This window comes from Molothrus aeneus, chromosome Z, assembly GCF_037042795.1.
Source record: "Molothrus aeneus isolate 106 chromosome Z, BPBGC_Maene_1.0, whole genome shotgun sequence".
NCBI lineage: Eukaryota > Metazoa > Chordata > Aves > Passeriformes > Icteridae > Molothrus > Molothrus aeneus.
The window spans coordinates 50898658-51142450 of NC_089680.1; the positions used below are offsets into that span (position 1 = coordinate 50898658).

At 36.5% G+C, this 243793-nt stretch overlaps 1 protein-coding gene across 1 annotated transcript; it reads left to right on the forward strand.

Moving 5' to 3' along the window:
• Positions 1 to 112727: 112727 nt before the first annotated feature.
• On the forward strand, positions 112728 to 243372 carry ADAMTS19 (ADAM metallopeptidase with thrombospondin type 1 motif 19). The gene is made up of 23 exons (XM_066569073.1): positions 112728 to 112812; positions 113797 to 114401; positions 137270 to 137435; positions 144136 to 144308; positions 145234 to 145317; positions 146150 to 146307; positions 156614 to 156657; positions 179081 to 179186; positions 191203 to 191343; positions 191924 to 192074; positions 199175 to 199276; positions 201656 to 201786; positions 203349 to 203518; positions 206505 to 206632; positions 207301 to 207421; positions 209390 to 209470; positions 214954 to 215111; positions 215837 to 215990; positions 218726 to 218861; positions 221168 to 221372; positions 223299 to 223451; positions 239409 to 239586; positions 242149 to 243372. The coding sequence occupies exons 1-23, from the start codon at positions 112728 to 112730 to the stop codon at positions 242298 to 242300; spliced, it is 3582 nt and encodes a 1193-aa protein (XP_066425170.1). The 3' UTR covers positions 242301 to 243372.
• The last annotated feature ends 421 nt before the right edge of the window (positions 243373 to 243793 follow it).

The following is a 243793-nucleotide window of genomic DNA, read 5'->3' on the forward strand; positions in this document are numbered from 1 at the left end:
AGTCCCAGGCAGCGGCTCTCTCTCTCTCTCTCTCTCTCTTTCTCTCTCTCTCTGTGTCTCTCAGGGGGGGCTGCCTGATGGCTCCCGGTGTCTCTCTCTTCCACCCTTCCACCCCCGGGCTCAGGCCTACCTCTCTCGGCCACATGGCTTTTCCCCTCCTCCTGCCCAGCCAGCAGCTGGGCCGGGGGAGAGACCCGAACTCTTTCCCGCCGGAAACCCAAAAGGACCCTCCCAGGGGAGAGCTCTGCTTTTAACCCTGTGTTCTCAGAGGCGTGTCCATGTCCCAATGGCCAGGTTAAATGCCAATATTAAAGTCTGAATATCCATTGGCCAAAAACACAGCATCCCAAAAAACACATTTCCTGTCAAACTACCACAGTTTGTCACATTGAATAACCCTGCTGGATGTTCCTAGTAAAAATTCTTTTTTCCAAGAAATGTATTGATTACTGTGCTGTTTGCTAGCAACAGTCAGCTCTGTTGGTTCTGATAACAGTGAGCTACTTGATCGATGTGTGACAGTGACTGGAGGTGACAAGAAACATCAATGCCAGGACCATCCAAAGTCTCAGAGCAGCCTTTGCCTTCTCCAGGAGACAGACCTTTGCAAAGCATGGTATCAGTCACTCCAGGGAAACATTGCAAGAAGCCTGTGAGAGCAAAATAGCAAATTTCTTCCTAGGAAGTAGAAGTAGTTGAATGCTTTCATCTCTCTCCTGGGGTCACATTAAAGGGAGGAGAGGCTAAAGTCTGCTATGGAACCACTCTTCTCGGTGATAGACACCTCATAATTATCTGAAGGTCAAGCAGAAGACTAAAACTGAAAAGCTAAAGAACATCAATTTTATTGTTTTAGACAGTTATTTTATTTTAATGAGTACTCAGGAGGATACTCAATCTGCAGGAGTTGAGCCCAGCAACGAATGACAATTCAAAGTTCTCAAATACTGAAGATCTACCAATGTCCAGTCTGTAAAGTGAGATGAGGTTAGAAAATTTTCCTGAAAAGTCGTGATTTGTGGATTATAAAATATATTTGTATTTTAAAATGTATTGTGTTATATTAAATGCTTCCCTCTAATCATGTATCTGTGAAACATGGTTTCTCCTATAAAAAGTGTCATAAATTTATTCCAGATGGCATATTTTAGTATATTTTACTAATATTAAAAATTATGTTCATATTACCCTTAGTTTAAAACAACTGGGTAGCATATAGCAAATTTACATAGTGTATTTTCTGATGGGAATAGCTAACGTGATCTCCTTACAGAAATATGTTTTCATGTTAAAAAACATCTGTATTTCATATTCCGCATATGGAAAGAAGAGCAGCAATATCTGCATTCCATGTTATTAATTACCTAAAATCTATGTATGCATTCTCAGTGGAAAACTGACTAAAAAAGGCTGAAGTGCTGTGCTGAAGTAATTTCCTCTATGAAAAACCTGTTCTGAGCTTGCAAAGAGTAATAGCTGAAAATATTTCTTGTAATGCATTGTGGTAGAAGAAGGTTAGGATGTGTAGCAAAACAATGCACCTTGCAGGGATATGCATTTATGTATAGCAATGAAGGACAGTAATGTAAAGGTGGTTAAAATTGTTTGAATGTTACTCTTTTTTTCTGCTAGGTAGGTTAGTTAATGTAGATAATCTATATTTCCACTGCTCATTATCGGTAGTTTTCATTACATGGGAAATAATTTCTGCATAATTTTTAACTTGTGCTCCAAATAGAGTTTAGAGCACGTTTTTTAACATCACCAGTATTGAATAGAAACTTCACATTTTCTCAATATATGCCTTCATTATGCCTCTACACTGATATATGCACAAGGGTCACAGAGGCCATCCTGATTTGACATAGGTTCAGACAGATCACCATTCCTTTGGTGATCCTGCACCAGTGCTGCACAGCTGCACCAGGAAACTGAGGCAGCTCTAGTCCAGCTGCTGATGCAAAAGTGTGTCTGTGAAAGATGCCACATAAAGTGGACCAAGGTATGACATCTGAACAGCTTTTGAAAGAGCTTTTGAAACACTTGTTATTCTGATGACACAGCAGAGACAGCAAATCAGGCCTTCTGAATTAAATGCCTTCGGAAAAAGATTTTTGAGGGCTGAATTCCTGTCTCTTGTAGTTCTGAAAGTTCTTCTTGTCTGTTCTCCTAAGCTAATACATAGGAGATCACTGCTCAACACATTGCTTACCTCCTCCACAATTCTTACCTCCAAATGGTAAGAATTTTTGCTATCATAGACTTGTTTCACATTTTGAATCTTATAGGGAATTTTGTCATTGAATGTTGGAAATCCAGGATATGAAAATATGCATCAAACAGAGAAGAATAATAGAATTCAAATCCAAGTGCCAGTGGTGTCTTACAGTCTTTAGCCCTGGAATGCGGCTCTTACACACCTAATTTGTCCACAGAAAGAAGTTGATGTGAAGTGAGGGAAAAATAGGAAGTAAATGTGGCTTTATAGTGACATTCACACAAAATAAGGTTCTTAGAAAAACCCCACTATTGTTGATGCCTGATACAACCCTCTGCTCCCATAAATACTTTAAATGAATATTCTCTTTTCCTTGTATCTGTAAGGAAAAATAAGAGATCATTCCTCACTGGAATAAAAGCCAACAGAGAAAAATTTCTGAGTGCATAAAAAGTGGAAACAAAACACATCTGTGCAGAGACTAATTCTTCCTAGCAGGGTTTTTGCTGGCATTCAGGTAAATTATGGGGCAGTATTCTATTGCTTGTCTCATACCACAACCTGTTTCTGGATACCAATAGAAAAAATGTGGTAGAAAACAATTAGAAAGTATTTTCAAATGTTACTTGGGTTCAAATACATACTAGAATGTATTAAAAACCTTCACTTTGCAGATAAGGGAAATAATTTTATTTAGGTTCTTTAGAAATTTCATTTGTTTTAAAAATGTGGGATATTTCAAACTACTCAGTTTTGGACTGATCTGTTATGGTGGGGTCGTTCGTCCTCTCAAAAGTCCTTGTGACAAACAGCCTTGAGTTCATTCTTGCAGCTCCTTTTATAGGAGCTTCAAATTTCCCTCCCTTACACAAGTGATTGTTTGGGGTCTTGGCACCATCCAGCTCTCTGGCCCCTGATACCTCTGCATTTAGGGCTGAATGACACTGGCTGAGGGTCCCTGTGTAGATTTGAATCCAAGGTATCCTTGTTCACCCAGGGACTTGTTTTTACTTCTAGGCTGGTTGAGTTTGGGGGGCAGCTTCAGGTCAGCTGCAATGTGATGCTGATCCTTCTAGGTGATCAGTATTTTAAGTCTATTATCTGCGTATGCACACAAGTAAGGGTTTAGAAAATCTCTGCCTTTTCACAAGTATATGTTTCTATTATTCAAGCACACTTTTTTTCATGTCATCTTTTGTTCTGTAGCCAAGAGACACATGAGATGTCTCCCCACTGGCCACTCATCTTCCACTGAAATTGCTGGACATCACTCTCCTGATACTTCCGTTTCTCTGAGGATTTCATTCTGGAATCCAGATTATGACACCAGTTTATTTGGGTTAAGGATTTCATTCTGGAATCCAGATTATGATACCAGTTTATTTGGGTTAATGATTTGATTAACTCATGACTAATCCCCTTGATTGCAAAGAGATTAGCCATTTAATGAAATGCAATAGTTTCACCATGTGTTCCTTTAAACAAGCTAGAATACTCTTTATTACTCGTTATTACAAATCCTGAAGATCTTCCACTGTTTCCACAGTCTTTATTGAGTTAAATTTATTTTTTCCGAGGGAAAGTAATTAATCTTTAGTTTCCCAAATAATGTGTGGAATAAACAGAAGCAATTAAATTCTCTCAGAATAATTATTATTATTTAGCAATTGTTATTAATACCCAAAGCATTTTTTTCTGAAAATTCTAGTTATGTTCTTTTTATTGTTATGTGCAACCTTGCAAAGACTCAATTATTCTTCTAGTCTTCTTAAAACCTGATGGAGTAGACTCTTCTGTACAGTGTTACCTATTACTGATCTGTAAGACAGAAAAGTCACATCTGCATTACCACATTGTGTCCTTGAAAAAAAATCAATAGCATTCAAGGATCAGTGAAAAGGGAGCCCAGAAGGTGACTAGGCAGGCATTATTTGCTTCCTCTATTCAGCAATATAGTTAAAGGACCAGTCTGGCTAGATCCAGCTGTATTAAAATGGAGACCTCAGTTGGCTACAGTTGACAGACAGCTTGGATAGCTGTTCCTCGCTTGTTTTCTATTTGTTAGCCGTTATTTACAAAATGAAAGGCTGGTGTCTGGCTGTGTCTTGTTTTGGATGTTGTAAAAATTTAGTAGTCCCAGGCACCAGCCAAGTATTCAGTGTCAACATAATTTTTAAATGGTTGGCATTTTTAAACTAGTGTAGTGAAAGGCAATACTTGCTCTCTAGAAGAGCATATGGGGATAAATCCCAGCAAAAAAAGAAAGCCTCAGGACTTAAGAGTTGTAATCATAAAAGACAAAGACATCAGCCAGGAGTGGCTTCAAACATGAAATTAAAGGCAATTGCAAATCATCAGAAGAATATGTTTTATAAATATTCCTCCAGTGGAAATGGCAGCTAGCTGGGACTCCTCCCCATAGCCAAATCCCTTGTGCTCTTGCCCTTGGAGGACCCCACACCACTTACTCCTGTCTACTTCACCAGCCAAGCTTGTCATCCAACATGATCCTTGCTGGTGCTTGCGCACCCACTCCCACTATGGCTGCTGCACCACAGATGTAGGTGTCTGATCACCCCCTGACTCCAGCTGCTGCACTCAGACTCCATATGTATGCACATACGTGTGCACATGTGCAATACACACACACACACACAAACACACACCCCCTCACTGTCATATGTAAACATAGAGTTGTGAGTGTGACAAAGAAAGGAAGGACTCTGGGTGAGTAGGACTCTGGGTGAGCAGGCTGCACTACCTAGGAATGGGGCATGGCTGACAAGCACACTCACTGGCCAACTACTCACCTATCATCAGCCCTTTTTGCCTCCTCTCTCCTCATTTTCTTCTTCCTGGTCTTCCCCAAATCACCTCAACTTCTGATCCTTTCCCAAACATCTCATAGTAAATCCTATGGAACACCAAGCTGCTCTTCCCTTGCGTGAAAAATGTGTTCCAAACCCTTTGCAGCAGCCCCAGTCAGAATCATAGAATGATAGAATCATTAAAGCTGGAAAAGACCTTCACGGTCATTGAGTCCAACCTTTGACCAAACTTTTGAACTTTGACCACCGTGTTAACTAGACCAATGCACTAAGTGCCACGTCTAGTAGTTTCTTGAACACTTTCACGAATGGTGACACCACCATGCCCTGGGCATCTGATGCTTAAGTATATTCAAACATTTAACTACCCTTTCAGTGAAGAAATTCTTCCTGATGTGCAACCTGAACTTCACCCAGTGCAGCTATGACCTCTTATGCAATAGCTACTTGATCAGAAGAAGAGACTGACTCCCACCTGGCTACAATGTCCTTTCAAGTAGTTTTAAAGAGAGCAAAAATCTTCCTTGAACCTCCTTTTCTCCAAATTTAACACCCCAGCTCCCTCAGCCTCTCTTGGCGGGGTGTCTTGGTGAGCTCTTCTGCCAGCTCCCTCAGTTCCCTTGGAGGAATCCATGCAGTCCCACAGGATTGTGAGGGCTAAGTGCCACAAGAGGTCACTCATGATTTCCCCCTGGATTGCATGGGGTCTGTCCTGCTCCCTGCCCCTGTGACCAGCTCAGAGGGCTGGTTGCCCTGGGGATAACTGGTCTTTCTGCTAAAGACTTAGCAGGTGCTAGGCCTAAGGCTAAGAAGGTATTAGGCCTTTTCCTTATGCTTGGTTACAGTGTTCCACCTCGGGTCCAATAAAGGATGGTGTTTTCCTTGGCACTCTTTGTGTTGTTAATGTATTTATAAACACAGTTTTTATTGTTTTTCACAGCAGTGGCCAGATTAAGTTCTAGCTCAGCTTTTCCCTTTCTAATTTTCTCTCTACATGACCTAGAAACCATCCTTGTACTGTCCCTGAGCTGTCTGCCTCTTCATGCAGCACTCATAGATTCTTTTCCCCCATGTTACTGCAAAAGCTCTCTGTTCAGCCAGCCTGGTCTTCTTCCCTGCCAGCTCATCTATTGGCACACGGGGATGGCCAACTTCTGCATTTTTAATATTTCCTTCCTAAAGTATGTCCAGCCTTCCTGGACCCCATTGTTATTAAATGCTATTTCCCCAGGGGACTCTGTGAACCTGTTCAGTGCCCTGAACAGGCCAAGGTTCACCCTCTGAAGTCCAAGGTCCAAGTATTTTGCTGATTCTCTTCCTTACTTCTCCAAGAATCCAAAACTCTATGATTGATTCCATGGTAAGTGTGCCCAAGATGGTCTCTGACCACCACACGTCCCACAGCCCTTCTCTGTTTGTGAGCAGCAGGTCTGGCCAGGAATGCCCTGGTAGGCTCCCTCATAAGCTGTGTCTGGTTACTTTCCACTCTCTCCAGGAACCTCCTCTCCACTGCTGAGTTTCCAGCAGACGTTTGGCAAGTTAAAGTCTCCCACAAGAACAAGGGCCAGTGACCATGAAACATCCACTGATAGAATATTTCACTTCATCCTGGCTGGGTGGTCTGTGACAGACTCCCAGCAGGATCTCTGCCTTGTTGTCCATCCCTCTGACTGTCACCCACAGGCACCCAGCCTTATCCCCACTGTCCCTGAGCTCTGTACAGCCAAAACCCTCCCCAGTGCACAGAGCCACCCCACAGCCCCTCCTTCCTCACCTGTCCCTTCTGAGGAGCTTGTAGCAATCCACTGCAGCACTCCAGTGATCCCACCACATTCCCATGGTGATAACCACACCACAGCTTCCTGCTGCCAATGGCTTCCATTGTTTATTACCCATGCTGGATGCATTGGTTCAGATGCACTTCAGCTGGGCTGTCCATGCCACCCCAACACAGGCGTGTACCCCAGGCTCATCTCTAGCTAGCTTAGATCTAGTCCCTTTCCCCCTTTAAACCTGCTCAGTCAGTGCTGCCAGCTCATGAGCTAGAATCCTTTCCCCCCTTTCATACAGGTGAATACCCCCTGTCTGCAACAGGCCTTGTGCCATAGGTGCTCCTGATGGATAGTGATGGGTTTCCTGGTGGATGTGGACAGGAGTGTAACAGGTCCTGTGATGGCCCTGGGAGGGCCATGGCAAGGCGGTTTCTTTCTCAGAAAGCCTTGTTTTGGGTTCCTGCTTGCCATCCTGCTATTGGGCTCCTAACTGGGCTTGTGCTATGGACTCTGATGGGTGGGTGCAGCCAGGATAGGATATTATCTGGGGCATCCCCCTCCTGCTGTTTTCACCCTGTGCTCTTTGGTGGGTGTGTATACAAGCTTTGTTGTGTAGCCTAACAAAATCAGTTCAGTAATCGTTCCATACAACATTCCATATATAAAGAAAGCAAGTACCAACACAAATTTGATGACTTTTATCTTTCAACTCACATGCCTCTGAAAACCCACATAGCAGTACAAGGAAGTGACTTGTTGCATTGAAGGCTTTCATTTTTGCTTGCCAGAAAACAAGTAAGGGTGACAAAAGAAGGAGGCAATGCTTTCATTTTTTCCAGGGTTATTAGCTCTAGTAAGTCTGCCATTAGTTCCTCAATACAGTCTCATTGCTACTTTTTAAAAATTGACTCTCTTGGCATCATTTACTATTGTCTGAGAAGAAGAGAATGGTAGTTAATAAATATTCAACCTGGGGAAAAATTGTCTGCATGACTTATAAACTGGAAAATCTAGATTGAGCAGGCAAGGTTAATAAAAGACCTAAAACCCATTAAAACAAGATGATATTTGACAAAATTAGTCCCATTGGTACCTCTAGTCTTATGAAAGAAAACAGAAATCAGTTCTGTTCCCTTCAATTTTTCTTCTGCTTTCTAAGTACCTGAGATAAAAGGAAGGTAGAAATTGCTTGATTATTTCATGCTGGCTTTGTAATGACAATTTTTAATTAATACTTAAGTTATTATTTTTAAACTATGTTAAACAGTATTATCTTTGAAAGTAAATATGTATTTCCACAAGAATAACAATTACTTTTGTGGAATATGTTCTTTTCCATGACATTACAATAATTCTGCTTCAAGGATATTTTTTGAAGGATTGTTAATATTTAAATTTTTCTTTGTAAATGGAAGCATCTTATATGGCATCATTAAAACAAGGTATCACATTTTGAGATCTTAGATAAAAAAAAAAAAATTTAAGCATAATGGAACTTCAGTCGTATTAAAATAAGCCAATTAAACTTCAGGTATACTGGTTTACAGCCTGCCTTTTTTTTTTCCACATTTCAAAATTACATGTGCTCCTGAGCATTTCAAGTAAGTACTAGTGTTTCTTTGGAACATCTCATTATAAGTGTAGTTTATCACATAGAGAAATGTAAATTTAATTTATTCTTTATGATCATTCCTAACTGGCCTGGATACTTGGTGTAGGAAAAGCATATTTACTGTAGGAGTCCTGAATTGAAAACTCTGAATGTTCAAGGCTAAAGTTACTATGTTTTCTATTTTTAAATCCCCCCAGCAGCACCCAAGCACATATAAACATACTCACATGTCTTAACTGGGGGGTTTTGGTGACACTTCATAGCATTTTTGTACTTCTAGAATGTCTCAGCTTCAGAAGACAATGTCCTTCCCTGCAGATTATGGATCATAGATCCATGGCAAGGGGTTGGAGTATATGATTTTTGAAAGTACTTTGCAGTCTAAACTGTCCTCTGATTCTGTGATTATTCGTTTACCTTCATAGCTTTTTGCATAAAAACTTAATGCTGCAAATCTCTGGTGCAGTTCACTCTTAACTTGCATTATGATCCCATTAGCATTGGTTAGCTTCCAATGACAGTGCCTTGACAGTGGTAACAATTATTTCTTAGCAGCTTAACTTAGGGATAAAGCCTTAAGTACTTTTAAAAACTTAATGGCTATTATAAATCTTAATGTTTAAATATTCTGCTTTCCACATGCTGTTCAATTTTGTGCCATATTGATTCCACTGCGATGTGGCATTACACATGTATCACTAGGACACTTTAGTGTGCAGCCCCCATGTTAATACCTCTTCTGTCATCTTGCAGATGATAACACTATTTTCTGCTGCCTTTACAATCAGTTGCACAGCTGATTGGAAAAGGTAGCAGCACAAGAAATGTGGGTCCACATGGTCTGATTGTGGGCAATAGTTCATTCTGACTCTGTTCACTAAGCAGCCGTACAGGATTGAGACTTAAAAGCGGGATGCCTAGCAGATCTGACAGATAAAGAAGGCACAGATAGATCTACATCAGGCTGCATGAGGTCTGCTTTGAGGCTGACCCTGAAGAAAACGTGACGGGGAAGGGTATTAAATAGCAGAAGCAAACCAAGGAATGCACGGTTGCCTCCAGCCTACTTAATGCCAGTTTCCCCAGCCTACTTAATGGAAACTCAGCAACCAGCCAGAGGCACCGCGTGAGGAGTTAATATGGGAGAGACAGATGTTGTGTTCTAATTGAAGTTTAGCAGATCAGTATCCATGGGGTTACTACTTCACAAAATACAAATAAATATGATAATGGAGAGGGGACTCATGATCACAATATTGTTATTCCTCTTGTTGCTTTGTAAGCAGTCTCTTGAACTACTTATCAAACAGCTATCTTATTCTTCCACTTACTTATGTCAAGTCACCATAATTTCTTGAATTTAAGAGTAATATTTCTTTCTGTCAATATATTTGATGGTGCTTTTGGGGATTTTAAAACCACCAATTAATAGATACCCAGCAAGATGCAAAACAATATTATGTTTTTAAATTCAGGCTGAGTGGACATAAACAACAATTTAAAGAACATTTTAAAAAGTAAAGGATTTTCATGCTCAGTCTGTAATGCACAGATTTTGAGCTTAAAATTTAATGAACACTTGATGTTCTTTTCATAATGGAGATCTAGGCTGCCCACACATCTAAAAAGCAGCGGTTTTTTGCTTAAAGATAAGATAACAGAAGTTACATCAACCAATTGTTGCTGTAATACATGAAATCGATATATAGAGTGGACAATTAGCTATTTTTCACACCCTTCCAGAAATTAAAAAAATATGCTCAGAGCTGCATAGTCAACCACAGCTGGATTATGATATTCAAAGGCAAACCACATTCTGTTAATAAAAGCCACAAGGGCCTTGAAGGTTTGTGGTCTCGGGATAATCTTTTAAGTGCACTCATAGGTTAATCAGTAACCGTGTGAGCAGGATACTCTGGAAACCACCACATGCAGTACTTTGGAAGGCATTAAATGTTGAAAAGGTGAAGAGATGGAGCAAAGTACAATTGGGCAATTCTTCTCAGGTAAACTTCTATTCAGAGGACAATGCTTTTACAAGATATATTTAACCCTTGGAGATATAACCAGCCCAGGCTTGCAAAACATCTGTATTTACAGATGAACTAGTGTGATTTGTAGGTGTTTTCTTCTTGGACCTTAGTTTGTGCATCTTTATAGCTGAACCTGCCAAAAAGGCCAGATTCATAGCTCTGATGTGAGGTACAGTGAAAAACATGTGTGTTTGATGTAATAATATGATTTCTGAAAACAGAACTTCACATAGAGAAGACAAGTACTTAAATTCCCCCCTAATGTTAGTTTATTTTTACACTTCTGCTTTTCCTGGGAAAAGATGTAGAATCTGATAGTACATTGTAGTTCAAAGAAATAGGATGTTATTAACCTTTGAAGAAAATCTTACTTTTAAGTTCCTTATGAGCTCTCTCTGTTATCTTGTGCTGATTTGGTTTTCTGCATGTTTTTGGGGTTTTTGTTTGTTTGTTTGTTTGGTTTTTTTAAATAAAAAGATACTGGTTTTCTGACTGGAAGATAAATTGGAAATTAAAAATCTAGGGAAAAATCTAGTTTTTGTTATCACCATGCTTGGCCTTTCCCTAGAAAATTGATGAGATTCTCCCTAGAAAATTTGTTACAAGGAAATAGACCCAAGAAGTTTTTAACTTATGACCTAGCAAAGAAATATCAATGGAAAACAAGATATTCATTGCCAAGATGCAGTCAGTAAACACAGACTGGAGAAATATGAAGCACCTTAATTGCTTTATGCATTTCAGAGGCCACAAAATGACTTAAATATCTATTTGTGTACCATGACTTATAACCCTGTGGAGACATTTTCTAAAGAAAAAGCTACATTTAAAAATAAGCAAGCCTTATAGAACTGTCCTGGTGTTTACTTCCTCCCTGTTTTAAAATGTATGTCAAAGGTGTCTAAAGGAAAGCTTTTCCATTTGAATAGTGACCGAATTGACACACTGATGGCAACTGTGCTTGGTTTCTTGAGAGAACAGTGAAGGTATGTGGGAAAAAATCAGGACAGATCCTTTAAGGCATGACACATTCATTGTGAGTTGTACAGTGTGCATTTATGTATCTGGTCTCTGCTGAATGAGAGACCTGACTGAGTACATTGTACTACCAGCCACCTGTCTGCCACAGATCTGACTTTTGGACATCAGGTCCCAGAGCACCTATTTCCTTTGTAATAGCTGACAAGGGTCAGGCCATCCACATTGCAATAACAATCCCTCCTTTAATTTCATCTAGAAAAAATGAACTAAAACTTTATCCTTATTTTCATGGCGACATGGATAAGATAGATAGGAGCCCAAGAAGGATTTTCTATCAGAGAAAGGGAAAAGATGCGAGAAGGAGCCTGGGGTATGTTGTCTCTGAAAGTTGCTCAGAGGTGAATGTTCTCAGCCTCCATCTAACAGCTGTGGTTAAAAGGTTATTTGAAGTATAATCTTGGCTGAAAACCTCACTGAAAAAAAAATAAAGAGGCTTAAGTTATTCCCCTGTTTGGTGGGGACAATAAGTACTCTTGAGTCTTGCATTTTCAGACCTCTTTTTGCTGAGAAGATCTTTCACTCAGAAATATCTCACTACATTAAGTAGGAGCTTTGTCTTGCCCCTTATCTGAGATAACTTCTTGACACAGTATCAGTGAAACATCTGAATGTTTTCAGCAAGAGAGTTCTAGTGATCTGCTTAAACCAAAGGCACATGCGACAAATCACAGAATCACAGAATTTCTAGGTTGGAAGAGACCTTCAAGATCATCGAGTCCAACCCATGTTCTAACACCTCAGCTAGATCATGGCACCAAGTGCCACATCCAGTCTTTTTTTAAACACATCAAGGGATGGTGACTCCACCACCTCCCTGGGTAGATGATTCCAGTATTTGACCACTCTTTCTATGAAAAACTTCCTCCTTAATTCTAGCCTGTATCTCCCTTGGCACAGTTTGAGACTGTGTCCTCTTGGTTCTGTCTGTTGTTGCCCAGAGAAAGAGACCAACCCCCAGCTCACCACAGTCATCCTTCAGGAAGTTGTAGAGAGTGATAAGGTCACCTCTGAGTCTCCTTTTCTCCAGGCTGAACAACCCCAGCTCCCTCAGTCATTCTTCATACGGCTTGTGTTCCAAACCACTCTCCAGCCTCCTTGCTCTCCTTTGGACACACTCAAGCATCTCAACGTCCCTCCTAAACTGAGGGGCCCAGAACTGGACACAGCACTCAAGGTGTGGCCTCACCAGTGCCAGTACAGGAAGAATCACCTCCCTGCTCCTGCTGGCCACACTGTTCCTGACACAGGCCAGGATGCCCTTGGCCTTCTTGGCCCCCAGGGCTCACTGCTGGCTCATGTTCAGCCAGCTGTGGACCAGCACCCCCGGGTCCCTTTCTGCCTGGGCACTGTCCAGCCACATTGTCCCCAGCCTATAATGCTGCAGGGGGTTATTGTGGCCAAAATGCAGGACTTGGCACTTGGAGTTATTGAACTTCATCCCATTAGATTCTGCCCATCCATCCAACTGTTCCAAGTCCCTCTGCAAAGCCCTCCGTCCCTCTAACAGATCGACACATGCTCCCAGCTTAGTGTCATCTGCAAATTTGCTAATGAAACACTCTAAACCCTCATCCATGTCATCAATAAAAATATTGAACAGAACTGGCCCCAGCGCAGACCCCTGAGGGACACCCCTGGTGACTGGCCCCAGGTAGATGCAGCACCATTCACCACCACTCTCTGGGCCCAGCCATCCAGCCAGTTCCTAACCCAGCAAAGAATGCTCCTGTCCAAGCCACGGGCTGCCAGCTTTTCCAGGAGTGTGCTGTGGGAGACAGTGTCAAAGGCCTTGCTGAAATGCAAATAAACAACATCTACAGCCTTCCCTGCATCAACTAGGCGGGTTACCTGGTCATAAAAGGTGACCAGGTTGATCAAACATGACCTACCCCTCCTAAACCCATGCTGACTGGGTCTGATACCCTGGCCATGCTGTAAATTCTGTGTGATGGCACTTTATATAAACTGTTCCATTCTCTTGCCAGGTACTGAGGTCAGGCTGACTGGTCTATAATTACCAGGATCCTCCTTTGCGCCCTTTTTGTGAATGGGTATCACATTGGCCAGCTTCCAGTCATCCAGAACCTCACCAGTGAGCCAGGACTGTTGGTAAATGATGGAGAGTGGCTTTGCAAGCTCATTTGCCAGCTCTCTCATTACCCTGGGGTGGATCCCATCTGGTCCCATCGATTTATGAACATCCAAGCATTTCAGCATTGACTGCCTCTTCTTGGATAATGGGGGGACCATTCTGCTCCCTGACACCATCAACCATTCCAGGCGGGCAAGTGTCTTGAGGGCAAGTCATCTTCCCACTAAAAACTGAGGCAAAGTAGGCATTAAGCACTTCTGTCTTCTCCTCATCTGCAGATGCTAACTTCCCTCCCCTGTCCAATAAAGAACAAAGGCTGGTCTTACCCTTCCTTCTAGCATTAAGGTATTTGTAAAAACATTTTTTATTATCCTTTACAGAAGTCACCATTCTAAGTTCAAAATGAGCTTTGGCCTCCCTAATTTTTTTTCTGCATGCTCCAGCAGCCTTCTTGAATACTTCCTTAGAGACCTGACCCTCCTTCCAATGCTGATACATCCTCTTTTTATTCCTAAGTATCTCCAAAACCTCCTTGCCCAGCCAGGCTGGACGTTTACCCCGTTGACTGATCTTTCAGCACACAGGGAAAGTCTGTTCCTGTGCCCTCAAGATCTCTGTTTTGAGGCATGCCCACCTTTCCTGAACTCCTTTGTTTTTAAGGGCTGTTTCCCAAGGGACACTTTGAATAAATCTCCTAAACAGGCCAAAGTCTGCCCTCCAGAAGTTCAATGTAAGAACTTACTGGTGCTCCTCCTGACTTCACCAAATATTGAGAACTCTATTATTTCATGATCACTCTGCCCCAAGCGACCTCCAACCACCACATCTCCCACCAGCCCATCTCTATTTGCAAACAGCAGATCTAACATAGCCCCTCCCCTGGTGGGTTCACCCACCAGCTGCAACAGAAAGTTGTCCTCCGTACATTCTAAGAATTTCCTGGACTGCCTCTTTACTGCTGTGTTAAGTTTCCAGCAGATGTCTGGTAGGTTGAAATCACTCACAAGAACAAGGGCTGATGATCTTGAAACATTACCTAGCTGCTAATAGAATAAGTCATCTACCTCTTCTTCCTGGTTGGGTGGATGGTAACAGACTCCCAGTAGGGTGTCAGCCTTGTTGGCCTTCCCCTTAATTCTTACCCATAGACATTCAACTCCATCTTCCTTAGTTTCAGTTTCTAGGGCATCGAGAGTCTGCTTAATATAAAGGGCCACCCCTCCTCCTCTTGTTCCTTTCCTGTCTCTTCTGAGGAGCTTGTATCCATCCACTGCAGTACTCAGCTATGTGAGTCATCCCACCATGTTTCCGTGATGGCAACTACATCATAGCTCTGCAGTTGCACCATGGCCTCCAGCTCTTCTTGTTTGTTGCCCAAGCTGTGTGCATTGGTATACATGAACCTCAGCTGGGCTACTGACTTCACCCCTGATTTAGCCTTGCAACCCTTGGGCCTGCTTCCAGATAGCTCAGCTGCTTCCCCTTCCCCCTTCAAACCTAGTTTAAAGCCCTCTCAATAAGGTCTGCCAGTTCAAGAGCTAAAAACCTTTTGCCCTTAACAGAGAGACATACCCCATCTGGTTCTAGCAGAGCAGATGCTGTAAAAGTTTCCCCACGATCAAATAGGTGGTGTTGTGAGGGACAGGTACAGATCACATGGTCTTCTGTGGCTACATTAGAAGTGAGTTTTTGCTAATGTGAGGTAACTTAACACAGAAATATTTAGGCATCAGCGGTTGTTGCTTTGTATTATTAACAGTTTCCTAGTGGTAACTATTAAGGACTACTTGGCACAAACTTCAAAAAATTCCCACGACTTTGTTATTTTAACTTGACACATACTAATCCAATAAAGGTCAGACACTTATTTTGTTTCAGGAGAAATATATCTAGCAGGTGGTTATTTTTTAGTATTCAGTAAAAGGCTATATTTACACTGAAATGAGAATGCCATGTTTCAAGGAGGTTTCAAGCATCCTCTAATAAATACAGTTAAAGGAGTGGGAGGTCTTAGAGGTATTTCAGAAAATTATCTTGAGTTCTGCTACTTTTCAGCTTAAAATTGTAGAATTATAGAATATCCTGAGTTGAAAGGAATCCATCAGGATCATCAAGTTCCACTCCTGGCCCTGCACAGGACATCCCAAGAATCAGTCTATGTGCCTGAGAGCATTGTCCAAATGCTTCAGGAAATCTGTCAGGCTTGGTGCTGTGACCACTTCTTAGAGGAGCCTGTTCCATTGCCCTTTTCTTGACATCCCACCTAAACCTGGTGATTTCCCAGGGCTGTAATTTATCCAGGTGTCTCTGCAGGGCCTCTTTGCCCTCATGGGAATTGACAGCTACTCCCAATTTAGTGTCAGCAAACTGACTTACTATTCCTTCCAGTCCCACATCCAGGTCATTTATGAAGATGTTAAAGAGAAATGGGCCAAGGACCCTGTGAAGCCCTGTGGAACCCCACTAGTGACAGGTCACGCCAGTCTGATGTCACCCCATTCACTGCAGCCCTTTGTGCCTGACCCATGAGCCAGCTGCTCACCCATCACATGATGTGTTTATCCAGCTGTGGGCTGGACATTTTCTGCAGGAGGGTCCTGAGAGAGACAGTATCAAAAGCTTTGCTGTAATCCAAAAAGATCACATCAACTGGATGAATTTCCCTGTCCTAGAAGAAAATTATATTTGACAAGCAAGACTTTCCTCTCATGAAGCTGTGCTGGGTGTAATGATTGCATTGTTGTCCAGGCAATTTTCAGTAGTTCCGAGAATAATGTTTTCCATGATTTTACTAGGCACTTAAGTGGGACTTACAGGCCTGTAGGACCTCCTCTTGCCCTTCTTAAAATCTGGGACAACATTACCCAGCAGATCCTGCACAAGTTCAGGGTCAACAGGAAATTGATCTTTCTTGCAGCCATGGTCCTCCAGCTCAGGGCACTGAGACCCCCTGGCCTCTCATCTGCGTTGAAAATAGAGACAAAGAATGCATTAAACACCTCTGCCTTGTCTATGTCCCTGTTTGCGAGATGGCCATTCCTCATCCTGTAACTGGTTGATGTAATTTCTACACTGCCTTTTGCCATTAATACTTTTGGAAAAAGCTTTATTTCTTTTCCCCCGAAGTTATGGCCAGCTTCAACTCCAGTTGAGCTTTGGCTGCACAAATTTTTTCTCTTTAGACACAGTTGTGGGGAAGTGTAGTCCTTCCCACTATAAGCAAGAGCAGGTTCAGGACCGCTTGAACATGAAGAGCCACCTGTTGGTGAGACCTGATTAGATACATCCCAAGGTCCTGAGGGAACTGACTGCTATTGTTTCCAAGCCACTCTCCATCATATTTGAAAAGTCATGGTGGTAAGCGAAGTCCTTGGTGACTGGAAAAGGGAAATATCACTCCAATTTTTGAAAAGAGGAGAAGGGAAGATCTGTGGAACTACAGACCAGTGAGCCTCTCCTCTGTGCCTGGGGAAGATCACAGAGCATCCTAGAAGATATACTATGGCACATAAAAGACAAGGAAGTGTTCTGTGGCAGCCTGCATGGCTTTACTAAGGGCAAATTGTGCCTGACCAATCTGATGACCTTCTACTCTAATGGAGTGACGGCAACAGTCAACATGGAAAGGCCAACAGATGTCATCTATCTAGAATTCTGTAAGGCTTTTGATATGGTCCCACATCACATTCTCATCTCCAAATTGGAGAGACAGACTTAATAGATGGATTTGATCATGTATTTGATTTAGTGGATAAGGAATTGGCAGGATGGATGCCACCAGAAAGTTTTGTTATATGTCCAGGTGGAAGCAGTCCATCAGGGCTGGGACTTGTGCTCTTCAGTGTCCTCATCAATGGCACAGACAGTGGGATTGAGGGCATCCCCAGCAGGTTTGGAGATGACAGAAATCTGACCAGTGCAGCTGACACAACATGAGGATGGGATGTGTTCCAGAGGGGCCTAGATAAACTTGAGAATTGTGCCCAAGAGAACTTAATGAAATTCAAGAAATTCACATGCCAGGTGCTGCACCTGAGTTGGCACAATCCCAGATATAAATACAGATGGGGAGAAGAAGTCACAGAAGCAGCCCTGTGGAAGACTTCTGGGTTGTCATGGGTGAAAAGCTGGACATGAGCTGTCAGTGTGTGCTCCCAGCTAATGATATCCTGGGCTAAATCAAAAGAGAAGTGATCATTAGGTTGAGGGAGGTTATTCTCTCCTTCTACTCTACCTCACAGATACAGACCTCACCTGGAGTTCTGCATCTGGCTCTGGGGTCCTCAGCACAAGAAGGATGTAGACCTGTTAGAGCAGGTCCAGAGGACATTATTGAAGATGATCAGAGGGCTAGAGCACCTCTCCTGAAGACAGGCTGAGAGAGTTGGGGTTGTTCAGCCTGGAGAAGAAAATATTTGAGGGAGCCTTTTCTTCATTGTGGCCTTTTATTCATTGTGGCCTTTTAGTACTATAAAGGCTTAAAAAAGAAAGAAGATAATGCTTTTATGAGATTTGCAGTCCCAAAATCCTGCTTCAGGAGTGGTAATAGGCACTTGCCTTCATGTCCCTTTTTGTAAGTAGAGTTGGGATTCTTCCTGCCAGTATACACCACCTTGTGTTTACTGACACTGTCATTCACCCTGTATTTTGTTGCCCACTCAATGGATTTAGTCAGGTGTTTCTGCCATTCTCCCCTTGGCCCTTGTAATTACCAATTTTTAAAGTTTATTTAGTAAGCTGTTACCTTACACATATTTTCAGGTCATTTTATTCACATATTCCATGCTACTTGCTTTTTTTCATGAATTTACTATAGTATTATATAATTTTTCCCTAAAAGCAGCTTTCTTTACTACAGAAAGATCCCATGAAAAAACACATTTTGTTGTACACCCTTACTGATTTGCTCTTCTTACTAGAGATAGAAAACACAGAGCTGAATGGTTTTTAAAACTTGGAGAAAGACATAGTTCCTGAAATAAGAATTTATATTTCATATGTGTTTAAAAAATCCCAACTAAAACACATCCCCATATATGTTGGTCCCCAAGATGAAAATATTATCTGGAAGATGGCTTTTTGAAATAAAGTGCCTTACAAAGCAACTTAATAACAAGTCCTGTTTCAGTGACAGGTTCTGATGTAAGTATTTGATTGAAAAAAACATCTCTATGGTATTCCAGAAGATGGGGGATATGCCCAGTATCAAAGAATTAAGAAACAAACCCACATCATTGAAGGTGGTGGTGGAGTAATGACAGGAGTAAAATGAACATGTTTTTAAACATAGCTCTTTGGAGAGAAGTCCAGAAGTAGGGACAGAAAGCTTTTAGATCTGATTAGAAGATTCAAAAATTAGATGGTCTAAGGAAAAAAACCCTTTTTTGAAGGCAGCTGGTAGGATTTGAGTTAGAAAAAACAAATGAGATAAGATTTGCTATTTAAGAGCATAAGTGATTTAAAAATTAACAAACTTTAATAAACAATCTTGTTTTGACCAGGTAAACATGAGAAATCTTTCAAAACAGTTTTGTACGGGTGGAATGTGTAGGAATTGCAATTTTTATTTATTGATTTTCCTTTAGAGACTGCTTTATCTTAAAAAAAAAAAAAAAAAAGTTCCCCTGAAGTTATTGAGTTGGATTAATATAAGCTGCTTTCCCATTCCCTACACTGATAAGGAACCCCTCACTAATTAACAAAGGCAACCAGCTTCTCTAGGAGCATTTAAGAAGCTCATATTTTCAACTTTACACTGACTTCTTGAGAAAGGTAAGAAATGCTTTCCTATAAAGCCTAGGCAGACAATGAAATAGAAATTCCACCTTGTGAGAAAGCCCATGAAATATCAAGTACCTTCTCAAGAATAAGCAGAAGGTGCAGGAATAGGCCTCCATGTTGTGCTTCATCTTTCTCACTGAGTATCATTCCCTCCTCAGAGGTTTATAATTGGCAAGATTTATTTTCTGGAGGAAACACAGGAATATCTTGACAGATCTATACTTCGGTGCATAACATTTTCTAAGGGAAATAGAATTTACAAAGGTTGAGGAGAGATACAGATCCCTAATTCTGCATGGCTTAGTGTGGTCTAGCTGTGGTCTCTCCACTGAAATGATAGCAGACAATATTAGTGGAGAATATAGAACATAGTTAATGTGGTCATTTTCATGCAAATTTTCCAGGTGAACAATGCACTTTCAAGCTCATCCAATTGGCCCTCAGGGGAATTCTCCTTTCTCCCCTTTCAAAGATGTGTCCCAGAAACAGAACTGGAAATGAAAATGTCAAATGGTTGAAATCGAACCACCAATCACACTACTTGAGAGGGATGTTCAAGTTATATGTTCAGGTGCTTGGAGGGCCACCTCCCTCCTTTTCTCACATCCTCAGCAGCCAGAACCACAGACAGAAGGCTTTATTTCCATGTCCTTCGCCTAGCCTTTTCAAAATCCCATCTCTTCTAAAAGGTGTTCAGAGTCTCTGTAATGTTGCCATTGGCCAGAGAATCAGGGTGAAGATTCAGGGGTCTCATGAAAAAGTATAATCAGATTACAATGAGCCTAAGAAGAATTAAAAAAATACCAACAAACTAATATAAAATTAATTTTAAATTAATTTGTTTTAAATAACACATGAAATATTATTTCCCCCCCCCCCCCCCCCCCAGTTAGTGTAAAGCTGTTGAGTAACATTTTATTAAGAACTGAGCTTCAGCAAACTCTGTTCATCATTTAGATTACAATTTGTGGAATAAAAATCCCCTTGCTGCAATTGAGGTGCTTTTTTCTGCGTGAGCAGAAAAGCTGGGTTAATGCCTCTGTGTCACCAGGCATTGGCCATACATGGTGGTCTGGAGTTGGGTCTGTGTCACTTCTACCAACTTCTTTTTGTGCTTTCCTTGGGAAAAAGGAGGTTAGAACCAACTAGCTGGATCACAACGTTACTCCTTCCTCAAATGGGAATATGAAGTTAATTAGTTGTAATGCTAGAACTTTTAATCTTCTATGGAATTTAAATAGAAGGCTGTTGGTTGCAAGGTTGTTGGTTTTAGGTTTTAGTTGTTCTTTTGTTTGGTTGTTTGTATTTTGGGGAGTTGTTTTTGGTTTTAGGGTTTTATTTGTTTTTATTTTGGAATTTGTTTTGAGTTTTGTTTTGTTTTTGGTTTTGCTACTTTTTCCTTCTGCACACTAATAATAAATACGGTAATAAATACGCAGAAGCAATTATTTTTTTTCCCCAGTTGAAGTGGAATTTATTTTACATCATACAAACTTTTGCATGATGACTATGAAATGGCTATGAGATAGGAGTTTATGCAGTGTATGTATAGTCTGTGATGGATGCCCTAACAAAATGTCAAATGTCTGAATTTCCAAAATGTTTGTATTGACTACTTATAAATAAAAATACTTTTACACTTCTATATCCTGAGGTTACAACTCTGAAAATGTCTTCTGGAAAATGGAAAATTCTAGCTCTTAAGTGAGCTTGAGGTAGGGAGGGGCACTCTGAATGGAGTGAGAAAGGCTTGGATACACACATGCATTTTTTCTACATGGCTTTAATGCTTCTGAAAGCAAGAAAACAATAGCATTGGGTTTGATTGGATGTGGTACAAGCAATCACTCTGAAATCCTCCCCATGCAACTTGCCTAATGCACCTCTGTGCTGGCTTGTGATATCCCTCATGGTTCTTATTCTGGACCTTTCTTGAGCAGAGGCTGCCAAATGTGTAGCCTTGTGCCAAATTACATGGTGGTTTTCAGATACGTGCAAATTGTGCCAAAAGAAATTTATTTGAAGAATGAATCAGATGTTGAGATGTTGTTAGAAATAAAATAGAATCATTTATATGCTGAGTTTATTTCTAAAGTCGCTTTGATATTCAAGTCTAAACAATCCAACTCTTGTTAAAGTGCTGGGGTTTGGGTCCTTTTCCAGCTCTAGAATATGAAAACCTGGTAGCTGGTTAGTTAGTATGCATAGTAGCAACCTCAGGAAAAATTTGGAAAGAGCCAAATGTGGAACAACTGATGCAGTGGAACAACATTTCCAAACTTTTAACGGCCCACTTCTTGGAGCTTGTTCTGTTCAGCACATGAAATGACAGAGCAACCGGTGTTCCCGTGTAAACCACATGTTGCTAGATCCCACAGTAGGACATATGTGTGGATGTAAGAAAGAAAACTTCCAGTTTTAGGTACAGCCACTGCCACATAGCATCAAATAACAAAAATATTTTTAACCTGGTAACTGCATACTCTAACTAGTTTCTTGTTTCTGTTCCTCTGGAACTAACATTGGTGAAAGAGAAAAGAAAAGGCCTGGTCACCATGTTATAAGTGTTTATGAATCCTTAGGATAGAACCTTAGAAAGTGCCTAGCTGTGGCCATTTTTTGCCCCTCTGACGTCAACAGGAGCCAAATAAGCCAACAAAATAAGCGAATGCTGGTAACACTATCCTTAACATGTTTTGCAGCAGAGTTTATACCTCATATTATGCCTTACACGTTGTTATTCCTCCTTTTTTCTCTCTATTTGGTAGTCCATTTAAATTCAATTACTCTCCAGACTGGTTAGCCAGGAATATTCAATGGCTAAAAGCATTTTGTTACTTCATCACTTTAAAGATTTAGTGATTTTAGGAAACCTAGGACAAATTTATTCAATTTCAGAAGCTATCCAAACAGCACAGCATAATACTGACTAATACAACAAAAATTTTGTTTACAACAGAAGTTTTGTTAACAACAAAAGTTTTGTTAACATGAGCATTAAAAAGGGATGATTGGTCAAAGCTATCTAGTATACGAAATGGTCTAGAAATCTTAAAAATCCAGTGAGATATTTTGATTATGTTGCTAGCATATCTTGCTTTCAACCCAGCTGTCAGGATGACAGTACAAATCATATTTTTTTTCTTTTACTTTTGTCTGATTGCTTCTCTTCTCACCAAAACTAATATTTAAAGGGATAAAATGAAAGAGGTGCTTAAATGTTTTGGAAATGTAAGGTTTAAATGCACCTTTTTCTGTAAGGTCAGGTCTGGGCTTTTTTGATGGGATGACAAATCAAGAAAGAATACAATGGCAAAAGTTCCCCCTTTGATCTAAAACTGAAGGCTCGGATGCTGTTCTTGATTACACCACAGCAAGACTTGCCTAGTGTTAATCAGTGAATTTTCACTTGTATCATACACAAGCATTAAACAATTTAGAATCTTGCACAGACACTTTTTTGTATTTTGTGCTGAACACTAACATTATAAAACATGGGGAATAAAACTAAAAAAAAAAAACCTCTACTTGAGAACTAGCCTAACAACTCACTCCAACCTGAGAAAAATACCAAAATCTTGAAATTTTTATAGAATTCTGGAAATAGTTACAGAAAAAATTAATGTTACCAAGAAATTATTATATGCAGGAATACAGTTCTTCAGTGATGAACTAGAGGAACATGCATCACCATCCCTGGCCATCATTTTCCCAGTTTTTGACCAAATACTTCCTTTAAAACTCAGTAAACAGTACCTGAAATCTAGAGATATTCTGATCTGAATCTGTAACCTGGGTTGGACCATAATCATAGCTTTGAAAATAAAAGAAATGTGAAGAAGTGTAGATTCTGATCCAAGTATCTTGTCTTAGCCTCCTTTTTGTTCTTTTGCCTGTGGATTTCACTGCTGGATGCTACTAGCTGGGTTTTTTCCAAGCAGATAGTTAAACAGGGACTTCTATTCCTCTTGATTTGGATATTTAATGGAAGTTCTTGATACACAACTTTATTAGAAATCATTTTAGGCAAGATTTTCAACATTTTTCTAGTGAAACAGTGTACTTTTCACTTGTAGTGTTTTCTTTTTTGTATGAATTGCTAATTTTTAAGGCAGACGTAGTAAGTTTTTAAACATGGAATTACATTGCTATCATTTAATTTAATTAACGTTAAGGGATAAGAACTTTTTCTGGCATAACCCTGCAAAGTTCAGTTGTCATGATAACTACTGTGTTTCTGTCTTTTTAATACAAAGGAAACGATGCTGACGATTATTTCAACTTTTTCAAGAGATGTTTTTCATTTTTCTTTTCTGATCTATAGACACCGTAACAATGAATTCAATATTGGTAAAAGAGTAGTATGGAGTACTGACATATTTGTCTTCTAACATGGAACACTACACAGCAGACAACAGCGATGTAGTTACAAGGTGTATTATAGGAAATAAAAGTGAAAATGGAGGAAAGCAATATCACAGGCCACTCACTATAAGCAATATCACAGGTCACTCTTTCTGTAAATAAGAAGATTTTCAACTTATGATGCTAAAATTTTTCATCTATGACAACAGAAGGTGATGAATTATATAATGTTGATGGAATAACAAAGCAAAATTATTTTTGAAAAGCATTTCAGAATATGCTTTCCCTCTTTTTCTCCTTTCTTACCTTGCTGATAAGCTAGTGGATTCAAATGTAAACTAACCAGCAGGTGGTAGCAGTGTTTAAGATTTCTAGAACTGGTATATAAATCATGCAAGTTACTAATACGTAGAAAAAATATTTCAGAGTAAAGACCACACAGTCAATGCCTCTGCAAGTTCATGGCAAGGTTCTTCCATCTTTATTGATGAGGTATGGACATTTAGTTGACATCTTTAAGACATTTCAAAGACTATTTCATGTGCAGAGCAATAGATGAGACTAACAGGTTGTAGGGAGAGTTTTGTGGTTTTTGTTTTGTGTGCGGTTTTGTTTTGGCTTTTTCTGGTTTGGTTTGGGTTTTTTGGCAGGAGATGGAGTATTAGACTAGTACTTCAGCTCCACTCATTTCACTGCCATTTCCTCTGCATATGTAAAACATAGAAAGCTTTTTACAGTGTTCACATCAGAGGTTGTATTTTTTGTTTTATATTCACTCCAATTCCAGTACATTTCAGCTTTATCCTTTTATTTTGTTTGACTTCTATCATTACAGTCATTAAAGTGAGTGGAAGAAATGCAATCCCCCTGCAATCATGTCTCTGCAATTCCTTTTGTTTTTTAACATAAATAATTTCAAGCAGTATGAGAACTCTGGTTGTTGTAACACACACCAACATTTTTATAACAGGAGGACTTTTCTGTAATAGGATAATTTTGGGTCATGACACATGAAGTCTCTAGCAATGCCTGAAAATTTTCTTAAAAATGCCTGAGGCAGGTGCCTGTCAATGAAAATTTTGTGATATCAACAATGTAGCAAGGTACCTCTTCTTGAGTAGAGGTACCTTGCTACCCTTATTAAATAAGAACTTTTGATCCATACTAGAAAATCAATAAGAACAGCATGGTTGTGTTGAAATTACTGATGCATATAGTCAATTGATCGTAGAGGCAAAAGAAGCATATCCTCCAGACCTCAGCTTTAAGAGGTTACAATTAGTGCATTCAGATGATACTTTAGGGCCTTTCAGCAGCTGCCCACATTCATGTGAGTATTAACAAGAAGTAATATATACCAGGCATGAATGATATATCAGGTCTTGTCGTTTGTATTTAAGGCATATTCATTGCTCTTCTCCATAATAGACAACCCAAAATATCACAAAATGAGAAGGGAAAGCATGATTGATAGGACATAATTATGACAGAAATGGAAAGCAACTTATACTGTAAAATAGTTCCAGTAAACTATTTTGTACTCTGTGCACCCTCTGATTTTAGAGGTGAAAAAAGAAAGAGAGTTAAGCAGTAAGAAAGAAGAAAACATGTATCTGAGTCACAAGTTTGAAACAGAGAATGATTTAATCATAACATACCATCTAAACACAGCCATAGTAGACTACTGCAATAGGTCAGCAGACAAAAGGGCCTTGAAACAATCAGAGAATCACAGAAAATGCTACCTTGGAAGAACCCTCAAGGATCATAGAAGTCACCTCTCAGCCTCGCACAGGACCATCCCCAAGAGTCACAGCACGTGCCTTGAACTCTGTTAGACTGTGCAGTGATCACTTCCGTGGGAGAGCTTGTTCCAGTCCCCAGTGGTTTTTCTGGGTACAAAACTATTTTCAAATATCCAACCTAAACCTCCTCTGACACAAGTTCAGGTTATGCCCTCAGGTCCTGTCACTGGTCACCACAGAGAAGAGATCAGTGCCTGCCCCTCCTCTTCCCCTCACAAGGAAGTTGTAACTGCAATGAAGCCTCCTCTCAGTCTCATCTTGTCCAGCCTGAACAGACCAAGTGACCTCAGCCACTCTTCATATGGCATCCGTTCAAGGTCCTTCACCTTTTTCATGGCCCTCCTTTGGATGCTGCCCTATAACTCAATTTTTTTTTAATATTGTGCCACCAAAACCAGCTCCAGTACTGGAGGCGAGGCTGCCCCAGTGCAAAGCAGAGCAGGACAATCCCATCCCTTACCTGGCTGGTGGTGCTGGGCCTGATGCACCCCAGGACAGGGTTGGCCCTCCAGGATTTGGCTGAGGTCATTTGATCTGTAGTGATGTACCTAGTGACCTCTTTTATCAGTTACTGTGTTCTATCTGTGTAGTATATTCACTTATTTATACAAATAGGCTCTGCTTCAACAACATCAATACAGCTGCTCTGCACAGACATTGCATACAGAATACCTCATGATAAACCATCTGCAGTTATTCTGGCATTAAAATAAATTCATTGATTTTAGAGAGATACTTAAAATATTCCAGAACAGTATGCACATATAATGTACATTTAGTATCGTACCTTTCAGAAAGCTTTGTTGGTACAGCAGCATATTACAGTTCCCATCCAGGGATTTGCAGCTTCTCTCAGTGCCTTGATATGCCACACCTCTTGAGAAAAGAAACAGAGATCTTTTGTCCTTGGTACTTCAGAGGTAGTTGCAATGTGTAAACTTGATACAGCTGCTAAGAGCTGCTCATCTTGGCAGGGTTAAGCACATTTTTGGGAATCCAACTTCTTCTCTACCATTTACTGTTGGTAATTTATGTAAAATGTTTATTTCTTCAGGTTGTGTTCTTTTCTATTTCTCTTCGATAAATGCTTTGTAATCAATTTATTTTTGATTCAAGAAACTGCCTGGATGTATGCTGCCAACAATGTTTTCTTTTTCTTGCGTGAATTTAGTTATGAGTGGTGCTACTGAAACTTCTTTTACTGTCTTGTATCCATTAATAGTAGAAAAAATAGAAAAATGCAGTTGTTTGAAAAGAGAAAAACAAAAACTTATAATTAGGGTAGAATTTAGTTTAATATTTGCTTTTACATACAAGTTCATGGGCTGTCCTTTAACTTGCAAATGTAGGCAGTTGCTGAAGTCATTCATAAATTACCATGTGTTATCTTGCTAACTTGTTAAGAATTCTGTGGCAAGTAGACAAGAAAACCTTTGCTGATTTTTCCTCAGTAGGTGGGTGCAATTTAGTTGCCTAAAAGTTACAGGGTTGCATCAGCACACCATGTCTGATGCATTTCATTGGCTTTTCCACACAAGCGCAAAAAGAAACACAATTTTTTTTATAGACTGTATTGTTAAGTTTCTGAATGTAGTCCTCAAGTGGACTTTTTCATGTTTATTACTTGAAATGTTTAGTTATTTGATGCTTTTTGGTTTTCAGGTTGTAAATTTCTGGAATGAGAAGGCTTTGACATGTGGTTTTTCATTTCCATTTATTTCAGCTAGAATTGTTTAATAATTTATAGATGTCTTTCAAATCAATACTTGCTTCATTACACTCTTTAACTTGCTGATATTACCTGATATTAACTATATAAGAAGTAATGTATTATACAATTAATAAATAATTTTCACATTCAATTTGCAGAAAGAATCAGAAAAATGACTGGAAGCCTTCAGTACTAGAACATGATGGTTTATTATCTGTTTCAGTTGTGCCTCATATGGACTCATAAATTTGGTGCGCAGCCAGCTGGTAAGCAATTCCGAGCACTCTTGTTTTCATCTCGTGTAACAGTCTTGTACTTTAGGTAGCGTTGAGAAAACTTCTTCCCAGAGGACAGACATTTGCAACAGCTGTCTTAAGTGTTTGGCTAATTCGCTATATTTCTATACTTCTGTGAAAATACTTAATCCCTTCCTACATTTTTGTACCTATCAGCAGCCCCCACTGCAAGCATTCCTCCCAGCAGTGTGTTCTACAGTGACTAAGCAAAGTTAGCCAGGCCATACTGACATTCCCTCTCGAGCATAATAAGACCATCTTGTTTGAGGTTTTCTTTTACATTCCTGCCATAGCTTCTTCTTCCTGAAAGGCTGAGTGAATTTCTGTGCAGTAAACAAACCAGGTATTGCCAAACCATTTAGTCCATATGATAGCTGTCTTACTAAGGTAAAAGTTCAGATTCACTTGTCATTTTGAATATTGAAAAATAATCCTCCTTTCTTTTTTTTTTACTGATTTTCATGATTACCCTCCTGGGTGAATGGGATATCAAGATGCTAAGATTCAAGGAAGATAACGTGACCTGCTTATTGTATTGCTCCATAGGAAAGGAATCCAAGGACATACAGTAACATGAAAAAATTGCAGTGTTTGTCCAACTGACCTGACTTTTCACCAGGCACTGATTATCCTAAGAAAAACAAGCTGTGAATAATCAAGTGCCTGGTTTCTGTGATGTAGCACCTGGACTTGTTTTAAGGAATGGATGTCATGTTTACAGACAGTCTAAGGAAGATTATCAGATGCTGCAGGTGGTGCAGTCTGTGCATGTCATTTGGTTTATTGATTTGTAGATGAATAAGCCATAAAAATTATTTCATAGATTTCATAACTGAGGACAGTACAAATCACTGAGTAAAACTGAAACAGCTGAAACACTCTTAAAATGAATCTCACAAGTTGCTTATTTACTTTCCAGAGTACAAAACTGAAAACTCTGGAAAAGGATCAATCTCCTCTCCAATAACCACCGACACTGTACCTCAGGATCTGTACTATCATGACCTTTTACTTCACTTCCTGTTGCTGGTATCGCCACCTAAATAAGATTTACATGTCTAAATTGGCAAAAACTTTTCCAGTAATTTAACTCTGTCATTCTGGATAACCTCTCCACTTTCTTGGTTAGATTACTCGCAGTGACTGCAACATGAAGTACAAATCAGCAGAAATCTCTTAGTAAGCTTGCCCTGTTTTTCCATACATCTGCTGCTGCTTACTGTTGACATTTGGAAATGCACACACTTTTCTCTATTGAAGAATGTAGCTGGTAATTCTAAAGCAATGGATAATATTGATAAACAAAATTCTACAAACAAGAATTGAGGAATACGTACTATATTTTGGCGTAGCAATACTTTGGTTGACTCCCTTATTTTTTTATTTGGTTTTGATGTTTGGGGTTTTTTTCTGTCAGAGCTTAAGTCTAGGGAATGTCTTTGTACTTGTTGCAAAACAATGATATGGAAGGATTACTGGGCTTATAAGATTTTCATTAGAATGAAAATTAGGAAAAATTATTTTAAAGTATAAGTGCATGTAGATGACAAACTATTTCAGTATACTATTTTAAAAATTATTTTTATTTAGTTAGTTTATGGCTATGAAAATGCTGCAGGCATGTTCACAAGAGTTTCTTTCTATTCTTTTCTTTTGGGTGGAGGGCTGGGGGATTCAATTTTGTTCTACATTACTGTTTCCAGTATGTTTTTGTTTCCAGCAGTAAATCAATTCCTGCAGCATATGATCTTCCCCAGTGTGGTTAAGCTTCAAGTCAGACTAGAACAGGAAACCACTCTTAATCTTACTTGATAGTAATGATCTGTCCAGCAGAAAGGTCAAATGCCTACCAGATCTATCATAGCTTTTCCACTTCCAATGAGACATTGCTAATAACTCTATTAAGGGACCTTGCAGTTTGTCAAAACTTCCTAAAGCCTTGATTTGACTCCTGTTCACAAGATCCCATTGAACGGAATAATTTCTGTTCCTCCCTGGGTGGGGGGGATCTTGTCCATGATGTTATTTTTCACCTGCCTTAGCTGATGTTTAGGTGCACATACACAAATAAACACAGCACATAAATATGTATTTACACAAAAATGGATATCTATACACACACAAATATATACAAATAAATATCTCTATCTAAACACATATGAAACTCTTCTACCTGTAAGAAATTGTGAGTTTACAAGGGTGATAGACTCATATAACTAAGTAGTACCTTTCAGACTTTGACTTGAAATTTATAAATTTATTTTCAGATACTGTCCTCTAGCATGCTTATACTCTCTTTCATTTTGGTTTATATGTAATAAACACATACGGGGTTTTCCCCAATTTTTCCCCCTCAAAATCTGAGTAATGGTGGAATAAAGTTTTAAAAACCATGTGTGAAACTGTGCTCAAGGCAGCTATGTTGACAGTGGGCTAGTAATGACAACTGGCATTTTGGCATTACCCAGGACTGTTTTCCTTTGGTTCATGCTTCTGTAGGTGTGTGTAATGTTACATGGAACTTTATCCAAAGACATTTTTTTACAAACACGATACATGTGATTAGTGCTTTCCTTTGCTCTGGAGGCTATTAATGTGTTTGAGAAAGAAAAGAGATTGCCTTGGCATGACTTTATTTTTGATGGAGTTTGCAATTTGGCTTCTTGTCCTTTTGTTTCATTTGAAGAGTTGACAGTCATTTACTTGCTTCATGTTTACTCACTCTCCCCTTTGGCCTTATGGACATTAAACTCAGGGCTGTGTACATATCTCTGGAGGGCAACTGATCCAAGCCTCCTAATTCACCCAATACAGCAGGGCACCCTCAACAACTCATCAAGGCGTCTCCCTAACTCAGAGAGGCCACAATCAGTTGCTGTGGAGTCCTGACAGTTTTTTAGTGTCTCTAAGGAAGGAGACTCCACAATATCCTCAGGAAACCCATCCCCTTTGCAATTATTAACCCTGTTGTGGGAAATATGAACTTGGCAAAAATAAAGTGAATGAGAATGATCTCTTTCTTTACCTGGCAAACAAAATCTGTATGAGATACCACGTCTACCTGCTCCTTTTCATTCCTGTTTTTTCTTTCCATGTTTAGTTTGCAATTGGAGTTTTGACAGATGTGAAAATCTGAGTTAAAATAATGAATCTGAGTTAACTTTAGGTCATAATTCTAGCTGGAAGAAAATGTGTTAGGATCATATTTAGAATCCTCAAACTGGTGCTACTGCTGCTGCCAGTAACTCCACTGTTTTATCTATCTGCTGCCAAGCACTCCAATTGTGGTTACAGCAGAACCACATATTGTTTCATATTGTGGTTACAGTGTACAGTGGAGTACATAGAGGGCAACACCTTTTCCTCCTTTCTACATAGAAAAAAAGGTTTGTCATAAGACCTCAGGAATGGTGTTCTGATCATCAAGCCATAGGATGTTTCTAAAGAGGATTTTTTGTTGCTAATTCTATCTTCATTAGATAATTTTGGATATCCAATTATGAATAAATGCCCTGTACAACAACTACTCTGAAGTTGTTTATATTGAATATTTAATAAAATAGTTGGTATTACCAAACTAACTGCAAGAGTGTTATAATCCCCTATAATGCACAAATGAAATTCCCTGTGAGGAAAGATATCCCAGGTTACTCTTTCTCCTCTGTCTCTGCTGGAGAGGTGAGAATAGTAGCTAAGGCTCCCTGACTTCAGTGAAAATTTTCAGCTGAAGATCAGATGTTTTGTGCTGAGAGAAGGAAGAACTGAACTTAGCAGAGATCACAGGATGCTAGTAGAACATAAAAACAACTTGCCTTCTGAAGTTTATTGCTGCGGCATTAAACCTTACTCCTTTAAAAATTGCATGGAATAAAGTAATTTTAGAATTAAATTTAAAAAGAAAGTGCGATAAAACCTGATTTCCTTGAAAAAATACATGAATTGTCCTAGCTGAATTTTTGCTCACTGAAGTCTACTTAGGCAGTTTAAGTGTATGAAATATGCAATGTACATACAAGCAGAGTATAATTTAGGATTCTGTCATCTGTGCCTAAATGTCTAGACCAGGTATCCTGTTCAGTTCAGCAGCAGGCCAACTATTACAGTCTACCAACTACTCTATAACCACTTGGAGCTTGGATAGATTTCAAAAATATTAATGGATAGATTTCAAAAATATTAATGGTATTTTCTTTTCTAGTCTGGAAAGTGACCCCTTAGTTCCTCACCTACTGTATGTAGACAACAAACAAGATCCTTTCAGCTACAGACTTGAAGACCATTGGTTACTTCAGTAAGCTGATTTATTTATTCATAAAAGCATAACTGTTGGACTTGTTATAAGAAGTTAACGGCCTTTATTTTTTCTATTGAAAGTATCTTTGCCTGGGTAGAGTACATAGCTAACAATTGAGATTGTTAACATTGCTCCCTGGCTCTTGAAATTATTTGTTGCATTATTCCAGGTAAATCACTTTCTTGTCTTTCAAAATGCATGCCACAACTTTTAACTACTTTTCAGAGTATAGTACTGATACCTGTAAAACTATTTGATATCATTGAATAAACAGTATTAGAAGTAACTTTCTAGATATGAGAAGGTTCAGATGAAAATCCAAGCACAACTGTATTGAAACTACCTGTCGTTTTTCAATAATATTGTATACTTACATTTTCTTAAATGTGGGGCAATAATAAAATAAGCTATTAATTACTTTACTTGGAGTACATAGCCATGATGACACCATCCCTCTGTCTTCAGCATGGAATTTTATTTGTGTCAGTGGAAATCCCACATGTTGTTCCAAGATTAAGGAATGAAAGTTGTCTTTGAAAAAAATATTGCCTGGAAAGTGTTCGTATTGTTTCAGGTGCTGGGTACCCCTCCCTGATTTTCGCTAGCTCTGGACTCGTTGCCTTTTATTGAACTTATAGGAGTTCAATATCATGCTGGTTGCAAAAATTAGGAAATGCTGAGCATTGTTTATGTCAGGAAATGTTAGGTGAATGTAACTGCTTTAATTAGATGATTTGAAATACAGGAATACAGCATAATGTCTTGCTTTTTCTATGGCATTAGCTTTCACTATATACTGTTACAGACAGACACATTCTATTCAGCTTGTATTAAAGACAACATGCATAAATATTAAGAAAAAGATGTAATAGATAAAATGGAAATAGTATCATTATGTAACTTGAGAGCGTAAAAGACTGACATAATGTCAACATCAATTTTAAAAATCAATTTGTAGATAAATATACTTAAATATGCTAAAACTCTGAGAATAATTTGCCCTATAAATTTCCTTTCTTGCTTGCAGAAATAAGGCTTTCTGAAGGTAATAAGATTACCAGTCCTGAATTACCTAGAAGGGAGTTCAGTGGTATCAGTCTTAAAAGTGGTAACATAAAAACATTTGGTTTCCAATGCAGCCCTGGAGGTCAGACACTGCTTGCTCTGCACTGCCTGAGGTGTTTATTTTACTGAAATATAACAGTCTAAATGAGAGAAAGGCAATTGCAACATGACCCTTGGGCCCCCTCGAAGTGTCCACTGCACCAAAGCAACAGACCCATTTGATTACAGGTGTTGCAAAGCTGAAGGCTTAAACATACAGTACCTTGAAAGATGAGCGTCACTGGCATATTTTCTGAAAACTACCTTTGCCAGGAACTTTTCTCCTGAGAAGCTGGGAAGCTTCAGCTTCTCCATGTTTTGCTACTTTGGAATGTGATTTGGAGAATTGTTTACCCAGCATGTGAATTGTTTTTACTTGATGACCAATTACAGGTCCAGCTGTGTCAGTACTCTGGTCAGTCACAAGATTTTATTATTCATTCTTTTCTAGCCATCTCATGTCTCATTTCTTCTATTCGTTAGTATAGTTTTAGTATATAATTTTCTTTCATTATAAGATATATCATAAAATAATAAATCAGCCTTCTGAAACATGGAGTCAAGATTCTCATCTTTTCCCTCATCCTGGGGACCCTCAAACACCACCACAGATGAGTCTGGGACAACACTCTTGATTAAAATAATACAGTATATACAAGGAGTAATTTGGTTTATTGTACCTGACCCAGAACAGAAATGGGATCTTCATATCAATATAGAGGTAATGATCTCAAACTCCCTGCAGAGTCCCAGCACCCTTTAGTCTTCTGCTTTTCAGATGAGATCAATACCTCAAAAGTTCCTGTGGCTCTGTGTCTTCCCCACAGATGTGTGCAGAAAGCACCGCTGGTCAAATCTGACATGTTGAAAAAACGCAGAAACTAGCATTCAGATTTTTTTTCTCTTTCTTTTTTTTTTTTTCTTTCTATTGCTATAAATTTTACTTTTAGCCAGGAAGAAGGTCTGGCAGAACTGGAGAATAGAAGTAGATGATTAATTAGAGTGGTCCCACCAGAAAATCTTGGCAAAACACAATTAGGTTCCAGAGAATGGTCAACTTCTTATGTGATTAATTTTAAAACTTCAAAATTGGCCTGTCTAGGAGATGTTATCACAATTTCTGGATCTGGTAAGAGATGAAGTTGTTTATGTAGGGAAAGAGAAATAAATATTAGGAAAACTAGAAGAAAGGATTATTAAAGAAATAATTTCTGATATTTTCTTTATAGGTGGTAGTAAACATAACTCTAAAGCTGTCATAAAGATTTCTGTGAAAAAGCCCTGTGCTGAGAAAAAAATTTAGCCTCCAAACTATGTAAAAGGGTTCTTTTTCTGCCTTACCTGTAAATTTCACAGAGATTTAAAAGATTCAGCTTTCAGTAACAAAATCATTATCAGGTAATTAGTCTAGAATATTGAATGAAATGCAGAAAAAATTAATTTTCTTTAAAATAATGAATTACTGATATTTGAGAGGTGAAAATATTGTAATGTCAGGTTTTGTATTAACAAATTATTTGTTAATTAAGTTGTCAGAAATGCTTGGTTTTTATGGCACTACCCTATTACCTTCATGTGACAGCTAAAGGTACTTTAATGGTTAATAAAATGCAGTATTTAATTTTCTAATTAATCATAAATGGATTATTTAATCTGTTTTGCTGTAATTAAATAAGGATATGTAAGAGCTATTCTGTTCTAAGGATGGCATACCACACCAAAGCAAAAATCATTTGAGCTATTGTGTCATTTCAGAGTGGCCATGTTAATGTTCTACTTGTTAAAGTGTAAAAGTAGCTGTGAATTTAGGAGTAAAGTAAATCTCAGTGCAAAAGGGACACACTTCAATGATTTCAAAGGAATTATTCCTGTATATCTTAGGCCAGTTTATGGTACCCTTTGCTCATTATGAAACGCATAATAAATCCCCATAGCACCTTTGCTGCTTATTTCCTTGTTTTTGCTGAAAGCTCTTTGGCCTGGTATACTGAATTATGACACTGAATTATTTAGGTATTTAACATGCTTTATTGAATCACTTTGAGAGATTTGAAAGCTCAGTCCATTGGATAGATATGAAAAATATTACTGTGCTGCATTCTTCATTGGTACATTGTCTCTGTGATTTTCCTGCCTCCTATCAGAATGTCTGAATTCATGTCCTGAAACTGAGTCTTGCATTGCCTTTACAATGGATACAAAAATAACTGCCTATTAATTATAGGAGAATTCAGACAAATGGATAGTGATATCTCTGAAACTGTAGTCTGTCTGACAGTTGTATTTCCATTTTATTTTGTGTATTTGATTATTTATTCTTTATCTATATGTATTTAAAAATAATTAAGACACTAAATAGTCTTCTAGGCTAGAAGAATTCTAGAGTTAGATTACTTCTAGAGTCTCTAGCTTCTAAAGTTCCTTGAGTGTAAAAATTATATAGGAATGATCTATATTCATTACTTTGTGCCATAAAAATCTCAAAGCAAACTAAAATACTATCTAAAAGCCTTTATTTTGGAAGATAATCAAAGTCTTTCAGAAATATTTGTTTCAGCCTAAGGAATACAAGTATTAGTTTAAAAAAAGGCTTTGACCCAAGAGTTACATTTGCAAGACATCTTACTGAGTATGTGGACTTCTTATGGTGTCACAGTGAGACTCATGTTAGAGAGAGGCTGCTTCAGGCTTGGTCCTGTTTGTGAACTTGCTGTGTTGGACCCATGCAGAACTCCACTGATACCGTGAGGGCTCAGGGAGGCACAAAGCCAACCACGCAGCAAAGATTTATTTGCAAGGATCAGACTCTTAGATGGAGAACGCGCGGATTTTGTTGTATGGTCCGTTAATTTTTCACAGCTTAGGGGGAAACACAATGAATAGCAAGATTATTAGTTTCACAGCTCATAGATCACAGCTCCCAGAAAAGGAGAGAGCCAGTAGACTGGGGTACTGTAATAACCTACCAAGGGCTCCCACCATCAGGAAAACAGACTTCCTGTTTCATGGTGGGGAGGTATCTGGCTGCACTTGCCAGCAGACAATTATTTCAGAAGTGTTCTCTGCTACAGTACAAGGGTGTAGGATTTCACAGAATAATTTGTAGGAATTCCAATGGCTTCTTTTGCCAATATTTATCAATGTTGGGATGTACCTTTAGACTGTTGAACATATATCCACAAATTTAAGTGGGTCTGAGATTTTAACAAGATATGACCTTGAGAGCAGGTGATCCTTTCCTTTGATGATGTAATTTTTGAATTGGCATGTGCAGCATTGATCCTGTACTTTTCAATTATTAGACACATTTAAAATTCTTTATGGTTTAGTTGTTTCTCATGACAATGTCAAAATAAGGGCAAAGGTAACCAGGTCTATGAAAATAAAATACTCTTTTCTTCTATGCCCAGGAAAATTGTTATTTCCTACCAATGGGCTCCCTCAGGAAAGAATAGAGGAAAAGAGGAAAGAACAGCTAATCTCATTTCTCCTAGCAGCAGCACACCTGGAAAGCTCTGACCTACACTGCAAGCCCTGCTAGGCTAAGACTTCCAGGACCATGGCAAAGAGAGCTATGGATAAAATAGTTGTTCAGAAAGGAGATTAAATAAATGAGATTATCTTTAATAGGATCACTCAGTAGGAGAGAAAACTGTGGATGAATACTCCTATGACAAAGCAAACAAACTCCAAATTAACAATAGGTTGATGTGACACAGGGCTAAGGTGAGTGGAAAGTTCATAATTGGGCTATTTGCCTTTCTGGAGCTTAATTTAATAGAGGGAATTTAATAAACTTTGTCTTTGATTTTTTAAATATTAGCCACAATATGAAGAAGTGGATTTCTTTAGGCTTAGAGAATTTTTACTTGGTGTGATTATTATTCAAGACTTAGTAAAATTGGCATTCTTGATGGCTTGCCCTAGAACTGGGGTAAAATGTGAATTTTTTTCATAGTACCATGGTTTTATGCTAAGCAAAGTTGAAAAATAAAATTTTCACGATGCTAATCCCAGAAATAGCATCAGGATCTTTCAGTTCATTACAGAAGCATACATTTCCTAATTGACTTCCTATTTAAATATAAGAGTGTAAATCTTTTTGTTCTGCTTGTTTAACTGCCTTTCTTCCTTTATAGAGATTTAATGGAGGATTATTGCCCAATTCTGCAGGTACCTGGCAGATAATGCCTCCCAGATACAGCCCATGATAAGGCTTGATTGAAAGGAAGGGTGCACTGAAATGCAGAAGAGGAAATCTTCGGTGGATCTAGGGATCAGAAATAAGTATAGTAGCTTGTATTACTTATAGGGAAAGGTGTAGCTAAGAAAATGTTTAACTGATTAATTCAACAAACAAAAAATTCTGATGGAAAGCATATTTTGTATCAGTGTTATTGACAAAGAAGAATGTTAAGCCTAAACAATACCCTGATTTTAAGCCTAAACTTTTCAAAAAGTTTACACTGATTAGGTGTAAAATGTTGACCAGTTACACATTTAGCTATGTTACATTTGATGCCATTATTTTTGACAAGCAGTAGAAACTCTTGAGTGTGAATTAGGTTCATCGACAGAATGTGTTCAGAAACTGCTGTCCCTAAACCAGTAATTTTAACACATCCAACATCTGTATTACATTATATTTAATTCATACAGAATAATTCCAGTCATTTACAGTAAGAATTGAAAGCAATTTAAAACATGTGTCTCATAAACTGTCTGCCATAATCTATGTAGGTTCTTTGCTACAGCACAGATCCTTATGTTCAGGATGCTAAAGAATGGTCTTAAGCATATTTTTGTATTTAATGAAAGTCAAAGAAAGTTTCTGTCAGTTTTTTACTTCTGTGTATCACATAGAACTGACTTGTCTTGGGATAAGCTACCACAATGACACATCTCTAGATAAGTTGGACAAATAAACTCAGCTCACCCTATGAGAACTGGAAACAACATTTATCTATTGATTAATACATCCTTTCATGAGTGTGTCATGCATCCCAATAGCCATAACAAATTATCTGTAGTTCTGTGTATATATTTATTATATACATTATATACATATACATATTATATACATTATATACATATACGTATATAATAAATATATGTGTGTATTCTTATGACACCTGCCCATGGCAATTCAGCAGAATGTGTCATAAAATATAATGACTTTCTCTGATTGCATCTTCAAATATTCTTCTTGTGTCCTTGCTAGTTTATATGGCATGCTGTCTTTAGCTGTGACAATTTTTAATTGATAAAACTAATTTGAAATTCTTCTTTAATTGTAAGAAGTAGGATTTTCCCCATGTTTGTAGTATAAGCTAGTATCACTATGAGTGTGATTCTTTCTTTTTCTAGGAAAAAGAAGTCTGATGAATGACATTGGACAAGCTAATTGAAAAAGTTGAAGGAAGAGACAAGAAGCATGGGATACAATGATAGTTATACACTTTCTGGGTACTGAATTGTTCTAATACTCTTCTTAAATGGGCAATGGAAATCTGATCTCAGCACTCTAGTTTCTAGGAGAACAAACCACAATTATGTTCTTTGTCCCGGAAGTGTGGGAAAAAGTGCCAAATTATTAAAAGGAGCAATTTAAGTTCTTAGGACTTCAGGGAGTATGTGTGTGTGCATATATGCATATGTATACAGGTATGAGTGTATGACACACATTTTTACACATATATATGTAGATAAATACAGTGATAGTTATAGACTGAAGTAGAGGGCCACCTCCCTCTGAGGTGTTTTGACTTTTAGTTGCATCACATAGGGATTCTCCAGCTGCACCTGGATAACAACCATGGGACTTAATTTTGTTTCCACGATGGGGTAATAAGATTCATCTGCAACAGTTTTAGAGGTACAAGAGAATGAATGATGTGATAAACCTCATACTGTTTTAAGAAGCAGCTCTGCTTCTTTTCCTAAGCTACAACAGGACGTCCACTCTGATACCTCCAGAACTTTTCTTTCAATGTTTATTCTTGCCTACTTTTCATGAAGCAGTTTTAAATGTGAGGTAAAAAATTAGTGGCATAGAAATCATAATTTTTGTACCTTCTATAGACTTTCAGCATAGCTTAATGTTCCAGTGTATTAGAAAATCTTCAGTAAAGCAAAAATAAACTTTGGGAAATAGCATTTTCTTAAGAAATGTTGCAAGGAGTGCATACATGAAGGAATCCTTGTCCTTCTCATTGAACCTCATGGGTAAAATTCTGGCACCACTCCAATCAGCTGAGGTTGCCTGTTTTATCCACTGAGACAGGATACCCTCTTCTGTTTTTCACCATCTAGTAAAATGAAACTAAACGAAATGTTATCTCCATGAGTTTTGCAATGTCAGTATCAGAAAAGACAGATTTTTCCTGTCATTTTTAGTTGCAAACAAGATGCTTACATGCTGCTGACAATTAATAAGTTAATTGGTAACTAAGTTTCTAATTAGTCATGTTCCTAAAACAAACACGCAACCAAACCTTTCATTGAAGTAGAAAGAGGATAGGAGTAACAGACATTTCATGTGAAAAAGCTACATATAAATTAATGGTTATCCTCCTGACCTTCCAGAAACATCCTTCCAACATCTATGAGAAACCTACCAGGAAACAGGAATCTCAGTCAGTAGTCCCTAAGGTAGTTAAGCATTGGTTGCTAAAGTAAAGAACTCTTTGTTGCCTGAACATTTCCTTTGATTTAACTTGGAAAGGTTGCTGGAAAATTGTTTGAGTTGGCTTTTTCCTGTCCACTGATTTTTGTGTAATCCACATCTAAGTAAATATGTAATCACAACAGCATAGAATTATGTTAAAATCTGACTTTTAAATACTAAAGTATTTTGAGACTTTGATAACCTTGCCTTTTTACAGTTGAGAGTTATTTGAGGGGGCAAAGAAGAGAAGACAACCCATTCCAGTTCTCAGAAATCTTCAAAATGAAATCTGATTCTCATAAAACAAGTACAAATTGAAGAACGCTGCACTGAATGACATGTGAGAGAAACAACTACGAGGAGTACAGTAAAAGAAAATGTCAAAGGAAATGCACATTGGAATTCCTCTAATTTGTGGAGTACATCTGTACCAGTGAATACAGAAAATTTTATTGTCCATGAAAATCTGACACTTCACACTTATTTTACAAAGAATCAAATCAGCATATTGTGAAGCAACCTACAAAATCACATTCCATTAAGTCAAAACACATTTCAACTTTGGTGATGATTCATTACCTTTCACATAGAATAAAACTTTGCACCAACCTCAACGGTTTTCTTTCACTGCCAGCCAGATTATATATTAAGTTCTAGAGAAAAAATTTTTATAAGCTTGCCTTTGGCAACACTTACAGTGTGAGTGATATGCAGTATGACACCAGATTGAATTCCTGTTGCACATTATAAAAGACACCTAGAAGGCAGTCTCCTCTCCTCTCCTCTCCTCTCCTCTCCTCTCCTCTCCTCTCCTCTCCTCTCCTCTCCTCTCCTCTCCTCTCCTCTCCTCTCCTCTCCTCTCCTCTCCTCTCCTCTCCTCTCCTCTCCTCTCCTCTCCTCTCCTCTCCTCTCCTCTCCTCTCCTCTCCTCTCCTCTCCTCTCCTCTCCTCTCTTCTTTTCTCTCTCTTGCTTTACATCAAATCTTGCAATGAATTTCTGAGGAACAAGAGAGCTGATAATGAATGTACAGAGATTTGAATAATCAGCCAGTTCCAAGAAAAACATTGGAACAAGTAATCATTGTACTGCAGTGTTATCTGAATTCCCCTTTCAAAGTTCTAAGAACAGATTTTGCTCCAATGTACTATGGAGACTATGTAAGTCTATGTGAATTTGTTCTTTGAACATATATTTTCAGAAATAGAGTGCTATATCAGAGATACATACACATACTTATTCAACAGCTCAGGGATTACATAAAGGTCAGGCCATTTTATATTTCTGTGTAATATTTTTTCACTGAAAATTATTTCCCATCTTCAGTTTTCTTCTTTATTTTCCAGTGACAAAGATGTTACGGCTTGAAGAGATGACCAATGTGAACAATTTATGGAAGAATAATACACAAGTGTAAAAAGTCAGAACAACAAGGAATGTGAGCAGATTTGAATTCTGAGACTTCATATAACAATATTTCTATCTTTATTTTGAAATACTAATGAAATTTCTTATCTATACATTTTACTTCACAAAGGCAAAAATATTTCTGAATCTACTCCATTTACTGCTGGGAGAGTTTTCTTTTGCCATTGGCTGCCATGAGCTTGAGCTGAGATCAAGATGAACAGTACTTCAAAGCATTTGTCAATTGAAAAACAAAGTAGATGATTTTTTTTGTGTTAATTCATCTCTTTAAATGGCTAATAGGGTCTTTCTTTAGACAATATATAGAGGCTTGAGTTTGTCTGATTTTTGCAATTTTCTGCTTGCAATATTCAGATAAGGTTTTCTACACTCTCTTTGTCAAGAAATGTGTGACTGACACTGATACAGCAGCCCACACATACCTGCAGTTAACTGAGAAGGTGGCAGGCCATTGAAACAGAAGATTTCTTATAAAGAAACTATGTAAAAGTCTTAATCCTTCTTCCTGCAGAGGTTGGTTAGAGTTTTGCATTTGATTTTGTGGAAACCAAATTGGTCCCCAGTTGAATAGAAAACAATCACTCACTGTATAGTGAGAATTTAGATCCTGCAAAAAAGTATACATTATTAAAAGGGACTGACATAGGGGTCACTGGGCAATTTTAGTAGCCTACAGATCATTACATTTATTACTCAATTTTTTTTCCTTTTATGCAAGAAAAACTCACAGTGACTTCAGTAAGTGTTTTTCTTACTTAAGGAGTACAGAACTGAGTACTTAGTTGAGAACGAAAGCAACATTAATGACTTCCATATGTTATTGCATAAACCTCATTCATATGTTTTTGATTTAAAATATTATAAAACAGAAAACAAAAATATTCTGTGTAACTTTTGTTGTGAAACAGAAATGCTCTAAAGACCATGGATGAGAACAATTGAATTTTAGTTAGATGTGCAGTAATTCTTTGAACCCTGGAAATAATTTCTACAACAGTCTCTTGTTCTTTTTGTTCAGTCTATCTGTCTTACATACTGTTTCCATTCTCTTGTCTTCGCCTTAATTATTTCCAAAAACCCTGTGGGGATATTATGTCAGCACTTCTTGACCTCATGTGGTGAAGTTGTCAATGTTGAATTAAGCATTTTTTTAATATAACCATATCAATCCCATACACAGATCTTCCCTACAACACCCTTGATCATGTAGTGAGGTGAAAATACATAGGAAAATGCTGTAACTGAACTGCACTGAGAATGTGGGAGCCTACAAACTAATTAAAACTTGTTAAATAAATTATGACTCAACATATGAATACTGTTCAGCTCCTATTTTTATGCAGAAATCCTTAAGCAGAGACATAATCCCCTCTTCAAAGATAAGGAATTGCAAACACAGCAAGACAAAAATTCAAAAGAGAAATAAAACCTGTTGCCACTGAATCTGTAAATATTAGCAGCATCCTTAGGTACTTAAATAGTAATTTTTTTTTTCCTATTTTTTAAAAAATTAAACCCATATCAGGTTATAATCTAAACTACTCCTGTAAGGACAGTTGTCTAAAGTGGACTTCTACTTTGATCTTGGTATCTGGAATTTGAAGTTATGTGCACTTTCTAGCTCAAATTTCTCTCCATGGCCATTAATTGGGTTCCTCTGTCAGATAGGTGTAGCCAGACAACATGAAAACAGCTGCAATTTTTTGTATTTACTATGTTCAAAATTTAGCTTGTAATTTACCTGGATGTGAACCATGTAAAATAGTCTAAGCCTTAGATCACAATACAAGCAGTTCATCTATTTTTTCACATTTATTTAATGAGCTGTGGTGTGTTATTCTGTTACTGATGAAGTGAGGAAGAAAGCATGAATATGGTAGTCTTCTAATGAGCTGTGTTCATACCAGACTAGCAGTTTTCAAGCAAACATGCTGTGGCTGGAGATTTAGGTCAGTAGGCCAGGAATTACTCTTTTAGAAAAAAAAGGCTGACACTGACTGACAAGGCTGTAAAATTTAGTAGCATGCATTGAAAAACACATATATAAAACCTGCAAATAATGCAAACTGAAATGAAAGAAAAGGATCAAGGAACTGGAAACATCTCCAGTCCTCTTCCTTTTTATTGCTACATTTTTAATAGGATTGAGTCAGTAGGATTAGAGGAATAAGCAATCACCATTTAAAATTTTTATATTTTTATTATACACAGATATAAAACATATAAACAAACAAATAAATATATAATATGTAATATATAAATAAATATTTATATAATTGAAAAAAATGCCAAACCTCAAAATACCACAGCACACTCCTAGGAAAGCTGGCAGCCCAGGGCTTGGACAGGAGCACTCCTTGCTGGGATAGGAAATGGCTGGATGGCCAGGCCCAGAGAGTTCTGGTGAATGGTGCTGCATCCACCTGGGGCCAGTCACCAGGGGTGTCCCTCAGGGGTCTGTGCTGGGGCCAGTTCTGTTCAATATTTTTATTGATGACATGGATGAGGGTGTTGAGTCTTTCATTAGCAAATTTGCAGATGACACTAAGCTGGGAGTGTGTGTGGATTTGTTGGAAAGTAGGGCTCTGCAGAGAGACCTGGAACAGCTGGATGGATGGGCAGAGACCAGTGTGATGAATTTTAATAACTCCAAGTGCCAAGTCCTGCATTTTGGCCACAATAACCCCCTGCAGCATTATAGGCTGGGGACAATGTGGCTGGACAGTGCCCAGGCAGAAAGGGACCCGGGGGTGCTGGTCCACAGCTGGCTGAACATGAGCCAGCAGTGAGCCCTGGGGGCCAAGAAGGCCAATGGCATCCTGGCCTGTGTCAGGAACAGTGTGGCCAGCAGGAGCAGGGAGGTCATTCTTCCCCTGTACTGGCACTGGTGAGGGCACACCTTGAGTGCTGTGTCCAGCTCTGGGCCCTCAGTTTGGGAAGGACCTTGAGACATTTGAGCATGTCCAGAGGAGGCAACGAGGCTGGTGAGGGGCTTGGAACACAAGGCCTACGAGGAATGGCTGAGGGAGCTGGGGTTTTTTCATCTGGAGAAAAGGAGATTCAGAGATGACATTACAACTTCTCTACAACTCCCTGAAAGGTGGCTGTAGTCAGGTGGGGGTTGGTCTCTCTCCAGGCAGCAACTGACAGAATCAGAGGACACAGTCTCAAGTTACACCAAGGGAAATATAGGTTGGATATCAGGAAGTTTTTTACAGAAAGGGTGATAAAGTTCTGGAATGGTCTGCCTGGGGAGGTGGTGATCACCATCCCTGGATGTGTTTAAAAAAAGACTGGATGTGGCACCCAGTGCCATGGTTTAGTTGAGTTGTCATTCTATTGTGATTCTGTGAATTCTGTGAATATGTAACCCAGTTAAGAAGAATTTCTCATTGAAATATTATTGTTTTAATGTCGACAGTAATTGAACAAGGCGTTCAAAAGTAGAAGCTGGTCGGTCATCTTGGACATCTCTTTTCATTGCCCTGCACCCTTGGCTTATCTAAATTTCCCCAAAAAACTGACAAGCAGCTTTTGCCTCATCCAGAAGTGAGTCCTACCAGACTCTAGAGGTGCATTATACTGGCTGACTTTCTATAAGTTTTTGCTTTCTAGGTAGGTATCTGAAGTCAATGTAAACCTCTGAGTTTTTAATAAGAATTTATTTCTGTTTGCTCCACCTAAAAATAGTATTAGTTGCTTGCTATAGAACTAGTTGAAACAATGTTTATAGTCATCCTCAACCTGCCTAAAATGATGTAATTAGAAGATTAAAGGGAAAAATTGCGTACAATTTATTTCCTGGGGTACACTACTGGGCTATTTTAAACATATATTGTGTTATTCTATTATTAGTGCAAAATACCATGAGGCTTTTCTAAGATAAAATGATAAAAAATTACTCTCTAGCCACTATCTCCCAAACCCTCAGCATTTGTGGGTTTTTTTGGTGGCAGAACATTAATCACATCGCGTCAAAGACTAAAGAAATATCACTTTCACAAGAAGGATTTACTTAAAGAGTGCACATTTTTAACAGAGGTGGTAGTAATAGCATAGGGAGTGTAACATATACACTTGTCTGGCTTCCAGCTGTTTGGTTTCACAATTATGATGTGCACTGTGACATAAATAATAAAGCATAACATTTTGGAGTCCATAAGTTACTCTTTTTGAACATAAAAGAAAAGTTTTCTTTCGCTATTAATTTTGAGGTACTATGAAACCACTCTCAGGTAAATGCTAAAAAAATAGAATGACCAGTGAATTTTGAGAGTGATCCTAGAAGTTAGTTCAAGAAAATTCACTATTTTTTCCTAGATTCAAACATACTATTTAAAAATTTTTTACCTTTCCAGAAGTAAACACAATTTCAAGTCAGTAGTACGGTTAATATTATTTCAGAGTCCTCTATTCTGATACTGATTAAAATCTAGGCATATGTAAGAGAAAATATTGGGAAAATCAGCTTTTGAGAAAATTGTCTCTGGTCTCATCAGAAAGATGTCTGTATTTTTCCAGTTTCTGTCCTTTGGATTTTTGGATTTTTGGATTTTTTTTCCCCTCAGTACTTCTGAGGGGTCATATTTTTAATAAGGAAGTATTTCTACTTAAGCAACTTCTTGTACTTGTTTTTAAACCCTTTACAACAAAACCTAAATCCATGTTTATATCTAGGAAAAACTACACAGGTGCAGAAAAAGAATAGAAACTGAAGAGGGAGGTAAATACAACATACCATTTGATTTCTAATACTTCGGTGGAAGGAAACCCTGTTCTAGCATTATCACATCCTACTGTTTATAATACTTCTGTTACTGAGGCACTAGATAGTTGAATTTTAAATCAAGTATAAGGACATTCTAAACCCATTAATTCCTGTAAGACCCAGCATGTAATGAGCAGCACTGAGATTTGAATGTGAAAGGTACAAATTGTACAACGTGTTGAAAGAATTGACTGTACAACACCTGATATGCTTAGGCATATGGGAATCCTATTTGTTGTCCTGTTTCACTGCATTAAAAGGCTGCTATTTTCACCATAAAAATGAGTACAATACACAAACAAGAACTTCGCTTGCTAATATCCTGATAATTTTGCCAAGAAATTTAAGAATTTTAAGATAACAAAAAATAAGAGACGTTATTTAAGAGTTTAAGTATCTCTTCAGTCTGATTTGTGGGCTCCAGCTTGAGATATGGATGCAGAAAGACATAACAAAAACTAAGCAATGAAAACAATTGCCATCCTTCCCCTAGGTGTTTCATTTCAGCCAATGGCCTGTATGTTGGAACAAGATGCAAACACAGTAATTGCGCCTATATAAAATACAGGGTTCTGTGTGTGTGTGTGTGTGTATGTACCTTTATTCACTAAAATTAACTTATTATTGCAGCATGATTTTTGCCATCTTTGCATCCAGATTTCACATAGACAAAAAAGTACTGTCACTTCGGAAAAAAAGTTCTTTTTGGGAGAATGGCTGCTGCAGAGTTTGAATTTAACCAGTGAGCCATAGAATAGACAATAACTGTCTGGATTTCTCTGTGTTATTCTGTCCAATTCACTGGTATTTCTGCATTCATCTTACAGCACTACACTTAACCTCTCCTCCTATCTGAGGTGAAGTTTTTCACCACTACTATCTTCCTTTTATCACCAGCATTGTATTTTTTGGTCCTATCTTGCTGTTAATAGTTTTCTTGGTGGGCTTCTGCAATAGTCTTGTTACACTGCCAAAGGTTATTTTCTCAGTCAATGTAGTTTAGTCCCTGTCTTAGCTGTTCACATTGTATTGTAAGAAAAAGAAAAGTACATTAATGATCCTGATTCTCAGTCTGGAAAAGCACAAATGGAGTCCCAAGCTTGTAGGTAGCTACTTTGAAGATAAATAAAATAAGATGACAGTAGAACTCTATAAAAGCTCAGTTTTATTCACATGGCTCTAATGCTGGGATTGGGATCCAAAATTTATGTGACTTTTGTCCTTACAGATGGCCTGAAAAACAACTCTTCCTGGTCCAGGTACTCCTTTTTAATTTTGGTTGCTTGTGAAAGTCACATCTCTGTCACAAGGCATGTGGGTGGTCCGAAGGCTAAATTATATTTCACAAGTGGGGTCACTAGTATAAAGTGCTAGAATGATGTGCCAAAGACCACAGAAGAAGCTTGGGGCAGAAAAAGAACAGAGTGTGCATTTCCTACAACCTTGCCCAGTCCTTGAACCACCAGTTTAGCCTTCTGTTTCACTGTTACTGTCATCACCATGACTCACAAGTTGTCCAATCTGCAGTCAAGCTTGAAGGTTTCAGTAAATAGAGCTGGCTAAATTTTCTTTGTAGAAGAAAAACTTGAATTATTGAAATAAACTTGCAAAAAAGTGACTTTGGTCAACTGTGAACACCAATTGTATTCATTAATTATTGCTAATTATGCAACTGAACCCTCTTAAAAGGATTTTTCTGAGAAAGAAAGCCAAGTGTCAGGTATTTGTAATACATAACTTTTCTATAACATACTACCATGTGTGCATAACATCCTGCAGTGTGTGCTCTGTTATGGAAAACTGGGCTCAGAAAAAAAGAAAAGTTACCCATCCAGAATAACACATAAAATCAGTGAGGGGAAAAAATGGCTTGTACTGGGGAAGGGTGTCCTTTCACTTTAAAATTTTTAAATGCAGTGGATAATTTCCCCCATTTTTCATGGGTAAAAACTGATAAACTCTTTTAGATATGAAGAAAAATAAAAATATTATGGTGCTCTGTAAGGAATTCTGAGAAAAGAAACCAAAATGACAATGTTTAATAAATAAATCCATAATACTGATTTGCACCTCTCAAGGATTTAACTTCTTGTCTTTTTGCTAGATCAAAACAAATTAAACTATTAAGTTCAGTTTATGTTGGAGAAATCTCTTCTAAGAGTCCTCTTAGTCCTTCTAAGAGGAGCTTGGGGTATGAACAGAAACATTTTTGCAATGTATTTTAAACATCCAACATGCTTTTCTTATAAGAATAATTTTCTTAAAATAATATATTATTATATCTTAGAATTGCTGCATTTTAAGGGTTTTTTTTGCTTATCACTAAAGTTTACCTGACTTGTTGGCACTTTTCTTCCCATTGGAAAACTTTGACAGGCATATTTTTTGCAGTTCACAGCTTTTTGTGTTTCAGCTGTCACTGAGGTCTCCTTACACAAGTGCAGAAGTATGCAACAATGAGAAATAGTGGCAAGAAAACACTTAGACAAATATTTCTAATGCTACAAGAGAGTTTGATCTGGCATGAGAGATCTGGCATAAAGGTTCTAGTCATGGGGTTAAAATGGGCTCCTTATTTTGTTTTGTAAATTCTTTTCCCTTCTTCTCAGTGATACCATGAAAAAAAATCTACTACCTACCTAAAATATCATGCCACTGTGTCACTGAATTTATGTACACCTGTATTCCAGGAACTGCTGCAATGATGAAGGAAGTTGCTCTTACTTTGTGAGATCAAACTTCATTATTATTTTAAAGAATGATGCAACTAAGGTAACTAGTTATTAAAAAATAATTTCACATTTCTTCAGTTTACTAAAAATGCATCGTGGACTTCTGGCCAAGATAGTTGGATAGTTTTTAAAGTGTCTACAAGTCACAGTAATTTTTCACATCCTTATTGAGAGCTCAGGTCTAGGGGAAAAAATGTACCACTTTACTGAATGGGAAGACTGATAAGACTGCCCTTGCAGGTGTTCTTTGGGGGAAAAATCACTCACTTTAATCAGCTGTTACAAATAGAGTTTGGGCATGAATTTTAGCTGCATATTGCAGCTAGTGTAGAGGCCACCTGGCACCAAGTGAAATGACTTTCTATCTGCTCTTATCTCCTTTTCCACTTTATAGGACAAAGCCAAACAAAGTATCTTAAAGCTGCTTAATCTCATCTGCCTGACAAGAAAGAACCAGAAGTATTAAAAGTTAGAAATACTTGAAAAAGTGGGTTAGGAGTAACTATCCTATGCTTTTCTTTTACTGTCCTTTATTTCATCCCAGACACTAACAGTACTTTTGTGAATGGGCTTAGGCATATGTTAGTCAGAATAATAGCAAGTCAGAATAATACGAACAAGAAATTTATCAACAAATCTGAATTGAAAATTTGGAGACATACCTCTGTTGCTCTATCTCCTGGGAAAAATAGAGCAACTTCAGCAGTCCTTAGATCTGAGACACAGTTCTGCATAGGGCCCTGCCCTCATTCACTCCTTTCCCTCATTCACTGCAAAGATCACAACTATTGCCTTAAATTCTTTCTTCTTCGAGAAGATAATGAACTTCCCCATGGCAAAATATACAGATGTGAAGGATCAGACAAAATGGTAGATGGATGAGTGAAGAGATAAGGTCTAAGATGAAACAGTCTTTATATATATATATATATATATATATATATTCATGTATCATTAACCAAAAAGCAAACTACAGTGACATTTTTGTGATTTTACCATGGTATTACACTCACTTTCTCTTTTGTGCAAAAAATTATTCTAAAAAGAAAATATTTTCCAAAAGTTCACACAAGCATCTAGATAGCTAAACACTCAGAGAAGTACAGTACTGACTCCAGCAGGATTTGTGTGCACAGGCACCATTGTGGAGCTGAGATGCAGTATTTAGCACTGGAATGGTTAAGGATATACTAGGAATGTCTTGCAGTTGAAGCTGCCTAAATATGTTTGAATTATTAGTGGGTTAGCACAGAAAGCAGGAGGGGTTACTAACGTATTTCTTACCCTGTTCAAGTTGTTTATCAAGTTCAGCCAAAGTTAAATGTTATGCTCAATGCACTTCAAGTTTTATAGGTGGTATGGGGATAGATGCATGTAGAGCTCTGCTACTTTCTGCTTGTATTCAGCAATTGCTAGCCTTCTTTTTGCTCATTATCTAAAGCTGGTCTCCATGGGTTGCAACTATTTGGGACACATACATTTAGCAACACCCCTATGTTAATATGGTTCTCCAGAGATCACAGCTGGGACACAGCGTATTTGTAGCTGCTTATGATTAGATTAAGACTGTTCTCTTTCCAGCCTTTACTTCTTATGTCACTGTAGAATCATGAAGCCTGCTTTTGTAACTTGTGCCCACTTACATTCTGGAAACATCTCAAGGAGATTATGATTTCTTGTTTTCTTCTTTTTTTGTATGTGTTGTTTGCTTTAATTTGGATTTTTAATATTTATTTTTAATTACTCCTGCTATCATTTAAACAATTTTACTGTAAAGATTTTTAAATCACTCTTATTCCTGGAAGAATTACAAAACAATGTTCACATCCCCCTTCTCTTGTCTTCATATTGTGAAAAAGACAAGTATGTTCATCACTGCATTCATACTAGAGGGTACCATTTTCTCAAAGCTGCGATCCAAGTTCCTTGCATAACAACTATTTAATCCACTTCAGATGAAATCTACTCTGCAACTTTAAACTTACTAAGTACTGTGTATGCCCTGAATCCACTTATTTTAACTGATAAAAAGGGTAAGGCATACCAGATGAACATCCTTACCACTGGTTGAAAAAGGGTGTGCTGCCTGAGGTGAAGACTCAGAGAGGAGTGGAAGACTCCGATTTCCTGCACTGACGTTGCTAGATTTCAAAAAGGATGCCTGATGCCTGAAAGTGGGCTTCCAGGGCAGTGCAGATACAGACTGGGAATCCAGAAAACCTCAGATTCTCTTGACAGGAGAGAACCTCTGCTAAGCTTTAGTTCTTGATTTTCTGCGTCTAGATTTGACCCTCCTGTCCAATGTGCATAGTTGTACATGCATGCACAGTCTTTTTAACTGATCATATTCCTCTGCTTCTGTAAATGGTACACTGTTTTCCCTCTGTTTAACTCTTCCTGGCTTCTTTTTGCAGTATTCCTCATGGCTGAACCGAAAAGGCAAAGCCCTTGTCTTTTGATCGGTGTAGTACAACCAGTTTTCTGTCTCCTGGTTAGACAGGGTACATCTAAATTTCCTTAAAGGTGTACACATATTGTGTATTGAGTGAAGAAATATACTGAGTGCTTTAACATGGGGGTCATCTATGCAATCTGGTAGAGGACAAAGCATGTGTAAGGCTATGAGAAAGTCCTCTGGTACTAAGTGAAGTAAAGAAAACTATCTTGAATTAATATTGCTTAAACACATTTAGTGCCTGCAAGGATTCTTAGGTGAAGCTTTTACTTTCATTCTAGTTAGTTCTGTCATTGCTAAGATTTTTCAAAAAATATTTGATTACTTGTTTTGCTTTTCTGGAAAAACCTGGAGAAAAGCAGTGATGTTGTGATGCCTGTCATATTGTAAAAGACTCAGAATACCACATGTGAAAAACCAGCTGTGGCTTAACAACTACACATTCATTTATTAACTACCTTGTACAAGGATTGTGATCATATCTTCCATCCCCCAAATATTGAGCTCTGTGGGAGGGAGACTCAGAAATGGGGTCAATGAAGCACATGAGCTTGATAGCAAAGCCAGCTGTTTGGGGTGCAGTGCTCCTTGCCGGGAGAGCAGCCTGACATCCTGCACCGGTACAGAACGTACAAGATCAACGGCCCCCAGCTGTTGCATGAGGTTCATAAACAACTGAAGAAAGGCTGAGCTGCTCTCTGGCTCTTCTCGTCTTCCCTTTTTATCACCCAGCTGTGAGTACTCATGCAGACAGTTTTATTGATGTAGAGTTAGTACTGTTTTTGCAGGACAAAGCTCTTAGCATGTCACAGCCTCCTAATGGGTGATACTTTGCATTTAGGGATTTTGGTTAAATTGCTTTCTGTGTTCCTCCCTTCTTTCCTTTCCGCTAGTACATCTTTATGTTTACAACATCCACATTTGAAGCAAAAATAATAACTTGCTTACTTTTACTGTTTGGTACAGTCAGCGCAAATGCAATGCATTTTTAATGTCATGCATTTATTTTACAACTTTTGCACGCTGTTGATCTTTCCTCTCTAATGGATGCACACATATGGTGCATATAGAGTATATGGCATATGGCACTATGCTGAGGGCTTTTTGACTTTAGCTGGAAGCTGATTCTTTAAGTAATAAGAAAAAAGACACTCTTTATCCTATCTGTTCTTCTACATACTGGCAATGCAAGTGTGCAAACAGTTATGAGTATTAAATCACTAAAATTGTGCAACATGTATTTCTTTGAAGAAGAAATTCACTCCAAAAATTATTTAAAAAAAATAATTAAAATTTCATCCAGTGTAAGACAGACAGGGCTAGTCTCACACCTGAGCTTTACAGGAGTTGAGTTTGTTAATGATTTTTATTGGTTTTCCACTGGTCTTTTTTGATATTATTTTTATTTTTATTTCATACTACCGAGCACTTTCTCCGCTGGTTTTTTTCTGAGTAGGGCCTTAAGGAGGGGGTTTGACATAGCAGAAAGAGGTGACAGCTGTTCCTGATACTTCACATGGTGGCAACAGCCTTCAGGATAGGACTTAAGACACATAGTGAACACTCTGTATCTGTAACAGATTATAAAACAAATCTTGATGACCTGACAGAACTACCAGCTAACATGATCCTTACATTGCAGCATTTGTTCATGTTTCCTGAATTCCTAATTACTGAATACCTGTGATTGAATGAAAATTTCAACTCAGAATATAAATTTCTAACCTCCATTTTACCATTAGCCATCTATGTTTTCTACCCAGCCTCCTAGAATTCACTCCAAAGTTTGAAATTCTGTAGGGTATAATAAGAAAATAGTAATTTAGGAGCCATTTTTCAACACTTTGCATTAGCTGATAGCAAAATATTATTTATTTTAGTTTGTATATTTAGACCTTTTTCACGAACATTTTTATAATCTTAGATTTTAAATATATTATAACACTGAAAAAATATGTGCACATTGCCCATGTGTGTTTACTCTAGTTGATGGTTATTCCATGAAAGTATGAAGGACTTAAATCAGAGAGGGATGTAAATGATTCCATCGGTACTATCAGTTCAGCATTTTAATACTGGTAGAAGACTAAGTGAACAACAAGTCACCATAATGATATTTTACATAATGAACCAAGAAAACCAATAATGTTAGCAACTTCAATTTTATTCAATTTAATTTATAATGTTTAATAAATCCTTTTGATATTTTCATAAGCGCTGATTTAATGTGGACTGGGAAAACAATTGGAGTTCCTTCAGATTCAGATTTTGCATAATACCATACAGTACTTCACTCCATAGCTTCTTTCACTAAAATCACAGGCTTTAGAGGAAGTTTTTCTGTCAATCTCCTAATTCCTTCACTATTGCAACTGAAGGTGCAGAACTTCAGATCTTCAAAGGGTATATTGACAGTAAATCTGCAGAAAAACGTGGAGTACACTCTAGAATATCAAGGCCACCTTTGATAATTTAGAAATGCCTTGGTATGAGTCTGGACTTCAAATTTCAAAGGAATTATTTCTTATATACATAGTTGTTTTTATTTTCTTTCTTCTTATTCCATCTTTTAATTTGTGGACAGTTTATTTATGTATTTCTATCAGATAAGAGAAGCTCTTTGATCTCCAGGATTTACAGACTATGCACCTGGTGTTTGCCAATCAAGTTTTGGAAGTGGTAATAAACTGGAAAATGTAAGGCTTAATTTTGTTTCTTTATCTTTTCTTTGGGGAGAGGGAAGGAAGGGATGAAGGGGTTTTGACACCTTTGGAACAATTAGTTGAATTTAAATGTTGAATGCTAAATTACTGTAGGAATTGTCTTGTCACATCCCAGAATGATTCTTGGATGTTCAGTAGAATGAAAATTTTTGCTCTTGTGGGTTGTTAGTTCAAAGTTGGTTGCATTTGTTGGCTAAATATTTTTTTCCTTTTTTTTCTTTCCAGCAGAATTCCTCTTGATAAATTTCTTTCTCTCCTTATATCTAATAAGAAAAATATTTTGGAAGAGAACAATACACTTCTTCACCTAAGTTGCTAACAAGTTTGCTATTTCCTTTCAGATCTTCAGAACTGTAATTTAGTAATAACCTTAAAATCTCTGTGAAGTGAGTGGTCTGTTCCTAGAAAAGGATAGAAATCAGCTGCCACTTCTTACATGACCCTCTAGGCTTCAGAACAGGGCTTTGCTATTCCCCAAAATACTGGTTAATTGTGAGGCTAGAGAAAATTAAAGCAGTAAAAAGCTATGTGAGAGAGAAAAAATACACCCAATTCCTTTTCTTTTTATTCTTTTTTTTTCTTTGTGTGTCATCCTTTTACTCTCTCTCTCTGACCCCTTTTCAAAAGTGAGAAATGTATTACTGTGATCAGAAAACTTCAGGTAAATAGTAAAAAAAAATTAGTTCTGGGGCTGAATAAAGTTTAGTAAAGAGGCTCTGATATTTGGTGTTATGAATTCCTCTCATTAGCATCATGTAAAGCTGTGGAATCTTCTAGAAACCTGCATTCTAATCCATAAGATAAATATTTTTTAGTTCTGTAAGCAATACTGTGAATGAGAACATATGGCTGAAACAAATGGTAATAATACACTTTTTTCAACAGGTCATATCAGCATGAAATACATGTTCTGTCCTTTATAACAATAAAGGGATTTGTTTTATTAAATAGTTGTTTATTCGTACATGCTATGCAGCTGCTAATGTCAGTTTATCATTGTGATCTTGTTTTGTTCATTATGTGGCAGCTGGAGGTTTGCTCTCCATGGGCTTTGCAGAGGTCAAATGAAGTCTTTCTTGTAATTTGAAAGGCTGTATTTCTTAAAACAAGCTTGACATCTTTCAGAACATGGTCTACTTTGCTAATACCAGACTATTCTACATAGACAAATATTTCAGATACGTTTTCTGATGAGGTATTTTGTGTATATATACATATATATATATATTATATATATATATTTATATATATATGAATCTTTATACATAGCGCTAAAGATGGAGATTCTTATCCATTTTCTGTTCTGATTTTCTGTTATTGTGGACCCTTAAAAATCTGTCTCTCTTGTCAAGCACAATTTAGAGTTTGGGGTTTATTTTAATGACTTATTGGAGTGGTAAAGTGAAGCAGTAGGATCAATTAATTACGTGACTAAGCAACTTCATTTGTATTTTTTATACTTGTTTTTTTTCTTATAGACTTGAATTGTAACTGACTGAAACTCACAAAAAATTAAAATGCTTCTATTTCTTTCAGAAAAGTTCCAGTTTGAAGGAGTAACTATGTGTGATGTCTGTTCCTTTCAAAATTGGAGATGTAATATAGTGGTGAAGCATTTATCTAGTGAAAATAAGATGTAAAAATTAATCGATTTTATTATCTAGATTTCTTTGATAAGAGTCTGTGAATGCTCCTGTGCATTTGCAAAGTAAACATTATTATTTTTAGAGGTTACTTGTAAATGAGAGAGACTTTGGGTTTTGTTTAGGAAGCTAATGAAACTTACATTTTTTTTTTTTTACTTCTCACATTTAGGAAGATCAGGATTTGACATTTTTCCTTTTTATTTTGCCTTAAGGGCAGGTAGAATCAGAGTGAAGTGTACCATAATTTTGTTTTGTCCAGATGGAAGAAAATATGTAGGCTGAAGGAGCTCACTTGAATGTAACCCATAATGTGTCTAATTTCTCTAATAATTTTCTCAGTGGAGAAAAGAGTGAATTTCTCATTCAGTTATTAAGAAAATGTTGTTTTACTCCAGAGGGATTTAGAAGCTGATAGAACCACCTTGCATGAAATTAAAATTTTGAAAAACCTCACACGGTGTATGTTCAAGTCTGTATGAACTATTTTGAGATGAATTCTGGTATAGACTTGATAGAATTTTCACAGAATTACAGCAACACAGGGGAGAGAAGAGGCTTTTCTCCTGTGTAAACATTGATCATCTTCTCTCTCTTCTTGAACTTCATTCATTCGGCCCATTGGGGCAAACTCTTACACACTACAACGATTTTCAGCATTTTCCATCTCTTCTATTTTGAGTTGTTTGATTCCGTTGAGTTCAGTTGTAAGTCCTGGAAAGAGTTTTAAAGATGACCTTTTTATTTTAACTGTTATGAGGAATATGTCCTCAAGGAATTAAGTACATACATTTCAGTGTAACACTTGACTGAGACACTCCTCATCATCTCCTAAAATCTCTGTCTTTGCCTGCAATTTAACTCCTAGAGAGTGAATTAACTTGGTGACCTAATGACTTAGTTCTTTAATAAACATTTGGATACAATGACATAAACCATCAAGACAGGCTTATAGCCAATAAAAAGGTTTCTTGAGATAAAGTTTATATATCAAAAGCAGCTGCTTTTCCAAGACATACCTCTTTCTAATTATGCCTGTTACTGGAAATCTAGACAATAAAATAAGATATACTATCCCATATAGTAGAATGAAAATGGACCTAAAATACTGATGTTCTTTAATTTCCAAGAGTAGAGAGTAAAAAATTGATTTGCTAAACTTATTTAATATTTACAAAACATCATTAAACAATTAAAGTTTATTTGTCTTTAAGTTTTAACATTGTGAGAAAACTAGCTTATATTTTCCTGATTGTTATTCTTACTTTTAAAGAAATTATCCATTTTTCTACTTGAGACACAAAGTTTGCATGAGGACAGCATAATTTTTGTTCCAGGTCCACATTTATTCCAAGTATGTGACTATAATGATGTAAAACACATAGCAATACATAACTTGGATTAACATTTACAGATCCTTCTTAACAATCAACATATCTTATATTTCCATTATCCACATTTTTCAGATTTTTGTATCATTCATTATTCCTTCAGTAAAGCAATGGAGGGAACAAACAGTTTCTTTGTTGAATACCATTTCATCTGGAATTCTGAGCATACATTTTTTTAACCTTGTGTTAAGTTGTTTTGTAACAGATGGCTCTAAAACCAATTGAATAACATGTGTTTGGAGTAAAATTATTCTTCAAAGAATATACAAATGTTATATTTTTTGACAAATTAATTTACTGTTCTAAAAGTATGTGCATACTAACATTCATGACAATGATTAATCAAGTTTACATAAGACTTTTAGTGTAGAAGATCAGTCATGTTTATCAATTTTGTGCTAATAGCATTCCTTAGTTTTCCAGCTCTTTTATGTCCCTGTCTTAAGTCTTTATTCTGGTAAACTTCTCACTCATGCACTTTTGTACTCATGAGTGAAAGATTAGCAATGAACCAGACTAAAATGCACTCAAGTTCTGTCCCCCTTTTTCTGATTTTTTTTTCCTTAGTAGCTATTCAGTTTTAGTTCTTCTTGAGACTCTGACAAACCGCAAATGTTCTGAGATTACTTTTCTTTATGAAGGAGAAGGGACTTAGCAACTTACCCTTCTGTTTATGGAACACTATTTTGAAATGAGGAATCTCACACTGTGTTTCTATATTATATATTGGCTAAACTGTCAAGAAGTCTCCCATTATATTGTCAGATGTCTATGTGCTCTTGGAAGCCCAAGTTCTGCATGTACTTGACTGCGTCTGTCACAATGTTCTTAGTGACATAATAGTGTATGTGCACATTTAAAAATTTTGCGATACTGAAATGTAACGCTGAAAAAACCAATCCTATTATTTGCTTGTGGATAATTTCACAGGAACTGGACAGACAAAAAAAGCCAATAAGCTATTTTCACTGTTTCTTTCATGATGCATCTAATCCTAATCAATCTCAAATTATTTACCCACGCAAACTGTAATTTTTAAATTAGTCTTTTAACAAGTCTGAAAAAAAGGTCATTAGTTGTATACTGCCCTCCTTGAATTTAATAGGTTGGTGTTAAGAAAAAAGAGATCTCACTATCAAAGGCATTGTATGCTTAATGATTTGGGATTTCAAAGGAAATCTGTGTCTTCTATCTCTGACTCAGTAAAGTACATTATATAGTACTGCTGATTTATAACTAACAGTTCTTAGATCTTTTAACTAGATTCATTGTGACTTGGGTAATTTCCAGTATCATTGAAATACTGCAAAGAGTATCAGTAAGTACTCAGTACTGCTCTTAGAAAATGTCCTCAAGAAATTACTGTTAATAATATATTTATGCTACCAAGAACTATTACTATAAAATAATTTCTATGAATTAAAAAGCTCAAATATAAATGCAGCTGCTTGTTACCTGGTTCCTACTGCTAGTATCTCACAACTTACTTGAGAAAAATTCCCCTTTTGTTGTGAAAGGAACTGTAAATCGCAGTATCATTAATACATATAAAAACCAGGTGAAATTTACTATCTTCAGAAATAGTTCTTTGTCAAGGAAAAATTACTTTGTAAATAACTAGGCAAACCCTGAACTTGTAGTCATAACAAACAAATGGAAATAAAAATATGTTTCTAATAGCCATGTCTTCTCCACACAATTAAAGCAAGAAGAAAAAACATTGAAAACAACTTTTTAATCTGCCAAAATGAGGTCAGAGCAATTATCTTCTTTTATTACAGAAGACACCACAAACAACCAAAGCAGCAGTACAAATTTGGTCTTTATATTTGCTTTGCATGTTAGAGATGCCATCAAAACCAAACCACAAAAAAAATCAAGCAATAACCAGCAGAACAAAAAACACCAAAGAGCCTTTTAGATTTTGATATTTAAATGAAGAAGGAAATAATTTTAAACAGTTTGGCTTAAACATATATTTAAAAACATTCATTACTGATTCTATACTTGACTAAAATAGATACTGTACATATACATCTTGTACATCTACATATATTGTAGATATTGTACATATTAGAACAAAAGTACTTAATTTACTTCAAAATTATATTTAATAGAAGGTTTAATGCCTGAAGATAAAACCAGAAAAAATACTTTGAAGGAACAAAACTATAAAACTTTATGCACCTTTCCTGGTAGGTAAGGCAGCAGTTAACCCTGGCAATATCAGGTACGCTGGGGAGTTCAAGCAAGTATGCCCTGCCTTCAAGTAACTTCAGTGTTCCTGTTGCACATTTCCTCAGCAGGAGCTCAATACAGAAACAGCCCCAGGCACTTGGGCCAGAGGCACATGGGCCCAGTTCAATTTATTGATGCACTCTCTGCTGCAGATGCACCATGTCACTGAATGAACAAATGGGGATGAGAAAGAGATGCCAGCCACAGCGAGCAGAAGAGAAGAAAACAAACAAGAAGTGGCAGATACCCATGACCAGCTATAAAACACTGTTTATTTTCTCAAGTTAAAAACCATTGCAAAACAGGGCTGCTTTTACTTATACTCATTTTATCTACAAAAGAGGTCTGAATGAGAAGTACCTGGGAAGTATTCAGAGTGGGAATTATTGATTTGCTAAATAGGGTGCTACTTCAAAGGACTGATCTTACAAATGTATTCTCTGAAGGTGTAATTAATGAGTACCCAAGAAATGTACATATTTCTTTTTAGTTTCAATTACTCAAACTTAAATAACAGATAACAGGGCATAAGAACACTGGGCTTTGAGCATTCGTGCTGGACAGTAGCCAGGCAGCACTTGGGGGTGCTGACTGACAGCAGGTGAACATGAGCCAGGAATGTGCCCAGATGGCGAAGAAGCCAATGGCATCCTGGCCTGTAGCAGCAATAGTGTGGCCAGCAGGAGCAGGCAGGGATTGTCCCCCTGTACTCGGCACTGGTGAGATTGCACCTCAAGTGCTGTGTCCAGTTCTGGGCCCCCCAATTCAGGAATGATGTTGAGATGCTGGAGTACGTCCAGAGAAGGACAAGGCTGGTGAAGGGCTTAGAACACAAGGGCTTAGAACAGAAGTCCTATGAGGAGTGTCTGAGGGAGCTGGGGGTATTTAACCTGGAGAAGAGGAGGCTCAGGGGTGACCTTTATCACTCTCCTCAACTGCCTGAGAAGAGGGCGTAGCTGGGTGAGGTCGATCTCTTCTTCCAGATAATCAGTGACAGGACAAGCAGCCACAGCCTTCCCACTAGCCTTCTCCACCAGGAGAAGTTTAGGCTGGACTTTAAGAATTTCTTCACAGGAAGAGTGACTGGAGATTGGAATGGGCTGCTCAGGGAGGTGGCGGAATCACTGTCCCTGGAGGTGTTTAAGAAAAGACTGGATGCAGCACTCAGTGCCATGATCTGGTTGACACAGTGGTGCTAGGTCATAGTATGGACTGGATGATCTCAAAGGTCTTTTACAACCCAGTTGTTTTTGTGATGCTGTGGATCATCCATTTTTAAAAACACTTTTTGAACACTTTTAAACTTAAGAATTTACACACTAATTGTGGTCTATTTATGTTGTAAAATGCAAAAAATAAAATCCAGAAGTGCTGTATGCAAGATAAAAATCACATTAAAACGTTTATAGATAACTTCTGTCTGAAAAATAGCTATTATTTTTTCTTATTTGTTTTTATTCACACTTTTCAAGACTTGCAGATACAAATGAAGTTGATTTGGACATGGTAGGGAAGCATTGCTGGCCAATGTTTTCTGAATTCCCTAGAATTGTATATTTCTGCACCTGTCTATTTTCAACTCACTGATTTCATCTATATGAAAACAGGCACACTTGTGGTAAAAAAAGAAATTAAAAAATGGATTTTTTCTTTGTGTATAGAATTGATCTAAAAGAACTATTGCAATGGTGCATTATGAATATAGTGTCCTAGTAATCCAGAGAAAATGTTTATGTTAAAATCACATGGGAATAGGACTACGGATATCTAACATAAAGCAGTAGATAAAAAATACACAGGCGAAAGCTTAAATATAGCTCAAGTGTACCCAAAAAAGGCACAATGGAGTCCCAGAGAAATGTGTGATTCTATATCCTAACAGACCAGCTAACTAAACAATTTAATATTTTCACCTCTTTTCTTATGTATCCTTATGGATGCACATGGGAAATCATATCACAGAACTTATATCTAAGTAAATGCATAATTTGTGAAAGTGAGTCTTCTCATCAAACGTTAGAATTGTAACATATTAAAGGAAAGAAAAATTTCATTAATTTCCTTACAAGCAACTTGGGATGGGTCAAAATTTCCATTTCTACCACCTCTCCTAGTCATGTAAGGTAATACAGTTTTCCCTGCAAATTTGAGTGAACTCCTGTCTCTTTTGCCAAGCAGAGTTGTGAAACTGCCAAAGGCATAGCTACCAGCTCCACAATAAGAGGTCCAGATTTTATCCTCTACCTTATAGTTATAATATATAAATATTATAATTTATAATATATAAATATTATAATGAATCTGTATTTACAGATTCAGTGCCTGCAGCACACTGTTGTGATCTGTCCATGGGGTATGTGGGCCAGGTGAATTACTAGGTTACTCTGCAAACTCTTATCCGCTCCTGTAAATCCTACAATATTTGAAATTGTCTATCTCTGAAGAAATACTGCTTTTTGCTACATCACTATTAAGTACACAGGTGTTGGCACCAAGGCCAAATCTGGATTGCTAAATAAGAGAGACCAGGGCCCACATCCTGGCTCCAGAGCTAAGTAGCAAAGTCTGGGTTGAGTACACACATCTCAGCTTTTCCTGTCTGCAGATAAATCCCCTGAAACAGGACAGTCACACTAGAGTCTTCCCAACTGGAGTAGTTTCTGAAGTTAGCTATGCCCCAAATTAGATTTTGGAAAGCACAAGCTGGTCTCAGACAAAACAGAGCCAGGAAATGTCCTAATGAAAAAGCAGTTCAGGCAGGCAAGCCATGGGCAAGTACTGTGTTAGTACTCACACCCTTCTTTTTGCCTTTGGGATCCTCAAAAGATCGTGAGGTCCTGGTACAGGACTCACTCAAGGCTGGCCCTTGTGGAAAGGGCAGGATCTGTGAGTTTGTAATAAGTTGATTAAGAGTTGTTTGGACCTTAATCTGAATGATGACCTTGTTAGAAAGAAAAGCAATTTGTGCCTAATGAAATGCAGATATATAATGAAAGAGTGTAAAATATTTTCCAGTGGTAAAGCAGATTTGAATAAACTTCTAAACCTTGTATGTCAGTTCTAGAAGGAGTTATCTAGTCACCAGTTTGTGTTAGGAATATTTTCCTGGGTAAATCTGATAAAATAGGCCTCAGTTCTATTTCTTTAGCAGATCTATAACTTCAGATTTGTAGAAAATTTCATTAACATTAATGGGACTATTTGCATTTTCAAAGTTATGAAGATGCTACCCAGTATCTTCAGTATGTATCTCTCTCTGCTCTCAGCAGCTTTTGACATTATAAGTCATACTTTAGTAGCAGGTGCTGTACTATTTTAAACAGAGCTGGAAAATTAAACCCACTCAGGATGCTCCCTCTCCCCCCTCCCCCTTTCAATAAAGGACTAAGAGAGATTATAAATTGGAATCACAGTTTAACGAAAATCACAATAATCACAGCAATTGTAATAACAAAGAGTGTACAAAAGAGAGAGGGAGTTTCATCCACCAAAGGGTATTCACCACTGAAAAAACCAGAGTTTTTGTGGCTTAACACCTGCATCCATACCCCTTCACACCTCTTCAGTTCAAGAAAGCAATGAGAGCTGCATCAAACAAACTTCCCTGGAAGCTAGATCATCCCTCTTGCCCACATGCTGTCATCAGATGAATCCACTCCATTGGTTCAACTCTGTGCAGCTGCCTCCGGCACTGGCACCACTCGGCTCTGCTGCGTCTTGGGCTCCACACAGCTTGCTCCTGTGCCACTGCCACTCTCTCTTCTTTCTCTCAAGTGGCATCTCACAGAATCCACAGAACACTAGGTTGGAAGAGACCTTAAAGATAGAGTCAAACCTATGCCCTAACATGCCCTAAAAACTAAACCATGTCACTTAGTGCCACATCCAGTGGTTTTTTAAACACATCCAGGGATGGTGACTCCACCACCTCCCTGGGCAGATCATTTATCATCCTTTCTGTACAAAATGTCTTCCTAATACCCAACCTATATTTCCCTTGGTGTAGCTTGAGACTGTGTCCCCTGGTTCTGTCAGTTGCTGTCTGGAGAAAGAGACCAACCCCCACCTGACTACAGCCACCTTTCAGGGAGTTGTAGAGAGAGTTAAGGTCACCCCTGAGTCTCCTTTTCTCCAGGCTAAACACCCCCAGCTCCCTCAGCCATTCCTCATAGGCCTTGTGTTCCAAGCCCCTCACCAGCCTCGTTGCCTCCTCTGGATGCGCTCAACTGTCTCAATGTCCTTCCCAAACTGAGGGCCCAGAACTGGACACAGCACTCAAGGTGTGGCCTCACCAGTGCCAGTACAGGGAAGAATCACCTCCCTGCTCCTGCTGGCCACACTATTCCTGATACAGGCCAGGATGCCCTTGGCCTTCTTGGCCACCAAGACTCACTGCTGCTGTCTTTCAACACGAATCCACAAAGGCCATGGTTCAGAGGAACAGGAAAAAGAACGGCCAGTGGTGGAGGGGGGCTAGGCCTGCCAGGGTGACCCAGTGCCTTTTCCTGCAGAGAGCCAGGCAAAAATGGCCAACTTTCCATTTCCAGGCCTGTTTTTTTTCCCATGGAAATCTTTCTCCCCCAGCAGTGACATGTGTGGTACTGAATAGGCAGCACTAAAAGCTCCACCCCCCTGTCTCTGTACCCAGGACAGGTCCATATTTGCATTACAGGTTCTTGACAGTGTATATCTGGATAGTCAATCTCATAAAAAGAAAAAGAATATTCTTGCATCGAGGCTTGTTAATTTGTATTCCATATTCAAGATACATGGGCCTTCTTTTTGATCAGGAACTTAGGATGTGATCTGAAGGTCATGAGCAAAACTTACAAAATATTAGACCAGATAAGCAGTGAGTGCTGTAAAGATATTTCTGGAAGAGCAAAAAATCACAACATGCAACAGAGAATTTGTATGGGACAACATTCTGAGCAGGTCTAATAAAATTAACTTTGCTTCAACAAGAGACATGCTATTGCCATGAACAGTTTCGTGAACATATATAAAGAAAAAGCATTTAGTATTGCTGTAGTTGTTTAAGTATAAATTGTGGAAAGCAAAGGCACTCTTTTTCACCCCAAAATTATCAGTTTATACAACACTGAATGGATTTTTACTCTTCTTCTCATTTTGCACACTCATTTGAAATCTTCCTTCCAATATTATGTAGTGTAGGTAATTCTTTTCCTCATCTTGAGGACTGCTTAACAGTTTGCGACATTAAAAATATCTCTAGGCACATTTTTAGCCTGGTTTCCTGAGGAAACAAGGCTTAGGTAGTCATGCTGTCTGTGTGTCTGTGTTTCTCTCACTGGTGCCCCTTGGACAGTTTTAAAAAAAATTGACAGACATGGAGTTTTCAAAGATATTAAGCTCTTTCAACCAGCCTGTACAAAATATTGCCCTGAGGCCTCATTCAGTCTCCAGAGCTGTTTGTTTGATCCATCAGAGTTGAGTTGTTCTGTTTAGGCTCACCCAGCAGCCAAGAAATAGCAACTAGCCAGGCAGTAAGCTCACAGAGAGCTGCTGGTCAGTTGGCACAGCTGCATTTTCACAAAGCCACAGTGCGTGATACTTCTTGATGATTTCTGGTCAAGAAAAAATTGATAGGGACCTGACAGGTTGCGGGCAGACTCATGCAGGAATATGGACATAGCTGCACAGAACTGTAAAGCACTGGGGTTTTAACCATTCTATTAAAAAAAAATACTAAGAAAGAAAACCAAAAACCCAAAGAAACACAATAAAAAAACCTCTAGAATTTTATTTGTCAAAAAACTACTGAAATGATGAAACAATACACAGGGTTCAAGACTCGCTACCATCCAAATATGTGCTTAACACATCTGTTAAGAAGCAGTCAGTGTCTGAAAGCTACAGAAACAGAGATGCACATCCGGAATGCATGTGAACATGCATGTGCATGTAGATATATCTGTACATACTTGCATACAAATGCACTAATCCTTGGACATTCATGAGCTGATGGACATAGTCCATATAAAAACCTTTAAATTCTGTGCCCTTGGTATTTCCACCACATTTTGGCCTCACAACACGTAGTTGCTACACTACTAGATGGTGGAGCACAGTATTTGGCCAGTAAGATTACGGTCAACTCGACAAATTTTAATCAAGTTCACTGGTTCAGCTTTTCTAAATAAAAATTCTGGATAAACTACGTCACTAGCAGTAATATTACATAATTACAATATGAGCTGCAACAAAGCTTCACAAGGGCAATGGTATCACAGAAACTTTGTAGTAGTTCTAGAAAGCAGCTTTGTTTCAGAAAAAAGTCAGAAACTATTTCACAAATTTATTTTATTGCCAAAAATCTATTTCAAAATGTGTTAAACATTTGTCTTTGCTCTTTACTATGAATTGCTCTCTGTCTTTGGTTAAGAACAAGTCATTGGAGCCAAATTATTAAGGCAACAATTTAATATTTTTGTATCTTTTAATGAAAAATGTGTATTAAAAATTAATAAAATTGAAGAAAAATTGAAGAAAAAAACTCAAAACCAACATTTGAAGGGCATAACAGAGTGGACAGCAAATGTCCTGTAAGTAATGCCAGCAGGCAGGAAATAACATAGATTAAATTCAAAGCAGCCATTCGTGTCTTCAGTCTCTCCAAGAATGCTAAAATAAATCCAGCTGGCACCTCAGGTAGCTTCTCCAGCCACATCTGCCTGACGCATTTGGCTGTGTCTGATATTTCTTTTTTTTCTTTTCTTAAGGAATAGTCTAACTGCTAGGAAAAGTATAATTCATTTATTTCAGGATTTCACGGAACAGATAATTCACCACGTGGCAACTTCTCTCCTCATCAGGTTTTTCCTACTGTTGCAATGCTGAACAGGAAGAACTGAACAGCTATTACTGCCATGCTTCATATTACTTAGCAAGGCATGGCTGTCTTTCCATCACATGTTTGTGGTTTTCCTTTTCTAAAAGATGCCCAGTCATGAGCTTGAAGAAATGCTAACTTCTTGCTGCTGCACCTAGAAAGCCCTGATCAAAAGGCAGCAATATATCAGCAAACAAACAGATATTTAGTCTGATTACATAAAACACTGGTTAGCATTGTGCTGGTCCAAATTGTTTTTACAAGATTCATTTTACACTAAAAATTATTTGGCCAGAACTCACCTTTATTTAACTCTGTTGAATTTTGGCTTAAAATCAGGAAGGGTTTGGATAACAGGCTAGGAAAGGATCATAGTCTCAAAATGTGAATCAAAATTTTTGAAAGCCTCTAAATTGGAAGTGGAGTTTTGTTACAAGCTATCTTTCTTTACAACAACAGGACAACATAGGTTTGTGGAATTTAAATGCTTTGTATTTTGGTTGTATGATTTTTAGCTCATGAGAGTACAAACTATTTCTCTACTTGAAATAAATGTCTTTTGTATATCTGCATGTATATGATGCATTCATCCTGGAAAATTGTATTCCAAGCTCAGATTTGAGTTAGAAGTGTTATGTGAAACCTCAAAATGACAATACTCTATTGCACAAAAGAAGAAGAAAAAAAAACTCCATTAGAAAGAAAAAAGTGCATTATTCAGTATCTTTCTTTATGCCTGCACAGCATCAAGCAAACAACTAGCTCTCAATAAACCATAAGAAATAACAAATAAGCACAAGAGAGTACAGCTGAAATAATCCCAAAGAATTAAGGCCAAGTAATTACAACTTCTTAGATATGTTGACTATAAAGAAGTGTTTTCCTTGAGGGAACTTGAGGTTAACCATATGGCATACTGACCTAATCTTCAAAGGTACAGAAGGGGAGGCTTTAGATGAAGCACGACATTGCTATCTAATTCCATCACACAGAAGAACAATTTCTGTAGCTCTGTAGATAATTTGGTAGTTTTTATTAATAAAGTAGTTGTGTAAGTTAATTAACGGCCAGCATTCTAGCATAATGTTTTAGGATATAAAGGGAGGAGTGATAGAGCCAGGAAATCAAGTTGCCTGTGTGGAACAGTGATTCAATGCCGTATGAATCACTTGTGTCTAGAGGCAGAACTGGTCCTATTTGTGTTTTGCATTGTGTCAATATTTCCATGGTAAATAATTATTTTCAGGGCTTCTATCCACGGAAAATAGATTTTTAATTAAAACTGGTACACAAAACACCAGGGCAACAGCACCAATGTTAATTACTGGAAGTTATAAGTGTTTCCCCATGCAAAAGCCATTTGGGTAATTTCTAAATATTTTTCCAGACAAAATTGATTTTGAAATGAATATTTGAACCATACTTATTTTTTGTGAACTAGATAGGAAAAGATCTGTGAATTTTACTGTCTTTCATTTTTAATCCTTTATGTTATTGTTCATTCTGTCCACTACCTATTCTTCAAATCATTACTACTTTGTACCATGTGCATTTTTGTTTCCAGATTTCTTTATTTGCAGGTGTAAACCCAGTTGAACTCTGAGAACCTGACTCTATAGTCAAGTAATAGAAGACTTTTAACTCCCAGTGTGTTCCTTGTAATATAACTTATACTTATGGTTTATTTCCTAAGTATTTCACAACATGTAAGATGGAACTTTGTACAAATGTTTTTAGTATGAAAGTATAAAAGCTTTTAATTGAAACCTCAGATCAGAGCAAAATCTTGCCAAGTAATGATAATACATGAATAACTAGATTCCCCAAGTGTCATTTGTTTCTATCTGGCATTTGACAAGGATATTTAAAACTTCAGGTGTGACAAACTCTGATCTCTTCAGCAAAACTATAGAAATGGAGGTGAAGGAGATTTATTTTTTGTTCAGTTGGGGAGATGGATAAATGGCACACTTCTATGTAAGTCTGTTACCTGTTTATTAAATGTCAGTAAGATATCTGTATTATTTGAAGATTTCCCATGAAAACTAATTTTTTTCTTAACTCATTTTCTCCAGATTTTAGTGCTTTGGGCTTTATATTCATGTATTTCACTACCAGACACCTACTTGGAAATGAGTAAGGCGGCCTGACACAGTTTGATGAAGGGGGAGGAATTTAATAAGTGGTCACAAAGATTAATAGTAGCAGGGCATCATTATACATTCTGTGAAGCTTATTTATCCTGTAACAGTCTATCTTTGAAATATCTGAAATGTTCTGGTCTAGCTCAATGTGGGCTTGCTTGGTTTTCTCTGGCAAACCAGCTAGGTCAAGTTCAAAAGTTTTTGCTAAGGAGAACTTTCACCTCAGAAGATATTAGAGAGTTTAGACACTTCTTGCTTTCTCAGATCTAAGGAATTTTCTTTTCATTCATTATTATATCTATTGTTAAGGTAAATAAAATTACCACCTTGGAATTATGACAATGTCCAATGAAATTTGTAACACAACTTAAATTATCATTAAAAAGGATTTAGGATAGCAAATGTAAATGCTAATAAGTATTCAATAAAATCCCAAATCAGAAACATAATGCTGTTTAATAAATACTAAGAACACAAGATGATTGTTGTCATGACGATGATGATTATTAAAAACCTTCATAGAAATTTCTTCCACTGAGGTCAATACTACAACACTCACTGCCTTAATATTAAGAGCTTTAACATTTCCCCCATTCCCTTCCTCTTTTTAAGTTTTGTTAAATTAAAAGGACAACTCAGAAGGACTACATAACTGTGATGACTAGACCTTTGCCACCACCTGTTACCATGCAGTAATTGTCTGTCAGTTGTCTCACAAGAATTTCTTCTTTTGCAAACAGGTTTAGATAATACCATGGGTAATAAAGAGTTTTAAAGATCTGAAGTCTAGCTTTTCTTTTTAATAGGGTAAAGAGACTCTAATTTGAAGTTGCAGATTTTTCCAAACTACCTTTTCTCAATCAAATTACTGTATTTAATGTCAAGAAAAAATATTTATTACTACTACAAGGTATTCAGGTCTAAAATTTAGGGAGAAGATTAACAATTCCTTTAATTTTTTTTTTCTGTATAAAGTAAACATGGTGAACTTCTACTGCCACTTTTTATGGAAGAAATCTTGTTTTTCTCACTATATGCTTTCCTTTCCCTATTCTGGCCTAAATTTAAAAGTATGAGTTCAGGTTTTAAGCTGAAAGTACTTAGGGAAGAAGATGGAAGAAGTCATCACCCTTCTACTTGGAGCAGAGAGTTGCTGACAACAGTGCACCAACCTATACAAAATAGGAGTGAGAAACAGATGGGAAGAAAGATCATAATCTTGTTTTCTTCTCCATATGACTCAGAAGAGCAGCTCCTTGTGTGGGTGATATGTACTTCATTTGAATGGATGTGACATTTCCATTTTGCCCTTGCAGCCTCGCAGTCCAGAGCTATGCATATGTTACAATTCTTCTGACTCCAAGCAAGAAAGAGGTGGTTGAGATAAAGAGGAACAGTTAAAGGTCTTGGGTTTCCTGTGGTATACCCACATACTCACTGTGGAGACTATAAGAAAATACTTCACACCTCCTATTGTTCCAAAAGTGGAAAATTTTCTCTGAAGTATTCATTATCTCTGGCATGGATCATCTGAGATGCATCCACAGGGGGAAGTTGCTCTGCAAAAGTCTCACAAGCGGACACTCTCACTGGGAGCTCCCTCCAACACTTAATTGTCTCATTCGATTATTTCAACCTTGAAGCTGCCAAATGGAACTTTAGCTAATGCCTACAGAGAGTTTAGCAATAATACTTTGCCTACAGCACTCTGTGGCAAGGCAGGACTGCATGAGCTGTCAGTATGCTTGCAATGTAGTAGGATTTCTTTCCAGTAACTATTTATTTTGGAAGATTACTGTCATTAACAGAAAACACCCCAAAGGTATGCGTGTTTCTTGCCATCCATAGGTGTTGTATGCTGAAATTTCTCTGGAATATGCATGTGTCACTTTAGTCAAAGTTAGAAGAGTTTTATACTATATTCATAAAAACATGACTTCTTAAACGTGAAGATTACAAAGCTATTATAGATGCCAAAGAGCAGCAGCTGTCTGCTCAGCTGGAAATCACGTATTCAATAACAGGAGTCCCTGTGATGTGGCCTACTGTGCATAAAAGTATATAGGTGAAAGATAAATCACAATGTCAGCCTAACAAGCTCTTGAATCAGCTGAGATACATGTGAGACTAAATACCTTCCACTTGTATGCTGCAAGGGGGGTCTGTTATCTAAATGTGCACCTATTAAAGAATTTAGTAATATCTCCACCTTAGAGATATCCAAACCCTGTCTGAACACAGCCTTCAAAAATTTTTCCAGCTACCTCTGTTTTGAGCAGGGGAATTGGATCTCTGCAGGTCTCTTCCAGCCTCAACCACACTGTGATCCTCTATAATAACATCTATGTGATAATGTGCAAAATCCAGTTGAATTTGGTGCCTTCCCTTTTTCAGCCATATTCCAACTGCTAATTAATCTCATTTAGGATGCTTGCAAGGGTAAGAAAATCAAAATTGGTTAAACACCAGCCTTTTTCCACTTTTTATAGTTCTGAGTCAAGAAGAAAACAAATTGAAAATTACTTTTCTCCCAAAGAAGTTAAAATGCTTTATTTTTTTTCTTTTTACCATTTTAATGTAATTTCCTGTCAGTAGAATGAAAATGCCATTATTTATAATTCAAATAGCTTCTCTATATTGCCATGCTTCTACATACAGAGTTCAGTAGCAGAATTAGATTATTTGTTTTTCATAATAAGCAATACTTGCCCTTGAGCCACTGGGAATTGTACTTAAATTCTTGTCAATCTAGAAACAGGAGATGAAAAATGATAACTCTTTTTCATCCTTGAAGAGTCAGTACTAAAATATCAACACAAAAACCTCCTGAGACATGAAATTTTATAGCTGTGTTTTCTCTGGGTGAAAAACATAGTGGAAGTCATTCTAGCTTTTTAATAATTACCTCATTTTGAGCTCAGTGCAGCTGGTTTCATAATAATTAAAGTACTGGGGGTTACAAATTCAATATAGTGACCATGGAATAAATAAAATTGAACTTCACACTCAATTGCACTAGGTAGTGGGTGTATTGTTGTTCTGATCCAAAGGGCATGCAACCTCCTCTTCTAAAGATTATTGTTTCAAGCTGTGAGTTTGGAGGTTTTCAAGTTTGTATTTAGCTTACAAAAAGCATCACATTGTGGAAAGATACCAGTATAAATATTTTAGGCAATGGAACTGGATAAACCATCATTAAAAAGAAGCTAAATGTTGAGTTCCATATGTGTTTCTGTTTTTTTTTTCTTTTTAATTTGTTTTATTTATTTTTTGAAAAAAAATTTTTTTATTATTTCTGGGGGTTTTTAGGGTTTTTTTTGGTTTTTAAAAATTTTTGTTATTGGTGTTTTGGGGTTTTAAAATTATTTTATTTTATTTATGCAGATTTTTGCCATTCAAGGGTTAAATCAGAAACCACACAGACATTGACTGTGGAGTCTCTCCCACCCTGCATCTATTAGAAGACTTTGAAACTCAATTCATGTCTGCAATCCTCCTTCCATTACAAAGTAATGTCAAGATCTCTGCAAAGACTCTGTTTCATGTCTTATTTGTCATCTAGTTAAATCCTACTGTTTGACATTTAGAATTATCTCTAATAGCTTTGCCACTTTCCTAGGATCTTTGTCCCCATTCAGCATAGCTGTTGTATAATCTTTACTAAAATAGTATGCCTAAACTAAGTAACATATATGTTACATAGACTTTAAAATTGTAAAAGGCTATATAAACATCAAGTCTGTGGAGATTCAATCTTGTTATTTCAAGTGTAAAGAAAAGAAAACAGATATCATACATGAAACTACCTTAATCATAAACAAAAAAGATTAAAAGAAGGGAAAAACTAGAGGTTACTGTTAGTCTTATTACAATCAGATTCAAGATTTCTTCTCACAGTTCTCATATTTTCAAAATGGAACTTAAAAACAGCTGGGATAACCTGAAGACTTTAATTTTCCAAGCTGAACAAACCAAATTCTCTCAGCCTTTCCTCATAGGAGTGGTTTTCCAACCCTCTGTGGGTTGTGAGAACCACTCTTCTGTGACACCTCTGTGTCCCTCCTCTGAGCTCACTCAAAGAGGTCCATCTCCTTCTTGTGCTGAGGACCCCAGATCTGGACGCAGCACTGCAAGTGAGGTCTCACCAGAGCAGAGTAGAGGGGCAGAGTCTGTAGCCCTTCCCCTGTCCACTGATGGAGTCACTCCATCATTCAAGGCCACTGGGTTGGTCAGGCAGGACTTGCCCTTGGCAAAGCCATGCTGGCTGTCCTTCATGTTCCTTAGCACAGCTAAGAAGTAAAGTAAAAATAACTTCCAATAATATTAATATGAATTAGGGGATAATTACCAATGCTCTACAGCCTTGACTGTACAGTAGTAGCATTAACCTGATATTCAGACTAAATTTCTGTCATTGAGATCAGTAATTTAAATTACATGCTGCTTTATTCTACAAACTGGATCATGATGTTTCTTACACTCAAACTTCACTTTTTAGATGGAGAGTTAAATTTTTTTGGTCAGAATTTATTTTGTTTGCAATTTTATGGAAGCACTTGGCACACAAATCCATTGCTACTTTCTTCAGGGAACAAAGTTGAACAAGGTGTAGCCTTCTCCTTCCCTAGCCTCCAAATGGTGCTTCTGATTCTCTATTCCAGTCTTTGTACCAAGTCTTTGTACCTCTCCAATTCTCTGTGGGACAGCAGTGCAAATAAATTAAATGAACTTCTGTTTGAAGCGTGACAGGTAAACTTGAAGAAGTTGTCAATTAGCAAGTACTAACTATGATGGCGGTGAGAGATTCAGCATCAGAGACATTCTAGCTTCTTGCTGTTTGCACTAGGAGAAGCTCTCTACCTGGGGCTTGTACCTACTGACATTGCAATGTACACACATGGTGGTAAAACGTTTATGGTAACACAATGATTCAGGCAAGGTGGTAAAGCGTTCACGGTAACACAATGATTCAGTCAAAATGCAATGGCGAATTACATTTTCCTGTGTTTACACAGGAAACAGAAGTGGCCAGAAAAGATGACATAAGGATACATCATAATACATCATAAACTGGTTGTTCTGATATGGATAAGGAAAGCCATGTCCATAATACCTTGTTGCACTCTTCTGCGGGTGTACCATCTACAATTAACAGGATGACGAGGCCTTCTGAATGACAGAAATTGCTCTCTGAATCATAGTGAGATGTTAGAAGCAGTACAACATGACAGTGACTGAATGCTTTCAAATAATCCTGGCATTTCTTTTCCTAGCTGAAATATCCTGTTGACTAGTTTATGTACTGAGGTAGAACTTAAACACCATGGAAAAAAGTTTCTTTAACCTGATATTTTCCTCAAACTCTGTTATCTGTGGCTCTGCTACCCATCTTGGTATAGCAATTTGTAATTTTATTTAAGCTTTACTGACAGCAAAATGACTGATGTTAAAAAAGTCTTTCCCCAGATCAGCCAGTGAAAACCATGACAAATTGACAAATCAGGAGGGTGACCATACTGATGGTGACAGACTCAGCATCACAGACAAGTGCGGTGTAAGTTATCACCACCACCATGCTAGAAGAGAATGAACACAAGCAACCAGGGCCAATGCTGAAAATTTTGTGGAAAATGCTATGTAAACACCTAGTTATACACTCCACCTAATTAATTCAAAATCATCTACTGCAGATTCAGTTTACATTACGTAATGATCAAACAGGATCAAACTGACAGCAGAGATCACCAAATCTTTTTAGGGATGGGAGAGAGAAGGCTGTAATGCATTTTCCATATTTTAGTTTCAATGTTTAAATCAATTTTTAATCAAACATTTGAAAATTTCTGAAGAACATAAGTGAAGAAATTTACCTTAAATGGCCTGTAAACTGTGGTGACTTAAGAATTGTAGAAGTCTCAGTATGACTGCAAACACTCTGAACCTATTTTTGGTCGTTCTGTGGAACCACCAAAATTGGATGCGTTTCTTTGTTTTGAATCAAGTATTATATATGGAGATAAGAAGAGAAAAAGAATAAATGTAAATAGATATAAGTCTTCAAACTGCCTGAGAACTGACCAAATACCTAAAGGAGGAAACAGAACTATAAACTGAGAAAGAAAAGATGAATTAACACATTCTCTCCATTTGAGCTAAGAATTCTTCAGTTGTGTTGCGGTTCAACCCAGGACATGTGATGTTAATTAGAGAAGTGTCTATATGTAACAAAGATGCAAATGTAGCAACTGCTGCTCAGAATTTTTCAAAGTTTGTTTTGTATCCCTGATTAACTGCTGTATTCAGGGTGCAATACAGTAGAAAATATGAAATATTTAGAGAAGTTGTTCCTAGGGACATCTTGTCCTGCCTTTGGACAAGATGACATGAAGTTGTACAAGTTTACTGTAAAGTTGTAGAAAGAGTGTGTTTACTATTCAGAACATCACATTGACTCTGAAAAACACCAAGTGCAAACAAACCAACATTATATTCTGTATAGACTACAAGAAACTTATGGAAATGCACTGTTTCCTAAATAGATAACTGCAAAACACAGTCTGTAAAATAAAAAAAAACCTATGTTTTTTATGGCACAATTTACTTAAATACCTTCCCTCTCTGCACCATAAAAATGAGTTTGAGGGACAAATTCTGTGTATGTGTGTTACATTATGTTTGGCTCAGGAGTGGGAAACGCATTCTAAATTGCAGGACAGAGCACAGACTTAGGCTCCTAATTGGCCTTCCAGTCCTCAGGAGAGCTGGCATTTTGGTTTCTAGAGGGATCTTTTGAGCCGAAAAAGGTCTCCACCATCTCTAATACTAGTTAAGCACAATCCTGCAAACATTCTGCTTTGTTGAGTAGGGGGAAATGCGAGGTATGAAATAAGAGCAAGAATTTATGTTAGCTACAAATGGAGACTTTATTGCAAAGCTCTGGCCCTGCATGTTAGATTTGCTCATTTAGAAAGTGTATGTCAAATCATCAAAATATTTTCCTTTCTCTTTTTAGACCATATGCATGTAATGTATGTGTATAGAAACTTGCTTTTTGGGAAAAATAATGAATAAATTATATGTAGAAAATATCCACAGAATGATGGACATTAACATTTAACTTAGGTTAAAAAAAATTAAAGCATGTGTATTTGTCCATTTCTTGCATATATTTTACCAATCTCTAACTTTTAATCTCTTAAATATCTGTCTTTCCCACCAAAAATTCCCTAGAAGTCCCACAAAAATCAGTTTTTCTCTACTTTTAAGTCCTTCTCCTACTCTTTCCCTTTCTACACCACCCACTTTTCATGGGATACAATTAAAATAATAAAATAAAATAATAATAAAATAACTAAATAATAAATCAGTCTGCTTTCAAAATAATTTCTTGCTTTCCTGTTAAAGACAGTTTTGCTGACTGCAGAGAAAAGAGAGGCCATTAACAAGCTTCCTCTGAAACGTAAAAGTATTATGTCTAATACTTTTATGGCTATTATTCCTGTACAACACAAACCCACTCTGCTATCTATGACTTCAGAACAAGAGTGACTCAGAACATAGATCCAAGGTTTATTTCTGCTTGGTAAAAAGCCCTAAAATATTTGTGTGTTTTCATAATCATAAACTGCTCAGTACGATAATTTGCAAAACTGCCAATATGTCAACCCTGCCCAGTCTTCTAGCCCATTAGTTTTATATATCTTTAGTCAGATTTACCAGTTTCTGTTGTAAACTCCACTTTCTTCATGTCCCTGTGAAATGTCCAGAAAATCAAATATTTAACAATACTGTATCATATGTAACATTTTGCAGATAGAGAAGGGAACAGGTGGTTGTTTTTATTTCCTTTAAAGTGCATTAATTGATTTCCAAAGAAGCATAACAAAGTCATGTTTTCACTCAGATTCATGACCTGAATAAGCAGTACTTTTATAAGAGTTTTTTTCACAACATCTACTGTCTGTAAATATTAATGACAATCAATGAAATAATTAAGTTATAAGCCTTCTTTTTTGCAATTAGTTTTTAAAACTTCAGTGATGAATTTGGTCTGGACAACTCAGTCTGTTTCTTTTCCCCCAGGCTATGTGAGACTGTGAGATGCACAAGTTATCGTGATGATTCTTGAAACACTTCTAATTCAGATAGAGAGGGTTCCTAAATTGACATGGCGTAGCCATAACCTATATTATTGACAGAAAGGATGGGTTCATCTTTTTGGAAGAAAAGAAGACAAAAAAAGGCTTTCATGTGAAAAGGGGGAAAAAAACCCCCACAAAAACAAACAAACAAACAAACCAACCAACCAACCAATTAAAAATTTTGTCTACCTGTGTTCCCAGGATTCAGAAAATAAGAAGGACAATTCATTCTGAGATACTCTGTAGACCTGGGATTTTCCCCTTGAGACTGTTGGAAGCCATTTGACTGAGCAATCACTCAGTGAAACCAAAAAGAATTAAATTTTTGAGATTATATATGATAAAACATATTCTAGAAAAAGAGAAAAGTAAGATTTTAATGTATTCATGATCTGAGAGTAAAAATAAAGTAAAAATTAATGATGAAATGAAAACAGTAAAGGAGCTGTGTGAGAAATTCTGGCTGTGTGTACAGAAAATAGTGTAGAATCCAGAGTACACATACATTTGTAGGCAACATGTTAAAGAAGAAGTAATTCATTGAAGACAGATTTGCTCCAAATCACAAAATCTACCAATAACTGTTAAACTAAAAAAAAGACTACTCATTGAAAACCATTGAAAAAACCTTGCCCTTTTAAATTTATTAGATTAAAGGGATTAATGAATGATCTATTCAGTGACTGAGCAGAGAAGTCTCATCTTTTTTGCCTGCACTTCCACAGTAAGGTTCATACAGCTGAAAGTAAACTAGTTTTCAGAGCTTCAGTATCTACAATATCTGACCTTTAGAAATCTTCCTGAATGTTAACATAATTCTGAAGATATTTCTAAAATATTTTTCACACATCTAATGTGACTTTAAAAACTCCAGATTTTGACCTTTTTGAACATACCAGAAAGACCAATGACGAGAATTTATACAAGCAGGAAAAACAAATTGGTGCAAACTTTCTATGAGTAAATACAGACTGGAAAATATACTACCAAGAATTCAAGGAATAGGATTTTGGAGGAATTTTCCTACAGGGAAAAAAAGGGGCAAGTTATTTTAAACTGTAAGTTTACATACTTATGGAGGACAAGAAAGAAGAAGATTATTTGCAATAAAAAAGGGTCTAGACTTAATATTCCAAGAGGGTCTTTCTAGTCTTATGTTCTTATGTCACATTAGATAAAACTGCAAGCTATTGGAATGCATGATTATTATTAGGCAGTTGCTGAAGCTCCACACAAGAACAAGCGTTAAATCCTTAACCCAAGGGAGTATGAGTTTGATTTTGAGAGGAATAGTATTCAGCACATTACATAGTTGGAGCTAGTGTCTAAAATACTCAGAAGTATCAAAGTTAAATGCCAATTTTCAAGGAATTTCTACTTCGTAGCTTACATTCCACTCTCTTATCTAAGTAAGACACTACTAGAAATGGAATTTATTTTCTTAAATCATCTAGCAGCTTTCGAAATCTGTACTCATTAGCTTCTCTAAGTGCATGATCAGAGAAACAAATAAAAAAAAATTACTAAAGGATAGCAGGAAATTATAAAGACATTCTGGGGTTTATGATTCAGCATATGACTTGATACAATGTTTCAGCTTATTTTAATATGTCTAATTAAATTGGAAAATTCTGAAATACCAGCAATCTATTTTGCCACGGTATAAAACTGCTGCATTTGAATGAAGAGCAAATCTCACTACAAATCTCACTACAAAATTCTGGGCAATTATGCCATTTCTGTATTTCTTCAATTAATCAAATTAACTTATCAAAATTTGTTGCTACTTTAACATTGCTGGTTACTATCATTATTTTTTAGGCTAGTTTTGAAGTGAAATTTTAACCTTTTGGTTTTTTTTCTGACAATATTCCATAAATTGCAGCCCAGCAGACATATGCCATATTTATATGCTTAAATAGAATATCTTGATTCTTAATTGAATTAATGGTTAGGCAAGGTGTGTTTTCTATGAGGAGACTGTGGGAAAACAGAGGTAATTAAGCAGGTTGCAACCTTGCATAAACTCTTAATTTGGTATAGCCTTAATAAGGCAACAAAGAAATAGTGTGTCAATATTTGGCTCTTTTTAACTCTGGAAGGATCCATTTCTTCTTGTGAGTTTCACCGTGCTCCTTCCCACCCCACACATCTGAAGGAAAGCAGTTGAAACCCCAAGGAACACTTTAGCTTGGTTTCACAGCACAGTTCTATCTTCTGTGGACAACAGCCGGCAATTAATCACAAAAACCCTGGTCCTCCAGACACATTTATATTCCAGGTGTTCTTCGGCAAATTTAGGCTGTGAATGAGATTATGTCTGCCTTTTTATGTTGCTTGCTCTCTTGGCTTTACAGCACAGTACCCCCAAGTGGCCTGTTTAAGTCAGAATTCAAACATAATAATTGTTTAAAAACAGATGGGTTTTTAATGAACAAAGCTGAAACTAGATTAAGATTAAAAAAATAAAGAGGGTAGCAAGGAGCATTTCAAAGAATCATATGTAAACAAAACTCAGCTCAGCGACATGTCAGAGGAAATGAGTGTTTAACTTAAAATCACTCAGAAGACAATCTCCCGAATTTTGACTTTGCAATGCCTTTCAGTGGCCTGTGGTCCTGGCTCATGGTTTTGCTCAGAGTGTCTGTAAAATGGTAACACTAATCTTTGGAAGCAATTTTTTCCCCCTTCATGGAGATTTTGTGTGATCATGAGCCAAGAGGGACTGGGTAGAGCCCAAACTTGTTTTCATGTTTATCCCATGGCATTAAAAACAGCTGGGCATATGCTCGACTAATGACAGTGACATGGAAAGGATGGCAGAAAGGAGAGGAAAGGGAAGAGGGAGCTTCACCTGTACTTTTTTAAAATTGCCTGTTCCCCTGGTTTTTGTTCATGAACTAAAATGTAGTATGTTTTGTACTGGAAACTTCTGCTTTAAGTAGCCAGTCACGTTGTTGAAGCAAAAAACTCCCTGGACAGTCGTCATCATGTTTTGATAGAAACCATGATGTTTTAAAGAGACGTGGGATCCTGTTCTGCAAGGACCCTACAGCTGAACGGCCTCACTGAATTCACTCACAGGTGAAATTGTACTGATTGGTATCGATCAGGGGGTGTGCAGTCCTTTCTTCAACATGCAGCCAGGGTCAGAGGAACTGGCTCCGTGATTGGCGTGGGACTGCTGAGGATGCTGAAAACACTTCTTGCTGTAATCTTCACTCACAGCCCAGTGAGAGTTATTCTGAATTCACATGATGAATAAATATTTGTTTTAACATCCACTTGGTTTATGTACAATGATAAGGATGTCTTAATCTGATTTGTTTCTACCATTGGTATAGTCCTTACATAAAGGCTAGTAAATACTAAATTCTGTCTTTCACTGTATTATGGTAGGATATCATGCCTTGAATTGAGGTTTCTGGGATGTATCTCTCCCTGAACAGTGTCAGTTAATTCATCTGATTGAAGGACAATCATGTGACAGCAAACAAAGGGTTTCATGTAATATGATAACTTCAGGATTTTTTCTCTTGTTTACAAATATTAAATATATAGTACTCTTTGTGTTTAAGATTTAGTGTCAAAGACAAATTTAACCTCATTGAACATGGTAGCTGAATGACACTGCCAATTGAAATACCAAGGAAAGATAAACCACATATTTTCAGAGTTCATATGGTGGTTTATACAAGAACTGATATGCAGGGTTAATACTAGTATTTAAAAAAAGATGTCAAAAATGGCTGGATGGAATTACAGCAGCAGTAGTTACAGCTTGCCACCAACTTGCATTTTGAATTTTGTTTCTTTTTCACCACATAATTATCTCATTAAATAAAAAAGAGAGGAGAGAGAGAAAATAAAATAAAATTGATTTGTTAGGATTCCAAATGTGCTATACAACTCTGAGTGCTCAGGGGTCTTCTGTTAAGGGCCACATTCAGAAAACTCTGTCTAGCTTCCCTTCAGCAGCAGCTCACCAAAGCTCACCCAGTATGGCTTGCATGGAGTCCCACCAGCAGAGCTTTAGATCCTGCATCTTCAGCTTTTAGAAAGATACACTACTCCAGAAATCTTATTACTCTCTAAATAGAATCACGATAATTGTAATGAAATACCAAATGGTAGATTAAAGAGAAAAAGAATGAAATTACATGAGGAAGCTATAATCTTGCCTCTCCATTCCTTTTGTTGTTAATGGTGTTACCGGTTATATGCTGCCAACAAGCATAGGAAAAGTTATATGCCCAAAGGACTTACAGTCCTACAGACCTACTCTTGCTTACTGCTGTATGTGACTCTGCATGGGTATATATGTACCAGCATTGAATATATTTTCTATTTGCCCATTGACTAAGATTCTGGAAAATTGAAGTTTATTCAAGAAAAGCTTCCATCCATATCAAATGCAATTCTGAAAAAATAATTAAGGCATGCAGTCTGTGAGTATTAACTAGTACTAGTATTTATTTAAAAAATCCATTCAGACTGACTGACAAGAATATTTACCTACATCAAATTGTAGGTTTGGACATCTGTCTGATAAAATAAAAATTTAAAAGTAGTCCTACAATTACTTATTTCAACTATTTAGATAATATTTTTTGTTTGTGGTTGCTTTTCCTTTTTCCTAAATCACTTGGTTTTGCTGATTTGTTAACATTCTGTATTTAGATCTTGTTACATGTTTTCTACTTTTTTTCTAATTTCACCTCTCTGCACTGGAAAATTTTCCTACTAAAGCCTTATTAAAACAAGGTATCAGCTGTATAGCTAGTCAGCTGTTAGCTATTAATCTTTACCTTATTATTAAACACTCTGAAGATTACAGAGTTTTGATTGTTATTTACTTGGGGGTGGGGTTTTGTTTGTTTGTTTTTATTTTGCTCTGTGGGCTAATTAGGCCTGTATAAGTTTGTTTATTCATCAGAAAAAATACGGCCTTTCAGTATTTTTAAATCACTCCTCTCATTTTTGTACAATTTCAAAGAAGTCCAAGTAATTCTGTAAATGGAATTTGATTAACTAAGGCTATTTCTTCTTTAGTAGTCTGTTACATAGGTACATAAGAGGCTGACAGAATATTTGCTTGTATTTTCTAAAGAAAATCTAAAATTGGTAAAGCAGTCAAACCTTAAATTTTTGAATATTGATTTTCAGATTAATGGTTAGGGTTTCTGCATATTGTATAATCTTGTCTATCACAATTACAGAGTGCTGCATATTATGTCCTTCAAACACCTCAAGAGAATAGTAGTGTAAAAGGAACTATTTTCTCATGTTGGAGCTTTTATGCATGAACAATCTGACATGATGCTGCTCATTAAGGAAAACTTAATAAATGTTTGCTATGAGATAAGACTCACAAAAGCAGAGAAAAATTTGCTCCATCACAGGATAAACTTGAATATTCCATAAAGACCTTCTTTCAAACTGTCCTGCTTAAATGACTTAGTCCAAAGATACCTGACCCTTTTTATTCTTCTTAGTTTTCATATTTAGAAAGACTTGTGAATAATTTTGGTCTGTCAAGAAACTTTTTTTCCCTTTTTCTTGAATCCACTTTTTTTTATTGTATGCAGAATATTGTCTGCATTGTCTTATGATGACCTTTCTTTTGCTAAAAGAAAGTCAATCAGTCATGAATCACTTCTTATCTGAACTATTGCTATTCCGTCTTCACAGTCCTTATAAATAATGTCCTTAATAATATTATAATCCTTATAATAATATCCTTATTATATCAGCTTCAGCAAGACTGAGTATCATAGGCATAGAGTCCTTCCTACCCAGTAAATATCACTACATCAGATTCTACCCTAGCTTTCTACTTAAACTGATCTTCTAATAAACTTCAAATTGGTGCTTTTCAAAATGTTGATAAATTATTCTAATTCACTACATTAACTTGTTGTCCAGCTATATCTAACTTTACTCTTTCCTCTTTATACCTCGTCTGTGTCTGCACCATCATTTGAGCAGATTACTAATGTCTCATTTGAGCCAAATGAAATTCCCTGTCTTTGTGGCATCTCTGTGACAAAGCAAATTTCAATCTCACATTTAAATCTCTCTCTTTAGGTAAATTGATTGATTTTGTCTAAATCCATGTATGATATTGTTTTATGCAGAAGTGTGTTTCAGAATTTGCCAATAAGGTCATGCAGAGTAAAACAAGAAGATAATGCCATGTAATTCTGTAGGTTTTTTCAATTTAATATTTGATGACTTTAAAGTCTCTTTCATTTTATACTAGATGACTTAAACTGACATGCAACTTCAGTGTAGCTTTTCTTTACATGTGTTGCTTCACAATATTTGTTCCTTTTAATCCCCTAAAATAAAAAGGGGGTGTACATTAAATACACTTATGTAAAAAGATAAAATCTATAGCTACATAAATAATTTTAAAGTTTTTAATTTTATAAATGATTCTGCTTAACCAAATATTTAAGCAAAGTAATACTTGATTTTTAAAATTATTTTTAAAAATCTTTAAATCAAGATATGAAATGAAATTGATGAAAAGGCTCTGGCATGAAACTTTATAAAAGTTGTGAGAAATGCTTTACAGAAGGTAAAAAAAATTAAATAAAAAAATCAAATAAAATCCACAGTAGATTTTTCTAGTAGAGACGACTTTGTGACTAAGTCCCTTCCAAGGTGAGAAAAGACAATTTTGCTGTTCATAAGAGCATCTAACACTTGTAAGGCTCTGGAGATGTTGCATTTGCTGTCAGAAAAAACAGATATATGACAGTCAAAACCATCTCATACTGCTCCTCAGACAGGAAGCCTTAAATTTATCCCAGCACTCACTTTTAGGCAAATGTATATTGGGGAGCTTCCTTTGGTGCAATATAAAAAATACAAAAATTAAAGTATAGATTTTTTTAAAAAATAAATTCTCATCCCTGTCACAATCAGGCCAATCTATAGCATGTAAGCAGCTCTGTATTTCTTTCTTTTTTTAAAATGTTGATTTGCAAACTGAAGTAGGAAGTAATTGCACTACCGGAGAATCCTTCCTTTTAACAGGCTAATTAAAGGATTTTTTTTGGTTTCTTTTGTTTAAACTTGAAGAACAGATCTGTAAGACCTAATTTAAAGTAATAAGGATGCTACAATCCAGAAAACTGTACTTATGAAACACCCTGACTTTTCAATGCAGTACAAAGGATCACATGGTGTATGAAAGCTGCCAGTAGAAGAGTAGTAGAGAGAAACACAAACAGAAAACAGGGACAAGGTCAAGTCTGGAATATTTCAGAGACTGAACAAATGACAGATGGATGTGATAGAGGCATGGAGGAATGGATTCCTGGAAACATACTTTATAATTAGAATATGAGTCCTGAGTATCTATCTGGTGGACAATCTTCAACTCTAGTTAGGTTGACAGATTAAATAACTTTGTGTTTTCTTTCAATATAATGGCTAGGTCACAGTAACTTCTTATACTCAAATCAACATTTGGCATAATGTCAGTACTTGGCTATTCATGACTTCTTTTGTTATTCCAAATAGAAGTCAGAAAACTGGGCACAATGTATCTTAAAAAAAGGTATTAGATATTTGTAATTTCTCTGGAGGTTGTTATATAATTGCTGTATACATTTCCATCAAATGCCAGTGCAGAGACCTGGCTAACCATATTTTGTGTCATTTAAGCTCATCTGTTAGAGCAAAAAAGGACAAGGTTCTTTGGATGCAGATGAATTTAATCTATAATTACCATTTCATCATTTTAGAATTACTAATGGGGAAATAGGCCAGTCTTTTTTCCATGTAAAAACATAAAATGGAAAATTGCTCTTTTTTTCACCCCCTTTTGGTATAGACTACCACAATTTCTGGATAACATCATGTGATGTGAAAAGGCAAAGCCAAACATACCAAAACAAAAACTTATTTTTTATAATACTGAAGACTGAAAAAAGAGACAAAATTGAAAACTGATGAACAGAAGATCATAAGATTTTCTGATAGTTTGAAAGAAACTTACAAATTTGATAGCAATAGAGCTCAGAAAGACTTAAGAGCCACTAGCTTAATGAAGATGTATTGATTACTGTTTAAGCAGTTGCTGAGCTTTTTATGAAGGCTTTCCACCTACTGTAACATAATCAATGTTATACACGCTCCTTCAGTGCAGAATTAAACACACTGGACCATTTCAGTTTAGGTCGACAGGGAAGCCAATCTCAAAGGCAGCAACAGGAGTTCCAGAGACAACAACTGCAATTGCAAAAGTACACACTAGTAATAGTGGGATTATTAATTAAGATGTTTACTTCCTGAGGTAATACTAAATGGCATGCTACAACAGGCATGAATGTGCTTCTCTGAGAGCCTAAGCCATTTAACTGCAATTAGAGTATCACAGAGCCTAAGCTAATATGCCTTGGCTGAAGCATGGCTTTAGGAATGATGCCATGCTAAAGTAGCATGGATTGTACTGGTTGACAGTGCAAACAAACAAGATTATTTGCTAGCTAAAACCTACACAGGCATTGTCACAATTTCAGCACAGAGATAGGTTGCTCTGGCATTTCAGCTGTGCATTTCTAAACTGAATATTTTATATAAGAAAAGCCAGAGCCCCAGCTAAGAACAAGATGAGTTACTGTGTTTTCATACAGAAGTTATGATATCTGCTATATAATAATTAATAATTAATAACATGAAATCCCAATTTCATTGCTTTTTAGTTACTATTAAACATAATGTTAGGAACTGGGGAGAAGTGAGATTGCAAAGAGGCTTAACTACTCTTTCTCTCTCTTTGGAAATAATTGAAATCCACACAAAATTACAAAAAAATGCTACTTCGCTAGAATGACATGTTTTAAGATGGACTTGCCATTAATGGATAATACAGAATCATGGAACAAATCAGGTTTGAAGAGACCACAGTGTGTCATCAGGTTCAACCTCCCTGCTCAATCAAGCAGGAGCATCCTAGCATACACAGCACAGGATTGCATCCAGATGGTTCTTGAATATCTCCGGTGGGGGAGACTGCACCACCTCTCTGGACAATATTCACTGGAACTTCCTGTGGATCCATTTCTGCCCATTGCCTCTTGTCTTATTACTTTTACCAAGAAGAGCCTGGCTCCATGCTCTGACACTGTCCATTTGGATATTTATACATGTTGCTGAGGTCCCCTCTCACTTGTCTCTTGTGAAGCCTGAAAAGGCCCAGCTTCCTCAGCCTTTCCTCATAAGAGAGATACTCCAATCCTTAAATCATATAAGCTATCCTCTGCTGGGCCTGCTCCAGGAGCTCTGTGTCTCTCGTACTGAGGAGCTTAGAACTAGACACAGCACTCCATATCTACATATTCTTAGAAAATACATCCTATTGTCAGAGACATTATTATGACTGTTAAAAGACTTACAGTTTGAGGTTGCACATGTAAGATGTGGCCTGGGTTGTGTATTCTACTGCCATCTGTTAGAGGTCGGGCAGTTTTCTTTATCTCTTCCATGACCAATCCTCCCTTCAAGACATCATCTGTTAATGGGCCACTCAGTCTCACTGCATGACTGATAAAATCAAATCATCCCATTGTGAGATGCTCCGCCCAGGGGGAGGAGCCAAGCATTCCTTTCCGGCTATAATCTGAGATGTGGAACATCACAGGCAGCCTCTTCCCACTGGATTCCCAGAGGAGCAGCTTTCTTCTCCACTGGATTCCCAGGGGAAGACCAGGCCCATCTACACCACCACTGGACCTTCAGAGGAAAACTGCACCCTTCTACAGGATCCCTGCTCCAACAGAACCACACCTGTCACTGCAGGAGGACTGCAGCCACCATTTAATCAGACTGCTACCAATACCCTGAGCCACGGGGTGTCAGGTCATATTCTGACTCTGACAGTGTTGTTTTATATTACCACATTTTTATTTTCCCTAGTAAAGAACTGTTATTCCTACACCCATATCTTTGCCTGAGAGCCCCTTAATTTCCAAATTGTAACAATTTGGGAACAAGGGAAGGAGTTTACATTTTCCATTTCAAGAGGTACTCCTGCCTTCCTTAGCAGACACCTGTCTTTTCAAACCAAGACACACACTTTTGAGGATGATATCATTGCTGTGGAGCCATCTCATATGTAGATGCAATGTGACAGGAGCTGAGATGCTGGAGGATGCAGAACTGCAAAATCAGGTTCCATGGGGAGTGCCTTATTCTGTACTCAAGAAATAAGTGGATACTAGTACAAACTAAGATTTTCAGACAGTGGCTTTATTTTAAGAAGTGTCTTGGACTAAAACATTTATTGTGTTTAGTAAATGAAACAGAAAGCAATAGCTTGGTATGCACATTATGAGCTAGGACTGCTTTCAAAAGGAAAGGAAAAAATGTTTAAAATACAAGGCAAGTAAAATTTTGCAGGAATCTGATTCTTCACCTGCAATTCAGACTGTAATTTTGGCCTGTCCGGGACCTTTGTAAGACTGTGAAAAAGAGGAGCAGAGAGAGAGTTCTAGATCTACAAATAATACTTTGCAAAATATTTAGGAATCTCTGTCATATTTTTCTGCATATGGCATAAATAAAGGGACACCCCCTTTGCCCCCCAATTTAATAATGTTTTGTAGTCTGAAAAAAAGGTTTTCAATCTCCAAAGCTAAGCAGGCAAAAACTGGTATATTGATTCAGGATAAGTGGGACCATATCCTGAGCAATTTGGCAGTCAACACCACAATACAGCTACAGATCCCACAACTTCTCCAAGAGCCCTGAAACCTGATTTTCCAAATGTAAGTTTGCTTGAAAACAGATGATTTGAAACTCTATTTTTCAAGACATTATATATCTAACATAGCAGCTATATGTAATGCACAGAAAAATGACAGTGACTTCAAGTACTGAAGTCTAGGGTGAGATATAAAATCACTCATCTTAGTCCAAAAGGAAAACTTCCTCAGTAGCAAAACATCATTAGAGAAATGATGTGGTGTCATTTATACTTTGCTCAATCAAATTATCTTTTGGCATCAGACAAGAACCAAGCTGTCATACTTAATAGAAACCTGAATGCAGCGAGCCTGTAATTTTCAAAACTGATTCCAGAGGAAAAAAGGCATTATGGAAGTACAAAAAAGCAAACAATGACAAACAGAAAAATTCATATGGTACAGTATCTGAAGTGTTTTCCCGTTCAGAAAAAATGTACTATCTATCTAGCAGAGGAAAACAACAGTAACAGCTTATATTGCAGTCCTGAAAATTTGGTGGACACAGAGGAAAGTTTCAAATTGGACAGAGAGGCCCAATTCCTTCTTCCAAGTTTCATCCTGCAAAAATGAAGAGAAGAGGTGATATGAATCTGCTAATTTGTGATAACACTAGAACTAGCACCCCTATCAAAGAAAAGAGATCCCATAAACATCTTTAGCAAAAGTAATGTCTGTGCCTGAGGGGGAATACATAGATCCAGGTCACTGGGACATCACATATATGTCAAAAGTATCTGGTACATTTTATGGAGCCCTCAGCTTTCACACAGAGTACTTGCCTTAACTACACCTAATATATCATATTATTTGTGCTTAGCAGAGCCTGAAACGCTACTAAATCAGCACAGTATTACCAACAGAGCTGTGTCCATAATAATCCTCATAAACTGCTGGTAAATGCGGTTTCTCACCTTGTAGCTTTCCTGCAACAGTAGTGTTGTGCCTCATAAAAATATGACTTTGAAAATCCCATTGTGCTGCAACAGGGGTTTCATATGCTCTTTCTTGTGATTGCTAGAGTAAAATAGTTTGTTCTGTGTTCATCTTCCCTGACAGCTGGGGAAATGTCCTCATGTTTTTTCCTCCTGAGACATGCCTACTCCTAGAATGGGAACTTCTTTATTAAGAAATCTTATTTTACCTCCCTCTTAACAGTTTTTTCTCCTCTGTGGTGCTCTTTCATGAGATACAACCAACTGTGAAAAAAGGGATGCCATCAATATTGTTCTGGCACTTTTGTCTACGTGTTGGAACAACAAGAATGGAAAGCAAGTCAGTGAAAGAATCATAACCAATTGCTACTATTACGGCCGAAGGATTCGAATAATAGGAATCAAAGTAAATGTTCAATTCATACAGATTTGATAGAATTAACTGTCCCCAGTATGCTTCTTCTGTGTCAGTAGGAAACAGAATATTACCCAATGGTGCCAAAATGTATTTGAGAGGAAAAGAGTGCATTGGATAAAACAGTGCTTGTGAGGGTGAGTTCTGCAGCATGGAAGTACTGAGCTCAAAAGGTTGAAAGTAAAGGCTGTGCCCTGACATCTATTCAGCCTTCTTGGCAGCATGCCACCTGGCGTAACAACTGTGAAAAAAGGGTTGCCATCAACATTGTGCTGGCTAGTCAGTAGGACTCAGATGTCAGACTGTTCATTTTTGTAGAGAGCAACTGTGTTTTGGGTTATAACTCCTTGCTGAGCAGTGGAGAGAAAGGTTGCAGCAGTGAAATGTGTGAAGGAAGAATTTTCTAACATGTAGCTTGTTTTTCATGGATGTGATGCACTGGAAGCATTTTATTCCCTAGGGAAATAGTGGACTACCAGATGCAGTGCATAATTAATATTAGAATGAATCTCAAATGAGGTCATATAATAAATATCATAAACATCTTAAAATGCATTTGATGGTCTCCTTCAACATCTGTGGTTTCAACATCTGTAGTATTTGTGGCAGCCATCACTTTATGGAATGGGAAAACATTAATATTTTTGCGAATAAAAAAATGGTCTAGATTTTCTCAGTTTCTATCTTTTATTTTTTCCATGCCTACATTAATTCTCCTAATCTTTTAGAAATAATCTGCTATTCAGATCCTTTTTGCTAAGGGCTATTTGTTCCGAAGAAAATCTTATGGCGGGAGAGTGGATAAAAGACTATGATACAAGGCAGATGCTGTTTTGCAGTAGGATTTCTTAGATTTTGGCATTAAAATTTCTCTGCAGTAAATGTATGTTTTTCATCAGACCTTACTCTGCCATGTGGCCTAATCTTCTTGATATTTTGCCCAACATATTATGAGCTCAAACTACTATTTCTTTCCTTTGTACAAGCCAGTAATATAAATGCTAGAGCAAATGGTATAAATCCCAGTGGAACACACATATCTGTTTCATTTGGGTTATTGGTTGCCAATGGGAATAAACAGATTTTTTTCTTTGAAGAGTTCATTAGCTTCTAAGGGGGAAAAAAAAGGGGCAATACAAAACTCCCTTTCTAACCTTGTAAATCTATTGGGAACCAAACTCAAAACTTCATTTACTTTTTTTGGGAGCGTCTGCTAACCTTGGCTTTGACAAACCTTATAAGCTGTACTTTAGCCCACACAGCTTTAGATGCTCACAGTTAACTTAGCAGATATCCATTACTGCTTGTGTCCAAGCTGAAAAAGGGTTTTGGTTGAGAAAACAACTGCCTGAGCTACCACAATGAACTCTTCTATTAGATCATGCCTATTGCCAGCTTTTCCCTACTGTTTGAATACTTACCTTCTCCTCAAGGTTGGCCTGGGAGTATTATCTTTCCTGGACAATGTAAAGAACCCATCAATGTTCCTCCAAAATCCTATACCTGTATAGAAGTGCAGTGTATGCAGGACGTGTGAATCCCCGCCTTCCAGTCTCACTCTCTGTTTCTATTAAAAACATAAATATAGGAAACTAGAAAGATCTACAGGGCCAAATGCTGTGATTTGGACTTGATTTAAATTGCTATCAGCATTGAAAGGAAAAATGTTCAAGAAAGTACCAGATTGTCTACTGCTTTTGGTTTTCTAGAAGGCATTGTCATCCTACTAGTGGTCTTGTCTCCAGGATGAGTCTCTAGAGGGAATTCTAAAGAATAGTTAAGTTTCTAAATTTTCAATCATAGTTACTTCACAATAAAAGAAAAATTATAAAGTGGAAAAGGAATCTGTAGCTAAAGAGTACATAAAAAAGGGTGCTGGAATTATTTTTTATTTGGGATCAATTTTACTTATTCCAAACCATCTTAAAGTAATTACTTTATAACGAAGAATACTAAGCAGAAACAATCAACTTGTTAAAGTTAAATGAAATAATTTTCATCCAAAATGTATGCATGAGAGCTTGGAAAAGTTGGCAAATTAGTTACAATTTTCAGACCTGTAGAGAGGAATTCATGAATAAATTTGTAAAATTGAATAAATAAATGTAATTGTTCTGCTAAATCTATATATAATATTTTCAAATAGATTTTAAAATATATCAGAAGTGATTGAAAATGTATTTCAATGTAACTTCAACTGTTAAAATTTAGGCTAAGCATTAATTACAATTCTCTAGTTGTTCACAGTTCATACAAGAGAAGATGTTACATACACGTAAGAGAACAGTACCAAGATATTAATAACAAGTTATGTAAGCTCTTCAATTTTTTGGAGGATTTTTTTTTGCATATTGTTAGAATTGATCAGTGGATATAACATCAGGCTTTCTTGAGATATGAAATGCCCATAGGTAGCATGACTATTACTGCTCCCAGAACAAAGCCACAGAAAACTCAGCATTCAGATTTCCATCCCTATCATCTCTATGTCTTTTGCTTTGTGGCTGTCTTACACTTGCATGCCTGCTTCAAAATAACTGTTGTTAAAATTCAGTTACTGAAGATCATATGGTCTTTCTTTCACTTCAACAGCTTTTCATGAGTTTGTGTGAATTTCATGTCCAGCCATTCTCCTAGCACAAGCATTGGATGTTTCTTACAAAAAGTCTTACTCTCACTGTGAAAATTACTTCTAACTGGCATTATGTTATCAGATGTGATTTTTTGTTTGGTTGGGTTTGTTTTTTTTTTTTTTTGGTTTGTTTGTTTGTTTTTTTTTTTTTTTTTGTTTTTTTGGTTTATTTTTTTTTAATGTGATGCCTAATGCAATTGGCTGTTATTTAAGGGATGTTAGTAGTGGACACAAAAGGAATGATTTCATCAATGGTAGAGAAAAAAACATGAAGTAAGAACTACTGACGATGTTTGAACTACATTTTTTTCTGGTGAGAATATTTTTTCCTGGAGGTACAGCAATCTTGAACAGGGCACTTGTACTAGCATATCCCTAAAACCTGTATATTTAGGGGTATCTTCAGGTGCTTGCATCTTTCCTGGTCCTGTGTTGTGGTTTAAGCAGCTGGCAGCATAGGACACCCCTTTGATCAATTGGAGCCAGTTTTCCCAACTGAGTACCCCTCAAAACTCTTGTGCACCCAGCCTACTTGCTGGCAGGGCAGTATGAGGGGCAAAAATGACTTTACACTGAATGAGCACTGTTCAGTAATAACTAAAGAATCTGAGTGTTATCAGTGCTGTTTTCATCACAAATCAAAAACATCACCAAAAAACTGTATAAAGAAAATTAACTCCACCGAGCCCCAGCCAGTTGAGTCTGTCCATAGATTCTCTCAAACTTGCAGTTTTGATTTAAAAAAAAAATTCTTTTAAGACATAGTGATAAAAGTGTAAATTAATACAGGTGATGAAATTTTGTGTACTGAAACCTATTTTGGGATGGTTTCCAGCTTTAAAAAAAGGATGCATTAGCATTTGTCTGTGAAATTCTGAGGCTCCAACCCTGCAGGCAGAACTCACAAGCAATTTCTCTTGAAGTCTAAAGAACTTTTATAATCCATGAGTGAATTATTTACATGCAAGCCTAATCAATGTTTACAGTATGGTAAGAAATTCTCACCTTCTTCATGCAATGAAGAATTAATTTCTTGTGTAATTTCATTTAGTTTATGTAAGCTTGACAACAAAATCCAAGAGAAGGTTGTACATTCTGTAGGTATTCTGTAGGTCCTGTGATTATTGCACTGTGACATCATCACAGTTTATCCTCATCCATCAAGCAAGCCCATCACAGCCACTTGCTCACTCCCCCACAAGCTGGATCAGGGAGAGAATTGGAAGGGTAAAAGGAAGAAAGCCCATGGGTTGAGATAAGGACAGTTTAATAAGAAAAGCAAAAGCCATGTATAGAAGTAAAGCAAAACAAGGAATTAATCACCCCATCTCATGACCAGACAGGTGTTCAGCCTTCCTGAGGAGAGCAGGGCCCCATCACATGCAGGTAACTTGGAAAGACAAACACCATCACTCCAAACAACCCCCCTCTTTCTCCTTCCCCCCATTTTATAAAAGTGCATGATGCCATATGGTCAGGAATATCCCTTTGGTCAGCTGGGGGCCACCTGTCCTAGTTCCTCACAGCCTTCCATGCACCCCCAATGACCTTGCCAGCATGGCAGCGCAAAAAGCAGAAAAGGCCTTGGCTCTGTACAAGCCCTGCTCAGCAATAACAAAAACATCTCTCCATTATCAGCCCTGTATTCAGTACAAATCCAAAACAAGCTCCATACCAGACACCATGAAGTAAATTAACTCTATCCTGGCCAAAATGAGCACAGACATATTTTTTGCATAGACATGGCAGAAGTAACGTACCTCAGTCGTACACTTACAAAAACAAAATTAAAATTAGAACTTCTTAATGTCCAGCTGAGTCACCTTCTCCTGCTTATCAGGCTGCATCAGGATTTATTAAACATATGTTGCATTACAATCTCTGCCACCTTTTCAGCACCTGCTGCTTCTGTGGCTTCTTTATCTGCTGGGCTTTTCTAGCATTTCTAGTGCCAAGCCTGAACTGCTAGGCCCAACAGCATCTATTAAATATGGTTCAACTCTGCACACACTTATTGGAAATTAGGGTGTTGGATTAGCTGGAAGTTGTGGCGTAATGTAACAATTTTCAGGTACTATTACAACCATTAACATTTACTTTAATATTAGACACAGACACCACTTCTTAACAAGCGGTACATTGTAACTGCACTAACCTCACTAGTGAATTACAGACCTTAACTAAATTATTAACCATGAGATATCCTCAGCCCTTCTGAGGATCTTGATACCATTCTGCTGTTGATTTATGATGCAACTTACCTCCATTCATGGTATATACCGTGGGTGGAATCCCAGCAAAATGAAATGACAGATGGACTTCCCTCAGTCCAGTAGGTTACTGGACATATTTATTTTAGAACTTTTCTATTTCATACTTAACTTAATATCGAAATTAAATACCTAAATAATTTCATCCAGCTGGCTAAAATACTTCTACTTGAACAGATGAAATGTGAATAAACTTATTGCCCTGGGAAATTGTAGCCCCTATATGAACACCAAATCCTCTGAACAGCTTAAAAATATAGTATTTTCTGTAAGTAGCAATGAAGGTAATAATTATGGTTGTTATGGACCATGCTTTTTATCATGCCTTTTTCTGGATCTTGCTTTTCATACAGGACTGGAGATAACACCAGTGTAGTATATAGAATCTGTATTATATTTAAAGTCCAACTAGAAATCTCCAAAATACATAATGGTTAAGAATTTCCTCATTACTGTCTGGAACACTTCCTGATCCAGACTGCCTATAAAAAGCTCTGTAAAAAATTTTGTTTTGCTGCCTATTAAGAGACTGGCAAGCCACTGTTATCACAGTTGTAGGTGCAATCCTACCGAATAATCCTTTCCAAGGCTTAGCATAGTAATATCCTGAAGTATCACCAGAGATAACTCTAGTGTCAGTGACAAAGATGCTGGTAAAGACTGTCCAATGCCCTGACTGCTCAAGAAAAATTACATTAGTTTTCTTTTCCATGACATCTGTAGCATCTCAGTCACTGACTAGTTCCAAGTAATTGTCTACTCTTGAGGCTGTTTGAGTGTTTCATGATGAGGGGTTTTTGTTATCCTTGGATAAACACACTAAAACTCAGAATTGACTTTTGGCTTGCAAACTAAAAGCTGGCTTCAGAAAGGACAAATGTTTTTTTGGCTTAAGTTCTGGTCAACAGTATCCCTTGGTGAGACTCTAGAAGCACTAGGGGAGTTTCAAACTGATAAATAAGCCAAACACACAAGTTGCTTTTGATCAATGAGATTACAGGGAGAAAGCAAGATATCACTTCATTTGTTCTCAATTCTTTGTGCATTGACAAATTTTTTGTTTACCAACTTGCTATCAAACATTCCTTCTATGACAACACATAGAACAGAATTCAGAACAAAAAAATATAGAATTTTTTTCTCATGTTTTATGTTTTGTGGCAGAATACTGTGCCTATGCCAATGATTGCTTGCTACCTCACAATAAATGGGAATAGAGTGCAAACTCTAGCCATTGATTCTAATTGAACAAAAGGGATTATAATCATAGTCTAAAATGCAAAGATAAATCTAGCTTGGATTAATTTATTTAAATTATTTATAGTCTAAGAACAATCTTCTGGGTCCTGCTTTCAAGAAGGTTTGTGATGGCAATAAAATAGTGGTGTCTGTATCTATCACTTAGCTTTGTATTGTAATTTACTAGGTAAGACAAAAATCATCACCTTGTCTCTTTTGGTAAGGGCATGTCTGCAAACAAGTTTGTGGGAATAAAAATAAGAAGAATTAGCCTTGCAAAACTCATCAGAAGAGCTAATGGCTTTGTCCTATCTTTTATTCTATTAGGGAGTTGTAACTGGGGATTCTGACCCAGAGCTTTCAACTGAGTGGATTATATGGATTTTTAGGAAAAGTTTCTCAGAAAGGAACGTCTGTAGTGTTCAGCTTTCATTTAATTTCCCTATGTAATACAAAGGTTCTGTTTCTATTTTAATTTTGTTATTTTGGTTTTAACTTTTATCTCCTTAATTTCATTGGGTCCCATGTGACTCAAAGACAGCTACCCTCTGAAGACAGCTACCATGGTAGGTAAGAATATCTTCAGCATTCCAGTTAGAATTGACTGTTTATTAATGAGAAATGGAACCAAAGCCCTTTTTAATGAAAGGTTCTCCAAAGTTTAAGATCCCAGATGAGTCTGTTGTAGTCTTTTGTGACTATGCTTATCAGTATATATGGAATACTTAAGAAATGTATCTTTTTCACAAAAGGGTCTCCAATTTGATTGTGCTAAAATGTAATCATTACTAGGATAATCCTGGCAGAACTAATGAAGACTGACGTATTTCCTTCTCTCTGATCTCTGACATGCCTTGTATTCAGGCTACAAACGATCAATATCCTGTTTTTGTTATGCTATAATGAAACCAAAGAGCCTAGTCTTTTGACAAAATTTCCAAGTTGTATACTGGAGGACTTTCCAGTCCTTTCCCTAGGGAGTTCACAGTGCATGAGCAGGTCTCTGACTAAGTATATTTCCCAATTGTACACACCTGGTTTTGGAGCAAATTCTGTTGTTCCAGTGTGTTTTACTCAACTTTCATTTATTTGACACTTGTACTATTAGATCTTCTTGCCTTGGCCATTACTACAATTTTTCTCTTTGTTTTTCACTTTAATGACTGTTTCTTCATTTTTCTTTCTGTTCCCATATTCACTTCCCATAATGTCCAGGTAGACAAATTTCCCTATACACTCAAAGATAAAGATCCTATTTCTTCCTCTGGAGTGAAAAGCTAGATTCTGTTTTCCTTTATGCGTCTGTCTTCTCCAGATGCCTTTCACAATCACTCACTAAGACCTACCAGAAATATTTTATTTGGGGGTGTGCCTGAGGGAAAATACTCATGTTCTCAGTGGATTTTAAATTGTTCCTGGTCTCCTTGTTTTTGTTGAACAAGATCTAACACAAGCTTCAAATACATGTCCAGAACAAAACTGGACACTGAGTTCACTCTAACTTTCATGGCACAAATTCAACTTGTTATGCTTGGAGGGAAAAATGGCAATTCAGGCAATTATCTTTCTGTGCAATTAAGCCATGCCTCTAGATTGTTCCTGGGACCTCAGAGCTGGAAGCCTCTGTTTGTACTGAGAAAAAACCAAATTTTTTTGTATGCTTCTTCTCAGACTACGGACAAACACATTATGCTTACCACAGATTCAGTATTCTTGATTGAATGAAAACCGAATCTTTCTAAACACATCCTCTTGTCACCTGAAGTTGAAAAACATGAGCTTTGCCACCAAACAGAAAGTAAAATAACTTCATGAAGTAAAACAACTTTGGCATGGAAAATCAAGATTATAAATCACCAAGATAAAATAATTTCAAATCCAACTTTCTCCTACGTGAATCAGTTTTGTAAAGATACCAGCAAGTGACAGAATTCAGGTATATGGTACATATTGGTGTTTGAAAATGGCTGATCTAGGTGTAACTCATTCTTGTCACTTGTTATTGTAAAACTAAACTTTTAACTTCAGAAAACTGTCGAGAAATATGATGTGATATTAGCTTCCAGGTGATGAAAAGAATGATACCTGCAAGTGAAAGGATACAGAAGATTTTCCAGAACAGAAATGCAATTAATTGGTCACTGAGATAACATATAAGTCTGTTTCATAAAACCATAATGTCATAGAATGAGAGTCATAAAACCACAGAATGGGATGGGTTGGAAGGGACCTTACAATCATCTATTTTCAACTCCCTGCCATGGAAAGGTGTGGATGCTGGTGGGCCAACAGGAAAAGAATTCACAACACTCCCCTGGAGTAAAAACTCCTCAAGGCATAAGCACCTCCTTAGGGTAAGGAAAAAGACTTCTCCCAGCATGCCTTGCTGTGCCATGCAGATTCAATGTATCCCATTGGCCCTTCCCCCTTGCTCCACCCCTGTGCCCTCATCCCATTGGCCCTGGTGTTCTGTCCCACCCCTCAAAATCCATATAAAAACGACTTTTCCTGCCTGAGAGTGGCTCTTTGGCCCTGGACCGCTTTGAGGAAGAAGCTCAATAAAGCTCTCCTTGGAACCCCACAGGAAGACCCTGTCTCTCTGTGTCACCTGGATCACAGAAGACCTGAAATCACCTGTGCCTGTGCCCCTGAGGTGCCTTTTTCAAGATGCTTCTGCAGGAAGGTTGTGGCACTCTGAACACTGCCCGCTGTGACAGAAAGGGACTAGACCAGGTTTGACTACATTTGACCCACTGTATATGAAAAAGAAAATAAATAAATAAATAGCTCAGAAGATACTAGTAGTCTTCCTAGATGTCCAAGTACATAAAAGTTTGGAACTGCAATATGGGCAAAAAACCAGTTTTGTTCGGAGACTCAGTCTCAGACCTCTTTGGTTTTTTGTTTGTTTAATCAAACTTTTTCTTCCCCCTCATTCATTCACAACCACTTTCCTAATTTTTATACCATGAATAGTCTGGGCTTTTAGATAGTGAAAATTAGTGCTTGATCCCACAGCTCCACAGCTATTGAAGCTAATGGATGAATCTGCATGAAGAAGTAGTCTTTAATACCAGAGGGCTAGTAACAGTTTTCATTCTATCTGCTATTTTATTTCTAGCTATTACTAAGAATCTAATTTTCTATTTTAGTTCTATGGCTTCTAGACTCTTAAATTTGTTTTGATTTTGGGTTTGCCTTCATGTTTTTGCTGTGGTTTAATCTTTACAAATTCCATTAGACTTGACAGCTTCCATAAGTTCCATAAATTGCAGTGTCCCCAAAAGAACAAATACTCTATTGTTTTTTCTGATACATTGATTTTCCATAGTTTTTTAAGATACCCTTTGGCTATTTTGTTTCTATGATTAACGTTATGCATTCTCTCTTAGAAACTCCCATGTGGAGCTGAGTGACTCTAATTAGTAGTTTTGATGTCATATTGTGGCATCTTCTGTATTTTTTCCTATTTTATTATTGTACTTATTTTTTCTTTTGTATTTTTTCTTTCCTCCAGACTGTTGTACTTGTCCATATTTTGGAGAGTAAGAGAAAGTTACTGTGATCTTACTCTGTTATCATTCAATGTCATGTTCCCATTCAATTAATTCAGAAATATATCTACCATAAAAACAGTGACTTGTTTCTGACTGTCCAGCACTTTTACTTTCATATACAGCTGCAAATTTGAAACTACACAATTTATTTTTGCTATTTAATACACACCCACAATGTATCCCTGTGTTGTAGAGACTGTAGCTCTACCCATGAACCAAAGAGATTAAAGGATAGCAATACCTAACTCTGTCTTAAATGCTTACTTTAATCCCTTTGGTGATGGATGCTGCAATGGAGAGCATGAAGGTTTTTCTGAGTAGTTTCTAAGGAGAAGTGCAAAGGAGAAATGAAACTGCTCAGTAGCCTAACTAAGCCATGGCTGAGACCAGTCCCTTTCGCCATGAGCGGAAGAGACAGAAAATTAGAAGGACATAGAGGAAAATATAAATGTGTAAGAGAACAAAAGGATGGTGATGATTATAAGTTTTATAACCACCCCTAGAGATCCTGAGAAGCTGACCCCTCCAGCAAACATTTCACTTCCCTCCAGACTGTGGCTCATGAAAATATGCCTGTACTCTGTTGGCACGTTTCTTTTCTATTCTTGATTGCATAATCCTGAGGCTGGGAAAACCAGAATAATAGATGCCCTTGAAATTCATTTTGAGTTCCTTTCACATGAGTGTCATAATTATTGCTAAAAAAGGTAATGCTAGTAGTAACTGTGATATTTTTGCGGTGGATATTTGGTGAGATCATTATACTTGCCTGCAGTTAGACTAGATAAGGTGAGATCATTAGAGAAATAGGTGAATAATTTTTTTGGTACTATATTTTGTGCTCTCGCTGTGGAACTATTATGCTCTTTTTATTTAAAGTTTTAGTCTATGGTCTCATCTTTCTCGAAATTCATTCTGTTTATTTGTTGCCTATTAAACAGAGAGACATTTACTAAATATATAGTACCTACCATTTCTGTGAGCAATTGAAATTGAAGGCCCTTTGGAGCAATCAGGACTTCAAGATCTCACAGGTCAATAGAAAGCCCATGTGGATAGCCATCACCCATTCTGTAGTCACTTATGACTACGGAATCTGCTGAGGAGATTCACCATAATGCTTCCTAATGCTGAACCTGAAAACCACAGGAAATCATACAAAGGCAGAGAACACTCTCAAATACAAATTATGGAAGTTTATATACAATTAATTCCAGCTAATACCTAGAATCACTCAGAGACACTACAAAGCCCTAGTTATGGTTCTTAATTTGACTGCAGTAGCAAAATAGGGAAAATCAAAGAGCTCTCTGTGTGCTACATTTCTTCTCCTCACTGCCTTGTTTCCACTGGTCTTTTGAATATATTAAAATCTACCATATTTCTGTGTATCTTTGCTTTTGTATAGTGTTTATTCTAGAAGAAGAAATGGCATATTGTCCTGGAATACAATGTACCAATACTGACTTACATCACTTAGTCATTTTGGAACACATTTCCTATGAAATAATACAAGATAAGTACATTACATAGCTATTTCTTATGCTTACAAAGGATTTAAAGTCATGAGAGTTTTCTTGTCTGGGATCAGGACCAAACTCTACGTCAACAAGTTTCCATAAGGGTTGCTGGATGCCTTCTTGTACATCCTAAATACTTGTGCTTTTTAAAATCCAAGGAAACAAAATATTTTAGAACAATTTTCCTTTGAATGTGCTGTTGAAGAAAAGCATGAGAAAACACTGAAAAGAAACTGAACTGTGGCTGCTCAACTCCTGTTGAACAAAATCGTTCATCAAGTCCAACAGCAGTAGAAAGTAAATGAAAAAGACATTAAGGTTGTAAGAAATGCTTCTGTCAGATTTTTGGCATAGTTTTGCCCTTATATTATATGTCTAAAATACTGTAGGTATGTTCTCAAAATAATAATAATAATAATAATAATAATAATAGAACAGTAGTAGACATTAAAGCTGTTCTTCTTGAAGAAGCAATAGAAGTTTAATAGAAACCATCTGTTAAGATGCTTAGACTCAAGAGGCCATTGTTTCAGCTGGTTATTTTTGATCTTTTTCTGTGGTATTTTTAACAACAAATTCTTTGCAAAAATACTCTATTTAAATAATTTCTAAATTAGAATGTCTGTATTTTCCCATTTTTAAGGGGGGGGGGGAAATTCAATTATGCTGTCCTTTCATTTACCCTTAACTGCTTATATGCTCTCTTATTCATTGGAATAAACTCTTCCTGGAACAATTTGATATGTTGCATTCAATGAAGTTTTACAGTAAAGTTTACTTGTAAGTACAGCGTAGGAAGCTGAAGCCTGTCACTAATATATTGTAATAGTCAGGGCTTTTCCTCTGATTTTTAACACTTAGTTCTATCTTCTGCTCACTAATATGGGAGGGAGATTCAGGCAGTAGTCAGTAATGAGATAAACTAAAAGCAAAAGCACTCATAAGGAAACTTTTTTTTTCTCTCTGCGAGAAGACACTTATTTAGTTTTTACACTCTTTCATTTAGGGGCCACCTCTGTGCATAGCACTGCAGTGCAGCATACAGTCCTTTGAAACAAACCTTAACTGGCTCTTCTAGCTGGACAGTTTAGTGGCTAGAACATTTAGCATAGTAAAATGTCAGAACATTTTCTTGCCTCACACAGGTTTTGCAGTGAGGCTGCTTCACACAAGAGAATTTAGTGCTGCCTTGAGTGCTAGCAAAGCCAGGGCCTGCTAATGCAAAGCAGACGTTGAGAGGTTGCAGCAGTACAGCTGTATGGAGGCAGCAAATTGAACAGTGGATAAGAAGTAGACTTTCCAAGGAATGAACAGAAGAAATGCACCAAGACAGTTTGACTCTAATTTATGGGTCTAAATGAGAAAAGGAGTTGAATTCTTGACCAGCTTAAAGCACATGATTAAAAATCATAACTTTATTAGAGCTCATATGCTTTGTCTGGTTCTACCCCAAAAGCAATGAATGTTTTACCTAAGATGATATGAGGCTTTTCACTGCATTCTTATGCAAAAGCTGTTCTCTATTTATATGTAGGCTTGAAAATACAAAAGAAATTTTGTATCTTTTTATAAAACATTATCTGCATTCTTGAGTCTGTAACAGAACTAGCATTTTAAGATACAACTTTAATTTGATTGAAAAAATAATTTTCAAAGCAAAACCTAATGTTTTACAGATCATTAGCAACCTAGATGTTGTGGTCAGGACAACATGCAACATATGATGCTATTTCAAGTTAAATTATCATAATTCTGTGTAGTATTACGGGAATTACACATGCTAGCTACCATAACAAGGTTCAACACCAGGTTTCCACTGAATCAATAAGCTGAAAGTTGTTTTTATTAATAAGTTGAGTTGAAGCTCGATCTGGGTGCTTTTGATGACAGACTTCAAACAAAGAAATTGCTGGGCAATTATGCTCTTAACATCTGAGCTCCCCGTCCCATCCTCAAGGGATAGGTTGGACTCCTAATAATATTAGGATCTCCTTGGTTTTCTATTGGTTTGATTTGTTATTGTTGTTGTGTTGTTGTTTTTTGGGGCTTTTTTTACTAAGAGGTTGTTAAGTGGTCATCTTCTTATAAGATGCTACATTGTGTTAAGTCTGCTTTGGCTGCTCCTGTGGTTAGGAACACGTTTGGCATGTTGAAATCTGGTTGCTGTGGATCATATGCCACAATCTACAGGCTCTGTCTGCTCTAGCTATTACTACTGTTTAAGCTGCTAGCTCCAAGTTCCGACTAACTTTGTCTACAACAGCAGGTAGACTGCAAATTCTTTTAAAGTTCACTTGAGTAAATATGTAGCTGCAGAGCTCCCTCTAGCAGAGTTCAGTTATTCTCAGACATTTTATCCAGCTTGTCCTCTGAAGTGGTTCTATGACTGCTTTTCTTCCTGTTTTCTTAAAACACATTGCTTCACACACATGGGTTTTTTTTGAAGTTAAGTCTAGATATTCTGCAAATATTTTTAAAGAGATTTATACAATGCAGGAACATTATTTTCATTCCAGACAAAAAGGTTAAGAAAAAACACTCTTATATTGAAAAGACACCTGAAAAGGACTTTGAAATACACAATCACTTGTACCCTTCTGTGAACACATCAAGTGTGCTTTAAAGAGACAACTATGTTACCACCAAAAAAGACAGATCATTCTTTTTCACTGTATATAAAATTAGAAATGCTTCTTAAGAGTTTTGTAATTGATAATTTGGGAAGGTGTCTCAACTAAAGATAACTGAATTCAGTATTTCTATGAAAGTTATTTTTATACAAAATAGATTTAATTGAACTTTCTCTTTTTACTGAATTAAAAATGCATTTATTTCACTGGGAAACTTGACTGTAACACTCCTTAACTGATGACATTTCCTTTCTTAAAGGGGGTTTTTGCTTATCTTCATTATATATATTCCCTTCATGATTTGTATTGATTAAAATATATTTTATATGATGCAGCATATTTTCTTACAATCACCATTTGCTTGCTGCTTTACTTATTTTTCTTAATCAAATAAATTATGTAAATATCTAATGAAATCTTTTCTTGAAGACATAGAAAAAGATCAAGAAAAATTTAACAGGATAATAATAGTTACGAAGATGACTTTCAACCAATGTGACCCTGAAGCTTTGAGGAACAGAAACTGAGCAATCTCTTTAATATATGACTGTCTCCACTGAGCTATTAAAACACACAACTTACATCTAAATAGTCAGTAAAACAAAAGGAGATTTTTTTTTCAACGTCAAGCTCCAAGACATCTAGAACTTTATTATCTACTGCAATCTTCTATGATGGGCATATGTGTTTGTCTAGAAACAATTATTATTCTTAAATTAGAGCAATTTTTATTCTTAAATTAGCAATTATTATTCTTAAATTAGACAAACTACTGATGGATATTAGGAATATAAACAAGGCAACCTACTGATTGATACTAGGAATTTTAAATTAATAATTTGGAAGTTGGAAGTGAGAATAATTTCTCTAAGGAGAAGCTTTACTTTAGAAAAGAACATGCAGAAGTTTGACTCTCATATTGTCCAAAATGCCTTAAAATAGTGTGCCATTTGCAAAGCTCTGTAGTTTACTAAAGCAGGAGCAAAACTTCAGCAGCCCTCAAGCTGAAGGCTGGTATGCCAGAGAGTCACCACAGAAACCTTGCAGTACTCATAACTTTTAAAAGGAAAAGGATGTGTCTCACTTTTTTCCTTTTTATTCCCTTCATTTTCCCCCCTTTCCTTATATTTTGTCTCCTCATTCATTTATCACTTATGCTTGCATTTGTGAATCACACTTCTTATCAGAATAGCCACTTGATTTTGTATAGTGGAAAGTATTTTAAAAAAGAAGAGTAAGCTGGGAAAAATTATGATGTATTAAGATGGGCAAGATGACACTCCACTGCCAGCCACATCTGAACTGCAAATTTGTGCTTTGCTTGTTCAACAAGTGCAGCTGACCCTCTGTGGACTAAGTCTTAAAAGTTTAGTGCAATATGTTCTGCAGTGCCTAAAAGTAGGGGAAGATTTTGCCCTCTAAGTAATTCCCTTTTCTGAATGAAGCAGTAGTCATTCTTATTAGCTCTTTCATTGGCCAAAATGGAGAAGAGGAGGAGCAACTTGTTGATTTAGGGCATTTCCACTACTGATAGTGGATGGCCATTTCATAGGTCAGGAGGGACAGTTACAGGCAGAGCTTGTTATTTGGCTAGTTTCCACATAATTGCTTCCAATCAAACTATATCCTTATTTGCTTTTGCTGTGCCTTCATCTCTTCTCTAGAAGTCACATTAAAACAGAATATAGATTATATGGTCCTCCTAGCTTGTGAAACTACATATGTTCCTTAAGGCACTCTAACCTTCATGATCTCAAATCACAAAGGAATCAAAGTGGATCTACCTTTTTATAAATATCAAGTGGAAAATAGCCAATAACAATGATGCTTTTATATAGACGGTGAAATACAAGCAATAGCTATCAGGGGGTAAATGCAGTATAAACAACTATATTTATCTTCCTTCTCAGAACTAAGCTAAATCTGAATGCTCAGTTTTCCTCTGAGCAACCAATGGTTTAAAGCTAAATTTAGAATTTTGATTTCAGTGGGAAGAGTTCTACCTGTGTAAGTTTTGGCCTTCACAGCCCTCAGCCTGAATCAGTAAGAGGCTTTCTGTACTAGAACACCTGGTTACAAAGCAGGTAGCTATTTAACCAGGCAAGAGACCCCACTCTTTGAATTTGGCACCTTGCAGTTTTTATTTTAAAGCCTCCATCTCTCTGCCCACATCCAGGTTTCTTCACTGCTTTGCAAAAATTATTTCTTTGGCTCCTTTTTGCATTTGAAATAGTTTTCCAGAAGAGATGTCTTTATTTCCAAAGATCAAAGGAAGACTTTCTTCTAATATGTGCAGACTGATGAATGAGGGGATAAGTAAAGTACAAAGAAATCCTGCTACATTTAGAATGAAACAGGAGGTGCTGCTTTGGCACCAATGTGCAAATACCAAACACAGGTTTCCTGAAGCAAAAAACAACCCATCAACATTCTCTGATCTGTATTCTGCAAGCATTTACCTTTTCCGGGTAACAGTTATGTGTTAAAGTATATTCTTTTTTTTCTTTTGGCAGCAAAAGCCAGATAGGCTTTGTTTAAAATATGCTGTTTTCCCTTTAAGCCCATCTTCTTAGTGTATTTATGAAAAATTTGTATAAAAGATTTGTGCAAAAATTACGCCAGCTTAGTTTTCTCTGAAAAACTGTCACACTGACACAGATCTTGTTAAATCAGCCATCCTTAAAAATAAGCTTCTAGACCCTGCTCCTCTCCTTTCCTTCACATCAAAATTAAGGTAAGAAATGGGAGGGGAAATGTGCCTATGATCTTACTTGTTTATGAAATTACTGAATTTATAATATCCTGGGTTGATATTGTCTTACCTAGCATAAATATTAAAATAACTGGTTCTGCTATCTAGGACACCAGCTTGGAAGTGAGAGATCATAGAATCATGAATGTAACTTTAAACTCAACTTGTGTAGCTCTCAACAGTACGCTAGCTTGCTTCTATGTGCTTTTTACACCAAAAATTAACATGAAAATATGCTTTTGTATCTTTTGGTCATATAAGGCTATGATAGTGGGATCTTTAAAAGTAAGGTTAAGAACAACATAAGTGGATTAGCAATAAACAATTACTTTGATGTTCTATCAGAAATATTTCAAGGCATAGGAAATTTCACTTATTTCTTATTATCAGAACGACTGCTAGTCTTTTTTGGCAGGATAACCATTCCTTCTGGTTTTTTCAGTGATATAGTATCAGTCTCAGGTGTCAAGAAGTAGTATTTAATTTGAATATACAGAAACCTGTTTCCTTCATATTGGACATGAGTTACGTTTACATGGCTATTTAGGCATGGAGGTAAAATCCTTGGTCAAGGTTTTACACTGGAAGAAATATCAGGAGCAATCATGGCTCAGATTTACACCAGCTGGTTCAGAAAAAGCATTTATAAGTAATCCCAAAGTTTTCTGACAAAGTTTTCTGGCATTTTATTGGATAACGGAAATTTTTAGATAGTAATGATAGATAGCACATTTAATATTCAGGGAGCTCTGGAAACAGAAACTGATGTCTCTTCCACTATGGAGATTTTTGAGCTCTCTGTTGACTGACACTTCCTGGTTTTGCCAGGGACACAATCACCATTGTTTGGCTTGTCCATTTGTTTATTTCTACAGCCTGACATTGCTTAAATACACCAATTTTTGCACTTTGATTATTATCTGTCTCAGCTAATGGGAAGGAGAGTGAAGCAGAGATTAAGAATTATTAAGCAAAACTTAGAACATCTTATACGATGCCAGTATTTTTTTTCCACCTCTGTTCAAGCAAAAGACTTCTAGAGAGTAGCTTGGAAACCCTTTAACCATGCATTCTTGGCTTTTTGCCTGTTTAACAGAGGTCTTGCACAACTTGTGTTTTATGTGCTGTCACCTTCATTTCTCTATATTTTAGCTGGTCTCCTGGTGCCACTGTTTGCCATTGGCCTGCCTTCAAAGCGAGTGCCTGTGGACAGTACTCATACAGTATGTAACATACCGTATACTTTGACAACTCATGTGGTCTTAATGGGTTTCCCAGTTACAGAGGCTAAAAGAGCAAGGCAGCCTGTTCTGCAAGCTACCACACAGCAGTTCTTATGAATAAATCCTTTAGATAGGAGAAAATAAATCATTTCTACAATGTTTGCTTTTTATCTGGTAGCTATAATGAAGTCTTTCTCTTCTGTGGCAAGGGAAAGTGCAAATAGGATATTCACACTGTCATCTAAATGAATAATGACTGGGGGACTAGGTGCCTTCATTTCTAAGGTTTTATGACATCTTCAGTGCTTGCAGATAGGTAAGAAGCTGAAGGCTGATACCTAGAAATCAGTGATTGTCTTTGTTTAGCTGTCATTGAATGCTTTCTTTGAAGATGTTTCAGAAAGCAAGGCTATTTGTATGCCTCACCTTACGAAACAGCGAGGAAATCACCTTGCTGCATGGACTGCTTCCTTTGATTTACTTACAGCTTTTGAAATGGAATCCCATGATCTTCTCTGTATTCCCTCTTGGTTTACTTGGTTTCATTTCCTAATCAGTTCTCAATCACCTCTACATTTGCTTCTCCTGATCCTGGATCCATTCTCCTCCCCATTGTCTTCTTTTTCTCAGTGTGAGTTAGCAGCACAATAAAGATATTGTTACATAATAAAAATGATAGTGCATCTATACTGATAAACTGCAGTTTAACTGTCTGAAACTCTAGAAATTACTCAGTTTTTTAAACATCTCTTGGAGCCTTATTTCATGTCATACCGTATTTGCCTGCAGTGCCTTTTATATTATCATTCCCCGTTCTATATTCTTCATTCATTTTTCAAGTTTATAGGCTTCTGTGTTATATTAATTCCTTGATTGAAAAAGTAGGGGGTTTGATCTCTCTTTTCAGAAGAGAAAATGCTGAAAATAGATTATGGTGGTAGCACCACTTAGCATCTAAATTGTTTACGGAAGCAATGGACAGTATTCTTAACTAACTTGAAATCATTGGTCCATTTTTCTGAATTAAACCTGAATAAATTCTGAAACAGACTAGTGAGTTTGGGATAACTGATTAACAGATATAACACATTAGTAGGGTTGGGATAACTGGCTTATTGAATATTTTAAACTTACTATTTTAAACATAGCAGACCTAACATTCACTAATAAACTAATGTAGTTGCCAATAATTCTTCTTTTATTATAACGCTCAGTTTTGTACTCAGTCCCAGATGTTTGCAGTTCCTACCAAAAATTTTTACTTATAAGATTTGTATTTCTGCCTGTTGTCCCCACCTCCTTTAAATGTAGGGGGATGTGTGGGCAGAGAGATCATGAAGTCACCTTGTCAAATTTTCTGATTTTGTTTCTGATATGAATTAGAAGAAGTTTTAGGTGTTTTTGTGGGTTTGGTTTTGGGTTTTTTTTTGTTTTTTTTTTGTTTTGTTTTGTTTTGTTTGGTTTTGGTTTTTGTTTTGTTTTGGTTTTTTTTTTAATACTAATGCTACAAATGAGATAATTTTTCTACAGGAAGCGTTTCCACCATTTTTAGTGACGAAAAATTTCTTTGCTCTTCTAACCTACTCCTACAGTTTGGAGAGGAGTTAAGTTTCACTATCTTTATTTTGGGGAAAGACTTGCCTCCACTCTGAAAATTTGTGTCCATTAAGCCCTTTTTAAGGGTATTTTCCATAATTACTTTTTTTCAGTAGTTAACATTTCCATGTGCTCATATACATTTATAAATTATGCTACAGTTCTAAACTATTTTTATTTTGTAGATGCATTCTGAAAGATGATTACTTATTATTTTAAAATATAATTGTCAAGAAGAACCATACAATGTTAATCAACAATGTGAATTATTCTCCATAAATAACCTCTGTTATAGCATCTTTTCTATACTCTCTAAAGGCAAAGGTTTGATGATCTCAGAATTCTTTTTCAACCTAAATGATACTGTAATTCTTAGAAATTAAATTTTTTTTTTCTCCAAGAGATGACTTGCAGGCTTCAAATTTGAAGCCTTGCCCCTTTAAGATGTTCCAAAAAATGAGAACTATTTGTTGATCACTCTGAAGTAGCCTGTTTGCCATAATTGATCAGGTGACATATTTGCTTGTTAGATGATTCAGTTAAGGAATCTGAAGAAGCTCCACTTTGACAGAAAACTTTAGCTTGGAAAGCTGTGTGGAATTCAGGTTCACACAGAGTGCCTGGCTGTCTTTAAAGTGGTTTCAGCTTGAGTAGAGTATTTTATTACCTGCCATTGTACAGCTTTCTGTCAAAATGTAAACAATTGCCAAGCATCTTTTTTTTTTTTTTTTTTTTGAAAAAGAAATCACTAAATTAAAAGGATATAATAAAAGAGTTGTGAAAGACTATTCTAATGAAGTGGTGACTTGGTGAAGCATTCTAAATAAATAGGGTAAATATTGTGTTGACAGCATATTTTTAGCTAATACTATCCCCAAATTGATCGATATGACTTTGAGAAGTAACTCACAAGGCAACAACTTGGGAGTAAATTTTGCTTCAATTGAATTTACTAAATTCAACTGAATGATAAGAAGCAGTGGTGTGGCATAGTGACATTGAGTTGCTATGGGCTTAATTTTGCCCTTTCAAAGTCGATGCACTTTAAAGTGGAGGTATTAAGCTCACAACAGTTTGACACATATCTTACTCAGCAGGTCATCTGATTGTACTACTGAGTTCAGATGTAACCGTAAGATTTGCCCTGCAGTAAGAGCTGCAAAAGAAGTTTTTTGAAGTGATCTTAAATACATATCTTTTAAATAAACCTTCATGTTGAGCTTGTAAATAACGGTATAGAATTACAGACTAAATGTTCAGAGTTTGTGAGCTAGCAGACAGTGGAAATTCACTGTTCAGTTGAAGAGATAGGGAATCCAGCATTTTCTAAAAGGGAAAAAACGTCTTTTCATTCATGCTTAGGCAGAGAAAATTTGCAGCACTGATTCACATGTATCTTTTGCATCAGAAGATATTTTGTTCAATCTCCTTTGAAACAAGTTTATTTAGGCTGAGATAACATTTGCAAAGCACCCCAGAAACAGGAAGATGTGAGTTTCTGTTTCTAATCTCAGTGGACATATGATATGTGGCCTTAATGTAGTAAGCACCATTCAAATCAGAATTGATTTCTTCCATCCATCCAGAATATTTTCTTAAGTTGTAAAAACCTGAAACAAATATGCTTAAGGATTTTTCAAAAATCAATGGTATCATAGTTAAATAGTTACATATAAAGCATATGCAAAAATAATTTATAACTATATCCTTGTGAAGAGGATTAAAGTCTTGTGGCTTTTTGGTAACAATTACTGGAGGAAACCTTGTATATAATGAAAAGCTCAGGTAATCTTAAAACCCTTTTTTATGCATAAATTTGTATGAGCTTTTACAGTTAAATGATTAAGTAAGGAGGAAAAACAAACCAGTGGAAGTCTCTGACTGATGATGGTGTTTATATTGCTAGAAGCTGATATTTTGAATTCTATAGAATGATCTGTCAATACTTACCTTAATCCTCAGAAATAAATCACTCCTAAGAGATAATAAATGAAATGAGGGTCTAGGGGAAACAGAGATTCGGCCCTTGCTTTTGTAAGGTAAGACAGCAACTGCAGCACAGATTTAGATAAAACCATGGGGTGAAGGGTGTGAAAGTTGAAGAATCATACTGATATCTTCAAAAGATGGCTTGAGATATCTATATTGTGTTATCAGTGATCATGAATGACCTTGGCACACTGAAGAAATGGTAAGTCAGCCTGTGGTGGGGACTGGTAAAATCCTTGACCTGACATTCCTTAAGGGAGTGATGGCACAATTTCGTAAATTTAACATCAGGGAGAACTAAACAAAAGGAAATTGCCAAATTTATACTAATATCAACAAAATTGGGTTGATTAATCCCAGTCAGGAAGGACTGACAAGGACATATTCTTTACTTAATTTTCTGTGGATTTTTTTTTCTCATGTCAGTGAGATGGTCTGAATAATTATTGTATTTTACAAATTAACATATGCTTTACATTTGTGATTCTGCACAAATCCCGTGGAATGCCAAAAGGCTTCGACCTTTCAGATGGGTGATGCAGTTTTAAGAATTTACTGGAGCAGACAATTTTTCTTTGCATTTGAAGATACTATTTCTTCCAATTTTACAAATGCATAGTTAATAACACCTCCTGTACCACATCTTTGGTAGAATAAAAACTATTTTGCAGAATTGGAATGGCTTTGTGACTAAGAAAATAGTGTTTTGTAGAGTACTCACAGATACAATATTATTCTCTCTGCAAACTAACTGCGGTATGAAATAATTGTTTTGTTCCCTTAATTCTAATTCTCTTTGAGACAGGCTTCCCTGCACTAGTCTCACAGTGACTACAGTTAGCATGTGGTGGGCTACAATATCGTCTACCAGCATTAACCTATGACCAGACTCTCTGTTAAAACTAATGAACACCAGTAGGGGCTCTATTTTATAGTGCACTTTCCCCAAATGTAAAAATAGAGAACTTCCCCCTATATTTTTACTTAAACTATTGAAACAATAAAAACAAAACATAAAATGAACTAAAGAAATTTGCTGCAGCTCCAATTTTAGCTTGCCCTGTATTCATATGTGGAGAATTATTGGAAATGTACTTTTTTCTTTGGCTGGTGATTAAGTCAAACACATGAAAGTCTTTCTCAACTGGAATTTTTTAAAACGTCTTTATCATTTGCAGTTTGTGTTGAAAAGGCCAAATTCTCCTTACTGTCAAAACCAGTGTTTTGTGTCTTTTTAGTAAGATTATACATGTGAACAAGAGAAGCAGAATCTTGTCCAAAGGGACCAACAACTTCAGCAGATTGGAAACAGTCACATCAATTCACAGTTTTAAAATAAGCACATTCACATGCCATATCTTTTTTACCTTATTCCCCCTTGTTATCTATTAATGTATTTTGTGATGTAACTGTATGCAGAGCAAAGGTCCTCTCTGTGCATTTTTGTATCTTGCCTGTACATTCTGATTTGTTATAACAAAAATAAAACAAGAATTTGTTTCTAATATTTTCAAAGGAGCTTATAAACCGCATTTTTCAGGACTTTCTGATCAGTTGTAAGGATAGCTGTGGCTATGGAAAGGCTGCAGGATTTGGCCTATTAACTAATTCCACTGTAAATTAGTACATATGTTTTATTTATTTGGAAAACAAAGCTTCCATTGAAATGCATTTTAAGGTCACCTAATTATCAGGCAAATACCAGTTTGCAGCCCTGAAAAGCTCCCCTCTTCCTAATCAATTCATCTTGTTTTCACTGAGTTCCTCTGATTTTGCTCAGCGTATGATAACCTTTTTACCCTATAAAATGAAACAACTAATAAAAAATACTATTTGGTGCCAGCTGGGAATACCTATCCATGCAGCATACGTTTCAAGCAGCTATCGAGCAGAGCATAGACCAAAAGCCAGCTGCATTTGGCTTCTGTGGAGTCTAAACGTGTTTTTTATTTGGAGCTGTAACACGTGATTTTTGTTTATTTGTATGTTTTGCTTTTCATTTTACACAACTAACTTCTAGAAAGAATTCTTGCAACTTCTTAGCTTCCCCTTAACGGCACAGATGGCTTTCCTCACTGCACTGGATTGCTCTGCCTTCCCTAAGGCACAACAATCACCTTTGACACCAACAACAGTAGGTAAAGCAGCAGAAGTTACGACAAAATCCGACTTTTAGAGGGACGTGTTTACCTGTTGCTTTTGCAGTTCATGCTGATGCTAGATGTGCAGCTAAAGCTTTTTGTTCAGCTCCTCATTTACTCGTTCCTCTGCTGACAAGGGCCGGGGTGGAAAGTGATGGGTTTCCATGGAGAGCTGCGTGGTGGGGGCAAAAGGAATTTAGAATCAAATTACACAAAACTAGGCAAAAGCAGTCAGTGTCTGCTGCTCCCTGAATTTAGGCAAAGGCTCCCCTGAGCGCCTTGCCGGCGACGGGGATGAGGGGAACCCTTCCCGCAGCCGGGGCGCACCGGTGCGCGCCCCTCACAGACGGGAGGGGCGGGAGGGTGCGAAGCGCCGTCTCCGGCCCCGCGGCCGGGGCTCGGCTGCCCGCGGACCCGCCCGGGCGCCTGCCCGCGGCCCGGCGGCGGGGCTATAGCGGGGCGAGGGAAGGGGGGCCGCGGCGGGTGCCCGCCCGGGCGGGGCGGGGCGGGGCCGGACGGGACGGGGCCCGGCGCGTCCCGCCCCGTGGGGGCGAGCGGCGGGCGGGGGCAGCGCGGTCGCTGCCGCCGGGGCGCAGCTGCCCGCCCGCCGCCGGGCGCTGTGTGCGCGCACGGGCCGCGCTCCTGCCTGCCCGCACCCACGCACACGCAGACGCGCACACATACGGACAGGCACACACAGACACACAGACAGACAGAGACACGCACGCACACACACACACACGCCCGGCCGCCGTGCGCTGCGCATCCCGCGCCGCCGGTGCTGCCTGCCCGTCCCGCCGGGACGCGCTACTCGCGCTCTCCCGAGTTTCTCCGCGGGCGCCCAGGTGGCTGCGCCCCACGGCACTCCCCGCTCGGCGCGGCACGACTCGGCACGGCCCTGCGTGTCTTGCCAGCCGGCGTCCCGCGGGAGCGGAGCCGATGGCGCTGGGAGGAAGGATGCGCCTGAGCCGCGTCTGCTGCGTGTTCTACCAGCTGTGCGTGCTGTCAAGCGGGCTCGGCGCAGGTAAGTGCGCGCCTTTCGCGGGACGGGCCGAGCCCGGGGCGGCCTCCGCGCCCCGCGGCTGCCGGTGGCGGTACCTGGCCATTGTTAACCGCGCCCGCCCCCCGTAAGCGATGGGTGATCAGATAATGTGCGCCTTGGCTGTGAGAGTGCACTGCGCAGCGCTGCTCTGTACGAGACCTGATTTCCACAAGCAGCCCTGTCATCTCTCCTGGCTGTGCTGTTTCTAGAGTGTGCGATGAATGTGTAAATAAAACTGTTTCCTGTCCCAGGCTAGTGGAGGTTGTGTGTACTCAGATCTTTGTAAACATAATGCTGGCATGCTGGACTTTGGTTGTATTGTGATGTAGAGTGTTCGGGATATGCAAGTATCAGTAGTAAGTGATTCTAATTCAGTTTCGTTATAAGAATGATCATCATACAGCATGTGCATGCAACTACTACTTGTATGTGCAGCCATGGTGCGTGTGTGTGTGTATATTTGGCCAAACTTTGGGAGGCATAATGGGTCTTGCACAGCATGCTGAGAAGAAGGTTGAAATTTTCAAATTTGTTCAGGTTTTCCCCAGCAATTTTGTTTTTTTCTTTTTCTTAGCTATATGAAACAGTTGTTGCTTTGTCTAAATGATGAAACATTTATGCACCTTTCCTTGCATGGAGGTGGTGATCAAAAGGAAAGACATCCCCAGCTACTGGTACAAACACAACTTCTGCCCAGCTTGGGGCCCAGCTTTCTGTATGTTCTGCAGAACCTTGGTGTGTTCCAGACACATCAACAGAACAGACCCATCCAGCAGCTGGCCCCCCTGCTGTGCATAAGGACAAGATGAAAGGAGCAAATGAACCCCACTGTATTTTGTCTGGCATGCTTGTTGGTCTAGGAACCAGAAGGACCATCTTGTGGTGGGCAAAGGAGAAGGTTTTTAGCAGGCACTGTATTCTGTTCAGTGCTCCACTCATTTAAAGCATCTGCCGCATTTCTCACAGGTCTCCATGCTTCTGAAGAGACTGAGGAGTGGGAGATCGTCTTCCCTGCACTGTGGAGCCCGGGCCAGCAGGAGCCAACGGGTGGCAGTGGTGGTGGTGGGGGTTGCAACGTTGACCCCAGTAGTGGGAACCAAAGCAGCACTTTCAGTGGCCCAGTCACACCTAGCCCAGCAGCTGGCAGCTCCCGAGAGGTGCGTTCAGTCTCCTCCTCGGTGGATGGGCAGGCGCAGGCTGTAGGGGAGGCAGCAGAGGAAGAGGACACTGAGGACGAGTATGAGTCTCAGGAGTTTTACCACTGGTCCCCCCTGCCCCAGGGGTCTGGTGCTGCATCTCAGCTGCCAACACCACCATCCCCCCCACCACCACCTTCAACAGAAGATGGAGATGAAGTGCTGCTGAGGATCCCGGCTTTTGCTCGGGAACTATACCTGCTGCTCAAGAGGGACAGCCGCTTCCTGGCTCCTGCCTTTGCTGTGGAAGAGCGGCTTGGGGGTGAGGGCAAAAGTCCACCCACACAGTCGCAACCTGAGAGAGCTTGTTACTACAGTGGTGCTGTCCTCCGCTACCCGGGCTCCTTTGCCTCCTTCAGTACCTGTGGTGGACTGGTAAGATGACCTTGCATGCACCTGGCCTAGCACTTAGGCCTCCATCCAAGTCCCTGCTTCATCTATTGCTTTTCATTCCCATTCCCTTCCTAAGGTCTTCTTCTTTCTTAGTAGCATCTTGGGTCCTACCTCTGTACCTAACTTCATTTTTTAACAATTTCCCTATTCATACACTTCTCATAACATTTCTGAAATCCTGATTCTGCCTTTAGCCTGTAAAATGGTGATATTATTTATCCTGTTTCCAGATATGTATCTTTCTGGTTGTGGACTTCCATTTCTTACACCATCCTTCCTAAAACTTTTCTCATCTCCACCTGTAATTTTATCTTGCCTTCAATGAGTTCTGTAATTAGATACCTTCATGCTCTGTCTCCTTTATTTTCTCTGTCTCATCATCTCTCCTGTAGTCCATCTGTAATCCATTTGTTCTTCATTCTCATCCTGTATTCTAAAGTTATTTCCCTCATTTGAATTATCTTCCTTCTGCAGCTCAGTTTTCAAACTGCTCTGTCTTTTCTATTTCTAGCAATATTTTACCAATGTCTCCTTTCTCCTTTTCGTTATTCCTTTGCTTTCACCTCTTTGGCCTTTTTTCTCTACCTCACAGCTTCTCACATGTGGTACCTGTAGTTACTTGAATTTGGGACTTCTATCCTTTTAACTCCTCCACAGAAGAATGCAATGAGTATGTTTTCAGCAGAAATCTTAATACAGTCAGACCTTTTCAATTGTTATTATTTCTGTGGCATACTTCGCTTATTTAAAACAAGCTCCCCCCTGCTATTATTTCTGTTGCATCAATCATGATTTTTGCTAGATAGAGAGCAGAATTTGGTGCACTGACAACAGCAGTGATGATCCAAAGAGCAGTCATCCTAAGGTACTTGCAGGTGGGTGGAAAGTGTAGAAAGAAAAAAAAAGTTTACCTGTGATGGTATAGAATGCTGGCAGGACCTTAAAAAACCCCAATTATTGCTACTATTATTTTGGGGCTACTATCATTTGGGGCCTTATGTAGTGTAATAAACGCACAGTCTTGCAGCACTTAACAGAATTTAGAATAGGAAGAGTAGTGGTGCTGGGGAGGGTTAATATCCTCCATAATTCTGGGGTTTGGGTGTAGATCACCATAACCTCATGATAGATTTTTCCTTGTATTTCTTTCTGAATTTGAACATCTGACTTGCTCCATTGCTGATTCATGAAGATATGCCTTTTTATTTGTATGGCCATGAAGAGAAACCAGGTAAAATGTGGAAATTTTGACTGCTTATTCATTTGCCTATTTGAACTTATTCAAAAATCAACACAAACTGAAAGTGGTGGATTGACACCAAATAAAATATTTGTCTGCACTCCTGCAAAGTGAAACCACCAAGTTTCACACAACTCTAAGTGGTTGGCATCTAATTGATACTTCATCAGATTTTCCAAAGGAAGATAGTAGAATTAATTGTGGAGAAAAATATTGAAAGTCAATTGATGGTGGTTTGAAAACAATTGGGTAAAAGAGTTTTGTGTTCATGAAAAGCATTTGACTTCTGTGCTCTTTCTTATTTTGAGAGTTTTACTTCCTTCTACATTGTGTTTGGGTAAAATTAGATGAGAAAATCTTTGTAAATAAATTGGCAGAAATAATTATCACCTTTTTATTGTGTCTACTCAAAAGCCATGTACATCATTGCATGTCTGTAACACCTCTGATTTATTATATAGATTGATTCACTTTTTGGATGGATCCCTGTTTTTAGAGAGCCCTATTAGTAATTTTTGATTCTGTTAGACTTTACTAGGAGTACCAGCTTACTCCAAAGTCTTTGGCCATGTAAGTGTGCATGTGCCCAGATCATGTTCTCCATCTAGAAAACTGCAGCTGAAACATAAAGTATTCTGTGTATCTCAAATAAAATTGTCAACTGTTGCTGATGTTGACTGGTGTTGTCATGATCCTCAACTGCACTGTCCTGTTTGTGGTGAAATAGTTAAGCAGCTGTTCTTCCTGAGAGTGTTGCTGTGTCAGGCATAGTTAAAAAAAATTGCACAGTGCTATTATGTCAAAGTTGTCATAACAAATCCTAAGCTATTTGTCATTCTTTATTCAGTCATTGCTTGGGCTCTATTACATATGTAAGTTGCTGAGTTTCCAAGAGTATTGAAAAAACATCCTAACATGCATTGGATATTCTACCATGTTCCATCTGGGCCTGAACCTGCAAATAGAGCCAAGCTGTATTTCAAACTACATTTTCTTTTTTTAACATGTAAAATAACATTGAAACTTGTCCCCAAAAATATTTGATTTTAGTTACTGGAATTAGAATTTATTTTTTCATTTTAAATATAAAGACATTTCAGAGAAAATACAAATGTCTTAGATGCACTCTCATTTCAAAGCCTTGCAGACCTTGGGTTAGGTTTAGTAAGCTGCATACACTTTGGAAGGTCAAATGTGGGCTGATATGCAGCTTAGATTACACCATTCTGCTCTTCAGAAATAGCCTTTCAGTGAGTCTTTTTACTGCCCAAAAAGATTAGCTGTAGTCTGACAGACAACAGTGATTATGCTGTGCAGGAGAAAGGGTGAAGGAGTGTAGTGCTTTGGCCATCATATGCAGGGAAAGGTCATACCTGGCAGTACAGATGTGTGGCTGTTGCTGTAGGATTAGTTTTGTCAAAAGATACTGCATCTTCCATAAATTAAAGAGAGGCCTTAGGTCAAATTGTTGTACCATCCACATAGGATACTGGTACCAGTCCAGAAGGCACAGCGACCTCATGCGCCAGTGATATTCAGGAAATACGGGGAAAAAAAGGTTTGTGTAGTAATCCACTTACGTACACAGTAAGAAGAATATTGCTGCAGATGTTAAAGATCTTACCCTCTGAAGCTGAAATTTAGATGCTTTTTGAGTCTTTCACTGGTTGCATTTGTGTAAAGCATCTCACATAAAAGCTCATCTCAACATTAAAGCTTCCCTATATTATTTCACAGCTCTTGAGAGCTTCAATAGTGGTTGTTTTCTTTTTTTTAAGCTGCTTATCAAGAACCAGTAATTTTGTAATGAATCTAAAGATTGGAGATATGCATGGGCTATCTAGAAACTTCATCATGGTGACCTGAGCAGTCTCAGAGCTCACATGATCAGTGGTGACAATCCTCTCCAACTCCTTGGTAAAACACTTCTAGATGCTTACATCTCTTTGAAGTTCAGTGAGATTTACTCTGAGTACATTTTGGGATCCTGCACTGGTGCTGTGGGAAGATGAATAAGGAGAGGTTTCCAAGGATTCTTCCATCTGCATGCTGACTGCCTACTTCTTGTTCATGGCTAGCCAAATACCAGGATGTAAACAGTCCTGCTTATGCCACTGAGACTGTTCTTCTGAAAGTGATGAATTGAAGAGCTGGACCATTAATTATTTAAATGGTTGTTTCTACTGTTTGCTTGTGTTCTGACATAATATTTGAAAAAAGAAGAATATTGTGTCAAAGGTTATTGGACAGTTTTATTTATGGCTGGTGATACATATATATATATATATATATATATGTATGTATATATATATATATATATGGTAATTTTGTATAGCATGCTGTAGGAGAAATTTACTGTGGACTTAGAATTAAGAAATCAGACTGCTGGATCTTTATCTACTGATAGAATGAAAGTTGAAGTAGTCTCACTGCTTTTACCACAGAGTGTTGTAAATGTGGCATATATGTGCTTTATCCCCTATTCATTTCATTTCAAAAAGAGAGGTATGACTACAGTTTTTTCTCAGTAATTAATTCCTTCAGTAGTACTCTATGGCTGTATACTGACAGGCAGGGATTTCCCCAACATTTCTTCTTCTTTTCACTGAAGCATTCTGCAATAAATAGAGAACAGCTATTTCTGTTTAGGCTGAGAAAGGATCTGAATGGCTTTTTATTTCTAAAGTAATGGAGCATGTTTAGACTTTCAGGAAGTGCAAACGGGAGCAAATGTAGACACAGAGAATGGACAGAACAATGCAGCTTCTTGCTGCTATGCTGTTCATCTCAGCTTCTTGCAAGTTGTCTAAGAACATCTCTGGAGCTCTACCTAAGAAGACAACATTGACATTTGGGTTAATTTACTGGAGAGAAGTTTTGAAGTTCATCTGATTTTCACTGGATCATCAGAAAGTGAATCAAGCAACAGCATATTTAATAGTTCTGATGAATCTGTGTAAAATACAATTTGCAATTAAAAGTAATGTGCATTTTCACAGTGACTTGAGTTGGAACAAGTCTTAGCATATCTCCAGTCCAGGGAAGAGCTCTCTACAGAAGTGTGTGGTGCTTTTATTAGGCCTCACTGCCTCACTGCCAGTGACAAAAGCAGGTTTTAAAATGATCAATAGTTTATAGACAAGTACTTCACTTAAATAGCCCTATCCAAAGCAATGCTGCCAGCATCATCAAAAGAATGGATGACAATTGTTCTGTGCCATGCAGAAATGTGCCAAGTAGCATTGGAGGGCAGCGTTTCAATGAATATTTCTAATTGTAATGTCCTACTTTTACAATAAAACAAGTAAATAAGGATGTGAAAAATGTATGTGCCTTTTACTGGCCAATGGAAGGGTTGTATAGCACTTCAGTAAGATTCGATAAAAACCCGAAGCAGCTCTACAGGAAATGCATGTCTTTTTTTACTTCTGATACAAAGTTTGTGAAGATTAGTTTTGAAGATTAGTGTTATTAACTACTAGTAATTGAATGGCAAATGATGCATTAAAAATATTTAGACTTCTTAGGATATTGTAATTTCACATGTCCCTTTCATTCAGGACACTAGAGCTTCTAGAAAACTGGAATTATTATTTTGTACCTCTCCATTGAAGACAGTCTGACTTTGAAGCTTGTCTCAGAACAAGCAGAATGAAATTGGAATGAATGATAGTAGTAAAATCTATTAAGAAGTTTATGTTTTCCTACAGTTCTGCACACAATTACTTTTAGGGATAGGATTCAGCCTAAGAAAAAGCTGGATCTGTGTTTTGACATCTTTTTTCCTAGACAGGGATCTAACCCTGGTGCTTCAACATTTTTATATGGGAAAAATCCCCGTGATTATATTGTTACACTTCCTTGTGATTCCTGTAACGAGAGTAGTGCCAGACATGGCAAGTATACTTGAATTTTCAAAAAGTTTTGGAAAGCTATACTGAACTTCTTCCTTTTGGTTGCACAGCTTTCAGTGGCAGCGCAATATTTAATCTACTGGAAAGTTCCTTTCCTGGCATGGGATCTGATGGGTTGAGGACGAAAAGGCTGCTTGCATGTGGTGTAATGAGTGGAGTAATGAGTCTGTTTGCTGTGTGGTGGACATGCAAGCTAAATTCTTGCTTTTGTGAGTATCTCTGCCTTTGTCTGCCTCTGGGAGCAGGTGGTCAGAACAACTCATACATTTGGGCTTCATACATTGCCCTGGGAACCTGTGCTATTACAGGATGTGAGCTCTCCCTGTAATGCTCTGAGACTTAAATAGACTTCTTGCTTCGATCAGGCTGGAATGCAACTACCCCATTACACATCCTGAATCATACAGTACCCACATGCAAGCTGAAACGGGTTAAATACCCAGCCTTTTGTCAACCAAATGTAGTGCCCCTTCTTCCCCACCTCAGTGACCCTTGCAGTTACACATCCATATTGAGTAACTTCCACACCAGATGCTTTCCAAAAGAAATTTGAGACAATTACAGCTTCTTTTATGCTGGTGGTAAGCATTAGAAAACAGAGATCACCAACAATTTTTCATAAAAGGGTAAAGAAAAGAGAATGTTAGCAGTCTTTTTGGTCCATATGATACATACATGCTAGAGTTTGACATTGCAGAAGGAGGATTATAAAATTCAATAGGATTATCCTTACAGGCTGCCAGGATGAAATCAAGTACAAACTCTCTCCTATTCACCCAGCTTCCTGGGATCCTTAAACGAAGAGAGAACAAATAGAAGCAGTCTGCCTACTGTTTCATTATGAGTTTGTTAGAGAAAGGAAACTTTACTGAGAGGGACAGAAGTAAATATGTGAATGAGGGTACTCTATGAGTATCCCATACTGAGAATTCACAACTTCAACAAGATTTGCTTTGTTGACTTTAAAATATGCCTTATTTGTGTTTTAAACAGGCTTAAATGGGCAATATAAAATTTGTGATCAGTATAAATTGGTGAGCAAGGTAGGACATGAGTTAATGTTAGAACTGAAAGCATCTTTGCTCTGTTATGAAAGGGTTTTAAGTCTTTTTTCCCTCAGAACAAAAAAAAGCCAAAACAAACATCCCGGGAAGATAAATCGTTGGACAAGAAATTAGTGCTTTCTACCTCCGCATAAGGTTGGAGAATCAATGAGATGTGGTAGTGCTCCTGGATGAATGAAGTCTTTCAGTGTCTGTGTTGAAACTCATCTGGCTTGTTCCTCCTGGATTTGCATGACAGTGGAAGGTATGAAAAAGGAGGGCAGCCAGCCCTGTAGGAGTCTGGTTTCCAACAGAACAAAACAAGTTGTTTACTTGAGGTTACTACGGCATGGTTAGGCAGAGACACTTTTGCCTCCAGCTAAAGTTTAGCTGCTGTGTTTGTAATCTCTCTATTTAAATCTCTTTATTAAAATATCACCTGGAAAATCTAATGAAGCAGAACTCAGCACACAATAGAGAAGCCCAAGAAAAGTAAAATGGAGTAAGTGATTGTGGCCAGCTGAAATAACTAGCATATATGCACAAGAAAACACTTTTAACACTATTAACAAACTTGCTGAACAGGAAGTTAATTACAAACAGAACTATTAGATCTAGGTTGTGGGGGGGGAGGGTTGTTTTGTTTTCTTTCTTTCTTTCTTTCTTTCTTTCTTTCTTTCTTTCTTTCTTTCTTTCTTTCTTTCTTTCTTTCTTTCTTTCTTTCTTTCTTTCTTTCTTTCTTTCTTTCTTTTTCTACTGGAGATGGTATCCCTTTAAAATTTTATTACTGTCATTAAGTGCCATAAACCAACAAAGATCTGTGTAAAGATAAAGGAATAAGCCCTCTTTGTTTCTGTTGCTATTCTTCTTTATCTTTCTGGATGAAACATCTTTTGGTTAGATTTTTGTTTTTGTATCTGAGACCTCATCCTAATTCATAAGAAAGATAAGTCTTCTAAACATACGAACAGTATTGTTAATGTACAGCTGAAAGATTTAGAAAATCAGGTTTGACTTAGGCCAAGACTACCTTTGAACTGTAACAATCTCTGTTTCCTTTAATATTAAACACTGTCACATGGTATGTGAGATTTTGGGCCACCATGCCTCAGACCATGTGGTAATGACTCCTTTCTTCTAAGAGCTATCCCACAATGATGCAGGTACTTTATCCTTAGACAGGTTTGATTTGTGATTCCAATCCTGCTTATAACAGTCTGCTTTCTTCCTAAAGGGCCTGGTTTCAGTACAAGTTCTTCCTTTCCAATATATTTCTGAGTGATAATTAGAAATTAGAAATACGCTATCTCCAGAGTGGCTTCATTTAAGGAAAAAAAAAGAGATTGCTGTGCATCACCTGGGATCTCTACCTATTGTCATGAACATATAAAATTATCAAGGTTACTTTTCAAGATAGAGAAGTGAGATGGTAAATCAGAAAATCTGGGTAATTCCATTAATTAAATTAGTAAATTAGTGGCATTTTGGCCTCCTAATTTTATGTTAACTGCTTTAAAAAGAAAATGCAGAGCACTGAGTGTCTTCCAGCTACAAATGGTAACGTTAGTGAAACCAACATTTTTTTAGGAACATGTATCCCTGGCTTATATATCTAATGTATCTGCCAATTGTTTCTTCGCTAGCAAATGAACCAGGATTTTTAAAAGAACCAAATGTTCTCCATGTTGCAACCCTTGTAATATTATGTTAAAGGGACTGTTCTTTGTCTTTCTTTTCAAAATGTTTTCTTGCAAGAGTGGAGATTATTTTGGTTGTTAATGTTGGATGTGGCAGGGGAAAAAAAGCAGCATCCATGATCTTCATGCTAAATAAGATAAATATAGGGGGAGCTGGGAAATAGGGAAAAAAAAACCCAAGAGAAAGCATTAGGTGTTCAAGCTGTGGGATTGATGGAAGGTGAGAATATTCAGGAGGAGTCTGTGAAAACCAATGGTCATGTAGAAGTAGTATTCAAATGGTGAACATACCTCTTTGCTATGTGATGAGGAGAAGTACCTCAGTAGAAGGGAGTGTGACAAAGTGATTTGGACTTGTGGCAGAATGAGGTGTTTGCAGACATTTTTCTGTGGTATGTGTGTCTTTCCTTGGTTTACTCAGATCTCTCAGGTGACTTCAGGGATATAGTAGGAGGGCTGGTTGGTTTCCCCTTGCAGAGAAGTTGTGGAAATAGCATGAAATACACCAAGCATGAGCATCTGTCTTATATTGCAGATCCAGACAGTAGTTGGTCAAATTTTTATAAACCAATAGCGCAAAACATCTATATTAGTTCTAAGATCAAATGTGCATCTGCAGTGCGTTAGCAGCTCAGTTAACCTTTTGTTGTTAACATGTCATTGCCTGGACAATCTGGTCTTTTTTTTTTCATTGCTTCTAATATGCCATCATAAATGAGCAATAAGTATTATTTGGAAGTGAAAGAATGAATAGTGATAATTTTAGAACAGTTGATTTACAATAAGAAATCAGTCTCCTAACATTAGTTGCTAATAATACATACATCTGCATGTAAGTGAATAGAAGTAAAATTTTTTGGAAGCCTGTGCTCTTGAATGTTTTTCTTGGGTCTACCAGTACTTCAGTCAGAATTATTTTCTGAATGAGTTTTGCATCCAAAAATGTAGAAATGTGCCCAAAACTGACTTGTGAAGTGATTTAGTTTCTGTGTGATTATCTTCCAACAATTGCATATGCTTGTTTTATGATCTCAGCTGTGCTACCTTAAGTTCTCATTAGATGTCAGAAGTTTAACTGGGTCAAGTCAGGGCAAGCTTATTTAGATAGTAGCAAGTTAAGGAAAATAAAGCTATTTCTGCACATGATGTTAATTCATCTGGGGACAACTTTTTATGCTTCAGTGCAAAGTAGATGTCCTGCTCTGTCCCTCTGGGCTTCAGGGTATGCTGGGTGGAAGAAGTGCCCAAGTGATAGCTACAGCCATTACAGTTATGCCATCTTTTATATAAAATATTAAACTATGCTTCAGATGTGCTAACAATTTGGAATGATCTTTTTCTTTTCTTTTTTTTTTGGCTTGTTTTTTGTTGTTTTGTTTTTGTTTGTGTTTTTTTTTTTTTAGTTTGTTGGTTTTTTTTTGTTTTTGTCTGATTAGCCTGGCATTTGGATTATAACCCTGAAAACTCAGATGTAACTCTGATTCAAGGCATGTATGAAGTACTTTAGTTTTCTTCTGGAACTGGGACACAGGACATAAAAGGGACATCATGAGGGACTCATATTGGCTTAATATTTAATTGTGGTCTTACTTAATTTTCTTTTGAAAAATCCTCCTAAACATGAAGCTGTCTGTGTGTGTTTCTGTGAAGCTATGTGTGAAACTCTTCTAATTTGCACAACTTTTGAAACCTGAGAATTGACAATATTGTTAGTTAGGAGACAGGAAGTTCCTTAGGTGATTTTGTGTCTAAATAAGAGATTGCCAGTCTCTTTTGTCTCTTTGTGACCTCAGTGGAACCTCACCTCAAATATTTATTTAGAAATACATGAGGGTAGTGAGTGAGTTTAAAGTGGAAGAGGATTTATAGAGTAAAATGGATGCAATTTGGCATATAAAAGCTTTGTTTTCCAGTTTCTGGCTGATAGTCCTAGCATGTTTCACTTTTTCTGTCCAATTACCTGTTTCCTCTACTCTGTAGTAACCTATCTAAGGAAGAATAATAATAACAACACATTTCTTGGATGTCTCTTTAGGGTTTTTTTTGTTTTTTTTTTTTTTAATTTAATTTTTAAAAAATTAAAAATTTTTAAATTTTTAATACTAAATCCTTTACATGGGAAATAATGGAAGGAAATAATTCCTTTCCTTTGTATTTCGTGTTGGGTAATAAATCCTTTGCTTATTTCATATAAGCAACTTTATTTGGAAGTGACCAGTCAGACTGATGGTACTTTGTTCAAGAGATGCTAATGTCAAAACTCCATTTGTGTTCTTACGCACATAAAAGCAAGCTCTTTAACTTAAAAGAAAAACATTAATCCAAATTTATATTTCTTCTTTTAGTTTAAATAATAATTCTTGAAGAATAATTAGATACTGTTCCTTCTTTCCTAAGGGTAGCAGGGCTTTAGTTTCTTAGCACAAGAAAAGAAATTGATTTTTTTTCCTCAAAAAGGGAAAGTAGGGTCTAGGTTTAAAAGTTAAAAGCAAAAAACTGCATAGATTAGAAAAAAAAAGTAATTTCAGTTAGGAGTCATAGAAGAATATAACTTCTATATATTTTCAACTTTTTAAAACAATGTTGTGGGAGTCTTGTTTATTTCTCTTAAAGCTGTCTGGTTTGGATTAATATAATTCTAGATAGAGACATAAAAACCCTAAGCATAACTTTATAGAAGAACTAACTTTATTTGTTTAATTGTAGTTCTATAACTATAAGTATATTTTATTTTCTTTTCTTGAATTACTGATTTCCACAGTTAGTAATTTTGGCAAATTGCAGATTTGAATGAAACTAAGTTTCATGGAATGTTGCTTTGAATTAAATAATGTTTAATAATAGGAATAATAGGACCAGTTCAGCCTCTCTGTCAGAAAAAAAAAACAAGATAATGGAGTCAAGGATGGATATTTCAGTAAGGATTAGCAGAGATTAAATTTCTTTATGGACAATCATGGGTGGGTTTTGGAACTGTGCCACATCCTTCTGTGGCCACTATGAAAGTGCATGGGTTTGAGCAATGCTAGCTCATTGGTATGGACTATTTAAGTGTTTTACATGGATGAATCAATTTAAACTTGGATCTCTTGTGTTGGTCATCTTGGTACTAGTCTAGGTGTTTTATCTAATGCAGATTAGAGTTGTTGGTATTTCCTGTTAAACCTCCTGAATGGCACTAGGTGTAGAATGCTTAGTGCTTATCCTTTGTGTATTATTATACTTTTCCTCTATAAAATACCATTTCAGATTCTGATGGGATAAAATCCAGGCTTGCTCTAAAGAAATAGATTTAATCTGTTTCATTAGCTAAAGGTACAGCCCTTTGATTCATACTCCAAAAGAGTGGTTTTTAGTCTTACCACAAGAATTGCTGAAGTTACTCATATTACACCAAAATGTTCTAAAGGAACATCTTTGTGAGCTCTGAGTCTTTAATTGCAAGGATTTTTTCCTTAGGTGATATGTTTCCATAGGTGTTGCTTTTTTCATAACTAGTCATGTTTAGCTGTGCAAACAGTCTTTCTTGGACTGTAGTATTGCTAACTACTCAAATGTTGTTGTGAAATAAGTGATCTTAAATATCACTAAACCAGCTCATTGTAAAGAGTTTTTAGTTTAAGTTTTATGGAATAAATTTTTTTAAATCCTGACTCACTTTATAGAAGCTCTTGTATTTATTCTGGAAAGGAGTTATGGCTGGGTTTCTGAGTTTTATTTTTTTAACAGTAAGTGAGTGGTTATGTTCCATTTTATATAGCATATATTTGGTGAACAAAACCAAATGATTGTTAACATCATGCCTTAGTTAGGACAACATGATAGACACAATTTACAGTTTAGGTGGCTATTTTAAAAATGGATTTTATGCTAGTTCTCCTTTGAATTCTGCAAGTAAAGAGCTGTGTCAGGCTTGTTCAAATATAATAGTACTTTGATTTTCATTTTTGATTGTAGTTTATTTTGTTGGTCTATATTAGTCATCTGTGGTTGGTTGAACATAATGCCCCAGCATACTTCCTGAAGCAAAATAAAGTAAGGCTTTTCTGAATATTTCAGGCAACGAATCGGAAGCATTTTTATTCATTTGTCAGTTGGTGCATGCACCAGCAATGGAGCTGAAGTCATGCAACCACATAAAACATATATTTAATACAGGATTGTATAGGGAGCAAAATGAGTATCTTTGTCCATAGTATGCAAGCACTTAATATTTTCTTTTCCTTTAGGTTTAGCTGCCTTGGTACTTGGTTAATGCTTCCTTTTGTGATGGTGGTTAGTTTTTTTTATTTATGTGGAAACTGTGCTTGAACCACAGTCAGCTCTGATCATTGTGTTTTTAATGAACCAAACTGAAGACATGGCCCTTTTATTACTTCCAGCTTCTTGGAACACATGCCTACATGAAAATGAGAACTGAGAAAAATGAAAAACTAATTCTATAGCCCTCATAAGGACAGATCAAAATTTGAAACCTGAAAACCAAGATGCTGGGAGACCACTAAAAGAACTTTCTTTAAAAAAAAATGTTTTTATCCGTAGATCATCTTTTAGAGCTGTGAGTATAGAATTTTTCCATGTTCTTTTAATAGAATTTTAATTATTTTTGAGTCAGTAATAATGATTTTTTTTAGTGCAAGTGAAGTGGAATAAGGTGGCCAATTTTTTACTTTTTCACAGATATTGCCTTCTAGTTGCCTTCTCTTTAGTAGCTCTAGCTCCATGCGTTAAATATTATTTTTAAATGAATTAATTTTGTAGCATAAACTATAGGCAATGGATTTTGCTACGTAGCATAAATTCAGTATCTTAATTTTTTAAAAAAACTTTATATTCATTATCAAAACAGTACCATTGATCTAAATCAGTATGAAATCAGATCTAAATCTTAGTGTTTAGACAGCTAGGATGGAATACTGTTATCTTGTTTATTAAGCATATATTGCCCAGAGCTAATTGAGAGTTATCATTGTGGCCAGAACAACAGCCTCATTTGTCTTGCCTTTTAACATTCTATATTGAGAAAGTCTCTTCTGATTTGATTGTAGGTCTACAAAAGAGCTGGAGAGGGACTTTTTGCAAGGTCTTGGGGTGATAGGATATGCCTTAAAAACTGAATAAATGTTTAGATTAGAAATTACGACTAAATTCTTTCCTCTGAAGGTGCAGAAACAGATTGCCCAGAGAAGCTGTGGATGCCCCATACCTGGCAATGTTCAAGGCCAGTCGGGGTGGGCTTTGGGCAACCTGATCTAGTGCAAGGTGTCACTGCCCATGACACGGGGGTTGGAATGAGAGGATCTTTAAGGTCCTTCCCAACCCAAATCATTCTATGATTTTAGTAATTTATCTTATGTTACTGAGCTAACAGTCAGCCTTTAAGGCTTTCTAGCCCTTCCTTGTAGTTTCTTCTGTAATAGAAAACAAAACTACATGAGAGAAAGGAATAATTCCAAGATCTAGTTAGTTTTAGATCTAGTTAGTTCAACCTCCTAAGATAAAGGGTATAAGCTACTGAATGAAGGGAGAAATGATCAGAAAGAGACCATTAACATATAACATGGTGAGTTGGCATATTACATGTTGTTGTCTTTTGTGACAAAGTCATGGTTGCCATAAAATCTGCATTGTTTTAAGCATCTAAGGATGAAAGTATTATATTTATTTTCTTAAGGATTACAGTGTGCCTTGTGTGCAAGTATGGATATTCTGGACATGAAATAGCTGCACCGTTGATGAAGTCTGACTTGCCCATAGCTGTCTCTTTTAATAGTAGTAGTCAATCCTTTTATAGTTGCCTGTAGCAAATGAATGAAATAGTTTTTCAATTTAAGTTAGTTTAAAAATCAAGGGTATTTTCAGTGTCTCATTAATCCTATGTGTCTCGAAAACAGTTTTTAAATTGACTGTCACATATACTCAATTTCATTTCAACAATACCTTGTAGCACTTGGACCAAAAATGCTAATTTGGTTTTAAAATTGTTGTGTGTGCTGTTCTTTCTAATTAAGTTACCTGTGCTGGGAGTAGTAGGCTTTCCATATGTCATAAACTTCCAGAATGCTGCATAAAAAAAAAAAAAAAAAGAAAGAAGAACATGCCTGTGTTAAGTCTGCACTTCCTAGTTTCTAGTTGCTAAGTATAAATCTTCAGGTATTAATAATTTTGAATTTATTATTTTAAAGGTATAATTGTGGAATACTTTTCTTGAGTGAACATGAAACTGTTTAGGTGAAGGAAAACGGAAGTTCATGTACTGCAAACTCAAATTTCCAGACCATGTCTATATTCTGTAGTCTCTCTCCCCTTTCCTTTTTCCTTCTCTTTGAAAGGCTGTAGAACCTAAACACCTGATAGATGGGTAGATGTAAAGCTATTCTATAGCTGTGTATCAAGAATCTTGATATCTGCAATTAAGTAAAAAATATATATTTATTTACACAGTAATTTTAGCTGTGCAACATGGTAACAGGAAAAATGCATTTAGAGTGCTTCTGTCTTGTGCTTGCTGTCAAATATTTTTCAACTATTTTTGCATGTTACCATGTAACTGCAGTTATTTGTTTTGTAGATGTTGCAATTGAAATGGTAGGCTTTAAATGGTAATTTATGTAAAATTTTTATAATATAGCCACTAGTTCTGAATGTCTCAGATTTTCAGTATTCAGCATATACATATATAATACCCAAACTGAATGCTAGTTAAGAATACATCAGTATCTTGGCAAAATTTAGATTACAAGTCAATGACAGAACAAGATGAGAATTCAAAACTTATAGCAAAGACAGAATGAAACTGAATAATAGAATTGGACTAGAATTTAGAGATCAGGACAGCTGATAAACAACTGAGTAAAACAACATCACAGACAAGTATGATTCTATGTTGTATACCTATTGCCCTCAAGGACTACCAGGACCATTTTAGAATATCTTCTCACCATCAATCCTTGTAATGTGAAGTCTGTACAAGTCCCAGATGTGGATCTGTCTCAGGGACTGGAGCTAGGCTTGGCATTCATCCTAGATGAATTTCATGATGTTCCTTCTGATAACTCTCCATAAATACTTTTTTTTTTGGTGGCACTAAAATGAGGTTATGTGAATTATTGATACCTCTATGAGACCCGCATTTCTGTCATTCTGTGGTTTTAATGAAGATACTGGGATTTTTGCTGGCTTTTGCTGTTTTCTGTGCTTTTAACTGGCTCATTGATGACATTCTTTGTCTGGTCATACCTGTTCAAGCCCCAAAATTTTAAATTTTCTGGAGGTTACTATTACATATCATGTATGTGCCTATCATGCATAACAGTATTATATTCCCGTGACACCTTGTGATAAAGTTACCTGCAGCTACATGCAGTTGGTTTGGTTGCCATCCGTTTTTTTAGAAAAATAGGCTATACAACAGTAATGGTACATTTAGCTATAGGAGTTTGTGTTTCATATTTGTTACTTTTCTGTTCTAAGCATTTGAAAATAGAAGTTAGAACTGCCTTGTGGAAGTAGTTTTCAATGAAATGTTATCAAAGATACTTCAGTTACCTCAAACTGGAAAAGATTAGTCTTGTATCTAAGGAGAGAAAGAACAGCACACTCAAATACAGTTCATGGGACACTCTGTGTAGGGTTAGTAATTGTTTATAAGGTTCCTACAGTTGTTCCAAAACGAGTCATCGTAAGAATTATAGGGTTTCTCTCAATATCAATGTCTATTTATCTTCATTTAGTTTTGTGAAATTTGACTTATGGTGCCTTAGTGATTTTGAAAATTTTTATGTATGCTTAAACTATTCTGTGCCTTCTCATTGCAGGATTCTAAAGGGCTTGAAATGAATTCTGTGTTTTAAAACATTGAGGCCATTCCAGTGTTTTTATACAACTAATTTGACTGAAACAAACTACAGCTCAACTCCACTTCAGGATAACTGCTGCCAAAATAATAGTGTACAGTGGAGTTAATTTACAATGTGCTATTGAAGCAATAAATCTGTGAAAACAGCAACGTATGTTTAGTTTCAGTAAACTTCTTAAAATTTGTCTTTTTTTTTCTTTTAAAGAAAACCTGTGAAAGCATACATGATGTTGTAATGAACTTGTGGGCACATTGCTTAGGGGAAACAATTTTCACAACCATATCATGTTACTCGTGTTATGCCTTAGGAAAAGTAAGTAGCTCCAAAGACAAACAGATAAAACTAGGCAGAGCTAGAAAGCTGAGATACAAAAAAGTATTTTTATAGAAACTGAATGTCAGGTGTAACCATAACCATAAATAGTAAATTGGAAATCAGAAAGTGTAGGAACTGTGTTACCTGTAGTCATCTTATTATATTTTTGTCTGTTGTTTTGTGCTTTCCCACTTCTTGAAGACTTCATTCTTCATGTGAAGTTGTCTGGCTTTCAGTGGAAGATGTAACTTTGGTGTTGCTTCCTATGATTACTTTGAAGTCCAACTCTCACAAATTTAACTGGCAGAGTGAGAGAAAGAGTTCCAGTAAACTTTGCTTAGTTTTCAGCGTGACTTTTGTTCATATTAATGTGGAGAGAAGGCAATGTTTTAGATGATGAAGTATTTTCAAAAGAAGTAAACCCCTCTGCAGCTGGAAGGGTCAGTCCCTTTGAGATGTAGTCATGAAAAACCTAGTTTGGATGCTTTATATGATCCAGAGGTAAGGTCAGTAACAATCCCTGGGGGCTTGGCTCTCCTTTAGTGGCACTTTCAGAGCTGGGAGGCACAGAAGAATTAAACAGACCAAAGGCTGTAGCCAGATCAAAGGTAAGTTGCTTCTATTTGTGACTTACCAGTTTTATACATTTATAGATTTACTTTGTAGCCTAGTGAATTAGCTGACAGTGACAGGAGGAAAAAAAGGTGTGTGTATTTGCTGATCACAGATTTGTTATGAGCCATCAAGCATATGAACTTGGTGGAGGACGTTAAGTGAAGATATAGAAACTTTATTCTCCTTTCACAAATTTGCAGTGTAGTGGTAGCTGAAATTGGTTGCAGTTGAGTTGCAGTTTTGTTTGCTAAAGTTCAGAGAGACAAATTAATTTGTGGTTACAAGGATAATTACATAATCAGAATATTCCAAGTTGGAAAGGACCCACAAGGATCAAGTTCAACTCTTAAGTGGGTGGCCCATACAGGGATTGAATCCACAAACCTTGATGCTATTAGCACCTGACTCTAACCAGCTGAGCTAATCTCAGAGTTATAGTAAGCCTCTTTCATCAAGCAGTAGTCAAAGGCTAATCTATGTGTTCTCACACAGTAGGAACTGCAATACTCTATGATTCCCTTTTATAAAAACTGCGGAGTGAGTATCAAGGGACCTTGGAAAGCCAGCCTGGAGAGCTGGCCCAGAAGGAAAGCAGTGTTGACCCTGGATCAGATGGATGTAAAATAATGGCCATGAATCAATAAAGTTGTAACATTGGAAAGATTTCCAAATGTTAAAAGATAAAAATGTGAAACATTTCAAATAAGGATAGTGAAATAATAGGGCAGCAGTTCTATTGAAACTGTTTCATTTAACAGTAGCAGCAAGGAAATGTGAAAAGAAGTGTAGTCTGACAAAGGATTTGTGTTATAAGAATATCTAGATAAGATAATCTCAATTTTACAAAATCTCAAATGCATAGGAGACTGGAATTGATGTATGCATCTAAGACATTAAAATACAGAGATAATTTGCATTGTGTCTTATTCATTATTTTCCCAGTACTACAGGACCAAAGCAGTGAAAATTAAGGTTGTATAATGAAAATAATGAAATAATGCATGATGCATATGATGCAAAGCGAAAATTTGGTTTGACTTAGTGTGTTGAATTGAGCTGAGTTTGTTTCAATAGTCAAGTGAAATCTATAAGCAAAGCTGCAACTCATTAATGATATATAAATATATTTTAATATGTTTGATTTTCTGGCTAGAATAAGAAGATTAAATGGCTTTTTATGACTTTGAGGGAAAGCTGAAATTGTGCTAGGTAAGTTGCTAGAGGAATTAGCCAATTGTTCTCTCAGCTAGTGTTTCCTTCAAGACAGTGTCCTTTATTCTGAATAATGTACATGAGCTGTGTTATTACTGGGTATTACAATCAGTATTGGAGAGCTCCAGATGACTGATAGCAAGTGGCCTTTTCTGCTAGGTTTTTATTCTTTTCATAGGTCTTTCAGTCTTTTCATGTGTTGGGGTGTGCCTGTGCCTTCCTTTGTCACAGGTGTTTCTTAAGTTTAGGTGTATTTGATCTTTTAAGCTACAGATTAGTCAACCAGAAAGTGGGCAAGAACTTTCTGGACAAGGGAAGAGAAAGGGGGATGGAGCACATAATTTCAGCATTTTATGATTGGTTTGCCAGTTCTACTAAATTCTTCTAATGGTCAAAAGGCAAGTATGCAGTAGTTCAGACTGCACTGACTTTTCTGAAAATAGTGGTACAAGCTGAACCAGGGAACTTTGTGACAGTGTAAGTTCAAGAAGTCTACAGTCTCCAGGAGGCTGACAGTTGTAACAAGAAGAACAGAGAGAAGGTGGCATGTAGAAGTAGCGGTCACTTGAACCTGATGACCACCTTGTTTATTGCACAGATAGCTCTGGCATTTGGAGGGACTCCTGTCTAATTCATGAGTTTCACTGCTGATAGCAGTGACCGAATATCTGACTTTAAAACACCGCCATGAATTTAGGAAGTACATTTGTGCTTTTACTAAAAAAGACACTTAAAAAATTAGAGCAAAAAATTAGAGCATTTAGAATTGATAAATTTTATGGGTTTTTTTTTGCAGTTACATTTTCTGTGTATCATAGAATCAATTGAGTTGGAAAAGACATTTGAGATCATCAAGTCCAGTATATGGCTTAGTGTCGTGAATACCTGTTTAATTGTTAGTAGCATAGGGAGTGCTGCGGAGTAGCAACATAAATGTTTTCCTGCATCTTTGTGCAACATCAAGTTGTTTTGAAAAAAGTAGCAATTGTCTTAAACGTGAGAGCAGCATCCTCTCATATAGAGAATGATTTTCTTAAGAATTCAGAGCAGTGTGTGTCTTAAACCAGACTGTATAGAAATATAGAGGATTTGGAAGGATTTAAAAGCCATGCAAAAATGGTTTCCACAGACCTCAATTCTGGGGGCTAGTACCTGAACACATGCTTTGAACCCAGTGATCTCTGCATAACAGTCTAAATGTTTTTTCCTCTCTTGGGGCTATAAGGTGTATCATTGTGCATATTTGTGTACTTCAGTAAGGCACAGCCCTAGGAGTAAAAAATATCCCAGAAAGGATTGGATTGATCACTATGTCAGCACCTGAAAGCCAATCAACAGTGATAATACTGACTCTTCCCTCTGTGATGTCTCTTAACTCTGTGCAGCAGATTGGAGTGAGCAGACAGGTAGAGAAAACCTCCAGGAAAAGGGCGGTGCATATGATGTGCACAGCTGTGAAACACAGTGAATTGAAGAGAGGAGGCACTTATGAACTGACGGCACTTAGGTTTCCTCAGCCTTCAGCAATGAAGGTTCTTATAGATGGAAAGTCATTAGTAAGAGCTGGGGACTTTTTGTTGTATTTCAGCTCAGGTCAGGTTCTGATAGAATTGTTAGAATCAAGTCACTAAATTAAATCTGGATTGTTAAAATCATGGAGAAAAACCTTCAGAGTGGGATACTGAAATGCAAATAAAAGATTTTGCCTGTTTACTCAGAAATTAATGCTCAGTTTTGGGACATTTGACAAATAGCACAAAGCCTGTTATGAAATTATGTTTCAAAACAAGTAAATAATGAGCTTATAATGACAATTTGGTTTTTTGTATGCTGCAGTGAAGGGAACCTTTCATTTTTATACTTCAAGTGTGACATTAATATTGTGGTTCTGATGGACGCAACATGTGTACTAAGTAACATAAACATTTTCTGCATCTGATAGGAGTGCATTTTTCCCATTGATATTTGCCTTGGGAAGTTTGTTGGGAGCAGGAAGAAGTAGAGTCTCATACAGCCCATCCTTACTCGCTGTGTGCATTTGCTTCACAAGACAGTGGAGAGTTGGCTGCAGCAGGGAGAAATTGTAACATGCTGACTACACCCACTGCTCCCCACCTGTCCTGTGCCACTCAAGGTGCTGGGGAAAGGTGTTGTTTTCATTTGTCTTGGTTTCCCACTATCCAAATTTGGCAAAAAGTTAGTTTTCTGCAAGTGAAGTTTTATTTGCCCATCAGCTGAAGTTTGGCCTAAACTTAAGGACTCTCTTTACTTCATAAATATATAAAATACAGAGCAAGTACCAAGTTTATCAATAGTTACAAAATTTGAAGATTTTTTTTTGCCAAATTAGATTGCGCTGGGCTTGAAATCTACTGAGATATATGTGCTACAGGGGGAAAGAATGGCGTGCTATGTTACCTTTACATGAGATATGTCCAGCATCCTGGGGGGCTTTTCAATTGCAGCTGTGAACAGTAGTATTTTTTCAAACGAAACTGGTGGAAGATGTGTCAGTTTGTCCAAGCTCACAGTTCTATCCCAGATGGTTATTAGTGTTTTGCTTTTCCATCTTTTTAATCCTTGTTCTGCTGTGCATTCTCGTAACATGGAAGTTTTGCCATTTGAACTGTCAAAAGGCTGTAATTTGCCCTGGCATTCAATATCTGAAAGTGTGTTGAAACTGAAATGCTTTAATGCATGCTTTGACTTCTCTGCTTTCTGTGTTTACTTCATAAAAAGATCTTCTTAACTCCATTTGTAATGATTATGAAAATATAAGAGCATGGTTGACAAAGCTACAGTTTCACCTACCACTTTCCACCTGTGAAATTATCCAAAAGTTAGAGAAATAATGTTTTGTTTTGTTTTTTTTTCCCCCAAAAGCAGTGAAAATGGCATCAAAGATTATTTTGTTATCCATATTTGTCTGAGAATCATCCATTTACGTATCTATAACTTTACATCACTGTTCAGTTCTTTAACTTCTGACTCAGGAAACAGGCAATATATTTTGGATTTCTCTACCAATGAATTAAACTTCACTTTCTGCTCCTTCTGCAAGGAGCTGGAAGAGAACGTTATATGTCAGTCCTGGCACAGCTTTTCAGAATGTCTGATGAATGGTGGCAACCTGAAGAGCATCATCTTAAAGCCCTGGTTTCATTTTGCAACAGAGAATGGAAATGGAAGAAATGTGACAAATGTTCTATGATTGACTCTGTTCAGGAGGGACTAAGGACTAACCCAACAATCCTAATTTGTTGGTGTACTGGGGATACTTGCAGCACCACTAGTGGGCTGCTATTCTTGTTCTATATTTAGTTTATCAACATCTTTCATATACAAAATAATTCTTTAAAAAAGTAAAATAATCTATGCCTGAGTGAAATTCAGTATTTGACATAAAAATCAAATGAAAAGTGATTTATGCCTTTTACTAGTACTTGAGAACTATGCTTTTAAATAAGTTTATTTCACGTAATTTGAAGTTTATATAGGACAAGTTATTTGTTATGTAAAAGTAGCCTTTTTAAAGATCCACTTTTCAAAAAGTTCTGTCTTGCAGGTGTACAGAAAGTACTTAGCAATATGTAGCTAGCTAATTTTCTAGTATGTGACATTTGAAGCTCCTGCTGAACTGAACCTAAAATGTAAGTGAAAAAAGGAAAAGGAACAGCCAAATCCCCAGATACATGTGTGTTTGTGTGCAGTGTTAGTGATGACCTTTTGACATCTGTTCAGCATTCCTTAGCTATTGTAACTGAATGAGAATTAAGTGTGTGTATTCACATTTATTTCATGTGATTGTGCTGGAAGATTGTTGGATTTTTTCTTTTTGAGGTGTTGTGTTTGAATGAAATTGTATTTGGTACCACTCAAAAATTTTGATTTTGTTTTTTTCCTTGGGTCAGAATCTTTTTGGGTGGTTTATTCATCTGTCAGACAGGATATCCAATGTGATAATGGCACTTATATGATTCCAGAAGAAACAAAATTGTTTTTTATTTCTCCCCTGTATAAAAATATACAGAAGAACTGTCTGCTTCCCTTAGCCAGATATATCACATAGTTTTGTTTCTGTAGCAAAACAGAATAATATATTTTTTAAGTTTAGAGAGTGAGGAAATTAACTGTCACTCTTGCTAATGTGGGGGGAGAAACCCCACAAACCTTGCTGTCTCCAGATTTACTCTTGATAGGAAACTTTTGTGTATTGGAAGCTGAACAGTTTGTGCTGAGTTTTATTTGTGTGGTATTTATATAAGTATATTTTATAATATTTTTTTCAGCATTAGCTATGCCCTTGTAATATTAGATGTGCATCTGGTGTGTTAACTTTTCCTGTGTGTTGGTGTGTATAAATACGTTGAGACAGGGGAAGAGTTAACCAACTAAATGGCTTTATTCAAATATTTTTCTGGTGTTACTGCTGGAAACCAAAAAGGGATTTCTGTCTTTTAAAAATAGTTTTGGGTTCTTTTAGTTTGAAAAAGAGTAAAAAGAGTGCCACAATATTTCTTTTCCATCCTCACGTTTGTTCAGCATGTATTCATATGCCTTACATTGTGCCTGTTATTTCATTAAATATAGCTATCTAAAAATGTGACAATAATAAATAATAAAACCAGTGTATAGACTTTTTTTGTACATACCGTACATATATAAATGACCTCCTGGGTCTCCCAAAGTAAACTTTTAACATTCTGTATCTTTTACTGTGCATATGCTACTGGCATGTAGCCACCCACCCACCCAGATTTAGCTGAAATAAATGAAATTTATTCTAGTTCATTTAAGTAGAAAACTTGTAAAATACAAAGGTACTCACTTTGCTCATAAGGTTACTAAAACAAAGTGTTTCCTTAAATGGAATGTTTTGGGTTTTTTTCTCCTCTAGGACTGTGCACAACTTAATAAATTCTTACCTTATGTGTTGCTTTTGTTTTCCTTTACAGATGGGGTTTATACAGATTAATGAGGACTTCATATTTATTGAGCCACTCAATCGCACATTGGCTGTGACAGGACATGCACACAGGGTGTACAGACGAAAAAGGTCCGTAGAGGAGAAAATTTCTGAAAAGCCACCTTCTCAGAATCATTACTGTGGTGTTGTTACAGGTAATATAAAAATCGCACTGCAAAGCTGTAATGTAGCAAATATATTTTCAAGAAAAGTAGGTAGTAGTTACATCAGAACCTTGACAGAAGCAGAACTGGGTATTCTTGTAGCAGTACCCTACAGTGGACTCCGAGGTGGCATGTCACTTGTTGGGAGAAGGAGTTGTCCATTAGGAATAGACTCTGCTTCTTAATATGCATTTGTATTAGAAAGTAGAAATCTTTAGGGCATGTGTTAATTTCAACTTAATATTTAAAAGCTATTTCTTGTCTCACTCTGTCATCAGAGCTGATTAATCACTCACCATGTGCAATGCTTGTACTTAATTTTCTGTTTTCTGTGATTTTTATACGTGTTCTTGTTCTGTGAATGACACTTGGATGTGTATGAAACAATCCTAATGCATCTTCCTCAATGGCAGGTAGAACAAGTTGTTGAAGTAGAAGGGTTTCAGCAGAAGTTTGGCACATAGTGATGACTTCATAGTTTTCACTGGGGAAGGGAAGAATGGCTTTTGTGAAAGACAGTGTTTTGTTTTTTCTGCTTCATCATCAGCTGTCATTCTTCAAAGGATAGAGGACATCTCAGTCCTTTGACCTCAGCATGAGCTGAGGGTTTCTAGTGTTGTTGTGAGAAGTTATTTTTCTCCTAGGAAATAAACCAGAATGAGTGCACATTTTTAGGCTTATTTTTCATGTGTAAGTGAAATCTTGGCAAAATGCAAAGAAAACGGCAGAAGTGCACTGAAATGGTTAGGAGGCTGGATTATATGATATTTGGGATGAAGCAGAAGGAACTAAGTTATTTCAAGCAGGTAAGGAAAGGTAAAGAAAGGATATAGCTGCAGTTGTCTGGTGCCTAAGGGTCTGCAGAGAAAAGATGAAGCCAGACATTCCTTAGAGGTATGCTGTGACAGATAACAGTGTTAACTTGTGTTGAAGGAAATTTCAATTTCCATAAGGAAAATAAAATCTCTACAAGAATGCTTAGCACTGGAACAGGTTGCCTGGAGAGGCTGTCAGATCCACATCCTCATGTATTTATACAGCATGTCTAGAAATGGCTCTAAAAGAGCTGATCATACTCTGACACTTGGCCTGACTTGAGCAGGAGGTTGGACTAGCTGCCCTCTGGAGATCATTTTCAGCCTAAACTTTTCCATGGCTGTCTGATCCTTTCTGAATATTTATACTGCTCTGTCCATTTTATATAGTTACAGAATAAACGTGACAGGCTTTGTGGTGGGGGTTTTTTCCTCTATTTTGGAAGTATTGTTTTTATAGTTAGTCATCCATCCAGAGTTTGAAATCAGAGATAAATTTGCAAAGCAAGGCTCTTTTTGCAGTGGGATGAAATAAATTACATACAACTTCCTCCAGTTTGGCTCTATATTACTATTCTAGGGTTTGCATTACATTGACACTGCTTATCTGAAAGTTAAACTTTCTATATTATCACAGGTTTTTCACATTAAGTAAAGCTATTTATTCCTCCCTATTAGAGAAAAGTGAGTTAGAGTATGCATGCCTGCATGTGTATGGGAATGAGGAAGAAAAAATGAAAAGTATGCATAGTGTATGCACTGCAAAAAGGGGGGAGGAGTATCTGACAAAGTCGCAAACTGTGATGGGTATGAAAATGAGTAAGGATGCAAACTTTCTCCATAAGGACATGATTCTTCTGTGATACTCATTATCAAATATCCTTTCACTTTCTCTTACACTCTAAAATGGGATTAATCTTTTGGAATAATCTTACACTCCAAGCTCTGATTTGTTATAAATCTGTCAGCAGAGAATTAAATATCTGTTTGAAGGAAGTTTCATTATATCTACCATCAGGTTTAAAATATCAAAATAGTGCAAGCTGTCCATAACTGAGTAGCATCTTCTGACACAATGTTATTATGTTAGGGAGTGTAAATAGCTGCACTTTCTAACCAATGCTGTTGTTTTAGAAGACCAGTCCCTCACTCCCCTGCTACAGATTATTTTAGTAAAAGTGATTGCAGTAAGTTAGATGCTTAAAAGCTCTCTCTATGCTGAGAGCAATTTGTTGGTGTGACATGAATTTAGTGAACATCACCAAAATACTCATGCTACAGACACATGCTACATACATGCATGTTTGCACACATGGTACAGCCTTAAAGTGAATAAAAGCATCAAAAATAAGCCTTTACATAAGTATTTCAGAATTCTAAGTCAAATAATAAGCTAAGTAGATCAATTAAATAAAAATAAAGCAGATGAGTATGTGGGGCTCTCTGAGATAGTCTCAGATGCCTTTATGGTAGAGATGTAACTTTGTGACATATTGCAGCTGCAGCCTTGGTAACACACTAACTTTTCAGCAGCATGGTCCTGTCTTACAACCATGTCTCTTGCTTCTACAGTGTTTGTGTGTCAGGATAGAAACAGGTGTTTCTCTTGCTAGTTTTGATCCAAATTGATCTCAAAGGCTGGCTACCTATCAAGCAAATATGTATTGCCAGTGATGAATTGTAATTATCAGAAGGAATGAATGTCTGTGCTGGAGGTGTTGAAGGATCACTATTGGGAATAATAGCTTTTCATGGAGAACTAGCAGAGGCAATCAAAGAAGGTATTGTTTGTTGTCTGTTACCATTGAGGGCTGGATTGAAAGTTGCTACGCAGCCAAACTTGTTTGGAGAGAGCAAAGAACTTGTTTTTGTGAATGGGGTAGTTTTCTTATTAATTAGGCGAGGGAGAGAATTATACTGACAGAAGCAGTTGCTTTCTTGATTGTTGACAGTGTGCACATATATCCTTTTGTTGAAAGTGTGTATGATTTATTTACATATGTGAGCCAGTTGCACATACGCAGACCTTACATTCCACACCTTTAAAAGAAACCAGTACAGAACTATGTTACAGAAAAAATGTGAGAGAAGCAGTTGTAATTAGAGCAAAGGGCCACATTGGGAAGCTAAGGTTTTTTTCTTCTATCTGCTCTGAAGCATTCTGAAGTTGTTTATATAGTAAACGGAACTCCTGGTAAAGGCATGGGGCATATTGGGAAAAATGAAATCTCTTACCCAGGATATGGTTAATGTGAATTTTGAATCCCTTCTGAATTTGGAAGACTCCTATTCTACTTCTTAGTTCTGGCAATAAACAATATACTGTCCTGAGATACCAGTGTGCTTTTCCTCTTAGATTGATGGAATATTGCTGGAAAAGCTTGCTAAGTTTCACTGAATCAAAAGCAGAAGTCTTACTTTATGGCATGTAGACTGGGCAGTCAGCTGGGAAAGCTGTGTTGATTCCTGCTCTACAGCCTGTTTATATGTGATAAAATATGCAATAAAATGTGCAAACAATCTTGGTCATGGATCTAAGAGATTGCATAAGATGGAGACGGGTGCTGCTTGAGATATTAATTTGTACTCCTTGGGTAGAAAAAGTTGTCGCTCTGTAGGAAAGTATTTAAATCCCTATTCAAATTATAGTGGAGGTATAGCTCATGGCTTCTTAAGCTCCTCAATATTCCCTGCGTAAGCAGAATATGTGCAATTTCCGTATGACTAGGTTACCCGCTGGGGAGTGATGGTGATTCCTCTGTAGTCTGGACTGCATGTGCATATACTCAGGAAATGCTTTTTTGCCTGAGGACTTGAAGGTGTCCAGGAGTCTTGTAGTCACAGCCTCTTCTTAATGTTGGTTTAGATACTTTGTGTAACCTGTGATTATAGTAGATGGCTCTAAATGTTTTTAATGTGGGATAATTGTTTTGTTAACATTTCTGCTTGTTTTCTCTTAATTGCCTATTTTATGTCAAATTTATTTGCTGCAGTATTTTTACCCTTCTTGCTGAACTAATGCAGTATTCCTATCTTTCAGTCAACTGAGTTTAAGTACTCTACGGATATGGAATCTCCTTATTCTACGTAGTTGCATCAACAGAAGTCTTATTGCACAGAACTCTCCCATAGAACTTATCTTTTATTTTGGCAGTGTAATTAAATTTTTAAGATGAATTTATGCATCTTTCATCTGTCTTTTATCTTGTTAGTACGTGAATTATTATGTATCTGGGTTGTTTGCAGCAGTTATCTCTTACATACTTTGCCTTCAATAATGACAGTTCTTTGTAATTTTTCCTGATTTATGAATATGTAAAGAAATATGAGTTTTTGCCTAAAGCCTGTTTCCCTTATTATCTGGCAGCAGTTGTGGCAGTTATTTGAATACCAGTAGTACCAAAATTACTAATTCAATTTATTTAAAGTTCTTAGGAAAGAGCTACAAGTTTCAGATAAATGAGATCTGGTGATGGGGATTTCTGCCAGCAATTTGGAAAAGGTTGGCTGGCCAAGAACAGATTGTCCATTGGTTTGTTAATGGGAGAGATATCTAAGGCAGACAAATGATGGGCAGACAGCTTGTCTAGAGAGCTGTGTAGTCTTCTCATTCACTGCAATCCCAAAAGACAGAGGTTTCAACTGCTTATGGGACCACAGTGTTCTTAGTGTTTAGCACAATGACGTATTTTATTGTGGACAGTCAGTTCTGAACAGAAATGGGCTACTGGCTATAACTTTTAGAGAAATGTGTTAAGAGAATTCTCTGTACATGCTAAGATTAAATTTAAAGTTTTCAATCACTAGCTGCTGTCTTTTACAAAGAAATGAACAGTGAATAAACTGTTGCTGGAAACTGCACTGTGCCTAGGAAGAAGGCAGATTGACCAGATGGGTCATAAGAGATGTTTTTTAACCCACATGAGTTTACTTTTTAAACTTAGACCTATAGCTTACCCTTACAGCATTAGATGCTTTTATGTCAAGCCATAGTTGTATAGCTTATAGGAGGTGTTTTTTTTGGCACAAATAATAACACTGAGGTTTCATTAGAAATTATTCTCAAAAGAGTGATGAAAACACACATAATATTTTATAAACTAGGCTGTAGATCCACAGTTAGCAAACATGAGTTAGGCTAGATTGTAGCAGAAGTTATAAGGCTAAGCAAGTGTCTGAAGGATCAAAATAAGACACTTTAATTTAAGATAGTTTGATTTTATAGCTGTTTCTACTTCTAGGTCATCAAACACCAAACATTTTTTTCTGGAGAATACATACTTATTTCTTTTAGTAAATGTGTTAGTAGGTCTTACACTGCCACCAGTTGTAGAGGGATTAGTAAGACCTTCTCAGATGTAGTGGGATGGACTAAATCATTCAAATGTGTAATTCAAATGTGTAATGACTAAATAATTCAAATTGAATTAATAAAATTCAAATTTTATGAATTATTCAGAAAAGGATAGAAACCTTTTTTAAGTGTGTGTAATTTATACGCATTACATTGAAAAATATGTATCTGCATTATATTTATGTAAAATCTATATTAAACATATATTTAAATCACAGGCCCCTCTCCCACTGGTATTTTATATTTTAAATTTATTTTGTTAGTTAATTGACTTTGTGAGTTCATTTTTAGCAATGTCCTGAAGAGTGAATTATTTTTTGGAGAGTGGTCATGTATTATAAAATATACTGCAGGAACTTTCCAATTAGAGATGAGATTGGTTGAATTGCAAAACATTGTCTCAAAATTTTTGAACATCTGATTATTTCCAGAACATAATTGTCATCTTAAACATTACTTTTTTTCATCACAGAGAGCCTGATATTCCATTTTAGATACTTCAAGAAACTTCACTTGGTTTCAATGATATCAGTCCCAGAAGTTTTACATCCTCTCAAGAGGATCTAACAATATTTGGCTGTTACAATAAGTTTAATTTTTCATTTTGTTTTAAATTAGATTATTTAAAATGGCATTGCTAACTGTTGAATGTAAATCTGACCACCTTCTGGCTCGTATAATTATGTAGTATGTACTACGATACTACTATGTATCCTACTACATACTACCATGTATCGTAGTGGTGAGGGCAATTTTGTTGGGGGTTTGGAGGGGAAACTGAAAATTAACAACATTAATAACCTCAACCGTACAATAAACATAACATGTTTTCAAATTTTAGCTGTCAGTAGATTTGGAGGCCTGTTTCCAGGGTTTGGTTTTATTACTTTGCTTCAGCTGCTTATAATGATGGGAGCACATATTTTGAAGTCATGTCAGTAAAAATTCACTTTTTTATTTCTAACAAATCGATGTCATTCTCTGTCATTCATCTGAAATATTATTTCCTCTTTGCAAATCACAGAATTGTTGCATGTATTTACCGAATACATGACTTTGTGGCGCAACTGTATTTGTTGTCTTGTATGCTAAGATATTGAGACATCAAGATGTTTTCTCTGTGATTTATGAAGATGGACAGACAAAAATTATGCAATGTCAGTGACACTGTTTTTCCTTCAGACCCAACATGAGTTGAGTTTTCTCTCACAAACCAAAGTAAGAGACACATATTCTTTTTATAAATATGTTAGTTGAAAGGCTGCAAATAATCTTTCTGACTTTATTTGAAAAGATGGATAAAATTTCTGTTTTCTTGGTATGAGGTAATATTTATACATAATGGAGACCTTCAGTATGAGCCTTAGCATTGTCAGTAGCAAATAAGCACAACATATTAAAGCCCATAGCTATTAGTTTCCACATGATGAGAGTTATAATATAACCAAGGGTAAAAAATCCTGAAAAGTACTGCAGGGGTAGTTTGAAGGATGAGTTTCTCAAGCACTGTTTTGGTTTACAGATAAAAGGAAATCCAAGACTCAAAAAGTGTCTGAAAGTGGAAGAGGAAAGCGATACTCTTACAAATTGCCTCAAGAGTACAACATAGAAACTGTTGTGGTGGCAGATCCAGCTATGGTTTCGTATCATGGAACAGATGCTGCCAGAAGATTTATTCTAACCATCTTAAACATGGTAGGAAATTTAAAACTATTTTTGATGTTTTGCCAACAACACATGCACCACAGGCTGATTTCATTGCTCCTTCTAGTGATTCTGACTGAACACCTGTAAGGCATAGTCAAAACAGGACCATCAGCAGCTTAGTCCATATGTTTTGCAGCAGAAAATTGTAGTGCTGCAGGCTTCTCTGTAATATCTGGTCATACATCTTGGGGAAGCCTGGAAGTGAGAGAACAAGATGACTTTTTGGTTAGAAGCCCATGTTGTTGGAAAGGTTGGGATATTGGACAGTTCCTGGTGACCTGTGCTTGAAATGAAGACATGACATTGTTATGGGAAAGCATTGTGTGGTCAGTGGTGGTGGAAAAAAAAGAAAGAAAGAAGAATGAATTTGGACAATTACATTCACTTCCAGTTCTATCTGTAGCTGTAGTGTATAAAGCATTTGGTGCATAAAGCAGTGAAAAGTAGCATCTGTAATATACAAGGAAAGATTGTTCTAAGGAAGGAGCATAAGCTGAAAAATTAATGTGAGCTTTAACTATTCTGAATGATAGGAAGAATTAGAGAGTTAGATGTTGGCTGAGACCACTTGGTCCAAGATCTTGGATTTAAATGAATAGAAATTTTCATGTGAACAGTATTAAATGTGTATGTAAATATTTGGAGAAAAAGGCCACAGTTTATAAAGTGATTGTGGCCATTGAGAGGAAAAGGTCTTTTTTTATGTTCCCAGAATGAATATTGCCTAAGCTCTGTTTTCACTTCAGAAGACCAACACAGTGCATTATCTTAATGTTCTGTTCAGATTACAGAAAATAAAAGCAGTCACAGTAGAATATGAGAGTTTTTGAGGTTCTTTGGGGTTCTGTTATTTTTAGTGTACGTGCAATACAAATTCATATTCTTATTTGTTGGATTTTTTTTTCTCTTTTAGGTTTTTAATCTTTTCCAACACAAGAGTCTAGGATTACAAGTAAATCTTCGAGTGACTAAACTTGTCCTTCTTCATGAGACTCCAGTAGGTATTTATGACATTTGTCTTAGCCTGTAGAGGGTAATGCTACTTAACTTGTTGCGCTGCAAAAGCTTGCAATATTTATGAACTTGATTGGCTAAAAAATTTCCTTGCTTCCTTGTTAGCTTTCGTATATTATGTAGTGATTTCCACTGACAAGCAGCCCCAGTAAAGATTAATCTTCTAATTTATGTGCTGCTTGTATTGAGATTTATCTGTTCCTGCAATTAAAAGTCAGTCAGAGTTTCCATGTGGAAATCAGGTAGATCTTAGCAAAATCTGCTTCTGCTCTGCTTTTTGTGCATTCATATATCTCAATAGAAAAATAATTTCCTTTAAATCCATTGGATTGCAGAAGGAGGACTGATGTTCTTTGTTGTGTAATCCCTAGACAAACAAAAGTTGATATAGCACTTAGCTTATAAGGAAGTGGGATTCCCTTACCAATAGTTCTAATCTAAAATACTATAATTTTCCAGTGAATAAGTAATTTATTTCTCCAGTTCCTCTCAGCAGTTGGAGTAATGTCATTTTATGTTCACATTCTGCATCTTAACACCATTATACTTTTCCTCACCATGGATGAGAAATAAGGAAATAAATAAGACTAGAGTTTGAGTGAACTCTAGTACACATGTACGCTCTTAATGCACTGTCTTCATTTGTATCTTTAACAGGTAAGGAAGGTGGTTTCGGCACCTGAAGTTTGAGTTGTTTTGCCATGGACATATTATGCCATAAAAAGCAGAATATTTTTGCTAGCTCAGTCAAAAAAGGTTCCAAATTCTACTATAGGATCCTAATTTTAAAAGCATTAATTTCTTTTCATTTCCAGGCAGATATGTATATTGGACATCATGGTGAAAAAATGCTGGAAAGCTTTTGTAAATGGCAACATGAAGAATTTGGCAAGAAGAATGATATACACTTAGAAATGTCAACAAGCTGGGGAGAAGACATGACTTCAGTTGATGCAGCTATATTGATAACAAGGTAAAGTAGTGAAAGATGAGCATTAAAATAGGCAGAAGGCTAGTGTGAACATAGATCAAAGTAGATGGCCAATATAGTAAGAATTTAGTTTGCAGTGAGGAAGGGAGCATTTTGAGGCATCTGGATCTCAAAGTTGGTGATAAGGTGTTGCTAAAGGTGGTGCAGAAAGCAGTATTTCCCAAATGGTAAATATTTGAAGTGATGAACAGGTTACTCTTGCTTATTCTTTGGCTATATAGCTAAGACTTTATCTGTATAGCAAAGGTTGGAATCCTTCATCCATGCGCCTTCATTTAAAAGAGGCAGCACCCCAAACCTGTAGATGCTTTCAGTCAAAACACAAAAGCATATTTAAACCATTCAGAGCTAGACCAGCATTAGGCACATTACTGAGTTATGCTTCCCTCTTAACTGGTATGATTCACCCTGTGCTGAAGGTACATCATGTACATCTTCAGGATATGTCCTGCAGCCACTAGGGTATGATTCCAGATCTGCAGTTCCTTGTAGCTCTTAAGTGCCAGGCATTTCACACATTGAGAAGGAAATAGGCCTCCAGTTCACCTCTTTCCTTCCAAGCAGGGACTTTCATGGTTTTGTCTGATCCAGAGGCATGATCCAGAAAAAAGGACAGAATCATGATTCAACCAGCCTAGGGGTGGACTTAGTGCCATTTTTGAGGTGGAGCTTGGACTGGATAACCTTCAGAGCTCCCTTCCAAAGAAAATTCCTGTGATTGGCTATAGTGGAATACTGCTGTGCAGTCCCATGCTGGTCAGTGATATGGTATTCTAAAACTGTTTGTAATCTTTACACCTACATGCCATCTTTTGCCTTTTATTCACAGCACTCTCACTGAGAACCTATAGAAAATAAAAATAATGCATTTTTCTTGAAATTAGTTTCGTTCTGATTACTCCAATATCTATAGTGTATTTCAATCTTTTGAAGCAGAAAAATGTTTCCCTAAATTTTCCTGCTTTGGAGAGCCAGTTACTTACCAGAAGCAGGAAATTTAGAAGTCCAAACTGTCTGTGGTAAGAGCTTTGTTGCTACTTTTGCTGTTCAATCCCTTTTCTTTTCCGAGAAAAGCCCACACTTCTTACTCTGTGTCATCCTCCTCTATTTGATGTGTGTATCAGTTTTATGGATTACTGGGGCTTTGAGGGGGCAGATTATTCTTTGTTACACATTTATACATGAGCTAAGCTGTAGTTCTCACAAGCTCCTTTCAAGTCTAATGGAAGACACAAGAAATAATGCTCTCTGCAGCAACTTTGCCTAAGCTTATCAGGAAACATACTTGGAGTAACAGACTAGAAGTCAATTTTGTAGATTAAGACCCCAAACTGATTTTAATAGTAGTGAGTGCATTGTGGGGCTGGCGCAGGGTAGGGGAGGAAGGTCTGGAAAGAAAGAAAGGGGAAGAAAAGAAGCAAGCAGTAGGAAAGAGTAAACTTGGGCCAAGGAATAAAGGATGCCTGAGTATCATAGATGGCGTTGGGTTAATCAGGATGGCTAAAGGGGAATAGACTTCCTTACATCTAGCTATTCCTTGTGACTGTTCAAGGATAGTGAGCAACAGCATTCTGCTTGTTTGCTAGAAACCTTGGGCTCTCTTATTTGAGACAGCTGAGGCACTCAGCAATATCTACAATAGCAGCAGTAGTAGTTAGAGCAAGTATCAAATGCTTCAAGCCTGTATGGGCCAAGAGAGTGAACATAGGGCTGCATTCTTTAGCTTATGAGGTGCCTCTCATGAGTAGTAAGATGCTATAAAATAAATAGAGCATGTGACACCTTTTTCCTGTTATTGTTTCATCTTCAGCTTAATGAGCCTTTATGGGAAGAGGCAGAGGCATTCTGTACTGATGCAAGTGAGGCATTAGTTAAGTTGACGAGAGTCAGTGGTCTGGAAATGTCTTCAACTGTCAGTGCTTTTGGCCACACAGCTTTTTGGATTTAATGCAGCACTTCTGGAAGTCTTGGTGGATGACAAATTGACCATGAGCTGCCATTGTACCCTTGGGGCCAGGAGGACCAAGGGGATTCTGGGGTGCATTGGGAACAATATGGTCAACGGGCTGGGGAAGGTGATCCTGTCCCTCTCTTTGCCCACATCCATGGCATTGTGTTCAATTCTGGGCTCCTCAGTGTAAGAAAGACAAGGAGCTACTGCAGAGGGTCCAGCAGAGGCCACAGAGATGATTTGTGATCTGGAGCATCTCTCTTCTGAGGAGAGACTGCAGGAGCTGGGCCTGTTTAGTCCAGAGAAGACTTAGAGGGGATCTCTTTAGTGAATATAAATATCTCAAAGGCTGGCTCCAAGAGGATGGTGCCAGACTCTTTTCCATGGTGCCCATGACAGGACAAGGAGCAATGGCCATAACCAAAACACAAGAAATTCCACCTCAACATGAGGAAAAACTTCTTTACATTGAGATTTTCAGAGCACTGGAACAGGCTGCACAGGGAGGTCATGGAATGTCCCTCTCTGGAGACATTTACACCTCACTGGGACATGTTCCTGTATCACCTGCTCCAGGTGACCCTGCCTTGACAGTAGGATTGGACTGGATGATCTCCAGAAGTCCCTTCCAACCCTAAACATTCTGGCATACTGTGATTCTAATGGTAAAAAAGCTTTGCAAAGATCTGATCTTATGTTAAGATGCTTTTCTGCTTTGTAATAATGATATTTTGATTTCATAGAATCATAGAATCATAGAATTGTTTGGGTTGGAATGGACCTTAAAGATCACCCAGTTCCAAACCCCCTATCACGTGGGGAGGGATATTTTGTATTAGAGCACATTAGTCAAAGCCCCATCCAACTTGGCCTTTAGAATTTCTAGGAATGGGGCATTCACAGCTTCTCTGGGTAACGTGGGCCAAGGTCTCAAACCTTTACAGTAAAGAATTTCTTCCTAAAATCTAATACAAATCTTGCCAATTTCAGTTTAATGCTATTCCCCTTTGTCCTGTCACTACATGCCCCTGTAAAAAGTTCCTCTCCAGTCTTCTTGTAAGTCTGCTTTAGGTGCTGGAAGGTAGTATAAAGAGCTCCTCTCTTCTCCAGCCTGATCTACCGAAACTTTCTTAGCCTGTCTTCATAAGAGAGGCACTCCAGCCCTCTGATTGTTTTCATGCCTCTTGTCTGGACTTGCTCCAGGGTTGTCTACAATTTTTTACCTGCCATTTTAAATACAATTTTTTGGATTAAGTCTCTGATCAATTTTATGGAATTTGAAGTAGAGAGAAGGAAAATGATTGGTTACATGTCAAATAATAGGTTATTGTTGGAGCCTGAAATTAACGATCTGTTCTTCTGATGTTTTTATTTTGCAGTGGTATTATTCTCTAGACTGTACTGCCTCCCACCTGAGAGCTGCTTTAGCTGCTAATAAATCATACCAGAGCAATTTTCTGACTGGGAATGTTTTGCTAGTCCAGGCTACCTCTACACATCACCAGGTTTATGGTATAGCTAACACCATGTGTGGCTCTACACGTGTGTTTTGTTAATTCAGAGTCTCATTCTGTTTTGCAAGCAGGGAACTAGCTCCATTGCCACAACTTCCATTTGGACAGCAGGTCTGCTTATTGAGAGAAATGATTTTGTTTATACAGATGAACACCAACTGCTTGGTGTTTTTTCAGTAAATGTGTAAAGTTTTGGATATCTAGCACATTCTGTGGCAGCCCTCCTAAAAGTTGCCACATCTCCTCTTTTGTCTCACTTGATAATAGAACAGCAAGAGTTCTTTGTAAAAGCTTTCCTGTGTGCTTTCACATGCCAGTTTTGTGTAGTAACCAAAAGAGTTAGAAATGAAGTATTGAGTGTTCTGCAGAGCTAATTTTTAATGCCTAAGTACAAAGTGTGTGATGTCGATGTTGTAGAGATTGGTATTCAGCAGCCAAAGAGCCATTTTCAGGAAAAAGGTACTTTTCAAAACTTATTTTTGCATTTGTTCTGTAAGGAGGAAAGCAAAACCAACTTCTCCCCACAGCTTTCTCTGCTGCCCAGCTAGACTGTAATGATGCGTATCTGCTACCAATTAATTTAAATTTACTTTGGCCCTATTTCATGATGTCAGTTTTTGTTTAGTTTCCCTTTAAATTGGCTTATTTTGATGAACTGATATCCTCTTTAAAGTATGGTGCCATGAAACAGAAGAAAGGCAGAAAGAGTTTGTAATCTATTTAGAAGATTACTAGGGAAGTTGGATATATGTGATAATTAAGGTAAAAAGTGTTTTAAGGACTGTCTTGATAAAACTACCTGTTTTATCAGGTAAGTTTTACTGTATTCACAGTTATAAATTAGCACAGTTACTTTATAGATAGTATATCTATCTGATGTAGATACTGTCTATCTATAAACAGTATCTAGCTATAAAAAGATAGATAATTTCTCTGAGGGAAAAATGCAGCAGGTTGCATCAACATGCTTCTTGCCTTTTAAGGTACAGGGTCTGAATGTGCAGAGACAAGCCCAGATTTTGGTGGCCCCTGAGATAACATTATCAGTTCCTATCTGCACAGGGTGCTTGACCTGAATGAGGTAACTGAAAATAAGGCAGGAAAAGGCCTGTGGAATTCCCAGCTGTTCTGTGATGGTGCTTAAGTTCTTATATAGCCTCTATTACAAATTAGGCAATGAAAGCTTTGAAGTGTATAAACATGGGCTTACAAGAATGAGGCAGAATTTACCTTCACTTAAAAATTATGCATTTTGCTGCTTTTCCAGTGCATTGGTCAATCTGTTGTCAAAGTGGTTTGTAGAAAAAGTGTGAGAAGAATAATACAGAAAAAGACCAAGTTCTTTATTCTCCTTTTCAGAACTAATATTTTCACATATCCTTATGACAGAAAATAGACTTCTGATTCTCCTCATATTCATCAGGTAGTGATATTCCATGTTGATACTGTGTGTCAGCCCTTTATTCCTTCTGATCTTCAGTATCTGAGATCTCCTTGCCCAGGGTTACACATAATTGAAACAGTGCTGTTTGCTACTTTCACTGTAAGAAAGTACCTTGTTGTATAAAGTACTTCATGGCATAAACAGCACTTAGATTTCATAAATATTGTTTCACTTCCAATAGTTTCAGCCATCGAGAACTCTCCCCAAAGCTTGGACAAGATTTTTTTTAGTGTTGCTATTACCTTCCAATGAACAGAATAAATCCAGTTATTTTTCTGACTGATTTTTATTTTCTTTCTGAACCAAAAACAAATCCTCAAGAAAGTTAGAGGAGGAAGACTGAAAGATCCCTGCATAAATGGAACTGATACTACAGGGTCACTGCAAAAGCCTGGAGTGTTTGGCAGTCAAAATGGCTGAAACATATTGAGATAGAGATTGGGTTATTAAACTGCTACTGCTGTCCTTAAACTCCTAGTGAATTTCAGCTTTGGAAAACTGAATTCTTGCAAATGCATGGTGAGAGACGAGATTATTCTTAATTTTGTCTTCATCACTGTAACTTCAATACTTCCAACTCTCTTGACCATTTTGTACTCAATTTATCAATCTCTTGATAATTTGGTTTATTTGACACTACCAGGAGGCATCAGGGAAGTTCATGAGAATCTTACGTGGCCTTTCTGATAATTAATTAGTTAATTATTTAATTAATAGGATTGCAGATGAAGAAGAAAGCAGGGGAACTTGAAAAGAGCATATTTAAATAAAAAGTGAATCTCCTGTAAAATTGAAGTCCTGTATTTTTACCTTGTGTATTTTAAAAAAATCCCACTAATTTTAAGTCGTCTTATGCTCTTTTTTTTTTTTAATTTTTAATATGTTTGAGTCTGTGAAGTGATAATGCTTGTAATAATGGGTGTAGGAAAAATTTGTATGAATTTACCTTATGCTGCCAGCTTACTCTTTCAAGCTCTAATAATTAGGCTGTGTATGTCCCATTCACTAGTACAGGTCTGTTCCATAGAAATACATGCACTTAAACTGAATTTAAAATCTCTCAGTATCTAGTGTGAGACCCAAACATAAAATTTATACAGTTATTTTTACATTTTAATTTTCTGGTGATTAAGAAAAGTAGACAAGTCTTAGACAAAAAATTTGAAAGAAAGGAAGATTAACTGTTTAGCAGTTGATTATTTACAGTTATTTGCTTTCTGCATGGGCAGTTGGATGTATTTCTAATTTTTCTTACTTCAGCTTTCAACCATACCCTTTGTACCCTTTGTTGCTGAAATCTGTTGGAAAACTCCCTGTGAAAATACTGGTAGGCTGTGCTGAAGTCACAACTCTTTGTCTCAGAGTCATTTACAGAGGTTACTCTATGTAATTGTTCTCTCGCTTCTTTCCAGACCTTTTCTGCTTTACAAATTTTTTTTCCAAGCATAAACACCAAAACTGGCCACTATATTGTGTGAACAGAATAGTAGTGTCATTTTGATATTTTCCTGTATCTTTATCCAAGGATGCTGTTCCTGTTTACTGCCTGGTTCCAAATACTCATTTTTTGTTGTTGTTTTGTCTAATCAAGTTGGGAGGCCACTTTTGGCTACACTAGAAGAAAATTTACTCAAATTAGTCTTGATTCCTATGTGTATCTATCAGAACTCATTTAATTTTTAAACTTTGCCAGGAATGCTTCTGTATTTTTTTCTGCATCACTGTTTAATGCTAATGCTAAGTCTAGGTTCTGTTAGACTTCACTCAAAAGCACCTTCCTTGGATTCCTAGCTACTCTGTATCTGTTTCGATGTGTTTCAATTCAGCTGTTTACTTATCATACTTCCAAACTGTTGTTTTTCAGTCTGACTGAAATATGAGCTTTATAATATAATAATAATATGATTATTTATATCAACCTTTTTAATCTCAATTCAGCTTTACAGTGCCTAAGTGATGTGTTAACAATTTGAAATAATTACATATATAATTTTCTCTTTTTCCTAAAATACACTGACCAGTACATACTGATGCCTTTGAGATTTACCCTCAAAATAAAAAACAGTTTCTGAAATACCATTTACCATTTTCAATTTATTTAAATTCCCAAGTTAAGAGTAAATAAGTACTTTTTCTTGTGGTTCATTAACACCAAAATAATTTTAGATTTAATTACTGTCATTAAAAGTGCATTTGTTAATTAGTACATGTGTGCTTGGTTTATATGTGAGAATTATTTCAGAATGTCCTGTTATGTGAAGAGACAAGAATGGCTTCAGTGTTGTAGTTATTCACTTTGCACAATGCAAGTGAAGGCATTTGCAATTTGATGATAATGTCACTTGCCACAAGTACCATTAATTGCAACTATTCCTTATGAAAATCTTATGATTTGATGAAACTTACTACTTCAGCAATAAGCCTCAAAAATGTTGTAAGCCCTGGAATCAATAACAGCAGAAGTTAGACTGCAGTTTCAAGCAGTCTAACTTCTGCTGTTATTCAAGCTACCTATATGTTTCAAAGTTGCAAACATTAGAGAAATTGGAGTAGAGTGCAACCCGAATGAAGATCTGGTAGACAGGTAAAATCTGTTAACTGTCCTTTTTCTTCTTCTCTCTAATCTAGCATATGATATGATGCACCAGGCTGAGTAAAAAATAGATCTTTTGAGTATTTTGACTTGCCAAAAACAAGTATTAGATTTATCTAAAATGATAAATTATTGGGAATTATTTACAAAAAAGAAGTCTGGCTCTTAATTTAGTCTTCCTTTATTGTTCTTTTTGTCTTCTGTTGTACTTACCACCTACACATCAGGATTTATTTTAACAAAGACAATGTACTGAGATACTTTGTATTTAGAAATTAAGTAACCTTTGTGTGCTGTGAAAGTCTTTCCTAATGCTATATGTAATGAACTAAAATCTACTAACTAAACATAATTTTCTGAAACAATGCAGTAGTGGTTATCTGTCCTTGCTTAGAATTCTTTTCTGGGGTTAGCCAATTCATTCAAGTGCAGAATTCAGGCATAGATAGTGTGAAAGCTCCTCCTTTCCTTCCCTTGAGTAAGGACCTGGTTTCTCTTCCATGTGTATGAAGATAAACATTTAGAATAATGGACATTATGTACTGGGTACTGCTTGGAGTAGGTGGGCTTTTACTATTTCTTGCTTTCATTGACAGACTCACCAACTGGTGCCACTGAAGCTTCTATATGCTGTAACAGTAATTTTAATATTTTGGCTCCGCTTTGCTGAGAGAAAGGATGAGAAGGAGGAAGGCAAATAATCTGTTTGAGGACTTAGTAGTGTGCTTTATTTTTGTGAGAGTCACTGATAGGTTTAGCTAGAATTGTAAATCTTTACTACACAGCCTATGCATGTAATGCATTCATATTCCTGGAAATTAAAAGAGGCATTACATTCCTTCAATGTAAGTCGGGAACTAAGAACGGTTTACTGTATTTCCCTCTTGCCAAATCATAGCAGTACCATTTTCCCCAAGTCCCATAATGAAACCCTGAATGCACAACATAATCATAGTCTGATTCAGCCAAGACGTGAAAACAAAAAAAAACCAGCTCAGTAAGTATATGAGAAAAAAGCTATTACATGAGCAGAAACTCTTGGATATTGGCAGTTTTCAAATGTAACATAGCATTCTTTTACAGTTGAAGGTATGACCTATTTATTTTCTCTTTTTCTTTCTTTTTTTTTTTTTACTTATTATTACATCAATCAATTTTTATGGTGCTTTATGGTGGTTGGGTGGGTGTGTGTGGAAGGCAATCAATGTCCTTAGATTGTCTTTACACACGTTCTCTTGCTTCACGTCAAGTCCCATATTTCTAATCATTTTGTCATGTTGCTTAACAAGACAATAAGTCCCTTGTGTCGCATAGCACAAAACAAAGAGTTGTGTTACAACCCAGTGCATTAATGCAATTTCTTGCAGGTTTGAAAAAATAAAATAACTTTCTTCTGTGTCTTATTATAGTTTCGTGTTCACCACCTTTTGCTCAATTTCCAGGGCCCTTTTGAGTGTATTCCCAGACTGTCCTGATTGCTTTATTCACAACTTTATCAATTTATAGCACTGCCATTCTTCTTCTCTTCTGTGAAATTAGCTGGTAGTGGTGACTGGTTAATTAAAAGCTATTTAACCCCATGCATCTATCTCTGTGGCCCTTAACAACTGTCAGAAATTTGCCAACCTCTAGAAATTGCTTTTGAGTTGAAATCCCTATGTAGAAATAGTCTGTGGGAAACAAAGAAACAGCCTTTGGAGTAGTTACACTTTGTAAAAAGATAAGTGTCAGTATCTTACATTTCAAGCACCAAACAATTCCTGCATTTTATTCCTAGAAAATGGGTGTTTCTTTGTATGTATATCTTTATCATTATCAATCTATTTGTCTTATCTGTGTGCCTTCATAGACAGAATACAAGAGCTAAATTTCTCTGATTCATATGGTCCATCCCTATAAACAGAGACCCTTACTCTGTGGCACAGCAGAAAACCAGAACTTCTTTGTTTGTGGGGTTGCTATATCTGAGGTGCTTTTGTTGTTTTTTTGCTTTTGGTTCCCTCCCAGCCTTCCAATTCAGGCATACCTCAGCAGCCATTTTTTTAAAGTAAAATAACAAATTAACATTATAAATACTCCAGTAAAAAGCAGTTTTCCCTTTGCTCTTTTAATAACATGTTGCATGTCTCTAAGAAGTAAAATACGTGTGAAATCAAAATGAATCGCAAGCAGATGTTTAAGACACACTTGAAATATTTATTCTCCTTTATGCAGTAGAACAGTCTTATTTAGAGACCTATGATGGACTAAAATATATGTTGGAGATAGGGTAGTTAATTTTTATAAGTTTTCCACTACTATAAGGGGATGCCCTAGCAGAAATGCTTCTTGACATATTCCTACTAGTGATTTTAACCATAGAATAAAAACTTTCTGACTCTATTACGGATCTAAATACTGCTTTTGAATCTTATGTAAATCACTGGAAATATCTTCTTTTGAATGATAGGAAGACTAGCTTTAGATTTGTTACTTTTCAAGATACTTAACAGAAAAAGAAAAAGAAAAACCAAAAAACCAAAAGAACATAGAAATTAGGTGCAATGAAATTTGAATATACAGTACGTGTTTTCTCACCTGACTATTCTTAAATGTGCTCTGAGAATAAGCTGGAGTTTAAGTGCTCTGTGTAATCCCGGCCTTTGCTTCCCCTTGTTCTTTGTTGAGATAATGGTGTTCTGTATTTATTCATTGAGCCGTAAAACATGTTTCTAAATAGGTTACACAGTTGTTAACGACTAACAGCTTGACTTGCTTAACATTTTTTCTTTCATCCCCAATTCTAGGAAGGATTTCTGTGTACATAAGGATGAACCATGTGATACTGTTGGTAAGTAAATAAACACAAGAGACTGTGTATAAACTACATAATAAAATTCGTTTTATGTAGGTGGAAATGTGAAGCTAAAAGATGACAGCAAAATCAGTGATGGAAATAAGTAACTAGCTAAAATTCAAACTACATCTTGAGTGCTAATAATGCTGTTAGATTGGTGTATGCTTCTGGCACAGTACGTGTTTTAGTACAATATTTCTCTTTTATAGATCAAACTTTAAAACTTTTTTCTTTTTAGTCTCACTGACTCATAGAAAATTGTTTTATTATTAAAGATTTTTAATTTTGAATATGAAGCTAAGAAATTGTGTTTATGATTCTTTTTTATGGAATGGGTTTTTCTTTGGTTTGAATATTTTTATAATTTTTTTGTGTTTATGATTTTTTTTCTGTTTCATTTCAGTTGCAAAGGTTTGAGGAGAATTCTTATGTAAACTATATTACCTCACCACTTGCTGTTCTTTTTTCTTTTACTGCTCTCTCCCCAGTGTATGTGAGTTTATCTGAGGGATGGCTACCAAGAAAAAATAAAAAGAAATTTATAATGCTTATAAATAAGAATATAATGTCTTTCACAGCAGTAAATGATTAAGAGTTCATAGTGTTCTTTCATTAATTGGTATATTGGTCTTAGGTGAATTCTGTCTGAGTGTTTCTTGTTTGGAGGCATTTATTTTTGACTTATTCGTGCAAAAATGTTTACTTCCAACTGAAAGAGGAAGCAATGTGGCAAGAAGTCTTCATCATTTTATGTTGATTTCAACTGAAATTTAAATCTGGAGTATTTCCAGTATATCTAAATCAGGATAGGCTGCTTCCTGAATTTCAGAATTGAAGTGAATATATTCAAGGATTTTTCCTGCACAATGTTTTTTCTTTGGCTGAAGCTTGGACTTAGTAGTAGAGCTATTTGTCTCTGAATTTGTCCATAGAATTTTAAATTGGATAAGATTAAACTTACTCAAGTATCAGTAATTGACAGGTCTGTGGTGAACAAGCTGGGATGAAACTTGAAAATGTGGCAGTTTATTAATTGTTAAGAGCACAGGAAGTAAAGAATTTTAACTTAATATTGTCTTAATATTGATAAGCAAAATGAAGTAGACGTTGACTGAATGATCTGGCATATTGTGGATTGGCTATTGTGGAATTTCCCATTCTCTGTGTTATTGTTTGGTGGTTTCTTCAGGAACTGAACCACAGTTTGTATGTATAGTCTTTCCATATAGGTAAAATTGTGCAGCAAAAGCAAAGGTCATTGTTTTCCCTATGTTTCATCATTTATTTTTTAAATTTCTATCATTATTTCTCCAGATGAATATAGTGCCTTGCCATAAATGTAGGACTTGTTTCTTCCATAAATAGTTACAGTACTGTGGGTCCATGCTCACTGTTTAGAAGATAATTTTCTGAGGGTCTTGTCTACCATCATTCTGAAGTTCATCTAAGGAAGAGTGTTGAAAAGCTTTGCACATTCCTCTTGAAGAGAATTTTTAGTTATCTTAATGCCAGTGATATATTATGTAAATTATTTTAAGGCTAACAGGGCTATACTGCCAAATCGTTGAAAGTACATGTGGAAGGTTGTTTCATTTTGGTATCTACTCTGACTTTTTTTTCCCCTAGGAAAACCAGAAGATTTTAGATTATATTATGAGTAAAAGTTTGTTGAAAGGAATTGAAGGGCAGTTTGATCTTCCTATATTCAGTTTATAGGCAAAAAGAGACAGTACATTCCAGGGATGTATCACATGCTGTAAATTACAGAATTTGCCAAAGACGGTAAATGAGAAATGCTAATGTACTATACAATTTCCCAATGAGACCTTGCCTCACATTTCCCCCTTCAAAAAGTCCAGAAGAATGCACACTATGGACTCTTCTTTACCATAAAAAGAGGAATAAAGCAATTATCTCTGAAATATTTATATAATATTTGTCAGAGGAATGTGAGGTAGTCAAGGTGATCTTTGTAGCGCATTAGGCAATCTAGAAATGAAAGTTGTGAGAAGGGAGCATTTACAGGACAGACCTCATTATTGGAAAGGGATGTCATGTTGGATAATAGTTCTTTGCAGTGATGTCTAACCAGACATATACTGGATTTATTGTTTACTCACTACATGCCTAGACTCAGAGTTTTCAGACTGGACATGAGTATCCTCTTAGGCCAGAGAGAGAAAGCACCCGTATTCTGTTATATAGACAAAATTCTCATGTATTTAGGTGGCAAATAACACACTTTTATACTTCTAGTCTTGTTCTACAGAAAGTAAAGAACTTATGTACTCTTCAAAAAGCACTTTTTCATTGTCTCTTAAAATAACAGTGATTTATATGAAGATTTAATGGTTTAAAGATATAATTGAGAACTCTGTTAACCAGAAAAAAATATTTACTCAAAATCAAAACCATATGACAAACCTCCTTAGAAATACACTGAGATACATTTCATTAATGATTTTGAACAAAATGTGTGGTGATAATCTTCTAAATATTCCTTCATAAAACCATTTAAGGTGGAAAAATACAAGATTTTTTTCTATAGAGATAAAAAATATTATTTGCATTGGTTGTCAAAATATTGCATTCTTAGGGAAAAGAAATCTGTCTATGTTGCAGACCAAGCATCATGGAGAAGAGCAGGCTTTGGGGAGACCTCATTGTGGCCCTCCAGTGCCTGAAGGGGACTTATAAAAAGAAGGAAGAAGGCTTTTTTATGCAGACAAGATAGCGTCAGGACAAGGGGAAATGTTTTTAAACTGAAAGAGGTCAGGTGTGAATTAGGTATACGTAAGAAATTCTTTACTCAGAGGGTGGTGAAGCCCTGGAATAGGTTGCCCAGAGAAGTTGTGGGAGTTCAAGGCCAGGCTGGATGGGCCCCTGAACAACTTGATCTAGTGAGACGTTTCCCTGCTCACAGCAGGGGCAGTGGAACTAAGTGGATCTTTAAGGTCCTGTCCAACCATTTTGTGATTCCAAAACTCATTAATACTTCATATTTTATAGTTTTGCAAAGTAGACAGAGAGGAATTATTTCAGGAATTTTATTTGATTTCCCCGAAGTGTCTTGAAATTTAGGAAGTAGAATGTATTTATTTCAATATTAAGTATTTCCCTATTGCTAGAAGTGTTTGGAAATCTCTGCTGTAGCCAGGAAGTTGAGGGTCTACTTTCTTACTTCATAGTGTAAATCCAGAGTAACTCAGATAATTGCCTTCCTTACCTAGTCCCGTGTTTCTGTGTAACATTAAGCTAGACTCTCATGTGGTATCAGTCAGCCCGGTCAATTGATTTCTGCAAAGCTATTCTGATTTCAGCATTGCCAATTGTTGCAGCCACTGTCAAATTCATTCTGGGTGGAGAACCACAAAGCAATTGTTTTAGGCTGAAAATTGACCAGATCTAAGTGTTCTTGGGCTACCTCTGATTGGTTGGTTGGGTGGTTGGTTGGCTGCAGCATTTTTTATTCTTTTTGCCCCTCCTGTTCTGCTCATTTGTCTCCCTTATATGTCTCCCTTATCTCTGCTTCATTTCTCTCCCTTATTCCTGCACAGAAGTGCTCATATCATACTGCTCCCTCGATTCTCACAATTTTTCTATAGTTTAAAGAGAGGTTTCTGACCTTATTTTTCAGTATGATCATCAGGGACATCCTATGATTACAATACAGGATTTCTTTGAGGGTGGAAAATATCAAGATGTTTTTATAAAAATTAAATTAAATATAGCTAATGAAAAGATTGTGTTAGATATGTGATTGTCCAAGGCTCTTTTCCCCCAGAAGACAACTGGGTTTTGGGATCATAGCATGTTTCCCCTACAAGCAAGTTTTGTTAACTTAGTTAGAGGAAGCTACCTTTTGAAATTTTGGTGATTTGGAATGTTATTCTTTTTCTTGGGCTGATGACAGGTAAAATTATGAGTGTAGACATCCCAATGAATTTCTAAAAAATTTAAGAAGTAATTTAATTGTTGGTTTCCAGAGAAGTGCATTGCAATAGAATCAGCACAAAATGCAAACTGGAGATTGCACATGCTATACTGTTCTTGTGTGTGACTCTTCTGGTATTATCATATTGAAGTAATTCAGATGAGCAGTTATTCATTGGGAAAATTGTGTTTGGGAAATTGCAAAAGAGAGGAAAATAAAGCGATATTTCCTCCCTTTAAGAGAGGAAAATAAAGAGATATTTTCTCACTGAAAACAGATATCTCAGCAGATATTTTCTCAACAAGTAGGCTTACAAGTAAACACAGAAAGACTGTTTCTTGAAGCAAGTTTAAACACATTTTAATTTCCCTTCCTCTTGTCTACATTTCCACTTTAGCAACCAAGATTGTGACTCTCTGAGTCATATTTCTTTTGGATTAGATCTGTTGTTTGCTGCTACCTAATGTCTTCTGTGGAAACACTGTACTAGAGTGTTCTTTGAATGCCGTGTTACAGGCATGGAAATATTCTAAAATTATGCTTGTCTTGTATTGGCATCAGTTTGGAGCCCTGTTAATCTGCTGAAACTCAGTTAGTGACTTCATTTATTTTTTAGACATTTTCAGTTAAAACAACAGCTATAAAAATGTGATTCTATGTAAACTGTTTGTTAAAAAGCATTTTTCCAATAAAATGTAATCTCTAAACAGAGTTCCTCTAAAAACTTGTCAGATTGTTTTTGGGCATAAATACAGTATGTTAAAATGTTCTAAATTTGATAACATGTAGTGTTGTAGATTAAAAAAAAAAGGCAGAAAATTAAGGCGCCATCAGGTTTTTGTTCTGGAGCAGAGGAACTCAATGGCATGGATACAAATCATAATTGATAAGGAATCACAATAAAGACCCCAAACCAAAATGAAGTGAAAGAACATGTTTTCCATCCAACGCAGAAAAATACCAAAGATAGATTTAATTACTTTTCTTTCCTAATATGAAAGCTATCGATCTTTAATATAAAGAGCTTGGAGTTTTCCTCCAAACTTTTACCCTAGGGATAAAGGTTTAGACCAGCCCTATGCATTTAGAGCTATGATAGAAATAGGGAATTGGGCAGACTATCCATGTCCAGTGGTTAATGCTGGAAATACTGAAGATGAATTCTTAGGGCTGGTTACCAATGAAAAAGCAGCAAAAGAAGTTGCAGAGAACACAGGCAGCAGCCCAGCCGAAGTAAATTGAAGAAGTCTGTTTCCCTGTCCTTCCTCATCTGAATCCATTCATCTGGCTTCCCTCCTCTTATCCAGACTACCACTCTGTTGTAGTCTGGCACAGCTGCCCTCAGCCTAACTAGCTGGTAGCAGTTTGTTGGGAATTGCAGTGAACCTCCTCATGCTGAGCTGTGTGCTGGACTCCCCTGGGCACTCGATGCTGCTGATTCAGACCTAGTTCAAGTACCTGTGTGCTGCAGAACAGGAGCCCTTGAGACATAAGCCATGCTGGCAGGGTTAGTCTTTGTTAGTCTTTGTTTTTTGCTTGTTATTTCTCTTTTGTTGAGTCAGTTATTGAAGAAACACTCTTGCAGCAGTTCCAAATCAATATCGTGGGTTATTCAGGTGTTGTCACTTGTGGGGTATAAGGTTTCTAATAAGTCAAGGCAAATAGGAATCCAAAAATCCCAGAGCCTCCCATTTATAGTATGTCCTAAAGTTGATGTGCATTTTTGGAAACAGGTGTTTCTACAAGACAGGTAATGCTGAGACTGGGGTGTGGGCCACGAGTACTACCATGTAGGATGTAATATAGAACCTGTGTATTGGTACTGTTCTGTACATAGCAGAGTACAGTCAGTCTTGCAGATAGAAGTGCAGGAAGAATGTTTAGAGGATGAAATCAGTTAAGGATAGAAAAATGAGGCTTGTAATATTTTTGCAACATCTAGGTTTTTTAACATTTCAGCATTGCTCACAGTCTAGTTGAATATTAGTGAAAGGTGTTACATTTTAAGTAACTGACTATTCTATGAGTAAATACCATTTTAAAATTCTATTGACTAAGGTTAGCTGTACATAGAGATGTACACCAGCAGTTTTTTCAGGTATTCATCACTAGTGTAATTAATTTGCTTGGTTTTGTTATGCGTGTTACTGTTCTTGGTGCCGTGGGGAATTCAGAGTGGGAGGAGGGCAGTTGAATGACAGATTGGATGATGAGAAACAATTACAGCAAGTTTCTCCCAGCAAAGGCATAACTACAGTCTGTTAAATTTCCTAGGTCTTAAATGTTCTCTGACATATCTCTTTGATGCTAGACAAAATTTGCAAAAGCAGCAAAAACATTTTAAGCTCTGAGTTTTGGTCTTTGAATTGATTTGTCCCACTGAACAATAGATACTCTAAGAATGTATCCTATGTAAAGGAAAGATTTTTTTTTTTCAGTAAGATAGCTGACATTCAGAGAACTGGGCTCACAATTTAATCTGCAGAAGACTTCCTGTAGAGATTTCCAATGTCTAACCTAATCTTAAGTCATTCACACAACCTTTACAATGCATACGATTTTGCATTCATGCAACATTCTCTTTTCCAGCAAAATCATGATAATAATAGCTCACAGACTTACATAGAGAGGAGCACCTCATACAATGTGAGCAGGGCCATCTTATAAGTGCTTTTATAGAAAAGCTAGATGAAGAGATCTCACTCAATTTTAATTCCTGGACTTCTGTTTCTTATAAAAGAAAAGCACCATAGCTCAGATGTGTAGTCAATACCTGCAAATGCCTCGGTAGCTCCATTATTCACATGTGACTTCTGAACATTGATTTTCTTCTGTAGAAATGCAAAAGTTCCCTAGGAAGCGATATCCATATGATAGTCCAGTGTATCTAGTAGACAAGTACCTTTAATACACAAGATTTAAAAAAAAATAATTGGAAAATTTTGACTTCTACAGCCTACAGAATAAAATTTGGTTTTGTTGGTGAGTTACATGTCTGTAAGTACGGTAAAACAGGTCCTAATTTATTCTGAATTCCAATGAATGTGAAAAATCAAAGCAAAATAAGTAAATAGAATTTACCTCATATGTCATAAAACATCAAATGAATTATGCATGCTTGGTGCAGTTTCTCAGGAATGTAGAATGCTGACTACACTACATGTGCTCAATCATTACATCCAGACATTGCTGTTACAATCCTCAACTTTATTCTTTTTATATTAAATTCAGTTCTAAAAATTATTAAACTTCATGTTTTCAGCAAAACTCTTAAGAATGCTTGTTCTATCTTACCTTGCCTTTTGTCTTACTGAGTTGGAATATGACAAGACTCCAGTGAGACCAGAGAGATAAGTTTTCACATCAGGATATGGAAACTTTTGTTTTCAAGCAATGTTGTAACTTCAGACACAAAATTACTGGGTTACAACACATCAGATTGTTTCATTTTCCAGTCCTTTATTTAAAGTGTTTAAAGCTTAATTAATCTCAACAGCAGTAGGGTGACAGAGAATGAATCTGTCTGAATGGACTCTTGATTGCAATTTCATAATCACTGAGCTTTTAATTAGTGACCCTTACAGTGCTTAAAAAACAAGTCTTTTCTTCATTAAATGATTGATCAAGGACTTGATGCAGGCAACTCCTTTGTTTTCTTTATTTTATGTTATTTTACTTTGAAGCAGTTAACCAATGTATTTAGAAAGCTGAAAGTAACAGAAAATAGGTATTTTCTGTTTTGCTTTTCAGATTATACTACAGAGGTCACTTACTGCTTTCTTGCTAAGTATGTGTTAACAGTCTGTCTCAGGAAGCAGTAGAGCCTTTGAGTGTGTTTAGGAGGATGGGAAGGTTAATTTTCATGTCTACATATAGTTTCAGATCTTTAAAATGAAGTCTATGTAAATGTTAGATAGAGCTGAGAAAATCTATGACATTCAGTATTGAACTTCCATTATCCTCTGGATGTTCTATTTCAAGGTATATTTGAGGCTGAAACATGTTGCTCATTTGATGTGGAGGATAAAATTGTCTATTTGTTGATAGTGTTGGTGTGGATGGTTGCCTTTGGTACTATTTATTTGTATAATAGCTGTTTATTTGTTTAATAGTTCTAAATAAAAAATAACTGCACTATTGTTAAGATAGTATTAAAGGTGCAATCATTCCTCAGTCACTAAAGAAATAAACTTTTCCAGATAGTGTCTGTCTTGAAATATCTCTGAGGTTAGACATGATTTTTTTTTCCTATATTGAAATAATAACTATTAGGTTAGACCTATATCTAATTCCTGTTGCACATTCCAGTTCAGATTTAGTTGTGCTCTTTCTCATTTAGTTAACATGGGATCATTGTTCTTAACATATATTTAACTCCGACTGGATTCAGCTACAAGATCAAGCTCTGAATTTGGCTCTTGACTTGAGTAAGGGTTGGTGTAGTATGCCTCAGTACCATCCACAGGCCTTTGTAGTTTCATATTCTTTTTGTGAAAATGCATTAAAACTTTTCATTTTCTACAGATTACGCTGGTTCATCTCTAGGTATGTCTTTAATTTTTTTTTGTTTTCTGTTTAGTTTCAATTTCGCTGAGGTATTTAAAATCCTTTTTCAAAGGAACTTGAAATATAGAGAGATGTACTATATGTAAGAATTTTAACATTACACTGAATAGGATTCAAAATATTTATGTTTCAACCTGGAACTTCAGTTCAGAATTTTGTCCATAGACAAAGTTCCTGTGTCCATCAGAAAAAGGCACTCCAAAGTAAGGACAAAGGAATCCCATGTATTATATGGTGGATATTTACTATGTGTTAAAGAAAAGAGAAGGAAATTTCAAGGTAATTTTCACAGTAATTTGTGTCTGTCTTATGAACAGTGTGTATTTTCTAACTTCATGTGGGGATCCTTCACTGAGGCGTGCCAGATGCAGAAGTGAAAAATGAGTGAAGCCTCTGAGCAATACTGCCACGGTACACAAGAGATGCTCATGCCAAGGGGCATGGGCAGTGAGACACAAAGCCGGGGACAGAAGTGGACATGGCTTACTTACACAATATTTTCACCAGGAGAAAATTTACCATTTTTTGCTAATCAGATTGCAAAAGATAAAAACATGCATGATTTAGAGACCCTCTCAATGCATTAAACAGTGAATTATGTTTTGTGTCACTCTATTCACTGAAATTGTTGAAAAACTGCATCAGGTCCAAGCAGCTGTGAGCACTTAAAAATATCTTTCATTGTCTCCTGGATTTTACAGCTTCACTACTCATCTTTTATGGGCTTTTTTTAATATGAAAAATATAAAATCATGTGGTTGGAGCTGTAAACAATTGTGCATCAATAATAAGTTACTCTTATGGTATGCTATAATACCAGTATATACTCTATATTAGTTTGTATAAAGAATAGTTCTTTACTTAATGTATCATGCATACAATTAAATTTAAAAAATAGAAAAATAAAATGTTCTGTCACACATTACAAATTAAAGGGATTCAAAATATATGGTTGTAAAATATATAGTTGTTTTCCAGCTAGCATCCATTTTGCGCATTTTAGTCTTGTGTTCAGCTCTCCATAGATATGCTTGTGTATAGTTTCTTTATCCCTTTAAAAGAAGCATTTGCAAAGTAATGCATGAATAGTCAGCTTTATATAGTGTTGTGCACTAGGGAATCCTGGTGTTTTTTAGTGGAAATGTTTTCAGAACAATGTTTTCAGAGTGGCAAGTAGCTCCTTGCAACTAATGCATCAGTTTCTGCATCCTGTAACTATATAATGGTGAGGAAAAAAGCAGTGTAATGGAGTTAATTGTAAAAACCACATCTATTTGAAGAGTGAGATTGGAAGTCAGTGGTACATAAGTCCTTTAACTGAGGAGGAGACAAAAAGAGCTCCATATTTGTGGAGAGAACTGCAGATGATCTATTCAACTGCATCTAGCTTGTCAAAACACAAGGAAAAGTGCTCCACAAACATCAGCAGAATAGAACAGAGGGAAAGGGCCAAGTCTCACTCTTCATTTGAATGTCTTTGGGAAGACTTTCAGTTTGAATCTGTTTCATAGCTCCCTTTTGTAGCATTTAAGTGGCAACAAGGTTTTTTGGGGTTTTTTTTGTAGTTTGTTTGGAGTCTATACTGGAGTTTTTATGTTCTAGGGGGGTAGTACCCTACACTGAAGAAAACATCAAGTAAGTCTTCCTTTTACTCTGATTGCTCAAGCAGTGGCTAATGCTGCTTTCTAGTTCTCAATTACCTTGCATCTTGCAGACTTTGCAAAGGTTATTTTGGGTTATAATGGGTACCCTGGGAGAAGAAAGACCTGATACACTCAGTCTACTCAGCTTGCTTTCATTGAAATCAAACTTCCTGAGAATCATCCCAACAAACTCCAGGAATTTCTGAAGTGAAAACAGTTTGCAAGAGCATTGAGATGTGGACTTGAAGAAACTGATCAGATCTTGCCATCGATCAGTTAACACTGATTCTTACTGGGGCAGCAGAAATGCTGTCATCATGTGTGATAACAGCATGAAACAACATAGCCTTAGTTATATCAGTGTAGACAAAGTACTGGTTGAATATCTGCAGATAACAATAGTAATTTTAAATCAAATTATTTTAGCTAAAAAGAGGTATGGTGGAAGACCCTTCTCAAGGTAGCTTTTCCTTTGTTCTCATTGATCAAAAGGTACTAACTAAGCTATGCATCCATATTTGGTCCTTGTTTTCTTTATAAAGGAACAATTGGCTATTCAATTCATATTTTCTAGAATATATGCTAGTACTTTATGCTATAAACAGCCCCAAGAGCAGTCGCTTTCTTATAGTGCATCTCTCAATGAAACAAAGTACAGCTTCACACAAAAATCTTAAATAGCATAAACTGCAAAAGCTTTGGCCATAGAACCACACATTATACCAAAAGTCAAAGAAAAACCAGACTAATACGTCTTTCAATCCCACTAGCTGCCCCTTGTCTCACATAAAAGAGAGCACCCCATTAAAAATCCTGACTATTTTCTTTAAGTGTGATCTCAGCAACAGAAAAATAATCACTTCGTATCACCTAAGTTGAATGTATCCTAAAAACATGAGAAGCACTTTACAGGAATCACTCTGGTTGCAGAAAATGAGGAAATGTTTTACTATGCTAAAGCTAAAGCCCTCTGTGTCAAGGAATAATTTTATATTTCTGTAACAGAGGTCATTTTCATAACACTGGTATAATAAAATAAATTACAAAAGAAAGCAAGACAGTCTTGTTTTCCTTAGTTCGTTGCAGGAACAAAAATAAATCTAAGTAATGTATTATAAGGTGAAAATTATGTGAGCAATTTCACACTGGTCTGTTGCATAGTGGGTGGTACCATCCACCTTCCAGGAAGAAGGCACCAGAAAGTAAGTTACAGGAGAATCAGCTTAATAGGGTATCAAGGCTGTAATTCTTTTAAGACCAGGAAAAAGATCAGCTATATATTTTGAGTAGATCAAGCTGGTATGGGGAATTGATATTACAGAAGCCTGGGGAACATATTCAGGAGAAAAAAAGATTTGATGGAATAAGACAGGAGGTGAATTCAAAGGTGTTGCATTGTGTGTAGAGTACAGAACATGGGGGCAGCTTTAGCAGCTGCACACTTTATGAATGTCAGAACTGAAATCCAGATATCAGGAAGGCGAGAAGAGAGATAATTGCTTGGGTGAATATTTTCACTACTTTGACAGAGTGACATAATTTATTCCAGTATGCATTTTACTCTGTGATGCTGATATAATTTGACCCAAGTGTATCAACTTGTAGACTCATAGGGGTCTAAAATATGTTAAAGTGAACTCACACTGCACAGCAGTGGAAGCAGTTCTGAAAACTAATTGTACCATCTGGTGTTCCAGGACTACATTTAGTCATCACATTTTTTACAGGAAGAGGCAAATTTTTTCAGAGGCAGAATCAGAGATAAGAGAGAGTTGTAAACATACAGCATTTTCATTAAAATAATAGTGCAATAAGTATTTTCTGCTTTTTTGTTTTTTCTATTTACAAATAACAGAGGACATTAAATCTTGAAATGACATATGCACTCAAGTTTTAAGGCCAGCACAATTCTTTTAAGGTTGCAGAAATTATGTCAAATGTCCATTTGGAAAATAAAGGCTGCCTCAGAATTGATCTTGGAAACTAGGGTAACTTTTAAAGCCCCTGCATAGTTCCCTGGAATTCTAAAACTTACACTTACATCAGCATTTAATCAACATACTGTTTCTGTGCACTGTGCTTCCTATTTCCTTAAGCCAGGGCCCATGACATCAAATGATAAGGCCTTAAAAAAATATATTTTAAAAGAAAATATTTGCGTGTTTTCATGTATTCCGGACATTTAATATATTTTTAATTGACCAAGCCTTTCTGTATGTTATTTTTATAAAAATATGTTTAAATAGTGATTAAATTAAAAAAAAAGGTAACTTAAAAACTGCCAGCAGCAAGAAAGCATCTGAGACAAAAGCTGGAACAAATTATTAAGAAGAGTTGTCTTCATCAAATGAAGTCTGTTTCTCTTTCTTAGTAGTAGCAGGTATTCACACTGTGATTTCCTATACTGTGGTATTCTAGGCAAAAATTTCACTTGCCTTTTTGGCACAGGTATGTTCCTTTGAATTCACACTAGAAACTTTTGTTCCTACTTCCCCTTTTACAATCATATCCTAGGAGAAACTTCAGTTTATAAGCCTCCAAAATATTGGACTATAATTGTACTCCAAAGTACAATTATACTGGGCTAGAAAATGAACTTGTTTTCTCTTTTTCTTTAAGTTAACTCTTTTTAAATACTTGTCCTAGTAAATCTGTGCCTTCTATTTTTGAATGGACAAATACCAGATATAAATCATCCAACATTAATCAGGCTGTTTAAGCATGAAGGATTTGCTCCCATGTATCAGGTGTTTTATTTGTAAAAAAGTGTTCTAGAAAGAAAAATACAGGTTTCATAATACTTTTTTCCTGTTATCTGTTTTAAAATGAGAAATTTATTTTTAAATGATCTGATGGATAATTTGTCTCTTAAAAGAACTTCAGAGAAAATTTTCACTTTCAAGACCTTCTCTATCAAGTTTTTCTGTGGCACTATTAAACACAGATAGCCACTTACATATTCCAGATGTTCACAATGGTCCCACTTGCTTTCTGATGTTTTCAAGAGCTACTACATGCTTTAAGATTAGTTTCCAGCAACTGAACAGAACTTGATTCAAGCTGAAAACAGCAAGGAAGAGAATATGTTTTAGAAAAAGCTAGTTCTGTATGGATGCTGTATAGACAGTATTATTTTTTCATTTATCTTTGAAAGAACACCTTCTGTGGGTATTCTGAATTCTGCAGAATTCTATGACCAGGTTCCATTAGATATTTCATACGAGGAGGGTTTAATGTTTAAAACAAAATGTACTTACCTGAAGACATTTGATATTGTGTAGGATTTTGATTTAGCAGAAAATGATATGGCAAAATACTGAAATAAATGCAAGCCATTGTGCAGCCATTGCAATGCACTGTGGGATCCCAGTACAAATCTCATTCTCACTATTGGCCCTCATATGCTCACTGTCATGATGCTGAGCATCCCCCGGGGCTGGGAAGGAATATGTGTGTAAAAGCCTGCTCAAGCCCACTGGTCTGTTCAAAGTTCATTTTGTCAGTTATTCAGTTTTTATACTCTTTTTGGAGCTGAGTTACATATGCACTTTTACCCCTTGCTGGGCTGGCTAACTCAAGAAGCCATTCACACTCTTTTGATTAACTCAGGCATAAACATTTCCACAAGCAGTTAATCCAGTGAACTGATATAGGCATTTATCTAAAACTAGTTCTCCAGTCCTTCTTGGGTTCAGTTTTCTTTGCAGCAGCTGTGATCAGTCATTCCCTACATTCTTTGCTCAGCTTCATAAGTACATCACCCTTGCCACCACACTTTTTTTAGGGATTTCCTGACCAGAAATCAAAAGGTAATTTTATTTTTTTAATAAACAGGTTTATTCAAGAAAAACAGGTTTGAAAAAGAAAAATGAAAGATAAACTAAATAAAGACCAAAAGAGAAGAAAAGTGAATATATGTATGTGCTCAGAAGCATAGAGATGGTCAAATGAATAAGATACAGCCTTCACAGCATGTGCATCTTGTAGCACTACACAAGTGTAGGTGTCAGTCTGGATTAGTGGTGCATGCAGTCACAAAGGTAAAGAAGAAAAGGGGAAGTGTATTCTTTGGTTTATGTATTTCCTGGTCATAGTGGTGATCTGTTTATAGCAGCCTTTCCTTAGGGTCTGTGTGGGAAAGCCTGAAAGACTGCCAAGCAACATTGTCACGTTGCCCACTTTTAAAGATGTAATTGTAGAACAAGTTGTAAAACAGAAAGCAAGTTTGAATTGTTAAAATTACTTCCTGTGGTATACTGCAGTGTTCACTGTCATCCATCTCACCATTTCACAGAGTAACAAAGGCTTTTGTTGGTGTATATAAACAGTTTTATGGTAGGAAGCAGGCCCAAACTCATTATCTGGGGCATGTGATAATCATTAAAAGTAAGCTGTGTATCTGTCATGCCTATCCAATGCATCAGTAAAAAGCCTATCCCCAAGATTAACTTATTTATGCATGTGTTTGCTGAGAGCTGTTCTTGTGCTAAGCTTGCATCCTGTTGCTGGCTCTGTAAGTAAAAAACTTTCCCTTTACTAGGTGAGCCTCATTCAGTTTTGTTGCCAAATTTAGTGGGGTGTCTTCAAAGTCACATCTTATTTGATTGTATACAGCAATTCCATGAAGGTTTCATAAGGCACTCTTATAATTTACCCAGGTAATTTAGGAACTGAAAGTCTTTATTATGTAAGTCCTAAAAGTAGACATTTCTACTTCTGTCCAAATGTTTAATTTATAAATTTAGATCAAGATTCTTATTAATTTTCTATGCCATGTAAAACAAACACCTAGAAAAGTTGCTCATGAAAATTATGCCATGAGAAAGTTAAAGTAAACTGTTTCAATTTCTTAGAAGATTGAGTTACTTCTTAGAAAGGTTACATTTGGTTTTTCTTTCATGTTCGTAGTATGACAAAATATGAAGCAAAGAAAATTTTTATTGCATAAAACTTCATATCCAATTTTTCATATTTTCTTCTGAGTAGAATCATTTAGGACATCTTTAATACTAATTATATACAATCTATTCAAGTTGGGGTTTTTTCTCTTTCTAGATTACAGAAGGAAGGTGAAATGAGGAGAAAAGGAAGTTGTGACTTTCTCAAATTTATGGCTTTCAGCTTTTCTTTTAACACTATGCAGTTTTCTTTTCCATCTGTGTCTTTTCCTGTTCATGCATACTTTTATGGACAACTTTTCCACTTGGTGCTGTTGCCTTAAAAAAAAAAAGGAGGGGGGCAATTAAAATATTTTAAAAGTATACTGACTGTACTCAGTGACAGTGTGTTATGGTGTTAAATATTTTCCTTTAAATTTTTAAGAAATTTTTATATGTGGCTTATACGTTAAAAAAAGATGATATGGGAATTACTTGTCAGTTTTTACACTAGAGGAAAGTATCCTTGAGTTCAGAGCTGCCTTGCTTCATAAACTATTTGGAAGTGGTAGCCTGCATATGCTTTCATATGGTTTGAAGCATTCTGGATAGTTCAGTAAAAAAAACTGTCAAAAAGAATTGTTTACAGATATCAAGATACTGAAAAGGAAGTGAAAAAGAAGATGAAGTATAGACAAGGTAATGCATATTAAGAAAAGTACTAGTCTTCAGCCTGTATGTGTGAAGTCATGGGCATTGCTGCCACTGAGGAAAGAGATCAGAGAATGGTAAGGGCCGGTTCTCTGAAAATTTCAGAATTGTTAGGGTTGGAAGGGACTTCTGGAGATCATCCAGTCCAATCCCCCTGCAAAAGCAAGTTCACCTAGAGCTGGTGAAAAAAGAAATGTCCAGGTGGGTTTGAATGTCTTCCAAGAAAGAGACTCCACGACCTCCCTGGGCAGCCTGTTCTTTTGCTCTGACACTCTCAATATAAAGACATTTTTCCTTGTGTTGAGGTGGAATTTCTTGTATTTTGGTTATGGCCATTGCTAATTGTCCTGTCATGGGCACCATGGAAAAAAGTCTGGCACCATCCTCTTGGGACCTGCCTTTGACATATTTATATTCACTAATAAGATCCCCTCTCAGTTTTCTCTTCTCTGGACTAAACAGGCCCAGCTCCTGCAGTCTCTCCTCAGAAGAGAGATGCTCCAGATCACAGATCACCTCTGTTTCCTCCACTGGACCCTCTGCAGGAGCTCTTCGTCTTGGGCCCAGAACTGCACATGGCACTCAGGTGTGGCCTCGCTCGAGCTGAGTAGAGGGGCAGGATTACCTCACTCAGCCTGCTGGCAATGCTCTTCCCAATGTGCCCAGGATACCATTGGTCCTCATGATCAGCTGAGTAAGCTGAATGTTAGGACTGAGCAGGAAAGAACAGAAAACCACAGAAAAATCATTATGTTGGTCTTCTATTATCCCATGGTACTATAGTCATTTTAACTATAACCACTTTTGTCTGAAAGACTGTAGTAGTACAAGAGTAAGTAAGGTATGCAGTGGGACATAAGATGTCAAATACACGTAAATGGCCTCTGCCAGAGGAGTTGCTAAATTCACTAGATCTTCTCAGTTGATCACTGCAGTTGCTGACAGAGGTCTAGGAGGGCATAAATTACTTTTAATAGATGAATAGCGCTTTGTATTTGAATTAGAACACCCTCTCTGCAGTCTTCATAAAAGGAGAAATATGTACTGTTGTAGGCAGCACTCTGGAGTTATTTGCCATGACAAGTTATAGACCCAGGTAGATGCAGGTAAGAAGGAATACCCAAATTCAGAGAATAAGTACTTTGCTGGCTGCAAAAGTTGACTGTACCGATGCAGCCAGCCTTTAGCTCAGGACATCCCTACACCCCTTGTCAGCAAAGACCAGGAATGGGCAGTGGGGAAAATTTACTTATTGTCTCCTATGTATATTCATCTTGGCAGAAATGTTTTCTGTGTGGGCAGCATTTTAGAAGAAAATTAGTATCTTCCAGCACTTCTGCCATCCCATCCCTCTAACAGCATCTTGGAGACCTGTGGACCCTTCAGATGTTGCAAGAACTAAAAACCTAAAACTGTGTAAACACATATTCAGAATTTATTTTTGCAATTATGGCATGCATACATGCTCTCCATTTTTAGTCTTTTCCCCTGCTCAGGGGAAATTAAGGATTAAAGTGCCGCAGTTTCTTTCAAGGTGTAGGAGTAAGCTTAATAGTCTGTTCTGAAACAAAATCACACACTTATTAGTACATATAAATTAGTGTAGTTATTGATGTTCTGCTGAAAGCATGGATTTTCTAAGATGTACATAAATCATAAAATAACAAAAGACACAAATAAAAATTAAGTTACATTTGGGAATAATGCAACAGAAGCTTATTTGATTGTATCCCATTATTTTTTCTGATGTCTTGCAGTGATGTGTGTTTATACACACACGTATAGATATATTTGCCCTCACTGTTATATCGCTCACTTAAAAAGACAAAAATAAATATTCCTGGCCTTTGCATTTTGTATTTGAGACTTCTGGTTGTTAACTGTCTTGTTTTGATTACTGCTGTGGTTAAGAGCTGCTGATTCACAGACAACTGACAAAACTTGTTTTTCCTGGAAGGCATCTGTGAGTCTCTTCAGAACAGCTTGTGCTAATTGGACTTTGAAGTCCTCTTGGTGGAAAACTTTTTTTCCTACTTTTTTAAAAAAAGGTCTGCTTTTTTAGCAGGTCTGCTAAAAAAAGTTTGTTAGATTAGTAATCAAGTGCAGTTAAATAATGATTTTTATACTGAAAAGCCCATTGATTTTCCAGTTAATTTAAAATATACTTTAAATATTTTACTGTAAAAATATTTATTTGTGAATCAAAAGCCAGATGTACTTGGACTTTAAATTATGCTTCTATTGTAGTGGCTTGTGAGTTTTGTGCACTACTCATAATTCAAATGAAGATCATGCTGTTGGAAGTTCTGAATAAATGCATGGCTAATACCATGACAAAAAAAATCTTTAATATCTTGTGAAACCAAGGAAGTTCAGAGGAAGAGAAATGTAAGTGGGATGAGTAAGTAATTTAGGTGGTTAGAGTTCCAGAATATTAACTCTATTTTTACAGTGCTCACTGTGAGAGGAAAAGAACCATTTTCTAGCCTTTTAGAATGCAGTATTACAGTCATACCTACATGTTCTATGGTCACTGTAAGGAAGACAATGTTTGTAAGCTTGACTGCTTGTCTCTTCCTGTGATTCTGTTTGGGGTTTGTTTACTATGGAGTTTTTGTTCCTGGGGGCAATGCTGACAATTGCCTTTTTAACATAGATAGGGGATTTATGTTACAGACAGCTGGCCATGAATGAATAGGTAAAGCTAACAGACTTGTTCAGATACTTTAGCTGGTGAGGTGTTAAGTGTAACATCCCTGTCAGATGAACTAGCACTTTTCAACAGAAATGGTGTAGATGTGCACCTAATTTGAAAGAATAAGTAGGTTGGTGATTTGATGAATATGTTCATAAAAAGGAAGAAAATTTGTCATAGTTTGTAGAATGAAACACCTGCGTCTAAGGGTAGCACTAATAGCAGGAGTAATAAAATACTGCTATGACTTGGGGAAAAGTTCCACTTTTTTGAAGTAGCATTTATTTCATTTGGATATTTACATGTTTGATAAGAAAATGTAGTCCCTATGTGCTTCTTCTCAGGTGCAAAGCTACAGCTTTACTCTTCTAATTGATGTGGCATGTATTTTCTTCTGAATTAACTTGAGGAAAAGTCATCCACAGAGAGAAGTCATTTGAATGTATTACATTTGATTCATGTATTCAATCAAGTTTTTTTTTTTTGGTTTCAAACCATAGCTTTTTATAGATAAATAATCAGATCCTTCCTTATATTGTCAGTGAGATAAAGTTACTGTACTGATTTCTGGCTAATACTTTTCAGATACTAAGTGTTTTAATTTGAGACAGTGTGTTGAGGCTAATGGGTTTCACTAGGAATATCTTAATCATAACAAGGGAGCAATTGTTCATTGACCTTTTATTGTTTTGGGGTTTTTTTTGTTTTTTTGTTTTTTTTTTTTTTTTTTTGGTTTTTTTTTTTTTTTTGGTTGGGGTTTTTTGGGGTTTTTTTGGGGTTCTTTTTTTGTTTTGTTTTGTTTTTTTTTTTAAATGTGGATTTAACCTTGGAGCAGTTCCAGCTGTGTTAATAAACCTCAGGAAGTTTCACTGAACATAAATATATTTAAAAAAATTTGGTCTCTTACCTAATACATAGACAACTAAGCAAGAGCAGCTGCTTACTAAAGTCAGTTTCTTTTTCACTACATATGAAATTCATAATGAAAAACAAGACATGAAACTAGTTCGCAGCTAGTAGTTGGCTGATATACACTCAGTAGTTGCTGTTGAATCAGGCTTGCACATAGGAGATTGAATTTAGTTAATAGGGGAGAAGTCATAAAGCATTAATTGCTTTTGATGCTTTCAGACATTTCTAGAATCAGCAATCTAATTTAATTTCAATGAAATTTAAATCTTATGTTTTGTCTGCCAAACTTATAAAATTCAAATATAATCAATTTTCTTCAAAGAATTCCAAGTATGAAAACATTTTTGGTTGTATGTGAGGATATATATGAGCATTACATGAGTATAATATGAATATTATATGATCAATATATGAGTATTATTGAAAATCCTTAATAATGCTGACCATTTCTTTTGCAGAATAGGTATGAAATGGAAACATTCGTAATTCTTTGAGAGTAAATGGGGGGGGGGGCAATCAGAATAGTGGACAGCAACTGGTAGTACTAATGTTGTTGTATGGAAAACGTGCTGGTTTAAAGGTTTAGAGGGATAACCTGCCATTTTAGAAGGACACAAGTATAAATTGCTGCATGACATTGATACTTTATGGTTTGGTTTTGGGTTTTTTTGTGTGTGTTTTTTTGTTTGTTTGTTTTTGTGGGGTTTTTTTGGGGTTCTTTTTTTTTCATTTTAGAGGTTAGAAGAAGGTTAGGGGATTCCTTTTCCCTTGAGAAAGCTAGAGATTATCATACAGTTTTTTGTTAGTACTGAGCATCATCAGGAAGAGGGAGGTTTGGGAATTCTCTTTCTGTAGATCCCAGCAATTAAGTTTTATCCAACTGAGAATAGCCATCAACACTGTGATGACTGAGCTCCAGATGGCAACTAAACACCACAGAGCTGCTTGCTCTTTCCCCACACAGTGATATGGGAAGAGAGAATTGCAAGGGTAAGAGTGAAAAAAGCAATGGGTTCAGATAAAAATAGTTTCCTAATTGAAATAAAAATAACAGTAAGAATGATAGCAATAATGAGAAGGAAAATAACAGAGATAAGTAAATGCCAAGCAAGATGATGCTGCTGAAAACAACTGCTTACCACCAACCAACCAAAGGCTGGCCAGTCCCTGAGCGTCAGCCCCTTGGCAGCCTCCTGCCTCCTCTTGTTGCTGAGCACAGCCCTACAGGGTGTGGGATATCCTGCTCAGCTGGGGTCACCTGTGCTGCCTGTGCCCCCTGCCAGCATCTGCCCAAGTGGTTCGAGGAGGAGGAGGAGGAGAGGCCTTGAATCTGTGTAACCACTGCTCAGCAACAAGTAGCACCTCCCTGTGTTACTCTCACTTTTCTCACACAAACCCAAAACATAGTTCCTTAACAGCTACTGTGTAATTAACCCTATCACAGCCAAAACCAGCAAGAAAAGTATTTCTGAATGTTTTGCCTTATAATAAAGGATCACTGCCAGCACTTCAAAATGCAGTAATGGGTTTTGTCTATGGCAAGAGTGATTTTTCTATTTTATTGGACCAATTTTTAAGTTCACTGATGATGGCTGAAATCAGGACCCTGATCGCTTCTTCTGGTATTGTTACCAGCTGTACTATTTCAAGCTCCAGCATTAAAAGTCTTTCTGTCTTTTTCAGTTTGGTCATCAAATCGTAAAAGATGATGGATATATTTGTGGAACTACAAGGCACAAAATTTTAGAAATATTCTTGGTTATAATTCAGTCATTGCAACAAAATGTTTTTGAAATGAAACATTGCATTTCAGAGCATTTCTTCTCTGTTTTTTATTGAAGTTAGTATGAGTGATATCTATATTTAGCATGAGGTCTCATTTGAAGGACTATATTTTTTTTTCTGACCAGATTTTGCTTTATCTTTCGTATCCCAGATGGCTATTCCCTATTTTGGAAACCAAAAGGAAAAGTCTAAATACTCTGCCTTATTCAAAGTTTGTTTGTCATTGTTTTGTTCAGTACTGGACACCATTTTTTGTCAAAAGTTCTGTGTCCAAAAGCTTTCAGCCAGTTCTTTTGAGGGCAGTACGCAAAAGTTGGCAGAATAGTGATGGGTCACGACTACTTGTGGGTGAAGTGTTGTGCTCACAGACTGACAGATATTTGGACTGTAAGAAGAATGGCTTATCTTATTAAATTGGAATGATAATTATGACTGAATTTCAAATACTGTCAAACATTTCAAACTTGACCTTTACATGCAAATAATCCAGCAAACATGCTGAACCGGAGGGCACCATTCCATTGAAAGGAAGTTCCTGGGAAGAAGGCCAAACGTTTGAAACAGTGTTTTGATTGCTTACTCCAGATTTTCAAACAAGGAACAACGACAATCATCCCCGCTAAATCTGTTTGTGGTCTGAAAAATTTACCATTACCCAAATTAAGCTTCATGTTCCTCAAGCGTTTACAGTTACAGACACTACTTTTAAGAAGCTGAGCTTGAGGTCAAACCCCTACCATTAAGGCTTCATTGGGTTTTTTGAAAACTAAGGTATTATGTAGTAAAGGCATTATAGCTTCTACACTAAATATGTTTGACAGGCTGCAGTCTCCTATGAACTCTTCTGGGACATCTGACTCTTCTAAATGTTTTTAAAACCACTGACATGCTGAACGCTTTATGAATAATTAGTAGTGATAAATGTAGGGGGACAACTCTGTGCATTCTGTTCTTCTGTCAGAGGAAATACCTGTTCAAACCTGTGTCCTATTGTTGTAGACATTTATTTTCCTTTACAGCAGTACTGACATGTTCTATCACATCTCATTAAGGTACCAAGCAATGCTTTTAAAGGATGCATTTTCTGTACATTGCAGTCCATGTAAACATTACTGTGAGGTAATATTACCAGTGGTTGCAAATTGAGTAAGTAAACCTTTGTCAGATACCTGTTTATATACTTGGATGGCTCTGACCACAACAAGGTTTCAGTCTTGTTTGGGTCTAATTAAGCTGTAATATATAAAGTTAGTAATAACACAAAATAATTGACTGTGGTGGTTGTGTTTCCTAGGTATAGCATACCTGAGTGGAATGTGCAGTGAAAAACGAAAATGTATTATTGCAGAGGACAATGGTCTGAATCTGGCTTTTACAATTGCCCATGAAATGGGTCACAAGTAAGTATGTGGATGTTAAAGCCTTTTATTCATTTGCATGTAATACTACTGCAATTTGACTAATTTGATTGTGTACTTCAGTTTTTCCTTTCTTTCTATAAGGAGGGGATTTAAATGAAAAGTTCAGAAAATAGTGTTTCTGTTAATAATAATAATAATAATAATAATATGTATCAATATATGGCATGTAGCTTAAGAAATTGTTTATGACTTGAAGTACTACAAAAATCTTTATAGCTACAAAATAAATAAATTAACTGGAAAGATTGCTATTGTCTGGGGAAAATCAGGTGCCCCAAGATATTTGTTCTATGCTGATTGTGGTATTGTGTAACAGGTCCAACTCTAACAATTCTTGCCAGCAAGCATTTTAATGAGATCATAAGTTGGAATAGCCCTTATTTAATTTGGCTTTCTCAGGATAGATCCCATTATGGTGTAGAACAGTCATTGGTCATTGCAACATTAATGTTTTTCATCTTAGAAGAAGAAAAGAATGGCAAAATGAAGGTGAAGTTAACTGTCCTTCACAGCTGGGCTGGATGCTTTTACTCATTCAGTGTCAAATATTTTAGCCCAAAGTGAAAAATTAATATTTTGCGATAATAAAATCTGTTAATAAGATTTCAACTTCATTCTTGACTTCACTACTTGTAAAAAAAAAAAAAAAGAAATAGAAAATGTCTTATTTTTAACTGAAATAAAAAGGGAGTATGTATTACTCTATCATTTCATATGCAGTGTCTGTGCCAGGTATTTGTGTATTTGTATTATAATGTCAGTTTCAGAATGACAACAGAGAGGGATGTTTTGCTAAGTGTGTGGTTAGGTATCTTAGGACAAATACTTTGAATGGAAAGTGACTTGGTTTAAATTTGGGCAAGCTTCCTGAGAATGAGAATGGAGATCCTAACATCTAATGTTGAAAAATGAAGTTAATTATAAGAAGAAACTGGAAATTAAAATATTTGTATTGAATTTTTTTTCTGGATGCAAAATAAGCAAATCCAGAGCAATTATTTAAAGATTCACACAAGTATAAGTTGCTGCATAAAATTGATATTTTATGTTTCTTTTTTTTTTCATTTTCATAACTTCAGGAAAAAATTTCCTGGTTAATATAAGCCAGCCTGCTTGCATGACAGTTGTGATAAGGAAAGACCTAAAAAGAAATACTTCTTTGTGTTTTTGTAGCTACACATCATTCTATTTCTATTTTTTGCTGTAGTGTTTCCTGGTATTGGAAGAGGGAATGGGTAGAAGAAGAATTATTTTCTGTAAACTTATTCCAATGGCAGTAAACCAAAAATAAGGGGAATGAAACAGTCACTGATTGTGATCTGCAGATAAGTTTCACTGGTAGAGTAAATTAGTAAATTGTTTTATTGCAAGTATGATAATAACAGATATACTGCTTTATGACCAACACAATAAAAGTGTTTTTAGAGTATAAAAGCCTCTGCTGAAAAATTACTGTATTTGAAAAGAGACATCTCAATCAATAAAAAATACAACATCATATGCTCACTGAAAAATGGTGATAGGTAATGTTCTTGCAAAGTTAGGGATGGTGTGTTGGTTGTGCAATAGCAAATTTCCGAATGTGGGATACGGATCTTAAAAAGTTTATGTGCTTACATAGTGGTAAGGTTTTTGTCTTGCAGAAGACAGTCAGACCTATCTTTGACTTCCTAAGGTCTTCTAGATGGCAATCCGTACATAAAACAAGGTAGACAGAAAAGCTCACTGTTGCTGCTAGGAGTTCTTCCAAGACTGCAGCACAGGTCAGGTTCTATAACCTGTGCTACATTTTTTTATGAACTTGGATTATCTTCATGGATTTGCATTGCAGTTGGACTGTGAAACAGAAGGAATTTACATGGGCTTCCTACAGGAACATAAAACTTATATTGCTGATATATAAATCCCAGGGAAGAAAAATGTTACAAGGCTACATATGAAATTCTAGACCTTTCAAATCCTTTCATACTAATTCAAATGAACTTGGAAAAACAAATCATAAAGGTATCCCAGCCATTACATTCTCACTGATAACAATAGTAATGGCATTTGGATGTTGTTAGAGATATCCTCACAATTCTCTGTGGGTAATGTAATAGATATTTTTAGAAAGTGGAAATAAAGAATAAATAAAATCCTGTGTTAATATAAAAGACAGGATGTTGATTGAACCAGACATTTCTTCAAGAAGTCCAAACTAATGAAGGTTTATAACAGACCACATAATGTAGAGAAAAGAAAAAAAAAAAAAAAAAAAAAGAAGAAAAGAAAAAAGAGCACCCCCCAGTGCCAAAGATGAAGAGGTGTAGAGGCATAGATCCCTGCTTCATGATGGAGTCAGAGTCCTTAGCTGTCACAATCTGAAACACAGTGGTCTTGCACCAAGGAGTGTAGGGTGACATTTTAGAGATATTTGGTTTTTTCTGCATGGATGTCTCTGTCTGCCAGCCAGGGCCTGGCAATTGCAAGGAAGATGCTAGAAGTAGTTGAAGTTTTGTGAAGAGACAATATAAAAATGTTTGAAGATGAACATTTGAATGTAGATCCTATTGGAAAGGACTTGAGCAGCTTCAAATATATCTAGAGTATCTCTTACAGAGATTTGTCTTGCTCATTCTTAACTGCCTCAGAAGCAGAGATTAAATGCTCACCATACAGACCAGTCATAAATAGTTCCTTCAATACATCATCTTTTCTAGAAAATTTTCACTAACTTTTTCTGAATCTTGAGGTCATTTAACTAGTACCTTGGTTTTTTTGTATGTAATATCTTTAGCCATTCTAGTTGCTCTTGTGAAGAGTCTAGTTCAGCAGCATAGAACCAAAAGCTTACTCAAAGACTTTGCTACTTGAAGGATAAAGGAGAAACAATTTTTTTCCGTTCTGTACAACAGGTATTCTTGCTCATAAATTATTGTACAAATAGATTCAAAACTTAAGCAATATAGATGCTGTTGATTTTCATTTTCTGAGAGCATATACAAACAAAGACATTACCAGTTGTCATTGTATTGATGAAGTTCTGATGTGTTCCTTTCATTGAAGAAATTTTTCCTGATATTCAACCTGAATGTCCCCTGGCACAACTTGAGGCCATGTCCTCTTGTCCTGTAGCCAGTTGTATGGAAGAAGACACCCTTGTATTAAATGCATTCTGATACATGGATGTTTATTAAGTGTTGTGTTGTTGGTTTATTTTTGTTTTTCCAATTGGAAGAGAAATATTCTCAATGAAATGCAATGGCAGAGTAAACCTTACTTTGCAATGTGAAATGTCTTTGTTCTAGCCTTGTGTATCTGGGTGTAGATGAGATATTAATGACATTGAGAAATAATGTAAGTCAACAGTTGATTTTTGAATTTGTGTAATTGGTCATTAAAAATTGTATCACATTAATGGACTTGGTTTTATTAAACATATTCTAATTATTAAAATAAATTTATTAAGCAATTAGGTAATTATATAATGAGGTTACATTACAAAGTAAAAACTAATAACAGTTAATTAAAAGACATTGTGTGGAGGACAGAGATAAGAGTGACAATTGCTGGTGTTGAGGTTAACAAGCTACATGTGATTTTACTTGAATGATGGCCCTCTAAGGGCTAGGATTCCTTTTGAAGGATGGAGAAATAAAGAACGCATGTAAATTTCTGCATCTCAAAATATGTTAATTTACAATTATTAAGTGCTCTAAATGTAGTTTAGAAGTTGTCTTAGCCACTTAAAAGAGAAACTGATGTAATTCTTCAGAATTAATTTTATACACTTCTGCATTCTTTTTCTGACAAGCATTTTTGGAATATGAGAGGTAACTGTTACTAAAATTCAGGATATTCTGCCACATATTTTTTAGTGATGAACAGGGAGTCTGTGGAATTTCTGAATCACCTATTTAGTAGTTAATAAGCAAAAAGCATATATTATTTGTGAATATATTAAAAAGTTGCATGAAATCCTCACTCAGTTTATCAAGGGTCCCACAGTGTCGGTGGAGACTGTGCTAGTAAGCTGTCCCCAAATAATCTTGCTTCCGTCTCTCTCCCATACAACCCCATGAGCTATTAGGGTATTGGATAGAAGGTGCAGGGAAAATTCTTGTCATTGTGGCTTTATTCCAGCTGCAGAGTCTCTCATTTCCCTCCAGTTGTTTCTTTCTTAATTTTTTCTGTTCTTTTTGGCTAATGGTCTAAAGCTGGGTTTTTCAGACCAAGATACAGAGATAGGGATATTAATTTATCTTTGGGTACTATCAGAGATGTTGAATTTTGACTGTTTTGGCTGGTTTTCGTCACCACTGAGTTTTCTGTTCAAATCAAAGTCAACTGAAATGTAGAGACAGGAGCCTAACTTTGAGTAAAATAGTTTGAAAAGTACAGCTACTGTTTGAAAAACTGAGCTTTGTAGTGATTTTTAAAATACATGCACAACAGTTATAGGCAATCATCTTTCCCATACACGTATTTGTGTCATTACAGATTTACACAGAAATTGTTATAATTCCCTGCTTTTCGTGCATAGCTGCATACAATGTGGACATGCCTGGAGAAGAGGAGGCTCTGGGGGAAGCCTATGGCACCTTTTAGACCTAAAGGAGACCTGCAGCAGAGCCTGGAGAGTGGCCTTTTACAAAGGCACATGGTGGCAGGACAAGGGGGAATGGCTTTAAACTGAGTGAGAGTAGGTTTGGATTAGATATTAGGATTTTTTACTGTGAGGGTGGTAAGGCATTGAACAGGTTGTCCATAGAGGTTGTGCACTCCCCATGTTGAGTTGATCAAGACCAGGCAGGGTGGGATTTTGACCACAACCTGGTCTAGTGAAAGTTTCCCTGTCTGTGGCAGTGGGTTTGGAACTAGATGATTTAAATGTCCCTTCCAACACAAACCATTATATGATTCTATGGTTCTCTTATTTTTATATTATATTTGTATTGTTTTACTGTCTGTGAAATTTTCTATCCTCCTTGTTTAAAAATTGGAAACTTTACAAGGATATTTATCTATAAAGCATAGTACTTGTTTAATAAGAAACTACTTTTTTAAAATTACTCTTAAAAAGAAAGGTAATGTGCTTTCCTTTTTCCTTGAAACTTATTTATTTGATAAAAATTAACAGAAGACTTTAGCTTTGTATTACATTTCAGCATTACGTATTCTCTATTTCAAACATGATTTGTACAAAATCACCCTAGTAGTTTCATCACTTTTTTTTTTCCTGATAGGTCAGGAAAAGTATCCATAAGATAACTATTCTAAACTCTTGCAGTTAAACTAACACTGCACTGAATGTCTTGAAAGGATTTTCTTATCTTTTTATTTAAACTACTTTAATGAAGTTAGAAGTATATATATTAGATGTTCAACCATGCAAGTCCTTGAGATTACCTTACATTCATTTTCATGCTTTAGTGGGTAAGTTCTTTAAAAATTGCTAGTCTCTTTTTTGCCTGCATCCACACCACAGTAGACATCTTTGTTCCATAGTCATATACTTTTGCTGACTTAAATCAGCTTAGGATCTTACTGGGCACATGGGTGTATATTTCCAAACTTCAGTGGCCTGAAAATTGTACAACAAAATACATTTAAGATTCCAGATGATGGAAAATAATGAAGTCTGTTAACATACTTCACATTTATGTTTACTTGTACTCAAAATGTTTCTGGTATTAAAAACCATGAAAAAAAATTAGTTTTGTTGGTCCAGTTCTAATCATGTTCATGCATCACATCACTGCAATACCAGGCAGAAGTAAAGCATCTCCAGCCTTTTGCTAGTAGCAAGACAGTTGAAGAAACAGCTCAGGAAGAAATGAAGCACAGAGACAGGGAATAAGCACTGCATCAGCATTTTAGTAACAGGAAAAGATATGATTTTTTTGAAAAATATGAAATTAAGATTATTCAACTCTCTCTCTCATAAGGTATTAAGGATAGTGTTTCTTCCAGGCTATACTGTGCCAGGATGGATTTATCTTAAATTTTCCTTAGGATAATATTTGTAAAAGAAACAATTAGTAACTGAAAAACATCCTACAGGATGCAAAAACTTAATTGATAGTCTGATACATTTAAAATACATGTGAAAAAAATTTGCAAAAGATCATAACAGTGTCAATGTTTTTGTTAATTCAAAACCTGTTTTTTTATAGCTCTTCACTGAGTTTCTGGTAGCTCAACAATGTGGCATGGGTGTCATATTTGCCAGAAGCCAATACTTCTGTATTATATAATTTCTGTAAAAAACCTTCAGGAGAACAATGTGTATTTTCATGTTATGATGCTAAATATATCTGTCACAGCAAACCTTTAAATAATTTGTATACTTCAGTCAAAGGACTGTGGCTCAGTAGTTTGTCTAGATCCAGCGCAGGAAGCATGGTGGTGGAAGTACTGGAGTTACAGAGAAGAAAGCTGTTCTGCAAAAGCTGCCAAGTCAGCTGGACAGCAGTGTCCAGAGTATGTTAAAATCCCTATACTAATATGCATGTTTTACTTTTACCCAGTTGTTTTAAGATTGAAAATGCAATCTGAATTTTCAGCATTGTGGAGAATGAGCAATAATTCACAAAAGGGAAATAAGAGTTGCATAGGGTTATTTATTTTTACTTTTTCTGATCATATAATTTTTAACAAGAAGATAGAGATTTCCTTGTTTGGTAGATTTTCCTTTGAATATAAATTCTTTCCAAAAGAAATCATGTGTTACCTTTTACCATCATAATTTTTCTGTAGGTGATCAACCGCCTTTCACTTTTAGCTAAATAATTAATTTACTGGTGGAAATATGTCTTAGTAGATTTATTCAATCATCTGAGAAGCCCTCATTTGTTTTAAAGGACATATAAAAATCATACAACACTTAATACTTCACTAACTGGGACTTAAAAACAACAAACCAACATAACAGCTTATAAAATCCTTCTACTAGTCTGGTCTTTTTAATATATTTTCTCTATAAAGATAGCAGTGTGATAAAACATTTTCTTGAAAAAGTGCAATAAAAGTACTAAGAAGGTAGTGTAGCTGCTGTCTTTTTGTCTGTGATAATCACATAAAGGGTGTTATTTTCACTTATCAAATACATCCTCATGATACTGCAGAATTTGAGATCAGACAAACTGGTGTGAAAATCATTGTGCTATAAAACTGCATATTAGCTTTTAAGCCTTGTAAATTTTGGTCCATAGTTTAAAAAGTTTCAATCATTCTACGGTACTATTGCACAAAATGATAAAAAAAAAAAAAAGAAAGCAGTGGAAATAATAAGGAAGATAACACTTCATTATTAATAATACTTTTAAAAGTTATTTTTATTTTTAAGGTATAGAATTTATTATGTTAGTGATTTATTTCACAAAATATAAAAGTATCTAGGATAATGGTTGCAGAGAATTTACAAATACTGTGTAGTAATCACTTATACCAGTATGAATTTTTAAGAAATAAAATGGAATGTGATCCCATCATACATCGCAGGTATAAACTGGCAACTGCATTCAGAGGTTTATTTTCTCCTTCACAAGGGGAAAGTTTTCTAGTAATTTTCAGTCTTTCCTGAGCTCATACTAGTAGTATTATACTTGATCTGCAGTTCACACTCATCATTCTTTTGTTCTATATATGACTTGTAATAAATAGATCCTTTATTTGGGAATCTATTTATCATATCGAACATTCTATTTATTATACTGAACACTGCTGGTTCCTTGACCCAGCACTTGCTCTTGCACTTTTCTTAATCTGCCTCTTATTCCTAATCTATCTCGCTGTTAATGACTATGAAAATCTGAGTTTTAGTTGTTCTCTTTAATTTTTTTTAATTTCTCCGTTTTTGTTTACAGATAAGTTTAAAGTAATTCTCCACATCTATCTGAACTAACCCAATTAATTGCTCATATAATAATTTTTTTATACTATTTAATCTTTGTCCCTTCTCTGCCTGTTTCTGGTTTAACAACATCATTTTTGTTCAGGTGCACTATTTGCATTTTAAGTGTGATTGAATGGTGACAACAATCATCTACCATTTGCAAAGCACAAACAAAATAATGAATAAATAATAAACAGCTTTTATCTGGAAGCATGTGGGGTCACTGAGCAAATGCATATTGTCATGAAAGTACCACATGTCAAAGCATTTTGATGTCCTATGGTGAGAAGAAATTTAAAATAGCAATGCAGACATAATTATTTCAAGAAGGTGTGTGCATAACCTTATGTAGCTTATTTAAATATAGAATAATGTCTGAAGATCATCTTTTGAGGCTTAAAAGAACTTTGATTTTGTAATACTCCAGTCTAATTAGGTGAAGTTAAATAGTACTACTTGGTACTTGTTCAGTATGTTGACACTGGAATGCATTTTGAATGCAAGAGTATAAGCTGTTCTCTAAAGTGACAGGAGAGATGCTATTGTCTTTTTTATTCCAGATGTACACATATAATTGCAGCAGTAGTTAATTGTAAAAGGATTGCCTTTTTACTGAAATATTGAGCTAATATTTTTCTTCTACTTTCAGTGGCCTGAGTTATTAATTCTAAATACAGAGAATTTAGTGATGTTGTTTCTTTGTATTATTTCTACTTGCATATTAAAGATTTAGCAAAAATGATTCCAGTTTTATACATGGGATCACATAAAAACTCCTTTAAAAAAGTTTTAGAGGGTTTTTAGACAAAAACTTTTTTTCAGTGGACTTGATTTATCTGTTAGTGGAGTTTATTGGACTAAGTCTGTTTGTCAAAATATTTTAAAACTGAGATTATTAAACTATAGTTAATTTGCATAGTGTGAATTTAAATATTGCTAATATTTTATTTAGGGAAGGCATTTTATAGAATACTTCCTACTTGCATATTTTATCTGCTCTATGTAGCCTTTAACTAGAATGGGTAGAGCATTTTTATGCAACACTGAAAAAATACCATTTCTTTTCTTAAAAATATAATTTATTTCTGTATGTAGACATGAAGTACTACTTATTAAAGTACAGCACTCTCTTCTTTGTTAATTGTGTTTTTTCAGGCTATTACAAGGTTATTTTTTAATTCCAAACTCCTTTGTCTTCCTCCCACATGCAAATAGTATTGCTTTACTCTTGTATGAGATAGCATGACCACAGCTGTGGGAGAGAGGAGAGGGAGTACTGTGCTGAGTGCTATTATAATATACACTCATTCTATAGGAAGAGACAGAGCAGCACCTTACACAGACACAGTTTATGTGGTACCTTTGTATCACTGAAAGGATGTAGTTATGTCTTTCATGTGTAGCAAGAGGGGCTAGAAAATATCATGACCACCATTGCAAGCTGAGTAATATTATGTCCTTGATTGTTAATGGAGAAGTAGGTATACATGCTTACACCAATTACTCTCGTATTGAAAAAGAAGGTAGCAATGACTGCTTAGCTTCTTTTTTTTACCACAAACAATGTGATGTGAGGAATGAAATCAGAAGTCAGTTCTGCTGCACACTGACTTTTATGTGGTCTTGTAATTGATACAAGGTCAGATAAAAATATGCATGCAGCCATTAATGTGCTACAGAAGGAATCAAAAACAATCACTGAAGAAGAAACTCCTGAGAATGTTTAAGACCAGGTTCTGCTGCTTATTTAGCTTACTTCTCAGATATTGTCCTGAAATTTAGTTAATTGATGTTAACTTACAATGTGTATTTGCCTTTTGAATAGGCATTTTTGAATGCCTAGTCATTCAGGTAGGCAAAGGATTCAATACTTGTGTTTATTGTTTTCTGGATTTTTTATATGTACTTTATTTGGAGGAGAAAGAGAATTGAGGAATGAATTCCATTGGATTAGTACAGATTGAATGTCAAAGCAGGATAGGAGAAGTGTTATGAAAGTACGGACAGCTGAAGTACTGGAAGATTATTGGAATTACGTTTTTTATTAGTGCTTAATGTAGCTAATTTTCACAGCTGTTATAAGCACAACAGTTTTAACCACTTCATGCTTTAAAGTACAATGTTTTCCTCAGAATTCTTGTGCTAATAAACTTCATAAAATGCTTCTGTGGTAGTAGATTGGAAAAAGGGGGGTACACATATATCTTTGTACTAGTGGCTAGTACTTTTTGAAATAGTCAAGATAATGGTTCAGCTCAGCACAAATTTCTTTGGCTGACTATACAGAATATTTTGTGACAAAGTCTAGCTTCAAGAATTGTTTTTCAGAGTGAAGGGAATTAATCATAATTAGAAATTACAGGGGTTTTGTAATTTTCACCTTAAAAGTATTTAAAATAACATATAAATGCGTTACTTCCACTCTCCATAAATTGGAGCCATTAATTTTATAATACATTTGGTCAGGATTTTGTGTTGTAAATGTTTTAGTTAAAATCCTACAGTGTATATGATGCTGACAAATGCATATTTTTAAATTACTACTTTTGCACTAAGGAAGCGTATAACTCAAAGAGCCATGAGCAAAATTTTTTCTTATGTAGTCCACTAGGTTAAATATCCCCAGCTTTCCTGTGTTTTCCTGCACAGTTCCAATGGGTGTAAATAACTCTGGAGATAGACACATCTCGAATTCTGCGTGTGAGGCGTGCAATAAGAATGTAAGGCAAGTGCAGAGGCACTTCTGTATAGTTGGCTTGTGCCATTCAGGCAGGTTAGGAAAAGACAGAGTCAGATGGTTAAGATCAGAGTCAGATGCATTTGCTTGCCTCAGTTATATGGTTTAGAGATAGCAAAATTATCTAATTTATGCAGAAAGCACTGTTTCAGTACTCCAGAGTGTGAGGTGTACACATCAGTGTAAGAGATAGAGCACTTCTGTAGGCAAGGTAAAGTCCTTCATGATATTTCCATTAATTTCATTAGTAAACAAAAGGTAAAGCAAATTGCAAATTTATGTATAATTTGAGTCATGAATGGATTTTGGGATAGAGTGGAGAACAAAAGTGTAGGGAGACAGGCCTTTTTTGCCATTTGCCACTGTGGGTGGTGAAATAAGGAGAACCACAATGTACTCCAGTTTTTGTAGACACAGAAAACTTACTCTGTCTTTGCAGTCTGTAAGTGAAAGAATCAATACAAGGCATAGGGTTTTATTAAACCTGAAGTTTTGCTTTTCTGCAGGGCAGAGTAATGCTGCAAAATTGCAGCACTACTTTAAATCCAATACTCTGGAGAGTAGTCTCACACCCTTTTGTAAATCTCCAAAGACAGTTGAGTGTATTTATTTCTTGTAATATTAGTCAAGCATGATCCACTTGGCTAATTCTGAAAATCTTAGTTTTTTTTAGGTGCCTCTTCTTCCTCTCTGTTTGCTAATTCTGAATGAGAATGACAGTGAGTCTTCAGTTAAAACAGGAGTTTCAAGCAGATATTCAGTAGAATTTTTTCATTGCAGTGCATCAAATGTGAGCACTCTCTGGGATGTGTAAGGATGATAAGTCTTTATAATCAAAATCAATTTAATTTCTTCATCAGTGTTATTGTTAACAAGAGATCGAAAAATTATTTAGGTGTTTTTTTCTTTAGACACAATAATTTCCCGTCAAAGTAGTGATCATTTTAGTATTCTATAAAATTTCAACCAATCTGTTCCATATAGAATGAAGATAGAATCACTGCCAAAATATTCACTGATCTTAAAAAATAAGAGTATGTTGCCCATTTACAAGAGAAATAATATTAATTAAACTTGCAATTGTGCAGTTCTGAAAATTCCAAAAGTTGTCCAAAATATGTATTGAACTTATTAGAATGCAATATTTCTCATCAAATAGATGCAGCTCCACTTCCATCTTTAATTATAAAATTGTTGTCTACACATGGTTCCATGCACTTCTATGAAAGATACCATGGAAAAAATAATCAAAAGTGGTTTCCTACATGTAATATATATGAGCTATTTTCAGCCCTTTGCAAGAGTTTTAACTTACAAAAATTCTGAAAACAACCTGTTACTTTGTTTCACTTTGTTTTATTTTTAATAACTTCAAAATTCAGCATGGGGATAAACCACGACAATGACCACCCATCCTGTGCAGATGGTGTCCATATCATGTCTGGAGAATGGATTAAAGGACAGAATCTTGGGGATGTTTCATGGTCTCAGTGCAGCAGAGAAGATCTGGAAAGATTTCTCAGGTATATAATTCAAGAAAAGAACTCTTACTGTATGTAGTTTAGAAATAGATGCAATAAATATACTGAAATAATAAGTTTTCAATTGTTTTTACTCCTCTGGGAGATTTGTTTTGCAAAATCTGTCAAAATATTTTAAATCATCACAATCTAATATTAGATTTATTAATATCTGTTTTCAGCAATGGCGTGGATTTTTATGTTTTCAGGGGTATGTTTATAATTTTATACACTTATATAAAAATTTTTTATGTATCACTGTGTTTACTATATTAATATGCTGTGTACTGAAATGTTTGGCCACCAAAACCTTTAACCATTAAGCACATTTTATGCTAAAATGTTGTCCAGCACTTTTCTGAAATGTTGATCATTTATATTGTTTTTCTGCAAATGTAGAATAACAGAACACATTAACTTATAACAAGCAGGCCATATCATTTTAAACATGAGCAGTAGTCCAATGCTGATGAATAAGAAAATTATAATTGTCCATGTATTTTGAATGTTGTATACAAGTTTAAGTTGGCATGGCAATCAGACCCTCGGATTTCTCAGTGTATGAATCTCTGCATATTACCAGGTCAAAGGCCAGTAACTGTCTGGTACAGACGAATCCTCAGAGCCTCAATTCTGTGATTATTCCCTCTAAGCTCCCAGGAATGACGTACACTGCAGATGAGCAGTGTCAGATTCTTTTTGGACCAACTGCTTCCTTTTGCCAAGAAATGCAGGTAAGGCTGTGTCTGTACTTCAGAAAATGCATCTACCATCTAATATTTGTTTGACAGTAGCTTTTGTACATGTGTTTGATAGAAAGAGAATATGGTATCTTTGAAGTAAGAATTTTACACTTGCTTTCCAAAAATTAATATGCGCCTATACATTGGTTTATCTTGTAAGTGTTGCTTTAGGTTTCTGAATATCTTGAAGCATGTTTTACTGATACTTCCCTTGTACATTAGAAACATAAGATGTTTCTAGTGTTAAGACATCTTGTTGCAGCAAGTGGAATATTTGCAATTTATTATTTAGGTTCCATTTTATTATGGCTTGGGTACTAGACATCTGTTTCTGACCTTCAGAAGATTATGCTGTGCCTGTGCAAATTTGGAGCAGTAACAGTGGTGTTAATTGGGCCCTCTGCACCTCTGAGCCCAGGCAGAGCTGTACAGTGCCATGAGAAGAGGAGTTCCAGTACTTAAGTCAGTTTGCTGACCTTGCTTCATGCCAGTGTGAAGCAGTGTCACTATATTAGCCTTAAAAAGACAGGTTAGCAAAATTGAGCAGGTCTTCATAATTTTATGATCTTCATCTGATTGAAGAAGCAGTCTAAGAATGATTTTTACAGAGAAAAGTCAACCTTTTTTAGCATCAACAGGAGAGACTAAACATATTTGATACCCTTAAGACACTAGCCAAGACAAGATGGGAAGACGATATACAAATACGTAAAGAGCATGTAGTATGGATTGATAAAGCAAACACTAGAGGAACTGTGAAATAAAATTTCATAAGGATTCAATGGGCAGATAGCCTGAAAAGGTTAGGAGTACTAAACAGCAAAACATAATTCCTTTCTCCTTTACTTCTTCAGTTCTCTTCCCGTTTTCAGTTTGGACATAGTACTGTTTTTTCAGAGACTTTCACTTAAACTAATCTTTATCTAAAAGATTCTCAAAGGAAACATTGCAGTGCATGTACTACTAAGGCATGCTGAGAGCGGTATAGTTGAAGAGAAAAGGAAAAAACAGCTGTAGTTTAATGGATATTTTTCTAGCTGTCTTATTGAAAACTTTTTCCCTCTTAACATGAGCAGTAAATCTCAATGTCACAATTCTACAGATATTCTTCATTACTTCCAAGTGGTTTTTTTATGAATTTCAACCTATGTCTTGATTTTCAGTACTTTGCTTTCAATGGAAGGATGTAATTTCTGGTTTTCATTCTCTAGAAGCCTATTTTGAACAAGGAAATTATTGTGTCTTTAGTATTTCTTGTGGATCTTCTTTAACAGTTAAAGATTCTCAAAAGTAATTGAAGAAAGAGATAAATGTCAAGATTTTCTGTTGGATAACAGAAATCTTTATATGCTTTTCATTTGTCTGGATAAATTCTCTTCCTATTACCTTTATGTTTTGTTCTTATTCATATATTTAAATTCAGATAGTCAAGTTGTCATATGCCTGTTGTGTTTGTCACAGATTCAGTAAATATTTGTCCTTCAATTTCCTAGCTCTGAGGCTTCTGTGGTTTACATTATTATTTTAGAAATATTAGGAAAATTAAATTCAGTGAATATTACCAGGGTAGAGTTCAGCTGTTTGCGTGGAGATTATTTAGGTTCTAGGTGCTCATGGCTAACTGTCCATTTCTAGTCATCTTCAGTCATATTCCCCTCTTCTGACATTCTGTGTGTAAGACACCTTTCAGCTAAAAAAATTATTTTCAGCCAAGTAAATATGTCTGCTTTTTCCTACTTATGGGATCATTGCTTTATATTTATATTAAATATTTTTATTTATAGTAAAATCAACAGAACTTTCTGACAATTTTACTGTAATATTAAATATTAGTATTACTATACTATTAAATATTATTAAATATTTGTATTAAATGAAACACTGTAATTTATATCCAAGTGTAATCCAAGTTTGCTGTGAAGAAAGAATATAGTAATGATGTAAGACAATACAAAAGGCCTATGTTTTTTCAACTATGCTTTTTTCCTGATAAACTGCAGTTTAATTTTACCTCTCATCATAAAACCAAATGTGTTTGTTACCTGACGACCTTATGGTCTTAACAGTTAGAAAAAGAGAGCTCAGTATCAACTGCGGAGAAGACAGCAATGGGAAGAATCTTCTGCAGTTTTCCCGAAATCTTCTGCAAAACTGGTAACCCTAAACTGAAAATTGTATATTGAAATATTGAACCAAGAAATTACTGTAATGAATTTTTAAGAACCTTGGATCTATTAGAAATGAATAAATGACACTAAGGACAAAAATGAGAAAACATGGTGAGAGTAGAAAATAATTTTTCCAAAGCTTCCTTCCCGACCTTGGTAAAGTCATCTTGTTGATTTTCTTCTGTGTTCTTCTATCTAAGCAAAATTTACACTCTCAACTTCCTCCCAACAAAAAAAAAAAAGTCCAAGAAACTTGATGCTCAGTTTCTAGACATGAAGAGCTACTGCAGAAAGCTTAGGCACTATATTCAAATCTTCTTCTTTCGTTCCATACTGTGGGTCTTAAATTTATCTCTTCTATTAGGGAAGTTGACTGCTAATCCAGTTAGATACAGAATTTCTAAATAATAGAAATAACATTTCTGTGGTGAAGGGGAAACTCAGAGCAATGGATAGAGTACAGCCCAGAGGATTAGAAAGTTGTCCTTCTTCTACATGGTTTTTTCATATGTGTGAAAAGAAAAAGAAAGTTACCGTTGGAATTCAGGTAGAAGCAGACCATTTAAACTTTCTAGAAATCTTTCATGAATTCTAGCACATGGACTGTGCAACACCAACATCACCTATTGGTGAAGCACAGTTACTTGGTTGCTTATTTTGTCCTCTTCAGAAATAAAAACATGTTAGATACAAGTAACAAATATGTTGAGTCTAACCTTGCAATATTAATTGCATTTTACTTAATATGAAGATGACTCAAATTTCACTGTGTTGACTGTACAAATTATTGTGGCTGCTATTGAAGAAATCAATATTTAGAATATCTTTCTAAGTTGAATGTGGTATTTCATTACATATTACATAATAACTGTATTAATTTATTACAATGATTATTTAATTATGCATAGGTAATCACTGAATATTCCATGATATCCAGACTACTTCTTTTAATCTCTATATAGTCTGTCCTACTCTGCCAGTAACTGGAAGTTTATTATGGTTATAGTTGTTGTCCGCAAGCCAGGAAATGAGAGAAACACACTCCTCTAAGGTTCATTTAAATGTCAGTAAATCCAACAATTTATAGCCCAGGATTTTTTGGGCATGTTCTACTTGCTGAACAGTTCATGCACTTCAGTAAAACTGTGTAAAAGATAAATTATGAACTATGTCACATCTTAAGTTTTCTGAGGCTGGGAGATGATTTAATGAAGAGAATCCCATACAGTCTTCTTCATTAAGCAACGTATAACAGCTATTTAACTAAGGAAACAATTGAGTAATGATGAAAAATAATCTTTATTCTACAAATATCAGCGGTACAATCAATAGTGCATTTCTGCTGAGATACAATTTTCTACAATTGTTATTACTCAGTAATACTTTAGGACTGCACTTCACAGTTGCATTACATGACAACCTCTGAGAAATGCTACTGGTGCAAATGATGTTCCCTTGCTATCAAGAATTCCTCTTTATTATTTAATTTAATGAATGAAGCAAAGAACTGAAGGAGCTGCTTCAGTCCTACTCCTGCATTTTCCTAAGTGAGGCCCTCCTACTCCCCTTTCATAAATGGTAACTTTATTTTTTCCTTTTCATTTTCATTCAAAGACTTTTTTTCATATCCTAGGTAAAATTTTAGACCCTAGAAAAGAATGAGTGGATCTCCAGGTTCAAGATTTATACTGTGTCTCCATGCTTACCTTTTAAGGGAGCCAAGTTTGCTTTTATGCCCATGATGTCTCATGCGAGAATCAATTAGATCCTAACATTGTTTCACATAACAGATAGTGAGATCATGGCCCAGAAGTAGTTCTTGATGATTAAACAGGATTGTAAAACTTGACAATTTAATGCAATTGTTGAACTATTAAATACTGGCTTTTAAGATTAAAGTCCAGGATGTGAATGCTATCTGGTCAGTTCCACTAAAACAGTTCTTGTCATAACACAGCTGTGATCTTTGCAAAGAAGTAGGAGACTGGTTATATTTCATGGGGATTTTTAAGGCATTTCAGGGAAAGATCACATGAAAACTAGAAAAGTAATGGAAATACTATAGTCCTGGGGAAATATCTGTCCTCATCTCAACCACCACATTTTAAACAATCTTGACTTTGCACAAATACTGTTGTAAAATTCCCTTTTTTTCTCTGGTCATTCCTTTCAATTGAAATTTCTTTCCATATGCTTACGTGATTGGAAATGTATTCTTCTGATTCACATAGACCTGCCTTACTAATTTAATTAAATAGACAGAAACAGACACAAAACCTCCACAAAACTCCAAAAGTGGAGTGACCTCTGTAATGCATTGTGACTTCCATGTTCTGTTTTACAAGATTTTGCTGTTAAAAACTCATGACTAACACCTTCTTTCAAAAGAAAAAAAAATCCTTTGTGTGTGCTTGGCAATATTTTGTTTTGCAGTGTACACACAAAAAAGATTTTACAGATTGCGAATAGGCTAATTTCACAATTATAAGTTTTTAATCTCCAATGTCTGTCCCTTCCCTTGGTTCATCTAAGAAAGCTGTGATGGCTGTTAAACAATACTTATCATAGATAACTGGTAAACCTTTGTGAATATTACCTTAGCTACCCGTATTTGCCTGAAGAAAGTTTCTTTTAAGAGGAGTAAAATCCTAGTGTAGAAGTCTGTGCCCTGATTTTGAAGTGGCTGTAAAGTTCACAAGTCTCCTCCATATTTCTGTTTGCTTTCAAATCAGTCTGGATCTGCTTCATTGCAGGTTGCTTATAAAAAACCTATATTTTGTGTTACAGTCTTTCCCTGGCCTTATGCAAAAATCCTTAAATGTCAAAATAAAGATACTGACAATAATCTCCATATCTCATACCTCTGCAACAGAGTCTGAACAGTAACTAAAGAGTCTATTTGTGATTTGACTGGAATGAAAAGCCTAGGGGGAAAAAAAAAAGCAAAACAACTTGCAAGTAAACTACCGATTTTAGTAATTCCATACCTCCTTTTTCTTGGGTTTGGGGAGTGTTAAAGTCTAATACTGAGTGCTTATTTTAGCAGAAGTGAGTGTTTTTAGAATGCAGTTCACTTAAAGCCCAAAGTAGTTTCTATTTGGGGAAGTTAGGTCATGGCTCAAAGGGAGGTGGTATACAAGAATTTGTAGAAATATGAGATGTATAAAATGTACATTAGCAAGCAAAGAGTGTTGATTTGATTTTCTTGATTTAGTTTACATGGTTCAAGTATGTCTCTGTGTTTAGGTACTCAAAATACCCAAAACCCTGTAAATCTGACTTAATGCCTCTCTATATTTAGAAGAATTATTTCTAGATTTGTAAAGAACTGTTTGTTGTAAGCCATTCTGCAATCATATTCAAGTGAAATTAAGCATACAATCAAAGTGTTTAAGGGAAAAAAAAGCTTAAAAATGTGATGTCACAAGAGAAAATTTGCCTGTATTTTTTAAAAACTTAGATAAATCTGGATGGCTTTTCTACAATTGTATTTGCTCATAACTGAAGATTTAAAGATATGAAAAAAATTAATTAGGACAATTAAATTAATATATTTTTGTGGAGTGCTATCAACAGTATGTCTTTCATTTCCTAATTTGTCATGAACATCTGATACTGTATCTGATCTACTATTGTCATCATCTACATTGTTTAAAAAACAATGAAGAAGAACAGAAATTAGAGTTTGTTACTTGAAAAATTCTTGCTAAAATTACCCAGGAACAGGATAGGACTTCTGTAGCTGTGTTTCGGAGACATACATAAGTTGGTTGTTGTGTTGCTAGCTCAGCTTCAGCAAAAAACTGCTACAGAATGAATCAAGAATGAGCCTGACTGCTGCTATCCTGTCTCTTGTTTCCGTACAATGCTTCAGACCTCTACAATCTTTGATTTTTTTTTTCTTTTTTTGATAACTGATTTTACACACATTTTTACATGTAAGACTCCCAATGGAACTGCCCTGTTCCTTGGTTCAAACACAATCTTTCGTTGAATTGTGTTTTGTCTGCTCCTAATCTTCTTTCAAGGTAGCATAAGATTTATGACAAGGTTTTCATGCATAGTGTAAAAAGGCACAGAGACTCTTACTGGGTGTACCAATATAACAAATCATTTCACTCAGAAAAAGCAGGTCTTCTGGCAGCTCTGTTTTAAAAAAACCCAGCTGTTCTTTATCTTTTATCCTGCTTGCATCACCTCCCCCTCTCCTGATCCTTCTTGCCTCTCTTTGGGCAGTATCCGTTGTGGAGGATCACTGTGCATATGCAGTAATACTCAGGCCACAGTTCAGCCTCACGTGACCTCTCTTCACTTCCACATGTTTTATTATTAAGGGGGAATAGACAGCTGGGAGAATGCAGTCCTGACTGAAAACCATAGGAGAAGGAAGACTTTTCAGGGAAAAAATAGGGAAAGCTGCCAGGAAAATTTGGGAAATGTGAGCCAGCATCCTGCAAGGCTTGGCTTTCTCTTGAGTAAAGTAAAAAGTATTTTGTTCTGATACTTCAGAGGGCTTTTCTTTCCATTTCTAAAATTCATTGCTGACTTGCATCCCTGTCATCTCCCTTCTCTTCTTTCCAGCAAAAATATTTCATTTGTCAGGTAACTTTGTGTCTTCTTTGTGGAGATCAAGTTTGATGGCTTTTGGATTTTTTTTCTAGAGTGATAAGTGAATTCTAGAGGAATTATGAATTATTGAAGAGCATGACAGTAGCAGTCATTGGGGTAGAACAAACAAGAGGGATCTGGAAGTCGTAGAGAAGCACAATTAATGAAAGTCTAAGCAGAATCTGCCCACATGGTTTTTTTTTAATGTTTAATATGTCTTCAAATGTATTTCAGTACCATCAAACCAGTGGACTGCATGCAGAATGTAATTTTGCATAAGATCGATTTTGTGCTTACTCTTTGTTTGGTTTTCAGCATGTCATTTGCACTGGGTTGTGGTGTAAGGTGGAAAGTGAAAAGGAATGCAAAACTAAACTGGATCCACCAATGGACGGAACAGACTGTGACACTGGAAAGGTATGCCTCTGGTGGAAAAGCAATATCAATTATACCAAACATCTAGCATTCAAGGAAACAAGCTGAATAGTTCTTTGTTGTTCTTTAAAGTTCCTACTTACCGCAATTATCATAAAATAAGCTATATACAGTTGAATGCCATCACAGACACATTAAATCAGACTTAGATGAATTGTCCTTCAAGAGCTTTCCAGTTAAAATTATTTATAATCTTTGTATATATCTGTAAATGAATATAAATAACCTCAAACAGAAAACAGAGAAAGAGCATACATATGTCTTGGGGTTTTCAAGATACTGTGCTGACAGCCATTTCCCACAGGAGTGATTTACTCTTTGAGTCATATTACATTCACCAGGACTCATCATTTTCCTAAAATCAAATCAATCAATTAATATCAAATGTTCAGATAACATGTTAAAGGAAAAACAGGTTGTATTTCTGTTCATATCTCTAAAATAATGACAATTGCTTCAATATTTTAATTCTGATAAAGTTCGTAGTTGATACTGTCTGAAGTCAATACCTGGAAAGTAAGAGACATGAGTTTTGTTTGATATCACAATTTTTACATTGAGACTGGCCTGCCCATGCTATGGAATAAGAAAGCAGAACCTCTTATGATGATTACACACAATTACTGATTGTAATTAAAACAGCTCATTGAGCCAGGCTAGAGAGATAGCTTATTTATGTATAGCAGTAGAAAACGATGCATACATCACCAAAACATGGCAGGGGATAAGAAAGATTTATTCTTCTTGTTTGCTTTATTATCTGTGCAGGATGAGGTTTAGGTTACACAAGTCACTGGCTTTGGGGTTTTTTTATTGGTCTTGTGGAGATAAGTATTGTTGTCTTGTGCTCCTCTTAGGGTCTTAGGAAGTGATGGAAATGTCATTTGCATAGGTTGTCCTACTTGGTTGGGGTTTAAGTCAAGAATTTTAAAAAATCCCTTAGGCTGTGCAGAGAGCAGATGCTATCTCAATAGAAAAAAATATATTTTATCTGAAGCAATAACTTTAAATGTATATGAGCATTTCTGGTTTGAAACATCCAAGAGCATTACAAAATTTATATTTTCTGGTTGTAAATCTAATATAAAGATGGAGACTGCCTATGAAGACTTTTTAAAAGTGGAATAATTATGCCTTCATTGTAATGTGACGATTAAAGAGAGAAAATTACCATCAGTTGATCAGTAAAGACCAGTTTCAAACTGTAGGTGAGAAGGTTACCAGGTAAAGATTCAGCATAGACATTAAATCTTACAGAAGTGTGTTCTAAAATAAACAGAAGTCTCTTGATTACATTAGCGATGCCTTTTCTTTTGCTATAAATACAAGACTTGTTTGGGAAGTCTGTTATCCATTGGTAACAGTGATTTACCAACAGTTCAGAAGGTAAAAAGAAATTAGTTAAATTACTGATGTTAATGGCATTAAGTGATCATTGTTTGCTTTGTAATTGCTGAATCATTGAATCATGAAATTTCTAAGGCTGGAGAATTCCTCTATTTCCTAATTCATGGGACAGATATTAAGTTGGTATAATTTGAAAAAGCACTAATTTTTGCAGAGTTGATGGTGATTTGTATGAGATAGGGACATAGGTTACAAAGCTTAACAATAGTGACTGGATAATTTTTGAGTGAGAAATTGCAGTTTTCCTAGTAAATTATATATGCATGCAAGATCATTAAACTTTTTATTACTATTTTAATAAAGGCCAGAAATTCTCTGGACTTTCTCAATATCAGCTTTTTGAAGCTTCCATTTTATCTTTGAATACAAATGGTGAACAAAATCTCATTTTCTCTGTTACTTCTAATATGTATTTCTGTTGAAATTGTCACTGGATAATGAGGGATGATGAAGTTCCTGCTGGTGGGAACTGTCATGCTGAGCTGAGCAAGTCCTGAGAACGGCCCTGGACACTGCGCTGTGATCATCTGCACTGTTCAGCTGGACAGTGATCCCTGCAGTAGGTTTGGGCTGGACCCTAAAATCCTTTCTTAGGCAATGCCCGATCTAAAATGAAGGGAGACAGCATATTATGGATACCTCCAATGAAGAAGATATCCTTCATTGGAAATGAACTTACTTTTGAGGTTGTGGACAAGAAGTGAAACTGCTCCTTGGCCACTGAAACAGAGAAAGGTCTCTGACTGTTGCATTTACTAGGACAGATAAAAAAGCTTTGGAGAGTACTAGGCAAAAATATATCTGACTGAAATACATCTGAAATACATCTGAATACATCTGAAAAACGATGTATTGAACTAAATGTTTACGTTGTGCTTCCTGTGGGCTTGTGGAGAAGTGAATTGTTTTGCATACGCCTTGATTTATTAACCTAAGAGCTGAATTTTTGCCTAGTGGTGTAAGGCTGGAGACTGTATCAATCGGACCTCTTTCACGGAGCCCATGGAGGGGGAGTGGAGTGCATGGAGCACTTGTAGCCGCACTTGCAACACTGGAATCAGCAGTCGACAACGCAAATGCCCTGGGTAAAAACAAGTTCAGGTTTCCATTGCTGTTCATCAGAATTTCTGAACAAAATTTACATCAGAACAGGACCCTATGAAGATACAGTTGGCCTTTATCTAAGCAATTAATACTTTATGAATACTGAAAAACACTTAGAAGAATGGGTATTTCAGGTATTTTATTGCATGGCAACACTACTTTGCATCTTTTCTGCTTCTGTCAAGACCCTAGATAATATTAATAGAAGAATAAAACTTTCTTTGTAAGCTTCACCTGAAGAAGCAACAGAAACTTAAATTTAAAATTTCTGACTTGCAGGTTGTTAGTGTGTAATCCCAGTCTTTAAATTTTTCAACTAGAGAAGATTGACTTCTGCTTCTCATGTGGAAAACCAAGGAACTGAAAGTTTGGTGAAGAGATCTTTCTACCCTCAGACATTTAGATAGACATTCCTCAGACATTTAGATAGACTATCTGGGAACAGAATTTAGATTCCTTATCTTGTGAAAATGAAAACCTTCTGCCTTTGGGGATAAAGGCTTTTACTTTTCACTTGAATTAAATTTGTTTCACTATATCTCAGTGACCACCTAAAAGGTCTTTTCCTTTTAATTACTCAGTACCAATTTGATTTTTTTTTGTGTCATTTATACACCAAGTGAAAAAGAAAAGAAAATATAGGCATAGGAGTGGGAACAGAGTGGAGTAATGAAGGCAAGTATAGGGAAAACTAGTCCAGAGTGGGTAAGACTCGAATCAACTGTTTTAAAAAAAGAATAATATAAGGGGGAAAATGATGAATTATGGAAAACTGTATAGCAGATTTTGGTGTAAAATAGGCAGGGGGTTTAAAAAAGATACATTTGCATAAAGAATTTTGACGAAAAGTTGTATATGGCTATAGAAAAGCATGAGGATTTAACAGAAATTTTGATATGCAGAATTCTTTCATAGTTCATGCCATTTAAACACCACTTTCAGCTGTGTACCTTAAAGCTCTTTCTAGAATTTATGGATGTCTTAATTTCATGCTCATTAATTCATTTTTCCAGGTTCCAGGCAAAGTTCCAAATAATGAACTCCAGTTTCTACAGTTATCTCTTCTTGTGCATTTGTTCATTAGCACCTGCAAGCACAGCTGGAGTGACCAAAGAGAAACAAAGCATTTGTCTGAACCCTGTAACACCACACTTGTAGAAAAAGGAGAGGTAGCAAATCTGCAGGTGTTGCTTCTTTTCAGTAGGCCCTTTGGCTCAGCCCAGATAGACAAAAATCTCAATTATATCAAAACTGTACCTGAGGCTCTCCTGACTGAACTCCTGCTAGTCCTCATGCTTTCTTGTGGCTAAGTGTAAATTGTGGCTTAGCAAACATCACTCCTCATATGTAATGTAACCAGTACAAAGAGAAGGCAAACATGTTTTTTTGTGTGACTTAAGTTTTTCATGAGTGATTTCTGAATGCTAAGTGTCAACAAAAAACCCTGCTATTTTTAATTTGTGTCTACCATAAGTAAACTATACTGTAAGTTTGACAAAATATTGCCAACAGTAAAGGGTTGTATTTATGCCATCTTTTCTAGTTCAGGCCTTGAAGGACAGTGTCATGGGCCCACAATGCAGTATAGGGTATGTGAAAATCCTTCTTGTCCTGCTGGAGTGCCTGCCTTTAGGGACTGGCAGTGCCAAGCTTTCAGTGTCAGATCTTCATATCAGAAGCATGTGCACCAGTGGCAAGCTGTCATAGATGATGGTAAGTATAAACTATCTCCCTTGTTCTTATAATCTGTTTAAATGGCTTCCAGCTTGTTGATATTGTGGTTAATCAAGAAAGATGTAGGTAAAACTAAAACAAACAAACCTCAAATCCAGTATTTTTGATAAGTTATTTTAATTTCACAGACAAGATCTAGTGGTACTTTTGTATGCTCTAGAATATTTCATCTTTTATTCCTATTGAATTTGTCCTTCTTAATAAGTAATAACTATATTTAAATGAAAATCCAGTCAACTTTTTCCTTTTTAATTAGAATTGTAGTATGAAGTGACTCAGAAATACAGCTTTCTGGAGTAATGCTCCATTATTAAACATGGCTATATCAGTTATATTTTTTACCTACAAAGCCAAAGAGGCAATGCAGATGTTGTGAGCCTTTGTTTTTGGGGGAGGAGAAAACTTAAAATTGGGAGTATTTTACATATCAGCGTTTGATTTGGGAGCAATGTGTAGATAATGTGTGCTGTAAACTTTGGTAAGATTTCTATAAATCCTAGTACCTATTGCATACGAAGTCCTGGCATACTGTATGCATGCTTCCGTGCAACAAACTTGCTTAAATACTGTATCATTAGGAAAATGCTCAGGTGGGAGTATAGTAAGGTCAGACTTACATTATCTGCAACAATAATGTTGGGGTAAAACATCAGTGACTAAGAAAACAAATTCCTTCTTACTAGAAAAGTGAACAGTATTTACTACCCCACTGAATTTTCTGTAAGTTCTTGTGGTTTAATTTATTGAAATTAGAAGCAAACAAAGAAAAAAGCACAACAAAAACACATCAGTTATGAAAACAGTTGACTTGAGAACTTCACAAAATCATAGCAAGCTGTTATAAAGAAAACCCAAGAATGACACAGCAGTACTATAAGCGTGTGTTACCAAATTTTAAGGAGTTCATTACTGTAAATTATTTTTACTCTTGAAACAATTTATCAGAAAACATTAGAAAGCATTGAAGACTGTTTTTGCTATCAACATATTATACGTTTAACTCGAGAAAGTGTTTTTCTTTTCTTCTAAGCCTTCTCTCAAGGTGCCAAAGGAAAACTTTTGATACTATTTTCATTAGGCTTGTATGTTAGTTCATTTCATTGTAAAAAGAACTCTCTCCAACAGTTACAAAGGTGCTTATCAAGTCAATTTGTTTGATTTGTTTTACTAAATTTTGTTTTAGCACAGGAACACATCATTTATATCCTAAAGGATCTAAATGTTTATCTGGCTTTGAATAATATGATTTAATTCAAATGAAGAAATCTTGACACTGTCCTGTGCCATGTTAATGAGTACAGATATTGTTTTCTGAGTGATCCTGTTATCTTGGGTTGTCCCTCAGGAGAAACAAAAGTGGACCAGCCAGAGAATGCCTGTATCCCAGTTTACATTATTCTCAAATCCTTAAATGTTTGCTCTCTTAGTTAACACTAACTGTGCACCATGTCCAAAATACTTGCTGTATGTGATCTCCTGTAGTCTGTTGAAGTTGTCTGGTTCTGTTTAGTTGCTGTCTCTTTGAGTTCATTGTCTTTAAAAAAGTGTTTAGGTCATCAATCTTGTGTTCATTTACAAAATGCTGATACCTGCTTAAAGCCCCCAGGGAACTTTTGAGTTTACTGTTTAAGGAGGATAACTGGAATGCAGAGGGCACAAACTCAGGCTGCTTTTTAGCTGGAGATGGCTTGTGTCTGACTAGCTTCACATGTTGGCAGAAGAGATCACATCTGTTGGTACTGGTCCTCTAGTGAAACCCTGAGGCTCTGTCAATTTTAGTAATTTAAATGTGCCCAGACCACTCTGTGTTGTGTAAGTCAGCTGGCACAAAACTCCTCTGTCTGTACTTTTCTGCTCCTTTGCATGCTAAAACTACTTTTTTTGAAAACAGTTCTTTGCAGATGGCAATTTCCAGTCTAGACGGAGCTGGTGCTAGTTAGCACATGCAAAAAAATGTGGCATAGACTGTTTTACAGTTCAGCTGTATAGACAGTAGAATTCCAGTGCCCCTGAATGTTTCCTGGAACTGTTTAATTTACTAATAAAAATGCACTCCAGGAATCTAGAAGTCAGAATGAAGTCAGAGTGGCATAGATTGTGTCCAAGTGAAATCAGTTTCAGGTTCAGGATTGACTTTTATCCTTTTAAAAATCTGCAACAGATTTAGGAAGTTCTGAGTAAGTACATTTGCTAACAAAGATATGAAAAAATCCTGTCATTTTGTACTTGGTTGACCACTGAGGAGAGACTTAGTTTCTTTTATTTGCTGTTACTTTCACAGTGGTGAGACAAACTTCATTGTTTATGATGTGGCCATTAGGAATACATGGATACACATAGGATATTACTACATTTTTATGCTCTTTCATAATTAGAAATTATTTACAGAATGTTTTAGGCATTTTTTAGAAAATTGCTTGAACTTCATAAAAATGTTAGGAATGATGTTTCCAGGGGTTTTGTGGGGATTTTTTTGTTGTTTTTTTAATGTGAACTTCGTAAATTCATATATTTTTCTTCCAATGGTGTGTCAGTTATTTCATTTTTTTCTCCTTGACCTGCACAGTTAGAAGGTCTGGAAAGTGTTAACTTTCTTTTTTAACCAATATTTATGATCTGACAAAAATATAGGAGAATAAAAGTATAGATTACAACCAAAATATTCCAACAGCTGTAATGTGTATATTCTTAATTGCAACAATGAGCATGACATGAGTACTGTGTAGGCCAAGTTTATAGCAACAGCATGCTCTAGGAAGAAAAAACCCCAAGCTTTTCAAACAGCTAAGAAATGGATCAAAATCTTTTTTGTTTTCCCCGTGTCTAAGATAACTTCTTACGCTAATGTAGCTGCATACCATGCATAAGCAATTATCAGTTTTAACAAGAGTATTGATCATAATTCTGTATTTCTTAAGTTCCCTTTTTCTAATAATGCACGTTTTTCCATCCATTGCTGCTACAGAAAAGCCGTGTGCTTTATTCTGTTCACCGGCTGGAAAGGATCAACCAGTTCTTCTAACAGAAAAGGTGATGGATGGGACGTCCTGTGGCCAGCATGGGCTAGATGTCTGTGCAGATGGTAGATGCCAGGTATGAGTTAATTGTTTTGAACCTGGGTATACAGGCACACACCAATATACATATATGTTAAGACTTTAGAACATTTTTATTTCATATTAGGCTGTTGTCAAGCTACCCCTGATATTAATTCATAGAAATGTATCTAACAGTAATGTGGAGATGCTTGAGTAAACTTAATTTGTGTTAAACTGAATGCTTTTGAGCAAAACATGGGTATAATTTATATTTACATATTCTAGACCTGCTTATGCCCTATTCAGAATAAGTCCTTAGGCTGACATTAATGGCACTTTTCCATTGTGGGCATAGCAAAGAACCATCCATATTTTGAGTAGAAAGCAGGAGAGGCACATTGTGTTCTCTTAATGGGAAGGCCTGTGGAGTGTGGTCTGATGTGCCACAGGTCCCGTGAGGAGATAAGACTGCAGTTGTTTCTGCAAGTTTCTCTTGGAGAGCAGCTGGTAGAGTTAGCCAACCACATAGGAAGAGTGAATGCAGCACTCTACATAAAGTCACAGGGGAATTTTCTATGGGACAGATCTCTGCCATGAGCTAGTGCCACCCTCATTCTCAGCAAGGCTAGGCATCTTGAGGAAGGGTGAGGTACTTGATACTAAAAGCAACTTTATGAAAAAGGTGGCCTGTGTCTCAATAGCTTTTATTTTCTTCTCCCACAGAAATTTGGCTGTGATGGTATATTAGGATCTCTGGCTCGTGAAGATCATTGTGGTGTATGCAATGGTAATGGAAAGTCATGCAAAGTTATTAAAGGTGATTTTAACCATACCAGAGGAGCAGGTAATGTCTGTTTATTTCAAATTCTAAAGAAACAAATAGCTATTTGATTACTTGGAGCATTGGGAAATTAAAAAAACTATATTTCTTCAAATTATGCAGCTCCTCATAAGAACTTTATATCTAGCTTTTTCAAGATACTAAGACATTGAGGATAAGAGTGCATAAGTATTTTCAAATTTTTTGCAAAGTTATTTCACATTATTTCAATTGCAAAATGCAGGAAATATCTTACATTAAGATACACTCAATTTCATAGGAGAGACTGATTTTTAAGGGGTATGAGAAATGAGGTTTATATTTTTAGCAAATAGAGTGTTGTAAATTCTTTTAGTGTTTAGCTTCTTTTAGTGTTCTTCAAAATAAAAATCCAAATTATTATTTTTTATTTAGAGAATGTTGCCAAACTAAGCCAGGCAGTGAAAAATCATAAAACCAAATGCATGAAGAAGTCTAATACCTCTTCATTACTCATTATTTTATTTTAATAATAACATATCATAACAAGCCAATAGATTTTCTAATGCAAACTGAGCATCAGATATCCAAATGCTGCTATTATCTGTCCTGTTAATGGGAATAGCTTACTGGCTCCAGCACAATAATGTGGACAGAGTAGAGAATTGAAATCCTAATAATGTGCATTTTGCACCATGTATGCAAGTCTTTTCTTTGAAACAGCATTTGACCAACTATCATCATTTGTTTGCCATTACACTTTCAGTTTGCTGAGTAGAAAATGTGTAGAATTTAGAGGTGGCAAGTAAATCACATCAAAAATACTGTAATTATAAGCAGACAGCATATCTTAGAAAAATAAAGGACTTCAGTGGATTTTAGACTGAAGTATAGTACTTTAGGCAAGAGGGGAAAGTTACGCATAGTCTTCATATGTTTATGTCTGACCCTCTCAAGCAGAATGTAAGGCAAATCAAGGATCCCAAACCCCAGATGAGTCTGGAGGACTACAAGATATAAAAAAACAACAAAGACAGTTCCTGCTAATAAAATCACATTATGTCAGCTCTCTTCAATGGCTAATGCAAATATCCACACACTTTCAAGTTTTTTTGTGTCAATCCTCGGTATTGTGGTATTGCCATCTTAACCCTTGTGTACGTTATTTTGCTTCTCAAGAAGCTGTAACCAATATTTAGAAAGTGTTATTAGCTCTTACAGAAATGAAAGATGCTGCTTTAACTTTCACGTTTCAGGATTATTGAAAAAGTATTGTAAATGCTAAGTATTTTGTTGTAGAAAATCACATAGCTACACATAATAAAAGATAAAATATTTTTTCCCTTTGTGAAATTTACCTGGATAATCTAAAATATGGGATTTTTTATTAATGACATTCCTGCCTGTAGTGGTTTCCACCTTTGTTGCGTTTTCACTGTTTTACTTGAAGTAAAATGTTCAACGTCCTCTCTTAGTCCCACACTAGCAAGAGACAATCTCAATTTGAAGCAAATAAGTAGATTTCAAAATCAAAGCCTATCATAACAGGGTTTGAATATGTTAAATGAAGAAGGAGAGGAGATACATAAAACAAACTAAAAACCAAGCAGTGGGAAGATGCTTCGATTTTAGCATCATACCATTTGTCTTTACATGCTGAGTGAAGTTGGAATTATTTTACAGTCATCTGGTGGTCATGATGACACTGAACCACTTACCTAGAAATAGCTACACCTGCTCCAGCCCCAATCTCCAAGCCTCACTAGTTCTTGTTATGTTTTACTCTGCCATACTCTTTTAATTATATAGCATTGTATATATGTTACATATAATACACAGTTCCATAGCTTTTCTTCAATTTTGCAAGAATCTTCAAAGTATTGCTATATAAATTATAACTTGCTATACTTAAAGAGCAAAATAAGGGAGAATAAATGAGAAAGCATACAAGATGTACTTTTCTATGCTTTTCTGTTTTTCTACTTAACTTGGGACATCTGGTCTCATGTTTAGGTTATGTGGAAGCTTTAGTGATACCTGCAGGAGCAAGAAGAATCAAAGTTGTGGAAGAAAAACCAGCTCACAGTTATTTAGGTAAATATTTTATATGTTTTATTGTTAATGTCCTGTTTTGCTCAACACTGAAAAATGAAAGCTAAACATGTCTTTGTCATTCAACAAAGCTCTGAGTAGAAAAACAGATCTGTGAAGAACTTGTCTAAGGAAGAAGAAATTATTACAGTACCATTTTTCATATAGGTCTTCTTTTGGACTTTTGTCTCATCTTTTTTAGAGAATATTACAAACACTGTATTTAGATTATGTAAAAAATGTCTGTGTATATATATGTATGTTTGCACATTTTCAATTTTTTATATGGAAAGTAGGTTAAAACTACTGAAAAGAATTTTGTGCTCAAACATAAAATAATTTTTACTCAGAAAAGAAGACACTGGGCATCATAAAGAAATTCACTAACAAAGTCAAGCAGAAGTTCTAAAATTAGACTGAAAAAGCAGAAAAGTATTTCTTTCACTATTTTGAATTGTCTGAATTATCTAATAGACAAACTTAATCACAGTGATTTTTTTCTTTTAGTTTTTCCATTTAAGTGAAATTGTCTTTCATTGATTGAAAAAAAGTATTTCTCTTTTAATGAGGTCTAAAGAAGTTGTGTAAGAGAATACACTCTGTTATCATTATTGTTACAGGGTTCAAGCAAAAATATGAGATTTCATAATTGGTATTGTTTTGTGCAGGGCTTAAATTTAAATTGAAAGAGACATGGTATGAGAAATAGGACAATGATATGAAAAATTCCCTGGTTCGGTCACTGTTCTTAGTTATGTTCATAAGAAATATTTACGTTTTAAGAAGTGTTTGAGTATTCTCAGTACTTCAACGGAGATAATGTTGAAGATGGTGAATCTTAATTATGATAGTTTAGGTTATCAGTGGGTGACTGCTGGTTTGCCTTGAGGCCCGCACCTTCCCAGGAGGTTTAGAGATCTGGAATATTTAAGTGTTCCCCAATGAACCACAGATATGGATATGTAAGAGTGTTAAAACAACAACTGAAGTTTGTCTTCTATTGACATATGTGGAGAATAGAAATACTATTATTTTCTATTTTTGAATAATGTAAAAATAAATAAATAAATAAATAAATAAATAAATGCTGGCATTGTGTTTAGGGAAATTTATTCCTTCTTCATGAGCAGCAAACTGATTTAACTCTTGCCTCACAAAAGGCAAAAATAATGAAATTCTTTTTATGTCCATGAAATAATATCACTCATGATGCTCATTTGTAAAAGTTGCCAGCTATCTTCTATTTTCTTGTTATTTTAATTTTGTTTTCACTAATTTTACTGGTTTATATCTGAATGAGGCTGTGCCAGTATTTCTGTGCAATAAATTTTGTTGAGCTTATACCTTTTTTTTTTTTTTAAGCCTTTTTGGGGACCCAATAATTAAAACCTGTATTGTTGCAATTTTTTTTTGGGTTTTTTTTGCTAGCACCAGGTATTTAAATTTTCTTCATTTTTAGGTTACTTTGAAAGCATCAGAATTTGAATTGCAAAGGAATAGTTTTTGAATAGGCATAGTATAATGAAAGTTTTGGGGTGAGAGCTTAAGTCTTTAACCTTAGAAACAAGATTTTTCACAATGCTATGGCTAAAAATTTGAAAGGTAAAATAGATTAAAATCTTTCATGTTTCTGATTGGTTTTCTATTTTACAGTTCTTTATGCTTATTTTGTGTGGCACCATACTTAGTTCTGTACTTGAAATTAGTCAATACAGGCCAATGCTATTTCTGTTTGGCCTCAAACTTTCCTGTATAGAGGATATCAGGACATGGTTGAGAGCGTAGGGGTAAAAAATAAAGACCAGGCCAAGAAAGGAAACTTCTTGGTTGGTGGGTTACAACAGGCTGCCTAACCAAGCAAAGTCTGTTGATGAAGTGCTCTTACTTCATCTACAGGAATCATCATGCTTGCAGTCTCTGATCTGGCTTAGTAATCTCAGTAACCTGATGTCTGCTGGAAAAACAGCGCACCAACCTGTGAATAGTCCAGGAGACTCTTGGAGTGTACTGAGGATAATTTTTAAATCAAAACTATAGACCCAAGTAATGGTGTTCCTGGACCTTGTTGATTTCTTCCCAACCCAGATGAGCTATTTAGAGAGTTAGTGGCAGCCTAGACTGAGATGATCATGCCCTGCTGGAACTCATGATTTTTAGGGATATGGGCCAGGTGAAGACTAAAGCCAGGACTTTATGAGAGCGAACTTTCAGTTGTCTAAGGAATTGGTAGATGGTAGCACCTGGGAAACTGCCCTTGGGTCTACCAGGGCAAAACAGAGCTCGTTAAAGATTTAGGATACCAGTTCGTTAAAGATTTAGGGTAATAGTTTTTAGTCACAATTAAGGATAATAACTTTTCCTAGATTGCAAAAGCTCTTGATTATGCCAACATATAAGAAATCAAGCAAGGAAGGCAGGAGAATAGCATGGGTGAGAACGGACCTCCTGGTAAAACCAAAGTGTAAGAATGGAATGCACAGGCAGTGGAACCAGGAACATATATCCTGGGAACTATATAGAGACGATGCTCGTATATGTGGGGATACATTCAGGAAAACTAAGGCACAGATAATGCTGATTTTGGCAAGGAATGGGGAGATTAATAAAGGTTTCTACAGGTTTTTAGTCAGAAAGGAGATAGTAAAGAAAATACACACACCCACAACACACACTGAAAAATAAGACAAGAGAATATAATGATGGTGGGCGTGGAGAAGGCTGCAGTGCTTCACAGTTTTTTGCCTCAGCTTCAGTGGTAAACACTTTTTCCATATCTTTCAAGTCCCTCAGTACCAGGGCAGGGAATGGTGGAATGAAGTTCCTCCCATCCTGGATCAGTTTTAAGACCACCCAAGGAACCTGAACATACACAAATATATGGGACCTAATGAGATGCATCCCATGGTCCTGAGGGAGCTTGCTAATGTAGTTATCAAGCCACTCTCAAGTATATTTGAAAAATCATGGCAGCCTGCTGAGGTGCCCTCTGGCTGAAGAACAAGGACTATTGCATTATTTTTGAAGAGAATAGGATAATGAAGAGGACGCTGGCAACTAGCAATCAGTCAGCCTTAGCCCTGCTGTTTTCAAAAATTACTTAAATTTCAAGTCTTAATGTTGTTAATATGTATTGAAGGGACACCTGATAACCTGAATGGAAGTGAAGCAATTACTTCCTTGACAAAAAATATCAGTGACTATACTTTCATTTGGAATTGAATTTCAGATATCTTCTACATTTTCTATAGAAAAGTGAGGGTCAGTCAAAATGACATTATTTTGACACTTTTCTTGAAATATGACTATATTTTAGACAAGGCAGAAAACAAGATTCATTAAGTTAATACAGTAGAGCGATTTGTCCGTATTAAAAAAAAAAAAATTATTAGTAGGTACTGATTTACCAAGTGGAGGACCAGAACCAGGGTACTGCTTCTCCCGACTGAGAAATGGGAGATGCAATAGCTGAACTGTGATTTGTTGTATCTGTCTGGCTTTGTATCCTCTCACACCTCATTAAAATTAGACAGGTGTATAGTCTTGGTGCAGTAATTAAAAAATACATTGCACTCATCACCTTCACTTAAATGCCATTGTTGTGATGGCTGTTTTATGCTCAACAGAGATACAGTTGTAATTAGTCCCCTTGGTTTAGCACTGAAATTGTGGTTGTGGTTACAATTGTGGTAGGCTTTCCCAGTCCAAGTTTTCTTTGGTGGTCTTTTCAAGTGTAGATTTATTGCTTGAATTACCTGAGAGAGGATATCTTGTGTTCTGAATGTTCTTCCTATTTTGGGTTACCTTGTACAGAGTAAACTCTTCTGTCAAAAGTTAAGAAGAATAGGAATATATGTACAGCATGGAATAAAACTCAGTGAACTTGCTTACAAAATGGGGTGTGACAGAGTCAAGAACAGAAGCTGTACTGTCTGAATCCAAATCCACATTTAAGGCTTGAGGACACACTTTCTGACTTTTTCTAAGACCAGTGACTCATATGAGGAATCTGAAAGCAGAAAATGCAAGATCTGGCATATTTCTGTATTCTGAGCTGGGATTCCAGTTTCCTGCACATGTCTGCATGCTATGGCACACGCATTCATTTTAAAGACCAGACAGAATGATTTCTGTTGCTCTCTGGGGAGAGGATGCTGCTCCATCTGAGCAGCATGACCCGGCTGGACCTTGGCACGTTCGAAAGTATTTTTTTAATTTCTCCACTGAGAAGAGGATTAGCCCTAACAGTTTGAACACTAAATAGAATTTAATTACCACTAACAATTGAATGCTTTAACTTAAAATACTGGTTTTTAAATCTTGTAGAATCACTGGTTCTTTTTAGTACAAGACTGTTATACAGTGTTAATGGATTTTATAGTCTTAACATCTATTACACAGTGCTGCAGTTGTACACTTCAGTGGTGTCTTATTCAATTGGATTCCTGCCAGCCCATAGGCCTGTTGCCATTGTTTCCCATAGAAACAAAACATAACAGTATAAATATGAATAGGAGAGGACATGATTACAGGAATGACTCACATTAACTTACAACTTTAAAAAGGGAAATTTTGGAACATGTGGATGTTCTCTTACAACAATCTGATGCCAAACATGCAATTTCAATGAAGTCAGACATGTAAAACTTCTTGTACAGAAGGTGTCTTCAAGTCTACTTCACATGATTATCCAAAACAAATTGGACCAAAATAAAATATTATACCAAAATAAAATGGACCAAAATAAAATAAAATAAAATTACAAATAATTTACTGAAGAATCTATTTCATTTACTATAGAAAATGTCAATTTTACTAATGTGGAATTCTTTGTTTTCAGTGTATGGAATATATCTTGTCTGGCTTCATCATATTTTTAAATATAAATTAGATCAACATGAGAAATGATTCAGCCAAAAAGAAGAAGCTTTTCCTATTAATTAGAAGCATGCAATTACATGGTGAAAGTGTATAAAGTCTTCTCAAATTCTAAGGTGCAGAAAAGACAAGTGTAGTTATTAGAGAGAAAAGAATTTTGAACTAGAATTTTTTAAAAAAAAGTTTTAGCTTAGTTCCACAAATCTTGAAGAGTCCCTTGTGAAAATTGTGTTTCCCATGCTTTAATGTATTATAGAAATGGCCACCCTGGGAACAGAGAATATTGTTCCCTTTGCCTTAAAGTAATTCAGTGTTTAAATTATGAGTTATGCTAGAGCCTGTCAGTCTTCACAGGCGTTAAAATGCTGATTTGAAGGATTAATTTGAAGTAATGTTAAATACATACAATTTTGCCAGGCATTCCCTCCAGAAGGTGTTTCTGAAGCACATATCAACTGAAGTTCATGTAAAGTAGGATCCATAAATATCTTTGCAATCAGTTAGGTGAATTTCACCTACTTTTTAAATTATCTGAACAGAAAGTGAGAGGAGAAGAAAATCACTACTGAACAGGCACCTTTTATATTGGGTTCTTTTCATGTATTTTGCAGCTCTTAGGGATGCTGGAAAACAGTCAATCAATAGTGATTGGAAGATAGAACATTCTGGAACATTCAATATTGCTGGGACCACAGTCCATTATGTTCGGAGAGGTCTCTGGGAGAAAATATCAGCCAAAGGTCCCACAACATCACCCTTACATTTACTGGTATGACAATTCAGTTTTTTTACTTGATATAGGATGATATTTTTAATGATATAGGATAGCTAACTAATATTTTTTCCAGACTCCTCAAGAGAATGAGATCTGTGTAAAGCATACCTTATTTTGTGTTTACATATATATTTACGAATGTGGGAAGGAGGGGGTTAGGAGAGAGAGGTCTGTCAGCCTGCTTGTAAAAAAATGCATTTAAATCCAAGAGCGATCTTTATGTTGTTGAGGCAGGATTGAAGGTCTCAGCATTCCTACAAATGTCATAAAAAGCTGATGTGCCAAGTAAGGAGAGAAATTCAAATTATTTTCAGGTGTTTTTCTGAAATTTCTGGCTGACTATAGCATAGCATCACCATTTCAGAATTGCAATCACCAAATTCTCTGTGAAAAAGTGGAATTTCTATGCATTTCAGTTTAGGATAGGAAAAGTTAATAGCCACCATAAAGAAAAACAGAGAGATGATGGCAAAGGTCTTCATAAAATTCAAATCCTTTAAATTAAAGGATTTTTCTTAATTAAGCAAAATATTTTCTTCCATTGGCTTTATTTGGATACTCTAATTAGTTTATTCTAGCAAATCCGTTAGGAGGGCTGAAAGGCAATAGTGCATCAAGTCATTCTGTTGTACTTTTCAAGATGATCTACTTGCAGCTTGGAGCTTGTCTTCCATAGTGTCTCTGTATGTAGGAAGGTTTTTGTTCTTTGTATCTTGCAGGTGCTGCTCTTCCATGACCAGAGCTATGGTTTACACTATGAATACACAATCCCGTTGGATCCTCTCCCTGAAAATCAGAGCTCTAAAGTACCAGAGCCCCTTTTCATGTGGACACATTCTACCTGGGAAGACTGTGATGCTGTATGTGGAGGAGGTAAAATAAAAGGAAAATGTACAAACACACACACACACACGCGCGAAAAACGACTATGTGCATACAATATGCAGGTATATACATAGTGCAAATGTGTGTGTGCAATACACACCTATATGTATAAACACTATGTATGTTTATATGTAATTAGGATTCTGATGGTCAATGTTGTATATTTATACTAATATCCTCTTTGTGGTTTGTATGTTTCCATACAATGTAGACGTATGTCAGTCTTATGCTTTCTGATTGTGTTAAAAATACTGTGATAGCTCTAGGATGAGATTAAAACTAAATTTAAAAAGTAGGAAAAGATGGTAATGACAGAACAAAATCTAGACTAACAAGCAAATTCAGGACACAGTTGCCAAGAAGAAATACAAGTGCAAGAGCTAGAAAAAGAATAGAAAGTGCATTCCACTCTGCATTTGGAACTACTGAAGATAAATGATCTGTAAGAGACATTTCAAACCACAGCAAAGCTGAATCCCAGTCTCAGATCAAATAATACAGTTAGTAACATGAGTTGAGGATGATCCAAAAACATATGGAACAAATATTGCAACACCAGATATTAGTATGCTGATATTATATTTTTCATGAGTTTATTAAACATTAAAAAGTGATTTTGGAAGAACAAAATATGGTTCTGAAAACAAATATTGGAATATGAACAGTATTGATGGAACAAAAGTCTTTCAAACTGTTTTCTAGAAGATGTTATTTAAAATGATACTTACTTACACTTAAAAAACACTTCAGATAGGGTTTTTTTTAAAATAAATGCCATGTACAGTGATGTGTTCACACTTTGTGCAGTTAGTCCGTGGGTAATTTTTGATAGCTGTCTTTCATGCTGACAGCTTTGATGGTCGTGGTTGCTCTGACCAACAGTTCTGAGAACTGCCATGCACCTTGTGATTGAATAGGAAAGCCTGGAAATGCTTTTCCTTCTCATAACATCAGCATAAAGAACACAGTGTTCTAGCTCCTCTGACTGTGTGAACAATCCTGGTGTCATGAAAGATTGCTGTAGTTTCCATAAACATGCTTTTTGTGGTTTGGTAGGAAAACTTCTTCCCTAGAAGGTATTTTGTTCATGGTGCTAGTAGCATCCTCTGATTCTTAATAGTGCATCCCAGTTTACTTGTGAATTCACACTTTTTACAGTTTCCTGATGTATTTTTAGAATAGTTTTAATGCTACTACAATCTGTTATTATTGCCCCAGATATTTCTAAATATTTCTATCATCTGCAGAAATCTTAAAATGCAGTATGTCAATAATTTATTCTATATTCATGCTTAAATAAATATTTAAATGTTTGACTCTAATGTTTATAATTTTTTTTTCTGTTGTAACTGGTCTTCATTTTATGTTATTGTCTAAAATAGCTGAGTTATTACAAAGTTCCCTAGAAGGTAAATGTTCTGAAATACTACTGAAAGATTTTTCTTACTTTAGACAAAACTATTTTCACTTTCCTTTTACTTTCTGACTTAAATATCAAGCAGTAATGAAATCAAAATACTGCAGCTTTTACCCTGTCCAACTATTTGTGATTAAAAGTTAACATCAATATTTTGATTAATTTGAATAAATAATAATAAAATTATCAATAGTTTTGCTTAATTGTTCAAAGCATGTGTGAGGATACAACTATTGATGAAGCCATGTGGTTTTGTGTATATTTGCATATGTAACTGGTCTGTGACCTCCTGTGTTGCAGAAAAGCTTTCTTTGCATGGGAGAGAATATGAATACATACATGTGTATATATAAGTGCAGAAAGAATTGTCAAACATTTCAAACCCTGTGATATGATAGATTAGTTGCATGTGCTGTCACGTACACAAGCCCTCTGTAAAAATGTCAGCAGTGGTCATGCACATAGTGTGCATTTATAACATAACTGCTTCATCCACGGGCTGATTTTTCACCTTGGGTGAATGTTCATGTTTAAGCCTGCCCTGCTCCTGCACACAGCCCCTTTGCCAGTAAATTTCCAGAGTAGAAGTAACTACAAGAAAAAATGGTTCTAACTGAAATCCTGAATTCAAGGATTGCTAGTTTTGTAAAATTAAGGCTCCAGTCTAATTGCAAGTTACTACTTGTGATGAGTATTACATTAAATTCTAATTTCTAATGTTTCCATGTTCAAGAAACACCAGGCTCCAGGCCACCATCAGGACAAGGACTCTGTACACAGCATGCACTTCATCTCTGCAGCAGTACCCTGCTTCCTAAACGGCTTTCTGACCCTGCAGATCAGGTCATCTGACCTCTTTGTTCATGGGAAATAGTGCAGACTCCCAGCTGAAGGATTCATGTGCTGATTGCCTTTATCTAAATGCCAGCCACAATTTGTCATTTCTTTCCTCATTTTACGTAGTAATTAACAACCATATTTGTAATTTTCTTTAAGCATTGTTCAGTGATGGAGTTGCAGTGGTTGAGAAAGAAAAATATTCCAGTAAGAGTGAGGGTTTGGCCTATAACTAGTTGCAGGAGTAAAGCAGAAAAACTCTTAATGCTGGTGTGCAAAGACTAGGTTAGAAACTCACAATGTTTCCTACAAACTGTAGGATTTCTTTCAGATTCCCTGCTAGTTTTGAATTTCTTACACTGGTTTTTCAGTTCTTTTAGCCAAACTGTATATGAAATAGCTCTATCTGTGTCCTTAACAATTTGCATATTCTTGGTTTCCTCAAATACCTGCTTCTTCTGTTTTCTAGGTGAAAGAAAGACAACCGTCTCTTGCACAAAGATTATGAACAAGAATATCAGTCTTGTGGACAACAAGAAGTGCAAATATTTAACAAAACCTGAACCACAGATCCGCAAGTGCAATGAACAGCCCTGCCAGACAAGGTAATAGTGATTTGGTTAAATTAAACTATAATATCTAGAGGTAAAAGCCATGTAAAAGCAGTGGACTGCTTCTCATAATGAATGGGCAGTAAATACATTCATTCAAAACATTATAATGCAAAATGAAGGGAAAACAGAAATGCTGGAAATTGTTTCTCCTGAGTTTTAATGAAAGAGAGTCCGTAAGCACCATGTCTGAATAAATTCTTATCCAGTAAAGCAGTTGATTCCTTTCCTCGGGAAGTATTCTCACAGGCTGATCTGTGCTACGAAACTTAAATGCTGTATATATAAAGACATATATGGATTTTAATCCCATATTAATTAATGATATGTTTTACTGGGGTTTTTTTTGAAGCAAAGCTTTGTGTCTTTAAAGCTCTGGATAAACTCTGGGTACCCTAAATAGTAAATAAATAAATAAATCCCTGTTTATCCCTTTTTTCATGTTAATGCAGCTTGAAGTGTAGCGAGCCTGCCCCTCACTCCTGTCTTTCCTCTCACCCCAGGAGAGGGAAGTCCTTGTATGTGGATCAACAAACAGACTGAACTAGACTCTGGTGGTTGAGCATGGCAGGAGGCAGGAGGCAGGTCCATGTGCAGCCTGTGCCAAGCAAAGCCCACCCACCACCCACTGGTGTTCCTGCAGCTGAGCTGGCAGCCTGCTCCTTGCACTGGCTGACCAGGTCAGCACAGTGGCCCATTTCAGAGTCATGCCATTTGGCAGCTAAAAATTATTTCTTAAGGAGGTCCTCAAGAATTGCATGTACTTTTTAAAAGCAAATTAGAGCAAGTCTACACCTTTCAAGGGAGGGGAAAGCAACTAGCAAGAACTGGCTAGCATCCTCAGGAGTAAGCACTAGGATCAGTCTGCTGCAGTCATCTGGAGGACAGGTAGATGGCATTTTTAAAGAAAATAATGCAAAATAAATTAAATGCAAATACTGTTGAAGAAAGTATGTAAAGTGAACAAGAAGGCATAGCTTTCTTGGAAAGGATGAATACTGAAATTGATAAAATATGAAGTATGATACATTTTAAGTAAGACAAAACAACTGACATTTGGTCTTCCCCAAAACAGGGCATTACCCTTTGGAGGGATTATTTAAACTTCATTATATGCATATTTGAGAAGACCTTTATTTTGTTTTATTAGCACCACTGTTTACTTAATGGATAGAAATGGAATAATCTGATCTTTTTCTGAGGCATTGTCTACCATAAATTTTCAGTATTCTGTGTTTTTTCCAGCTTTTTAAGTGACAATTTTAAAATTTTGCTAATTGATACTCAGAGATGCTGTCCTGAGAAATGTAGAAAGATTTAATAATCCAATTTTTTAAACATTCTAAATGATGATTACAAAATTTTATTAGCTTTCAGGCAGAAATGTTACCAAAGCATACACTTGCATCTAAATACTTATTTGCTATGGGCCTATGAAGAAATATCTTGAAGTGTATTTCATCATCTTGACCGGTCATGATTTGTAAATTATGTATCTGGACAGACAACAAAAAAACTCCTCAGTTAGGTGTTTTATTTTTTTGCTACAAATGCATGACAGAAGATTGAAAAAATTTTATTAAATATCAGTTTCCTAAAAACTTTCCTTGCAAACTAAGTCTCCTTGAAAACTCTTGTGTTTTCAGGAGACAGAACATCAGGGGCAGAGCTGTTTGATTTTTTAAAGGCACATGGCCATAATCTGGATCTACAGAACATCTGGGGAAAATTATGTTCTAGAACAATTGCTCTCTAGGTATGTGGTCTGTGCCAAACGGCATCAGCCTCCCCTGCTGTTGTGATTTAAGCCATGCAACCTGTTAGGCTTTACTCTGAAGAACATGAAGAATTTTGGGGTTTTGTGCTTTTTCCAGGGCAATGAGTCTTTCACACTTGAGTGATTCTTGCAACACAGTATTTTCAAGGAGTGCTGGACTTCACATGCTTGGCATACACTTGAGATAGATAGACATACAGAGAATAACAGGCAGGCTGATCAGGGATCTGTCATCTTTATGTATGTATATTTTGGAAATTTTCTGATTGGGATTATAATTAAAGGAAAGTAGTTTGAAAACATAGGGGTAGTGGACTGGGGAAGGGTTAGGGTTTAATTAATACCGTATGAAATTTAATATATGTTAGATTCATAAATACTCCATTAGCAAAATGACAATAAAAGGAGGCTGAAAAGATGCAAGTGTGTCTTGGGTGTATACACTTAGAATAAGTGAATAAGATGTGAAGGTATTTTTTCCCTCCTGATTTTGTATTAGTACATTGCCTGTGCTTTTTTGCAGATGGATGATGACAGAATGGACACCATGTTCAAGGACATGTGGAAAAGGCACCCAGAACAGACAAGTAGCCTGCACGCAGCAGCTCAGAAATGGGACCCTGATCAGAGCTAGGGAGAGGGATTGTCTGGGGCCAAAGCCTGCTTCTGCACAGCGCTGTGAAGGCCAGGACTGCATGACGGTGTGGGAGGCAGGAGTCTGGTCTGAGGTGCTGCATTTATTTATACTCCATATTCTCCAAATACTCCAAATACTCCATAGTCGTTATTTGTGCTTTGGTATTTTTTGGAAATAAGGTTTTTTTCAGCATCAAGTGGCACAGCTCAGCCTAATGATTTTCATGGTTCTCGTGCAGTGTTTCGGCAAAGGGTTCAGGGGCTAGGAAAACCAGCTGTGTAGAGCTACTGCATCTTACCTAGTTAATGTTTTGCAGTCTCTTCTGGCCAGTTCTCAAGCACGTATAATCAAGTATGTCCTGTGTGCAGTAGTGGGTAACTTGGGGGAAATAGAATTAAGGCACCACTTATCAGCTAGCTACAAGACCTTGGGTTCAGAGTGGAAACATCTGGGATGTACTTTTGTACCAAGGGATGTTGATCAGCAGATGAGTGATGCCATCTGCTTCAGGGAGGCTTTGAGGGGAGCCTTTGGCAAAAAAAAGGACGTCTTCTTCCCTTCCTCTTTCTTTTCTGCTCTTTTTCCAAACCAACAGCAATAGACAAATAAGCTTGTAAATAACACAATTTCACATATGCTACATCCTGAAGTATTGCTGTAAAATGTAATCATTGTTCAAAAAGCTTTATTAATTTAAGGTCTTTAAATGTGCTTGTCCATTTGGCTTTCTTCATCTTTGATTTCTTCTAAAATTAACTGGAGGAAGAAGAGTATTGTTCTCACTGCCATCTGGACAAGATGAAAGGATTATTTGGAACTTCTCCTTTCATTGAAAGAGTAAAGGCAATTCTGATTGCCTCCCATACTAGAAGCTGTGCGATGAATACCTCTGTGATCAAAATACGTATAGCAGCTTCTGAATGAGGGTGCAGTCCCTTCTTTCAATTGCTCTACTCAGCAGAACTCCTTGATCCCCAAGCAAGAAAGAGCTAACAAATAGGGAATGTTTTCAAAGATGAAAAGCACATGCTAAGGTAGAGATAGGAGATATAAGTAACACCAGTTTCTGGTGTGGTACACAGTTTTATGATGCGAGAGCTTGTGAGAAGAAAGGCATCCATTTACAGAGATGAGTAAAAGAAATCAGAATCAAGATTGTTTTGTCAGTTTGTTTTACTTGAGAGATGATAAATGACAGAGCATGTTTGTGTTGGGAGCAATAAATTTTTTTGAAGAGCGAGGTATTTCCCATGGCCATTCCTACTATCACCATTATGTAGGAAGCTAGCCATTACTGCTTCCTGTGGTTATAATCAGCTTGGCACAGGAGAGTTGAACTGCAAGCAGTGGGATGATCAAAAGTAGTGATAATGTTTTGAGAAGGAAATGGCGTCATTTTTGGCTGTGTAAGGGGGAATGGTGAAAAAACCCCATAGATTAGGACCTTCTAAGCAACTTGAAAAGAGCTTTCACATGCTGACTATATAGTGACTTTGAATTTTCATGTTCAGTCTGGATTCTTGCATCGTTTTGGAATATTTACTTTTCCATTCTGCATTTTTTTCCTCCTCTCAAAAAAGGCTGTTGGACACTAACAGAGCTTTTCTTAAGTTACTTCATATCTTATTCCTATGAATGTTATTTTGATTTTCTTTCAGTGTATTTCATTTCATTGGAAGAAGAAAGATTGCCTTATATTTTTAGTGTAAAATTTTGCATTCATTTAATCATGACTTCTTGGATCATTTCTTATTCCAAACACTATTTTGTCCTTAAGCAAGTAATTTTTTATCTAATTTTGGGATAAAATGAATCAATTATCATTTTGTCCCCTAAAGAATTTTTGTTCAGTTTTTCTTTTTTAATAAATCTAGTATTGATGCTATTGAAGGTTGGAAGTTAGGAGATCACTGAAGCTGTGAAATATTTATGCTGACCTGACAGAAGTCACATAGAAGGGGATGAAATGGGGTAAGGGAATTTTGTAGAAATCTGAAAAACCATTTTTTTCCAACAGTGCTCTGTAAAGTGTGGTAAGGGAGTACGGCATCGGACTGTGAGGTGCACTAATCCACGCAAGAAATGTGTTTTGTCCACAAGACCTAAAGAAGCAGAGGACTGTGAGGACTATTCCAAATGCTATGTCTGGAGAATGGGAGACTGGTCTAAGGTGAGTAATCCTTGATTCTAGTCCCTCCCAGCATCACACATTTTGCAAGTTGAGTTCTTAATAAGAATTACTCTTATCAAAAGTGTACAGATGTCTCAGCTGAGGGAACAATAAGGCTAGAAACAAAAAAAAAACTAAACTGGTAGTTGCAGTGAGCCTACAGTATAAATAAAAATCAGGACTATAAAGCAAATGTGACATAAATCTAGAATGTAATGCAAATTTGTATTATCTTATTGTGTTAGGCAGGCAAACAGCTTCAGAAACTGCAGCCAGCTCCAACCTTACCAATCACATATGTTGTTAATTTGTGTTTGCACATTTTATTTGTGGTTCCAGTAAAGTACACTCTCCAGTCATATACACTAGCACCTTTAGCTTATTAAATTTCCACATAAACCATTTAGCATGTGGGAAGCATCTATTACTGTTTTTCTTTTATTATTTTTTTATTATTATGGACACTCAACATAACTGTCATTACATTATTTCCTTGGCATATGTGTTCTGAGAGGTGGATATGCATAGGCCAAACAGTAACAAACAATATTAGTCAGATCTGTGATTAGCCTTCAGTATCTGATACAGTTTTGTAAAACCCAAAACATGCTGAAATTGTGAAATTGAACCTTGTCAAGGTTTTCTCTTGCTGTATCACAGACCACACTTCAGCAGAAAGATTGTAATCTTTTTTTATTTCCTTTGTTTCTCTTCATAACTTTGCACACACTTTTACTTTCAGCACCTAACATTATTGCAGCATTTTTTAAACTTGCTTGTATGGAGAAGTATTTAATGTATTTTTAGTTGTCTTTCATGTGATGTAGGAGCTGGAAACAAGGACTAAAGCCAGCAGTGTATGGCTAGCCAGCCTTCCAAGAATTAGCTGCAAGTACTCTGTGAGTAACTAGCTACTTCAAAAGCATATAGTATAACCATTAATTTTTTTTTAAACAACAGAAGCAACTAACTTTCAGTAGCAGTATTACTTTTCCAAGCTGATATGTTTGGCAATAATATTTAGTATTTCCATTTCTCTACTACATAACTATGGTTAAAACCTGCCTCATTTAGCACTAGCACCAGTGGGAAGTAAACCATGGAGAAATGACCATCTGCTTTCTTAATTGAAGCAACCATTCAAATTGGGGTTGCTGAGGCTATGTGGGCATGCTGAGACAGATACACTGTGTTCCCAGTGTCCTCTGGAGTGAAGAACTTTATCCTCTCAGTGCCTTTCACAAACAACCATGTCACAGATGAGTGTACAAAAACTTATATCTTCTTGTTTAAAATTTACTGGCAATTTTGTATTTCCTGCTCTCCTCTTTGAGTCAAAGCTGTAATACTCTCCCCCAAACTGCACTTTGAACTTCAAAATTAGGACACAAGGAATTATGGAATTGGCAAAATCTTTTGAACAGTTAGCATACAGTCTGACTGTGACTTGTGCAGCAGAGATTTTTCCAAGATTTATACTAAAAAATAGATACCTTGATTTCTCTACGGGACACAAGTTCAATTTAAAATATATTTGCATGTGAATTTCTTTTCTCTGTAACTCTTCTGTTCCATTGAAGGAGTACATAGCAACATGAAGTCATGGCCTACATGTTGATATGTCTGCAATGGTCAGAAAAAATGAAAAGCTCAGGTAAATGTTAATTTTTGCTCTGTTTGTTTCTTACCCAGAGGTTCAATGCAGCCTTCTGTGTTCACAGTTTTTACTCTAGGATTGTTCTTGACATTGAAAGAAGTCTGTTCCTTTGAGCAGAGCCAAGTTCCCTCTGGCTAATGCCAAGACTTGACTTGAAAAATTTAGATGACGCTTCTCACACATTGAAACAAGAGGCCTAATATCTTTACTTGCTTTGCTGCTTCCTTTGAACTCCTAAGACATAATTTTAAATTAAGCTTAAATTGCACTATTACTGAAAAGATAACATGATTAATAATTATGGAGTGCTGTAACACAGTTAGTTTGTTTTATTGGTATAGTCACATAAAGATCAAATAGTTTTTGACCTCTGTGTTTTAACAATACCAAGATCAAATAAAATTTGACCAAAATTCCAAATTCCAATACATCAATTATGGAGATAGGTGTCCTTTTAAAACTCAGTCTAAAAGAAGTCTGTACAATCTGGCCTGTGTGCAACCTTTAACTCTGTAATGGTGTTTAAGTTAGTAGAGTGGGTCAATATGCTAAAACTTGCTGTTCATAACATCACTCAGGCTCTGTGCCACCTTTGTGAGGAATATAGGTATGATGAGAAAGGAAAGAATAAAAGCTCAAACTGAGCTTCTGGAGCCAGCACCTAGCAGCATTACCAATGACATTGTATTTTTCCAGCATATGCCATTCATGACATGTCCTACCTAACAATGTGCGAGGTACCTTCAAATGAGGAATGCTTAGAGACCATAGCTATTCTAGCACCTGCTAGGGCAAGGTGTTGTTAGCAACAGTGTCCCTTGCTAAGCTGCCCACTGGCTACCCATTTCAAAGCCATACAAGGACAGGATCATGCTCAGAGGCATTCATCAGCTAAGTATAAACAAGTAGGCTGAGGAGAGGTGAAATTAAATTCATGTGAATGGCATGTTTACATATCTGCACAGCTTACGAAAGAACACATCATTGTAGAAGTCATTCTCCAAAAAACACTTTAATTTCAGCAGCATAGGGTGCTCAAAGGGCATGTCTACAATACTTTATGTAGGAAAATGTGTATATTTTTTTCTGCTACTATCACACTTTTCAGACCATTGTCAGAATAAATGAAGCATGAGAAGCAGAATGAATTTTGGAACAGAGAATAATTTGGAAAGGGCGTATTGAAAATAGTAATTTAAAACTTTGATAAAATATTATATCATTCAGCAAGGAAAAATAGGATCAAAGGTCTGAACAACAAACTAGAATTTAGAAGCAGCAATTTGTAAGATGAAGAGAAATACAGTATGTGTCTATAGGAGATCAGAGAAGATAATGTGGCATAAGTTGTAGAAAAGATTGGTAAAAGGATGCATTCTGTAGAAACTAAAGATGGAGCAGCAGCAAAATTTCTAAATAGTATCTATGTGTTAGACCAGAGATGCTGAGGAGTCAAATATGACATCTGAGGTAGTGATCCCAACGGTTGGCATGCAGTTCCCTTTGTCTATAGCCTGAAGAAGCAAAAACATGAAGCAAAGGTTAATCTCCTTCTATTTTTCCACTGAGTCTGGAAGGGCATCTGAGCCAACTGCTTAGTTTTTACAACAATGAATCCCAGACTTCACGTCCTATTCCAAATTATTTAGTTTAGACAGTATTTCAGTGCTTCCTAGAAAGTGTGTGTGTGTGTGTGTTAGTCAGGAGAAGTCAAGTCTCCAGCTGTTAGGGAGGCCGATTCACAGAGGGTTCTCCTGAGGGGTACAGAATGCAGATGTCAGTGATAAGGATTGTTTGCCTTCTTCCCCAATCAAACAACACATGTAAATGGAGAGACATAAATGCCCACAAACCTTTTTTTACTAACTATTCAAGAGCACAGGACGTTCAGCCTTTATTTTGTGTGCTTAACACATCATTTAAACAGACTCTAAATTTCCACAGCAAACAAACTCAACTGATCTCCTCCAATTAAAAAAAAAGGATGATATTAATGTTATGATTTTACTGACAAGGGAATTCGCCTTGTTTTTTTTTTCCTCAGATCCCCATCCAAAATTATTAACCTCTTTTAGATTCTTGGAATGGAATAGTGCTGACCATGAGTCAAAATTACACTATCAGTTGTGTAATATTGCACTATCAATAGATGCACGGACAAAGCAATTATGCAATGCGAAATAATAGAAGTTAAAATAATTATGTAAGCAAGTAAATAACTTTCATATTGACTTAAATATATTAATTTGCAGCAAATGATGTATGTCTTTGTTTCAGAAATGAAGCATGATCAAATAATATGGAAGATGTCAATGTGAGGAATGGCATTGGGAGATTTTATATGTTTCTAACCAGTCCTAAAATATTAACAATATTAACATCTTTTGTTTCATATAAAGGGTTTTTTAGATCAATATACTGCAGAATTTTGGCTGGAATAAATATAATGTCATGTTATTTTCCTGAAAAACAGAATGAGGCCACCTTTCATAACAGAAGAAACCACCAATAAGACTGGAAAGGATTTTAAAAGTAGATATCACCTATTTTGCACACAGAGAAAATCACTTGTAAATGGGAAATTCTAGTATCTCTTTCACACTTAGATCTACTAAGGTATCTTTGTTGGTTTTCTGCTTCAAGCATCTTTAGTGTAAGAAATCTGGGGGAATCAAAATGTAATTACAAGTGTTGTCTCTCAAGTTGCATTAACTGTAAGTGTGGTTATTTTAGAAATTAATTAAGTTGTGGTACATCTTAATAGTTCCCATCAGGACTGAACCTTCCTAGGCTCAGAGAAAAACAAAGCACAAATGAACAAGAACAAAATAAGAGGACAGGTCCTGCTGAAAGATGCTTGCTGCCTTACTTGACAAGTGACATGGTAGTGGGACAACTATATAATCAAATAAATAATGAAAAGAAAAAGAAAGAAAGGAAGAAATTTAAATCCACCTCATAATACATACTCTGTTTTTCCTTATGTGTCCTAGGAGAGGGTCTTAAGCAGAAGTTACCACCATTATACATTTCCTTTTATGTTTCCATCAAGGATGAGCTAGTTTGTTCCCAAAATGACCTCAACATGGAGTACAAAAGATGGTATAGCACAGAAAGGAGGGTGCATGTGCAGAAAACCAACCCTCATAGCTAGAAGAGGTTGCCTGGAAGATGACAGCGTGTAGTGGAGGCAAATGCAGACCCATGTTTAAATGTGTCTGTACAACCACAGAATTGCCACACAATGTACAGTGTGCTCACCTGAAGGAGCAATCTGGGAAAGAAGGAGATTCACTTACACAGCCACTGTTGGGGAGACACTCTTGTGTCTCTGACACTGCTGGACAGAGAAAGAAAAGGGTAACACTGATGCATTCAGCAACTGAACAAATTGTTTTGGACTCTGAAGATTTTAAAAAGTGGTTTCCAGGGAAGCAGATTGAGATGTCTTCTGTAGAGACACAAATATGTAGTGAAAAGATTGACTTCTAAGTCACCTTCATAAACATGAACAGTTAGAGGAAGTCTAGGAAATTCCAAAATAAATGAGATCTGAAATATCCCTGAAAAAGCTAGGGTTTTTTACTCCCTGATAGCAGAAGTAAAATGATAAAAATGCTCCTAAAATAGATGATTGATAACATTATAAATAAGTTTTGGTTTTGTTTACTTATGCCCAGAAATATTTCAGAATGAAATATCGTTGCTATTAGTATGCAGCCATTGACTTTGAATCTTTAGGCAGCTCTATAAATTTTCCGCGTGCTGGTTCCCACCAAATATTCTTTGGTTCTACCAACAGACTGAAACCTTTGCTATCAGCAAAACAGTGGAGCTTCTCTCTCTTGTACCAGAAGTTTGAAAGTATGATAAATATGATTGAAATTGATAAGTATGATTGACTGGGTGTAGATAAGTATGATAAGTATGATTGACTGGGTGTAGTGATCCCTTGGAAGGCCAGGGGAAGGAGAAAATCTGTGTCATGCACCACATATAATATTCCACAAATGCGGAAGTTACGGAGAGTAGCATTCGCAGCTTTTCATCGCCTTATTACTGCTAATGTCTTCCAAGTCATTGTAGTACAGTCTATACCCAAGCAGATACAAATTTCCAGACTTTTTTGCTTTTGAGTTTTACAGTGCTAGGCCATACATTACTGCTGCTGGGGATTTACATATGCATATATATGCATATAGCATAGATTGAAGGAAGCCATTCTTGGGAATAACTGAAGAGAAGTCCTTTATATTCTATGACCTTTCCCAGAAATGCCTGCCAGGTTTTTTTTGAGGACACTGGGATCTTTGAACAGTGGATCTTCTGGAAGGCTGATATGTATTTTCAGCAGATAGATAAATGGTCTGGTGCTCAGACTTGGTGGATTAGGCATTCTTTTGCCTGGTGTATCACCATATTTAAGGTCATCTCTCTCTTTCTAAATTTTTCCTCAGTATCTCTGACTCTGTCATCTGCAAAGGCGTAACTCTACAGCTGATTCACTTGGGTTCTGTTAAAATTTATGTAATCCATTTTTTCTTGTGGAATCTAGCTTATTTTTGTTGGATTTTTTTATTATTTCATGTTTCTGTTTTCCTGTATTTCATGCAGCTAAGTAACATACTACGTCATGTATTTATTCTTGTGATAAACTTGTTATTCTATGAAATTATTTTATCTCAAAATATTTATTGTTTGATTTTCATTATTTTGTTTTACTCTATGGGGTTGTCACTTTTTTGCTGTTTTCTGATAGTTTATAATTAGGCAAAAGATGAAAATACTTTAAAAATGTAAGAGATAACTGAATCTTGAAAAATTCTTTTGAAATAATTGTTTCAGAGGCTGTCTTAAGCACAGCAACCATGAAACAATAGAGTTTTCAGTTTTCAAAGCAGTAAGGGGAGGGGGCTACAGAACTGCCACATAGCACTTCCAGAGGGCAGACTTTGGCCTGTTTAGATGACTGATTGACTGAGTCCCTTGAGATGCAGTCCTGCATGACAAACGAGTCCAGGAAGGCTAGTCATTCTTCAAGAAAGAAATCTTAAAGGTGCAAGAGTTGCCTGTCCCCTTGTGCTGAAAGATGAGCTGACTCCCTTGCTTGAACAGAGCGCTTTGGCTGTAACTTGGGTGGAAAAATTGGGTTTATGGCCTTTGGAAAAAGGGGAAGACAATTTGGGAGCTCTACAAGGATGTTGTGAGGCTATGCAGGAAGAAAATTAGAAGGGTCAAGGCCCAGTTAGAGTTTAATCATCCTACTGCCATAAAAGACAACAAAAAATGCATCATGTCCAACAAAAAAGGAGGGCTAAGGAGAATCTCCATCCTTTATTGGATGCAAAAGAAAACATAGTGACAAAGGATGAATAAAAAGCTGAGGTGCTTTGTATGTTCTTTACCTCAATCTTTAGTATTAAGAGCAGTTGTTCTGCAGGTGCCCAGCCCCCTGAGCTGAAAGACAGGGATGAGAAATAAAATCAAACCCTCATAGTGGAAAGGAAAAATGGTCCTTGTCCATCACTTAGAAACAGACAGCTCTGTGAGGATGGATGGGATCCACATGAGGATAGTGAGGAAGCTGGAAGAAAGATCCAGGGAACCACAGGCCTGTCAGCTTGACCTCAGTGCTGGGGAAGGTCAGGAGCTGATCATCCTGAGTGACATCATATGGCATGTGCTGAACCTGCTTGATAGGCCCAGTCAGCATATGGGTTTATGAAAGGCAGTCCTTGACTAACCTGATCTCCTTCTAAGACAGGGTTATCTACCTAGTGGATGAAGAAAAAGCTGTGGATGTTGTTTACCTGGGCCTAAGCCTTTGACACTGTCTCCCACAGCATTCTCCTGGAAAAGCTGGCAGCCCATGGCTCAGACAGGTGCTCTCTTTGCTGAGTTAACAATTATCTGTATGGCTGGACCCAGAGAGGAGTGGTGAATGCAATTACATCCAGTTGGCAATTGGCCACTAAGAGGTGCTCCCTGGGGCTTAGTGTAGGGCCAGTCCTGTTTGACATCTTTATTGATTATTTGGGCAGGGGGATCAAGTGCACCCTCAGTAAGTTCACAGACAACACCAGTTTGCATAGGAATGTTGACTTGCTGAAGGTAGAAAAGTTGTGCAAAGGGATCAGGACATGCTGAATTTGTGGGCTGAGGCCAGTGGTAAGAGCTTCCACAAGGCCAAGTGGTGGATCATGTACTTGGATCACAAGAACCCCAGGCAGTGCTTCAGGCTGGGGCAGAGTGTCTGGAAAGCTGTCTGGCTGAAAAGGACCTGGGGGTGGTGGTCAGCAGGGACTGAACATGAGAGAGCTGTGCCCAGGTGGCCAAGAAGGCTGATGGCATCCTGGCCTGTGGCACCAATAGTGTGGCCAGCAGGGCCAGGGCAGTGATTGTCCCTCTGTACTTGGCAGTGGTGAGGCTGCTGAGGTTTGAGCCCTTCACTGTAAGAAAGATATTTAAGTGTTGGAGTATGTCTAGAGAAGGGCAACGGAGGTGAAGGGTCTGGAGTACAAGTCCTGTGAAGGGTGGCTGAGGGAGCTGGGGCTGTTTAGCCTGGAGGAAAGGGGGCACAGGGTAGACCTTTTCTCCCTCTACAACTCCCTCCGAGTATGTAGTGAGGTGGATTTGGTCTCCTCTCCCAGGTAGCAAGTGAGGGAATGAGAAGAATGGCCTCAAGATGAGCCAGCAGAGGCTCAGATTGAATATTAGGGAAAAGTTCCTCAGGAAAAGGGTTGTCAAGCATTAGAACAGACTGCCCAGGCAAATAGTGGAGTTGCAATGTAGTTGCGTTACTTAGGGTCATGGTTTAGTACTGAACTTGGCAGTGCTGAGTTAATGGTTTGCCTCAATGATCTTAAAGATCTTTTCCAGTTTAACTGATTCTATGATTTTATTCTTGTATTTCAGCTAAATAAAAGTCCTATGAGCTCAGTTTCCTTGTAAACTCATAGGTTTTTTTATGTTTTGGTTTTTTAATATCTTTCATGGCCATTTAGGTGAGTTGCCTGCTATTTCAGATCTTCATTATTTAAAATATGGTAGATAGAGTGATTGGAAGTAAAGTCATTATCAGAAAAGAACACTTTCATTTATTCAACCTACTGGAAAAACTTTAAAGTGGTACATAGTATGATGATATTTAAAGGACAGTGCTTAATTCTATGTTGAACAGAAGAGCTTTTTGACATATGTTTCTTTGATTTCTGAAAAGTAAATAGATAAAATAGAAATTTTTAAAAGAAAGGATTTTCTTGGAGGTTTCATTTTCCCTGATTTGAAATTTTCTTTGTGTCCTTAGTGGGTTCTGTCACATGTCTTTCATTAGAAATACTGTAATCCTTTAATTACTTCTTTGTGCTGTTCTAATGCTTTTCCGTGCAAGGTTTTCAACTGAGCATCAGGCTAGCATTGTCATGTATGGTAATATAATTACGTAGTCAAAGGCCAATATTTTAAGTTAATTTTAAGAATTTGTTTTCATCATTCCAGAATAGCATACTCAACTAATTTAATCAGAAAGATAAAGGTAATTATGTCATGAAATCTAACTGTTTTCAGATTCTTGTTTGGATGTGCGATAGTCCTAATGAATGGATGGTTATCTCCTGCCAAAATACCAGGCAATGATATCTCAGATATGAAAGTTTGAAATGTAATAATGTCTTGCTCATTGCTAAGCACTAGTGGCAGTAATATATCCATGTGTGAGTCAGCACAGGTAGGCATCAGGTAGAACCACAAATTCAGAGCTAAAATTTATTTCTGCTTCCTTGCTAACAGAGGATCCCTGCAGCAGTGCCCAGGCAGAGGTGCACAAATAAGGCTAAATTTGTAAAATCTACCAGTATTATGATGTCAAATACTATTTAGCAGTGTGTCTAAAGTCCTAAATAAGAATAAATAACTATTTCAGGTATATGTAAATTGCCTTAAAACTTGAATATGTTTTTATTATATATAGATTTATAGAAAGTATAACTACAAAATTTAAAATGGTGTGTACGTACATCTGGAGCACATAGAGGAACTTGGGTTTCTAGATCTTTTACAGTATTACAGGATTTGTCCATGCTTTGATATAGGTCATTAATGATGAGAGAAAAATGCTGATACCTTCCCTGATATCAGGGAGAAATGATAGGCTGTAATTAAGTCTCAGGTTTTTACGGATTTGGACTCCAGGTTGTCTCTAATAGAACAAACTTGTGTCAGTGGAATAATCCTAGTTTTTAAACTGTTAAATGGATGATTGTGTTTCATTAATTTACCCAAGAAAGAAATTGGGCAATGGAACCTGGGTTTCACATGGAGACAAAGAATTTTCCACTTCCAAGCTGAGTCCAGAGAGCCCATTCAGATTTAAGCCTATCCAACTCCACTATTGATTCAGAGTAGTTAGGCAATGAAGAAAAGATACATATATACTGACCTAGAAAAAATACATTTCTTTTTGTAATCAGCTTCTGAACTTTCTGTTGCTTCTTGTCTTGATACCAAAGTCAGTTTAGTCTCCTCTGCCAAACAACCACATTGTTCTGCATGGGGCCTTAAAAAGGATTTAGGGGGAAAAAAAAAAGAAAAAAAAAGAGAAAAGAAAGGTTCAAATTCTTGAGATGAGGTGATGAGGATTTCCTCCATGGGAATCCTATCTCTAGGTTTATCAAGGGAACTGGAGTTCTGTCTGTCTGAATTTAAAATCTTATCTGTTTTTGAATCTTATATCATCTTACCCTAGAAAGAGGAGCTATAAAGAAAAAAATGGAGGAGCAGTGGGCAGAAGAAGGAGAAAAAGAAGGCTATAAAATAAATAGGCACAACTCAAACTTGCTAAACTTAGAAGAGACCAACAGCAGATACTTTTTTAGCTAAACTTAGCACAAGTTCTGAATTTTAAATTTGGCATACTGAGGTGTTGGGTGTGTCAGAAATGAGAGAGGCAGAAAGACCTTCCTGGAAATGATGCATGTGAGAACTCAGACTCTGTCTTATGCTTGTATCCGTCAATCCCTCTTTTTGCTACACTATTCAAAATGCCTTTGTAACACAAAAAAAAAAAAAAAGGTTTAAATAAACTGCAGATTATTTGCTTGATTTAGGTAATCTTTAAGAATATTGCCAAACTTATTATGAAGCCTTTGCTGAAAAAAAATGCACCACATTATTTACTACCTGCCTTCAAAAGCAGGCTTCATAAAAGACAAAGCAGAAGAAGATTTTGCAAGTGTGTTAGCAAATGTGAATCCTGCAGCTAAAGTCTGATTGCTTGCTATTCTTGTTTCACACTCACTTCATGAAAAGGTTGAAACTGCTTAAAGCTGGAACTGATGAACCTATACATAAATGATTAGGAATGCTCTGCTAATAATTTCCAGTAAAACTCATCACTGAGTTTCCTTAGAGGCACGTCAGCCTGCTTTGAATGCTACTTAGACTTGTAAAACCTTTTATTGAGCAGTCCACCTATTCTCAAAAATAAATTGTCCAAGTCAATTCTGTTAATACTGTCACAGATTGGCTTTTTCATTGAGGATTGTATCAGCCTCTTCAGTGATTGCCTGTTGTCTTGGCAGAAAGACACAGTTTGACCGTTACTGTCTGCCAGTGACAATTTTTCCCTTAATTTAGGAATTCCTACTTCTCATGAAGGCCAGCTGGAAGCAGCTAACACATTACAGCAACTTCCTCAGCTGTTGGCCTTGGGAATATGTATTCTCTCCAGAATATATATCTTTGGCAGGGAACAGAAAGAAGGAATCTTGGGTAGCGAGTGTGCATGCCAAGTGTAAGAATTGTTATATTTAACACCTAGATTTCTGTCCTTGAAATTATATCTCGAAGAAGTTCAAAAGTTGGACCAAATTCAAACAGGGTGGTAAGATTTTTTTTAAAGAAAAAAAGAATTTTTAAAAAATAGCTGTTACCTATCTTTACACAGGAATTTTTTAACAAGATCTTTAATCTTTAACAAGAATGTTTTACATGTCTTGCTGCTTGAATGGTTTTACAGTACCTTTAGGACTGTGTCCAAGATGCACAGATTAACAGCCACATAAAAAAAACCCTCTGGCTGTGTACTAGAACATTTAGTCTAAACCTACAAATAAGGTTCTCCTACAGGAATTTTTTGCTAATCAGCTGCATGGCCTAAAGTGTGGGTCATGTGAATAGTGAGAAGTAAAATGTAATTAACCTCCACAAAAATAAAGTACTGCATGTGCAAGACTGACGTGGGGAGATAGAGTGGGTGGGAAGAAGAACTATAGAAATGTATTCTTCATTCTCTAATAATAGAAACTGTGGGTTTAAATTAATTTGAAACCTGCTGAATTAATGAAAATGCTATATATTGGTTGGGAATGGGCATTTTCTGCAAATCATATATATATATATAGACACACACACAAACATACAAAAAATACAAGCAGTTTTGACAGTTAAATTTATTTTTGATTACATTCACTGATTAATGTGTAAAAGTGAAAATATTTTTTATTTCTTTGAAATTAAAAGCTTTGTTAGAGTTTTAAAACATGTAAAGTCCAGAAATATACAGAACCTATACGGCTTCAACTACATACCATAAGCACTACCTAAAATGTGACAGCTGCATATGCAGTGAAAGGTATTTACCTCAGGTTGAATATTTGCAGTGGGAGAAATCCAAAGGTGAGGTAAGTTTGGGAGGCAGTTTTGGAAGAGTCTGCTTCAGCTTGAATATACACATGTATATACAGTTATATGAGTGTCAAAATGACGATCAGAGATGTTGCTCTGAAGAGGCATCTAACTGATCTGCAGAAGTTGAGTTGTCTCCTAGTGAAGTCGGAACAAGTTTGTATCTTTTCAGGATAAAGAAGAAAAATACGAGTAACTTTTATTCTCTAATATTCAGTGTCTGCTCTCAGTTACAGCAGTAGTTGGCTGATGTGTTTGCAAGACAAACTCACAGTTAAGACATGGACATCATGAACACAGAAACTTCACTGTTTGTCTGTGTAGCTAGCAAGTGCACTGCTAAATGCCTGATGCTTTCCCTATTTCATACTATTTAAATATAAGCTAATATAGCTAATAGCTAATATGAGCTTTTATGGTAAAAAGATTTTTTTTTCTGGCTTCCAGTCAGTAGAATTCTTAATTTCAAAGTCAGACACCACCACTGCTCCTGCTACTGCCATGTGAACATAGAAGAGCACAGCACGCTTATCAGATCCCTCATTGATTTTAAAACCCGAGGTGTTTGGAAAAATCTTGCTTTACTTGCATGTTGACTAGGTTGGATTTAAAAGTTTTGGACTGCAGATCACTGGGGTAGCCCTGCTTTTTCTCAATATTCCACAAGCATCTTAAAAGACTTAATAAGTTCCCATTTTTAAAAAAATAAAAATAAATGCACTGTTAAAATTTAGTACAATTCTGTGAAAATAAAAGAACATAGATCACAAATTTCTCTATTTCCTGCTTTGCCACGTATTTCCTATATGAACTGAGACATTTCATTTAATCATCCTTTGATGTCAGTTTCTGAAATTGTGATTTAAATAAGTAGGTCAAGCAAGACTAATTGTTTGCAAGATCTCTGCATCTTGGGATGGAAAACTACATCTCACCAAGGCCAGTGCAGACTCAGTTATTTAAAGGATATTAATTCACCGGTTGAGATTTTAAGGCCAAAATCTTGCCCGATTCTGCATAGAAATTCAGACTTAAACACTGATTAGCTGAGAGATTTGTCTGTTTGTTGCTTGTTGTGTCAGTTGCAGTCACAACAAACTTTCAAGCCAGAGCTCATTTGATGTAGAGAAGATGTGGCTGCTGCCAGAGCACTCTTCACAAAGTCACCTGCTCACATGAATTGTTTGGCATTGCAAATTAACAGATAAACCATTGGAACCCATTTTGTTAGCAAAAGACTAGTGTTTTTCAAATCCCATTCTCCCCTCCAGTATTCCAGGTGGCTGAATTGCATCTACTCACTCTAGGATGACCTAAGGGCAGAGAAATGATTTTTGGTGATCTTATGTACCAGGTCAACCTGCCCATATCCTCCTCCTCTGCAGCTGACTAAAGGAGTACCACACATTCACACATACTCTAACTTTGGTTCATTAACACACTAATCTTTGAACGAAAAAAAAATGTAATACTGTGTGTAATATTACTCTAAATTAAGATCACCATGATAACATTTAAAGATGTTTCCTTATTATCTTTCCTTATTGGAGATCTTCAACATATTGGCTTCATCATATCACCATCATTTTCCTTTTACTCTCACATTTGTTTTCTCTTTGTATTGTAGTTTAGTTTTAGTTTTGTCTTTCTTTACACCTTTTTTTATTTTGCTTTTCCATTGTCTCAATTTTAATTTGATTAAAATATTCCAAAAATAAATATCTCTGAAACTATGATGAGAGGAATTTAAGGAGTGGTCAGAATTTTGGCAAAATTAAAATCTATGTTCCATTTGCTAGTGGGGATAAAATTTGTGCCAGTATATATGTGGTTTTACATGTTGACCATGTGCATAATGTTGGCTGTTATAGGAACTCAGATTATTTTTAGCTGCACAGAGAAAAGGCAGAGAATTCAAGAAGGGGAGTTCTGTTGGGAGACTTTTCTCACTGCTTTTACAGCAGTATACTAGATTTGATAGCATACTTTGAAAATAAATCAGTACTAACTGATTTCCCTCCTGTAAACCATATATTTGTTCATGTGTTAAACTGTGGTTGGTACTGAATAGACAACTGTGTATTCATAATTTAATATCTTTACATGCCTTGATTCATAGAGGCTGTAACTGTTTAACTCAGCAAGATACAGTTCTGTATTGGCTCACTGAGAACAGGAGCAAAATCAAGTCCATTTGCTGCCTCTATAAAATGCCAGTGTTTGATTTCATGTGGTTACAAGTGCAGTCCCTTGTGAAAACATCCAAGTGTATATCCTAGTCTTTCGTACCTCTGTTGGAGTCTTATTAGTCCAAAAGACAGGCATCTCCCTTCTCTTGATGCACATATCTATTTTCCATTTAGCACATGTAAATCTTTCTTCCAGGTAAGTGTTTAAATTGTCACTTAAATGCACATAGATAACCAAACCAACAGGTAAAAACTTTAGTGTTTCATATAGTCAAAGTTTATTCATTCTTTGAAGAAAACTACACTTCTCCATCTTGCGACAGGATGGCTGGGAAATGTTTTTCGTTATAGCACCTTCTTCTTGTCTTTCTTATTTCTGGGTTTTTTTTTCAGCTGCTTTTTGAAGCCTCTCAAGGAAATATATTTTGAATATTTATGTAATAAAAATCATTTAGAAAAAATATTTTAGGATTGCAGCCTGAGCTCTTACACTATTCATTACAAGAAACTGATTAGTATTTGAAGATGTTCTATACAGAAAATTTCTGTAGAACTTGGTGAAATTTCTGGGTACTTGAGTCGAAACCATTAGAGGCTAGGATAAAATTCCAATATGTAATTTTTAATAGATTTGTAGATAAAGCAATAGCATGTGAGTCAAATGGACAGAAAAGTAATTCAAGTCCTATGAAATTTTGTTCACAAAAAGTCAGTAAAGGCAAAAGCATATTTTGGTTTAGTTTTTTGTTTGTTTGGAGTAGGTTTTGTAAGCATCTGTGCAGCCCTGTCCAAGTTTTTACTCTAATGTATTATGTTACTGTGATAGAATTAAAATGTTACCATTGTTAAAGAGCTCAGTTGTTTTATTTTCTTACCTCATTCTCTGTGGCAACAAGATGTCAAGATTAATTAAAGGCCAGGTATCATGTCTCACGCTGTGTGTTCTATTTGTGAGATGCATGTGAAAACATGAAGATGTGATACAAAGACAGGAGGAATAAACTATGCTCAGCAGAAAGAGCACTTTTGCTGTGGTTAATTAACTAGCTTTATTAAAAATTCTTCTCTCTGCTAGTGTCTGTGAATGGTTTTACCATTACTTTAATCTCTTATAAGAGTAAATTTGTATATAGATACAAGAGAGTTATATTTGCTTCCTCCAGGCACATTGCTGCATTTGAGTTTCATCACAGGCTCTACAAAATGGACTTGGACAGCAATAGGATGCTGGAGTGAGTCCTTTAATTAATACTGTTAATTAATATGTGCTTTTAAAATTGATTTTCATTTAGCTAATGGAATAGAATTCAGAAATCTGAAATGCTGACATCTGAAGAAGCAGCCACTCACTTCACATGGACTGACATTTCATTTCATGATTTCTGGCTAAAATACCTTTCCAATGAATGTGTCTCCTCTGTGTTCCAGTGCTCCGTCACCTGTGGCAAAGGAATGCAGTCTCGAGTCATCCAGTGCATGCACAAGATCACGGGAAGGCATGGAAATGAATGCTTTTCTTCAGAAAAGCCTGCAGCCTACAGACCCTGTCATCTCCATCCCTGCAATGAGAAAATTAATGTTAATACAATAACATCACCCAGGTTAGGTAAGCAGTCAAAGATGACAAATCTCTTTTCAGATCTTTCCATACAGTTAACGATGGTCCCAGTTTAGAAACAGAAGTCAGGAGGTATTCAGGAAATTTAAATTCTATGCAGAGACTGATCTTCCTGCTTCAGGTTTTGAGTGTGTACATCAGAGACTGTAACTAAAAGTGGTGAAGGGTTTTGTTATCCAAGGAAGGACCTTATTATGAGACTTTGATATTAAGGGAACAAAATGTCCCCTATGAAAATATATTTATATTAGAAACAGTCTAAACATATATGCTTTTATACATATATATATATATATATGTATATGTATGTATATATTCAATATATATATATAATTTATATATTCACCCAATTTTATCAAATCTTTCTAAAGTAAGAAAATATCTTCTTTTCTGTTAAAAATGTTGCAAACTGTGATCTCTTGTTATTTGTGAGATCAAGGAGGCCCTTATTTTCCCCTTAAATACAAACAGCTCTTTCCACTTGTCTTTAGTTCAAATCTACATCTATGCCAAATGTATTAGGATGTGTGAAGGAAAATTACTTTGAATGAAGAGATTTGCTGTACCTGGCAGAACTTAGGTCTCTTCTCTTCTTAAGGAAATTATGTTATTATATAACTACAGAACTGTTAATTCTGGTAGTTTTTGTTTCCTAGTGCATCATTGATGATGATTACTATTAGTTCCCCTAATCATTTGTCTGCATCTTGAACATGATGGGAATATTCAAAGGCTTGCTGTAAGACAGCACACCCTCTCCAGCTGATTTTCCAGAGCCCTTATTAAGATAAAGCCTCCTATCCAGTAGATTTCTCCTGCATGGAAAACAAGACTGGCATTTCAGACTGTACACAATACTTCTTTTAAGACAGTGAAGTATATTTCTCTTTGAGGTTTTTAACCTTCAAACATTTCTGCACAGCAGTCATTGTTGCAATTTTCTGTTGCTTATGGTCCTCTCCTTGCTATTTCACTATTTGAATGTTTCTCCCCTTTGTACTTTATCTTTCTTTGTTCAGCTGGTCTCTCAGAAGTAAGATGCTATCTCCCCATCATTGATGATTTTCCTATGATGAGGTTATATAAGCAACTTTGTGTCACAGAGTCAAGTAAATCGGAGTCACACAAAAAATACAGTGTCAATTAAAATTTGACTTAAAGTGAAGTGAAAAAAAAAAGGGCTATGTTGTCACACAAAATCACAGAAAAATTAGGTTGGAAGAGACCTTCAAGATGATCAAGTCCAACCCATGCCCTAAACACCATAACTAAACCATGGCACCAAGTGCCATATCCAGTCTTTTTTTGAACACATCCAGGGATGATGACTCCACCACCTCCCCAGGCAGGCCATTCCCGTAATTTATCACTCTTTCTGTACAAAACTTCTTCCTAATATCCAGCATATATTTCCCTTGGTGCAGCTTGAGACTGTGTCCCCTGGTTCTGTCAGTTGCTGCCTGGAGAAAGAGACCAACCCCACCTGACTACAGCCACCTTTCAGGGAGTTGTAGAGAGAAATAAGGTCACCCCTGAGTCTCCTTTTCTCCAGGCTAAACACCCCCAGCTCCCTCAGCCATTCCTCACAGGCCTTGTGTTCCAAGCCCCTCACCAGCCTTGTTGCCTCCTCTGGATGCACTCAACTGTCTCAAGGTCCTTCCCAAACTGAGGGCCCAGAACTGGACACAGCACTCAAGGTGTGGCCTCACCAGTGCTGAGTACAGGGGAAGAATGACCTCCCTGGGCTTGCTGTCCACACTGTCCTCATGGCATGGATTATTTAGGACTGATATTAGTAGTCTACAAGTCAATGTCATCCAGCATGGAGTCAGAATCTAATCCACTAGAAACCTTAACATCTCTGAAATACATAATGCAATGCTTCTCTTCAATATACTGATAATTTTGGCCTCCAGTTCCATTCATATCATGCAGTAGAGAATTGGGGGTAGGGCTAGTGAAAGCTGATGGGGATTGTGCCACCAGCTCTTTTACAAATTTCTCTTCTTTTAGCTTAGGAGATTAACTCAAATCTGAGATTGACTTCTTTATTCAGTGTTTGTGATGTGTTTTGGACAATATCTTGTTCTTGAGCCCTGTTTTTCACTGGGTTCCCATTTTAATTCCATGTATGTACTACATACTACATATGCAAGTACTTGATATATGTAACTAAATGTGAAGAGTTCCGACTTCAGTAACACGGTTCTTCTGTGATAAGCTGTGTAAGGAGGCTTTCATAAGTGAAACAAGGCAGAAAGATGAGCTCCACTTAGTCATGAGAAGGTAGTTGCATGACATTAAACTAATTAAGTTCAATGCAACTTAATCCGATTTGTAAATAAAGCTGGCCTTAAAATTTTTTGATGTTGAATATATTGACAACAGGAGGACAAGGGGAATTCCTTCTTTTGTTAAATATCTACATCTATAACCCTTTCTCTTCCCCAGACACACTTATGTCCTTGCCTCTTTTGGTATGTGATTCTTCACTAGTAAAGGCAACAGTAATGTATATTTGATTTTGCTGTTGTTTCACTTTTTTTCCAGCTGCTTTGACATTCAAGTGCCTAGGAGACCAGTGGCCTGTGTACTGCAGAGTGATAAGAGAGAAGAACCTCTGTCAAGACATGAGGTGGTATCAGCGATGCTGTGAGACATGCAGGGACTTTTATGCGCAAAAAATGCAACAAAAGAGCTGACCTCTGTTAGGCTGGCTGGCTCTCAGCTCTTTGCAATCTTATTATTTATAAACACACACACACCCTCACACAGGCTTTTTCAGACCAAATATTATCAGATGGCATATAATTTAATCAAATTAATTTATTTTTGCCTGCCAGTCATCCTTAATGGTTTTGGTTAAACAGCCAACATGTTTTATCTTCTGACATTTTCATAACTAATTTTTATATGAACACTTTTGGATACATTTATCAGAATTTTTAAAAAATAGTAACTAGTATTTTAAATGTTTATTTTCAGTAAGATCATCTGTTGCAAAAAAAAAGTCATGCTATCTTGAATTTATTTTAATTTAGCTGAATAGTTTTGTTGTATATGGAAATAAAGTTCTTTTAAATTTTATTATATTTTTGGCATTTGGAGTCAGAATGAGCTTGTGTTTTTTGCAACAGATGTCAAAGTGAACAAGCTAACATTATTAAACAGGTTATTACAGAATGTATTGTGAAATTAGTTCATTTGATTTAGAAACATACTGAAGGGGATATTCTACTGTAACTTATATTATAAACAAGAAAATTAAAATAGCTAAGTAGAGATTTTGATCATTCTCATGGACACATACTTGAACACAAGTATTAAATCAATGAAACACTGTAGAGATTTACACTGAATCACTGTTGCACTGTTTGAGGTAGTGTAGAGAAATGCAGTCCTAGAACTTGTACCATCCTATGAATCCACGTCTGTAGTGTTTTAACATGTCACTTAATTTTTTAAAGTTTTGAAACAAAAACCCGTGTCCCTCTATACCTTTGTGTGTCCTTTTGCAGATTTATAAATGGAAGAGTCCTTTCTCCTGCCACTTGTATGGATTAATCTGTTAAACATTCAGTTCTCTGTTGATAATTTAGAAAATAGCTTTGTAATACTACTTTAGTTTTATCTTTGCCTAATGAAAAAGTCTTTATAAAAATTAAATGTTTTACAGTCTTGTGAAACATTATGAAACAGCTAAGATTTTCCTTATGAGAAAATACTGTACATGATTCACATGATTTTTACATTTTCAATAAAAAGTAAAGCTCCTTTTGCTGTTTGAATTTTTCTTTTTTTGTGTGTCTGGGGCTGGTAGATTAATCCATCGAGCCCCGCATGGCAGCAGGTACAGCTACAGTACAAGTGCCTTCTGCCTCTTGACTTAGGCAGCAGCTGGAGACAGACACATCACTCTGTGAGCCTCGATATATATACATGGAAAGTTGAGAATAACAAGGTAACATTCTGTGGAGAGGCAGGTATTTATCTCAGGTGAGTCCTGCAACTGCTGAACTTGGCAAGTGAACAGCAGTGGGTCTTCTGCCCTCATTTTGTGATGGAAATGTTTAAGCATTAACATATGTAGGAGAGCAAGTCCTGAAGGCAAGACAGCTGGAGAAATAAGCCAAAAAGGTATATTTTCTACTCAAAGGAAAAAGTGAATGCAGCTTTATTTAAGTGAATGTTGTTT

What these genes read in the sequence shown, in the direction of transcription:
- ADAMTS19 (XM_066569073.1), top strand. Translation starts at nt 112,728, where the DNA reads ATGGCGCTGGGAGGAAGGATGCGCCTGAGCCGCGTCTGCTGCGTGTTC. An exon ending in GATCTGGAAAGATTTCTCAG is followed by an intron (nt 191,344 to 191,923) that starts GTATATAATTCA and finishes GCATATTACCAG; the next exon opens with GTCAAAGGCCAGTAACTGTC. An exon ending in GAACAGCCCTGCCAGACAAG is followed by an intron (nt 218,862 to 221,167) that starts GTAATAGTGATT and finishes GCTTTTTTGCAG; the next exon opens with ATGGATGATGACAGAATGGA.